Source organism: Mesoplodon bidens (assembly GCF_964165515.1).
Source record: "Mesoplodon bidens genome assembly, chromosome: 2".
Classification (NCBI taxonomy): domain Eukaryota; kingdom Metazoa; phylum Chordata; class Mammalia; order Artiodactyla; family Ziphiidae; genus Mesoplodon; species Mesoplodon bidens.
In genome coordinates, this window is record NC_138177.1 from 18806716 (window position 1) to 19080869 (window position 274154).

The 274154-nt window shown below is 40.3% G+C and overlaps 2 protein-coding genes across 7 annotated transcripts; both read left to right on the plus strand.

The window, feature by feature from the left end:
• Positions 1-76356: 76356 nt before the first annotated feature.
• Positions 76357-218720, plus strand: MARK1 (microtubule affinity regulating kinase 1). Of its 5 annotated transcripts, none has more exons than XM_081226157.1 (18): positions 76357-76493; positions 153003-153206; positions 154478-154531; positions 167841-167889; positions 168957-169022; positions 172892-172962; positions 177898-177954; positions 183112-183348; positions 183436-183555; positions 194799-194898; positions 195927-196039; positions 198621-198774; positions 199083-199276; positions 203338-203438; positions 204712-204876; positions 205862-206116; positions 212311-212355; positions 216173-218720. In XM_081226157.1, the coding sequence occupies exons 1-18, from the start codon at positions 76443-76445 to the stop codon at positions 216525-216527; spliced, it is 2391 nt and encodes a 796-aa protein (XP_081082283.1). In that variant the 5' UTR covers positions 76357-76442; the 3' UTR covers positions 216528-218720. The 5 variants fall into 5 exon arrangements, with proteins under 5 accessions (XP_081082283.1, XP_081082284.1, XP_081082285.1 ...); XM_081226158.1 differs by having other exon boundaries at positions 205865-206116; XM_081226161.1 differs by lacking the exon at positions 76357-76493 and adding an exon at positions 144191-144259.
• A 12116-nt stretch (positions 218721-230836) lies between these two features.
• Positions 230837-242284, plus strand: LOC308612043 (required for drug-induced death protein 1). 2 transcript variants are annotated; one of them, XM_081224253.1, is made up of 3 exons: positions 230837-231168; positions 231730-231761; positions 232040-232117. In XM_081224253.1, the coding sequence occupies exons 1-3, from the start codon at positions 230872-230874 to the stop codon at positions 232095-232097; spliced, it is 387 nt and encodes a 128-aa protein (XP_081080379.1). In that variant the 5' UTR covers positions 230837-230871; the 3' UTR covers positions 232098-232117. The 2 variants fall into 2 exon arrangements, with proteins under 2 accessions (XP_081080379.1, XP_081080378.1); XM_081224252.1 differs by lacking the exons at positions 231730-231761; positions 232040-232117 and adding an exon at positions 239775-242284.
• The last annotated feature ends 31870 nt before the right edge of the window (positions 242285-274154 follow it).

Genomic DNA, 274154 nt, shown 5'->3' on the forward strand with positions numbered 1-274154 from the left:
AATTTTGTGAACCCCAGTGATTTCATTTGCTCATAACAGGTTTTGAGGATAAAATGTGATATCGATATGAACCTAGTTTGGCCATTGTCACTTTTTATATGGCCTTTTTTTTTCTTTCTGCTGGTAATATATAAGCACAAAGAGCTTAACCTAAAAGATCTGAGAGGTCAACTGGTGTAGCTTCTTATGTAAAAGTAACATTAAAATCTAAACTGTGCAAGATGATAGTCTACATATTATAAAGCTTTCCAGAAATGGAAAATTCACAAACACTCTTGGTAGGATGTTCAAAGATTTAATTACTTGGATCCTGGAAAGGCTTTATAACATAGTTTGTGCTGCCTTTAGGTTCCATGGTATCTATCAAAACAACTAGCAATTAACTCGATGTAAGTAGACCTCTCCCTTTTCTGTTCACAGTGGTGTCTCTAGCTATCCTTTCTGAAGGGTCAGGGCAAGTCTGAGATGGTAGGCTGTGAATGGTTACTTCTTGCTGCCCTGTGGTCCGTAGTAGGGGTGTCACCCATGGAACAGTGACAGGAAATACAGTCCCTCCTGACTTTCCCTGAGGTAACCCTACACTGGACCTCAATAAAGTCATGAAACATTAAAAAAATTTTTTTTATTGAAGTACAGTCAATTTACAATGTTGTGTTAATTTCTGCTGTACAGCAAAGTGATTCAGTTATACATATATATATACATTCTTTTTATATTCTTTTTTATATTTTATAGTATTTATTTTTTCCATTATGGTTTATCACAGGATATGGAATATATTTCCCTGTGCCGTACAATAGGACCTTGCTGTTTATCCATTCTGTATATAATAGTTTGCATCTGCTAATCCCAACCTCCCACTCCATCCCTCCACCACCTCCCCACCCTTAGCAACCACAAGTCTGTCCTCTATGTCTATGAGTCTGTTTCTGTTTCATAGACAAGTTTATTTGTGTCATATTTTAGATTCCACATATAAGTGATATCATATGGTATGTGTCTTTCTCTTTCTGACTTATTTCACTTAGTATAATAATCTCTAGTTCTATCCATGTTGCTGTAAATGGCATTCTTTTTATCACTGAATAATATTCCATTTTATATATGTGTATATATATATTACCACATCTTCTTTATCCATTCATCTGTTGATGGACAATTAGGTTGTTTCCATGTCTTGGCTGTTGTGAATAGTGCTGCTATGAACATATGGGTGCATGTATCTTTCTGAATTATAGTTTTGTCTGGATATATGCCTTAGGAGTGGGATTGCTGGATCACATGGCAACTCTATTTTTAGGTTTTTGATGAACCTCCATACTGTTTTCCATAGTGGCTGCACCAACTTACATTCCCACCAACAGTGTAGGAGGGTTCCCTTTTCGTCATGAGATATGTTTAATGAAGGGCTTTAGTTGACGATTCTACAGTTCTGTAGAGTGGGGAAGAGAACTGTGGTATTGCGATTTATAATAAGAAATATATATGTGGTCTTCTTCCTCATTTCTGATACAGAGCTCCTAAAACACTGGGAATTTCCTAAGTGGTGAGAGCCATAAAGATGTCTTATGCCTTTTGTTATGTTAACGAGGTGAGTTTTGGACCGTACCTAAGGTTGGGGCCAGTTGCCAGGAAAATGAAGCATGTGATTAGAGAGTTGGAACTTTTAGTCCCAACCCCTGACCCTGGGGAGGAGAGAGAGACTGGAGGTTAAATCAATGTCAATAGCCAATGAGTTAATCAGTCATGCTCATATAATGAAGCCTCCATAAAAAAGCAAAAGGTTGGGATTTGGAGAGATTCTGTGTTGGTGAATACGTGGAGATTGATGGAGAGTGGTGAGCCTGGGGAGGGCATGGAAGCTCCATGCTCTTTTCCCATACCTTACCCTAGGCATCTCTTCCATAAGTAAAACGCTTCTTTGAGTTGAGCCACTCTAGCAAATTAATGGAACCCGAGGAGGAGGTTGTGGCAACCTCTATAGCCAGTCAGTCAGAAGTCCAGGTAACAACCTGGGCTTGCGAATAGCATCTGAAAATGTGGGACTGAACCCTTAACCTGTGGGATCTCACAGTGTTGGAATTGAGATGAATTGTAGGACACCCAGCTGGTATCCCATAGTTGTTTGGATATGTGGGTAATCCCCCAGTCCAACACACACACACACACACACACACACACACACACACACACACACACACACGTTGGAACCTTTAAGGATGAAAGAAGTACTGGCATTCTCCCCAGGTTATTTCCTTGGCCCCTCTGGATCACACAAAGGTCAAGGTCTCACTGCCTAGGCCTGCTGGGAGAGGCTTCCCTTGATGTTTCCCAGGCAACTTGAGGGTGCCTTGCAGACTTCTCTTGGTCCTAAACTCTCTACTCACCTCCCTCTTCTAAGAGTCTTTTCTTTTTCACTCCTTTCCACTTCTAGTGCCGTCACAATTCCCTCCCAGTGGAAATCATTAAGTTCCAAGCTCAGGTCTTGTCAATTCCACAGCCTTCATCACTGAATGTCAGTGATGAAGGGTCAGGGAACCACCCCTGTGTTTGCCTGTCCTTCAGGATCTAGTCCCATATATGGGGAGACAGAAGCTCTAGAGTTTCTTCTCCAGATGGTGGCTACGTGCCCTAAATGTATTGCGGATTGACTTCCCTCTTTTCAGTCTGCAAGAAAAATTGTTATTCTTCCCACTGACATAACTTGGACTCTCTTTCTTGTGAAATATTTTCATCAGCTTTATTATGCAGGGGGAGAATTGATGGCTCCTTCTCTGCCCTGAGTTAATTCACAACCCATCTTATATGAACTTGATACTGAAGAGCAGCATGTCTAATTACTTCTCCTTAAGGTCCTCAGAGGTGGTGGTGGTGGAGATGGTGGGCTGGAGGAATAATCTCAGTTGACACCATCATGGTCATCATCATGATGTATTGAGTATTGGCTATGTGTCAGATATAATAATAATAATAATAACAACAACAACTCTAATAGCTGACACTTTTGATTGCTTACTGTGTGCCAGATCATGACATAGAGGCTTTACCTGTATTGCATGTCATTATAACTTCATGATAACCCTATATTGTAAGTACTATTGTTACCTCCATTGCATAGAGCAGGACACTGATGAACTGGTATGAAGAAATTATGCCCATGGTCATAGCCAGGAAGAAGTAGACCTGTGTTCAAACCCATATCTGATGAACTCCAGTGACTTATCCATTATACTCACCATGGTTGGCATTTCCTAAGAATGGTTAATTGACTGATTTTCAAAAGAATATTTAGATCCTTATTTAAATCACAAGGTGTAATTATGTGCTGTTGTTCGGTTCTGAGCAATCACAGCTGTCTACAATAAAGAGAGTATGAGCATTCGCAGTTGAAATTTACCCTAACTGAAATGGTGTTTTTAAAAAGCCTCCCTTTCTGACTTGCTAAGTGAATTTAATGCTCCAAATGGGTGCCAAATTGGCAGCCCATGGGATAAATTCCACTCTTTATGCAAGAAATAGACACAGTAGCCATGTGCTTCAACCATAACCTTGAGGGACCTTCTCTGTAGGACATAAGGTTAATGCATGCACATCTTATTCCATCTTGGCCCCCATGAGCCCTACTGATGTGGGTGCTGGGCCAGTAGTTATAATTGTGCTAGAACCTTTAGAGCTATAATTCCCCAAACCTGCCTGTATATCAAAATCACCTAGGGACTTAAAAAATATACAGATTCCTGGGCAATCTCCAAACTTTCTGAATTAGAACATGGCCAGGAATCTGTATGCATTTTCTACATTCTGTTCCACGTTTGGGAACCATGGCACTGGGAGTTCTGTTCTCTGTGGACTACTGCCTGTTATTCCTGTAGAGTCAGCAACCATCTGCTTGCTTATTTACCCTCTACCTTCACGCACATACTATGAAGCAAGTGTCTTGCTAGTGTCAGAAAAACTGGAGAAAATGTCAGGCTTTGTCAACTGAAGTCAATATTTACTTGAGAAGCCTGTTGGCACATCTGTGTTACCAGCAAATGTCTTTCCAAACTGCTCAAAAAAACCTCAACCTTAATCAGCAAGCTATATTTAAACACAGCCTCATCTTCTAAGTTGCATTCGCATTTTTGTTAACATGTTTTCCTCATTACTTCTCTCAGTGTATTCCATTGTTTGATTATTTATTTCTCAAGAATTGTTTCCAGAGACTGAAAGGCAAACAAAATGAAGCATGGTTAGAAGTAGATTGAAAAAAAATCCCAGCCTCTTTGATAGAGACTAACATAATAAGCTTTTCGGCACTTGTTTGAAAGCAGTATTATTCCAGTACAGTAACTTTGTGGTGATTGCTATAGAATTGGCAATGTTGCAGATCTATGAAGATTATAGGCAAGAAGGAAGATGTAAAATAAGACAAATTCTTTTGCAAGTGTTGGGGGAGAAGGAAAGGGAGGATGGATAGAGAAGAATGTGCACACGATCCTGATTTTGGATGTTCTTAGTATTATCTGCCTCCTTTTTGCCTGATGTTTTTATTCATTATGTATAACCTATGTGTGGAAGAGTCCTCTAGTTATGTTAGGTAGGCTCTTGCACTAGCTAGAGTCAGAAATCTGGAAAAATACTCTCTACAGAATAATCACAAATAATCATTTCTCCATAATAAGGACTCTTTATTTATTTATTTATTTTTTGCGGTACGCGGGCCTCTCACTGTTGTGGCCTCTCCCATTGCGGAGCACAGACTCCGGATGCGCAGGCTCAGCGGCCATGGCTCACGGGCCCAGCCGCTCCACGGCATGTGGGATCTTCCCGGACCAGGGCACGAACCCGTGTCCCCTGCATTGGCAGGCGGACTCCCAACCACTGCGCCACCAGGGAAGCCCCATAATAAGGACTCTTAACAATGTTAGAGAAAGAGATTTAATAAATAGAAACTTGCATCTATAGGCCTGAGTTCTACAATATGCCTCTGTGCTTCACACTCTATCAGAGAAGTCTTACCCTGACATCACTGATAATTGGACTTTTCTTTTAAAGAAATGCAATTTTTTCCCATAAACAAATTTTATTCAGAACCTTTCTTAGCTTGGGCTGCTATAACAAAATACCATCAACAGTGTGGCTTAAACAACAAACATTTATTTCTCACAGTTCTAGAAACTGGGATTTCCAAGATTAAGATGCCAAGAGATTTGGTGTCTGGTGACAATCCAGTTGCTGGTTTGCAGAGGGCGGCCTTCTTGCTGTATCCTCACACGGCACAGAAAGATCATTTCTCTCATGTCTCCTCTGTAAGGGCATTAATCCCATTCAAGAGGACTCCACACTTATGGTCTGATTATCTCCCAAAGTTCCCATCTCCAAATACCATTACACTGGGTGTTAGATCTTCAACATATGGATTTGTTGGGGAAGTTGGGACACAAACATTTTGTCCATAGCGGAATCCCAATATATAGGACAGATAAAAAACTGTGCTTTTCAGATGGAAGTGGGGCAGGGGGAAGGCTCCTGCTATGCAGCTTCCTCTACCTTATGCACCTATTGGGAATTGGGGGTCCTCTAAACATCATGACTTGGAGTCAAAGAACGAGTGCTCGTGAGGGCTTTTCTCCACTGGGCCCACAGGGCTCTCCATTGACTGCTATAGGCCCTGCTCCCTCTCCTGCTGTTTTTTTCTGTTGTTGTTGTTTGTTTGTTTGTTTGCCTCTGATCAGTTCAGGACTATCTTCCATGCAGGGCCTTAATAAGATGTTCTGTTATGAGGATGTCTTCTGTTGTGGCCATAATCCATATGGGAGACTGTCATTTCTTCAGGTGTGGTTTGCCCTCCCATACCAGGCTGCTGTTTTCCTAGGATAACACTCCCTATTCTACCTCCTACCTCATTCATCCAAGGCTCTGACCACCCATGCTGAGTCCAGTTCTGATTATGCAGGGGAAGTATCTCCCTCCAAGGGGAATCTGTTTTTCTCTTTAGTGTACAATGTAACAGTCAAAGAATGGTTACAGACTTTGGGGGCTAAAGCTTATAACATTGGGGGGTGGGGTGGCTCCTTTTTAAGAAAGGGGCTTCCCTGGTGGCACAGTGGTTGAGAGTCCGCCTGCCGATGCGGGGGACATGGGTTTGTGCCCCGGTCCGGGAGAATCCCACATGCCGCGGAGTGGCTGGGCCCATGAGCCATGGCCGCTGAGCCTGCGCGTCCGGAGCCTGTGCTCCGCAACAGGAGAGGCCACAACAGTGAGAGGCCCGTGTACCGCAAAAAAAAAAAAAAAAAGTGATAGAAATGGACAAATACAAAATGCTAGGCTCTCTTCCAGAACCTTGGAAGCAGCCAATACAAATGAGGGGGTCCTGAAGCTCAAGTTTGAATAGCTTCAGAGTGAGCCCCTTTCCAAGAGTACTTTTTTTTTTAAAGAGTTTATTTATTTATTGCTGCACTGAGTCTTCATTGCTGCACAGGCTTTCTCTAGTTGCGGCGCATGGGCTTCTCATTGTGGTGGCTTCTGTTGTTGTGGAGCACAAGCTCTAGATGCACAGGCTTCAGTAGTTGTGGCACTAAGGCTTAGTTGCTCCACAGCATGTGGGATCTTCTCGGACCAGGGCTCGAACCCATGTCCCTTGCATTGGCAGGCGGATTCTTAACCACTGTGCTGTCAGGGAAGTCCTCCTAGAGTACTTTTATATCTCGTTCCAGAACCCACATGCCCCTCTTTTGACAGCTATTCCAGCCTTTGCCTCCTGGGGTCATGAATGAGAGAGAGTCATCTCATTCTCCAAGAGATAACTCCTCTTCCTAGAAGAGCTTATGAATACACCTCATCTGCAGAAAAAGAAAAAAAAAAAAGACTCAAAATGTGACAAAAGTTAAATAAATTTAAATCTAATTGAATCAATCCCATTGAAAACAAATTAAAAAGTATTGATGGGGAGGAAACCACAAATGGAAAGATTCTATCCGCCCGCTGAAAACAAAGGATTCTTGCTCTTCAAAGTTAAAGGGAAAGAGAAAAGCTTAGCTAAATCAAACCTATAAAGACCCAAGGCCCCCTTTAAACTCTGACCCCATTAACCAAAATCTATGGGATCCTTTCTAATGAATTACCACAGAAAGAGAGTGAGCACTTGTGTGGAGGTGGGTTATTTCCAGAATAACAATGGCAATCGATAGTCTTGTAGGGAAGAGTCACCTATAAGAGTCAGAGGTCTGGAAGGTCATCCGTTTAGGATGGGATGACTTTGTTACCCAGGAAGTTGAAGTTGTCACAGGGTTTTAATTGACCCTGGATAGAGAGAAGATTATCAATTTAAGTCAGATTTTCCATATATTAATGACTGTGCCTGGCAGATCCAGATCCAGACATATGTATCAATGTCTTTTTCACATGATACAATTTCTTTTATTTTTAATATTAATGCTAAATAAAAGGAAATGCTTTGAAGATGCATTGTAAATACTATTTTTAGTAAATAAACCAAGAATGTTTTTAAAAGGAAGAAAACAGTGTGAGGTTCAAAGTCTAAAATAAGATTTTGGGGGGAGGTTACAAAATAAAACAACAACTTCTCATCAAATGTTGGAGGACACCAAGAGGTATTAAGGATTGAAAATGAATAATTGCAATGAAAGAAGTCTGGGAAAAGATGTGTGTGTGTTGTGGAGGAAGGGAGAGAGGCTCATTTAGTGATCTGAAAAAGATAAGGAGCTCAATACAGGGGATGCTGACTTCCTGTCTTCTTTTCCATCTCTACTGCAAAGAATACAAGGGGAAATGAGTTTCAACTAGAGCTAGAAGAATTTATGTTAGACAAAGTATTTCCTGACAATTGATGGCATGTTAATGTGGGTTCATCGGTGGGGTCCTAGGTACCTGAGGTGTGGTCCTGAGTGGTTATAGGGGAAAGGTAGAGGAGTGAACCAAAGTGGACAGGTTGAAGGTGGTTATTGGGAGGGCCTGGTCCCTGGGAAGATTTTGGATGGGTCAATAGGAGACAGGTTCTCTTCCTGGCTTGAGTGGGGTCTTCCTGTTTCATTTATTTTGGGCATTCCAATATGGGGCAGTAATGAACAGTGATAGAGAATGGATCCCAGAGAGACAGACAACCAGGTTTGAACCAGCCTGTCGTTTACTGGCTATGTGATCTTGGGCAAGTATCAGGTTCCTCAGCTATAAAATAAGGTCAAGGATAGTAGCCACTTATTTGGATTATTATGAATTTAGATAATATACATAAAGCATTCAGCCTAGTGATTAGAACTTAGTAAGTACTCAACTCTTATTATTTTGGGGTGAACAAGATAGATTCCTCCATTTCACAGATAAGGTATGCAAAGACTGGCCAGTTATTAGTTATTAAATCACTTCTCTTTTCTCCCTGACTGTATATCCCAGGCACTCTTGCAGTCAGGTATAGCTAGGAGAATGTGGGCATAAGTGGGCATAAGTGATATAAACCACTGACCCATTAAAATCTCTGACCTAATCCTCCAACCTGTCTCTCATCCCTTATCTGCTGAGTGGATGCAAAGGATCCTGCAGAGAACATCAAGGCACCAAGGAAACGTTGGAACCACTAGATAAAAGGAGCGTGGGGCTTCCCTGGTGGCGCAATGGTTGGGAGTCCGCCTGCTGAGGCAGGGGACACGGGTTCGTGCCCCGGTTCTGGAGGATCCCACATGCTGCGGAGCGGCTAGGCCCGTGAGCCATGGCCGCTGAGCCTGCGCATCCAGAGTCTGTGCTCCACAGCAGGAGAGGCCACAACAGTGAGAGGCCCGCGTACCGCAAAAAAAAAAAAAAAAAAAAAAAAAAAGGAGCGTGGGCTCCTGAATGAGTCTGTGGAGCCGAGCTTACCCTGGTGACATAAACAAGAAATAAACATTTACTCTGGTTGTTTTGTTATATTAGACAGTATACATACTTATACTGGTGCCTTGAATTGGGAGTTCTGCCTGAACACAACCCCAAACTAGATGACATTGGCTTAGCAGTTGCCAAATAGGTAGCATGGAAGCTAACATCAAAGGGTGGAAAGGTAGTGACCATGTTACATGGTGATGAAATATTTGGTAAAACTGTTACCTCCTTTAATTTGGAAGGCAATTGACATGTGTACTTGAACTGTAGCTCCAGGAAAAATATCAGAGTGTTAGTGAAAGTGTGACTATAATTGGCTCTTTGACAAGGTATGACAAAACGAACAAACAAACAAACACATGAACAGTAACAACACAAAACAACATAGGAATCAAATCAGCTGGCCCATTTACAAGTTACACTGGAAGAAGATAGAACGAGTCCAGGAATTTGGGGCATCAGATTTGGGAAAACTAACTGCTTCTAGATCCCCAAAGTTAAGGTTCTTAAAAAGTTGTGAGTGACAAAGACCTAGTAACATTCCTCAACTGAACAAAGTGACTTAGGCTTTTGACCAAAATCAGGTTAGGTGTGAGTTCTCCCTTCATATTGTTTCAGATGACTTCAAGGTGGTCTCCATGAATGAGAGGGGCAGGGGAATAATGGAGGCAGAGAAGGAAAGAAATAAGTCGGGCTTAAGGATTATATCTAGGAAAGAACTTCGGGCATGGCTACTGGCACATGGAACTGACTGGTGGGAAGTATTTTCCAAGTTGTAAAACAGCCACTGGGCTTCCAAACGTGCTTCAGTAGGAAGTGGACTCCTGTAAAACCTCCAAGACATATACCCCAGTGCTCTCTTCAGACATGGACAGAGAGATTATCAACTAGGAAAAAAAACACTATAAAGGGCAGAGTCAGGGACCACAGAGAAGGAGGGACAAAGGAAATCTTCCCAGAGAGCAAAATTAGGGTCTAATGAAAATACATCTCCAACCTCACGGAAGGGAGCCCCTTACTGCCCGTCTAGCCATGGGCAAATTTTTGCTGAGTGTCTCCCTTCTGCTCCTTTGAAAATGGGATTTCCTACTGAGAATCCCCTTCCTTAACCCATCATTGTATACTGGGTGTGTACTGGGGAAAGGGAGTATAAGTTGTCTTTTTTCATCTAAAAAAGATGTCTAGATTAGAAGGAGCTGCATCTGGAACTGATGGAGAGGACCGTGCATCCCTTGCATATCCTAGACTTAAGCTGGGCGCAGAGACTGGAGGTGTTTTAGGATTTGGGTTGTCTCCTGTGGATTGCCTATGTGAAGGAATAAGTGTCAACAAATATTTGATGATCAGAATGGGGGTCTATGACAGAGACTGAATAATTGTTCATCCAATCACTCACTTTTCTCCTGGATGTACAATTACGTAATATTTCTATCCTCTTTTATGCTTTGGGGCAACCATGTCTTTGTGTTTTGTCCAGTAAATGCATATATGGATGTCCTCTATGCAGTTCCAGGCCTGGCCCTTAAAAGCCTTCTGCACAATCCTCCATATCCTCTCTTTTCTCTCATTTGTTAGCTTGGCTTAGAGGATCCATCAGGGAACTCTGAGGGGACAGCGGAGCCTGATGGAAGGAGTCTGGACCTGACTATGTGTGTGAGGTGGAACCCCCTTCCAACCTGCGCTGGATCATGACACGAATGAGAAATAAACCTATATTGTGTTAAGCCACTGAGATTCTCAGGGTCCTTTTTATAGCACCCTCACAGATGAAATTAGATATAGAGCAGTTAAAGAATCTGCCCAAGGTCATGCAGCTACCAAGGGGTCCAGCAGAAATACAATTGAAGAGAAAGCCCCAAACTTGGGTTTGTAGAAGAACATGATCAGAATCACTTGGGAACTTTCTCAAATTACAGATGCTTTATCTCTACTCTAAAATGCTGTTTCTGAAGTTTTCGGGCACAGGGGGAGTCGAGAAGCTTTGAGTCTATTTTTTAATAAACTCCCTGAGTAACGTTGCCTAACCAACCTTGAGAAGCACCAAATGCTAACAGTTATTCTAAAACATATAAGTTGAATTCCTGTGGAGAGATGTCAGCTGAGTAGGATGGCCATCTAATTTATTGTGCGATCTGAGACACTTCTGGAGTGAAAGGGGGAGCTAATAATTACAGTGGGAAACCAGGCATAAAACCTGATTTTTACAGGGAAATTGGCATATAGGAGCTTTTACATATGAAAGCAAAAGATGAGACAGCTGTGTTCTCTGCTAATAAAAATGCTATTTCCCATTAAGTGAATTTTTAATTTTTCTAGAGAGGGCTATCTGGGTAGGACAAAGGTGAACTTCAAACTTGGGGCAAAGCTGAATTCTGGAGGGAAGTCCTGAAGGGTAGCCCCAGATATTTAGAGGAAGAAAACTAAAGCGTCTTATGGAGTTGGAGAAATGAGACCACAGTATCCACGACTGCTCACACAGACCCAAGAACCACCAAAGGCTTAAAGAGTGAATACAAGCAGAACTATCAAGAACTATCGCGATTGAAACCTCTAGCTAAGAAACAGGCAAAATGCAGAGCCAGGATTCAGACTGGGGTGGGAAAGGAGCAATCTTGACTAATTTTCCAAGAAAGAATTTTGTGTTCTCCTTTTGAAGCCTCTAGTACCTGGTAGCACTTAAAATGCACAAAAGAGTGAAAAGGAAGTACCGGAGCTTGACTCACATTCACTCTTGGGACCAAAAATAATTTTGGTGCTCTTAAAAATTTGTCATCTTTCCCCTACTTACTACCTGAGCGATCTGGTAGTACCTTAATCTCTCTAAATCTCAGTTTTTCATCAGTCTAATGGGGAAAATTATACCTCTCTCTGCCTACTTTATAAAGGGTGATTGGGTGGATCAAACAACATAATATAGGGCTTCCCTGGTGGCACAGTGGTTGAGAGTCCGCCTGCCGATGCAGAGGATACGGGTTCGTGCCCCAGTCTGGGAAGATCCCACATGCCGCGGAGCAGCTGGGCCCGTGAACCATGGCCACTGAGCCTGCGCGTCTGGAGCCTGTGCTCCGCAATGGGAGAGGCCACAACAGTGAGAGGCCCGCGTACCGCAAAAAAAAAAAAAAAAAAAAAAGAAAAACAAACCATAATATATAAATAGTAGTGCTTCATAAACAGTAAAACTTACTGAAATTAAAGATAATATTAGCGTTAATAATGTTAACAAAAAAATATAAAGTACAGTATAAGTAATAACAAGTTTCCCAGGATATATGAACATTTTCTTTGTGAATTAAGTTGATCCTTAAATGAAAGAATTAAGTGAACTTTCTCCTTTATATATGTCAGGTGCATGTGTGTGTGTGTGTCTGTGTGTGTGTGAGTATCCCATATACCTCATATATCAGTATCTCCTGGGACTGCTTGGTAAAAAAGCAGATTCATCCTAGGTTTACTGAATTTCTGGTTGTAGGGCCCCAAGGTCTATGGTTTTAAAAAGCTTTCCAGATGATTTTTATGCACCATCTTTGAGATGAAATGTTTTAAACACTGGGACTCTAGGAATCAGCTTCACTGTGTTTGGAGGATAGTTGGATATCAAATATTATTGAAATTTGACCCAGGAGGAGGAATTAGTTAACCTATCAACCTCTCAATACCTCTCTGAAGCTGAAAGAGTTCTCCAATAGGAGAATTAGGTCATTGCTGTGTGTGGTAATCATGTGATTAAGTATCTTCTCTGAATTACCAGTTGTGGATCATGACACCTGACTGGTTGCACACAAAGAAAAAGGAGGGTAGGAATGTTTCTTGCCTTCGTTCTTCAAAGAGCAATCTGAAACTAACCAGTTGGACTTTTCCATCCATTTCTCCATGTCTCACTAGAGCTTATGGTGATATGAGTAAATTTCAGGTCCAGAAGATGATTGTTCCTTAAGCAATGTCTAATTAAAGGCAAGGAGAAGTATTAAAAATGTTTCCTACCTCTCTCTTTGTTGGATGTCAGGAAGCTTTCATTCATTTTGAATAAATATTTATTTCATTCATTCAACTAATATTTATTCTCAGTTGTTATGTGCTGTGGAGCCTACTAGTCAATGAGGAAAAATTAGTGAACAAGACAGACACAGCCCTTCAGGATAAGGCAGGTATGGATCCTACTTGTCAGGCTTGCTTTCTTATTCCAGCCTAATCTTGGATGTTCCTGTGATGGTTAATTTTATGTGTCAGTGTATCTGGGCCACGGGCTACTGAGATACTTGGTCAAACATTCTTTGGGGGACTTCCCTGGTGGCGCAGTGGTTAAGAATCTGCCGCCAGTGCAGGGGACACAGGTTCGAGCCCTGGTCCGGGAAGATCCCACATGCCATGGAGCAACTCAGCCCATGCGCCACAACTACTGAGCCTGCTCTCTAGAGCCTGCGAGCCACAACTACTGAAGCCCGTGTGCCTAGAGCCTGTGCTCCGCAACAAGAGAAGCCACCACGATGAGAAGCCTGCATACCACATGAGGAGTAACCCCTGCTTGCTGCAACTAGAGAAAGCCTGTGCAGGAATGAAGACCCAAGGCAGCCAAAAATAAATAAATAAATTTATGTATTAAAAAAACATTCTTTGGGGTGTTTCTGTGATGGTGTTTTGCATGACATTAACACTTAAATCAGATTGACCTCCATAATGTTGGTGGGACTCATCCAATCAGTTGAAGGCCTGAATAATACAAAGAAAAAAAAAAACCCTCCCACAAGCAAGAAATAATTCTGAAGACTGCCTTCAGACTTCATCTGCAATATCAGTTCTTCCAGGTTCAAAAGCAGACTAGCTTCAGACTCAAACTAGAACATTGCCTCTCATGGGTCTCCAACCTGCCAGCAAACACTGCAGGTTTTGCGCTTGCTAGCTTCCATAATCACATGAGCCAATTCCTTAAGATAAATAGATAGATAGATAGATAGATAGATAGATAAATAAATAACGTGTGGGGTTTTTTTTTTCCTGCAAACCCTGACTATTACAGTTTCCTAACCCAGTCACTGAATCCACTATGTATCCAGAGGTTTTCCTCTACATTCCCCATAGAAGTTACATGCTTAACTAGAAGGAGAGATGCCCCCCTCCCAAAAAAAAGTTTCCATTTTCCCTTGGGAACCCTTAATATGAGCACACAGAGAGCATCAAAGAGTTAAGCATAAGGAAGAAAGAGTGAGCTTGTTTCTGAAAGGTGAAGGGTGATAGCACCTTCCATCTAGGGTTGTTACAAGGATTCGTTGAGCATCTATGTAAAGCCCTTGGCACAGTGCTTACAGGGGCCAAACTACCTCTAATTGCTTGTAACGTTGCTCTTCTGTGTGAACAATAAAATAATGGAAAGTTTCTGAGAGGAGGTGGATCCCAGGTTTACCTTTGATGTTTGCTGTCTTTAAAGATCTGACATGTGGTTTGATTTCTGTCTTCAAACATTTAGAGTTAGGGGAAAGGAATTCCACGTAGAAAGTAGCAAGGGATGGATCTCTTTAGGCCTCTGGGAAGTGGGAGGATTTGGGTGGCAAGATTCGCTTGTGGTAGATATGAAATACAGATTTCTAAGCTGTGAGGTATTGTATAATTTATTGCTGATTTTAGCTCACAAAAATCATTGTCACTTCTTTTAACTCAAACTACTATTTGCCATAAGAGTTTGGCCTGTGGTTTTCAAACTTGAGTGTTTATCAGAATCACCTGGAAAGTGTGTTAAATAAAACACAGGCTGTTGGACTGTATTCCCAGAGCTTCTAACTCAGCAGTTCTGGGGAGGGACCAAAGCATTTGCATTTCTAACAAATTCTAACAAGGAGGTGCCTGATGCTGTTGGTCCAGGGCAATGATTAAAGAAACAACAGTCAAGTGGGAGAATTGCTGGAGAGGAAAAGAAATGGTTCATTAGCACGCTCACATCCTGCCTCCTCTGAATTCCTATGGCAATTATCATCTGCACAATACATCTGGTAATTAATCATGTCTTGCATTTTGACAACTCTTTTCTTTGCCTGAATGCTATTTACATATTTCTGTTGATTTTATGCTTAAGAACCAGGCAGGAAGAGAGGCCAGCCATAGAACAACCAGTGGGAGAAAGAGGAGGGAAGCAGGAAAAGGATAATTAAAGAGAGGATCTGCCTGTAGGAAAGTGGAGTTAGAGCTGGACTCAGGCTACATCTTAAGATGCAGGAGGGATAAAGCGAAGAGAACGAGAATTCACATGGCATCCAGATGGTACGGTGTGGGAAAGGCAGGCCTCAGAAAAGCTATAGGTTAGCCTCATAGATAAGTGACCCAGCTGCCAAGTAAGATAATGGGGAGAAGGGGTTCTTGGAGGATATGATTACCCTAAAAAAGGAACCCAAATATTATTGGGCATTTTCTTTTATCCTCTGCAGAAGTCAAGAAACTGTGGTATCAAGGAAGGTGCTGATATGCTGTTTGTTGAAGATGAAGAGGGTTATTTACTACTAAGGAGGCCAAGGTCACAGACCCAAGCAATTTTGGTGGGCAAGTTCCAGGAACAAGGCCAAATGCTTGGGAAAATAATCATTTTTAAAGACACCAAACCAAGAGGAGTGGAGCTAGATAGAGCCTGAACGGAAAGAAGAACCAGGTTGTGGGTTGGTTTGAAAGAAAAAGGATTGGGTTCTTGAGATTGGGTGGTCTGTGTTTTGTTTTGGATTGCTGTACCCCTCCCTTTTGTGGGCCATTTGCAAAGGGCAGCCTTTCTCAACTGCATCTGACAGATGAGTTCCTTTGGAGTGCTAAAGGGCTCAGGGAATTCTTGGGAAGCACCAGCAGTCAGAGATGTCCTAGATAATGGGGGCAAGGCCCTCAGAGGAGCCATCACATTTGGACCAGGACTTCTCTTTTACACCTGCAAAACCACATGAGGAGATTCTGGTGAAAAGCTATAGTTTCCTCCTCCACTCCTCTCCACCCACAATCCTACTTTCCAGAAGTAAGCTCTTTTAATTGTTTCTGTTTTTGGTTCTTTGGATACCTCCAAACATCTAAATAATGTGTTTATACTCCTTTTTCTTGATTTATCTACATATTACATCTGTTGACTCCTAAGTATGAAAGTTGAATATTTAAGTTGGTAACATTGGGACTTCCTGGTGGTCCAGTGGGTAAGACTCTGCACTCCCAATGCAGGCGGCCCAGGTTCAATCCCCGGTCAGGGAACTAGATCCTATATGCATGCTGCAACTAAGAGTCTGCATGCCACAACTAAGAAGTCCTCATGCTGTAACTAAGAAGTTGGCATGCCACAACTAAGAAGTCTGCATGCCGCAAATAAAAGATCCCGCATGCTGCAACTAAGACCTGGTGCAGCCATGATGTAAGTAAGTAAAAAACAAAACAAAACAAAACCCTTAATAACATTACTCTATTTTCTTCCCTTGCTTTCATACCAATGTTTGTTTGCTTTATTATTTTTAGTTCTTCTACTGCTTACCTTCAAACTTGATTCTTTAACATACTAAAATTTCTATTCCTTGTTATGTCCACTTTGCACAGGATTGCTGGATTTTCCAATTCATAACATGAAGATATTTTCTTCTCTATCTTTTCTGTTATTTTTTTCTCTCTCCCCATTTCATCCCACATTCTAGCCAAATCTTTCTACTTTTATACTGTGTCAAAATTGTTAACATTTACTTTCACTCTTGCAACAAGCACCAAATCTTCTCTGCTGAGTTGACTCTAAAAGTTAAAAATCGATACATTATTTTGATTGTTTTGCACTATGCTGAGGGCTAGCATTACATTCCTTTCTGGGAGTCCAGGAAAGATCCATGGACTAGTTAAAATAAAATGTTCTTAGCTTCATGGTTAAATGGTTATTCTTTTTTTACATTGCATCAGTTGCTTAAAATCTCCTAGATGGTTTTGTTTGCTTAATATTTGATCTATGTCTTAATTGGAGAGCTTTCTGTTTTTCCTGGAGTTCCTAATCTCCGTTCCTTTTTCTTGTAATTTATCATATCTTCAAGTTTTCCAGTCTTTAACTCATTTTATCTGCTCTGTAGTATCTGTTTCCAGACACCTACCTCCTCCTGGAGTTTTTTGTCTAATTTAGGCTGACTCTCAGCTGGCATCTCAGAAGTCTCCAATCTGCCTTCCTGAGTTGGATTCTCTGGAGTCCACATCATGTCTTTCTTTGTTTACTTCCTATTTGCTGTGACTATTGTCAAGTAATTTCCTACAAAAGGGTGAAGTTTTGTATCTTCAAAAATACTTTATTCTGCCCTCACACTTGCCTAATAATGTGACGTGTGTAGACTTTAGGTTAAAAAAAACTATTTTAAAGGCACATATTTGAACATCCAATGTTGCTGGAGAAATTTGATGGCTGATTAATTCTCATTCTTTTCTAGGTGACTTGTTTTATTTTCTCTGAAAGCTTTAATATCTCTCTTTCGTCTTTGCTGTCCTGAAATTTCATATCAATGGGTTGAGGTAGGAGTATTTTTATTGTTCCCATCAGCTGACCTGGTAGACAGTGGGCCTTTTCCCTCTAAAATCCTCCTCTAAAAAACCCTTCTTTCTTCTAAAACACTTTTCCCTCTAAAAAACCATTTTTCCTTTAACTTTAGAAAATTTAAATTTATTGCTTCTCTAAGGATTTCATTTTCTCTGTCCACTTTTTCCTAAGATTCATATTAGTCTGACATTGAATCAGATCTTGTAGACTGTCCTGCTATTTGTTCTGAGAGATTTTCTTGATCTTATTTGCAGTTCTTATATTGACAAAATTTTCATATTCTTTCCTTTTTCATATCATTTTACTATTTTATAGATTTTGTATAATATCTTTCCAAATCTTTCTGAATATATTATATAGATTGTTGCTGCTGTTGTTGTTGTTAGCACAGATAATTCATGGACAGGAAAGAATTATCTCCAGGGTCTGTTTTTATATGTGCTTATTTTGGCTCGCTGCATCCATGCTGCTTCTTCATAGTCCATAACCTGAGATAAAACTAAATAAAATCTCCATTGTTCCTTTCTATTTAAGAAAGAAAGGCCAGAGCCGATTAGTGGGTAGATGGTTTCTATGATATTGTGGGGATTCTGATTTGGACCTCTGGGTAGAGTGGAGGAGGGTGTAAATACTGGAAGGCTTTACTTTAGGATAAACAGGAAAAAATATAGCTTTTAAGCCATAGACCCCACAGCTGCCCCAAATGCCAATTCCCACTCCAGAACTTTCCTTTGTGGTGTGGTGTTTTGTCTAGTTATAAATATTGGCTGTCCATTTATTCCTCTGTATACAATTTTACTTCTCTCTCTCTGATTTTTACAGACAGGCTGGCCCTGTGTCCAGATGCTCCCCAGGGGTCTGTCTACCACCAAGATTGGCTCCCACCTCTCTGAAACCCTTACACATTATATTCTCAGTTCTGTTTTCCTCCTCCTTCACCTCTCTCATCTCTTTTCCATCTTCTAGAAACTAGTTGAATTTGTCATCTGTCCATCTTTTCACATCTTTCGTTTCCCTGTTGTGAGTTTATTCCTTTCTGTACTTCCAGGATTTTATTTCAGTGAGTTCTTAGGAAATAAATATGTGTGGCTAGTCTGCCATCATGAACTGGAAAGCAAAATGATGACATCAAAGATTTAGGTTCCTCTTAATAGAGGAATTGTGTTTCTTGGTGGACAGACTATCCTGAGGAATTCTTAGAGTTTTAATTAGCATTAATTTATCCAACAAACAATTACTGGGCATTTCCTACATGTTAGGCATGGTGGTAAGCATTGAGTTCACAACAGTGAATGAGATAGGTATGGTTCCTGCCACTGAGGAGATTATATTCTGATAAGGGAGACAGACACATTCACAACAATAACACAAGGTGTCAAGTGCTATGACAAAATAGATACAGGTGCTAGGAGAGCATTTTAAGAGGAAAATGACTTTAGTTTTGACAGGAGCCACAAGAGGTTTTCAGAGAGTTGTTACTTTCCATAGGGTCTGGCCTTCTAAGAATTGTATACCCTTTAGTCCATAGGCCCCTCCGAGGAAAAGTTAGCCTCTCACCTGCCCTGCTCTGCCTTCCCCCATGAGCTGCTCTCACCCTGGGGCATAGAATCATGACTGTGCCTGAGCCCTTTTTCATGCTCAGGGCCATAAAGCCTAGAAGCAAACAATTTCACTATTTGAATCAAAGTACCCAGTGAAAAGTCCAGTATGTGTTAAACATTTAAAATGAGAAACCTGAGTGCCCTGCCCACCCTTCCTTGACCCCCTTCCCCCTCCCAAAGGCTTTTGATCCTCTCACGTGGTTCTTCTGATATTTACTTCCATATTTCTAAGTAACGGACTTTTATCACTATTTCTTGATTGGTCAGTGTTAGACATTATACATTAACTTCCTTTTATGGCAGATGAGGAAACAGATCTATTGTCTGATTGCTTCAAACTTTCACCTTCCCCACTCATTATCCTCTGAAGGTTTTCTTCTTATCAAAAGCAATTATATTTGATAACCATTTCTTATCAAATCAATTATATTTATGTTATTACGACCATGTAAGATTTTACCAATAGTCAAATTGTGTACTATAATTATGTTTCTTTCCTTGCACAACCTTTTGGCTTCCTGATTTTAAATGTCTCTTCCTGTTCATTTCCTTAGTTTTCCAGGTATCTGGCCTGATTTTTCCACCTGGTTTTTTTAGAGGAAAGTATATGTTAGTGGTGAAGCAGACAGGTTCTGGAGTTAAATCTCTTAGATTGGTGGAGTTACTGTGAGAATTAGAGGAGATGATGTACCCAATTTGCTCAAAATGTCATGTTTTATTATTTCTTATTGGCCTATCAGTAATGCTTTACAAATTGTCAAACATATTAGATAACCTATAAATGACATTTTTCCTGGAGACCTCTGTCCTGGAGCTCTCTACTTACCTGCTCCAATCTACCTTATTTCCCAGTATTCTTCAGAGAATTTCCTTTGAAGTCATCTTTGACTTCCCTCCTTCCACTTTTATAGGTTGGAGTCTCATTCTATGGTTTCTAGTCTCTCTGTTCCTTAGAATACTCCCCTGTCTTTCTGGAGCACACTTTGCAGAAGGTTCACAAGACAGAATTCACGGGACATAAATTTTTTAACCTTTGTCTGACTAAAATATGTCTTTATTCTACACTCATTCTTGAATGATAGAATATCATCTTGACAGCCATTTGCTTTTAGACATTTGAAGATGTCTTTCAATTTTCTTTTTTTGTATTTTTTAGAATGTGGTAAGATATACAAAACATGAGAGTTTACCACTTTATTCTCTCCCTGTGACTTCATTAGGTTTCTTTTCTCTGTTATTTTTCACCTTTTTCTCTTTTCTGATTACTTTATGGGAGATTTCTTTGATTTATATCATATAACCCTCCTACTGCATTAAAAAAAATTAGGCTAACCTTTTATTTTTCAAAAAACTTTGATAGGACTCAGGTCAAGATGGCAAAGTAAGAAGACATGGAACTCACCTCCCCCCATGAACACGTCAGAAATACACCTACATGTGGAACAATTCTCACTGAAAACAAACTGGAGACTGGCAGAAAGACTCCTGTACAACCAAGGCTGTAAGAAAGATCCACTCGGAATCAAATAAGGCGGGAAGAGAAGTGATCAGTTTGGGACCTGTGTCCCTGGGAGGGGGATTATATAAGCAGAGATCCTCCACGGGGAGTGAGCTATTCAGCTACATACTAGGTGCACAAGTCCTGGGGTCCAACAGATGAGCCCCCTCGAGTGGTTGGAAGGCCAGTGGGACTAACATGAGGGCTAAGAATCCTGGACTCTGCTCATAAGAAGCACACAAATGCTTGCTCCTGAAGCAGCACAGAGAATGTGGCTTGAGAAAGCATGGGTGGCTGACTGGTTTCCTGAAGTGAAGGCTCCAGCCCTGCTTGCCTCATGTCACAGCTTCACACTGGAACAAGGGCTGCCACAAATGAAGAAAGAGCTTGGCCATGAGATGTTGAAGGGCCTCAAACCCAAAGCAGTGTCTGAGCATCGGCAGGTGGACTCTCAACCACTGCGCCACCAGGGAAGCCACATGTGAACAATTTTTAAGTGTACAGTTCAGTTGCACTGAGGAAATTCACATGGTTGTGCAAATATCATCACCATCCATCTCCAGAACTCTTTTCATCTTGCAAAACTGAAGCTCTGTGCCCATTAAACCATAACTTTCTATTCCTTTTACCCCAGCTCCTGGTAACCACTAATCTTCTTTCTGTCTCTCTGAATTTGACCACTCTAAGTACCTCAAATAAGTAGAATCATACAGTATTTGTCCTTTTGTGACTGGCTTATTTAACTGAGCATGATATCTTCAAGGTTCATGCATGCTGTCAGAATTTCCTTCTTTATTAAGACTTAATAGTATTCCACTACATATACATACCACATTTCTGTTTATCCATTCATCCATTGATGGACAGTTGGGTTGCTTTCATCTTTTGGTTGTTACGAACATAATTTTTATTTCTCTTATTTTGAGAGGATGTAAAACAGAGTTGGGAGAATTGTTGGGAGGAAAAGTGCAAAGTAAAGTAGTTTTGTTCTTCTTGAATATATATCATAAAAATTCAAGCAATTCTGAAAAATGTCACTCTAAATCTACCACTAAGAAAAAATAATTGGTAACATATTCATGATCTTCTTTCTAGTTATCTCAGTATATGTCCATGCCAAATATATTTTATATAAATGGATCATATCTTTAATATTGTTTAGTAGCCTGATTTCTTTCGGCTTTCTGATGTGAACCTTTTTCCATATTAATTAAATGTACTTTTATGCCATACTTTTCATGGCTGCACACTTTTATGGATGTACCATAATTTATTTATCTAATCTTCTATTGAGGAACCAATTCCCTTTAGGTTATTTCCTTTGTTTTTTAAATGTTATTTAACATAAAACAATATGGTGACAAATATTATTGTACATTTATTCTTGTGATCCTGTCTCATAAGGCCCTAAAATTGGATTTAAGTCAAAAGACTTAACCTGACATTTTATTTATTTATCAAGTACAATTTGTTTATGTGAAAACTTGGATGTCTTAGATCTCTTATTCTTATATATTTATCTGTGACAGAAAACACATACTTCACATCCTAAATGACAGAGTGAGAACCTTCTAGATCTTTTTTGGGGAACACTCTATGGGAAGGGGGGTAGAGACATAAGGTTATATCAAAATATTATATTGTATATGAATGCATGTTAATGCAATGCAGTAGAGAAAGTTGGATGTTACATCTTTGTGGGCTCAGAAAAGGAATGGGTATGTGGTCATTGTGAAGGGGAAATAACTATAAATTCAGTTATAATTTGTGTTAATCCAGAATGCTAATCAAACCCTAACTGGTATACAACAGATCAAATTATAGTGTCCAAAGGGCTTGATTGGTCAGTTTTGTTACTAAATGGGGCTCAGTGGTGGAATTAATAGGCAAATGATATCTTCAAAACCTTACAGGTGGTGGTCTTATATTTTCAAATGGTCTATTGGTCCATCTGCTAAAGGTATGGTGAGTAAGTATTTGTGGGAGGGGACAGGTAAGGTCTTCACAAGAATTCTGATCATCAGCTGAGCTAGCCAAATTTTGAGGCAAGCTCTTGACACCGATGGGATTCTGGAGGGTAGGTAGTGCTCTTTCATGGAACAACTTTTCAAGAAAACAAATGGAGGTGGATATTTGCATGCAGGAAGTGTTTTGGGGAATGATCTTGGGAACAACACCTGTAAGGATGTGAGGGAAGCAGGATTCATCAGAAGGAGAAATGAAGTTGTAATACCATTGTAATAAAGGTCTCATCCAATCTCACAGGGAGCTCTGCATCTTGAATGGCCATTCAAAGATGTCCCAAATGAGGCAATGGGCTAAGTCTTTTGCTCTCGCATTGATCAGCCCTTGGATATGGACAGCCCCGAAGAAGGGTTGTAATATTGGGCAAGGCAGTTCCTTTTGGTTGAGGGCAGTTCCTGAAGGGAGGGTGTGGATGGCATACCGTGGCATCTCCTATAGTCTGAGCAGAAGTTCAGCCATATGAACCAGGCAGATGATATCTTGGTGCACAGATACCCTTAGTTCATCCCAGTCACATCCAATACAGCCAGACTAATTTCACATTTTCCCTTTACGCCCTCACCTCACTTCTATTTCATCCCACCTCAACACACAAACACACACTGATGAAAATGAGACGCCAGTATTAGCCAGCATTGAGTCAGTAACTAGGTAGGGTTCGACATTGAGGATGAAGCTCTTTCCTGTTTATAGTTGAGCAGGAAAGACAAAACAGGCATGGACTCCAGAGAGCATATTATGAAAAAAATCACCTTTAAAAACCAGAGATTTAAAGATCTGATATGCAGAGGCCAGATAAATTATTTGTATATTTCTATTTTTAACAAGAAAGTCCAACTCTTAAGCAACCCCTTCGCTTATATAACTCGTCACTATGAATATGAGTCCAGCACCATTACAGAACATTCATTTATTCATTCTTTAAATATTTTAAAATTGATTATTATATGCCAGCACTGAGCTAGATTCCAGTTCATCAAAAATAAATAAAACACAGTTCCTGCTTTCAAGGGTTTCACAGCTAGTGGGGGAGAGAGATAAGACAGGACCATTGAATGAATGTTGGTTCCTAGGCACACTGGGAACATGGGGCACACCTTATTATGGAGTAGAGGCCATGAAAAAAAGCCTTTCCATTCTGCATTTCTGTCAACATTGCATTTAACAATAGTTGAAATGGGCCTTTTTCATGTTTGGAAGAGTGGCCTAGAATTTAAGCTTAAGATCTGGTTAAAGCTGTCTGGCTTTCATTTGAGCAGAAAAAAATTGCATTATGGTATAAAAGACAGTAATTATAGTCAGTGATTAAGCAATGCCCTTCTAAGATTATCCAAGAGTAACTGTAGTCAGTGATTAAGCAATACACTTCTAAGATTGTCCAAGAGTTGGGTTGGGTGCACTGTTAAAATATTTTGGAACTCTAAGAAATGCTGAAATAGAACATGTTTTTCCAAGTTTCTACCTTTGTCTTCACTTGTTCTCTGTTATGTACTTCTGCCCTAAGTTTTAGGAATGAAGCACTTTTTTATATAGCCAATTCCGTGGTTCTGGCTGAAAGATGTTTCCTGGCTCTCCAGCACTCTGATCTCAGAATTTGCGTTTGTTTGCATCTTATTTGGGAAGTATTTTATCAAGCTTTCCATAGCATGCATCACTTTCTATCATACTGTATAATTTATTTATTTATTTATTTATTTATTTTTGCGGTACGCGGGCCTCTCTGTTGTGGCCTCTCCCGTTGCTGAGCACAGGCTCCGGATGCGCAGGCTCAGTGGCCATGGCTCACGGGCCTAGCTGCTCCACGGCATGTGGGATCTTCCCAGACTGGGACACGAACCCGTGTCCCCTGCATCGGCAGGCGGACTCTCAACCACTGCACCACCAGGGAAGCCCTACTTATTTATTTTATTATTTACTGTCTGTCTAACCCTGCTAGAGGGTAAATACCGCAAGAGCAAGGATCTTTGTTTTGTTCATTGTAGCTCTACTACCTAGAATAGTACCTGGTTCACAGCATGTACTTCATAAATATTTATTGAATGAATGAAATAAAACATAAAGGGAAAAGGCTTTTCACAGATCACTGATGATTATGTGCTATGAACTGAAGGGTATAAATAACTCAATCATCTGCATCCCCTAAATAAACTAAAATATAACATTAAGATGTTCACTATTTGTATGTCCACAGAAGGGCCCATCTATAGCTTTTGAACTTCAAGGTTATCCTATATGGTATGTCTTATTATGTTTCTAATCCAGATTTCCCTGGTCAGGACCACTTCACCATCCATCACTTGGGCCCATTATGATATGGTTCACTTCACATGGATGTATTATAACTTCTTTGAGACTATCGGGCACATATATGGAAAAACAAATCAAATCAAGGTGGAGGCAGAGAGCAGCTTGTTACATCTGCACATGCAATACCACAGGAAAATACCAAACCTCTTCTAAAGAATACACAGTCAGTGAATGGAAATACTTCTGTTAATCCAGCTACAGTTTTTGCCACCCTACCTTAGAATTGGTTTAATTTATTCTGTCTGTAGTCAGAGTGCCAGTGGCAGGTTATTTTGCAAATACATCTCTGATAAGGACTACCTTGAAATTTTGACCTTTGAGATACAGTATTAATAGAATTTTCTTTTTCTTATACAATGTAGCTGAATGAAGAGTAGAATGGTTTCCCTCCCTGTAGTTCAAGCAATATATGGCCATTGTACAAAAGTAAGGCACATGTGCAGAAATACAACCCACTTATGAATGGAATAATATTTTTGTGGTTAGCAAATGAGACTGCCTCAATGCAGAGAATTTGCTTCAGAGCTGAAAGCTCTCAGATTGAGCCAATCAAAACACACAACATCATGTGCCAGTAATGAATGGAAAAGCCCTGAGAATAATTCTTTGAAGTTACAAATACAAGCAAAGAGTGAGTTTGATTACCGACATTAATGAATTTACCATCATAAAGGTGTGTTTTAATTTGATTTCAATGGCTTTCAAGCCTAGAGCCAAGCTATAAGCACTAAAAGGCTACTACTTCCCAGGATGCTGTCATCTGAAAAGACGGACTGTTAATCAAAAAAAGAGGGACAAAGAAAAAGAAGAAATTCTGAAAAAAAAAAAAGAGGGACAAGTTGGGGGTCAGAAAACTGAGAGCCCGGTACATTGGAAACAATTTTGAGAGTCCACATCTGATCAGTGGGATGTATAGGCATGAGAAAGTGGCAGTCAATGCCACAGTATGTGTTACATTACGTGAGGGTCAGCCAGTCCAGTGACCCCAATTCATGCTGGGCAGAGGCCCTGAGGGTAAGGCAGCAACTGTTGGAAAGTTGCATGGTAAAAGGATGACCTTGGGCTTACTAACACAGGGAAGTTGCTTCTTGAGCTTATGTTGCCTTTTGCTTATATGATTATTGCTCTCCAAGCCTGAAGACCTGCAGAAAAAGCAATTAAATGTGAGTGATGGAGATGTGAAGCACAGATTTTAGAACCAGAAGACACCTGTGACACCCTTAGAGATGACATTCAACCTCTTTCACAGTTAGAAGGAGGCAATCGAATGCACCTTTCACACAACACCAGACAGTTTCCCTTGCACCGTTGCCACCTCGTATTTCCACTTGTGAGATAATCCTCACCAACCGTTCTTCTCACCTTGTCATGGCCATTCTTCCGTCTCACCCCCATACCCATCCCAGCCCCACTTTAGGTGTCCCATGTTGTTTTGTTGCCCTATGAGAATAAGTTCTCTTGTTTTGAGCTCAGGACACTTAGGTCGACCCTCAGTCCTCTTGTTCCTGAGGACAGGAGTTTTCTAAGGCTGGTACCCGGTTCAAGCCTCAGAATTGATGCTCATTCATACAGATGACCCAGTAGGCCACCTACCAACGTGCTTGGTGGACCAGCAAAAATGAGACAAAATATTTTTTTAAAACTTGGATACTTCCTATATTTTACAGAGTTTATGCATTATTATTGCTTTTATTTGCAGTTACAAATGAGAACGGTACTGGAGCACATTATCATCTTTTTCAGTGTGTAAGACTTGAGAAATCTTTGTCTCACTCTGACCCTTGAAACTTAAGTTACTTTATTCTTTTCTCTGGATCCCATGCCCAGATTTTCCTTAAACTAGTCTCTTTCCTTGAGTAGAGGCAACTGACCCACCTTCTCTGGTGTTTTCCCAGATCCTGCTTTTCTTGAGTCACTCTATCTTTGCCTCATTTTTTAGTGTCAGCTCCACTGTCCTCTCTATAGAAGCTACAAACACACCTGTGGACAACACTTTGGGATGATTCTGTTGGTCCCATGTCCCATTTCCTTCTTGTGATAATCTACTACCTACCATCCACAAAAAAAAAATGCATAAACATTTATCTGTCTAGTTCTTTTCTACAGCTAAAATGGGATGGCTATACTACTATAATACTGCACTCCCATTCCAGTGTGTGAAGGGGTTTCCACCAAGCAATGCTCAGACAACAGCTGGTTGTCCTACAGTTCAACTCAATTCTGGAGATAGTGTCAGATCCCACAGTTGAAGGGTTCAGTCCTACAAGACTTCTCCCCAACCCCCAGTTCAGACGCTAGTCGTAAGTCCTGGGTATCACCTGTGTTCAGATCCATGGGCTATAGATCGGAGGTTCTATGACCCCCCCCTTGGGTTCCATTAATTTGCTACAGTGGCACAGAACTCAGAGAAACATTTTACTTACTGGATCACCAGTTTATTATAAAAGGATATAACTCAGGTACAGCTAGATGGAAGAGATGCATAGGGCAAGGCATGGGGAAATGATGTGGAGCTTCCATGCCCTTCCCTTTGCCACTGTCCCCAAATTTCCACATGTTCACTAACCCAGAAGCTCTCCAAAACCTGTCCTTTTGGGGTTTTATGGAACCTTCATTACATAGGCATGATAGATTAAGTCATTGGTAATTGGTGATTGATTTAACTTCCAGCCTCACCACCTCCCTGGAGGCTGGGGGGTGGGACTGAAGGTTCCAACCCTCTAATCATGTGGTTGGTTCTACTGGCAATCAGCTCCCATCCTTAGGTACAGTCCCAGAGTCACCTCATTAACATAATAAAATACATCTTTGCACTCCCATCACTTAGGATATTCCAAGGGTTTTAGGAGCTCTGTGCAGAAATTGGGGACAAAGACCAAAGATACATTTCTTATTATAAATCACAATATTACGACTACACGCACCTCTGAATAGATACCCCCTAACCTTTCCCTTGTCCTAACCCTGCTTCCTTCAGCTCCATCTAAGCAGTTAGAGCCTGAGGTGGGTGTGGGGTGGGGAATAACTGCTTGTTTGAGATTGCCTGAAGTCATCCACCCTTACTGACAGCAGCAGACCAATGCTGTCCTACAAGCTGGCATAGTGACCCAGAAAGTTTGAGAAAAATGCATATTTTTACCTGTACAGGGCGACGAGAAAGTGTCATCACACTTAAAACAGAATTAGAAGTAGGTCCGTACTCAACAAACACCTAGGGAATAAATTAATATGTGAATTTGCGTGTATATGTGTGTGAAAAAGAGACAGGTAGAAAGGATTTAAATATTTGTTTCTTACTGAATGATCTGTTCTGTACTACAAAGTATTTCACCAAAATGTGGAAGTGTCTCCTGACTGACTGCAAATGGGTCATAAGTAATTGTTCTTCATCACACCCGCCCTCCATATTTGCCCCCTATATACAAATAGGCAGGTCCAGACCACCTTTTTGAAAACAATATTTACTGCCTTTAAAAATGATACTACTAATATTTATATAATATTTAATAATTCTTATGGTAAGTGATTCAAATAATATAAAATACAAAAAATAAATGGATGGAAATGTGAATATCTTCATTCTTCCCAATTTGATTCATTTACCTAGAGGGGAACATGTCAACATTTTGGTGAACATCCTTCTGGTCTTTTAAAAAATGCATATATATATATATATATATATATATATATATATATATATATACATACATATATACATACACACACATACACACCCACACACATATTACACACTACAGAAACATAGTCTTGCTTGTTGTTTGTTTTACACACATGTGACCATAATATATAGACAGACCACTCTTCAACTTGCTTTTTCACCTAACAATAGGTCTTGTAGAGCTTTGTACTTCACTGCACGTAGTTCTCTCTACCTCCTTCTAATGACTGCTGGTATTTCATATTATGGATACAATATATATTGTATCACAACATCCCTAACCAACGGTGAACATCTTTGTGAATATATCTAAGTATATTTTTAGGATGGGGAAATTGCTGAATCAAAGGGTATATGCATTTTTAAAAATTGTTCTTTCAGATTCACTCCACCCTATATTTTATAGTTTATTATTATAAACTATAGTTTATAGTTTATTTATTATAAACTATAACTATTTTATAGTTTATTTTAATTGCTTATGCATCAGTTCCTGGTCAAACATTTGATACTTTCAATTATTTTACAATAATTTTTAATAATCTGATAGGCAAAAATTGACACAGTATTATTTTAATTTGTATGTTTCAGATGACAGCAAACATCAATATATTTTATTATTTATAATTTCTCTTCTGTAACTTTTAAAAATATCTTTTGCCTCCTTTTAAATAGACTATTTGGCATTTCCTTATTAATTTGTAGGATTCAATATACACTAGATATTAATTATTAGTCCTTTAAATGTATAGCAATGTTTTCTCCCTGTCATATAACAATTTTACATATGGTGTTTTTTGCTGTATTAAAATTTTTAATTGGACCAATCTACCACTGTTTTCCTTTGTGGCTTTTTTGGCCTTGTTTAGAAATTATTTCTTCATCCCAAAGTTGGAGAAATATCCTACAATGTTTTCTTCTGACATACATTTTAAGAATAACTTTAAATTCATCTGGAGTGCGTGGTGTTAGATGTGAAGACTTTTTTCAAATATATCAGTAGTTATTTTACCCAACATAATTTGACAAAATTTTCCCAGTGATTTAAATGTCACTTTTATTATAAACTAAGTTGTTATTTATACCTGGCTTTGTACTTGGGCACTGGTTAAGAATTCCATGTTCCAAGAAAATGTAGCACATAACATTCAACATTGAAAAGTTAATTCTGCCCCCACTAAAAAAAAACTTCCAAAGAACTTTTTTTTTTTCTTTGCGGTACACGGGCCTCTCACTGTTGTGGCCTCTCCCGTTGCGGAGCACAGGCTCCGGACACGCAGGCCCAGCGGCCATGGCTCACGGGCCCAGCCGCTGCGCAGCATGTGGGATCTTCCCGGACCGGGGCACGAACCCGTGTCCCCTGCATCAGCAGGCGGACTCTCAACCACTGCACCACCAGGGAAGCCCCCAAGGAACTTTTAAGAAACATGTGGAGATAGCACAGATACACAAAATTTAAAATGATAAAGGAGAAATAACCACATTAAAAGAACCATTAAAGATGACTGAGATATATGCAAATGAATTTGGAAACCTAGATAAAAATTAATAACTTTCTAGAAATTTTCCAAATTTACCATAAATGATTCCAGAAGAGTTAGAAAATCTAAACAATCTGATTTTTTGTAGAAGAAATGGAGAAAATTGTCAAAGAGCTACACCCTCACAAAACCAACAGGACCAGATAGTGTTACAGGTGAATTTTATAAAACCATTAAAGAGCAGATAATTCCAATGGCTTTTAACAGATCTATAGCCTTGGAAAAAAATGAAACCTCCACATTTTCTCTATGAAACAAGTATAACTAAAGATAAATCCCATCTATAAATTTCAATGCAGTAATCTTAAAAAAATGTTTGAGAATAGAATCTGGAAGAAGATTAAATTACTAATATCATAGCCAAGTAAAGTTTAGTTCAGGAAGGCAAGAATGGTTCAGGATTAGGAAACCTATTAATATAATTCATCAAATTAATAGTTGTTAGGAAGAGAACTTATTGATCCTCTCCATAGGTGCTAAAAAAAAGCCTCTGACAAATTCAACAACCATTCTTGATTAAAAAAAAAAAAAAGCTCACTAGGACAAGACAGATACTTCCTTAAAATAATTTAAAAAGATATCTCAGTCCAAAAGCTGAGATTATTTCCATTAAAATCAGAAACAAGACAAGGATGTCCATTATCATTATTATTATTTAATACTGTACATAGGTACTGGCCAATTCAATTAGAAAAAGGGGGGGAAATCAGAAGTATGAAATTGGAAAGGAAGAGGTATAATTATTACCATTTCCAGATTATATTTAGACCTAGGAGAATCAGATGAAAAACTATGGCAAACAATGAGAGAATTCAGTAAGCTGGCAGGGTACAAAATTAACATAATGACCAACAACTTTCAGATACACCAGCAAAACCCTCTAGAAGCTATCATGGAAGAAAAACCCTCCCAATATTATAATAACAAAAATAATTAGTAATGAACTTACCAAGAAACAGTAATATTTATGTGAAGGAAAGCTTAGAACACTTAACTGGAGTTCCAAAGGAAGAGAGAGAAGATGGGAGTAAAAAAAAAAAATAAATAAATAATAATAATAATAATTTGAAGAGACAATGGCTGAGAATTTTGCAAAACTGATGGAAGACGTTAATCCACAGATTTAAAAAGCCCTGCAAATCCAACGTAAGCTAAATGATTACATTTAAAATGTATGGTAAAATAACCAAAGTGAAATCTGAGTTTATTGGGGTTGGTGAGTCCTTATGTGATCTTGTGGCATTGGAAGAGGGGAAGCTGGCCTCTTTTGATTGTCTTTGTAACTCACCTTTCAGATTTCCCAAGTGAAGGGTTTCTGATCTGGTAAGGTCTATGAGTCTCTTTATACTAGTGTCTACTGAGCTGTGGCTGGCAAACTTCTGGTTTGCTCTCTTGGCTAGGTTAAGAACCAGTGGCTCTCAATCGCTGTCTCAGCCCACCTCAACTCTCACTGAGCCTGTACCTTCTGATTCTCTGTAACATCGCTCACTAAGTCTATCCTGTGGCTTCTTTGATAGGGTTACCATCCTCTTGCTACAAATATCCTTTGGGAATTCCTCTCTCAGTTCAGTTTTTTTTTAACCTAGTGGTTAAGGGTATAGACTTACAAAGTCTATGTAACTAGATTGTCTTTGTGTTCAAATCCTGGCCTCATTCCTTACAGCAGTGGGTCCTTGGGCAAGCTAATGAACCTCTCTGGACCTCAGCTTTCATAACTGAAAAGTGTGAACAGGGCTTATGTCATTAGGCTGTTGAACAGATGCAATAAGACCATTTCTGCAAAGTGCTTAGAATTGTTCCTGGCACGTAGTTAGTATCTGGTAAAGGTTAATTATTATTATTTTTTGAGGTTTGAGGAGGGCCAATAAATAACACCTCATTTCCCCACCTGAGTCCTGAACTAATTAAGATATATACAAGGAGTAAAATAGATGGAGATCAAAATATCATCTTTTTACTGATAATGTATTATTGTAGAGCATGCTTTCTATCTCTGAGCAAGTGACTTCCTAATACAGAATCCCAGTAGAGGAGCTTACCCAGTCACAGGTGACAATGAACTGGGACAGGCCTGTCCCTATAAAATTTATATAAACGGAAACAAACCAAAGCTTCTGTGACCAGAGGATCTCTTTTTTCTCTGATCTATTACAGCAATCATTGCCCACACAATTAATTTGGTAATTAATCCCATGCAGCTCAGTGTTACCATAGTAGAGGGGGTAAGATGCTGTCAGTGCTCCACTCATAGCCCATTAGCACACTTGGCCATTGCCAGGCATGCTCTTCACAGTGATGGCACACTGATATGCTTCCATTTCCAAAAGCCAACACCTGCTCTGTTGGAAGGCTGCTCCCAAGCAGCTATAATGTGCTTTGCCTGCCAGAAAGATAGCAGCAAAGGACTGGGAACTTATAAGTCCCCTCTTCCTATCACCTCCCAGCAAGGGTGCCCCATAATCTAAGACTGATGAGTGGGAGGTATAAACACCCCAGTTCCCCTGCCCCTGACCTGTACACTCTCTTCAAAGCTCCCTATAAGACTGAGCCAAAGTTACCCTCTATGGGACTTCCCTTCAGGTCCTACCCCCTCACTCCCCAAATCACTTTCACTTTCATACGTATCCTCATCTGCTAAGCCCAAACCAAGACAGATACGTATTCTATTATATGGTCTAGTGCCAGTTAGTAGTTTTTGCTTGTTTGTTTGTTTCCAATTGTTTCCTATGTTCAGTGGTTGCAGTAAAGTGTTCCATGGGGATATGAACAGAGCACCAACAGAGTGTAGTTTTACCATGTGTTTATACGTCCCATGGTATAGGTCTATGCACAATAGGAACTAGACTTTTTTACTGATTTCTCGGTTGATTCTTAAAAACTGGTTTCAGGTAGTCTTAGACTATATGAAAAAATAAGGTGTTTGGAAAATGTGCATATTTATCAAGCAAAGGATATTACTCACAGTTGTCAGAATTTTAACGTTATTTTCTGAATATAAAAATATGTTAGACATTTTGATAAGATCTCAGAGAAAATTTAGGTTGATATGAATATTGTATGAAATTATTATATGGATTGAATAACTCAGTGCATGCTCTTAGTGACATTTTACACTTGAAGTTGCTTTTAAGAAATTAACTAGTGAATAATTAAAATGTCAGAATGAATTCAAGGCCAATTAATTTAGTTACAGATAAAAGGTCCTAAGAAATCCATGACTATCAACAAGGGCAATTAATACACTTTTATTTGTATGCCAAAAAAAAAATATCAGTGTGGGTACCAAAATGTGCATTTTCTAGAATATAGTAATTTAGGCTTTCATGCCCAAACTGGAAATGTGATACTAACATAAATTAATCCAATAATGGAAGTACAGGAAAATTATGGCATAGTAATAATATCTGACATTTGTATATGCTTTATTGCTTTTCAAATAAATTTTACAGTTCTTTTATTGAGATTACTGGACTTAAAACCTGTTGATAACAGTTTATACAGACTATCACTTCCTTCACTTTGAATGGATTGATTTTTTAAAATTAATTAATTATTTTTTTAACGTCTTTATTGGAGTATAATTGCTTTACAATGGTGTGTTATGAATGGATTGATTTATGAATTTCAAACAACAAATTTGACATTTTTATACCACATTAACTGGTTATTTGGCCAAACCAACTGACTTGACCCGTTGTCCTGGTGACAAGCAGATACTTTTTTTTTTTTTTAGCATACTTTAAAATAATTTATTTAAAAGAATAAAAGTTTAAAAAGAGAAACATGTAGTTATGCTTCTTAAACTCAATGCCCAAAATAACAACTAATTGTATTTTTTTTTTTTTTTTTTTTTTGGCTGTATGCAGGCCTCTCACCGTTGTGGCCTCTCCCGTTGCGGAGCACAGGCTCCGGACGCGCAGGCTCAGAGGCCATGGCTCGTGGACCCAGCCGCTCTGTGGCATGTGGGATCTTCCCAGACCGGGGCATGAACCCGTGGCCTCTGCATCGCCAGGCGGACTCTCAACCACTGTGCCACCAGGGAAGCCCTGTATTTTTTTTTTAATTAATTTTTTTCGGTATCTTTTTTTTTAACATCTTTATTGGAGTATAATTGGTTTACAATGGTGTGTTCATTTCTGCTTTATAACAAAGTGAATCAGCTTGAGATCGTGCTGATCACTCTGCCTTACTTCAGCCATGCTCAGCCCCTGGGTCTTCAGAGTCAGGTTCAGAATATGTATCTATGCTGGTACATATCCCCAACTCTGCATTGTAGGAAGTACTTGGAGCAGGGGCAGACCTTGTATTAGGAGCTCTCCAACACCTGTGCATCTTGCATCTTCCTTTACTCCTACTCTTTGTGTCCTTTTGCTCCACGATCTTTTTTTTTTTTTCTTTTTTTCTTTTTTGCGGTACACGGGCCTCCCACAGCTGTGGCCTCTCTCGTTGCGGAGCACAGGCTCCAGACGCGCAGGCTCAGCGGCCATGGCTCACGGGCCCAGCCGCTCCGCGGCATGTGGGATCTTCCAGGACCAGGGCTTGAACCCGCGTCCCCTGCATCGGCAGGCGGACTCTCAACCACTATGCCACCAGGGAAGCCCCACGATCTGTTTTTATACTCCTGCTATCTTAGGTGGTTTTCCCAGCCCTAGTTCTGCCATTCTTCTCCCAGTTCCATTTACTACTGATAGCAATAAACTCCATTCATGTCTTATGATAGGATCATACCACTCAAGACAATATGCAGTTGCTTTTTAGGGTGAAAATTTTACTCCTGGAAAATATATTTGGCTGAAAAAAAAAGAAGCTTTTCCTACTAGTAGTATTAATAATAGTAGTAAACAGAGTAATTTTTATACCCAGGCTCTCATTATTAAAAAAAAAAAACTATAGTCAAATAGTATCATCAGGAACGTAATAAAATCTGTAGATGTCTGTTGATTAAATGGATCCAAAGCCCACAAGGAATATTTAAATTTCTTTAGACTTCAGGTATGTGGGTAAACATACAGCAAAAAAAAAAAAAAAGGAAAAAGAAAGAAATCTAGGAAGTTTTACACACATTTTAAAACTAGGTTTTCTCTTAGCAAATTAGAGATGCTAGCTGAGGATATTTTACAGACGATGCAGGCCCCCAAATATTTTGATTTGAAATATTCTGATGCATAAGAAAAGTATTTGTTTTGCTGAAATTAAGAGGTTCATTTTAAAATTTTTTAATTTACACAGTAGAAGATACATAACCTTTTATAGTCTATTCCATTCTACCCCTGGACATTTAGCCCACTTCAGCAGTCTTCCAATAAGATACTGAGTAGCAAAACCTCTTGGAGAGACTCCTTCATTGGTGGCCTGAGGAGGGAAAATTTGCTTTCCTTTCCCCCGTGGAGGCAGTGGGACAGCCACATGTACATATTTTATTTTAAGGCTACAAGAAAACATCTTGGTCAACTAACTGCCCATATGGATTTCTAGCTGGAAAAAGCAGCTCTTTCTCAGAGCCAAGTAAAGATTTTGTTCAACAGCTAAATGCCCAGGGTGAAGGTGCTCAAGAGATTTTTTTTCCCTCTTTGTGGCAGGGGAACATCAAGGTCAGTAACTGGAACCCGGACTATGACACGAAAGAAATAGATACTCCTTCAACAACAGCAATCAATTTCCTTCTTTATCCTGAAGAAACCCACCCTTTTGCCCAAGTACATGTAAGAAGCACAATTTGTAACTTTCCCCATTTGTAACAACTGTGAAGTCTCACTGGATTCATCTTTTGGTTTGTGTTCCATTTTGACAAGTCACTCAGAAGGCTGCCAGAGATAACCATCTCCCTTGAGGAATGAAATATTTTGTATCACTGCTTTCCTCCCAAATGGAAACTCTGGATCATTACCATCTGGTGTAATGTTCTTTCTTAACGCAAATTCTGACGTTTAGCTTAGCTGCACATATTAATAGAAAAGGATTTTTTACCAGTTTTTTTCATGTTGGTATTGAGTTCCTCTCATTAATATTTAGTTCTTTTGCTCCATTTGAAGCCTCATCACTTGTGGGTCTGCACCATGTTGGTCTCCAGCCACTCTTAGAGCAAGTCTAGACAGGGCAACCAAACTGGCCAAGGTAAATTCAATATTCAATCATTTAAGTGGATGACGGTGTGCTTGGCAGCCTGATGGACTGTGTGGTCGTTTGCTTCAGATTTTTTTGTTGAGACACCAAGAAACTTTGTGAGCCATGTCATGATCTTTCACACATGGCAGGAAGTTGTTTCAACCTGGCTTTAACCATCATTGAAGAAAAGAAATCTCAAATGCTGTTAAAGCAAATGGGCTGTTTCAGAATGTTAAACCATCTGTCTATGTAGACACACCATCCTAAATAATAATAACATCTTTTATGATGGAGTGTTGACTCAAGAGCCAGACATGAATCAACTCAATGCTTTTCATGTATTAACTCAGCCAACCCTGAAATGACCCTATAAAATAGGTACCATTGTTGGGCTTCCCTGGTGGCGCAGTGGTTGAGAGTCCGCCTGCTGATGCAGAGGACACGGGTTCATGCCCCGGTCTGGGAAGATCCCACATGCTGCGGAGCGGCTGGGCCCGTGAGCCATGGCCGCTGGGCCTGCGCGTCCGGAGCCTGTGCTCCACAGCGGGAGAGGCCACAACAGTGAGAGGCCCACACGCCGCAAAAAAAAAAAAAAAAAAAAAGTTACTGATAGCCCACTGCATCGATCTCAATAACTTCCATTGCAACTTTCCTTTGGAATTCCTCAGGCTGGGAAGCAGCAGTTTCAAAGTCTCCTTTCACAGAGAAAACTGAGCCTGACCTTTTGCTGACAGTGTGTTTGGTGGGTTAGGGTGGTGGCTGGGCGGCTGACTTCAAGTAAACATGTCCACCCCGTGGCCCGGCTTACATTGCCTTCCTGCTCCTTGCTATAGGGGATGATGGACACAGAGGAGGCTGGAGAGGGAGGATTTGCTCATATGCTTGCAAGATAGTCTTACAGGTTCCAGAGCAAAGCCTCATCCCCAGCCAAAGAGAAGCACCGATGTGCTGCATGTGAAACTCTTACCAGGATGGGGTAGCGCGGGGGAGAGGAATGCAGAGAGACAGAACAGGAAGCTTGGGAGTGACGTTTCCAAGGAAAGCTGGCTTTGGCCGTCACCAGCATCACCCTTGCACTGGTGGCACGACTGCAGAGAAAGAGCAAACTGAGGACTCTTGGCAGAACACTTTCCATGACTCAGTTTTTGCAAAATATGGCTCTAGATGCGAGGGTTTGGTGGGAAACTCTCTTAGCTAATCACTTCAATGCCATTAACGCTCCACTGCTATATTAACCGTACAGCCATGTGTTTAAGAGGCTCCTGTTTTTATTTGTGACACATCACAAGCAAGATGCTTTAAGAACATGTAGAATAGAAATGTTCCTGATTATGACCAGGACAATAAGGGTGACTTGATTCTTCCCTCCCGTCATTCCTCAGGTGGAATTGACCAAAGCTGGCACCTCAAGAACAGCACGGAGAGCTGGTGGAGGAAGTCAAGACCAGACAGAGCCAGAGAGGAGACAGGTCAGCGGCCAGGTGGAGATGGAGAGGCTGTGCAGAGGATCTAGAAAAGAGAAGGCAGACAAGTATGAGACGTGGACAGGTATTCATATCAGCAGAGGGCCAAGTCACAGGTGAGGTGAGGTAGCCAGAGCCCAGGCCATCAGTTTCTAGACTTATATTTCCTTCATCGTAGGACTCCGGCTGACAGCTGGGGGTCTGAGCAGCAGGGAGTGACAGAGACTAAAATGGTATCAGGACCCCAGTCAGCACAATGGCTTTGGACAGGGCTCAAAGCCCAGGGCCAGGTAGAGCTGGACTGGGGGCTCTTGGAGGCTGGGTCTGTGTTTCTTTTGTTTTTCATCTGCATCCAGTTGCCAAGGACAGTGCCTGATAGGAACACATACCTAATAAATACTTGCTGAGTGAACAAATGGAAGAAAACAAAGCAAAAGCCAAGCCAAGACATGCAGACAGCTAATGCTGGGCTGGGCAGGCAGGCCAGGATTAGGTAGGTATGCAGGTACTTAGGATAAACAATAGCCCATAGGTCTAAAGCAGCAGAACCAATTAAGTCCAAACCCCACTAGTGGGCAGGCTAAGGTTGCAAGGCTATATCCTGTCCATGATGTGACTGACTCAGGAACCACCAGGGGCAAGGCATTTGGTTAGAGGGCTGACAGAGGTTGACGTCTACAGGTGAACCTTGGAGATGATCTTCCTGAAGCAGGTTATATTCCCTTATATGACATCCTTTTGTGACTAAGGCTCCATCATTGAGGACACAGGCACTCAGATTACACACTTACAGCAGGACAGATTTAGACAATTGGAAGGCTGGTCGGGGTTTTAAAGGCTGTTTAATCCAACCTCCTTATTATACAGACAAGGAAATTGGGACTAAAACGAACCTAATGACTTGTTGAACAGAGTCCAAAGTATTTTCCCTTTTATTCTGTTTTTCATACTTAATACAGTTTGTGTTTTGTTCTGTGCCCCTAATAGATTGTAAGCTCCCCAAGGAAGCTATTCTTATAATATCACCATCTCAAGTACACATGGTGTGAAAAATTATGGACAATTAGTCTCAAATACAGCTGTGGACTGACAGAATGAGTGAGGAAATTGTTTTAAAAATACATTTTTTAAAAGGTAAGTGAGTTGTTTGAAATTCTGATTCTCTGCATAATGAAAAATCTACTAAGAGCTCAGTGTAGCTGCTTTTCCTCCCATACATGTGCAGTCTTCAGGATTCAGAAGGTAACACCACCTCTGCTCCAGGGTCTGGTAATAGAAACAGTGGAGATGGTCCTGGGGGTTTATTACCTCTCAAGACAGTAGATTAAACCCAGGCATAAAAGGCCTTTTTATCTGAATTTTCAGGAGCCATAAACCAGAAAAAGTCACAGTTATTTTTTTGTTGATGTAAAATTTTGTGATTTTAGTAATTCACCTTTGAAAATTACGTGTGCGTGCCCTCAATATTCTTTTTAGCCATACATTCATTATGCATAAATGAAAACTGATATCTTGTAAGACAACTTCATCCCTATCAAATTTTGTTATTTTATAACAAACTTATTTTATAAGTTAGCCTTTTATATTTCATTAATAGTACATTAAAATACATTAGGAATTATTAGGTCATTTGGAATCTAAAAAACAAAACAAACACCAAGCTCATAGATGCAGAGAATAGATTGGCGGTTGCCACAGGGGAGGGGGCTTGGGGGTGGGTGAGAAGGGCTCAAGGGGACAAAAGCTACAAACTTCCATTTATAAAATAAATAAGTCACAGGGATATAATGTACAACATGGTGATTACAGTTAATAAAACAGTATTACATTTGAAAGTTGCTAAGAGAATAAATAATAAAAGTCCTCATCACAAGAAAAAAAATTTGTGTAACTATTTATGGTGATGGATGGTAACTAGACTTATTGTGGTGACCATTTCACAATGTGTACAAATATCAAATCATTCTGTTGTACCCCAGAAACTAAAGCAATTTTATGTCAATTATATCTCAATTTAAAAGAAGGAGTCAATTCCAGTGTTTCTGGGCGGCAAAAACAAAAAACAAAAAAACCCTCAAATTCTTCTTTAAAATTGTTAGTTCTTTCAAAGAGGAACCTCCATATTTCGGAAAGAAAGTCTAGAACAGGGCTTCCCTGGTGGCGCAGTGGTTGAGAGGCCACCTGCCGATGCAGGGGACACTGGTTCGTGCCCCGGTCCGGGAAGATCCCACATGCCGCGCAGCAGCTGGGCCCGTGAGCCATGGCCGCTGAGCCTGCGCGTCCGGAGCCTGTGCTCCGCAACGGGAGGGGCCACAGCGGTGAGAGGCCCGCGTACCGCAAAAAAAAAAAAAAAAAAGAAATGTCTTCTGACATTGCCAAATATCCCCTGGAGGATAAACTTACCCTGACTTAAGAATCACTGGACCACGAAACAGCCCCAAATGGTATATCAGTAGGCACTAGGGTGCTTCGTGCACAAAGTTAGACCCTGTAGGAACTGAAAAGTGGGAAGACCATGATGACTAAGGAATCTGGAGAACTTCATATAAAGAGGCAGAACCAGCAGGACCTGGATTAAAACTAGAAGGGTATTAATGTCTTCACTCACCCATCTGTCCTCCATTTGTAGAGTGATTTGAATGTTAACTCTGATCAAAGGACAAGAATGACTCTAATTATGAAATTTTAGGCCTGCGTTAATACATGGCCAAGGTGTTAGAAGAACTGGAGAGACTTTCCTGGTGCTTCCCAAATCCAGGCACTCACCTAGAAGTCAAAATGTCCCTGAGGAATACTACTCAGCCATAAAAAGGAATGAAATACTTCCATTTGCAGCAACATGGATGGACCTAGAGACTATCATGTTAAGTGAAGTAAGTCAGACAAAGACAAATACCAGATGATATCACTTATATGTGGAATCTAAAATATGACACAAATGAACTTATCTACGAAACAGACTCACAGACATAGAGAACAGACTTGTGGTTGCCAAGTCGGAGGACAGGTGGATTGCGAGTTTGGGATTAGCAGATGCAAACTAGTATATACAGGATGGATAAACAACAAGGGCCTACTGTACAGCACAGGGGACTATATTCAGTATCCTGTGATAAACCATAATGGAAAAGAATATGAAAAAGAATGTATACATATGTATAAGTGAATCAATTTGCTGCACAGCAGAAATTAACACAAACTTGTAAATCGATACTTCAATAACATTTTAAAATAATGGCCCTGAGGAAGCAAACCCCAGTCAGAGAGGCTCTGGGGAGCTGGAGACAGCCCAGGCGAATTCCAGAAGTCAGGTCACTGAAGAGCTGCTTACTTCCCAGGATGGTCACAACCCTCCAGAGCCCTGTGACACTGAGCTAAAGAGAGCCCTGGCCCTCCTACGAGGCCTTTCTGCAGAAGCACTCAGAGTTCAGAAATAGTGTTGCTATTTGCTGTAAAACAACAAAAAAGAATTACGTGAAGGGTGTGGTGCCAGCAGGCCAAAGAGGCCTCTGCAAGGAGACATTTCTGAAGTCTGAAGGTGTGCGTGGGAGCGGCGTAAATGTCACTGTTCATTTTTACCTTCCCCGTGGATGAGTACTGAATCAGAGGACCGCGTTTCTGTAGTGTCAGGCAATATTCCTATTCAGGCCAGGGTGTCACCTGACAGGCACAAGGTGAGTAATGCCCTAGGGAGTGGCACACTGTACCCTCCGTCACGTCCCCACAGGGCCCAGTTTAAATTACACCGGGATCCAGTGTTTCACACTTGTCCTGGATAACATGTTCCTTCCAGCTACCTTTCCATTGTTCCACCTTCCTCTTAGTTTCAGAATTCAGGCGATTGTTTCGCATTATTAACTCATTGCCATGGTTTCCATTTGATGGGCGATGATGTCACAGCAGATGAGGAATAGAGCTCCCTTTCTCCTCCGATTACAGCCTGCTACAGTTCCCTTTTCACACTCCCTACAATACGGTTAATGCTCACAGCAATCAGTTCTCTTTTACATGGGTTCTGCCTTTCACGGGACGTGTGATTTCCAGCTGATCGCAGGGCAGGGGCTGAGTAGAAATGAAAGCTGGGACAGGCAGGATGATCAATGGTTGGCATCCAGGGGCAGGCTCCGTGTGTTATCACAGAGACAGCCTTGGGCACAGGCAGTAAAATGAACGGATGGAAGATTACAAATTCTACATCTTTTAAAACTTTTGTTATGACATCAATAGCAAACTTTTAAAATCAAGGTGAATAAAAAGACATAAAAACTATCTATCATGCCACCACATAGAGCTAATCATTGTCAGCATTGTCACTCTCATCCTAGACTTTATTCCATACGTGTGTGGAGCGGGGATGGGAGTCCCTGAATGGAGACTGGGGATGTGGATATCTCCTCACCTTAAACCTGATATACATGTGTGTGTTTTCTTGCCCATATGCACAGGGATCTTAACATTCTGGATGAAGGAAGAGGGAAGGGATTATACATGTCAGTTAGGGGCAAGAGAGGAGGTTCTCCTGGGTTCTAAAGAGTGGTTTTGAGCCACTGTGAATAAAGAGGGTTAGATGTAATCAGATCCTGAAGGAGCTAATTCTCAGGAGAGCCTGGGACTCAGAGCAAAAGCAGCCTTGCTCTGGTGGCCTAGCTGGCAAAGAAGGACATGGAATACAGCGGACATCCATTCTCCCTGAGTCTACCACAGACCACTGTGAAGCTGAGGCAGCTTGAGGTTCAGGCTTTCTGTGACACAGGAGGGAATTGCCTTTTGGACGTCTGCACTGGGATGCCTCACACGTCCCTCATGCTCGATAAGTCCCAAAGTGAACTCTTACCAAATCCATTCCTCTTGCTGTGTTCCCAATCTGTGACTGTCACCACCATCACCTACCAGTTGTATAGGTCACACCCCTGGGAGTCATCTTAGCCTTTTCCCTCACCCTCGCCCTCCACATCCCATCAACCACCAAGACCTACTGAATCGACACTCCAGTTGTCTCTTGAGTCCATCCCCACTGTCACTGTTCTGGTTTCAGATGACATCATCTGGTTACCTGTATGGTTCCATAGCTTCCTAGAAGGTATACAGGCTCTGGTCTCAACCCTGCCTCCTTCCTCCCCTGTGCTGTTGGAGTGAGCCTTCTAACGCAAAGATGGAGCCATGTCACTCTGCTGCCCAAATGATGTCAGTGGTACCTCATCCTCTATGTAGCCTGGCATCCAAGGGTCTTCATAGTCAGACCTTATTGTCAGCCTTATAATTGTGCCTCAACCCACCTCTGCCTCCTCCTCACCCGTCCGTCATGCTTTTTTAATGTCAAACCAGGCAAAGCTCCCCAAACATGTCATATTTTCTCTTTCTTTCCCTCCTTCTCTCTCATTTGCACTTTCCTCTGCTTATCTTCCTAAAAACTACTCTCTTTTCAATTTTCATTTCAAGGGTTTCTCACCTTTTAAATCATCTCTGGCTTCTCCAGGGAGATTTAAGTATCTCTTCTCCTGTGTTCTTATTGTAGCTTGTTCGTGAATTCATTTGAGTTCCTTCACATTCTACTGTTATGGAAGGTTAGCAAGCCCATAGCCCCACTAACTTGTAAGCCCCCTTGAGAAGAGGAACATAACTTTTGATCTTGAGGTCCTAGCATTTAGTAGCGTGATTAGCACCCATGAGGTTCTCAGTAAATATTCAAGATATAGATGAGTCAATGGATGGATAAACAAATGACAAATAAACCCCCAACCCTAAACCTAAACAAATAAAGCCAAACCTTTGCCCTGTCTTTAAACTGTCCTCTTGGTGTAGATATTGTACATCAGCATAAGGCAGATTCTGCCTGGACCTGTTATCACAACAGGAGGATAAGACATGGAAATTGGAGGCACAGGCTTTGGAGTGAGACCACCTTGAGTTCAAATATGGCTTCTCCCATTTATGAGCCATGTGGCGGTCAAGCTACATGAGCTTCTGTTTTCTACTAACTTAAGCACAGCATTATAATCTTACTCCTCTCCCATCCAACTGTACACTCCAACTCCTGATTCACGTGATGCTCCCAAAACTTGCCAGGCTTTCTCTCTCTTTCTATTAAATGGGGATATTATGCCATCCTTCATAGGGTTGTTGTGAGGATGAAATGATATATTTTATGTAGAGAATTTAGCATAATACCTAACAGATAGGAATTGTTCAATAAGTGACAGTTGTTATTTCTTTTATTTTTAGGTTTTATTTCCATACTGTGGCATCCAACCACTGGAATTATTGTTCTTAACCTTTTTAGTGGCAAAGACCCTCTTAAGACTCTTTGCACGTGGACACAAATTTTACGTATACTTTCAAGAGTGTCAAGAAACTCCCCAAACAGTTCCATGGGATCTACATTGAGACTCCTTGCACTAGAAGGTGGAAAAGTTAAAAAGATGTACCATTCTAACTGTATTTTGCTTTAAAAAATCTGAAATGTAGCTGTTTGGCAATGACTGGGTGAAAGACAGAGATACATCTGAATTTCTTAATACTCTGTCAAAATGTCATTGGACTAAGGTAATTATTTGAAGAAAAAGGTTGATAGTTTTTGAAAATTCAGCCCAGGGACTTCCAACTTTCTCGTGGACCCTATCTGCCCCTCAGGACACTGGCCAGTGGTTCTCCTAACAGTTTTCAAGATGGATAAATCAATGGGAATTCATTAGCCATAGAGTTACCTAAATTGGCACTGTCAAATAATGCAATATAGGAAAGTTTTAAAATTAATTAAAATTCAGAAATACTAGGCATTATTCTGGGTCTCCTCCTGTCAGCTGGAAATCTTACACTACCAGTGTCTGGAAATGACACAGACAACATGGCAATCAAAACTAATCAGTGCTTGTATTTCTAACAGAACTTATCAGGCACCAGTTTGTTTATGTCAACAGGGGAATACAGAGTTTTTCTTTTCAAATCAATTAATCTTTTACAGTAAATGAAATGTACTAGGAGCCCTCTTGATCTAAAGGACTATGATGATGAAATGTATAAAAAAGTTAAGAATCCTTCTCTTTGTCAGTAATTGCACAATAATTTGAATATGTTATATGTTTGTATTTTAGCATTTAGATATTTTAATAACAAAATACAGCTGTAGAACATTGAGGTAATCTGTAATGCACTTAATTTTTCTTTCTACTTTGGGAAAACACCACATTTGAACTGACCCTCATTTGGACTGGAATTAGTATTTTAGTGAAGTAGGAAATTGCTCCTCTGAGCTTGGTAGCTATGCCTGCCCACATACAGAATTTTCTAGGTAACCATCACAGCTTGAAAGAGAATGTCAGAGTTGGGACAAATGAACATCAGGTGCATGACCTGAAAGTAACAAAATAAAGGTTCAGCCCTCTGTTCATTGTTGGCCACTTTGGTGGAGACTGCTTATTCCTTCCCTTCTCTCTTTTTTTTTTTTGCGGTACGCGGGCCTCTCAGTGCTGTGGCCTTTCCCGTTGCAGAGCACAGGCTCTGGATGTGCAGGCTCAGCGGCCATGGCTCATGGGCCCAGCCACTGCGCAGCATGTGGGATCTTCCCGGACTGGGGCACGAACCCATGTCCCCTGCATTGGCAGGCGGACTCTCAACCACTGCGCTACCAGGGAAGCCCTCTTTCTGTTTCTTTAACAAGAGCTTCCTTCTCCAGTTTTGACAGGCGCATGGCTGACCAATGGAAAGCTACATCTCTCAGCCTCCTCGTAGCTATATATGACCAAGGACCCCAGTTCCCACCAATGAGATGTGAGTAGGAGTGATCTATGCAACCTCTCTGCTGCATCACATCCTTAAAATAAATTTGATTCAGTCCTTATCCCCTCTTTTTCATTCCCAGGAATTAGAATGAAGAAGTGTAACCCAGTTTTGACCGTTGGCCTATAACAGCATCCTGAAGGAGGGCTGAGCAACAGGATGAAAGGAACCTGGGTCCTTGGTCCCTGGAGAGGCACAGCCACCTCTCAACCTTGGACTGGTTGCTGACCTCTGGTCTTTTATGAGAGAGAAAGAGCTAAATTTCTATCCTTTAAGCCATTGTATATGAACCTCTTTGTTACACACAGCCTACCTTGTACCCTAATGAGCCACAGTCCCCATTATGATAATACATGGCATGCTAGGTAGCTGCTAAGCTGGTCCCCAATGATCCCTGCCTCCTGGTAGGCACATGTTTGTGCAAGTGCCCTTCGCTGAATGTGGGCTTGCCTAGTGGCTCTCTCCTAACCAACAGAATATGGCAAAGATGAAGGATGTCATTTCCATGATTAAGTTTCAAAAGATGGTAACTTCCCTAGCAGATTCTTTGCTGGTTATGATGATGCAAGCTGCCATGTTGAAGAGGCCCGTGTGGCATGGAACTGAAAGAACAGTCAGCAAGAAACTGAGACCCTCAGTCCAACAGCCCACAATGGCCTTGATTCTGCCAACAACACTGGGAGCTGGAAAACAGATCCTTAACAGCCTAAGACAACTAGCTCCCAGATGACACCTTGATTATATTCTGTGAAAGAATCTGCAGTATCGGAACTAGGTGAGCCATGCCCACAGGGACTCTGAGATAGTGTGTACAAAGTTTTGTGTCAATTTGTTATGCAGTAATAGGAAACTAATGCCACACAGACATAATTTTACTTCTGCACAATATGTCACAGATATCATGTGTTGACATCAGAATATTAACTTTAAAATACCAGAGAAGGGGCTTCCCTGGTGGTGCAGTGGTTGAGAGTCTGCCTGCGGATGCAGGGGACACAAGTTCGTGCCCCAGTCTGGGAAGATCTCACGTGCCGTGGAGCGGCTGGGCCCGTGAGCCATGGCCGCTGAGCCTGCACGTCCGGAGCCTGTGCTCCGCAACGGGAGAGGCCACAACAGTGAGAGGCCCGAGTACCGGAAAAAAACCAATAAAATAAAAAAATAAAAATTAAATAAATAAATAAATAAAATACCAGAGAAGGAGGTGAGCTAGACACTCACAGGGCATCAGCTTGGTGTGGTCACTGAGTTCTCAGGTGCAACCCTCTGTTTTGGACGTCCATAGACTTGCTTTATTAGTAAGTCCAGAGATGTTCAGGCTCAGGGCAGCTTAACTGGTTAAACAAACTCCCAAGAGAGTTCTATCCAAATCAGAATGCTAATCTGTTAATTTACCTTGGAGGAAGAAAACTGCCAAGTGGATCAGATCAATTGTATCATTATAAATTGGAGCTTTTCAAGGCTCAGTTTAATGCTTCCTTCTTTTCCCATTCTAGTCTCTCCCCAGAAAAACTGAAAACACACACACACATATACATATATACGCATAGCTAGCTAGCTAGATAGAATTAGATAGACAACCTCACACATTTCTACCTTTAGAGCAGACTTCTGATACCAATCATGATACCACTGATTAGGTTCCAGCTTGCTTTCACAGTCAGCCATGCCTTGATTAGATTTCTAGACCTGGTTAAACCAGCTTGGTCCTAGGGTACATCTGGAAGCCCAGATGAGCATGGATCTTCCTATCTGCGTCCCTTCCTCAGGGCTGAGTCTTGCTCAGGCAAAAGATGACTTTTCATTCACATTCCTTTGGCATCCAGGGCCAAAGCTACCAAACTATGGCCACTAATGCCATCCATCTGTGGCACCCCTGGTGCCTAGGCCTGCACTGGCTTTCTACTTGTTCCCACCTACTGCTCACAGACAGTGCCTCTTTTACCCATTGTAATAGGCACCTCTTTTTCTCCACCTCACATTCTCTCTGCCCACCTTTTACTCCAGCACAGCTGTGCCAATTGGCTTCAGGCAGGTGTAAACCTGTTTGCATATTGTCTCAGCTGCACTCAGTTATCTTTTGATTTCTACCTGGGGTTTCTCAGAGGCTTTAGTGTGTAGGACACCTGCGAAAAGCTGCTTGATTGGGGCTTCCCTGGTGGCGCAGTGGTTGAGAGTCCGCCTGCTGATGCAGAGGAGACGGGTTCGTGCCCCGGTCCGGGAAGATCCCACATGCCGTGGAGCAGCTGGGCCCGTGAGCCATGGCCGCTGAACCTGCGCGTCTGGAGCCTGTGCTCCGCAATGGGAGGGGCCACAACAGTGAGAGGCCTGCGTACCGCAAAAAAAAAAAAAAAAAAAAAAATCCCTGTTTGACACTCACACTAGTGCAGCCTCACCGATGGGAAATTTAAGCCCCACATGGTAACCCTTGACAAAGGGGAGAAGACACCAATGGATAAATACTGAGGTTCATTCTATATGGCTTCTCTGAAGCTCCTGAAGGTAGGATTGAGCCCCCTTCACCCACAGAGGTGCTCACTCAAAACAGTACCCTTGCGTTGGGTTCCTTCCTCTCTTTTTCACCCTCCTCATTCTTCCACTCCTGTTTCCTAGGCTTGCTTCCAAAATCAACTAACTACCTGCAAGCTCAACTCAGGCTCTGCTTTCTGGGAAAACCCTGCCTAAGATTGACCCCAAGGCTCATGCCATCTGGGCTCTTCCTCTCTGATGCCAGTCACTTACTGACTTCCCTGTCAGTGCTCCCATGACGTCTTTAGCCTCAGGCTCTTCCCCTCCACTGTCACCATTGCCGTTGTCCTTCACAACAAAGGGGACCCAACCACCGCCCAAGGGTTACATATGGCTTTGACCTTCTCTACTTAAATGGCCACCAGTCTACTTCAGCATCCCCACTAGAAACTGACATGATCCTTCACAGCTCCATTTCCCACCTTTATACAATACATACATATCCCCCTCTTTGTCCTGTTTCCTCACTTTAAACCCCATTCTCCAATCTTTAAACCTCATGAGGCTTCTGGTTCTTTGACTACTCTATCTTCATTCTCTTTGACTTTCATTCCTTCCCTATCCGTTCTAGACTTTATGCTTCGTTGCTTCAACTGCCCTCCAGGAGAGCCCTTTGCCTTTCTGCTCCAGTATATTTTGCCTGTTGCAACTTATTTTTTATTATCCAAATTATCCAATGATTCCATTCATAATCAAGCAGTTGAGCACTGCTGCATAAACTCACACCATCAAGCAGAATAGTGCCACTCTAGATATGGTCTCCAAACTCAGCTAGACATTCCTCACCCCCCCCAACCCTGTCTGATTATGTGTCCTGCTTCCATGCTATGCTGTGCATTTGACACATATACACATCATTCAACACATACCTATTATATGTTAAGTATTGCACGAAGTATTAGGGATGGAATTCTGAATGACAAATATGGTCCCACCCTTTGTGAAGCTTATATTGTACTCAAATCATTGTACTGTACTTGCTGACTCTCTCATTAGGCTGACCTCATCTTATTTATATTTTGGTTCCAAAGTGTATGGCATGTAGTAGGGGTTCTATATATTTTTGTTGTACAAATGAACAAATGGATGAAAAAGATACCTACTGCAGATAACTAAGCCTACCTACAATATCCAAATTTTCCTATTCAATATTCAAAGGGTCATCTGTTCTCAGTGTGAGATGCAAGTTCTCATGCAAGATGCATGAGAAGAAAACAAGTATCATTTGATTTGACTTCACTACCCCAAATGTTTATTGTCATTCTCCACTTAGAAACTAAGTGTTAAAAAATCTGTAGAGAAATTTAGGACAAATTCTGTCCAAGACAGTATATTTACCCTCATATATTCATGCGGGCATCCTGTTCATGTCCACTAAGTTTGTATCTTTTGGTCTCTGCCTCCCTGTCTTTCTTATTAGCTTCTCTTTGCCTGCTCTGGACATTAATTCCTGGGTTGGGGTGGGGAATGCTGGAGTATTTAGGAACCATCTAGGTTACCATCTAGCTGCCTGTTCATTGGGGGAGACCTCCCTGGCCAAATGGGCCAATAAGTGAGGGGGGAAGACATGGTAATGAGAAGGGGCTTGAGACAGAGAAGACTAGAGTGACCAAGAATAAGCTCCTTCAAAACTATGATTTGAAAAGATACATGCACCCCTGTGTTCACAGCAGCACTATTTCAATAGCTAAGACATGGAAGCAACCTACATGTCCATTGACAGATGAATGGATAAAGATGTCTCATATATATATAAAAAGATGTCATACACACACACACACACACACACACACACAATGGAATATTACTCAGCCATAAAAAAGGAATGAACTAATGCCATTTGCAACAACATGGTTGCAACCAGAGATGATAATACTAAGTGAGGTAAGTCAGAAAGAGAAAGACAAATACCATATGATATCACTTATGTGTGCAATCTAAAATATGACACAAATGAACTTATCTACGAAACGGAAACAGACTCACAGACATAGAGAACAGACTTATGGTTGCCAAGGGGGAGATGGGGGTGAGGAGGGATGAATTGGAAGTTTGGGATTAGCAGATGCAAACTATTATGTATAGAATGGATAAACAACAAGGTCCTACTATATAGCACAGGGAACTATATTCAACATCCTGTGATAAACCATAATGGAAAAGAATATAAAAAATATGTATATACATATATATATATAACTGGATCACTTTACTGTACCTCTGAAACTAATACAATGTTGTAAATCAACTAAATTTCAATAAAATAAATTTTTTTAAAACTTAAAAAGACAAAAGGAACAAGCTCCTTTCCTTTGAACTTCAGGCTCTTATGTCCAGAATGCTTTTATTTCAGAGTCTTTTTACCTAATTACTACATTGGTGTGGTAATTGAGCACATGGTCCCAGACATCCTGGGCGAATGGTAATAATCAGGCAATAGGGGAAAAGGGAGCAAGGGCAAAGAGAAGCAACTCCCTGATGTGAACCATTACCTCCTCAGTGAGCCTTGCCCAGCCGCTTACCATTTAACCCAGTGCCTCGGGTCTAGGTTATAATAATGCCTTTTACATCTTCCCTTATCACAGGCATCTATAGTAGTTTCTTTGTACATTTCCTAGATAGTGGGCACTCTGGAGAGAGATTTTCCTATGTAAACCAGGATATGGCTATTACTGGTTATTCAACCAATTCTGTATTTAATCATTTTCATCTCCAAAATGCATACTATTCAGATTAAGGAAAAGAATTTCAACCCCAATTTGTAATATACCAAAATTTTGCTATCATTTTGAAGGTTGGTCAAGACATTCTCAGAAAAAATTCTTAAAGTGAATTTAATTTCTTTTGTATCAAGAAAATACATGTATTTTGGGCTTCCATGGTGACGCAGTGGTTGAGAGTCAGCCTGCCGATGCAGGGGACACGGGTTCGTGCCCCAGTCCGGGAAGATCCCACATGCTGCGGAGCGGCTGGGCCCGTGAGCCATGGCCGCTGAGCCTGCGCGTCCGAAGCCTGTGCTCCGCAACGGGAGAGGCCACAACAGTGAGAGGTCCGCATACCACAAAAAAAAAAAAAAAGGAAAGAAAATACATGTATTTTGTTAAACTCTCCTTTTTTTTTTTTTTCTGACAGACAGGTGATTAAGGTGAGGAATGTAAAGTTAAACCATAGCTTGATTGCCTGACCCAGCTTTAGAGAACTGGTGTCAGATGTGAGGGGTGCCTTTAAGATGCATACCTCTGACTTCGAAACACTGCGTTCCTCCAGGGAGAAAGGGATGCAGTCAAAGTACAAGCATAGCTCACAGCTTAGGTTTCAGCTGAGCACAGGGAAAAGGAAGGAAATAGAATTCACTGCAGAGGGTTAGAAACCTGAGGATACAGGAGCCAAACAGGGAACTTTCATCTCCAGCCTCTTTTGGACTCTACCTATCCTGCCACATTCATAGCCCATGTCACAGCCACAATGAGGCCTTTCCTTGACACTCCTCAAGCTGCCCAAGCTTCCTCTACTTCCTCACCTCTGCACTCGCTGTTGCGTCCACTCAACAGACCTCCCCTCATCCTGTCCCACTCCTTTCCTATTTGTCGTGGATAAATGGCTAGGGGATTTTGACATACTGTCCCATTTCATGCTGTACTTTCCCTGCCACTCAGCACATTATATTCGAGTCGCTTGTTTAATTACTCATCTCTCTCACTAGACCACAGACTTCTCGAAGGCAGGGACCACATCCACCTTGGTTCCTATGGTAGCCCCAGCTCCATATTTGACTCATGGTCAGTGCACACTTAATGCTTGGTGAATGAATGAACTTTCAGCCTCTCCCTCTACAGGTGACTTATCCTTTTGAACACACAACCTTACCCAGGTTTTGCTCAGACTCACCTGTCTAACTTGGATTTCAGGATGCCACTTCCCACCGTACATCATACTGTAAAATTTCCGAAACCATTGAGACATCAAAACCTCTTTCAAATTAGAATGTATCAATAGGTCAAGAGATGTAATGGGGACTTGGTTTATATTCATATCATAAAAATGACTGTTAAAACAGTTGCTATTATAAATGATTAAAATTTGATCAGTGTTTATTTTTTTAACTTTATGTGGCAATGAAAAACATCCTACATGGACTTCTAAGGAGGGTTTTTTTTTTTTTTTTTTTTTTTTTGTGGTACGCGGGTCTCTCACTGTTGTGGCCTCTCCCGTTGTGGAGCACAGGCTCCGGACGCGCAGGCTCAGCGGCCATGGCTCACAGGCCCAGCCGCTCCACGACATGTGGGATCTTCCCGGACGGAGGCACGAACCCATGTCCCCTGCATCGGCAGGCAGACTCTCAACCACTGCACCACCAGGGAAGCCCTAAGGAGGGTATTTTGTTTGCCATGTAGGGTATAGTTAGGCAGGTCTGGAAGAGCTAAAGAACTAAAGGGGAATATCAGCTGGGGAAGGAGGAAAAAGCAGATGGAGAAACAGAGACGAGAAGACAGTCTTAGGGAAAGATGTGCCAGGGGACAACTTGTAATGAAGTTATCCGTGATGGGAAGGAAACATCTCCTTGGTCTCCACCACGAAATCTTCGGTAAAGTCTACCTTGCACAGTAATGCGCAGTTGAGTGGATTTTCAATCATGGAAATTGGGAGAAGAACTGTCCATAATGGCACAGGACAAACAAAGGATGCTGTGAAGATGGGCCATTTTCTGTGTGCCCACTGGAAGGCCACCGCAGCACAGTGTCACAGCTAAAAGGAACACACACCTGGCTTCAAAAGTCTTAAAGACTAATAATTATTACTATTGAAGGTTTTCTTGAGGGGATAGCAAAAGAGGGCATTATACTGCAGAGCACAGAGAAAAACTAGGAAGTTTTTGCTCATCCTTTTCGATACAAAAGCTACATTATTTACAGATGCTGCCTCCACTCTCTTCCCTGTCTTTAGAAAGTTCTGATGAGCTCTCTCTGTCTCTAAATTTCTGTGTCATACTTTTTTGGTGATCTTTCTCTATGAATTCATTGACCTCACAGTTTCTCCCACATTTTTATACCATCAGTACAACAAAGGTACAAGGAACTAAACATAAAACATAGAATACTCTTTAGAAGGTATGACAAGGGAGAGAATATTTAAGGTTTAAATATTTTTGTCACTTTCATAAAAGTGTCACAACAAAATTAGAAAAATGGAATACATTAAATGGAAACATAAAATATTATTTTACATGCCAATATAAAACGTGACATTAAAACTACAAACTTTTCCAATGAAAATAGTGTTTTTGTGTCTTTAATGTTTTTTTCATAGATCGCCTTAATTGTAAGAATGATATTGTTGAATCAAAATCCAACTATGAAGTGCAGCATTACACTGATATTTTCCTTTTATTGCAAAAATTCCATATTGTTCACATGTGTTACAGAGAAAGAAATTGAATGTTTTACAAAATCTTGGTATTCTTGACTTAGATTATTCCAGAATAATTCATTGTTTTACTTTAGACAGCTTGCTTCCAGGTATTTTTAGAAAGCAAAGGCATAACCTTCATTTTGATGTGTTCTAACTCTTGATTATTTGTGGCACAGTTTGAGAATCTCAAGACTCTGCTTTTTGTTTGAAAGCATCCTTCCATTCAGCATGGATCTGTGGAGAATGAGTTTGTATAATATAAATATTTAATATATAAGAAACATTAAATATTAATTAATGTTGAAAGTGTAAAACAAGATACATAACATATAACAGCATTGAATAAATTATATGGATCAACCTGAAGTCAGTGGGGTTTCAGCTTTGCATTAACGTAGAGGGTGAACAATTTACGTTCTTACAACAAGTATTAATAGTTCAAGGAAAGTCTTCTTGAGTATGGCAGATAATATGTGGGGTCATTATATAAAAGTATATTTTGCATTTCTCTTCCTAAGAACATCTAGATGAAAAACAACCATTAGCATTGGTTCAATTTACTTTGATTTCTAGAACATTAGTTAATGTCTTCAGACACAGTAATGTTTTGGGGAATTTAGTTTGGGGAATGCTTCCATGGCAGGTCAACTCTACGAGAGACCTCAAGGACCCCTGCTTCCTGGTATTCATACTCTTGTGTAATCCCCTCCCCTTGAGTGTGGGTGAGACTTGTGACTTACTTTTAACCAGCAGAGAACAGCAAAGGTGAAAGGATATTACTTCTGTGACTAGGTTACCTATAACAATGATTTCTGTCTTTCTGACAGAATCTCTCCCTTCCTGGCTTTAATGAAGAAAGCTGCCATACTAAAGAGACCCAAATAAGCAAGTTATGGGGAGAGTGGCCTTGGCCTTAGCTGACATGGAACTGAATCCTATCAACAACCCCATGATCTTGGAAGCAGATCTTTTCCCAGTAGAGCCTTCAAATAAGCCTCCGCTCTGGCAGGCATCTCAATCAATCTCAGAGTGAGAGATTCAGAAGCAGAGGACCCAGACAAGCCGTGCCTGAATTGACAGCCCATGAGAATTCAACCATGAGATAAAAGATGTGTGTTGTTTTAAGCCACTAAGCCACTAGGGTTGTGATTACTTGTTATACAGTAATATGTAACAAATACACTGCCCTGACCTGAGATCTAAGTTAGAATTTAAATATTAGGGCTGAGAATTTTTCACTTGTTATTAAGAATGGTTGTGAAGCCAGGGGCTTCCAAGGAAAATCTGAATTAACAGGGAAGATACTTTCCTTTTTGCTTTTTCTCTTTGAGCAAATGCTGATTTTTTTGGATGACATAAACTGGTAAATTATGGATATTAAATGATCCTGCTTTAAGTTGACCCTTTTAAGTGAATTAATAAAATACTAATCCTCAAAAATTGACCATAGGAGAATACTCAGCTCTTCTCTGGACTTTTAAAGGGGCTGGAATTTTTTTTTTTTGTACTTTCCCCAGCCCCTTTTCAGGCAGGTCCCATTCAAACAGCCTTGCTGCATTCTCCAATTTCTAATTAGGCAGCTTCAAGGCCAAACAAAGGCAACACCAACTAATATTTATCAAGAATATACAGGTGCCAGACACTGTATTATATGCCTTACCTTGTTTTATTCATTTAATATTCATAACCACACCCTGAGACAGATACCATAATCATCTCTATTCTACAGATACGAAGACTGGATATATGAAGTTAAGTAACTGCTAGTCCTCATTCCTGTCCTGGTTGGCTCTGTCCTGGGTCACTTCTTACTCGAGACTGAGGATGTCTTCCTGGGTGATAGATGATATCTAACTTGGGGTGGAAATCACAGTCCCCTAGATTTTCAAAGTACACTGAATCAGAAACCATGCAGTGAAAAAGGTATCGTGAAAAATCTCCCTAGTTTAATTGAATAATCATCCTTAGAGCTTGTTGTCCCATAGATGTGGGAAATAGACTAGGAGTTAGTAGTCTGAGGCTGTCTCCATGCCTGGCGACCATGACCATGTGGATTTCAACCAGACCATCAGCTGTAGTTCGTAGGAAGAAAAGTGAGGGTACCTCGCAGACTTCTCAAATAATGCTGCTGTATAGAAAGAGCCTGCTGATCTGTTGAGTGGTCACAGTTGTTTAAGCTACTTCCAACATAGACTAACTCCATCACGGGGAACTTCCACCCATTTGGGAGGAACAGTGCTTCTGGACAGGTGCACCCTGCTCCCTCCTTTCCCTTTACATTCAACACAGTGGGGAGATGGTAGAGGCACATCCCTGGGGATTGGAGGAGGGGGACATTCACGTTCTTTTCCTTCATCAACTCAGGCTCTGACACAGTCTAAATCCCACTCATTCATGCTGCCTTCAAGTAATGCTGGGCAAACTATTCATTTATCAGTGTTTCACTGTCATTCTTGGGAGCCCCTGTCTTGAAAGTAGAGTCAATATTAAGAAGTACGAGTCCACAATGTGTTCTGGACTCCTGTAAGTGTGTAGGGCTGGGGTGGAGGAAGGTTGAAAATATGAAAGGAAAAGCTACTGACAGCTTTTCTTGGTTTGACCCCTGGCTGGTCATCCCACCTTCCCTAACTGTACCAGAAGATTCAGAATTACTGACCAAAGTGGGAAGGCCGTCTTCATGAAAGCAAGGAGCAGAGTTTCTTTCAAAGCACGAGTACTCTTTGCATATAGTGTTCCTTTATCTCGCATGGCCTAACAGGAGCACACAGGACACATTTGCCCTACTGCTAATCCATTAAGGTAGAACATCACCTAGCATCATACTCCATATCCATCTAGGCTATCACCAAGGCAACTGATGTATTTACAGTTGTGTTCTTGTTTGGTTATACCTGCAATAGGTTCTCCACTTTGAACTCTTTGCAGGACTATCTATAGTGTCATGACATACTAGGCTTCTCCCTAAAGATGTTTTCCCCTGTTTTTCCTAAGAAGCATAAAAACTCTCTTAGTGAATACCAAGAATGTAAATTAGAAGTTTTTATTTTGAGAAAAAACTCTCTCTCTCTCTCTCTCCCTCTCTCTCTTTCTCGGTCAGTCTTGACTTGGAGTCTAGACATGAAGGAGAAAAGTGGGCTGCTTCTCCATCTAGTTTTTTCTCCCAAGCACCATCAACTGCATTAGAACACTTGGGTATGTACATAAAAACTCAGGTCATAATGATGACAAACATAAGTAATGTGTAAAGAGAAGTTGCTAACAGACCTACCAATGATAAAATGATATCCCGTATTTCTACAGCTCACTTCCTCAATACTCTAAGGTGTCAATAAATATTAGCAGATTTCCTCTACCTTCTAAGGGGATAAATAGCTAATTGGAAAAAACATTTGTGGTGGAGGCTAGATAAAGTCTCTGTCGAGTCACATAACTGCCTTTTAAGTGTGACATTTTGAACAACTTTCTCACGTTTATGATCTGGTTTCTAGTCCCCTTGATGGGAGAAGAGGAGATTGATGCCACAGGCTGGTGACACCATATCTGGGGGACACTTGGGGGTCCTTCGATGTCCTGAAAGTTAATCCTTCTCACAGTACTGCCTCTGTGATTGGCTAATATCTGCAATATAGAGCATTTTTATCTTGCTGCACTATGATGTCGAATGTGGTTGTAGAGGATCATAAAATTGGTTTAAATGCAATTATTTTAAGACTAGTTAATGGGCCTTTATTATTTAACAGTGCCTTTAAGGTCACTTGCAGCCAGAAAGGAGAAACTACCTTCTCTAGCCTCTCTACTCAGCTAAGAAACATATGTTCATTGCTGAAAATACCCGCTAATGACTTGGGCTTATTTATTAATTTAGGGGGTTTATTTTTGATAAAACAGGGGTGCTGTTACTTGGCTACCTTAATGGGTAGCAAAGAGCCTTTTAAAGAGAAATACTTCACTCTCATTACAGCACTGTTTCTGAAAAGCTATAAGCTGCTATTTAGAGGTGTTCCCAGACTTTCTCCCCACAAGAATTCATCTTTCAAGCCACCGTCCTCAAGGTTATTATCCCGCTTGGGCAGAGACTGCTATTATAGAAAGCCAGAGAGCTTTCTCCTATTCACTGGCGACCTCTAAGACGCCTTCACCAATTATCGTCTCGATTCCAGTCTGTCGAAAGCCACTGCCGGTAAAATCTATAACAGTTGTCTCAGCATCTTCTGCCTGTGATCCTTCATCCCAGGTTAGCAGCTGGCCCCGCCTTTGAATCGACAGCAGTCGGGCCCTCCCAGCTGTTAGGACGTCCCGAGCGTTAATAACATCAGCCTTCCAATGTCTACGCAGCTGAGCGCAGTACTGCGTTCTCCCGTGTGGGCTGGGCTAGGAGCAAGGTCCTGGCGCAGGAGAGAGAGAGGAAGGTGGCATCAAATGACATTTTAGATGTTTGGAACTGGAAGGGCTGCTGGAGTTTAGTTAGGCTATCTTCCTCATTAGTCTTTATCTTAACATGGGAACATAACACGGAAGTCTTCCTCCTGCCTGCAGCAGGGGAACAGGCAAACGTGGACCTCACCAAAAGCACAGGCCATTAGAACGAGGAGGAACCTCAAAGGATATTTACTCCCTCCACGCCCCACCCCCGGAAGTAACAGGGAGAGAAGTGATGCAAGATCTGTTTGTGCTGCACAGCGCTTAGCACCAGATATGGGACAGGGTTCTGACCTTTCACAGCTCCCAGCCTGGGAGAGGAAAACAGACCAGTCCATCAGTCCTTCTTCTGATCAGGGTAGTAAGTGTTACTACAGAAGCCTGCACTTTGCACGGAGAGCACAGAAGAGAGCATTTTAATGTGACTGTGTAGCCGGTCATCAGCTGCTTCTTGCAGGAAGTGAAGCTGGAGCTCATTTTGAAGGACATTAGAATCAGCTGGTGGGAAGAGAGCTGTCCGGGGGTAGGAAACCTGAGTTCTGCACCCAGCAATGTCCTTCCTATGACCTGTGACTGAAATCTCGTGATAGAAAATACAAGTGGCTAGAAAACCTTATGTAAGAGCACAGAGAAAAGCAAGGCCAGGTTCCTTTCCCTTTTTTTTTTTTGCGGTACGTGGGCCTCTCACCACTGTGAGCCTCTCCCGTTGCGGAGCACAGGCTCCGGACGCGCAGGCTCAGCGGCCATGGCTCACGGGCCCAGCCGCTCCGCGGCATGTGGGATCTTCCCGGATCGGGGCACGAACCCGTGTCCCCTGCCTCGGCAGGCGGACTCTCAACCACTGCGCCACCAGGGAAGCCCCAGGTTCCTTTCTTGAACCTTTCTGTCTTTGGACCTTTTAGGTAGGTGAGATGACTCAGAGTGCAAGCGTTCCTTATGGCACTTCTCAACAGCAGTGGGCCCTGGGAATCTGGTGACACTTTGTGTGTGTGTTTGAAGTGACAAGTGAGAACAATTGCTCTCTGAGGGCTTCCACCCAGAAAACCACAAGGGTTTGCAAACTGGGGATTTCTCTGATTGCACTGGGCTCTTGCATGGGCCATTGCTGTTCACACTTTGGACACATGTGAGCTTGCTTCAGCCAGTACCTCTCTACAGCAAAATCAGGGTCATTTTCTCAGACTTCTGGGCTCTGTCTTGTTATGGCTTATTTATTAGTTTATTATTCATATGCACTAAGTGTCTTTTTTGTGCCATGCACTAGGCTAGAAACTTCTATACAAAGATGACACAGTCACAACCCCTAAGACACATGCAGTTCAGAAGGAGAGACTAACAAGAAAATCCACGATTATAGGACAGTGTAATCAATCCTATGACAAAAGCATGCATCAAATGGACGTGGATGAGGGCCTGTTATAAACATATATGCACACACACAACACACACACAATGGAATATTACTCAGCTATAAAAAAGAATAAAATAATGCCATATGCAGCAACATGGATGGACCTAGAGATTATCATATTAAGTGAAGTAAGTCAGAGATAGACAAATATCATATGATATCACTTATATGTGGAATCTAAAAAAATGAAATAAATGAACTTATTTACAAAACTGAAAAAGACTCATAGACTTAGAAAACAAACTTATGGTTACGAAAGGGGATGCAGTGGGGGGGGGAGATAAATTAGAAGCTTGGGATTAACATATACACACTGCTATATATAAAATAGATAATCAACCAGATAATCAACAAGGACCTACTGTATAGCACAGGGAACTCTATGCAATATCTTGTAATAACCTATAATGGAAAAAAGAATTTGAAAAAGAATATATATACATTTATATGTATAACTGAATCACCTTGCTATACACCTAAAACTAGCACAACACTGTAAATTAACTATACTTCAGCTAAAAAAAATGATTTTTAAAAAAATGTAGACATCTAAATTGAGTTGCTAGGTCACACTGTTCCTGGCCAAAGGGGGCTAAAACATATATCCCAGAGTTTTGCATGTTGAGGGATTTGACATTGACAGTAATGTTTGATCTCTTATGACCACAGTGAATGACTTTGATATGGGTTTGAAGCTAAGGAAATTAGGAGGAGAGCAGAAGTGTAAGAGCAAGCTCAGCATGAAGAACACACAAGAGAGCTACAGGATGATACTTGGTTGGTCTGAGTGCAATGTTTTCTTTTGGGAGGATGGTTGGTATTCACAGGTTGTTTTTAGAGGCTGGAGCCTCTTTAGGGTGGAAAGGAGGATGCATCTGGAGTTCTGCAGAGATCAGTCACCATCCTTTTCCCAGGCCTCATCCTGGGCTGTAGAAAGCAGGGGTGATACAGAGGAAGCTGTGGTGAACTTAATCCTGTTGAAGAGGAAGGGAGCATCTTGCAAGGTCTGTCAGACAGAGATGATGAATAGTGATCAAGAAAAAAGGAAAGGGCTTCCCTGGTGGCGCAGAGGTTGAGAGTCCGCCTGCCGATGCAGGGGACACGGGTTCGTGCCCCGGTCTGGGAAGATCCCACATGCCGTGGAGCGGCTGGGCCCGTGAGCCATGGCCTCTGAGCCTGCGCGTCCGGAGCCTGTGCTCCACAACGGGAGAGGCCACAACAGTGAGAGGCAAGCGTACCGCAAAAAAAAAAAAAAGGAAAAGTAAGATAGAGAGAAGGGCATGACAAAACAGGAATGGGAAGATGAAGAAAGGGCATGAGGAAGAGAAGATGGGACAAGAGATGGGAGAGAAGAGGATGAGTGGCTTTTGTCTGCTGGCCTTTGTGGTTTCTGGGTAAATAGATTTAAAGGCTCAGGGCAGCAGAGGATTGACAGGTGTGTTTGCTAAATGATTCCCTAATGTTTCTTTATATTTGGAATATTTTACTTAATAAAAAGATAATTCTATAAAAATATTAGCACAAGAAAATAGTTCTGTGGGTGATTCAAATTCCTATATCTCTGCTAATAAAACTTAACAGAGGTCAACATTTTCCAATATTCACTTCAGTTCTTTTCTTTTTAAAGAAAGTATTCATTATACAGGGTGTCTTGACCTATCCTCTGAGCTCCGGGTTCACCTGAAAATTGGCTATCTCCAACTGGATGTCCCATAACACCTCCGACTTATTGTGTTAACAACCGAACTTGTTACCTTCCCTCTACAATCTGCTTCTCTTCCTGTATATTCCCTTTATTAAAGAATGAGGCAATCATCAATTCGAGTGGTCCCTAAGCTTACTTCATATGCTTTACCTGCCCCACCATTCACCTCATGGATGCACAGGCTGGTGTCTCCATGTTCCTCTTTGCCCTTGCAAGTGGGTCTTTGTAACAAATGATTTTGGTATCTAGCCTTTAGCATATAATGGGGTATCGCCGTAGGTATAAAAACTAGGCATGATTGCTCTCCAAAGCCTTGTTTGCCTCTAAACATATTTTGAAGTATATCCTACTCTTGTTTCAGTCAGCAGCTGCCTAGAGCAAGGATCTTGACTCTTTCTTGCTATATTTCAAGAAGATATATTTCTGGAGGAAAAGATAGGGATACAAACCTTGTCGGTCTCCGTTACCTTCAAGTCCAAAAAGAAGACTTAAATCCAGGATTCTGTCATTTATCAAGGAGAAATGATTTGAAGATTGAGAAGGGCCTCTACTCTGTTTGTTTCCTGTGTGTGTTGTGTGGGACATTATTTTCCACTTTATTGCGTATGATTTCCTTCACCTGGAATACTTTTCTTTCTTTAACTCTATTCTCCTGTATCAGATGTTATTTTATTTAGATGTCTTCCCTGACTTTCTGCCCCTGCCCTTGGCCCATGAGAGTTGGGAGTCATTCTGTTTGTTGTGCCTGTGGAGATTATTCCCCGCTTTTCCCATGAGAATCCCTACGATGCTGTACTGTGGTTGCCTGCTTCTTGAACTGTTTGCCTCCCTCAGTAAGAGGCAAAATCTGGGAGGGCAGGGTCATGCGTGTCTTGTTTGCCGTTCATTTCTCACGGCTAGCAGAAGCTCTTGCATTCAGCAGGCATTCAGTGGATATCTGTGGATTGAATTAAGTCTTTTCAACAACTCAGATTCCTTCCTTAGTTTTTCCTCCACTCATCTGCCTCTGCTGTGGTCCAGCCTCTCACCCTCTCACCTATAGATTATGGCAAATCTTCCATCCCCTCACCATCCCATAATTCTCATCCTTCCCGATCATCATATGCACAATGACAGATACTTACGCCCATATTCTTCTGATCACTTCCTTGAAAAGAGTGTGTTCTCTATTGCCTATTCGATTAAGTTCAAAGTCCTTTCATCATTCCAAGACTTCAATATTCCAGGCTGACATAATATGTACAAACTAGGGTACCTTCTGTTCCCAAATATAAACTCCTATCCCCAGACAGGCTGATTTTTTAATTCATCTTACAGACATGCTGAAATCAGGCTTACCTTGATTACTCTTTGTGGTTTCCCGCAACTGTCCCCTCTTGTCTCCTTTCTATCTTTCTAAACCCTTTTCATTCTTCAAAGCTCAAGCCCAGGCCCACCTTTATGCAACTGTCTTTCAGCCATTGGTGTACATATTAATCTTACAAATTTATAGCCAGTTATACAATATTAGTACCCTCTAATTTGTTTCTAATTTCATAGACAATTCTTTCAACTTGATTTTAAGATACTTGAAGTCAAGAATTACGCCTTGAAATAGTGTACTAGAACCAACCTAGCATGTGATTGATGGACATACTATTCTCCAGTCTGTTGACTGATTGATATACCAGAGAAGTAATCTCAGGTATTAAGACATCCAAAAAGTCACGCCAGAAAGACTTAAGGTACTTAAATTTAAGTACTTTCAAATTGTGTTACCTCGTTACCCAATGACATAAGTAGAAGTCCTACATACCTCAACTCCATCCCAGGCAAATATTTCTTGTTTTCTTTTTCTAGGTCGTTCAGCCCATTCTTTTTTTTTTTTTTTTGATTGAACTATAGTTAATTTATGACATTGTGCTAGTTTCAAGTGTACAGCAAAGTGATTCAGTTATACATATATATCTATCCTTTTTCAGATTCTTTTCCAGTATAGGTTATCACAAGATATTGAATATCGTTCCCCTGTGCTATACGGTAGGTCCTTATTGTTTATCTATTTTATGCATAGTAGTGTGTATATGTTAATCCCAGACTCCTAATTTATCCCCCCCCAGGCAAATATTTCTTAACATGAACAAAAGAGTTGCAAATTGTGACATTTGATATAAGTCTCACGTACTATGGAGCATTTAACACTGCAGTCACCAGGGAACTGGGGTTTTACCTGGCAACCCCGACAAGCGGCATGTGCGAGGAGGTGGAAATGCTCAAGTGGAGTTGGGGTTTACTGCAAGTGCCCTCCACCCTCTATCTCTAAGGAAATGGAAAATGGACTTATTTTATGCTGATGGGGCATTTGTAAAAAAATGAATCACAGTTCCTGCCCTCTGAGCACTTGAATTCAGTAGGGGCAGTATAGGCACGCACGCATAATTATAATACAAATGGTGTGTATTATGTGTGATGTGTATGTAGGGATAAGCTACAGAGCAATCCGAGGTCTTGGTATGGGATACTGAAACAAAATGGAAAGTCAGAAAGAGAAGCCATTCCGAGGAACAAAGATGCGAAATTTGGCTTTGAGCCCATTTGAAATTAAGACATTTAAGTAGAAATGTACTTAAATTTCCTTGGAGGTAGGTAGATCAGAAATGAGTGGCCTTGGTGGGAATGTCATTTGGGGAGTCGGGAGCATAGAGGTAATGACTGATGACTAATGTATTGATAGATAAGTCACCGTGAGGTTGTGAGTGAGTTTTCCTACATGTTACTTTTTCATCTCTAAACTCGTGTTAACCATACTTGATTTCCACTTCATGTGAAGTTCTGAGGATTATTCTTAGATCTTGAAAGTGCTTTACTTAACTTGTACTGACTGATCAAGGGAGTGGGCTTTCATCTTGCTGCTGAGAAGTTCCTGGGAAGATTTGATACAGGGGAGGGGGGAGGGGGTTGCTTTCCCCTCACACCCCCAGGTGCTGCAACAGAAAGGAGGTGGAGCCTTGTCTAACTGTGAGCCCCGCTGGAGGGCACTGATGGAGGCGGATGTGTAGGACAGGCCTGCAATGATCCAGCGGTTCTATATGCAGAATGGTTCTTCTTTCAAACAGAAGAACAAAGCATCCTAATTAAGGAAGCACCCTAAGTAAGGAAGTCCCAATCAACTCATATCAGCATTGTAATAGTTACCTTAAGCTCATAATCTACCTCCGTCAAAGTCACCTGAGGTGCTTGCCCACCGACAGATTTTTAATAAGAAGGTTCTGTGTGGAAAGGCCCTGGGAATACGCATTTTAATTCACTGCCCAGGTGATCCTCGTATACACTCAAGTCTGAGAACTAAATCTCTACATCAGTGGCTTTCAACCCTTTTTGGCCCCAGCGTGTAAGAAATAGATTTTACGAGACCCTGTACACGCACATGATAAAAGTGTCATGAAATAGTACAGACCTGGACTATGTGTGAGGCTGGTGATGATTACTATGGGTGATTATTTTATTCTATTCTAATTCATTTTTTTAATGCCCACAGTGATTCATGGTACAGATCACAGCTTGTAATTCGAAAAGTACAGTGCCTAGATGAAGTAGAAATAGTACATAAGGCTTGAGTCTAATACTGTAGAAAACCATTTAGGATTGTTTAAGTTACAGGTTTTAACTTTTTAAATGCAGCTCTTGAAAATCGGATTACCACGAAGACCCCATTTTACAGAAAAATTCACGTACGTACTTTCTCATATCTTTTCAGGGAGTTTTTGGATCTCCCTCTTTCTCAGACTCCAGATAAACAATCCTTAATTTAATTGCAGCTCTCTCAGAAGCAAGAGTAAAGAGCGGGCAAGCTCCCACCGTGATGTCATGGCAGGGAGGACTTGAAGGTCCAGGAATTTACTTCCTTTTTGTCTTACAGTCATAACGACTGATACCCATTGGCTCTTCTTCTTTCTTTTCTAGTTATCTGATATCACAGGAATGCAGTCATTAGAGAAAAATGTTGCCAAAGAATAAGGATGGCTGACTGGAAACACTTCTTTTTTTTTTTCTGAGGAGACAGGTTATTAACAAAGGTGGCAGAAGTCGCTAAAACAAAGGATGGGAAGGAGAAGGACTTCTATAGTGCCTGACTCACTTGGGCCCCACTGGCTCTGGGTTGGGAACTGGGATATGGAGGATGTAGTTCCGTCACAGCACGTCTCAGGAATCCCCGAGAGAGCTCAGGAGTGGTGTACAGCTTTGGAGTGGTTTGGGCAAGCTTGGACTACCTCGCTTTCTTTCCAAGAAGGTGATGCCTTTTCCCAGTGGTTAAGAAACGACTCAGATGCATCTCTGGACTTGAAATGGAGAAAAAAACTGAGAAGATGCTATACCTCCAGCACTAACTGCAAACTCCACCATGCATAGTCATGCTTCAGTGTTAAGAAGTTTCTAGGAGGGCGCAGGAAGGAATGAAGGAAAGAGACTTTGAGGAGTGTCATCTGAAAAAAATGAACAGCCTAAAAGTCGAGCGTTATGTTTCATTTGGTAGACTCTCTGAGGACGTCAAACCCAGGACACAGCATCTCAGATAACGCTGAGAAAACTGTTCTGAAGAGGCAAGGGGGGCGATGCCAGGATATACAGAAGTTTTGGCAGCAAAAGGCAGGTAGTTGGAGCATCAGAGGATTACTGTTAATAAAAGAAAATCAGATGTTTCAGATGAAGGAATTTAGTGCTTTTCTATGCATGGGAAGATGCAGGAGTCTGGACTGACTAAATTCATTCCTTTGATATGCACCTCAGCTATCTGGGGCCAGGATCCTGTGTTTTCTCATCCTGAGTTCCCTCAGGGCTCACTGTCTGGGCAGTTGTAATGTGATGGCTTGATGGCTGCAACATCCTTTGTTTACTGATATGGCAGGCAGTATTTTAGTTCTCAGATGGGTGCTTCAGAGCAATACTCCTCAAAGCGGGGCTGTTCCCCACACCAATGCCACACCCGGAATTGTTCATCCACTCTCAGCAACAAGTTAAGTACACGTTGAGTGTGTTTAGAGACATGTAGAATTTGACAGAGTAACTTTATGTCTGTGGAATCTAATAATAAATTTAAGCTTTTATTTTGTGTGTCTAATTTTAAAATTTTAGTATTTCTGCGAATGAAATGTTGTATTTTTACAAAAGTGTCAATTGGGGACAGATTTGAAATTGGGGATGGGGGGGACCTGGCCCTTCAGCGTAGTTAGTTTGATAAGCACTGTTCTAGAGCAATAGACACGTGCTCAGAAACCTAGGCAAGTGATGCAAAGACCAGAGCTGTGAACGTCTCCCTCAGAACTGGGCCACATCTACGTGAATATGATTTTCAGTGGCACTTTGGTTGCCATCTGAGAGGGCTGAAGTGGATAATCAGTGCTCTATTCTGGGAACATGACATCATGGAGATTTTGTATTTTTACCATAAATAGGAGGGAGTGAGTACTTTCAAGCCTATGTTTATATATATATATATGTAATTATTTATATTTGTACCTCACTAGGGCTTTGAACATATTTTATAAGCATGTAGTGTGAAGTGAAAATGGCTATCTTCATTTAATAGGTAGAGAAACTGAGGCCCAGAGAACAAACATAAGTGAGGCATGCTGAAATCAGGCATCGGACCTGAAGTCCCAATCGTTCCATCCATCTGGTACGACTTAACATCCAGACCCCATTTTCTCCCCAGAGGAGATTCTGGGGGGTCAGGATTGTGTTCATGTGTTGTTTATTGTTGAAAGCTCTTGCTATCGCAAAGAAATGGTCTATAAAAATAACAGGCAGCAGAGCAAAGCAAACATTTCTTCAGTAATGCATTAAAGCATCTTACCAAAATGAGTTTCCACATATCGAACTGCAAAATATTCTTTTAGTACAAATAGTTGTGGTCTTATTTGGGGAAAGAATGTCAGAAAACCCACAACAATACATTTCAACTTTAAATGGAAATTGTATTCCACACTCAGGGAAAGAAAGAGTTTTGTGATTTTTCTTTTTTTGGGTCTAATAGACCCAAGGGAGTGAGTGCCGTTAGAATTCAGAGCAGCCCAAAGACAAGGAGAATTGAATGGTCCCACGGGGAGAAAACTGTTAAGGAATTAAAAAGAGCCAGTGACGTTTCCCAGCATTATTTTAAAGCCATCTTGGTAGAAGCTCATGGTTCTATTCAGGGAAAGACTGACTTTCACATATAAGCACCCAGAGTAGAGTCCTGAAATGAATGATTTTTCTGGACTGCTGAAAAGTCTGTGACAGTCAAACAAATCTGTGTGTCATCTCCTGTCCACAGCATGCTCATTCTTGTCTCCATGCTTTTGCCCATTACTTTCTCTTCAGAGAACGCCTGATTCACTCCTCTTCACTTATATTGGATCTTTTTGTTCTTTGAACGCAGCTTAAGGTTCTGCTCCCCAGAAAGACTTTTCTAATTAACCCCATGTAACTCTGACCCACTTAGTTTTTCCCTCAGGGTCCTAATAGACGCCTTTTATACTGTCTTTCTAGGCAGTTATTTTCCTTTATGGATGCTTTTGATTTTGTGGGGTGTGTGTGTGTATGCGTGTGTGTGTGTGTGTTTTGTGTGTGTGTGTGTTTAGATCCTGGTGGCAGGTCAGGGTGAGTGGAGATGTGGTGAGTGGGGGCCCTGGTCTAACTGACTCGACTGTGAGTTCCTTGAGAGTAGGGACAATTCCCCCTGGTGGCATCAGGATACAGTGGATCTGACATATTCCATAACTGTGTGTGTGACTCTGGGCAAGTCCCATAGGGCTGCTGTGGAGATTAAACAAAATGATAAATGGGAACTGCAGGGTGCTCAGTAGGCTGTTAAATAATAGAAGCCATCTATTTTTTTTTGTGATTCTAGTACAATGCACACTATGGGAGCTCTCACTTCCCGGTGGCTGGTTATTTTTGCAGCTGTTGTAGTTGCTTAATAGAAGTGGCCCTCATTTACTCTCCTGAGCTAGACAGATGGTCATTAAGTCTGACACTGGCATTTGGGACACACCTAGTCTTTCACTAACTGCTTAGCCTCTTGGGCAGGTGGTTATAAGTTTAGTGAAGCTTGTTGGACTGAGATCATTGCCTCCTTTCCCAGTATTCCTGGACCATAGCTAATAATAGTAATAATAATAATAATAATATTAATAATAAGTAATGTATAATAATACTAATAATAGTAATGTAAAGCACTGTAAAATTTAAAGGATCTTTCATTCAATTAAAATAATAATAATAAGAAGAAACAGTAAATAACATTACTGAGAGGTAATTATGGTGTTTACAACTATTTTATGTACCTTATATACATTAATTCACTTAATCCTCAGAACAACTTTGCAAGAAGGACTGGCTGCATAAATTGTGGCCCCAGGGCAGGTCCCCTCATTTACAATTTATTCAGAATTTCAAGACAGTGGAAGCAAAACATTAAATCAAGCCCAGGTCCTTATGAGTAGGGTCCCGTGTGATCGCACGGGTTGTATGCCCACGAAGCCAGCCCTGCCTGTAGGAAGGCTACTGTCATTCCCATTTCTGGCAGTTTATTTCTTTTTGTCCGATTGACAGTTAGGACTGGACGGTTCTTAAATCTTCTGAGGGTTGGCTCATCCTGCCCATCCTATCCTCAGGGCACGAGCTTCAGGCATTTTCTCAAACATCCACCCCCTTTAACTGCTGAGTGCATCTCGGTGGGATTTCATATCCAATAAGTTTACCATGTGGGAGCCTGTCTATTCTTAAGTGTGCACCGACTGAATACACTTAGTCATTTCTAGTATGATAATGTTAATTGAGGAACTCCCATATTCTAGGCACTGTTCCAGGCACTGGAGATACAGTACTGGAAAGAACACTCACAGTGCCTCCCTACTTGTCATTATTGTAAGAGCTACATAGGAAAAGTGGAGTACACCATTAAAGTGAGTAATGGGGGTTTAATTTTTATAGGACTGACAGGAACTTTCCAAAACTGTTTCTTTACCTGAAAAAAAAGTACTGCTAAAATGGTTATAAATGCAGATTCCTACTTATTATACGATTCTCGCTGAACTATTAAAATATTGACAGTTTATCTGGGACTAATAGAAATAAGAAAAAAAACATCAGTGATTAAAGATAAAGCAGTTCATAATGCTGAAATGTGGTTTTAAGTATACTGGTGTCAAGGTAATAAAGCTTAGATAATATTACAAAATGTAGATCAAATACAAGCCACCTGGTCAGGAAGGCATCTTTATTATGATTTTAAAGTACCCAAGCTACTTGTGGAACCAGTTGAAGCCATTTATACAAAAGCTTACTGGAGAAAGGCCAAAATATCAAGAGAGAAAGCAATTACCTTTGGATTGAAGAAAAGATCTAACTACTGCAATTCATTACTTAAAAAAATAAATTAGACCTGGGTGCTTATGTTTGTTAAAAGAGCAAAATAACCAATGCATAGTTTTATAAAATGTTATTTGTTTTTTTTTTGCGGTACGCAGGCCTCCCACCGCTGTGGCTTCTCCCGTTGCGGAGCACAGGCTCCAGACGTGCAGGCTCAGCAGCCATGGCTCACGGGCCCAGCCGCTCCGCGGCATGTGGGATCTTCCCAGACTGGGACACGAACCCGTGTCCCCTGCATCGGCAGGCGGCCTCTCAACCACTGTGCCACCAGGGAAGCCCTGTTATTTGTTTTATGGGAGCCTCTGCTTTTGAACTGTCTAGACACTGAAAGTGCCTATCCGAATGTTAACTTCATGTGGGCGGGGATTTTTGTCTATTTTATCTACTGCTCTTTCTGAAGCACTTCATATAGTGCTTAGCACTATATATTAGCATTATATGAGCATTAGCAGGGCTCGATATTTTTAAATGAATGAATGAAAAGCAAAGTAGCAAATAGTGTCCATATTTATGTAGGAAGGAAAGAAAATCATCATAATGTAAGTAACGTAACATTTAACACAGCACAAACAATATGAACAGATTGAATAAATTAAGTTGAGCTTATGGAAAGAATCTGATATTTTTATACTAAGAAAATAAGCATAAGAATTTAAAGGAAGCATTCATCCAGTATATTGTCCATGAAGTCAGACAATCAAATTACAAGGTTGTTTAAATAGATGTTGAATTACAATATGTTCAATTTGTTATTGCAAATGCCAAGTGAAAGATGACCAAACTCTTACTTTTGAATGGCTACCATAAGACTTTCAAAGGATTGTTTTGCTTTCTATGTGACATTACAAACCTACAGTTTGAAAGGTACAGTAATGTGGGTGTATCCACACCTGTATGAGTCTATGCATAATCAATGTCCCTTTATTTGAAGATGATGCTAGTAATGCTGATTTTCATCTGTATTTTTCGATGTTGCTAAAGACCAGTGCGTCACTCACCTCAAATGGTCATTTTGCTGTGTCTGTTCCTTCATTTTGCTTCTCCATTTGCACTGCTAAGAGATGCTGTGATGCTCAGTCTGCTGGTTTTGCTTGGGAAGAGCAACCTGGGTGCTGATGACTCCTCCGTGGAGTTGATCTGCCCGCTTTATTGCTTTCAGCGCTCCGTCATCATGTTATTCCACTTTTAATTTTTTCAACCTACCTTTTAGTACTTCCTCCTAAGAACTTACTGTCAGTACACCTTGGTTTATGCAGATGCTTATTTAAAAGACGGTTTTATTGAAATATCAGTGATCAGCAACTCCTCTGCATGGATAAAAATGAATGATTAGGGGCTTCCTTGGTGGCGCGGTTGTTGAGAGTCCGCCTGCCGATGCAGGGGACACGGGTTTGTGCCCCGGTCCGGGAGGATCCCACATGCCGTGGAGCGGCTGGGCCCGTGAGCCATGGCTGCTGAGCCTGTGCGTCCGGAGCCTGTGCTCCGCAATGGGAGAGGCCGCAACAGTGAGAGGCCCGCGTACCGAAAAAAAAAAAAAAAAAAAAAAAAGAATGATTACAGTAAAATCACAAATTAGTAAAATTAGCAGCACTGTGTTAGGCTACTACTCTAGGAGACGGAACAGTCTCTGCTACACAGTCAACAACATTGATTTAGGAAGATATTTTGTAGACTGTGTGAACTCTTACCTACTCCTGTAGTCCCTGGTTGTAAACTTTAATGATTCTCCTATAACAGCTTTTCAATTCCCATGTAATGCTTCTTAGAAATTCAAAAGAATGTGGAAGTGCAGGAAAATTTACAATAGGGGACAAGTCAATGAAAGTCATTTAGGAAATTGAGTATCTACTAATTGCTAGGCACTGCTGCTAGGCCTTGGGCAAAAAGAGTTAAATAGGACATATTCCCTCCCTTGACCCAGCTCACAGCTGGGTGGAGCACCAGCCATGTACATGGTTCAAAGAGAGCAAGAGCCGAAGACTGGGCAAGGTAGAGATAGCGCAGGGGTGGGGGGTGGTGATTAATTAACTCTGTGGGTGTCGGAAGGGGTAGGGATGTCAGGGAAGCCTTCCAAGAGAAGGTTTTTTTTTTTTTTTAATGATACAAATGAACTTATTTTTTTTTATGTTGGGGGTAGGAGTTTATTAATTTATTTATTATTTATTTTTGCTGTGTTGGGTCTTCGTTTCTGTGCGAGGACTTTCTCTAGGTGTGGCAAGCGGGGGCCACTCTTCATTGCGGTGCGTGGGCCTTTCACTATCGTGGCCTCTCTTGTTGCGGAGCACAGGTTCCAGACGTGCAGGCTCAGTAGTTGTGGCTCACGGGCCCAGTTGCTCCGCGGCATGTGGGATCCTCCTCCCAGAACAGGGCTCGAACCTGTGTCCCCTGCATTAGCAGGCAGACTCTCAACCACTGCGCCACCAGGGAAGCCCCAGGAGAAGGTTTTTAAAGATCAACCTGGAGTCCATCAGGCAGAAAAGAGGGGAGGACATTCCAGAAAGAGAGAACAGATGACACAAAGGCTCAGAGGAGTAAAGCAATATGGTGCATGTGGGGAACTCCAAACAGTGAGATATTGCTGAGCTGAGAGTCTTTATGGGGAACCGAAGGAGATTAAATGGCACTTGGACATAGATTGTATTTGCCACATGCAGGGTGGCCTAACCTAAATAACGAGCCTTATACAGTTTTTAGGATCAAATACATCTTTTCTCTTTAGGTCCTTTTCCATTTTAGTGATTCACCATTTTAAGTGGTGATTGTTGACATGCAATAAAAATTTACCTTGTTAATGCTGGGAGAGCAATCAGGATCCAGTTTATTTTATGAAAAGAACTGATTGTTCCTTTCCTGATGGCCATTGACCATGTTTCTCTTTAGCTGGGACAACTCTTTGTTACCTTACAGAACTGCCCATCTTGTAGTTTCCTTGTGTGGGTTAAATGAGAGATTGGAGATAGCTTTGTACAGTACTGAAACAAAGTATGCCCTCAACAAACAGTTACTGACTGACTGGCCAAGTCTATCAGACATTGGATACATTTAAAGCACACGATAAGAAATGTACAGTTTTCTGAGTTTATTATGAATTCTGCTGAATCTGTCACATTTGATAAATTATTTGTTTATAAATGACTGCTATCTCTTAACATTTGTATGAATTCACCATGTTTTTCATTTAGCTCTGTAAAGAGAATATTATAATGCTAACTGCTGGTTAACTATTAGGTGAAGAATGTTTTCTTTGAGCAGAGTGAGCGGAGTGGTACTTAATAAATGTTTGTTGAGTCAAAGAGCAAATTATTAATAGCTTCTAATCAAGTCCTTTGATTCTTTAGCAATTAAATCTCTTTATTCTCAATTTTTACTTTATGGAGAGGTGCTGTCTAATATGATTTAAGTCACATATGTAATTTTATGTTTTTCAGTATTCACATTTGAAAAAATAAAAAGAAACAGTTGAAATTAATTTTAATAATATATTTTATGTAACTCATGTCAAAATATTAGCATTTCAAAATGTAATCAATATAAAATTTATTAAAGTGATACGTTACACCCTTTTTTTCTCTACTAAGTCTTTAAAAATCAGTGTGTATTTTATAGTTACAGCACATCTCAATTCAGATAAATTTTCTAAATTTATCCAAATCTGTATTTAGATTTCAGCATATTTACAGTTGAAAAGATAGATTCATGTGCCCAAGTTTTTCCCAACATAATTTAAAATTCTCCAATAACTGAATCAAATGTCAGTTTGAAAATTATTTAGAATGATATCAAATGAAAAATTCAGTTCCTCAGTCACACTGGACAGCTGTCCAGAGCTCAATAGCCACCTGTAGCTAATACCTACTATATATGACAGTGTAGTTCTAGAGAATTCTGCTCCATAGAGCTGTCTCATGCCATTTTAAGGGGAGGAGAGCTCACACAGGGGTATGCACTCAATAATTCCTTTTAAAGACACAACGACCCTTTTCTTACCCAAGCAAAGTGAAATTTATATACTAAGCCTAAAACTGTGGGTATGAATAGGATTGTTTGAATGCCATTGTTTGGACAGAGTTGTTTCTAGTCTATTTCGTTAACCAAAATTATGGATTTGAGTTACCCATCCAATAAAAACTCCCTTTGAATGAAGCTCCACTGTTATAAAACTATCTTTATGGGCTGATTTAAAAAATAAGTATCCCTCACTATTATTATGTAATATTCAATAAGTTTCAGTATGTGAGCACAGTGTAGCAAATATAGCTAAGGGATTTACCCAAGACTTTTAATGTATACTTCAAAATCTCGGAAGCCACTCTGCCAGAATCCTGGGCTCTCCTTTGAGCTCTGTCTCTAACTAGCCATCATATCTTTGAGGTTTAATGACCTTACACGGTGGAGCGGGGGAAGGGGGTGGGGGAACCTGTTGATCTTGCGACCACTGCAAGATTGAACAGTACCATATATTCCAGTTATCTTTTTTCTGTACACTATTAACCTGGTGCGTCTGTGATCTTGAATAAGTCAGTTGAGTGGAATTTTGTAAAATGGGAAGAAATATGCTTGTCTGGGTCACCACAAGGATAAAGACATAGGATAGTATGTGAGTGGGCATTGAAAAGCAACATCCAAGCGACCAGTTGAAGGAATGATTCATATTCCAGTGGGATGGAACACCCTTTCACCGATGCTTGCTTCCTCTCATGTTAAGAGGGGTACTTTTGAGTGGCTGCACTGTTGATTGGCAACAGTGGCTGTAGTTGATCAGAAAACTACAAGCTTCTACCCTGGCAACTTCAGTACAGCTTGGTGATTCAGGATCTCTGCAGAGGGACTACAAAAGCTTGGCATCCTGGGTTGCACACCACATTTTAGTGTTTAATTCAGGCGGTTCCAAAGCCTGAATTCTGTTTGAGGAATGGTGATGAACACCTAAGGGATCTTGTGATATTTTTACTTGCTTTGTGAAATTGGGAAGTGTCTACAAATAAAACGCTAAAGAAGTAAATACATGATGTTGTAGAAGTGAATATATATGCTGGGTGAGGATTTTTTCTGAGAATCTTTGTATCTGCTATTGTTAGGTCTTTTGGAACATGTTTTTTTTTTTTTTTTTTTTTTTTTTTTTTTTGCTGTACGTGGGCCTCTCACTGTTGTGGCCTCTCCCGTTGCGGAGCACAGGCTCCGGACGCGCAGGCTCAACGGCCATGGCTCACGGGCCCAACCGCTCCGCGGCATGTGGGATCTTCCCAGACCGGGGCACGAACCCGTGTCCCCTGCATCGGCAGGCGGACTCTCAACCACTGCGCCACCAGGGAAGCCCTGGAACATGTTTTAAGGGTCAAGTGTTAAGTTTTCAGAAACAACATTTATGAGTTAGGATAAAAAAACCCATCTGGTGCAGAGATTCCTCCTTCAAATGGATGAACTTCAGGAGAGAGGAGGAATTTCCTATCATCTTAAGATCCCCATTGGAGGCTTAAGGAAGTAGCTTAAAAGTTGAATTTATCCCCTTCTATCTATTGCTCCTTTTATCGTCCTGACCAGTCATGAAAGAAAGTGAAAAAGACATATTGGAAAGACGAGGAATAGGGAGATTGTAAGGTTTTTGTTCTGGAGGCTGAGTGTGCAAAATGTAAGCTCTCATATTAGATAGGAAGCAGCAGCACTGCTTTTTAGGGGGCCAATGGGCCCTGCGTAACGCATTACAGAGGGATGTCTGCATGATGTAAGAAGTGGCAGGTGGGTGGAAGGGTGAGGAAGCCACCTGGAGGAGGTAGGCCAGGGCCAAAATCAGAGACAGCTCCCCTCCCTCCCTAGACAAGCTCGCCTAAGTGACACTTCCTTGCGTCCCAGGAAGTGACGACCAGCCAGGGGAGACGTCGTGACTCCCGGGGCTCAGCCACTCTGGGGGTGCTGCGGCGGGCGCCTGGCGACCTCTTCCGCCGACCCGGTTCCCGAGGAGGCTGCCCGGTGCCGGGCACCTAGGCGAGCCGCCTGGCCGGAGCGCCTCGCACAGGGTTCTGGAGCAGAGCCTCCGAGGCTGCTGGCGCTTTTAGGGGCTTTTGTGCCCTCTGCCCAACTATCAGAGTGACCCTGAACCCAAAGGCTCCCAGGAGAGGGCTCAGGGGAGGACAGAAACTGAGAAAACTGAGAAACGGGGGAGGAGGGGATGAATTTAAGAATGGGAAAAGTCCTGAGCCAGGAGATAGGCGGTGTCGGATCCAGGGTAGGATCGTACCCATTCTTCCCGCATGAAACGGACAGAAAGAGGACCACTCAATTGCATCAGCGCCCTGTCACCTCCCCCCGGCAAAACCCAAACATGAATCAAACTAAAAACCACCAGAAGCTCTGAGACGACCGTACTCCGCGGGTGGGGCGAGAAACAAAAATAAACACGGGGACGGGCGGGCTAGGGAGCGCGGGAGGAGCCGGAGGCGGCCCCGCATCCCTAATGAGGGAATGAATGGAGAGGCCCCCTCGGCTGGCGCCCGCCCACCCGGCGGCGGCCGCCAAGTGCCTCTGGGCGCAGCGTGCCGCGCCCGCCGCTCTTCGCGCAGCCGGCTCGGGCCGCTCCTCCCGGCTCAGGCGCGGCGGCTGTGGCGGCGGCGGGGACCGCGCGGACCGAGCCGGGACGGGGGCGCCGGAGGCGCGGGGCGCCGGGAGCGGGGGCGCCGCGGCGCTGGGCCCCGGTCGCGTGGCTGCGACTCGGCCGGGCGGCGCCGCTCACCTGAGGCGGGGCGCTGGGCGCGGCGCGGGCGGCGCTGTCAGGGCCGCGGCTCCCGGCTCCCGGCCGCGCTCGGCGGGACGAGCCAAGCAGTGATTTGCGGCGCCGCTTCACCTTCGGCCATGGCCGGGAGAGCCTAGCGGGGCCCGGACGCCGCCCCCCCGGCTCCCGCCCCGCCTCCCAGCCTCGGCGCTGCATCCCGCCGGCCTCGCCGCCCGGCCCGCGCCGGGCAACCGCCCTCGCCCGCAGCCCTCCCTCGCCCCGGCTCGCGTCCCCCGGCGGCGGCGCCGCGGGAAGCGGCTCCCCCTCCCCTTCCTCCGCGTCCTCTCCCCCCGCTCCGCCGCCGGGGCCGCTTGTTGCACCGCCCGCGGCCTGTGGGAGCCGCTCGCCCCGGCCCGGCCCCGGTCTCGCGCCCGCGGCCGCAACCCCTGCCGCTCGCTCCCGGGGCCCGCAGCCCGGCCCGCGAGACCCCGGCCCGACCCCGCCGCCCGCACAAAATGTCGGCCCGGACGCCATTGCCGACGGTGAATGAGCGGGACACGGAGAACGTGAGTAGCCGGAGCCTCCCCGGGAGCGGTGGGGTTAGACGCTCCCCGGACCCCCTTCACCTTCCGCATGGGCCGCCCCGGGGCTCCAGAGAGGCCACCCGCCGCAGGGTGTCCACCTGGCGCCCGGTGTGACCCTCGCCCCCGGCTGAGCCCCCATTCTCCCTTCCAGCCGCATTTCACTGCTTTCCCATGAAGGGTGAGGGTGGGGGCACCGTAAGTGGCGCCCTCCCCGCGGAGGTGGTCCTCCGGGAGACGATGGGGTGATGGAGGGCGACAGGCACAAGGAGATGGCAGAGTGGGCATCCCGGACGGTTTTATTTCCACGCGGCATTCCGTATCCCCACCCGAATGTTTCCTTTATGATCACAGACAAGCCAGCCGACTGCCTCTTTTCCCTTGCTTTCCTGGCTCTTTCGGTCCTTTGCCCTCCCACCCGCCTGCATTGCCCCATGACTTTGCTTTTTGTAACACTGTGTCCACATTTGGGTCTTGGGCACCAAAGGGGGAAGGTCGGGAATGGAAGGGACGAGAATGGGAGTAGAGATGGATGTGTGTGTTGGTGTGTCCCGAGTTTCTACTGCTGTGTGATACTCTTCTATAGAGATGAGCAGAAGAATTTCACCATCAGCTTCTGTGGCCCCAGGGTTACAGCAAAATGTTTAAAAGCTGTATGAAGCCAACGGCTTTTGCTTCTTTCTCAAGTCGGTGGTAATAATTCAGGGCAGGTTTTACTTTAAATACCTCTCCTCCTCCTTGGAGTGTCACAAGGTGCATTTCTTTGAAGGAAGGATTTTCTGTGCCTTTGATCAAATTGCCCTCAGGAGTTTTTATCTAGATGCATATGTCCCTGGTGTTTAAACTCTTGAAAACCGAAAGAACCAGATCAGTTGTATTTCCACATTCTGAAAAGTGCAGTTGTGTGTGTGCGCGTGAGTTCCTTTGTGGGAAAGGGTTTAAAAATAATTTTTTTTAAAGCCTTCATGACCTGTAAAGAGGGCCTTTGCTGATTTTTCGGACTGGGTTTGCGTACGCCTTAGAGGGGTGCTAAGTTTTGGTCGGCTGTCCAATTTCTGATTGCCCAGTTAACTCCTTGACCCTCCAGCCCTTGGTGTATCACTGCCTTCATAGGGTTGGTAAAATAAAATAATGAAGGGTTTTGGCGTTCTTAAACAAAAGATATGAGACAGAAGACATACAAACTCACCCCTGAAGTGTTGGAGGGAGGTATAAACAGATTTTTTAATCTTGGAGAGTAGGGGCGCACAGAAACTTGATATATGAAGGGAGAAGAAATTTTGGTAAGAGACTATTGTAGAAGACCCAGGAAGAGATTTCAGAGTATGCTTTTGTCTTGTCTAGTGTCATGCATTTCAAATGGTAAAGATATAGTGTAAGGTTGCTGCTACCGTAACTTATAACTTAGTTTACATCGTAACTGTTTTTCAAAGCCTAATTGTTTATAAAAATATAATTGATACATAATTTTGATTGAGAGATTGAAGAAGGTGACAGAAAAAGGTGCAAAATTGGGTTAAAGTTGATTTTAAAGCCAAGGTAGTACAGAATTTTTCTAACAGAAAATCTTTAAAAAACCGTGTCATTCAGTATGAATGAAAAGTAAGACAGATGATGACCTTTGTTTTTATTAGCAAAACACTCTGTGTGTTTTTAACCTAGGAAAGGTGGAAAAATACATTGTTTTTATTTTCTTTTGGATTTTGAACAGTATAGCTCTTTCCACAGTTGTATGAATAAGGTGCTTTATACAGACATGAGATAGCATTATACAAATCTGAATCAGGGAATAGTACAAAATGCAGCATCACTTGTAAGACCAAAAAAAAAGGGGGGGAGGGGTTCAGTTAAGCAATAAAAGTGTGCTAAATTTTGCTATACCTTCTGAAAATGATTATGCTAAGTAAACTGATTTGCTCTGTTTCTGAGCATGTTATTTCAAAGTCACTTTTATCATCTTGTCCCTTGTTGTTGGTTGCATTGTGCATAACTATAGCTCCGTTTAGCTTCCTTTACCCACATCCTGATTTTCTCCTAATTGCCATGCGAAGTACCTATTATACTGTGGCTGTTAATTTATCAATACATATGCACTCAGTTTTGTTTCTTGCGCTGGATGGAATAGAGAAGCAGTATTTAAGACAAGGCCTCTCCCCTCAAAGAACTTAAGAAGAAAGGTAAATATAGTCCCAAAGAAATAGTGTACAGTAGAAAGCTGTGTGTAAATAGGGCTAAATTGGTCTATAGGTGCTATAAGTGTTTATCAAAGGGATCACCAGTGATGGCTATTAAATCACCATTCCTGTCTCTCTCTGTTCTCTGGTTGGTAGTAAATGTCATTACCCATTCTTGCTTACCTCTCATCAGTGAAATAAAGGAACATATCTGCTTGTTAGCTAATATATTAAGGCCAGTGTGGTAATCAAAATGAACATTTGTTTGAAGTTTTCAGTTAAATTGACACATTTTAAAAAATGGTTGTGAAAATCTACATTCGTGTGACTATTAAATGCTTGTAAGCCTTTTGGAATATTAAGGACATAACTAAAAACATTTTATTACTGCCCCAAATATTTTAATTTAAACAAATAAGGTAATTAAAGAATCTTTGAATTGTATTGTCATTTGCAGTTATTATAAGCATTTTAGTCATATGTGAATGGATTTGGTATCCTTGGGAATATGTGATATCTACCCTTCCCTCTGTCACTAATATATATTGAGGATATGTAAGTAAATGTTAATATTATATACATATTAAACAGTTCAGAAGAAGAATGTTGCAGCACTGTAACATTAGTAGTAAATATTCTCCTCTTTACTACTACTGTATCTAGTTGAGTGAGAAAGAATTGCTTTTCTCTGAGAACATTCTGTGTGTATTTTTTCAGGAGTATTTTCTTAGATGAAGGATTTGTGTGTGCATTATTAATAGGCCTCAAATGGCTAAATACAACAGAACAACCGATGATTAAAGGCAATGAATACTTCGCAGTCAAGTAGAAAACATATGTTGTAGATCATAGAATTAATTTATGCAAAATGTGTTTGATTTTAGGTTGTAAAGTGTAAGTCCAGAAAGAGAATGGGTATTTGAAATATTTCTTTTTTTTTTTTTTTGCTTCTGTTAGATTATACTTGGATAATTCCAGCGTGGATAGAGAGAATATATATTACCATTACTCTTATGTACTTTAAAATGGAGCAAGAATTGTTTTCATGTTTTAGAAAAACTCTAATTTTGTTAATTTTTATGGATCCAAAGTGTTCCTACTAGCTTTCTGTGGTGAAATTTTGATCAGTATGAAGGAAATTGATTTGATTCCTTCTCTGGATGTTTTAAAATTGACTTTGGTTAAATTTATTTTGAAACTTTTAATAACAAAACTCTTGATGATGATTCTTTTCATAGATCTGAACTTCACTGTGATGACTGGAACAACTACCAAGGTGGACATTAGTAGTTTGAAAAGGCAAGAGGGAAGCATGCTTTTGTCACTACTGCTGGGTTTTCTCAGTACCCTGTGCATACCTCTCATGTCACAGGACCTATCACATTGCCTTCTAATTGCTGATTTACTTTGTCTCCTTTGTTCTGTATCGCCAGTGCCAGTACAATGACTAGTAGTAATATGTAAGAGATCAGTCCTATAATATTCCCCTTTTGAATTTTTTCATTTGTCATCAAAATATATTAGTGACCCTGGGAACGGTAGATATTACATGATACAAAGCCTTCAGAGAGTGAAGTGACCTGTCCAAGGTCATAATGAATATCCGATGTCTTCCACTGTTGCTCTACTCACGTTATTGCTTCTTGAGGTTTTTGCTTTGTTTTGCTTTTGTCTTAGAGATTTCAAAAGAACATGTGCGATACTTTATTGGTTGAAGAACAGGGTATGCCATGCTCATCTCATTCCTGAACCTTTGCTATTTTCTCTGTCTGGAGTGCCCTATTCTTTTCCCCTTATCCCAAACCTACAAGTCCCTTATGGCATGGCTCATGTTTTTAAGAAGACCTCTGAAATGATTGCAGCCATCATTGCTGTCTGCTGTAGCTGAACATCTGTGATGTATAGTCCATACCACTGGTCTCCAAAGTGGGTATGCAGGATGGTCCATTGTGAGAAGAAAATGTCTTTGCCTTCTATTATTTTCCTTCTGAACTCAATGCTATTACTAATTCTCCTTCTTCTCCTTCTCCTTCTTATTCTTTTAAAGCTCAGGTTGTTTAGAATCAGCCACATATTTTAAATTATTATTTTTTTACCATTCCCTTTTCCATCTCAGACTTTCCTTTGGAGGTCATTTTCCCTTTTCCTGATAGCATCTTCAAAGTTCTTTTGGTAAAGGATTGTTAGTCATAAACTTTCTTTTTTAAATATGAAAATATTTTTTGTCCATTTTCTTGAAAGAGAGCCTTGCTCAGTCTCCAATTCTAAGTTGATATTCCATTGTCTACTTATTTCCATTGTTTCTGTTCAGAAGTCATCTGCCAGTAGGTATAGGTGTCTTTTCTGTCTGTCTCTTTTTAAGATTCTTTTTCTTAGGTGTTATACTTTCACTACAGTGTATTTAAGTATGGATTTCTTTTCTTCTTGTTTGCTTCTCATGTCTTTGAATTCATATTCTTTTTATTAGTTCTGGATACTTACCATATATTATCTTTTTGAACATTGCCTTGCTTCTGGTCGCTTTAGAATTTTATTTTGGTACTCTGATTAGATTATGTTGTACCTTAACTCTTCCATATGCCTTAACTTCTTTTCTTTTTTTTTTCTTTTAATTGAAGTATAGTTGATTTACAATGTTATGTTAGTTTCAGGTGTACACCAGAGTGATTGTTATACAGATTCTTTTTTTCATTCTTTTTTCAGATTCTTTTACATTATAGGTTATTACAAGATATTGAATATAGTTCCCTGTGCTGTACAGTAGGTGCTTGTTGTTTATCTATTTTATGTATAGTAGTGCGTATCTGTTAATCCCAAATTCCCAATTTATCCTCCCTCCCCCTGCCCTTTTTCCCCCTTGATAACCATAAGTTTGTTTTCTATTTCTGTGAATCTATTTCTGTTTTGTAACTAAGTTCACTTGTATCATTCTTTTAGATTCCACATGTAAGTGATATCATATGATATTTGTTTTTCTCTACTGACTTACTTTACTTGGTATGATAATCTCTGGGTCCATCCATGTTGCTGCAAATGGAATTATTTCATTCTTTTTTTAAGGCTGAGTAATATTCCATTGTGTATATATGCCACATCTTCTTTGTGTATTCATTTGTTGATGGACATTTAGGTTGCTTCCATGTCTTGGCTATTGTAAATAGTGCTGCTATGAACATTGGGGTGCATGTATCTTCTCTGGCTGTATGCCTAGGAGTAGGATTGCTGGATCATGGTAACTCTAGTTTTAGTTTTTTAAGGACCCTCCATACTGTTCTCCATAGCTATGCTTTAACTTCTTGATTCATTTTTTCTGTGAGTTATTGTGTCTTTGTACTACAAGCTGTATAATTTGTTTAGATCTAAACTCTGTGGATTATATCTTTCATAAATTTTGGAAATGGAGCAGCCATTATCTCTCTGAATATAGCCTTACTACTGTTCTCTCTAGTGTTTCTGGTCCTCTGATTAGATATGCTAAAATTCTCTTTCTATCCTACGTATGTCTTAGATGCTCATTCATTTTTTCCCCTATTTCATTCTTTCCCTTTACTGTAATCTATAGTACAATCTGCTGTACAGTTTCTGCAGGTAACATGTTTAGGTCTATCTTTCAGTTAACTAAAACTCTTTAGCTGTATTTAAATCACTGTTAAACTTTTTGTTGAATTTATTTTTTTATAGTGGGAAAAAACATATAACATGAGATCTGCCTTTTTAACAAATTTCTAAATGTACAATACAATATTGTTAACTGAGGCAGAACCTTTTCATCTTGCATGCCTGAAACTTTATATTCATTGAACAGCTTCCAGTTTTCTCTCTCTCTAGCCCCTGGCCACCACAATTCTACTTTCTGCTTCTGTAAGTTTGATTGCTTTAGATAACTCATTTAAGTGGACTCATACAGTTTTTTTTCTTTTTTGAAGTATAGTTGATGTACAATATCATGTAAGTTGCAGGTGTACAATATACTGATTCACAATTTTTAAAGGTTATACTCCATTTATAGTTATTATAAAATATTGGCTATATTCCTTGTGTTGTACAATATATCCTTGAAGCTTATTTTATATGTAATTGTTTGTATCTCTTAATCCCCTACTCTATATTGCTTCTCCCCTCTTCCCTTTCTCCACTTGTAACCCTAGTTTGTTCTCTGTATCTGTGAGTCTATTTCTTTTTTGCTGTATTCACCAGTTTGTTGTATATTTTAGATTCCATATATAAGTGATAGCATACAGTATTTGCCTTTGTCTGACTTATTTCACTTCACATAATACCATCCAAGTCCATCCATGCTGCTGCAAATGGCAACTTTTCATTCTTTTTTATGGCTAAGTAGTATTCCATTGCATACATACACACCACATTTTCTTTGTACATTTGTCTGTTGATGGACACTTAGATTGCTTCCGTATCTTGGCAGTTATAAATAATGGTGCTATGAACATTGGCATGCATATATCTTTTCCAATTAGTGTTTTTGGTTTTTTTTCGGGTATATACCCAGGAGTGGAATTGCTGGATCACATGGTAGTTGTGTTTTTAGTTTTTTAAGAAACTTCCATATTGTTTTCCACAGTGGCTGAAACACTCTACATTCCAACCAACAGTGTAGGGGGTTCCCTTTTATCCACATCCTCATCAGTATTTGTTATCTGTGTTCTTTCTGATGGTAGCCATCCCAAAAGGTGTGAGGTGATATCTCATTGTGGTTTTCATTTGCATTTCCCTGATGATTAGCAGTGTTTAGCATCTTTTCATGTGCCTCTTGGCTATCTGCATGTCCTCTTTGGAGAAATGTCTATTCACTTCTTCTGCTCATTTTTAAAGCGGATTATTATTATTTTTTTGATATTGAGGTTTATGAGCTGTTTATCTTTTAATTTAATTTTTTATTTTACATTGTGAGTATAGCTGGTTTACAATGTTGTGTTAGTTTCCAGTGTATAACTAAGTGATTTAGTTATACATATACATATATCCATTCTTTTTCAGATTCTTTTTCCATAGGTTATTATAGAATATTATAGAATTTTGAGTAGAGTTCCCTCTGGTATACAGTAGGTCCTTGTTGATTATCTATTTTATATATAGTAGTGTGTATACATTCATTCCAAACTCCTAATTTATCCCCCCCACCACCACATTTCCCCTTTGGTAACCATAAGTTCATTTTTGAAGTCTGTGAGTCTGTTTCTGTTTCTGAAGTAAGTTCACTTGTATCATTTTTTTTAGATTCCACATATAAGTGATATCACATATTTGTCTTTCCCTGTCTGACTTACTTCACTTAGTATGATAATCTCTAGGTCCATCCATGTTGCTGCAAATGGCATTATTTCATTCTTTTTTTTATTGCTGAGTAATAGTCCGTTGTATATATATGCCACATCTTCTTTATCTGTTCATCTGTTGATGGACATTTAGGTTACTTCCATGTCTTGGCTATTGTAAATAGTGCTGCAGTTAACATTGAGGTGCATGTATCTTTTCAAATTATGGTTTTCTCCAGATAATATGCCCAGGAGTGGGATTTCTGGCTCGTATGGTAGTTCTAGTTTTGCTTTTTTAAGGAACCACCATACTGTTCTCCACACTGGTTGTCCAATTTACATTCCCACCAACAGTGTAGGACGTTTCCCTTTTCTCCACCCCCTCTCCAGCATTTATTGTTTGTAGAATTTTTGATGAGGGCCATTCTGTCCAGTGTGAAGTGATACCTCATTGTAGTTTTGACCTGCATTTCTCTAATATTTAGCAATGTTCAGCATCTTTTAATGTGCGTTTTGGCCATCTGTATGTTTCCTTTGGAGAAATGTTTATTTAGATCTTCTGCACATTTTTTGATTGAGTTTGTTTTTTTTTGATATAGAGCTGCATGAGCTGTTTGTATATTTTGGAGATTCATCACTTGTTGGTCGCTTCGTTTGCAAATATTTTCTCCCATTCTGTGGGCTGTCTTTTCGTTTTGTTTATGGTTTCCTTGGCTGTGCAAAAGCTTTTCAGTTTAATTAGACCCTATTTATTTATTTTTGTTTTTATTTTCATTACTCTAGGAGGTGGATCCACAAAGATATTGCTGTGACTTATGTCAGAGCACCTAACAAAGACCTAGCCATACAGCATATCAACTTGGTATTCTTTGTGTTAAAAAGAGCAACACTAATTGTTTAAAACAAACCTAAGGAAGTTAAGCCATTCTTGGACTTCTTGAACATGACTATATCTACTTCCCAGCCTCACAGTTTGTGGGGCTATGTTTGCTTCTAAGCGTTTTATAGTATCCAGCATTACATTTAGGTCTTTAATCCATTTCGAGTTTATTTTTCTGTATGGTGTTAGAGAATGTTCTAATTTCATTCTTTTACATGTAGCTGTCAAGTTTTCCTGGCACCACTTATTAAAGAGACTATCTTTTCTCCATTGTGTATTCTTGCCTCCTTTGCTAGCACTTTGTTGAGGATTGTTGCATCTATGTTCATCAGTGATATTGGGCTATAACATTTTTTTGGGGGGTATCTTTGTCTGGTTTTGGTATCAGGGTGATGGTGGCCTCATAGAATGTGTTTGGGAGTGTTCCTTCTTCTGCAATTTTTGGAAAGAATTTCAAAAGGATAGGCATTAATTCTTCTCTAAATGTTTGATAAAATTCACCTGTGAAGCCTTCTGGTCCTAGACTTTTGTTTGTTGGAAAGTTTTCATCACAGTTTCAATGTCAGTACTTGTGATTGGTCTGTTCACATTTTCTGTTTTTTCCTGGCTCAGTCTTGTAAGGTTGTACCTTTCTAAGAATTTGTCCATTTCTTCCAGGTTGTCCATTTTGTTGGCATATATAGTTGCCTGTAGCAGTCTTTTATGATCCTTTGTATTTCTGTGGTGTCAGTTGTAACTTCTTCTTCCTCATTTCTAATTTTATTGATTTGTGCCCTCTCCCTTTTTTTCTTGATGAGTCTGGCTAGCGGTTTATCAATTTTATCTTTTCAGAAAAGCATCTTTTAGTTTCATTGATCTTTTCTATTGTTTCTTTGCCTCTATTTCATTTATTCTGCTCTGATGTTTATGATTTCTTTCTTCCTACTAGCTAACTTTGGACCTTGTTTGTTCTTTCTCTAGTTGCTTTGGGTGTAAGGTTAGGTTGCTTATTTGAGATTTTTATTGTTTCCCCAGATGCTTGGAACGTTATTAACTTTGCCCTTTGAACTGCTTTTGCTGCGTCTCATAGGAATTAGACCGTTGTGTTTTCATTTTGTTTTGTCTCTAGGTATTTTTTCATTTCCTCTTGATTTCTTCAGTGATCCATTGGTTGTTTAGTAGCATATTGTTTAGCCTCCACGTTTGTGTTTTTTGCAGTTTTTCTCTCATAGTTGATTTCTATTCTCATAGTATCGTGGTTGGAAAAGACGCTAGATAGGATTTCAGTTTTCTTAAATTTGCCAAGGCTTGTTTTGTAGCCTAGCATGTGATCTCTCCTGGAGAGTGTTCCATGTGCACTTGGAAAGAATGTGTAAAATCTACATATTATTTATTCTTAAAGTGTACTTTTGGTAAAAATAATCACAAATATTAAAAAAAGTTCTGCATTTCAGTTTTTGGGTAATGACGCAATTCTGTTCATCATGGTGCTAAATTCATTTTTGTTTTCGTTTTTTATTTATTTATTTATTTATTTATTTTTTGCGGTACGCGGGCCTCTCACTGTTGTGGCCTCTCCCGTTGCGGAGCTCCAGACGCACAGGCTCGGCGGCCATGGCTCACGGGCCCAGCCGCTCCGCGGCATGTGGGATCTTCCCGGACCGGGGCACGAACCCGTGTCCCCTGCATCGGCAGGCGGACTCTCAACCACTGCGCCACCAGGGAAGCCCTGTTTTCGTTTTTTAATTAAAATTTTTTATTGTAGTTGATTTAAAATGTTGTGTTAGTTTCTTCTGTACAGCAAAGTGAATCAGGTTTGTACATGCATATGTCCACTCTTTCTAGAACGTGTATTCTGATGCTTTTGGATGGAATGCTTTCTATATGTCAATTAAGTCCATCTGCTCTATTGTGTCATTTAAGGCCAGTGTTTCCTTATTGATTTTCTATCTGGGTGATCTGTCCATTGATATAAGTGGGGTTTTAAAGTCCCCTACTATTACTGTGTTACTGTCGATCCCTCCCATTATGTCTGTTAATATTTGCTTTATGTATTTAGGATTTCCTATGTTGGATGTATATATATTTACAATTATTTTGTCTTCGTGGACTGATCCCTTAATCATTATGTAGTGTCCTTCTTTTTCGTTTGTAACAGTCTTTGTTTTAAAGCCTATTTTGTCTGATATAAGCATTGCTACCCCGGCTTTCTTTAGATTTCTATTTTCATGGAATACCTTTTTCCATCCCCTCACTTTCAGTCTGTGTCTTTATATATGAGGTGAGTCTTTTGTAGACAGCATATATAAGGGTCTTTTTGTTTGTTTGTTTCCATTCAGCCGGGCTGTGTCTTTTTTTTTTTTTTTTTTTGCGTTACGCGGGCCTCTCACTGCTGTGGCCTCTCCCATTGCGGAGCACAGGCTCCGGATGCGCAGGCTCAGTGGTCATGGCCCACGGGCCCAGCCGCTCTGCGGCATGTGGGATCCTCCCGGACCAGGGCACGAACCCGCGTCCCCTGCATTGGCAGGCGGACTTTCAACCACTGCACCACCAGGGACGGGCTGTGTCTTTTGATTGGAACATTTAGTCCATTTAAATTTAAGGTAATTATTGCTGTGCATGTTCTTCTTGCCCTTTTGTTACTTGTTTTGAGTTGTTTTTATACGTCTTTTTTTTTCCTTCTTTTGTTTTCTTCTCTTGTGATTTGATGACTATCTTTAGTTATATGTTTGGTATCCTTTTTCTTTTTTTGTGTGTATATCTATTACAGATTTTTGGTTTATGGTTACCATGAGGTTTTTATCTAGCTACGTGTATATATGTGATTGTTTTAATTTGCTGGTCTCTTAATTTCAAATGGATTTTGAAAACCCTGCATTGGTACTCCTCCCCTCACAACTACTGTTTTTGATATCATATTTTACATCTAATTGTTATGTGTATCCCTTAACTGCTTATTGTGGACATAGATGATTTTACTACTTTTGTCTTTTTAACTTCCTATTAGCTTTGTGCCTGGATGATTTCCTACCTTTTTGTTATATTTGCCTCTACTGATGAGCTTTTTCATTTTGTAATTTTCATGTTTCTAGTTGTGGCCTTTTCTTTTTTCACTTAGAGGAGTTCCTTTAATATTTGTTTAAAAGTGGTTTGGTAGTGCTGAACTCTTTTAGGTTTTGCTTATCTGTAAAGCTTTTAATCTCTCCATCAAATCTGAACAAGAGTGTTGCTGGATAGAGTATTTTTGGTTGTAGGTCTTTCCCTTTCATTACTTTAAATATATCATGCCACTCCCTTCTGGCCTGCAGGGTTTCTGTTGTAAAGTCAGCTGATAGCCTTATGGGAGTTCCCTTGTATATTGTTTGTTGCTTTTCCCTTGTTGCTTTTAATGTTGTCTTAACTGTTTGCCATTTTAACTACAGTGTGTCTTTGTGTATTCCTCTTTAGGTTAATCCTGTATGGGACTCTCTGTGCCTACTGGACTTGGATATCTGTTTCTTTCCCAAGGTTAGAAAAGTTTTCAGCTATGATGTTTTCAGATATGTTCTCTTCCCCTTTCTCTCTTTCTTCTCCTTCTGGGATCCCTATAATGTGAATATTAGTGTGCTTGATGTTATAGAGGTCTCTTAAACTTTCCTCATTTTTTTTCATTCTTTTTTTCTGCTTTTCTCTTCGGCATCAGTGATTTCCCTTACTTTGTCTTACAGTTTGCTGATCTGTTCCTATTTATCATTTAGTTTACTGTTGATTCTTTCTAGTGTATTTTTCATTTCAGTTAGTGTAATCTTCATCTCCATTTGGTTGTTCTTTATATTTTCTAACTCTTTGTTAAAAACTTCTAAGTTGTCACTCTGTGCATTCATTCTTCTCCTGAATTCTTTGATCATCTTTATGATCACTACCCTGAACACCTTCTTGTGTAGATTGTTTCTCTTCAATTCACTTAGTTCTCCTTCTGGGATTTTATCTTGTTTCTTTGTTTGAGGTTTTATCTTATTTCTCTGTCACCACATTTTACTTAAGTTACTGTTTTTATTTTTTTGTGTGTCTGGTAGGTTGATTACGTTTCCCAAGAATGCAGTTCCTCTCATCACCCAAGTGATATGCTCTAGGAGTTCCCCCTATGAGGGCTGCATGGGTCCTTCTGTTGTTGTGGGCTCTGTGGGCAGTCTGATAGGCTTGATTGGCTCCCAGTCTGCTAGTTTGCCAGGCCCTGCTTTGTGCAGAGGCTGCTGGCCGCTGGTTAGTGGTGCTGGGTCACGAAGTGGCTGTTTACAGAACCCCTAGGCTCCCTGGGGCTTATGCTGGCTCACTGATGGGCAGAGTCAGGATCCAGAAAACTCTGGGGCTGTTGCCGACTCACTGGTGGTTGAAGCCAGGTCCTGGGGTTAGTGCTGGACTGCTCGCAGACAGCACCAGGTCCTGGAGTTTGGTTGCCTAGGGATCCCAGAGCTGGTGTCAGGTCATTGGTTGGGGGGGCTGGTTCCTGACAGAGTTGGCTATGGAGTGTGGGGTGTCCTGAAGCTTGTGTTGGCCCGACAGTGGGCAGGGTGGGGTCCAGCTGGTCTCAGGGCAGGGTCTGGCCTGCTGTGGGCAGGCTGGGCCTGCAGGCTGGGCCTGCAGGCTGTTGGATTGTCGTTTTCTTGCATCTAGCCTGTCCCCTGGTTGGTGAGGCTGCCAGAGGCTAGAGCTCCCTGGAAGGCAGCCGCGTGGGGCAGTAGATTCTGGAGCTAGTGCCTGTCTACTGGTGGGTGGATTTGAGTCCTAGGCCCTCTGGTGGTCAGGGCCATATCTTGAGCCGTGTCTAGAGGTGCTGTGGGCTCAGGAGGTCTTTAGGCAGTCTGTTTGCTGATGGGTGAGACTGTGTCCCCACCCAGTTGCTTGGCCAGAGGCGTCCCACCACTGGTCCTACAGGCTGTTTTGGGGGCCACAAGTCTCAGTGCTGATGAGCGTGGGGGGGATCCCACAATGGCACCCGCCAGCACAAGCATTCATGAGGTAGAAGGGGTCCATGGTGTAAGCTGCAGCTGACCCCCACCTCTCTGGGAGACTCTGCAAGATCAGCAGATAGGTTTGGTCCAGGCTTCTATCAAATTACTGCTTTTGCCCTGGGTCCTAGAACATGTGAGATTTTGTGTGCGCCCTTTAGTGGTGAAGTCTCTATTTCTCCCAGTCCTGTGGGGCTCCCGAAATTATGCCCTGCTGGCCTTCAAAGCCAAATCCTCTGGGGGCTTGTCTTCCTGGTATAAGACTCCGGGGCTGGGGAGCCTGACGTGGGCACAGAGCTCTAACTCCTATGGGAGAACCTCTGGAATGTAATTATTCTCCAGTTTGTGGGTTACCCATCTGGGAGTATGGGACTTGACTATATTGCAACTCTGCCCCTCCTACCTGTCTTGCTGTGTTTCCTTCTTTATGTCTTTAGTTATAGAAGATCTTTTCCGGTGGGTTCTGGTCCTTCTCATTGATGGTTGTTCTGCAGATCATTGTGATCTTGATGTGTTCTTAAGAGGAGGTGAGCTCAGGGTCTTTCTACTCTGCCATCTTGGCCCTACTAGACTCATGCAGTATTAATCATTCTATGACTGGCTAATTTAATTTAGAATAGTATTCTCAAGTTCCATCCATGTTGTAGCATATGACAGAATTTCCTTCCTTTTCTGGTGGAAAAATACTCTGTTGAATGTATATCACACGTTTTCTTTATCCATTTAGCTATTGATGGACATTTGGATTGCTTTCATATCTTGGCTATTGTGAATAATGGTGTAGTGACTGTGGGAGTGCAAATATCTCTTTGTTATTTTGATAGTTCTGATTCCAGTTCTTTGGAATAAATACCTAGAAGTGGGATTGCTGGGTCATAGGGTAGTTCTATTTTTAACTTTTTGAGGAACCTCTGTACTGTTTTCTATAGTGGCTGCACCATTTTACATTACCACTAACTGCACAAGGGTTCTGATCTCTCCATATCCTCGTCAACATTTGTTATTTCCTGGTTTTGTGTTTTGATAATATATTGTAACAGGTGTGAAGTGATCACTCATTGTGGTTTTGACTTGCATTTCCCTGATGATTAGTGATGGTGAGCATCTTTTCATATACCTGTTGGCCATTTATACATCTTTGGAGAAGTATCTATTCAAATCCTTTGCCCATTTAAAAAAGTCTGATTGCTTTTTTGCTGTTGAATTGTAGGAGCTCCTTACATATTTTGGATGTTAACCCCTTTTCAGATATACGGTTTGCAAATCTTTCCTTTCATTCCATAGGTTGCTTTTTCACTCTGTTGATAGTTTCCTTTGCTGTGCAGAAGCTTTTTAGTGTGATGTAACCCCACCTACTTATTTTTGCTTTGGTTGCCTGTGTTTTTGGTGTCATATCCATGAAATCATTGACAAGACCAACGTGGTGAACCTTTCCCTCTATGTTTTCTTTTAGGAGTTTTATAGTTTCAGGCCTTAAGTTTAAGTCTTTAATCCATTTTGAGTTGAATTTTGTATATTATACAAGAGAAAGTTCTATTTTCTTTCTTTTACATCTGGATATCCATTTTTCCCAGCACCATTTGTTGAAACAGACTGTGTTTTTTCTCCTTGTGTATTCTTGGCACTCTTGTCAAAGATCATTTGACCATATATAGATAGATTTATTTTTGGTCTCTAGATTTTGTTCCATTGGTTTATATGTCTGTCTATATGCCAGTACCATACTGTTTTATTACTTGTAGCTTTGTAATATGTTTTGAAGCCAGAAAGTGTGAGACCTTCAGCTTTGTTCTTTCTCAAGCTTGTTTTGGCTATTTAGGGTCCTTATGGTTCCCAGTGGATTTTAGGACTGTTTTTTCTGTTTCTGTAAAAAATGCCATTGGGGTTTTGATAGGAAGTGTATTGAATTTGTAGTTTCTTTGTGTAGTGTGGACATTTTATCGACATTAAATCTTACAGTCCATGACATAGGAGATCCTTCCATTTATTTGTGTCTTTAATTTCTTGTAGCAATGTTTTGTAGTTTTCAGTGTAAAAGTATTTTGCCTCCTTGGTTAAGTTTATTCCTGAGCATTTTATTGTTTTTGATGCTATTATAAATGGAATTGTTTTCTAAATTTTCTTTTTGCGTTGTTTGTTGGTACTGTATAGAAGCATATCTGATATTTGTTGATTTTGTACTGAAACTTTTATGAATTTGTTTATAGTTCAAACAGTTTGTGTGTGTGTGTGTAATTTGTAGGGTGTTCTACATATAAGATCGTTTCGTGCTCAAACAAAGATACTTTTACTTTTTCCTTTCCAATTGGATGCCCTTTATTTATTTTTCTTGCCTAATTACTTTGGCTAGGACTTCCAGTACAGTTGGCCCTATATATCTGCAGAGTCAGCATCTATGGGTCCAATCAATTGCGACAAAAAAAAATTCGAAAAGTAAAATTACAGAAAGTTCCATAAAGCAAAGTTTGAATTTGTTGTGGACTAAGAACTATTTACATAGCTTTTATTCATATTATATTATTATATTACTTAATAGTAATCTAGAGATGATTTAAGTATGTGGAAGGATGTGTGTAGATTATATACAAGTACTCTTTCATTTTATGTAAGGGACTTGAGCATCTGTAGATTTTGGTATCCATAGGGGGAGAGGGGCCTGGAACCTATCCCCTGAGGATACTGAGGGATGAGTGTACTGTGTTGAATATAAGAGGCAATAGTGAGTATACTTTCCTTATTCCTGATCTTAGAGGAAAGACTTTCAGTATGATGTTAGCTGTGGGCTTTTCATATGAAGCTTTTATTATGCTGAGGTAATTTTTCTATTCCTAGAGAGTTGAGAATTTTTACTATGAAAGGGCATTGAATTTTGTCAAATGCCTTTTATGTATCAATAGAGATGATCATATGATTTTTATCCTTTGTTCTATTAGTGTGGTGTGTTACATTGGTTATCATATGTTGACCATCTTTGTATCTTTGCAATAAAGTCAACTTGGTCATAGTGTATGATCCTTTAATATGTTTTAAATTTGGTTTGCTAATATGTTTAGGATTTTTGCCTTTATCTTCATCAGGGTTATTGGCCTTTAGTTTTCTTTTATTGTAGTGTCTTTTTCTGGCTTTGGTATTAGTGTAATGCTAGCCTTATATGATGAGTTAGGAAGTGTTCCCCTCTCTTCAATTTTTGGCAAAGTTTAAGAAGGACTGGTGTTAATTCTTCTTTAAATGTTTGATGGAATTCACCAGTAAAGCCGTCTGGTACTGGGTTTTTCTTTGTTGGAAGGTGTTCGATTACTAATTCTATCTCCTTACTAGTTATATATCTCCCTAGATTTTCTGTTTCTTTATGGTTCAGTCTCGGTAGGTTGTGTTTGTAGGGATTTCTCCATTTCCTCTAGGTTATTCTTTGCATGTAATTAATTGTTCATAGCAGTCCCTTAGGGTCCTGTGGCATCAGTTGAATGATCTCCTTTTCATTTATGATTTTATTTATCTGAGTCTTCTCTCTCTCTTTTTTAGTTAGCCTAGCTAAAAAAATGTCATTTGTTAATTTGCATAAAACCAACTCTTTGTTGACTTTTTCTATTGTTTTTCTATTCTCTATTTCATTTATTTCTGCTATACTTTTAATTGTAATATCTTTCCTTCTAGTTTTGGGCTTAGTTTTTTCTTCTTTATCTAGTTCCTTGAGGTGTAGAGTTAGGTTATTTGAGAGATATATATATATATATATATATATATATATATGTTTTTTTTTTTGGTGTAGACATTTATTGCTCTAAATGCCCCTCAGTACTGCTTTTGCTTCATCTCCATACATTTTTGTGTATTGTGTTTTCATTTGTCTCAAGATATGTTTCCAATTTCCTCTTTGATCCATTGGTTGTTCAAGAATGTGTTAATTTCCACATACATGTGAATTTTCCATTTTTTCTTCCTGTTACTGATTTCAAATTTTATACCAGTTTGGATAAGATATTTGGTATGATTTTAGTGTTCTTAAATTTGTTGAGACTTGTTTTGTCACCTGGAGACCGTTGCACATGCTTTCTGCTGCTGTTGAATGAAATGTTCATAATATTTCTATTAGGTTCATCTAGTCTGTAGTGTTATTCAAGTCCTCTGTTTTCTCTTTGATCTTCTTTTGGGGTTCTAGCCATTATTAACAGTGAGTGGTACAATCTAATGTTATTGTGTTGCATCTATTTCTCTCCTAATTTCAGTCAGTGTTTGCTTTGTGTATTTAAGTGCTTTGGTGTTGGGTCTAGAAATATTTATAATTGTTATATCTTCCTGGTGAATTGACTGTTTTATCATTATATAATGTCCTTCTTTGTCTCTTGTGACATTTTTTGACTTAAAGTCTAATTTGTCTGATATAAACATGGCCACACCTGCTCTCATTTGGTTACCATTTGCATGGATATCTTCTTCCATGCTTTCACTTTCAGCATATGTGTGTCCTTAAATCTAAAGCGAGTCTCTTTTAAATGGCATCTAGTTGGGATTTTCTTTTTAAATCCTTTCAGTCACTGTGTCTTTTGAGCATGGAGTTTAAATTATTTATATTTAAAGTAGCTATTGATAGGGAAGGATTTACTTTTGTTATTTTGTTAATTGTTTTCTGTCTTATAATTTTTTTTGTCTCAACATCTTTTGCTGTTTTTTATGTGTTTTGATTTTTGTTTTGTAGTAACATGCTTTATTTCTCCTGTGTGTGTGTGTGTGTGTGTGTGTGTATGTATGTATGTGTATGTGTTTTCTGCAGGTATTTTCATTGTGGTTACCATGGGGCTCATCTAAAATGTTTTATAGTTACAGCAATCTATTTTAAGCTGATAACATTTTAACTTCAATTTCATACAAAAATTTTGCACTTTTATTTTTCCCTCCTCAATACTTTATAGTATTGATTGCAAAAATTATATCTTTTTATATTGTGTTCTTTAACATACATTTATAGCTATAATTTAAAAAATAATTTTGTTTTTTAACTAATGTACCAGAATTAAAATAATTTGTGTACCATGATTACAGCATTATAGTATTTTGTATTTGTCTGTGTATTTGTTTTTATTAGCAGACTTTATACTTTCATATGCTTTCCTGTTGCTGTTTAGTGTCTTTTTGTTTCAATTTGAATGACTGCCTGTAGCATTTCTTGTAAGGCAGGTCTAGTGGTGATAAATTCCCTCAGCTTTTGTTTATCTTTGAAAATTTTTCTTTCCTTCATTTTGAAGGACAGTTTTCCTGGATACAGCATTCTTGGTTGGCAGAGTTTTTTTTTTTCTTTCACCAGTTTGAATGTATTAATTGCATTTTTTCCTGGTCTGCAAATTTTCTGCTGAGAAATCTGCTTCTAGGTTTGTGGGAGTTCCTTTGTATGTGACAAGTACTTTTTTTCTTGCTGCTTTCAAAATTCTCCATATTTGACTTTTGAGAATTTGATTATAATGTGTCTTGGTGTGGACATATTTGGGTTCATCCTGTTTGGGGTTCATCCTATTTAAATTCTCAGGGTTTCTTAAATCTGGATATCCATTTCCTTCTCCATATTTGGGAATTTTTCAGCCATCTTTTTCCTTAAATAAACTTTCTGTCCTTTCTCATCTTCTAAGACCCCAAAATGTGGGTATTAGTCCCTATAAATGCCATAGCTATTCCGTAAGCACTTTAGGCTTTCTTCACTCTTTTTTCATTATTTTTTCTTTTTGTTTTTCTGACTAGATAATTACAAACAACCTGTCTTCAAGTTTGTTGATTCTTTATTCTGCTTGGTCAAGAATTGGTTGAACCCCTTTAATGAATTTTTCAGTTTAGTTATTGCATTCTTCAGCTGCAAAATTTCTGTTTGGTTCTTTTCTTTATCTCTTTATTGATATTCTGATTTTGTTTATGCATCATTTTCATAAGCTCATTGAGCATCTTTATGTCAGTTATTTTGAACTCCTTGTCAGGTAATACGTATAACTCTGGTTTCTTTAGGCTTGATTTCTGGAGACTTATTTTCTTTCCTTGAGTGGATCATGGTCATGTGTTTTTTTTTTGTTTGTTTTTTGTTTTTATGTTCCTTGTAGCTTTGTGTTGGTAACCACACTTGTAAAAAAAAATGGCTACCTCTCCTAATCTTTCTGTACTGGCTTCATACATGGAAAGATTTTCACTATTCAGTTCAGCTGGGGATGCTCAGGAATCTCAAACCTTTTCTGTAGTTGCGTCTTTTTCACTTGTCTGGGTAGATTCCTGATTAGAGGAATTTTAGGTTTCTTTTTTTTTTTTAGGGGGGCAGCTTGTAATCTCTTGCTCCCTCTGGTGTCTGTCTGCTGTACTGTGGTTGCTCTGAAGCAGCAGCACACTAAACAGCTCTTTTAGTTCTCAGCAGCCACTAGGCATCTAGCATATGCCAGTTCCCATCAGCACCCTGAGTAGAGCTGGGCAGAAACCAATCCCTTGGGCAATTCCCTGAAAAGCCAGAGTGTGCGATGCATGCTCCATTCTTCTGTTTCCCCATCTGTTGAATTTTTAGTTTTGTTAATACTGTTTTTCATCTCCAAAAGTTCTAAGGTTTTATCTTAGACCAAACTGGCTTTTTTTATATTCTGTTGGTCTTTGTTTACTTTTGTGATTTAATCTTCATTTTTTAAAACATTTAATATATAGTTATTTACATTCTATACCTAGAAATTCCATTACCTGAAGTCCCTGGGGATTTAGCTCTCTTGTTTGTGTCTACTTGTTCACTGTGACTTGTTTTTTTCCCTTTATTTGCTGATCTTTGCTGATGAACTCATATTTGCCTGATTTTATCTGTGTGAAACTTGGAAGACCAAACTGAGGATGATTTCCTGTACAGAGGGTTTGTGATTGCCCCTAATGGGAACCCCTACTGACCTGGGACTCTTTTGTCTCCTCTGCGGATCCTGGCTCAATAAGGATGTTGTAGATTGAGCTCTCCCACCTTGTAGTGGGTCCAAGGCTTAGTATTTGATCCTAGGGCAATGCTGGCTTTTGTGGTAGCTTTCAGCTGGAGTTTGTCTTTTATATTTGTTTATTTGTTTTGTTTTTTCTTTGGATGTTTCTCTTATGCCTTTCAAGCTCAGCAGTGCATTAAAAAAAGTGTGTTTTATCTTGGAGGACTCTTTACAATATCTTGCCTGCTATACTACAGAAAGGCTGGAGTAAGCTTTTTGAAAATGGGTGTTCAGAAATTTTCATACTTACATAGTTTTATTACCCTAAACTGTGTCATTTCTGAAATTCTCATATCTGTATACTCTAAAATATGGACAGTTTTCAAACCTGTTTATAAATCTGGCAGATCAAAATCTTAGATTTTGGAAGCCATTTGTTACAATTATTAAAATAGTTACTTTCCAAGAACAGCTAATTGCCATCAGGAAGTTGTCTCCTAACATTACTTTTATAAAAATTTTTCTCATAATTGGTGGATCGATTGAAATATAGACATCATAAATAAATAAACGTAACCAGAGATGTACTGCTTTTATTTGTATGAGGTACTTTTTTTTATCCATGAGATCAAGTACTGACATCAATTTAACTTGTAACCAGTCCTTCAAATCTCTGTATTACCAATTGTTAACCCAAGATTAAAAAAATCAAGAAACATATTTATATTGCATAATATTAGTAATGTTTTATTAATTACTATAAAGTTTGCTCTACTATAGATTTATTATATGTCCAAGAACTTTTACCTTTTTTATGTCATTTTTTAATGTACATAATCTCTTTGTAAAGTAATACATATATAATATATAAATCAGTATTTCTAAAGTGGTCCATACTTAAAGGTTTTAAAGATTGGGCACTTGGTCTAACGTTTGAAGACCATTCTACATGATAGAGATTAACATTGTTCTAAAATTCCTCTGTGTGTAAATTTTATCTTCCTAACTCAGCTGGAAGTACTCTGAGGTCAGCGATTACTTCCAAATTACTTATGTATATCTTATGTTACCTAGCATAGTATTTGGCACATTTTTGGACACTCAGCATTTTAGTAAATCAAGGTTATTTTTTCTTAAATACAGTGAGTCTGCAGACCAGCTGGGGAGATCATTTCAAATTCCCATTCCCTAAGCCCTGCTCCCTCTCACTCCATGTACTCACTCAGTTTCTCTAGGGTAGGGCCCCGGGAGTTCTGATGCTGCTATCCATTGACTAGGCTGTGTAAAAACACTGCTATGGTGATGATGATGATTACATTGTAATAAGTCTCATCTTTTGATTAAAATGAAAAAAGAACTATGTTCGATGGTTATTAAAGAAAGCGGGATAGGAGAAGTGATGAATCAGTCCTTTCGGTAGGCGATGACAGCAGTAGGAAATAATGGAATCGTCTCTCTTGGAGATTATAAGGTACGTGTGTGGCATTTGTGTGAGATGGAAGAAGGGGATAATGAGGACTTTCGTGTTCCTTCCTCCCGCCTCCCAGCTTTATGTGGTGAACTCTATTTGAGGGGGAGGTGCCAACAAAATAAAGGGTGGTTTTGGTTGTAGGCTGAATCTCTCTTCTGAGAAAGTATTATTTAATATTTTTGTGACCACTGTATCAGTTTAGTTCAGGTTGTAAACAAGTCCGAAGCTGAGAAACAGCCCACAGAGTCTTAATGAACTACCTGTAAGGGATATAGTAACAGGTTTGCTTGGACTCTTTAAAGCATGACTACCTTTCCTTTGGGGATCCACAGTGCTGCTTTCACAATTTCAAAAGACGGTTTGCTTTTATTTCCTTTTCTATTTGTTTCATCTCAACTGGGGAGGATAGGGATACAAAGACCAATGAAACCCGTTCCCTGTTCTGGAAGGACTCAGAGCCTGCAGAGGGAGAGAGACATAGAGACAAACAAGTGCAGTAGAAAGTTACAGCTCCTTGTCACCTGAGTGATCAGAACACAGAATAAAGAAAGAAGGGGGAAGCAGGAGGGAGTGCCCAAGCAAAGTTTATAGCCTTTGAACTGAGGCTTGCAGGATAAGTAGTCCTTTGCCAAGCGGCTCTGTGAAAAATGGAGTTGGTGGGAGGAAGACGCTAGCATTCTGCAGAGGCCCTGTGTGTGAGGCGGCTCAGAGGCAGACGGCAGTCTGGAGGGGTTGCATGAGAGGGCCAGGCAGGAGAGGAGGCAGGGCCCTGCATGCGTGCCTCGGCAGGCAGTGGCCCTGGGGGCAGTGGTGGCCCTTGGGTGATTTAGGCAAAGGGTCAGCATGATTAGCTTGTGTTCTGGGTATGCTGGCATGTTTTAGAGACATTCCGGGTTTTAAATTCCATGGCCTGCTTTCTCATGGCCCATGAAAGAGCTTTCAATATGGTGCTTATAAAAACTTTATTTGGCATATTGGGAGAAGGGTTTGGTAAAGGGGAGATGCCAGCGCTGGTGACAGAGGCTCTCTCCTTGATCACACTTCACTCGGGCTACTCTGAGCCTCTTTTCAACTAGGCTTTGACCTCGGCCTTCCAGTCTGTCCTGTCCTTGCAGCCTGCACAGTCCCATCTCAGCAAAGAGTTCTGCTAGTCGGTTTAGTGAGAATCCCGCACCCTTGCTATCTGACCACCCTGCATATCTAATCAAGTTCCTCAGCCCCTACCTTTGATGTGTAAGCTCTTGACCTGCTTCCAGCAAGAATCCTGTTTGGCCAGTTTAGCGAGAATCCCCCTACCTTGATGTTTCCTCAGTAATTTTCCTTCCACTGACTCCCTCCCTGTGCTCCTTGGCTGTAAATCCCCAGATGTCTTTGCTGTATTCAGAGTTGATCTCTCTTCCGTATTGTAATGTCCCTGTGCAAGAATCTTGAATAAACTCTTTCTACTGTTTAAACCAGTATTAGAATAATTATTTCTTTGACACCAGTTAAGAAAAGATTCACATTTCATGATGAAATCCTGTACACATTTCACTATGGTAGTAAGTATTGAGAATAAGGTTAGAGAAGCCCATAGTAACCTTAAAGAAATTAGGAGGCCAGAAAGTCGAGCCTCTCCAGACTTAGGGCAGAAGAATAGGGTGATACATGGGGCTTAGGACAAGGATTTAGCAGATGCTGAGATTGGTAACTCATTATCCTTTCATTGCATCCTGTCTTTGTGAATTTTATCAGTGGTGAATACAGTTGACCTAAGGGGGAAGGTTATTTAGCTGCTAATGAGTCACTAGCTAGTTATCCTGGGCAAGTCATTTACCTTTTCTTCTGGCACTTATTGGTACACCTCATTTTGGTACTTTCTTTTTCACTATAGAAATTATTTGTTGACTGAATAGCGCTACTAAATTATGCCACTGGTCCTTCTGGCCACTCTAGATTCTTTCTGCTTACTGCTTAGATACTAAAAACTCGAGGGAAATAAATTCGGTATCAGTGGCCACTTGTTTAAACCTGGGGATTGATTTTCTAGTAAGTTCTTAACTACTAGTGGCCGAAAAGCATGCTAAGGAGGAAAGCCTTGAATAGAAAAGGTTGGTACCAGCTTGGTTGAATACTTCTATTCAACCTTTTTCTTCTACCTTCCCTTCCTCTCCAGGAGAGGGAAAAAGCAGGGGAGGGAAGGGTATGTCAAATAGGAGACTCTGCTCTCTGTTCGGCCAGAATTGGGTATTTATCACGCAGTTGATTCTACTCTGTGTGCTTTTTGTGACACTCCTTTCACACTGTACTGTCATTTTTTTTGTTTGTTTGTTTTGCGGTACGCGGGCCTCTCACTGTTGTGGCCTCTCCCGTTGCGGAGCACAGGCTCCAGACATGCAGGCTCAGCGGCCATGGCCCACGGATCCAGCCTCTCCGCAGCATATGGGATCTTCCCGGACTGGGGAACGAACCCGTGTCCCCTGCATCGGCAGGCGGACTCTCAACCACTGCGCCACCAGGGAAGCCCTGTACTGTCATTTTTTTAAGCCTGTCTTACATACAATGCTGCAAACTCCTTGAGACTGAGAACCCTGTTACTGATTCCCATATCAGTCAGGCAGTGGTGCTGGTATAGTTGGCTTTCAGAATTGCTTGCTGTGTCCTATTAAACAGCAAGAATATGTCAGCAAAATACATCCCTCTCCAAAAGTCCTTTGGTACAGTCCTGTACACACAGTAGCTACTTGATGGGTGCTCAGTAAATATATACAGTTGAGTCACTCATTCTCTGGAAAATGTTGAAGTACTTTAAGAATCTGAGGTGGTGCTATGTAGATATGGTATTTGCCTTTTAAATTCTGGTCATTTTTAAAATGAACTTCTGAGGTGTTTTGCAGAGAGGTTTCCCCCTACCCCTCATATTCATGTTCATGAGTTAAAGTCATCAGTTAAAATTTTACTGTACTTTAAAAAAATTATTCAGGAAGTGTATTGACATTTAAGTTGATACGACTATTAGCTTATATTCAGGAATAATTACTGGATTTTGTTAGATTTACTAAATATATCTAAACTGGATGTAGTCTTCAGTCAAAGACTAAAGCTTTGGGACTTCCCTGGTGGCGCAGTGGTTTAGAATCTGCCTGCCAATGCAGGGGACACGGGTTCAAGCCCTGGTCCGGGAAGATCCCACATGCCGCAGAGCAACTGAGCCCGTGCGCCACAACTACTGAGCCTGCGCTCTAGAGCCTGTGAGCCACAACTACTGAGCCCGCATGCCACAACTACTGAAACCTGCGCACCTAGAGCCCGGGCTCCGCAATAAGAGAAGCCACTGCAATGGGAAGCCTGCGCACCGCAACGAAGAGCAGCCCCCGCTCGCCTCAGCTAGAGAAAGCCTGCACACAGCAACAAGGACCCAACACAGCGCCCCCCCCAAAAACAAAGACTAAAGCTTTGACTACTAGAGTGTTAAGTTAAATCAAATTTAATGATTTAAAGAACAAACATCCATTGTAATTTCTGGCATGAGTTTGCTGTAAGGTTTTTGCACTTGTGGGAGTGAAAGAACTAGGAAGTTTCTAAAACAATATAATACCGTTATTTTTAGATATAATTTAGGCAGATGTTTTCTTGTATCCCCTGGGGACTCAGTTGTGTTAGCCTGTAATGTCTTATGACCAGCTGTAGTGAAAGACCTCCCAGAGGAATGTTTTGGGGTAGAGGGGAGTACCTTAGGGAGGAGTGCGTCTAGAAATAAAACACAGGTTCAGCCACTCCCTGTTCACCTCCTGAAGAGGGGTGGTCACCCTTTGTATACCCCAGTTCAGATATAGAAGCGACATCACTTCTTGGTTAGGGCACATGCTCTAAAGTCAGACTGTGTGAGTTCAAATCCAAGCTCTGCCATTTACTAGCTCTGTGACCTTGGGAAGCCACTTAATTTCTTTATGTTTCAGGTTCTTTATCTGTAAAATGGAATAACAATAGTGCCTATCATATAGGGTTGTTGTGAGGTTTAAATGACTGAACACATATAATGCCCTTAGAACAGTGCCTGGCACCTAGTAGAAGCTATGTAACTGTTAGCTTCCATTATTATTATTATTATTATTATTACACTTAGATAAAGGAAGTGAATATGCCAAAGTTTTAAGTGCTTACCTTAGGGCTACTGGATTACACATGATTTTAATTGTTAAGAATTTCTGTATTTTAAGTCATGGATTTATTCCTTTTTATACCCAAAAATAATTGTGTTAAATTTTAATACAAAAGTTGTATTAAATTTACAGTGTGAAGTATAACTTTCTGGCATACTGAAATGCTTCTTTTAAGTGTAAGAAAGCCAAGTGGGAATCCGAATTGTCCGCATGTGGCTAGGTAAACAAGGAATCAGAACAGGGCACAGAGGAGGATAGGTGTGTGGTGACATCAGTGTTCTCAATTGGCAGTGGACATACCTATGGTATGTGTAATGCTTAAGAGCATAAATTTTGTACACAAGACATCCCTGAGGTTGGTTTATTCCCAGTTTAGTCATTTATAAGGTGTATAATTCCTTATCTGTAAAATGAGTAAAATACATACCTGGTTGGGTGGATTGTCAGTTTTAAGTTATCAGATACACATTACATGCTTGGCGATAGTTAGTTGTTCAGTAATGGTACCAAAGAAACAAAACCAAGGTGAAAAGAAGATTCACAGTTGCTCATCAGGATATATTTTTTCTTCTACTCCACAGTGTTGAAGATACACAACTAAACTCATGTTCCTTTGGCTTCCTTTTTTCCTATGCTTACCATTTTCTTCCTGTCAATACATTTATTCTTCAGACTGAGTACAAATATACTTGCATTGATTACTGCTTTAAACATGCTAATGGAATCTCTCTCTTGAGACTGCATTGATTTTACTGAAACCAAATTTAAAGGCAGGTTTTAAGTCAGGCGTTTACAAGTTGAGGATAATTTTGATAGTGCCATCGTGTATGCTGGAATATAATGTTCTTCTCTTGACTTTTTTGAATCATAAGGCTTATATTTTTGCCCCTTAGAAATTATAGATAATGGTTTGATGAGCAAGATTTTGGTGGAGTTCTGAAAAGTTCTTCTAATTCTGTATTTGTCTTCCTTCTCTTTTAAGGAAATACATTTCTCTTCATCTTTCTAAAAATAATGCTTGATAGGTATTTTTCTCTTCGGAGGAATTAATTTCACCTTAGTGAAGTTTATGTAATAGTGACTTAAATTAGAAATACAGTTCCATGTTCAACTGCTTTTTAAAAGTAAGAACATTGCAATTTTACATATATTATTACATCTGAGTTCAGCCAGCGAAGCAGAATCCTATAAGCGATATAGATTAAGGCTTTTGCTATGGGATTAAAGTTACACAGTTGTGGGAACTGGTTAAGCATTCTCTATATGGTTGCTGCTCTGGAGTCTGGTATTAAGAGGCTGAAATCTGCAGGGCCATCCAGTTAGGAAGGAAAGATGAATGTGAAGTGGGAGAGAGCAAGACACATTGGAATCTCTGAGGACAAACAGGAACTCACGTCTGTCTCTCACTGCTTTCCAGCCTCTAAGGTGGGTGACGTGCAGGGTAAGCCGATGCCCTTCATCGTAGAGGTACGCAGTCACCTGGACCAGGATTCAGAGCAGCTGAAGTAGGTGATCCCGTGGGAGCTGGAGGGGCTGTGAAAGCCTGGCTGCTGCTCCGTGCCCACAAAACATGCCAACAGACCATCTGTGTCAGGCGTGAGCTGCAGCTGTGTCTGGCCCTGCCCTGCCCTTCAAAGCAAATAAATGTGCCAGTACTAACCCCAGACCATAGAGGGAAGGGAATTCTGGGAAATATAGTTCCAGCTTAGCTAAGTTAACATACCAGAAGCCGCCACAGCCTGTCCCTTGTCACCTTGGCCATCCCTTTTAAGTATGGGATGTGGCCACACTAATCTTAACCATACTTAACTTCCAATTAAAGATAACAGCAAATTATGTTTTTGCCTAATACGATGCACCTATCCTAGGTAGACCAAAAACATGCTAATCCTCTCCTTAAAAGAAGATAGATATATATAAAGTCCCTTTATCCCTCTTTGGGTGATGTTCACTTCTGAGTCACACTCTCCTTTCATACCCTGTAACTTCAGTGTTAACATAAAAAACTAGCTAATGTTAACACTTTAATATTGGGAGATAGGGAAATGGGGAAGGGGAATAAAAAGGAAGAAACAATTGGTGGATACATATGCAAATATATTTATAGCAGTATAAGGAAGAAATATAAGTATTACAGTCCTTGTTTCTGCAACTAGTCGTGTGGTGATAGACGGTATTTATAATTACCTTCTTCTGCTACTCATTCCATATTCCCTTTGCCCTCAGTAAACACTTTCGTTGATTATAATTCCTTGCACGGTGAGGTAACCTAGGCTTTCATTCCTGAAGAGTCTGGGCCATCAGAAGTCTTGACTGTATTGGGTTATTGTAATTTTCCATTGACTTATCTCAGGACATGGGAGTAATAAGAAGTGCCCCAGAGGATCTTCTGCATTTAGATATACTCCTCTTTAAGCCGTTATGTAATAGCAGCCCAGTTTCCCCTTGATAGTCAGGATCAGTCACCCTAGCTAGTATAATGACCCTCTTCTCCGCCTGTTGATTCCCTGCCATGAAGCAGTCTCAACTTGCAATTTAATGGATCATTGCTACGACATCTGGTGGAAGCATTCCTCCCTTAGGAGGACTTCCATAGTAGCAGAGCCCAAAGTTGCAGAGACTGGAAAGAAAAAAATTCACAGGTGGATCACTAAGGATAATAGTGAAAGGAGCTCCTCCCATTTCTATCTCTTGATTCCTGGACCTATGAATCCCTGCTGTGGAGGAAGTAACACCATATATTAATCACTGATTCAGAGTACATATTGCATCCTGGAAGATGCACTAGCTCTGCAAAGTGTTGTCACCCATCTGGCATCATAACAGAATCTTTAAAAAGGCCATTCCACTGGTTTATCAAGCCAGCTCCTTCAGGGTGTTGGGGAACGTAATAAGACCAGTGAATCTTTCAAGCATGAGCCCATTGCCATGCTTCATTTGCTATAAAATCAGTTCCTTGCTTGGAAGCAATGCTGTATGGAATACCATGATGGCGAAAAATATATTCTGTAAGCCTGCCCATGGAGGTTTTGGCAAAAGCATTATGGACAGGGAAGACAAATTCCTATCTACAGCAAATATTTATTCCAGTGAGAGCAAAGCACTGCCTCTTCTATGATGAAACTAGTCTCATATAATCAACCAGCTACCAGGCTAACCTCACCCCCTCCTGGGAATTGCAGTGTCACTTTGGGACCTCAGTATTATTCTGTTCAATAGGCAGATTAGCCTTGGTGAATGGTAGTCCCTGTTGCTAGGAAGATGGGTGACTAGAGAAAGAGGCTGACTGATATCTATCGCATGAGTCATCCTTGGTGAGCTTTCACGTGGGACAACTATCTCCACATGCTGTGCTCATTCAAGGAGATCTATTAGCATACTTCTTCCTTGTCATTAATTTTCAAATCATGTTCCTTCCAAGTCCTTGATCATTCAGCCAAGCCAGTAGCACAATTCTGTGAATCTCTGTTGATCCATAATTCACACTTTCTCTTTCTAGGCAAAATTAACAGCCAGGTGCACTGCTTAAAGTTCCACCCATGGGAACTTTTCTTTTTGCTATTCTTCCTTCAGTGCCACCGCAGAGTGGGGCTGTAGTGCTACAACTGTCCACTTATGGGTGGTACCAGCATATTGTGCAGAAACGAGTGTAAACTAGGTTTGAAGTTTTTTCTTCCTTTAAGTGCCCCATGAGGCCAAAGGTGTGGGTTTAGAATAAATATATAGAATAAGCAGTGTACCTGGAGTATGGGCCAGGGGCACCTCAGTCACTTGGATGTGCAACTTGTGCCTTCAAGACCTGCTCAAGCCTTTTCTAATATACACCACTTCCATCTGGTAGTGGAATGTTGCTGTGCATGCCCAAATTTTTGGCTTGATGAGTCAGACAACACCCAGGACGTAATGGGAAGCTCATGTTGAATGATCAACTAACTGTTCAGTCTCTCCTGGGGCCCAATGTCAAGCCAAAAGCTGTTTCCTTAAAAGAGAATAGTTATCTGCAGAGGGTGGCATAATTTTGCTTCAAAATCTTGAAAGTCTGCACTGCGATTCACATATAGGGGCCTGTCAAAAGCTCAGTACTTGATTTCTCTCTGCCACAGATGCTTCAAGCACCAGTGAGTCTTCTGAATTCCAGTAGCAGAGCAGCTTGATGACAGCCTTAGATCTCTTGCAGAGTCCTGTTTTTCTGGTCCCAATACAAAACTGGCAAGCTTTTGGATTACCTGTAATGAAAATGAAGTATATATGTTGCCTTCAAATTCCGTATCCATGGTGTCCCTTTCTTAAACGTTGGGGGGACCAGATGCAGCAATTTGTTCTTTACCCAGAAAGATATCTCAACACATCCAAGACCATTAAACTCTTAGAAGTTTCACTGAGGAGCCAGGCCCCTGGATTTTTGTGGGATTTATTTTCTCTGACACACATATACCTTATCAAAGTATCAGAGTAGTTAATTCCTGCTTACCAGATCCAGTCAGCGTAATATCATCGATATAACAGACTAGTGACATGTCCTGTGGAAAGAAAGATGATAAGGTCCCTGTGGGGTAGATCAGTGGTTCTCAATTGTGGGCAGTTGGCAGAGGACATCTGGCAATGTCTGGAGACATTTTTGATTATCACAAGTGTGTGTGTGTGTGTGTGGGGGGGTTGCTATTGTCATCTAGTGAGTAGAGGCCCAGGGATGCTTTTAGACAGTCCCCTACAACAAAGAATAATCTGCGCCCAAACGTCTGTAGTGCCCAGATTGAGTAACTGTGGACTAGATGATGAGATAAGGCTGGAGGTTTGAAATATCCCCAAAGTAGCATAGTGAATGGAGCAGCAAATTGCTTCAGATGTTCTTTCTAAGAAGTAGAGAAAAAAGCATTCACCAGCTGAGTAGCTGCACACCTGGTACCAGAGGGTAGGTTGATTTGATCCAGCATGGAAACCACATGTAGAATAGCATTTGTAATCGGAATTACCAACTGGTTAAGTTTTGATAACTTACTGTCATTTACCAAGATTTATCTATTTTTTGCACGGACCAAATAATTGAGTTGAAATGGAGATGGAGTGGGAATGGATGTATGGGGGGGAATTACCATCCCTGTATCTCTGTGCTGTCATTAATCTCTGCAGTCCCTCCAGGAGGCAGTATTGCTTTTGGTTTACTGTTTTGGTAAGACCACATAATTCTAATGGCTTCCTGCCCTTCCCCAGTCTAATGCCCTTATATTAATTCATAGGCCTGGGAGCCAACGTGTAGGTTCTGGTAGGTGCTGAGTTTGTATATTCCAAGTGTATATCCCAGAACTGGGGAGGTAACCACAGGACAGATTTGGGGACCCACTGGTTCTACTGTGAAATGAGCCCAGTTCTAAAGTTCATTGATCATCTGATTTCCTTAAGCTCCTGCTGCGACTGGTGGAACACAGTGGAGTTTTGGGTTTTGAGGAGTTATTGTTAGTTTGGAGACAGTTTGGATTTTTTTGCCCCACATCACCAGTGCATAGTCATCCTAGTAAATTAACACAGCTCCACTTGGGGGAAAGCTAGGAGGAAGATTTATAGTATACATTTTGGGGTAAGTAGTGTTGTTTTTCTTCTGGACGTATCCTTCCCTTCATTCAAGGGGCTCTGGGTCTTGAAAGTACTCAAGTCTGGGAATTGTTTGAAAGCTGTAACTATATTTTGATTCAAGTCAAAGTGTGAGCTGCAAAAGCACCTGACCTAGACCCAGAACATAACATTTCTGCCTTCCAAATCTTGCACATGTTCCTTATGGCCAATAGTAACTCAGAACTATAGAGTGAAGGGAATTTGGGGGAAACATGGCAGCTTAGTTAAATTGATGGTACAGTTGGTGGCACCATTATGTTGAGTACAGGGAAGCTGTTATTACTCGTATTGACCATGGGTAATTTAACTTTTCAGGCTGATCTGTGTTGCTTCTATATAGTCATATCAATTGCTGCCTCAGTTTAATTACCCATTTGGAATAGCTGAGATCAGGGCCAGTGTGTGTGGCTGTGTGTGAGTCCAGGGGTACCTTTGAAATGGACTAAAATGTGAAAGTTGTGCCCTGGAGTTGTGCAACACAGCAGCCTGGGTGCTGTGTGACTCTGTGTGTGACCAACATATAATAAGGATACTCCTGGCTTCTGATGGTTTGAGCTCTTTTTGATCAGAATGTTAGCTAGTGATGGCTTTTGATAGGTTGTGGCTTTTGATAACTACCTTTGCAAGGAAGTGAGAGTGTACAATTTGTTTAGCAGACACATAAGAGATGTTTTTCTCTATAAATTTTGGACAGTATTCAGAATGGTAGCTTTGGCAAATGAAATGCTTCTGAATAAGTTTCCCCCCTCCTAAAAAATGGCTGAAAATCTAGATATTTTAGTACATGTATACTTAGAACAATTGGGTATATATATTCCCAATATATATTCCAAAAGTACTGCACTTTGTGGTGTGTTTTAGCTCTCCTTAGTAAGTAAGCATATAATGATCATGTGAAAACCAAGCATTTAAGTTACAGTTAAGTAAAAGAATGATGGTTAGCTGTTTAAATTAAGGTAACATTTACATATAGAGAAATGCACAAATATTTTGGGTACAGTTTAGTGAGTTTTGATAAAAGTATATACCAACCCAATCAAGATAAAGAACATTTCCATTATCCCAGAAATTTCACTTCAGCCTTTTTCTAATGAGCACACTCCCCTCTTTATTTCTATTACTATAGATTAGGTTTGCCTGTTCCAGAACTTCATATAAGTGGATCAAGCCGTGCATTTTCCTTATTTCTTTTCACTTGTCTGTGAGGTTCATCCATGTTGTGTATATATCAACAAGTAATTCATTTTTATTGCAGAATAGTATTCTTGTGTATTAATATACCAAAATTTGTTCATCCATTCACCCGTTGATGAACATTTGGGTTGTTTCCAGGTTAGGGCTCTTAAGAACAAAGCTGTTACAATCATTCTTGTACACGTCTTTTTTTAACTTATATTTTTATTTCTTTTGGGGAGATACATAGGAGTGGAATTGCTGGGTTGTAGCAAAGGCATATTTTTAACTTTTTAAGAAACTGACAAGATATTTTCCAAAGTGGTTGTACCATTTTACACTCCTACCAGCAATGTGAGAGTTCTCACTGTTTTTCACCAACATTTGGTGTTGTCAGTCTTTTTTATTTTAGGCGTTCTGGTGGGTACTTAGAGGAATCTCCTTGTAATTTTCAATTTATATTTCATTACTGACTAATGATGATATGTGCTTTTTTAGTGTCCTTGTTGGCCATTTGTGTATATTCTTTTGTGATATGTATGTACAAGTCTTTTGCCTATTTTAAAAATCGGGTCAGTTGTCTTTTTGTTCTTGATTTGTAGGAGTTTTTAAAAATACATTTTCTGGATAGAAGTTCTTTGTTAGAAAATATATCTAAAATTCAAGGAAGGGTCACTGTTGGAGATAAAAGGCTTGGGAGTCATGTGGTATAGCTAATATTGAAAGTCACATGATAGTAAATTCACCTAGGGAAAATGTGTAGTTAGAAAAATAGAGGGGAGTACCAATATCATGGTGGAAGGAATTTAGATGGTTCCTTCTTGCTACAAAAACATAGATTGGCTTAACTATAATTTTTAAGGTATATTTGCTACACAACTGAGCTCTAAAGCAGGCAGGAATGAAGAGAAATCAAAGCCAGAAAGGTAGGCACAAGCTCACAGCATGACAGTGCTCAGGTCTTTTGGATACAGTGTAAGCATTGTGAAATGTGATTCCTGGGACTTCCCTGGTGATCCAGTGGTTAAGACTTCGCTTTCCAATGCAGGGGGTGCAGGTTCGATCCCTGGTCAGGGAGCTAAGATCCCACATGGCTCATGGCCAAAGAAACCAAAACAGAAAACAGAAGCAATATTGTAACACATTCAATAAAGCTGTTAAAAATGGTCCACATCAAAAAAATCTTAAAAAAAAAAAATGATTCCAGCACCCTCATATGGATAGGAGCAAGGAACAGAAGCATACTACTAAAGAAAATCATCAAACCACAAGGGAAGAAACAAAAATAATAAATGAATAGATAAAAGACTATAAAACAACTGGAAAACAAGTTAAAAAGTTGCAGTAAGCACATACTTATTATTAATTACTTTAAATGTCATTGGACTAAGTGCTACAAACAAAACACGTAGGGTGGCTGATTGGATGAAAAAACAGTAACCTTCAGTATGCTGCCTACAAGAGACCCACTTCAGGCCAAAGACACACACAGGCTGACAGTGAGGGGATGGAAAAAGTTACTTCATGCAAACAGAAATGACAAGAAAGCAATGCTCATAGCAAGGCTCATATCAGACAAAATAGACTTTAAAACAAAGGCTATAACAAAAGACAAAGAAGGACATTATACAATGATAAAGGAATCAATACAGGAAGAGGATATTACACCTACTAACGTATATGCATCCAGTACAGAAGCACCTAAATATATAAAGCAAATACTAACAGGCATAAAGGGAGAAACTGACAATAATACAATAATAGTGAGGGATTTTAACACTCCACTTACATCAAGGGACAGCTCATCCAGGCAGAAAATCAGTAAGGAAACAGTGATCTTAAATGACACAATGGGCCAGTTGGACTTAATAGATATCTACAGCATATAACATCCCCAAACAGCAGAATACGGATTCTTTTCAGGTGCACATGGATGTTCTCTGGCGTAGATCACATGCTAGGCCACAAAACAAATCTCAATAAATGTAAGAGGATAGATATTAGATCAGGCATTTTTTTCTGACTGCAATAGTATGAAAACAGAAATCAGTTACAGAAAGAAAAATGAGAAGAGCACAAACACGTGGAGACTGAACAACATGCTACTAAAAAAATCAGTTGGTCAGTGAAGAAATCAAGGAGGAAATCAGAAAATACCTTGAGACAAATGAAAATGGCAGCACAGTCCTCCAAAATCTATGGAATGCAGCAAAAGAAGTTCTAAGAGGGAAGTTTATAGTGATACAGGTCTTCCCCAAGAAACAAGAAAAAAACTCAAAGAACCTAACCTACTACCTAAAGGAATTAGAAAAAGAAGAATAAACAAAGCCCAAAATCAGCAGAAGAGAGGCAATAATAAAGATCAGAGAGGAAATAAATAAGGTGGAAATCAAAAAACAATAGGAAAGATCAATGAAACTAAGAGTTGGTTTTTTGAAAAGATAAACAAAATTGATAAACCTTTAGCTAGGCTTATCAAGCATAAAAGAGAGAGGACCCAAGTAAACATAATAAGAAATGAAGGAGGAGAAATAGCAACTGATATCACAGAGATACAAAAAGAAAATACTATGAGCAGTTATATGCCAACAAATTGGACAACCTAGAAGAAATGGACACATTTCTAGGAACATACAGCCTGCCAAGACTGAATCAAGAAGATACAGACAATTTGAAGAGACTGATCACTAGTAGTGAAATTGAATTTGTAATTTAAAAAATTCCCAGCACAGGGATTTCCCTGGTGGCACAGTGGTTAAGAATCCACCTGCCAATGCAGGGGACATGGGTTTGATCCTTGGTCTGGGAAGATCCCTCATGCCTCTGAGCAACAAGCCCCTGCCCCACAACTACTGAGCCTGCGCTCTAGAGCCCACGAGCCACTACTACTGAGCCTGTGTGCCACAGCTACTGAAGCCCGCACTCCTAGAGCCCGTGCTCCACATCAAGAGAAGCCACCACAATGAGAAGCCCATACACTGCAACGAAGAGTAGCCCCCACTCGCTGCAACTAGGGGTTGTAAGGATGTAAGGATGGTTCAGCATTTGCAAATCATCAGTGTGATACACCATTAACAAAAGGAAAGATAAAAACCATGTGATCCTCTCAGTAGATGCAGAAAAAGCATTTGACAAAATTTAACATCCGTTCATGATAAAAACTCTCATCAACGTGGGTCTAGAGGGGGACTTCCCTGGCAGTCCAGTGGTTAAGACTCCACCTTCCAATGCAGGGGGTGTGGGTTCAATCCCTGGTTAGGGAGCTAAGATATCCCACATGCCTCACGGCCAAAAAACCAAAACATAAAACAAGCAATATTGTAACAAATTCAATAAAGGCTTTAAAAATGGTCCACATCAAAAAAACTTAAATAAAAAATTTTAAAAAACCGAAGTGGGTCTAGAGGGAATATATCTCAACATAATAGAGGCCATTTAGGACAAACCCACACCCAACATCATACTGAACAGTGAAAAGCTGAAAGCCTTCCCTCTAAATTCGGGAACAAGACAAGGATGCTGACTCTTGCCATTCTATTTAAATAGTATTGGAAAGTCCTAGCTACAGCAGTCAGACAAGAAAAACAAATAAAAGCCATTCAAGTTGTAAGAGAAGAAGTAAAACTCAATATTTGCAGATGACATGATACTATAAATAGAAAACCTTAAAGTATCCACCCCAAAACTGTTAGAACTAATAAATGAATTCAGTAAGGTTGCAGGATACAATAGCTGCTTTTCTATAAACTAATAATGAACTATCAGAAAGAGAAAGTAAAAAACCTGTCTAAAATCACATCAAAAAGAATAAAATACCTAGGGATAAACTTAACAAAGGAGGTGAAAGACCTATACTCTGGAAAGTATAAAACATTAATGAAGGTAATTGAAGATACAAATAAATGGAAAGATATCCCATGCTTTTGGTTTAGAAGAATTAATATTGTTAAAATGGCCATACTGCCCAAAGCAGTCTACAGGTTTAATGCAGTCCCTGTCAAAATAACCATAATATTTTTCACAGAACTAGAACAGATAATCCTAAGTTTCATGTGGAACCACAAAAGACCTTGAATTGCTAAACCAATCTGGAGAAAAAAGAACAGTTGGAGATACCACCCTCCTAGATTTCAAACTATACTATAAAGCTACAGTAATCAAAACAGCATGGTACTTGCACAAAACTAGACACAGAGATCAATGGAACAAAATAAAGCCCCCAGAAATAAACCCACACATGTATGGGTTTATTAATTATGACAGTTAATCTGTGACAAAGGAGGCAAGAATATATAATGGAGAAAATGGAGTCTGTTCAATAAGTGGTGCTGGGAAAACCAGACAGCTACATGTGAAAGAATGAGATCAGAATGTTGCCTCCCACCCTGTATAAAAATAAACTCAAAATGGATTAAAGACCTAAGTGTAAGACCGGAAACCATTAAAACTCCTAGAAGAGAACATAGGCACAACACTCTTTGACATAAATTGTAGCATTTGTTTTGGATCTGTCTCCTAAGGCAAAAGAAGGAAACAAAAATAAATGGGGCCTAATTAAACTTAAAAGCTTTTGCACAGCAAAGGAAACCATAGACAAAAAGGACATCCTATTGAATGGGAGAAAATATTTGCACTTGATATGACTGACAGGGGCTTAATTTCCAAAATGTATAAACAGTTCATACAACTCAATATCAAAAAAACAAACAATGCAATTAAAAAATGGGCAGAAGACCTGAATAGACATTTTTCCAAAGAAGAATACAGATGGCTAACAGGCACATGAAAAGATCAACATTGCTAATTATTAGACAAACGCAAATAAAAACAATGATTTATCACCTCACCTCACACCTGTCAGAGTGGCTATCATCAAAAAGCCAACAAATAATAAATGTTGGAGAGGATGTGGAGGAAAGGGAACACTTGTACTCTGTTGGTGGGAATGTAAATTGGTGCAGCCATTATGGAGAACAGTATTTTAGTATGGAGAGCTACAATATGACCCAGTAATTCCACTCCTATGTATATATCTGGAAAAAATGAAAACACTAATTCAAAAAACATACATGCACCCCAGTGTTCATAGCAGCACTATTTACAATAGCCATGATATGGAAGTAACCTGAGTGTCCATCAAGAGATAAATGGATAAAGAAAATGTGGCATATATAATAATGGAATATTACTCAGTCTTAAAAAAGGAAATTCTGCTATTTGCAGCAACATGGATGGACTAGAGAATATTATGGTTCGTGAAGTAAGTCAGACAGAGAAAGACAAATACTGTGTGTTGTCACATATATGAAATCTAAAAAATGATACAAACACACGTATATAGGAAAACAGATAAACAGACTCACAGATAAAGAAAACAAACTAGTGGTTACTGGAGGAGAGAGGGAAGGAGGAAGGGGCCAATTAGGGGTATGGGATTATGAGACACAAGCTACCATGTATAAAATAGATAAGCAACAAGGATATATTGTATAGTGCAGGGATTTTATAGCTATTAGCTAGTAATAACTTTTAATAGAGTATAATCTGTAAAAATACTGAATCAGTGTGCTGTACACCTGAAACTATTAAAATATTGTTAATCAGCTGTACTTCAATTTAAAAAAGCAGCAGATTATACCAAGCTGAAGATAGACTTGATGGACTAGAATATAGATCTGAGGAAATGATTTAGAATGAATCATAAAGAAATAGACATTGAGAATATTAAAGAGTGATTAGGAAATATGGAGCATAGAATGAAAAAGTACACTGTACCTTTAGTAGACATTCCAGAAGGAGATAATAACAGAAATCTTTGAGAGGCTGTATTTGAAAAGATGATGGTTGAGAGTTATCCAGAATTGAGGAGATGCATGTCTTTAGATTGGTACACACTGAATACCTAGCAGAATAGAGAAATCCATACCTAGTGGAATTGCTGAATACCTAGCAGAATAGAGAAATCCATACCTAGTGGAATTGCTAAGTCAAAATAGAAAAAAAAAGTCTGAATAGCAGTCCAAGAGAAAACATTTCCCAGGTAACAATAATTGGATGAACAGTAAAGGTCTCAGTAGCGATAATTAATATATTAAAATTGGGATAATACTTTTATATAATGTGAGAGAGAATAACTGTAAACCTCAAATTCTCTTCTTAATTAAACAATCCTTTAAGAGCAAGGACAAAATAAAGGTATCTTCAGACAAAGACTGAGATTTTTCTACCTACATATTCTGACTTCTTGAACTACCAAAAAATGTTGTTGAGGAAGAAGAAAATAGAATCTAGAAAAAAGGAATTGGATGCAAGAAATTATAATAAAGCGTTTCAGGTTGATAAATTTAAACATGGATTGTAACACTAACAAAAAGAGTAATTGCTTATTTTTAGGATGTTGGGAAAAAATGAACAAAAATGCTAGATAAGAATAACATGAAGAATACAGGGGAAAAATTGCAGTGAAAACTTCTGAGGCCTTGGTTTACTGGGGAGAGGATGTAAAATGGATTATTTGAAAGTTTAAGGCATATTGTACATTTTAAATTTTAACTAAAAGAAATAGAATGTATACCGGCTTGTAGTGAGAAGGAAAATTAATCTAAATCCAGTAGAAGGAAGAAAAGGAAAAAAAAATTTTTGGTATAATAATCACAATAAATATAAAGGGATTAAACTCCCCAGTTTAAAGAAAGCGTTTCTTAGCTTGTATAAAAACCTAACTCCAACAATTTAAAAGTGACTAAAGCTTAATGTGAATGAAATGTTGAAAGAGCTAATTAAAAACTTGGCATATTAACATTAATATCAGACGAACAAGATAAAGGGCATTATTAGAGGTAAAGTAGATCTTTACCCTAAGTAATCAAAGGTGCTATTCACACGGATATATTACTACATTACTCTAATACACCTTAATGTTATATGTATTAATATTATATTAATAATTATATCCTATAATTTTACCATATTACTGAGTCTAAGTGTACACAACATAGACCCCAAATACATAAAACAAAAAATTTGTCATGTTAAAGAAATTGACGAATAGTTTTTGTTTTTAAATCTAAAGATGAAACAAACAGAAATAAAATTAGTAAGAATAAACAAAATTTGAAAAAGCAAAATGTTTTATTCAGTGGATGTGTGTAGAATGTATACTCAAAACAGAATATACTCTTTTTGAACATATATAGAATAGTTCAGCTAAAGTATAATTAAGATGAAAATTTGTTACTCTGAATACACATATTGGAAAACAAGGGACTAAGAATTAATTAGAAAAAAACGAAGTAAGTTCTGGTCAGTTCTGCAAGTTAAACTTAGCAGGTTGAACATAAGGAAAGTAGAAGGAAGGAAATAATGAAAATTAGAGCAGACAGTAAGGAAATAGAAAAACAAAAACGAGAGACATCAGTAACACCAAAAAATCTTTGAAAAGATGAATAAACTGTGTTTAGGATAGGGCTGTGGTACATGAGAAGAGGAGCAAAGGGCACTGGAGTAACTGTTAGTAGGTTAGGTGGAAAATCTGGAGAGTGTTGTGTTGCAGAAGCCAAGGGAGTAAAGAAAGAGTGGGCAGCCATGTCAAATGTAGTTGGGTTTTTCGACATAGAGGTGACTGGTGACCTTGAGAAGACTAGTCCCAGTGGAATGGTGGAGACAAATCTGGTTGGAGTGTGTTGAAGCCAAGATTGAGAAGTGACAACAGTAATTTACAACCACAAGAGTTTCTTTTGATACTTTTTAGGTGTAGGGGAGCAGAGTTGGAAGGAGAAACATGGTCACCGGACAATTTTCTCTTTTAAAATTAGATACAAGGGTATGCTTATATGGTATTGGATGAAGTCCATTTGAGAGGGAGTAATTGATGACTCAGGTGAGCAAGAGTAAGTACAGGAACAAAACCTTTGAAAAGGTGAGACTGAATGGGATCCACAGCATGGGAGGTGATTTGGGTTTTTGATAACATCAAGGACATTTCATAAAGGTTGTTGATAGGCTGTAGTTTTGATGTAGGTAAAACATGTGAGTGGCTCTCTAATTGTTTCCGTATTATTAATGAACTATAAAGCAAAACATCATTTGGTAAGTGGGGATATAAGAGGAGGGAGGAGAAAGCATGAAATGGAAGTTTTAAAGGAAAAGTGAGTGTTTGCAAAGTATAATATAAAGGATTGTCGGATGGTGTTGAGCCCTCATTTGGGATTTGAGGCCAAAAATGTAAGTGAATCAGGTAGCCCACTTGTAAATGTGTCTCTAACGATGTTGAGCTGATGCGGAGTTGAAGCATAATTGAGTTTCACAGTAATGGTAATGAGGGTTTGCCAAGCAAATGTGAAAGAGGAACTGGAAAACAGAGTAGTTAAGGAATTTTGTAAGGGAGCAGTTACAGTAAAGGGTCATGGCATATCGCCGGGATAAGGAGATAGATGAAGACCTGACAGGGATGAATGGTGTGAATGGGGAAGGGTCAGTGGATTAGAGGTTTTGAGGTTGAAGAAAGCTTTGAATATTCTAGTGCAAGATTATTTGAATATTCTGGGGACAAGAGCTAATTACATCAAATCAATGCTTCAAGTGCTCTCAACATCTCTATGACAAGACTTAGGATACATGAAAAGTAAAAAAGTTACAAAGTCAAGAGTATAGTTTGATTATAGTGTTTATATCAGTGCATGATAAGATACAAGCATTTTCTGGGAAAGTCCATACCATTCCATTCTCAAACACATACACAATGAGGAAAATTGTATAAATTTTGTCTGAGTTATAATTTAGATCTGCTCAAATAGTATAGACAACGGTTATAGACAGATGGTTAAAGAAAATTGGGCTTGGGTGAATGAAGAGACAGTGTGTTAATGAATAAAAGATCCAGTATTCTGCATTTGGAGTTTGGCCAGGCTGCAGTTGTGTTCTGTTTACTTCTAGATGTTCTAGATTTCAGAATTTCACTGATAAAATTTTTTTAAAACAAACAAACAAAAATAAGAACGTTTTTGTTTGTCAAGTAAGCGGGGGGAAAAACTCACCATGAGTTATCAACATAATTACTTTACAAAAAAGGATAGCTTAATATCAGATGAGTAGAAGGACATCGCCTCAAAATAAAGAATGGTCCTTTTAAGAGAGAGCATTTGGCAGTCTTATACTAACAATGTATATACATTAACATACACACACCAACATATTGTCCCTAGTGTGCTGAGGAACTGTGTAAACGTCCATCTACTGGGGGATATTTCAGAAACACCTACCTTGCTCATTTTGAGAACCTACCTAGGCAGTAACCTAGTTTGTCTCATTATTATTATCAAAAAAACAGTAGCTAAGGTAGAATTTTAGCCATAATGAGTTAAGGAATTTGAAGTTCCACATTGAACCTTGTGAGGATTTCCATGAAATGGTCAGGACCTTTACAAACTCCCACCTCCCCCAATCCAATTACATTCTGCGCAGATCCTTATTCCTGCTCATACTGCATTTAAGTAGGTAACTTGGCCAGAGCCAGGCACAAAACTAAGACACAAATGTCTTGTCTGACTGGGACTGTCTTTCATTGCTGTATCTACAGAATGTGGATCATAGTATGTTGCTCAATAAATGTCTGCAATGAACTTCAGTGAAGTAGTCTATCCCAATGGCAGCTCCTAATAGTGGAAGGAAAAAATCCTTTCAAGCCGTAAATTAATGAAATTCTTGATTTTGGTGAGTAGTAAATAAAACCTGTAAGGACAATGAGAAAAATTATTTAAAGATAAAACACAAAAGCCTGAATTATTTACCTGGATAATAATGGCTAACATTTATTGAATGCTTACGAAGTACCTCTCCCTGTATTGTGTGTTCTTCATCCATTTACTCAACAAATATTTATCAAGTTCCTACTTGTGCGTAATGAGCACTGCTTCTAGGCACCAGGGATATAGAAGTAAATAAGACAGACAAGATTTTAATCTTAAGAGAGAGGTCATATGAAAGCAAGTAACTTTTAAATTAACAGTTTTGTTAGTAGTAAGTGATATGAAGATAATAAAGAAGAGTTAAAGAATGGAGAGAAACTGGCAGGAGGCTCTTAGACAAGGTGGTTAGAGAAGGCCCGCGGTGTAGGTGGGAGACAGTTGAACATAGCTCTTTGAAGTAGGTCCTATTATCACCGTGTTTCCCACGTTAGGTAACTTGCCCAAGGTCACACAGCTGTTAAGTCTCAGTGCCAGGATTCAAGTCAGGCAGCCCGACTCCAGACCCATTTCTTTTAATCGCTGCGCTAGGATCTGTGGAAGTGAATAATCAAATCATGTTTTCAGTGGAAGTGTTTTTATTTGAACCCAGCCATTTTTTGCTTTAAAAACTGATAATCCTGTTTATCCAGACTGAATGCTCTCCTCCTCCATGTGCTGTTTTCCTTTTGGTCATTTCACTCGTAATCAGCACTTCTATTTGAGGGTAGCAGTAGAAAAGAGAAGGGTTGCCAAGTTAAAATGGATTACATGCTTATTCATTAAAAACATTAGTTTGTTGAGGGACAAAGTAGAAACTATTGCATTAAATGGCTTTTAAATAATCTGTGGATTTAATTTCTCTCTGTTCTCTGTGATTTTCATTTAATACAAACACTTCGGAGTTTTTTGTTTTTAGGACTTTTTGGTTTGTAATTTCTTTTTGTGGCTTAGAGTTGAAACTATATTTAACTGAAGGCTGTGTATAACCTAATGAGGACTAGAGACTGCATCGAGGAAGTCCATCATTGTATGGGTCTTATATTTTTGGATGTTTGCTCATTCATTTCACACGAGAGCCTGTTGTAGGCCAGGTATCTTGTACAAGGTGTTCTGCTCAGTGAGAGACAAATCAGCACCTTTTCTGCCCCGTGGAGATGTACAGTTATTTAATTAGAGTGACAATTGCTAGAAAGGTGAAAGACCAGATGTATAAACAAATTATTTCCTATATATATTATCCAAATAGGTTCCATGTGGTACAAGATGGGCAAAAGAAGATTTACTGAGTTACAACTCAGGTGGCTGGAAAATAACTGTTTAATCTTGGAAAACAGCTCTAGCAGACAGAAAAATAACATGCTGTGTATACCTATTAATAATTACCATATCCTATCAAAACTGTATTCGTTTTTCCCACTAACTTTTAATGTTTAGGGCCATTTCTTGTTATCATGTTTGTTCAGCAATTGTAGGTTCTCAATTAATGTTTGTTAAACTAAACAATGTGATGTTGAGGTGTACGGGTTTCATCTTATTCCTGAAGTAATTGAAGTAATACTATTTTTTCATATTTAAGACAGTTTATTCAGATACCAAAGGGGGAATCCTCCAAAATAATTTCCTCTTTATTCTCATTCTGTTTTTTACAAGATTACCTTTCCTCCTTTTTTCTTTCTTTTTTTTTTTTTTGAGGGAGAGACATTCTGCTTATAGTTTAGGCCAGTACAAAGCTACCCATTTTATGCAAAAGGATATAAAATTCCAAGTGTGGAACATTCTGCTTTTCTGTCTTGATAAGGCATTGTTTGCAACAGTTTTTGCATTAAGAATGGGATAGTAGATATGAAAAATGACTAGATTTTAAGGAGGAAATTAGATTACTATATTTTAATCACATTCATGAGATATTTTTCCATTCCTTTCTAACTGAGCATTTAAGCTGTAGAATAGATGATTGGTTTTCTAAGCAGTGACCATCACTGAGAGCCTGTGATTAGCTAACAGCCAGTTTCAGATGGTGCCACAGTAGTGAGGTTGTTCTGATGGCACCGTCGAGAGAGCACTGCTTTGACACTTGCTTTGGTAAACTGGTCCACACTCTCAGTTTGGTGACATTGTCCTCAGGGTTTTGGAGGTGTAGAAGGAAATGCTGAAAGATCAAAGTGTGCTTTTACTTGCATTGTTCTGTGAGGGTTGGCTACTTGGTGAGCCCTTGGTCTTGGGTCTACTGCAGAGTGGGGTATTTGGAGCAACAAAGTTTACTGGGAGTGGGTGGAGGCAAAGGCCTCCCCAGACCAAAAGCTCTCGCCGTGGACTCTGCTGGAGGAAACTGCCCAAGTCATGGTGGCCAATGAGCGATACAAATGGGATTTCTCCTTGTCCATGTCCTTAAGAACTCTCATCAGATCTTTGATCTCTTCCTCTCTCCATCTTGATTTTAGCTGTTGGCAAGTCTGGGCAACCATAGGCCTCTGCCAGCAGCTGAGCCTGCCCTGCAAATGAATGAGAGTTGATAAGGACGCATGTTCTCTGTAAGCGCTCACCTCGGAAAAGGGTTCCGGGAGGACTGCTTTTGCTATTTTCAGACGCTGTTAATTTGGGGAGGAGGAGGGTTTGGGGAGGTAAGTTAGCATTCTAGTGAGGAGCGTAGGCTTTAGAGTAAGCTAGACCTGGCCTCGACTCCTAGAATTGCCATTTACTAGGTATGTGGCCACTGGCAATTGGTTTTACTTGCCAAGTTTGTGGTTTCTCATCTATAAAATGGGTGATGTTTTCAGCTTCTCAAGTATACCCTGAGGATTAAATAAAATCATGTCTAAATAAAGCAGTCACCACAGAAGACATTGTCAGTACGTATTGAATAAATGATGGCTGCTGTTACTGTTAGTGGACTGGTAGTAACATTACTCCTGTTTTCAGGGATTACAAGTAGGTGCCAATGTATTCTGGTCATAGTAGAGTTAGGATAAAATGAGGGAGGAGGAGCAAGATGAGAGAACCACCATTTAAGAGGTAAATATAAGCTGTTTCTTCTTCTTCTTCTTTTTTTTTTTGCGGTATGCGGGCCTCTCACTGTTGTGGCCTCTCCCGTTGCGGACCACAGGCTCCGGACACGCAGGCTCAGCAGCCATAGCTCACGGGCCCAGCAGCTCCGCAGCATGTGGGATCTTCCCGGGTCGGGGCACGAACCCGCGTCCCCTGCATCAGCAGGTGGACTCTCAACCACTGCACCACCAGGGAAGCCCAAGCTGTTTATTCTTGATTGATCTGTTAATGGATCATACTGAGCACACCATTTCACCATAGCTCTAATTACTAGAATTTTCTAGTTTGGATCTCCGTCTGTAGACCAAACTAGTCGCACTTGAAACTATTATTGATCAGGCACATTGCTGAGAGCAAACCATTGCTAGGGATTTATTTTATTTGAAAAATAAGGTAATGTGAGTGGTGTAAATGCACTGTGCTTGCCATGCTCAGTAAATGTGGCTTTTAGTTTGATGTAGACCCACTTGTTTATTCTTGCCTTTGTTGCCTTTGCTTTTGATGTCAGATCATAAAATTGAAGATAAAAAAGTAAAAACATCAACATGTAGGAGGTATGCAGTTAACATCTGGTGAATAAATTCAGGCAGACTTTACCTTGCTTGTCACTGATAGAAACTAACTACTCAATAGTCTTTTTACTTTATTTAAATATTTTTGATGACAGGTGATATATTCAAATAGGTGAAAATTTTTAAAGTTTGAAAGAGTATACCTTTTCCTAATCTAGTCTCTAGTTATCATAAGTTTTTTCCAGAGATATTTTATGCATTTATAAGCAAATATAGATCTCCTCCCACCAAGGTTTACACAAGTGGCAGCCCTGTGATACTCACTCTTTCCCTTGATTTTTTTAAAGAGTATATCTTGGAGATTATTCCATATCACTACATAAAGACCTTTTTTAAAAAAATTGCTTAGTACTCTACTATATGGATATATTTAACCAAGCTTACCACTGATGGCTATTTAAGTTGTTTCTGACCTTTTGTTATTATAAATGTCATGTTGCAGCGAGTACATGTGTCTTATAAATGTCACTTCGCATTTCTCACGTATGGGAGTTTATTTGTAGGCTAAGTTCTTAGAGCAGAGTAGGGTTACTGGCTCAGAGAGTAAGTACCTAAGAAGCCTCTGGTAGGGCATAATAAATATTTGTGTTTTACCTGAGAGGGAAGAAAAGATAGTTAGGATAGGCTCTGGTTGTATGCTAGGCCTTTTAACATTAACGGCTTCTTTACGCCTCTTCAGAAAACTGAATAGATACCTGAAAGCTAGAATTGCTACCATGGTGTTTGCTCCTATTGTAAAACAACTCTTATAAGGACTGTATTTTTTTTTTCGCGGTACGCGGGCCTTTCACCACTGTGGCCTCTCCCATTGCGGATCACGCGCAGGCCCAGCAGCCATGGCCCACGGGCCCAGCTGCTCCGCGGCATGTGGGATCCTCCCGGACCGGGGCAGGAACCCGTGTCCCCTGCATCAGAAGGCGGACTCTCAACCACTGTGCCACCAGGGAAGCCCCAGGACTGTATTTTTGATATCAGAAATATTTAAAGATATTTGTTCCACTTTGGTATATGACAAGGACAGTGATTACAGTATGTTCCAGTATTGATTATATGCCAGATACTGTGTTAAATGCTTTGTTTCATGTAATTCTCATTAAAAACCCTTCAAGGTATAGGTAATATCGCCATTTTATAGATGAGTAAACTGAGGCTGAGGGAAGCTTCCTAAATAAAAGTCAGAGCGATAAAGTGGTGTAGACAGTTTGATCCTAGGTCTCTAGTTTCAAAGCTTATCTTCCTATATACCAATTGACCCCTGCTTTCTATCCATCCTGGTGTTTGGGTACATTCTGTTACTTTTAACTTTTTTTTACTCCATTTGTTTTATTCTTTGTTTTTATTTTTTTAACATCATTTTTGGAGTGTAATTGCTTTACGATGGTGTGTTAGTTTCTTCTTTATAACAAAGTGAATCAGCTGTACATACACATATATCCCCATATCTCCTCCCTCTTGCGTCTCCCTCCCACCCTCCCTATCCCACCCCTCTAGGTGGTGGTCACAAAGTACTGACCTGATGTCCCTGTGCTATATGCAGCTGCTTCCCACTAGCTATCTATTTTACACTTGGTAGTGTATATATGTCCATGCCACCCTCTCACTTCGTCCCAGCTTACCCTTCCCCCTCCCCGTGTCCTCAAGTCCATTCTCTACGTCTGCGTCTTTATTCCTGTCCTGCCCCTAGGTTCTTCAGAACCTCTTTTTTTTTTTTTTTTTTAGATTCAATGTATATGTGTTAGCATATGGTATTTGTTTTTCTCTTTCTGACTTACTTCAGTCTGTATGACAGACTCTAGGTCCATCCACCTCACTACAAATAACTCAGTCTCGTGTTTTCTGTGGCTGACTAATATTCCATTGTATATATGTGCCACATCTTCTTTATCTATTCAACTGTCATTGGACACGTAGGTTGCTTCCATGTCCTGGCTATTGTAAATAGGGCTGCAGTGAACATTGTGGTACATGACTCTTTTTGAATTATGTTTTTCTCAAGGTAGGTGCCCAGGAGTGGGATTGCTGGGTCGTCTGGTAGTTCTATTTTTAGTTTTTTAAGGAACCTCCATACTGTTCTCCACAATGACTGTATCAATTTACATTCCCACCAACTGTGCAAGAGGGTTCCGTTTTCTCCACACCCTCTCCAGCATTTATTGTTTGTAGATTTTTTGATGATGGCCATTCTGATTGGTGTGAGGTGATACCTCATTGTAGTTTTGATTTGCATTTCTCAAATGATTAATGATGTTGAGCATCCTTTCATGTGTTTGTTGGCAATCTGTATATCTTCTTTGGAGAAATGTCTATTTAGGTCTTCTGACCATTTTTGGAATGAGCTATTTGTTTTTTTGATATTGAGCTGCATGAGCTGCTTGTATATTTTGGAGAGTAATCCTTTTTCGGCTGCTTCATTTGCAAATATTTTCTCCCATTCTGAGAGTTGTCTTTTGGTCTTGTTTATGGTTTCCTTTGCTGTGCAAAAGCTTTTAAGTTTCATTAGGTCCCATTTATTTTTGTTTTTATTTCCATTTCTCTAGGAGGTGGGTCAAAAAGCATCTTGTTGTTATTTATGTCATAGGGTGTTCTGCCTATGTTTTCCTCTAAGAGGCCTTACATTTAGGTTTTTTTTTTTTTTTTTGCGGTACGTGGGCCTCTCACTGTTGTGGCCTCTCCCGTTGTGGAGCACAGGCTCCGGACGTGCAGGCTCAGCGGCCTTGGCTCACGGGCCCAGCCGCTCCGTGGCATGTGGGATCTTCCCCAACCGGGGCACGAACTCGTGTCTCCTCCATCGGCAGGCGGACTCTCAACCACTGCGTCACCAGGGAAGCCCACATTTAGGTTTTTAATCCATTTTGAGTTTATTTTTGTGTATGGTGTTAGGGAGTGTTCTAATTGCATTCTTTTACATGTAGCTGTCCAGTTTTCCCAGCACCACTTACTGAAGAGGTTGTCTTTTCTCCCCTGTATATTTTTGTCTCCTTTATCAAAAATAAGGGGACCATATGTGCGTGGGTTTATCTCTGAGCTTTCTATCCTGTTCCACTGATCTATATTTCTGTTTTTGTGCCAGTACCACACTGTCTTGATTACTGTTGCTTTGTAGTATAGTCTGAAGTGGGGGGCCTGATTCCTCCAGCTCCGTTTTTCTTTCTCAATATTGCTTTGGCTATTCGGGGTCTTTTGTGTTTCCATACAAATTGTGAAATTTTTTGTTCTATTTCTGTGAAAAATGCTGTTGGTAGTTTGATAGGGATTGCATTGAATCTGTAGATTGCTTTGGGTAGTATAGTCATTTTCACAATGTTGATTCTTCCAATCCAAGGGCATGCTATATCTCTTCATCTGTTTGTATCATCTTGAATTTCTTTCATGAGTGTCATAGCATACAGGTCTTTTGTCTCCTTAAGTAGGTTTAGTCCTAGGTTTTTTTTTTTTTTTTTTTTTTTTTTTGCGGTATGCAGGCCTCTCACTGTTGTGGCCTCTCCCATTGCGGAGCACAGGCTCCGGACGCGCAGGCTCAGCGGCCATGGCTTATGGCCCCAGCTGCTCCGCGACATGTGGGATCCTCCCGGATTGGGGCATGAACCCGTGTCCCCTGCATCGGCAGGCGGACTTTCAACCACTGCACCACCAGGGAAGCCCTATTCCTAGGTATTTTATTCTTTTTGTTGCAATGGTAAATGGGAGTGTTTCCTTAATTTTTCTTTCAGATTTTTCATCATTAGTGTATAGGAATGCAAGAGATTTCTGTGCATTAATTTTGTATCCTGCTACTTTACCAAATTCATTGATTAGCTCTAGTAGCTTTCTGGTAGCATCTTTAGGATTCTCTATGTATAATAACATGCCATCTGCAAACAGTGAAGGTTTTACTTCTTCTTTTCTGATTTGTATTCTTTTATTTCTCTTTCATCTCTGATTGCTGTGGCTAAAACTTCCAAAACTATGTTGCATAATAGTGGTGAGAATGGACAATGTTGTCTTGTTCCTGATCTTAGAGGAAATGATTTCAGTTTTTTACCATTGAGAACGATGTTGGCTGTGGGTTTGTCATATATGGCCTTTATTATGTTGAGGTAAGTTCCCTCTATGCCTACTTTCTGGAGGGTTTTTTTTCATAAATGGGTGTTACATTTTGTCAAAAGCTTTTTCTGCATCTGTTGAGATGATCATATGGTTTTCCTCATTCAATTTGTTAATATGGTTTATCACATGGATTGATTTGCATATATTGAAGAATACTTGCATTCCTGGGATAAACCCCACTTGATCATGGTGTGTGATCCTTTTAATGTGCTGTTGGATTCTGTTTGCTAGTATTTTGTTGAGGGTTTTTGCATCTATATTCATCAGTGATATTGGCCTGTAGTTTTCTTTCTTTGTGATATCTTTGTCTGGTTTAGGATCAGGGTGATCGTGGCCTCATAGCATGAATTTGGGAGTGTTCCTCCCTCTGCTGTATTTTGGAAGAGTTTGAGAAGGATAGGTGTTAGCTCTTCTCTAAATGTTTGATAGTATTCACCTGTGAAGTCATCTGGTCCTGGGCTTTTGTTTGTTGGAAGATTTTTAATCACAGTCTGAGTTTCAGTGCTTGTGATTGGTCTGTTTATATTTTCTATTTCTTCCTGGTTCAGTCTTGGAAGGTTGTACTTTTCTATGAATTTGTCCATTTCTTCCAGGTTGTCTGTTTTATTGGCATATAGTTGCTTGTAGTAATCTCTCATGATCCTTTGTATTTCTGCAGTGTCTTTTGTTACTTCTCCTTTTTCTTTTCTAATTCTGTTGATTTGAGTTTTCTGCCTTTTTTTTTCTGATGAGTCTGGCTAATGGTTTATCAATTTTGTTTATCTTCTCAAAGAACCAGCTTTTAATTTTTTTGATCTCTGCTATTGTTTTCTTCATATCTTTTCCATTTATTTCTGATCTGATCTTTATGATTTCTTTCCTTCTGCTAACTTTGGGGGGGTTTTTGTTCTTTTTTCTCTAATTGCTCTAGGTGTATGGTTAGGTTGTTTATTTGAGATGTTTCTTGTTTCTTTTTTTTATTATTATTATTTTGAAATTTATTTATTTTTTATTTTTGGCTGCACTGGGTTTCTGTTGCTGCACCCGGGCTTTTCTCTAGTTGAGGTGAGCGGGGGCTACTCTTTGCTGCAGTGCACTGGCTTCTGATTGCAGTGGATTCCCTTGTTGCGGAGAGCAGGCTCTAGAGCGCAGGCTCCGTAGTTGTGGCGCACGGACTTAATTGTTCCGTGGCATGTGCGATCTTCCCGGACCAGGGCTCGAACCCAAGTCCCCTGCATTGGCAGGTGGATTCTTAACCACTGCGCCATCAGGGAAGCCCTGTTTCTTGATTTTTGACGTATGACTGTATTGCTATAAACTTCCCTCTTAGAACTGCTTTTGCTGCATCCCATAGGTTTGGGTCATCGTGTTTTCATGGTCATTTGTTTCTAGGTATTTCTTGATTTCCTCTTTGATTTCTTCAGTGATCTCTTGGTTATTTAATAGTGTATTGTTTAACCTCCATGTGTTTGTGTTTTTTACAGATTTTTTCCTGTAATTGATATGTAGTCTCATAGCGTGGTCGGAAAAGATACTTGATACAATTTCAATATTCTTAAATTTACCAAGACTTGATTTGTGACCCAAGATATGGTCTATCCAGAAGAATGTTCCATGAGCACTTGAGAAGAAAGTGTATTCTGTTGTTTTTGGATGGAATGTCCTATAAATATCAATTAAGTCCATCTTGTTTAATGTATCATTTAAAGCTTGTGTTTCCTTATTTATTTTCATTTTGGATGATCTGTCCATTGGTGAAAGTGGGGTGTTAAAGTCCCCTACTATGAATGTGTTACTGTCGATTTCCCCTTTTATGGCTGTTAGTATTTGCCTTATCTATTGAGGTGCTCCTATGTTGCATGCATAAATATTTACAATTGTTATATCTTATTGGATTGATTCCTTGATCATTATGTAGTGTCCTTCTTTGTTTCTTATAATAGTTTTTATTTTAAAGTTTATTTTTTCTGATGTGAGAATTGCTACTCCAGCTTTCTTTTGATTTCCATTTGTGTGGAATATCTTTTTCCATTCCCTCACTTTCAGTCTGTATGTGTCCCTAGCTCTGAAGTGGGTGTCTTGTAGACAGCATATATACGGGTCTTATTTCTGTATCCATTCAGCTAGTCTGTGTCTTTTGGTTGGAGCACTTAATCCACTTACATTTAAGGTAGTTATCGATATGTATGTTCCTATTCCCATTGTCTTAACTGTTTTGGGTTTGTTATTGTAGGTCTTTTCCTTCTGTTGTGTTTCCTGCTTAGAGAAGTTCCTTTAGCATTTGTTGTAAAGCTGGTTTGGTGGTGCTGAATTCTCTTAGCTTTTGCTTGTCTGTAAAGGTTTTAATTTCTCTGTTGCATCTGAATGAGATCCTTGCTGGGTGGAGTAATGTTGGTTGTAGGTTTTTCCCTTTCATCACTTTAAATATGTCCTGCCACTTCTTTCTGGTTTGCATCGTTCTGCTGAAAGATCAGCTGTTATCCTTATGGGGATTCCCTTGTATATCATTTTTTGTTTTTCCCTTGCTGCTTTTAATATTTTTTCTTTGTATTTAATTTTTGATAGTTTGATATGTGTCATGGCGTGTTTCTCGTTGGATTTATCCTGTAAGTGACTCTCTGCACTTGCCGGACTTGATTGACTATTTCCTTTCCCATATTAGGGAAGTTTTCATCTATAATCTCTTCAAATATTTTCTCAGTCCATTTCTTTTTCTCTTCTTCTTCTGAGACCCCCTATAATTCAAATGTTGTTGCGTTTAATGTTGTCTGAGATGTCTCTGAGACTGTCCTGAATTCTTTTCATTCTTTTTTCTTTATTCTGCTTTGCGATAGTTATTTGCACAATTTATCTTCCTGGTCACTTATCCCTTCTTCTGCCTCAGTTATTCTGGTATTGATTCCTTCTAGAGAATTTTTAATTTCATTTATTGTGTTGTTCATCATTGTTTGTTTGCTCTTTAGCTCTTCTAGGTCCTTGTTAAACATTTCTTATATTTTCTCCATTCTAGTTCTGAGATTTTGGATCATGTTTACTACCATTACTCTGAATTCTTTTTCAGGTAGACTGCCCATTTCCTCTTCATTTGTTTAGTCTGGTGGGTTTTTACTTTGCTGCTCCATCTGCTGTGTTTGTCTGTTTTCTCATTTTGCTTAATTTACTGTGTTTGGGGTTTTCTTTTTGCAGTCTGCACGTTCGTAGTTCCTGTTGTTTTTGGTGTCTGCCCTCAGTGGCTAAGGTTGGTTCAGTGGGTTGTGTAGGTTTCCTGGTGGAGGGGACTGGTGCCTGTGTTCTGGTGGATGCGGCTGGGTCTTGTCTTTCTGGTGGGCAGGTCCACATCCGGTGGTGTGTTTTGGGGTGTCTCTGACCTTATTATGATTTTTAGGCAGCCTTTCTTCTATGGGTGGGGTTGTGTTCCTGTCTTGCTAGTTGTTTGGCATAGGGTGTCCAGCACTACAGGTTGCTGATCATTGAGTGGAGCTGGGTCTTAGCATTGAGATGGAGATCTCTGGGGGAGCTTTTGCCGTTTGATATTACGTGGAGCTGGGGGGTCTCTGCTGGACCAGTGTCCTTCACTCTGCTCTCCTGTCTCAGAGGCACAGGCTTGACACCGGGCCAGAGCACCAAGAGTCTGTTAGCCACACGGCTCAGAAGAAAAGGGAGAAAAAAAAAAGAAAGAAGAAAATAAAGTAAAATCAAGTTATTAAAATATGTTTAAAATATTTTTTAAAAATTAAAAAAGTTTAAAGTAATTAAGAAAAAGAAAATAAAGAAAGAAGGGAGCAACTAAACCAAAAAACAAATCCAGCGATGATAACAAGCGCTAAAAACTATACTAAAAAAAAAAAAAAAGAACGGACAGACAGGACCTTAAGATAAATGGAAAAGCAAAGCTGTACAGACAAAATCACACAAAGAAGCATACACATACACACTCACAAAAAAATAAAAGGAAAAAATTATGTATATATTTATATATTAAAATAAAAAGAGAACAACCAAATCAGTAAACAAATCTACCAGTGATAATAAATTCTAAATACTAAACTAAGATAAACATACAACCAGAAACAAATTAGATGCAGAAAGCAAACCCCAAGTCCATAGTTGCTCCCAAAGTCCACTGCCTCAATTTTGGGGTGATTCATTGTCTATTCAGGTATTCCAGAGATGCAGGGTGCATCAAGTTGATTGTGGAGATTTAACCTTTTGCTCCTGAGGCTGCATGGAGAAATTTCCTTTTCTCTTGTTTGTTCGCACAGCTCCTGGGTTTCAGCTTTTGATCTGACCCCACCTCTGCATGTAGGTCACCAACTGGCATCTGTTCTTCACCCAGACAGAAGGACTTTAAAGGAGCGGCTGATTAGGGGGCTCTGGCTCACTCAGGCTGGGGGGAAGGAGAGGTACGGAATGCTTGGTGAGCGTGCAGCGGCAGAGGCCAACATAACGTTGCAGCAGCCTGAGGCATGCCATGTGTTCTCCCGGGGAAGTTGTCCCTGGATCATGGGACCCTGGCAGTGGCGGGCTGCACAGCCTCCCAACAAGCGAGGTGTGGATAGTGACCTGTGCTCGCACACAGGCTTCTTGGTGGCTGCAGCAGCAGCCTCAGCATTTCATGCCCATCTCTGGTGTCCGTGCTGATAGCCGCGGCTTGCGCCCGTCTCTGTCTCTAGAGCTTGTTTAGACGGTACTCTGAATCCCCTCTCCTCGCTCACCGTGAAACAATGGTCTCTTGCCTCTTAGACAGGTCCACACTTTGTCCCAGAGTTCCTCCTGGTTAGCTGTGGTGCACTAGCCCCCTTCAGGCTGTGTTCATGCAACCAACCACAGTCCTCTCCCTGGGATCTGACCTCCAAAGCCAGAGCCTCAGCTCCCAGCCCCGACCCGCCCCGGCGGGTGAGCACACACGTGTCTCAGTCTGGTGAGTGCTGGCCGGCACTGAACTTCTGTGCGGGAATCTCTCCACTTTGCCCTCCACACCCCTGTCTGCGCTCTCCTCCGTGGCTCCGAAGCTTCCCCCCACCCCGCCACCCGCAGTCTCCGCCCGCGAAGGGGCTTCTAGTGTGTGGAAACCTTTCCTCCTTCACGGCTCCCTCCCACTGGTGCAGGTCCCATCCCTATTCTTTTGTCTCTGTTTTTTCTCCTGCCCTACCCAGGTACGTGGGGAGTTTCTTGCCTTTTGGGAAGTCTGAGGTCTTCTGCCAGCGTTCAGTAGGTTTCTGTAGGAGTTGTTCCACATGTAGATGAATTTTTGATGTGTTTGTGTGAAGGAAGGTGATCTCCATGTCTTACACCTCCGCCATCTTGAAGGTCTCTCCCACTCCATTTGTTTTAGAAGTGTGTCTTATAGGCAGCATATAGGTGAATTTAGGTGTACTTCTCCCCCAGTGTAAAAGTCTTTCTTTCAAATAGTTACTTTTAAATAGTGCACTTATGCTCCAATAATATGATACATTTATTTAGTTTTGTTAAATTATTTTATTTGAACCTTTTTAGTGCTTCTTGATGTTTGTACATTCTCGGGCATTTTAGGTACAACGGTAAACAAAATAGACAAGTACCTCTGTTCTTATTAGAGTGGGGGAGGGAAGAGAAAGCTAATATATTAATAAATAAGTAGAGCAAGGGGGTAATGTGGTATCAAATAGGTCCGAGTAAACCTCACTGAGAGGGTGAAATTTGGGGAAAGATTTGGCTTGCTGAGGGAGTTGGCCAAACAGGTATCTGAGAGAAGAATGTTCCAGGCAAAGGGAATAGCTAGACCAAAGGTCCTTTTGTACAAGTGTGCCAGCCATGCTTGAAGAACATCTATGAGCCCACATTGGCTGGAGCAAGGTGAGTGAAAAAGGGGAGTGATAGCAAATGAAGTCAGAGAGGTAATAGGGGGTCAGGATTTGTTGGGCCATTATAAGGACTTGGATTTTTACCCTGAGTAGAATGGGGAAGGTTAGAAACAGTGACATGTTAGGAGGCTCTTAGGAGGCTAATGCAATAATCCAGGTAGCTCAGACTTGAGTGGTAGCAATAGGGATGGTGAGAGTAGCTGGATTCTGGATATATTTTAAGGTAGAACCAGTAGGATTTCCTGACAGATTGAATTGAGGATGAGAGAAAGAGAGAGAGGGAGGGAGGGAGGGTTGGAAGGGTCCGAGTTAAGGATGACCCTAGAGTTTTGGGTCTGAGCACCTGGAAGGATGGATTTGTCTTCAGTGAGATGGAGGGGGCTGTGTTGGGGCAGGTTTTGTAGGAATTGGGGATGGAGACCAATTTGGGACAAGCTGAGGTTGGGATATCAACAGACATCTAAATGGTCATGTCAAGGTGGCAGTCTGGAGTTTGGGAGAGTTGAATGGAGACAGAAATTTTGGAGTTGTCTGCACATACATGTTACTTAAAGCTATGAGGCTGGGTGGAATCACTGAGGGAGTTAGTATAGTGTGGACAGAGAAGACAAAGAGTACCAAGGTCTGAATTCCTGGAGCCCTTCAATATTAGGAAGTTGGGGAGAAGGGAAGGAAACAACAAGGTCTGAAAAGGTGCCCTCAGGTAGGAGGAATATGTGAAAGCCCAGTAAAGACAGAATTTAAGGGAGGAAAGAAGAATCAACCTAAGAGATGCTTGTGAGTCAAGTGAGGTATTTTTCTTCTGTTCTGGTCTCTGGTTTTCATCTCTTTCCACCCCCTCCCCTCTTAATTTAATTTTTCTTGATTGAGAGGTGGTCTAGAATAGTGGTTAAGAACATGACTCTCGAAGCCACACTCCCTGGGTTTCAATCCCAGCTCTGCTATTTAGTAGACAGCTGAGCGACGCTGGCGGCCCTATCAGGCTGGCTTTTGACACAACTTCATTAATAATTGCCAGCTTTCTTGCTTCTGGCACAAGATGTGTCCCAGGTTTATCTTGTAAATCTCCTGCCCCCCAGACCTGGAATCAGCCATTTTTCTAATGAGGGTGCCATTGTAACTGGGTTGCCTGTGTCTCTAGGCCTTTTTTGTGGCCAGAATCAGGAAGTAGGCATTTTGTTAAAACAAAAAGAGCATGAGTTCATACTGATAGTAGTACTTCAAATTTAATACTACATGATTTTACTTTGATTTTATACTGAAGTTTTAAAATAACATGAATACATATTGTGATTATTTGCTTTATCATATTATATGTATATATAAATATATAAAATAGAGTCTCCAAATAATATCACTATTAATCAGACTACTGAATGATATTTAACAGTTCTTTGTCTAAAAGTGTTGTTCCTTGAAGGATATGCATTCAAAACACAGTTCTAGTCACTTAAAGGAATTTTTTTCTTTTTGGTTGTTTTACCAGTTTGACATATAGTTAAGTTCATTTGTTTCATTTTGTTTTAAATATTTCAAGATTACTTTTTACTTTTAGTTTTGATTTTGTTGGTTGAATATTTAAAACATTTACATGGTTTCTAAATCGAAGCTGTGTAACAAGGTATATTCAGTGAAGTCTTAGTCCCTCCCTGTCTCTCATTCTCGTTCCCTCCCTCCCCCATAGGTAACCATTTTCCTTAGTTTTCAGTTTATCCTCGTGTTCTTTTGCAAATACAAGCAACTGTGTGTATATGTTGTAGAGAAGGTTTAGCTAAAGTGTTGGGTTTTTTTTTCTTTCTTTCTTTCCCGTTTCCTGGAGTAATTCTTCCTGACTTCTTCATAGTCCCCCCGCCTCCCCCGCCATCCAGTGTCTAAGCATAGGTACAGTGTGGGAATCTTTTACTTATAGTTCATCCTTTGAATGGGGAATTTTATCTAGACTTGCTTTTTGCTCAAGAATAATGTGTGAGAATTCTCCTTCACTTGTTTCCCCATTTAGTGGAAATAGAACTTGAGCTGACAGCTGGGTTTAATTATATATGGGTTCATAGCCTCTTTTCAGTTCTTAGTAGCTTGAAGGAAGTGGTGAGTGGTAAAGGGATTGAGATTATGGTGGAGGTTGGCGCAGACGGGATCAGATAACCTCATGTAAGGTGTATTTTCTTAGAATAGTTTCACTGAATTTTAAGGGTTTCAGAGTCACATCTAGCCCATTGGGGAATACTCCTTTGATTTTGGTCTTTCTTTCCAGAATGAGAAGATTTACAATCCTTTTTACTAGTTAGGAAATTGAATTGGAGAAGTTAAGATGATCTCACCACATGGTTCTTTTCAGATATCAACTAGCCCATCTGCCATTTTTCCTGTGGTCTGCCTATACATCTGGTCATCAGCCCTCCTAGTTAGGGGTTATTAGTAAGGCACCTCTGAAACTGTTCAGTTAGCATTTTTTATTAATTTGAAGTTTGAGAAATGGGGTTGTGGCTACATTATTATTATTATTACTTATTTCTTTCATACTTCATTAGTTTTGGTTGGTTATAAAGAAGGAATTATACAAATGTGCTGTCACCTACCATTTGCCCCCAAAAGTTCTACTTCAATTTTTAATTTTTAAAAACATGTCTCCAACTATATTTATAGTTTATTACACCTGAGTTTGAATCCCAATAATGCAACTTATTGGATTGAATTTGAGTAAGTTATTCAACCAGTTAACATATGGTACAGAGTGAACATTCAGTAAGTGCTGGTTCCCTCTTCCCTTGCCCTTTCTCTTAGATAAACTTGAAAAAATCATTTGTTTCATTATATTGAAGAGTTAATGTACGTGCATGTGGAACAACATTACAAATATTTTAAAAGGTACATTAGAAATCCCTCTATTCCTGATTCCCAGTACCCTAATTCCTCTCCCAAATGAGAACTACTTAACACTTATGTCTCTTGTGTAATCTCCTGGAGATACTCTCTTCTTATCGAAGCATGGGGATGCTTGTACACGGGCACACACACACACATACAAAGAGCATACCTACCATACATATATGGTCAGTTCCCTATTGTTGAATATTGACACTTGTTTTATGTTTTGCTATTACAGAAAGTGCTGCAGTAGATTTCTTTGTATGAGTTCATTGTTTTGAATCAGTTGTGATTATATCTGTAGCATAAATTACGAGGAGTAATTCTAGTCTAATGATTGTAGGAATTTCTTTGATAGATATTGCCAAACTCCTTTATGTAGAATTTGTATTAGTTTTCACTCCATGCTATTTGAATGTGCATATTTCTACTATAGCTTTAGCAGCTAATGCTGTCAGACTCTGATCTTTGCTACTCTGAAAAATGAAAATAATATTTCATTGTAGCTTAACAAATTTGTATTTGACTTGTTATGATTGACTGTCATGAAAAATAACATTAGGAAGTGATGAATTTTCCTTTTCTGTGAACTGTTTATACCTATCCTTTGCTTATTCTCATTTTCTCTTTGAGTGGTTTTTTTTAATGATTTACCAAAGGTTTTAGTGTTTAAAAATGAACGATTTGCTGGCCACATGTTACAAATATTTTTTCTCGGTTTATTATTTCTCTTTTAGTTTGATTTCAGGAGAGGATTTTTAAAAAAAATATATAGATTAATTTTTTATTGAGGTTTTATTAATTTTTTATTGAAGTTAGTTTTGGTTTATAACATTATATAAGTTTCATGTGTACAGTGTTAAATTTCTACTTCTGTATACTGTACATGTGCTTACCACCAAAAACTTAGTTTCCGTCTGTCACTATACAGTTGATCCCCTTTACCCCTTTTTCCCCCCTCCTCCTCATGCTTCCCTTCTGGTAACTGCTACTCTGTTCTCTGTGTCTATGTGTTTGTTTTTGTTTGGTTCTGTTTGTTCATTTATTTTATTTTTTATATTTCACATATGAGTGAAGTCATACTGTATTTGTCTTTCTCTCCTATTTATTTCACTTAGCATGGTACTCTCAAGGTCCATCCATGTTGTCGCAAATGGCAAGATTTCATTCTTTTTTATCACTGAATACTATCCCAGGGTATATATGTATACCACAGTTGCTTTATCCATTCATCTACTGATGGATACTTAGGGTGTTTCCATGCCTTGGCTATTATAAATAATCCTGCTATAAACATGGGAGTGCAGATACCTTTTTGAGTTAATGTTTTTGTTTCCTTTGGATATATTCCCAGAAGTGGAATTGCTGGATCATATAGTAGTTCTGTTTTTAATTTTTTGAGGAACCTCCATATGTTTTTCATAGTGGCTGCACCAATTTACATTCCCACCAACAGTGCACCAGGGTTCCCTTTCCTACACATCTTCACCAACACTTGTTATTTCTTGCCTTTTTGATAATAGCCATTCTAACAGGCACGAGGTGATAGCCCATTGTGTTGAATTTGCATTTTCCTAATAATTAGTGATGTTGAACATCTTTGCAGGAGCTTGTTGGCAATCTGTGTGTCTTCATTGGAATATTGTTCAGCTCCTCTGCACATTTTATAATTGGGTTGTTTGTTTTTTGTTACTGTTGTTGAGTTATATGAGTTCTTTGTATATTTTGGATATTAACCCCTTATCAGATATACTGTTTGCAAATTTCTTCTCCTATTGAATAGGTTGTCTTTTTGTTTTGTTGGTAGTTTCCTCTGCTGTGCAGAAGGTTTTACTTTGATGTAGTTCTTATTTATTTTTGCTTCTGTTTTTCTTGCCTGAGGAGACATATCTAGAAAGATATTGCTAAGACCAGTGTCAAAGAACATACTGCCTATGTTTTCTTCTAAGAGTATTATGGCTTCAGGTCTTACATTCAAGTCTTTAATCCATTTTGAGTTGATTTTTGTGTATGGTGTACGATAGGGGCCTAGTTTTGGCGTTTGTTTGGTTTTGGTTTTTGGGATTTTTTTTTGCACGTGGCTGTCCAGTTTTCCCAGCACCATTTATTGAAGAGACTGTCCTTTACCTGTTACATGTCTTTGCTCCTTTGTCGTAAATTAATTATTCATATATGTGTGAGTTTATTTCTGGGCTTTCTTCTGTTACATTGATCTATGTATCTTTTTCAGCCAGTACCAAGCTGTTTTGATTACTATGGTTTTGTAATATAGTTTGAAATCAGAGAGTGTGATACCTCCAGCTTTGTTCTTTTTTCTTAGGTTTGCTTTGGCTACTTGGGGTCTTCTGTGGTTCCATAAACATTTTAGAATATTTTGTACTAGTTCTGTGAAAAATGTTCTTGAGATTTTGATAGGGATTGCATTGAATCTGTAGATTGCTTTAGGTAGTACAGGCATTTTAACAATGTTAATTTTCCCAATCCATGAGCAGAGAATACCTTTTAAGAAGACTTTTTTAAAACTTTCCTGTGTTTTTAAAAGTTTTATGATGTCAAATTTAACAAACTTTTAACGGCTTCTATTGTGTGTCATAGTTAGGAAGGCATTTGCCATGCTGGGACTATAAAAACAGTTGCTAGCTTGTCATTTATTTTTTCTAGTGCTCGCTTTTACAGCTTCTTTGTCTTTTTGTTTGTTTTTGTTTTGGGTTTTTATTTTCTTTCTTTTTTTACATTTATATCCTTAATACATTGGGAATTTATTTTGGTGTAAGAAGTAATGCATCACTCCTAGACTTCCAACTTATTTTTTTCCTAGTTGATACAGTACCATTTGTTGAATAGTCTATTATTTTCCCTCGGATATAAAATGCTAACATTGACATCTCACTAATTCTCCTTTGTATTTGAATCTATTCCTTAGACAAACTTTTGTCAAAATGTTTTCACTTTTATTTTGTCACTCATGGGTCACCATTTAATTGTAATGACTTTCTGGTTATCAGTAAGTCATGATTCTAAAAAATTCAACCTTCTGAACAAATACAGGAGTAAGTGGGAAAAAGTTTCTTTGTACCCTATTCTGTTTCCAATTGAATTATTGTTTATAGAAGTTAAAATAAAGAAAAATTAGCTGCAACGATTTAGAAAGTGTATCACCTACACACCTATCTGAAAAAAATTCACAAACTAGAAAAAGCGAACCTAAGGAAAAGAAATGGAGGGATGTAAGAAACTACCATGAATAATGTAATCAGTGAAAATTATAGATAATTAAAAATAATTTCTAATAATATGGCTATGAAATTTAATGCAGTTCTTTAAAACATTTAAAAATAGAATAGGCACATGGTAAAAAAAATCTGAAAAATATTCAGAATAAGTCTTGGTGATTTTAACAAAACATTCTATACTAGTAGCATCTGGTAATTGTCCTTCCAGTTATCACCAGTCTAATCACCTGGATTTCTGACTACAGGTACTTGGCCATCTGGTGGCTTTCTTAGCTAGTCTTGCTGTAATTATTCTCTGATCTCACTGAGCCCTCCAGTATATTGGCCTCTACTCCCCATCCATCAATTTTTTGTGTGTTCTTTTCCTTCATTATCTAGCTTAGATTTATGACCCGTCATCTCAGTAACTTGCCAATAACCTAACTTGTCTTGCCTTGCCGCTTTCTCTTTGGTGGTACTTATTTGACAAACTCCAGGCCAGGATGAACTCATTTATCTGCTTCCTTGGTAATCTGTGTGCATTTGAGTATTGCTGAAAAATAAAATGACACAACTGGACAGATTAGAGCCATAATAAATTCATGGTCACTGATCTCAACTAGGCTGTCAGTACTGCCCAGCAGCCCTACCCAACAGCAGGTTTCTTTGGTTAACTTGTTTTTTCTTTTCCTAAAGAGATTATTTCAGATCTTTTTTTTTAACTCTCTGCAAACTTCTGTGGCCTCTCTTCACTCTTAACAGGTGACCTTACCTTCAACCACCCAGAGAAAGTAAGAGCCATCAGATCGGAACTCCCTCAGCTTCCTACCATTAAATGTATGCACCTTTCTACATCTAGATCTAAATTCTCTTCCTTTCTACTTGTTACAGAAGAGATGTCTTTCTTCCTGCATAAGGACAATCTCTCCATCTGTGTGCTCTGAATCTTCTCACTGTCCACCTTCCCAGGAACTTTACTTATCTTTTCCCTCTCTTGTCTTGTCAGCAGCTCCCTCTCCACAGGATCCTTCCCTTGGGATTTAAACATGCTGAGGTCTCCTCCATCTTAAAACAACATGCAAATGAACAGTAACCTTCTTCAATTCCACACCCCTCTTTCTTCCCCAGCTGTCATACTCCTGCCTCTAATTCACAGTGAGACTTCTCAGGGTCATAATCTGCCCTAGCAGCCTCCATTTCCTCACTTTCCACTTTTAGGGTTAACTTTGCCTTCTTAGGTCATATACCTAAATGACCGTAATGATAATTCTTTAATGTTACTGAGAGATAGTGGTGAAGATTTTCTTTAGGCTTTTTGGATCTCTATATAGTAGAGGCAGACCTCAGAGATGTTCAGTTCCAGACCACTGCAGTAAAATGAGCATATGAAGATTTTGGTTTCCCACTATATATAAAGTTATGTTCACACTACACTGTAATCTATTAAGTGTGCAATGGCATTATGTCTTAAAAAAAAAAACCAACGAACATAACTTATTTATTTATTCATTTTGATTTTTACATCGTTGTTGGAGTATAATTGCTTTACAATGGGCTGTTAGTTTCTGCCGTATAACAAAGTGAATCAGCTACACGTATATATATATATCCCCATATCTCCTCACTCTTGCATCTCCCTCCCACCCTCCCTATCTCACCCCTCTAGATGAACACGAAGCACTGAGCTGATCTCCCTGTGCTATGCGGCTGCTTCTCACTAGCTATCTGTTTTACATTTGGTAGTGTATATATATCCATGCCACTCTCTCACTTCGTCCCAGCTTACCCTTCCCCATCCCCTTGTCCTCAAGTCCATTCTCTACGTGTGTGTCTTTATTCCTGTCCTGCCCCTAGGTTCTTCAGAACCTCTTTTTTTTTTTTAGATTCAATGTATATGTGTTAGCATATAGTATTTGTTTTTCTCTTTCTGACTTACTTCAGTCTGTATGACAGTCTCTAGGTCCATCCACCTCATTACAAATAATTCAGTCTCTTTTTTTTTTTTATGGCTGAGAAATATTCCATTGTATATATGTGTCACATCTTCTTTATCCATTCATCTGTCGATGGACACTTAGATTGCTTCCATGTCCTGGCTATTATAAATAGAGCTGCAGTGAACACTGTGGTACATGACTCTTTTTGAATTATGGTTTTCTCAGGGTATATGCCCAGTAGTGGGATTGCTGGGTCATATGGTAAGGAACCTCCATACTGTTCTCCATCGTGGCTGTATCAATTTACATTCTCACCAACAGTGCAAGAGGGTTCCCTTGTCTCTACACCCTCTCCAGCATTTATTGTTTGTAGACTTTCTGATGATGGCCATTCTGACTGGTGTGAGGTGTTACCTCATTGTAGTTTTGATTTGCATTTCTCTAATGATTAGGGATGTTGAGCATCCTTTCATGTGTTTGTTGGCAGTCTGTATATCTTCTTTGGAGAAATGTCTGTTTAGGTCTTCTGCTCATTTTTGGATTGGGTTTGTTTTTTTTTTTTGATATTGAGCGGCACGGGCTGCTTGTATATTTTGGAGATTAATCCTTTGCCAGTTGCTTTGTTTGCAAATATTTTCTCCCATTCTGAGGATTGTCTTTTCATCTTGTTTATGGTTTCCTTTGCTGTGCACAACGTTTTAAGTTTCATTAGGTCCCATTTGTTTATTTTTGTTTTTATTTCCATTTCTCTAGGAGGTGTGTCAAAAAGGATCTTGCTGTGATTTATGTCATAGAGTGTTCTGCCTATGTTTTCTTCTAAGAGTTTTATAGTGTCTGGCCTTACATTTAGGTCTTTAATCCATTTTGAGTTTATTTTTGTGTATGGTGTTGCGGAGTGTTCTAATTTCATTCTTTTACATGTAGCTGTCCAGTTTTCCCAGCACCACTTATTGAAGAGGCTGTCTTTTCTTCACTGTATACTCTTGTCTCCTTTATCAAAGATAAGGTGACCATATGTGCGTGGGTTTATTTCTGGGCTTTCTATCCTGTTCCATTGATCTGTATTTCTGTTTTTGTGCCAGTACCATACTGTCTTGATTACTGTAGCTTTGTAGTATAGTCTGAAATCCGTGAGCCTGATGACTCCAGCTCCGTTTTTCTTTCTCAAGATTGTTTTGGCTACTTGGGGTCTTTTGTATTTGCATACAAATTGTGCAAATTTTTGTTCTAGTTCTGTGAAAAATGCCATTGGTAGTTTGATAGGGATTGCATTGAATCTGTAGATTGCTTTGGGTAGTATAGTCATTTACACGACGTTGATTCTTCCAATCCAAGAACATAGTATATCTCTCCATCTGTATGTATCCTCTTTAATTTCTTTCATCAGTGTCTTACAGTTTTCTGCATACAGGTCTTTTGTTTTAATTTCATTTATTGTGCTGTTCATCATCGTTTGTTTGCTCTTTAGTTCTTCTAAGTCCTTGTTAAATGTTTCTTGTATTTTTTCCATTCTATTTCCAAGATTTTGGATCATCTTTACTATCATTACTCTGAATAGGTAGAGTGCCTATTTACTCTTCATTTGTTTGGTCTGGTCGGTTTATACCTTGCTGCTTCATCTGCTGTGTGTTTGTCTTTCTTCTCATTTTGCCTAACTTACTGTGTTTGGGGTTTTCTTTTCGCAGGGTGCAGTTTCGTAGTTCCCGTTGTTTTTGGTGTCTGCCCCAAGTGGCTGAGGTTAGTTCAGTGGGTTGTGTAGGCTTCCTGGTGGAGGGGACTGGTGTCTGTGTTCTCGTGGATGAGGGTGGATCTTGTTTTTCTTGTAGGCAGGACCGCGTCTGGTGGTGTGTTTTGTGTTGTCTGTGAACTTATTATGATTTTAGGCAGCGTCTCTGCTAATGAGTGGGGTTGTGTTCCTGTCTTGCTTGTTGTTTGGCATAGGGTGTCTGGCACTGTAGCTTGCTGGTCGTTGAGTATAGCTGGGTCTTAGCTTTGAGATGGAGGTCTCTGGGAGAGCTTTCACTGTTTGATATTACATGGGGCCGAGAGGTCTCCGGTGGACCAATGTCCTGAACTTGGGTCTCCCACCTCAGATGCTCAGGCCTGACACCTGGCTGGAGCACCAAGACTCTGTCAGCCACACGGTTGTGATACTTTCATGTTCTCAACAGTAAAGTTCAACCAGACTCAGAAACGTGGATTACAGGTATCTGGCCTAATGAATAAATCATACTCAAACTCAGAGACCTGGTCCACTTGTCCAGGGTTTCCCCAGCAATAAGTATCTCCAGAGATTGGTTCAAGATGGTGGAGTAGAAGGACATGCGCTCACTCCCTCTTGCGAGAGCACCGGAATCACAACTAACTGCTGAACAATCATTGACAGGAAGACACTGGAACTCACCAAAAAAGATACTCCACCTCCAAAGAAAGGAGAAGCTGCTAGTGTTGGAGGGCCTCCTGCTGAGGCGGAGGGGTGTCTTTGGCTCTCTGTGGGGACAAGGACACTGGCAGCAGAAGTTCTGGGAAGTACTCCTTGGTGTGAGCCCTCCCAGAGTCTGCTGTTAGCCCCACCAAAGGGCCTGTAGGCTCCAGTGCTGGGTCACCTCAGTCCAAACAACCCATAACTTATTTAAAAAAAAATACATTATTGCTAAAATATGCTAACCCTTATCCAAGCCTTTGGTGAGTCGTAATTTTTTTGTGGTACTAATATCAAAGATCACTGTCACAGATTACTATAAGCAATATAATAATAATGAAAAAGTTTGAAATATTGCTAGAATTACCAAAGTGTGACATAGAGACACGGTATGAGCAAATACTGTTCGAAAAAATGGTGCTAGTAGACTTGCTTAATGCAAGGTTGCCACAAACCTTCAATTTTTAAAAATCGCAGTATCTGCGAAGCACAATAAAGCAGAGCGCAATAAAACAAGGTGTGCCTATAAACTATATTGGCCACATTTCTTTATTAGTATCATACTTTTTAGGTATTAAAATCAAACCCATTTCTGGTTCCTAAAAACATCGGATCAAAGATCACTTATATTATGAAAGTTTGTAAAATTATGCAGTTACTTAATACGGACAGGCAGGATCACCACATGGCACAGCTTTGCCCCTTCGATTCATGCAGCGCATAGCTTGATAGCTGTCAGAAGGTTTTGGTAGTAATTTATTTTAAGAACTTTTTTGTCTTCTTTGTTGGACTTCAGTTTTTGTGGTTTATCTTTCTAGAAATTGATACATGACTGTTTTGCCAGATCTATTGGTATCTCATTGCAATAAGCTTTAATATATAAGATAATATTGATTTTTTAAATTTGTAATTTGGGTGGGATACTTATAATAAAAGATTACATATTTAGTGGGTATATCCATGCAACACCAACTATTTGAATGATAAAGAAATGTAAAAGATACAGTACTTGGTGACTTTGAAGCTCACAATTTAGTAGGAGATAGTTTCCAAAGAAAAGGCAATTGTATTTTAAAGTATTAATTGTTGTATAAAAGAATATACAGGCATATCTGTCTTATTGCACTTTGCTTTATTGTGCTTCACAGGTTAATGCGTTTTTTACAAATTGAAGGTTTGTGGCAACTCTGGCTCAAGCAAGGCTAATGGCGTCATTTTTCCAGCAGCATTTGCTCACGTCCTGTCTCTGTGTCACATTTTGATAATTCTTGAAATATTTCAAACCCTCCACCAGCAAAAAGATTATGAGTCGCTGAAGGCTCAGAGGACGCTGACTCACTTCATTGCAATATTTGCTTTATTGTACTTGGCTGGAACTGAACCCATTATATTTCTGAGGTATGCCCATCAAGTGCTGTAGGAACACAAGGGAAGAGAATCCACAGGCTTCTGTTTTCAGTAAGCTGTTTTCTGCTGTGTAAGTTTTTGACACTCATAAAACTATTTTCACTGAAGTCAACTCACCACTACACTATTTAAAAAGAAATTTCACCTTGAACACTGAAATTGGGGAATGAAGGAGGCATTATCATATGATAACGTAATAAAGGAAGCATACCATTTGAGAGAATTTTTCTGACAATTAAACTCATTTATTGCCGGGTTCCTTATGAAATAGGCATTAATCATTATTAATGATATTTTCTTTTCAGTCATGCGTTTGTACAACATGTAGATATTCTTTAAGTTGTTCTTTGACAAGCCGAAGTTGTCAATATCTGTGTGCAGTTTTCCAGTAAGGTAATTTGATATGTAGAGCTTTAAAGATCTGGAAAAGGGTTCTTGACATGGAGTCTATGAACTGTGTGCTTCAAGAACTCTGTAACCTACCTTAAATTAATAGTGTGTTCAGATCTTCCTTACCCTTACTGTGTTTTGAGTGAAATTCTTTAAACTATTGAGAGTGTTGTTAAAATCTCCAATCGTAGTTGTGGATTTGTGTATTTTTTCCCTTTTCTGTTTTTGTTTACTGAAACTCGGTTATTAGGCACATACATATTTAGGATTGTTATAGCTTCCTAATGAATTGACCCTTGTATTGTTATGAAATGTGTGTGTTTATTTTGTTAGTACTCCTTGTATTGAAGTTTATTTTGTCTGATATTATTATAGCTTCTCTAGCTCTCTTTTGCTTACTGTTTGCATTAGTATGTCTTTTTCCATAATTTTACTTTCAATCTATCTGTATATTCATACTTAAAGTATGTCTTTTAAAAATTCATTTAATCCTTTCTTTGAATTGAAATTTTTATTTACATTAAATATAATTTTTGATGTTTGATGTTTTTAATTTTGCTCTTTTGTTATTTTTGTTAAATCTGTTCTTGTTTTCGTTGGTGTTGTTCCTCTCTTTTTTTCTTTCTTGTCTACTTTTGAGTTAATCAGATATTTTCTAGTATTCTTTTTTAATTCCTCTGTTGATTTACCTATGCCTCTGTATCTTTTCCAGTGCATTTTCCCCCAGTGGTTGCTCTAGAGATTACAGAACGCACCCATGTATTTTTGCAGTCTACATACATAGGGTAGTATTGTACCAGTTCAGATAAAATGTTAGAATCTTATAAGAATCTTTTAATTCTCCTGACCTTTGTGCTTTTGTTTTCACATATATTACATCTGCCTATGTTATAAAATTCACAGTATGGTGTTATACTTTTTTGCTTTAAATAGTCATATGTCTTTTAAAGAAATTAAGAGATGAAAAACTACATGCTGTTTTATATTTACCCACATATTTATCATTTCCAGAGCTCTTTTTTCCTTTCTGTAGATTCAGCTTACCATCTATGGTCACTTCCCTTTGGCTGGAAAAATTATCCTTAGCATTTTGTATAGTGTATGTCTTCTGGCAGCAAATTCTTTCAGTTCTTGTTCATCTAAAAATGTCTTTATTTTGTCTTTATTTTATTACATTTTTTATTGAAGTATAATTGATTTACAATAGTTGCCTTCTTTTGTTTAAAGAATATTTTCACTGGGTAAAGGATATGGAGTTGCATTTGTTTTTTCTGCTGCACATCTAAAAACTTCCATTGTCACCTGAGCACCAGTTTTTCTAATAAGAAGTGAACTATCATTTGTATTGTCATTCCTTTGTATGTATTATGTTGTTTTTCCCTGACTCCTTTTAAGGATTTTTTCCCCTTCTATACATGGTTTTTAGCAGTTTGACTGTGATGTACCTACTTTTCGTTTTCTTTGAATTTATCTGGCTTGGAGTTCACAGTTTGGGTGAATTATATGACCATTATTACATCAAGTAAGTTTTTCTCCCTCATTTTCTTCATATTCTTTCTCTAGTACCCCATTTACAAATGTGTTAGTCTGTGTGATATTGACCCACAGATCATAGGGGCACTCGCTTCATTTTTGTTTAATCTTCTCAGTTCTTTAGATTGGCTAATTATTCTTCTCAGTTCTTCAGACTGGCTAATTTTTATTTATTTGCCTTCAAGTTCACTGACCCTTTCTCCTTTGCAGTCTACTGTAAGCCTTTCCAGTGAATTGTTCTTTTAGGTATTGTACTTTCAGTTCTCGAATTTCTATTTGCTTCTTTAGTATAGTTTCCATTTCTCTGCTGATATTTTCCATCTGTTTGATTTTTCCAATCATATTTTCCTTTACTTTTAGAAATGTATTTATCATAACTGCTTTAAAGTTCTTGCCTGTTGAGTCCAACTTCTAGAACATCTTGGTGTGTATTTCTTTTGACTGCTGTTTCTCTTGACAGTCTCATTCTTCTGTTCCATCACATATCTAGTAAGTTTTGGTTGTGCACTGGACATTGTTGATAATACTATACAGAGACTCTGATTTAGTTATCGTCCTCTAAAAAGTGTTGATTTGGCAGGAAGTTAATTTGGCTTGACTCAGACTTCAAATTTAGCCTTCCCTTCCCTACGGTGGGCAACAGCCAAATCTTTGTTATTTCCTTAACTTTCTAGCTGTCTCCTTCTGACATGTTCCTTGGAGTTTCTCTTGCTCACATTTGGTTTAGGGCTCAATAAAGAACCTGTAGTTTATATAAAGATTTCAGAGTTTTATTCTTTTTTTTTTTTTTAATATTTTATCGAGTTCTGATTGTGCTCCAGGCATTATCCTTGATCTTTTTTTTTTAATGGTAACATTTTTATTTATTTATTTATTTTTATATTTATTTTTGGCTGTGTTGGGTCTTCGTTTCTGTGCGAGGGCTCTCTCTAGTTGCGGCAAGTGGGGGCCACTCTTCATCGCGGTGCGTGGGCCTCTCACAATCACGGCCTCTTTTGTTGCAGAGCATGGGCTCCAGATGCGCAGGCTCAGTAGTTGTGGCTCACGGGCCTAGTTGCTCCGCGGCATGTGGGATCTTCCCAGACCAGGGCTCGAACCCGTGTCCCCTGCATTGGCAGGCAGATTCTTAACCACTGTGCCACCAGGGAAGCCCGAGTTTTATTCTTTGTGACTTTATTTTTGCCAGTTTCCTTTTTCACTGTCCAGTCAATTTTTTTTAGCCCCCAGCTCCATCCTCTGACTCCTTTAGCCAGTAAGACCGTTGCTTTGTGCTTAAATTTCAGTCACTAGGAATAGGTGGGCCAGAGTTTGCCCCCAGGTAGAAACTGTAAAACTAAAAATTTCACCCTATTTGGTTCCCTTTGTACAAAGATCAGTCTCCCTTCCGTTTTTGCCTGCTTTTTGTGGCTCTTCCAGGCCACGAAACAATTGTTTTTAATATTCTGTCTAGAGATTGTATTTTTATCTGCTGATAGGTTAGTCAGATACAAACTATTCATCCATTATTGGAAGCATAATTTCCCTACTTTTTAAAAAATGACTTTGAGAAATAGAAATTTGGTTATTGTTTCTAAATTGTCATGGCCTGTAATGGTGCTAATATCAGCTCACCAAAGAGTAGTTGTGGTGTGCAAAAGCAGCATGTTCTAGAGTCCTGGGAAGTGAGCTATGGCATCCCTAACTTCAGGTCTAATACATGATATGACTTCTCAGGAACATTTGAATATTCAGTCACCCAGTAGATTCAGTGGCTGTTATAAAAGATCATGATTTACTTTGATATTAGAGTAAGCTTTAATAAATTGATATGGTTTTATAAAAATAAAACCATGATGCTAACCATAGCTGAGAATAATGAACCATATTTATTCACTGTTCAATAATTTGGAGAGAGTTTGTTTTCTTTCTCTTTTTAGTATCCCCCTCAGTCAGTATCACCTTTTCAAGTGTGGCCAGAGGACATTCACAAAGGAGAAAATCTAAATCCATTTTGAAAATTAATAGGTTTTCTTATCCTCTGGTACATGTTTGCTCCTTCTTCATGGTTGGAAAATACCAATGTTCAAGGGATCAAGATCAGTAGATTTGCGGGGAGTGTGTTTGTGTGTACACATACACATGGGAAGAGACAACATATAAATGTAATTTTATTTTTCAACTTAGATTTTTCAAAGGGAAAGGTGAATGTGAAGTGCTTATTTTTGCAAGGAATTACTTGCAAATTAATATCTCCAGCCCAGACCTCTGTTGATTTCTAGACTCATTCATTTCATTCAGGCCTCTTCTTAAATGTCATCTCATCAGAGACCACCCATGACCACCCTTACTTTGCAGTTCCTTACCCTCACTGGTTTCTCTTTTTATACCATGAACCACTGGTTGGCATTTTATCTCTTTATTGGTTTGCATACGTATTACCCTTCTCTCTTCCTTTTACCTCTCCCTCTGCTAAAATGTAAACTTTATGAGGACCGGGACTTTTTATATTTAGATTTCTCTCAATTCTCTGGCACGTAGGATCGTGTCTTGCATATAGTAGGTCAAAGTAAATTTTTGTTGATTGAATGAGTGAGTAAACGAATCACTGAGTAGTGAGATGGGAGATACAGTTCAAAAAATAAGATAAAGCCAGAGGCTTTGGAGTTACTTTGATGACTTTCTGTTGACTCAGCATTCCCAAACTCCATTGTGAGTGCCGTGTGGGAGAGTGCTTCCTACTCACTTGTGACTAATTCTGTGTCTGGGGAGAGGTAGTACTTGTCCTTTTTAATATCTGATTTGACAATCATTGATGGATAGTGAAAATAATGAAAAGAAATAAACCTTATCCAAGATGGATAGTGAAAATAATGAAAAGAAATAAACCTTATCCAAGATGGATAGTGAAAATAATAAAAAGAAATAAACCTTATCCAAGCAGGTGAGGCAACATGTGGAAAAACATCTTCCTTGCCTAGGAAAATACCTAAGTGTAATACATCCTTGTGGGAGGATCTGAGTTTAGCAATTAAAATTAGGACCTAATTTCAAGGTATATTTACCTACGGCATGAATACAATGAGCAAAATTGTGGAAGTTTAGATGCTGATTGACTTCTAAGGTGCCTGTTTTGCTTTGATTTTGTAAACCACATTGTTTGCCCTGAACTTTGTAGTCTCCAGGCTACTTTCCGGTTTTAACAACAAAGTCAGAAAAGTTTAGTCAATTAAAAAGCTGCACCCCAAATAAAAAGTTTTCCTTTGGGCTTCCCTGGTGGCACAGTGGTTGAGAGTCCGCCTGCTGATGCAGGGGACACGGGTTCGTGCCCTGGTCCGGGAAGATCCCACATGCTGCAGAGCGGCTGGGCCCGTGAGCCATGGCCGCTGGGCCTGCGCGTCCAGAGACTGCTCCGCAACGGGAGAGGCCACAACAGTGAGACGCCCGCGTACCGCAAACAAAACAAAACAAAACAAAAGTTTTCCTTTTACTTGCACTTAGAGCATAAACCATCTCATTTTTAAAAAATAGGACAACCATCTCTATTTCCTCAGAATTCCAGCTGTTTGGCTAACTCTACTCACTATGTAGTTTAAATGAAATGAATGCCAGTTTTCTTTTTGATATGTTACCAGTGTGGTCAATATTATTCCTGGGAGTTGGTAACTTTCTAGATGACCATTACACTAGCAATGTTAGGAATAGCATAAAATACGTCCGCTAGTTTTTTGTTTGCTTTTGCTTTTGAAATTTTTTATCCAGAGAAAAGCACATGGAGCTAGAAGCTCCATAAGGATCACAACCCACCCCAAACATACACATATATGCACTTTAATTGATATTTATGTAGAACCTGGCATGAACACTAGAAGGGTCAGGGTCTAAAGGTACATAACCTCTCTGAGCCACTATTTTCCCTATCTCTAAAACAGGTCATCAGGGACTTCCCTGGTGGCACAGTGGTTAGGAATCCGCATGCCAATGCAGGGGACAAGGGTTCGATTCTGGGTCCAGGAAGATCCCACATGCCATGGAGCAGCTGAGCCCGCGTGCCACAACTACTGAAGCCCACGCGCCTAGGGCCTGTGCTCCGCAATGAGAAGCCACCACAATGAGAAGCCTGCGCACCACAACGAAGAGTAGCCCCCGCTCGCCACAACTAGAGAAAAGCCTGCATGCAGCAACGAAGACCCAACGCAGCCAAAAATAAATAAATAAATAAATAAATAAATAAATAAATAAAACAGGTCATCATGGTATGCTTCTTGACAGAGCCGTTGTGAAGATTAGAAGAGGTAATGCATGTAAAACATCTAATACAGCTTCTAGCACACAGTAACCCTTCAGTAATTGATAGGTGTTTTTTTTTTTTTTTTTTTTTGGCGGTACGTGGGCCTCTCACTGCTGTGGCCTCTCCCGTTGCGGAGCACAGGCTCCGGACGCGCAGGCTTAGCGGCCATGGCTCATGGGCCTAGCCGCCTCGCGGCATGTGGGATCTTCCTGGACCAGGGCACGAACCTGTGTCCCCTGCATCGGCAGGCGGACCCTCAACCACTGCGCCACCAGGGAAGCCCCACTCTGAACTCATTCTGTTGGCCAAAGTAAATCACATTAGTGGATGCCCAGAGAGTGAGAACTATATCCTATCCTCAGTGGGAGAACATTGGAAAGTTGCCTGGCAAAGGTTGCGAAAATTTGGAGCTAATAATTCAGTCTGTCATAGTTTGGTTTATTTGAGGATATACTCGGCAACCAGCATGGGGAGCTGGGTTACAACTCATATTTTAACTCATCCTGCTGTTATACGCATCAAAGATCTGGACAGGAAGGAATCATCATTCCTCAGAAGTCATTCTGAGTATAGGTGTCAGGAGCACAAGGACCCTAAACTTCTTCAGCTTAGCTAGTATGTATTTAGTGTCTTTTTTTGTGCCTAACACCATATTAACTTCTGGGGCTTAAGGAGCTTTAGATCTAACAGTGAAAACAGACCATGGACAGGACTTAAAAGGTGGTGTGATCGTTCAGTAACAGAAGTTTTTACTAGGTATAAAGATAGCAACAGGAGAGAGGGGTAATCAACTCTGCTTTATGAAAAGGCATAGAAAGCTTTGTTGAGAAGGAGATTAAATTTTGAGTGTTAGATCCACAGTCCTTACAGAACAAGTTCCGGTAGAGAAGTATTTTTTGTAGGAAATATTATAGCAATCTGTTAACTGTTAGAAATTGATTATAGTTAAAATCTCTTGTTTATGCTCGGATAACAGAAAAGTCTCTGAGAGCCAATGAATAACTTTGTATTTACCACCTTCTTGCATTATTTACTGCAGTAGTTTTCAAACTTTGGCCTGCATCAGAATCACCTGGAGGACTTGTTAAAACACTGATTGCTGGATTCCACGCCCAGAGTTTCTTATTCAGTAGGTCTGGAATAGGGTCAGAGAATTTGCATTTCTAACATGTTCCCAGATGATGCTGATGGTGCTGGTCCAGGGACAACACTTTGAGAACTATTGATTGATTGAATCTTTCCTATGTACCTGGCACTCTGCAATGTGGTGAGTATATAAAGTTAAAAAGAAAACATCCCTGCCCTTAGATTGCTCGTGGTAGGGTGGCTGGGACAAAGAAGTGAATGCGTAATGACAGTGCAGTGGAATGGATGCTGAGATCCATGGAAGTACAGTTGGCTGTGGAAATACACTAGAAGGACACTAACTCAGACTGAGGCTGCAGGCTGCAAGTGTGTGTAAAACACAAAAAATCCTTTAACCCTGAGCTGAGTTTTTTAAAAAATCAGAAAGTAATAACAAGTAGAGAAATGACTGTGAGTCATGCTTTGCGTGAGGTTCGTAAACGGAGTCGTCTTCGAAGCTGCCTTTAAGAAATTTCTGATCAAAATTTTTTAGACAAGCTTTTGGTGGTGTAAGTGGGACAATGTATGTCTGAATTAGTTACTTTGCAAATAAAAATTATCCCCTTCTTTTGCTAATTTGTTCTACTCATCTTCAGCTATTGTTAAGATGCCAGTTAGACAAAGATGTTACATTCTATGTTTTCACTAAAAGAGCGAGAAATTTTTTTTATGTCAGAATGCAGACAAAACTAGACAAGAGCAGGAACAATCAGAGCTGGGGAAACAGGGTTCCTTAGGCAGCTTTGCCTGGGACTTGAGGTGCTGAGCCTGCAGGGGAACAGAGTCAGCTGCTCAGTACGATTGTGGGCTAGCGTGAGACTAGGAGACAAAGTGACATCTCTGCCTTTAGAAGGGCACTGAAGAGGAATGCAGTGGATGTTAGGTCATGGATTCAGGCCGGGCTGTAGATAGCTCCTGCTTGGGCATGGTGAGGTGGTGAGGGAGGGGACTGGGCAGGAATTGATTAGAGGTGTACCTACAGTGGGAAGCTGCTAGGTCAGCTGGCCAAGTTATATGCCCAGCAAATGAAGGAGTGAACCTGACGAGTACTTGGGCTGGTTTAGAGAAACAGAGCCATACTCAGGAGGTTGTTTGCCTTGGCATTGAAGATGTCCTGCCATTTTAATGAAGCAATCTTGGATTGTGTTGTCCTCTCAACCCACAGGGGTAACAACACCCTTTCAGGAGTAATGGTCTTTGGGGCTCTTGGCTATCTAACTACTTGTATTTGTTTTAAATCAAAAACATATACCTAAAGCTATGCAGAACATTTCATTTTAAATGGTTATATTCCCACCGGCAAAGGCAGCTGAAGTCAAGTAGAAATTATGAACAGAATGCTCAAAATGTTTTAAAATCATGTAGTACAATCTATTTTCATTGGAGATGAATTACTGATGAAAATTGTTTGTAGTTTTTTAAACTATCCTTTTATAATGTAGTTTAATTAACTGTGAAACCTTGTAACCTTTTTCTCAGCATACATCTGTGGATGGATATACTGAACCCCATATCCAGCCGACCAAATCAAGTAGCAGACAGAACATCCCACGGTGTAGAAACTCCATTACGTCAGCAACAGACGAACAGCCTCACATTGGAAATTACCGTTTACAAAAAACAATAGGGAAGGGAAATTTTGCCAAAGTGAAATTGGCAAGACATGTTCTAACTAGTAGAGAGGTAAGTTTTCATGATTCCTTTTAATATTTACTTAGACCTCTCCAGAGTCTAGTTACAAAAGCTTTCCTACAGCTGATTCTGGGAATAAGTAACAGTTGCAATATGGTAAACACTGGGATGTGTGTGAATGGAATGTATGTAGATAGAGTTATCTATACATGGCACAGAAGAATTGTCCTTATGTATTAGCATCTCATAAATCAGATGTGCTGCAGATGAGGTTTTCTCAGACTTCTGTCTTTCATTATATGGCTTCTGTAAAAATTTCTGATTTTTACCCGACCCTATGAACAGGGCTAGGATAACTTCTTATTAATTACTGCTTAAGCTGCAGTGAATACAGGAGCAGAAAATGAGGTTGTACATGTGAAACTTATATAGTGTTATAAACCACTTTTACCTCAATAAAAATTTTTTTTAATTACTGCTTGAGGTAAATTAGGTATAAATGTGTAGAAAGTCACCCACTAATTTTTATCTATTTAGAAACCACATTGAGCAAGTGTTATACAGATGTTTTTCTCAGATAATAAGAGAATCGGGTTTCTAAAATCCAATGTGTTTCAAATCAGATGTATTTATATAGCAAAATTTGAAATAATAATTAATATATTTAATAATTTATATAATAAAGACTAAAAATAGTTAAACATCTAACATTTCTATATTATATAATGTTTACTGGATCCAGTTAGGACATTATGAAAAATCTGTCATAAAATGTTTTTGTTAAGTTTCCATTTTGTTCTATACATAATATTATTGTCACATACGGTTAAATTTAGTCCTCTCTGTCCATTTTGACCCCAGGAGCTGTTGGAACACAGGCTGTATTAGACAGAGACCTAGAGGACATTTAAATCTGTTTTGTTAGTTTGCTGTAAGGAAGTTAGGGTGTCCAATCTCTCTACCCACATAATACTTAACTTACTAAAAGTTTATAAGCCTCTCCCCTCTGATAAGTGTAACTTATCAAGATCATGAGTAAAAGATGAAGATACAGATGATTTTTACTTTGAAAGGGGAAACCTGGAATAACTTTAACAAAGGTATAATTTCATTGACTCAGAATCAAATAGGTTAAAGACTTGGGTCAATAGAATATATTCTAAGGCTGCCTAATTATCAAAACTTTACCATCCAATTATGTGAACACCAAACATAGCTAAATTATATCTAGTTAGGAATGAAACAAAAGATGTTTTCCTTATAAATTTTATTCATTAAGATATGTATTCTCAAATATATTTTAATGATTCTCTTTTTTGTAGGTTGCTGTGAAAATAATAGACAAAACTCAGCTAAATCCTACCAGTCTACAAAAGGTATTTAATTATTTTAATAGTAAGTAATTAGAATACGAGTTTATTAATTAATATATGATACTCTGTAAAGTCAGTTATTCTAAACTTCCTGTTACGTACAATACTACATTTCATTAATATATGAAGAAAAGATTTGATGTAAAACATAATATTTACATTTAATAATATTTAAAAAATGTTTATCAAGTGTTTGTTTGAAAAATATCTGCTACTCAAATGCATGTACCGTATCAGAGGAACTTATGTCTTTTAATTCAGTAGAATAAAAATTTTCATATCAAATATTTTGAAGTAGTAAGGATTCTGCTTCGTTAAAAATCAGCTCATGAGATACTGTTGTCCATAGGTGGGTTTCCTTTTATTGCTTCACTTGCTTTTCTTCCTTCTTCCACAAGAACAAGTCTTTCAACTAACTTACAATAAAAGATACGACCATTTCTTAAAAGGTGAAAATATAAAGCAGGAGAGGGACCAAAAAAAGCAGTTAGGATGGGAATTGACCTGGTAAAGCTGTTTCATGTTGCTTCATTAGTTATTTATGTGGGAAATTTTTCTCAGATACACATATTAGTACTTTAAAAACGAAGCAAATATTTTAACATTTATGTCATATATGTTTGTATATAGCTCACTATATAATATTTATGTATAATATATATATAAAGTACATTATGATTTTTATTAGAATATAATGGAATCGTGGTCACATATGTAAGTGTGATGTAAATAACTTTGGATTTCTAAAACAGAATTTTATAAGAAAATTTTAGTATAGTATGTTTAACTACACCTGCTCTGATTCTACCATTAAATTAAAAATTTGGCTCTGTGATATCAAGACTTTCCACTTGTCTCAGTGCCAGACAACTCAGTTTATTTTATATATTTCTACTTAGAGATCTGTCTTTGTACTTACTGAGATTCCTTTTAAATTTGACAACCAATATCATTTTTCATAGCATTAGTATTTCTCATCTGTGAGAACATGAAAGTTTGCTGGATTTTTTTTCTCTATGAGTATGAGATAATATACTTTATTGGATGTCTTTTGGGAGAAACTTCCAGCACCCATCTTTCAGCTAATCATGATTTAGTGGTATGCGTTATAAAAAGGCATCCTCCCTGGGCAGATGAGTTATCCAAAGATGCTGTGTTTTCCTGGACTAGAGCCACAGTGGACAAATTTTTGCCTGCCCTTCTCCTGGGAATCCTTTTACAATGCAGACTACATACCAGCCCAGTGGCCCAGTCCATGGCCCACCTAGCCTTGTCACTTTTCCTGGGTTAATCTGGTAAATTAAATGATTTTAAGTGACATTGAGAACTAGTCCAGGCCTGTTGTGCTCGTTGGAGGCACAGTAATGTGACCCCCGCTCTGTCTTTCCCAGGGGGGACCAGAGAAGGTTGTAGAACCAAAGTCACGCTTATTGAAACATGTGGACATGCAGACATGAAGGTGGACTGTTATTCAGATAAAAAATATACTTGTTGATGTAATTTCTATTATAAATTCTGCTAATCTTGCTGATAAATGGCTGCTTTTCCAAACAGGCGTATAAAAAATGATGGCAATTTTGTTTTCTTTAATCTGTAAAAATAAAAGCAAAGGAAAGATTGAAATTTGTTAATTTGCATATCTCACTTTGTAGCTGCGCAAAACCACTTAACGTGCTGAGTACTTCTTCCATACAGTTCTTTTTTATGTGTGTGGATCATTTGAAGGAAAAGTCTTGACCAATTCTTTTGTGGATCAGTGAAAACCTAAGTGAAAAGAGAAGGGTTAGCATTTAGTGAGCTGGGTTGTAGACTGCAGAAGTTGTCTTTGAATCATTACTGAATTTTTTAATATATATACTGCAAGGAATGATACTGCTATGTGAATAAATAAGATCATACCTAATGCCCAGTCACTCGTTGCTTCATTCTCCATGACATCTGTGGTCAGTAACATAACCTCTGATCTTGATTCGGTTTTAAAGGAATACTGAAAACAGGGACTATCATAAAATCTGGCTATTGAAAGCTGTTTCTTTAGCATACAGTGTGAAGAATTGGTGGGAAGTATATCTTTCACATTGAAATACAATGGATTTGAGGGAGAAGTTGTTCAAACAAGTTTCTTTTAAAAGGTGATATCAATAATGTTAATGTCTAGCTAAAATATCAACAGTTTAAATGTTGAAGATAACCAGATTTTCTGGAAAGACCAAACTGTATTTCAAGCAGTTCACTGACCAAAAATCTGACTTTCCTAAACCCTGTTTTAGCCCTCATTAGTTATTGGACAAAGGGTTCAATGACAAATTATTGGTCAAGGTTAACATACAAATGTTACATCCAAATATGAAGAATACCTTCCAACACAAGCATATCCAAAGAGTATATTAAGAACCCATTGCTATTAACTCTCAAATTGAAACTTCCAGTCTTCTAACCTTTTAGTGTGATTAGATCAGCAGCCTAGAATTTGTCTGAGAGCTGTGCATAGTCTTCTTGGAGAAATGCTTTTGTAAGGTTGGATCCAGTAATTAATCTGAACGTCCCTGACACATCACCCAATGCTTTGTTCCTTCCCCCAATCAATGATCGTGACTTAGGATTTTTTAAATTTAATAGAAATAAAAAGTAAAAAAAAAAAAAAAAGTAAAACTAGAAATGGAAACTGTCTTGTGGTTCAAGCTACACGTCATGGAGCCCAATACATGCGTTCATTAATTAATTCTTCATCTAACAAGTATTTATTGAAAGAAGATTATATTTCTCCTTATGTTTTCCTCTGCATTTTTGGCCCCTCCTTTTCTGTTTCCTTTAAGTGGACTCATTGCCCCTTTTTTTTTTTTTTTTTTTTTTGCGGTACGTGGGCCTCTCACTGTTGTGGCCTCTCCTGCTGCGGAGCACAGTCTCCGGAAGCGCAGGCTCAGCGGCCATGGCTCACGGGCCCAGCCGCTCCGCGGCATGGGGGATCTTCCCGGACCAGGGCACGAACCTGTGTCCCCTGCATCGGCAGGCAGACTCTCAACCACTGTGCCACCAGGGAAGCCCTCATTGTCCTTTTTGTGGGCCACTCAGTGTTGCAGTTTCACAAGACACGGGCCTAGGACTTCTCTTTCTGTATTCTCTTCCTAGGCTGTCTCAAAGGTAACTCTGGTTTAAATTACCACCGGTAGGCAAACTCACAAATTTATATCTTCAACTCAGACCTCCCCTACGTTTGCTTGTAATCCCTCAAAGATAACCCAGATTTATTATGTCCAAAACTAAACTCATGATCTCCACCCCACCTGTTTGGTACATTGCCCACCTAGTGCTCTTCCAGTGTCCTCTCTCAGTGAATGACACTGTCCCCAAGTTGAGCAAGTCAGAAACCTCAGAGTTATCCTTGACCCCTCCCTCTCCTTCCTTCTCACCATCTAATCTGACCTTGAGTTGTGCTGATTTTATTTCTTACATATCTTTTGAGAATGTTTGCTTTTGTCTTTTTCCATCATGATCCTCTAGAGAGCACTACTATTATCTCTCCCTTGGACTACCCCAGTAGCCTTCTAACCTGTCTTTCTGCAGTTTGCATCCCTACGCGCGCGCACACACACACATATACACACACACGGATGCACACACACAGTTTAAAAAGTCATCAAGGATGCAAAATATGTCTGATTATGTCATCCTTCTATTTAAGCTTTTAGTTGGCTTTCCCTTTTCTTTGTAGTCTAGAAATCAAATTCATTAACATGGTGTACAGGCCCTACTTTCTTCTTCCACCCCATGGTCCACCAACTCTCCCCAGCTTCTCCCTGCTCTCCTCACCCCCTCCTCCTCCAACTTCACTGACTTTCTTTCATCTGCTCCTATTCCTACTCTTTATTCTAGCTACCAGCTTTTCACCCCACCCTATGCATAATCCTTTATCACTCCCTCTTCACTTAATTCTTACTCATTTCTCACATTTCAGCCTTAGAGTCATTTCTTCAGGGAAAGCTTCCTGTCTCAACAACAGTGTTAAATCCCCCTGCCCTTCTTAAAATTAAGCACTCATAACCAAGAATTATTTATAAACAATCTTCATAAACAATCACTTTAGTTTTTATTTGTTTTGGTTTGAGTAGTACTGTTTGGATTTTGCTTTTTTTTTTTCACCGCATCACGTGGCATGCAGGATCTTAGTTCCCCTACCAAGGATTGAACCTGTGTCCCCTGAAGTGGAAGCACGGATTCTTAACCTCGGATTGCCAGGGAAGTCCCTGCGTTTTGCTTTCGATTCTTGTATTCTGGCTCTGACTCTGAAGACCTGTTTTAATTGCTTGGTCTTTTTTGGCTGTAAAGCATACATCTATTTCTGTATTCTCAAGAAAGTATATAATATTTTCTGAAATAGATATAGAAGAATTTTCTCTTGGAAATGGAGGAAGCTAGAAATCTTTAAATCACCTATGAATTTTAGACTAACTGTCTGGCTGGGTTCTTTTTGTTTTTTTGTTTTTGTTTTTGCAGTACGTGGGCCTCTCACTGTTGTGGCCTCTCCCGTTGCGGAGCACAGGCTCCAGACGCGCAGGCTCAGCAGCCATGGCTCACGGGCCTAGCCGCTCCGTGGCACATGGGGTCTTCCCGGACCGGGGCACGAACCCATGTCCTCTGCATCGTCAGGCAGACTCTCAACCACTGAGCCACCAGGGAAGCCCTGTCTGGCTGTTTTAAAAATCATATTTGCATTTAGTTACTTTGAGTCATACTCCTGTTTTTTCTAAGTTCAGTTTGTTTATACAGTACACTAGTCTATTTTTAATTTTTGGATGGAAACTTCAAAACATCTTTCCCATTGAAAAAAACTTGCTTTCTCATGATATTTATTTTTTGGACTAAATGGTTTCATTTCTAATCATTTTTTTTACAAGATAAAATTCTACAGATTCAGTTGAAGTCCTGTGTGCCATTTCTTGGTTCTATTCCTGTATTTTTCTACCTAGAAATAACTACTATTCTGAATTTGGTCTTATTCCCATTTATTTATTTTTTTTTAAATTTCACATGTGTATCTGTACATGAAATACTATGTATTATTTATTTTTAAACTTTCTATTCTTCTACAGCTTGCTTTTTTCATTTAGCATTGTCTTACAGTTTTAGTCATGTTAGTATATATAGTCTAGTTCATTTATTTTCACTATTATTATATGCCGTTGTACAAATAAGCCACAATTTACCCATTTTCTTATTAATAGACATCTACTACAGTTAATTCATTTCTGTTAGTTTATATTTAGATTGTTCCTGTTGTTTTAGTGTTTCTTTTTTTTTTTCTAGTTAGCTTTTTGTTTTTGCTGTTACAGACAATGCTGCAATGATTCTTATTATGTATATCTTTTTGTGAAGATGTGTAGAAGAGTATATCTCTCCAACTAGAATAAGGGTGAAGGGCATGCATATCCTCAACTGTATTAAGTAATGTCAAATTGCTCTTCAAAGTGGCTGTATCAATTTCTACTTCTGCTAACGTATGCAATTTACTTTTGCTTCACATTCTTGTCAGCACTTTATATTATCAGATTTCTTAATTTTTTAGAAGCAAAAAAGCAAAATGGTATCTTGTTTTAATTTCCATGATTTCTTTATAGTGAGATTGGACATCTTTTCAAATTTAATCTATTTTATGTTTAGTATCTTCTCTCTGAGACTATTTGATTTGGTATCTCAAACAATTTTATTTACTTAGCACCAACTGAGCCCAAAGTTGTACAAGACCTTGGGAAAGACTCTAGTATTATAAACTTGGTACCAGTTCATAAGAAATAAGAATCTTGTAATTCATATATGAAGACAAATTTTGGCAAAGTGGCACAGCCTATTATTTTGCAATGAATAACTGACTATAAGTTGTCAAGTTTGGAAGTAATACTAAACAATCATTTTATTTTTTTAGTTAGAAATCATCAATATATACTAATTTAATTATGTTCAGATTTCTTTTTCTGAACTACTGTTTCATGGGAAGAACTTAAGAAATTAGCCTAAGTTGTTATACTGGTACTAGCAATAACTTTATAAAATATTTTGGTGTCCCAATACGATGTCTCAAGTAAAAAAGGAGTGAAATGGTGATCCTAGAAATTAAAAAGCTGAGAGTTTAGGGCTTCCCTGGTGGTGCAGTGGTTGAGAGTCCTCCTGCCGATGCAGGGGACACGGGTTCGTGCCCCGGTCCGGGAGGATCCCGCATGCCGCGGAGCGGCTAGGCCCGTGAGCCATGGCCACTGAGCCTGCACATCCGGAGCCTGTGCTCCGCAATGGGAGAGGCCACAACAGTGAGAGGCCCGCATACCGCAAAAAAAAAAAACAAAAAACAAACACCTGAGAGTTAAACCTATAAGATTCTGTTAATATAGCTCCATGACTGGCGTCTCCAAGACAAAGTCTAGACAAGGTCCTAACTATCTCTTGGAGCCGAACGTCACCCGCAGGGTACAGCACAGCACCCACACTCCACATTAATAGGCCAATAAACTGCTGTCAGAGATATAGGTCGAATTTTTACAGTTTACGGTAAAGGTAAAGAAGGCCTTCTGCCCGTCCTCAAACCCAAATCAGAAAAAAGTACTTGAAAGGCCAAAAAGGTTGTGTTAAAAGGCACAAACAAACGTCACCCTCCTTTTATGAGCTCAGTCTACTATGACTTTGATGACAGCCTGGAAGAGCTCTCCTGGGGGGAACAAGCTTGACCACAGCCTTTGTCAAGCTCCCCGTGGCCACAGTGTTGTTCCCCATCTGCCTCAAGATCAAGGAAGTAGTGAAGAAGTCCTGTGACACTGATGAGTCCAAGGGCAGCATGGTGAGCAGGGCTGGTAGGGAGAGGATGATAGGTGTTCGGCCCCTGGCTGTGCTGCTTTGAGAGTAAATAGAATGGGGATTGTCTAAGCCATGTCCACTTGACTACTTCTAAATAGAACAGATTTTTCCACCATCAAAAAAAAGTAACAATAGGCAGAAGGAATGGAAGAGTTAAGAAGGAACAGAGTAGTTGAGAGAAGAAATAATTAAGGCAAATATGTATTGATTAACACTAATGGAGTTTGCCTAATCCCGACCCTAAGCTCTAACCAGGAAGGACTGAACTGGAAAGTAAATACCTGTCCACAGAATTGAGGATTGTTCACTAACTTCAGTTATCTAGAACCAAGCCAAGAACCAAGGAGGAAACAATAGAGGCCTCTGAACAACTAGAACAGCTGTCACAAAGTCCAAACAGTGAAGTCCCTGCCATTTAGTCATAGAAGACCCACCTCAAGCCTTCTCTCCGCACTTAACTTCTTTAATTCAACGCAGAATCTTAACAAACTCTGGCCTTAATTTTCAGCTGACAGCAAAATTGAAACAGTAGTTTGAAAGGCATTAGTGAATTCAGAGCCCTCCTACTAAATTTGGATATGCTAGGAACATCATGATGTCACAGTTTAAAAATGAGAACGGAAAAATAGGACTAAAAATTAGAATCAGGGACTCAGATAGTGGTGTGGGCCTATTTAATATGTTCACAAACTTCTGTTTTCCTTACTTGTGCCTGGACATACAATACATACAATAATTGACTTTTTTTTTTTTTTTTTTTTACAACAACTCTCCATCTCAGGGTAAACTTCTTATCTTGGTCTAAATGTTCAGCTCTCCTTTTCCCTTCACCTCTTTCCCCCTCTCCTAAGGAAGAGCAAGCACGGATAAGGTTGGCATCCTTGCTGGTAAAGGTCTCTTCTGGATGAAAAGACCAAATATGTATAAGGAACTCACTGTCTTCCCTCTTCTGCTCCCTTTGACTCAGTGGGCTAGTGCAGAAGACTTTGACATTAGTCCAGTCTCTTTCCTCTGTGCAACCAACTAGATATTAGAGTTTAGGAAGAGGTTATGGGGAGTCATGAAGAGGAAGAAACATCATAGCCCTTTACTGAATCCACGTGCTAGTACTATTCAATTGGCCCCGATTTTCTAGATTTAGAATGTTAATGACAAACCTGGCTGATAGTTCAAGTGTTTCCTTGGGAGTAAGAGTGATTGACGGGGCAGGATTCTGGCATTTCATTGTCCTGAGTCAATATACCACTTAAAACCCCCTTACCACTTCTTCCATTGGCAGCCACTCTTCCTCTTTCTACAACTGCTTGTCACTTTTAGCCAGCATACACTCAGCTTATACACACATTCATGCCGTTGCTTGTTTTTATAGTTTTTTTCTCACTCCTTGTCAAAATCTACTGAGGGATAAAATAACCAACCAGGACCTACTGTAGAGCACAGGGAACTACACTCAATATCTTGTAATAACCTATAATGGAAAAGAATCTAAAAAAGAATATGTGTATATATATATATGTATGTGTGTGTGTATAACTGAATCACTTTGCTGTACACCTGAAACTAATACAACATTGTAAGTCAACTATATCTCAATAAAAAAGATTTTTTTAAATCCTGAAGGAGAGGAAACTATGGATAGAACAATGTATTCAAGACATTGAGATGTAGGAACCCGATGATTGTATATTATTGTTTTAACTGGAATAAGAAATTCCTTTCTGATGAGAAAGGGGTGGTATTTCTCTGGCTTCATCTCCAGGTGGAAGTGGAGTGGCCTTCTGTTCAGGTACGGCTTTTGTTAAGTGCCCCACTTTTCACAGGACGATTTTAACACTGTTCCCCCACTCATCTCGATTCTCCGTAGAACAGAAGAGCTACGTTCTAGACTCCAGTCAAGGACTAAATTCACGAATTCAGCACCACTCAGTCAAGTAAACAAACAAAAGACAGTGTTTATAGGGGAATGCCTGAAGGATGTGTAGCTGTCCGTTCCTTTAGATTACTTATTCTCAAACATGGAGCTGCCAGTATGTTTTAATTAGTGATCAGATGTGTCTCAACCCGTTTGCTTCTAAGAATAAACTACTGAACTGGCCAATAACATCATAAAATTTAACAAGAGTAAATTCAAGATTACCCATGTGACAATTTTGTTCTCATTCTGTTGCAATTTGATGTTCTTTCTTGAGATGAAGAGAAAGAAGATAGAATGAAGGAGCCAGTGTGGCATACTCATGCTACAACTTAATGAGCCACACTTCCTGGAGGTACCTATGCCAGTTACAAAGTAAGGCAGAAGCCCTCTTCCATGGGGCAGTAAGGACTGGTAATCGAAAAAGTAGGTTAAAGTGAGGAATTATTAAAAGTTATATAGCATTTAACATTTAAATTGAGCACATAAATATACATTCATCAACCAGTCTCTTCATTTAGGTGCAAAGCTTTATTTATTTATTTTTCTCTTTTAAGTTTGGGTCTACTGATTGGCTTTGCTTATCTTGTACAAGTCATACTCGTAAACCCATGTTTGCTGCTATTTCTAATTGGTTTCTTATTTTAATTAATGGAGAATTTAAAGACTCCTGGGAAGTGATCTGAGAGCAGAATCCTAGATTTTCTTTTAATCTTTTACAGTCTCCTTGCCCACACCTAACAGGACAGCAATCTCTTTAACACCTCTTATCTAGTATTTAGAAAGCATTCAATTTGGTTTGTTTTGTTAAACAGCATACTTGTCCTTCATTGGTTTATGTAAATTTAATCTTGTTGGACAGACCTTAAGGCAACCCCAGTGATCCTTGCCTTCTGGTGTTCACACCTTTGTATAATCACTTCCCTTTGAGTGTGAGCAGGATCTGTGACTGGTTTCTAACCAATAGAATTAGGAAAAGGTGATGAGAGTTCACTCTCACGATCACATTATGTTATATAAGACTGTCCTGGTAGCCAATTTTCTCTAGAGATTATCCTTGCTGGCTCGATAAAGTAAACTGCTCTGTTGGAGAAGCTTACTTGGCAAGACCTATGAGCAGTCTCTAAGAGGTCAGGGCAGCCTCCAGGAGAGCCAGCAAGAAGCCAGGGTCCTCAGCCCTAGGGCTGTAAGGAAATGAATTCTGCCCACAGCCTGGGTTAGCCTGGAAGTAGATTCTTCCCTAGTCGGGCCTCTAGATGAGAGTGCAGCCTGGACAGCACCTTAATGGCAGCCTTGTGAGACCCCCAGCAGAGGACCCAGTTAAGCCGTGACCACAACGCACAGTGAATACTGACACACAGAAACAGTGAGATAATAAATGTGTGCTGTTAGAAGTTGCTGGGGTGTGGTAATTTGTTACTTAGCAATAGAAAACTAATACATTAGTTGAATGATCTGTTTGCAGTAACAACTGTAACTGACAGACATGTCTGAAATCTAAATAACCTTTGGTAAGCATGCTGCTCAACCGCGGAAATGTAGGAGCACAGGAAGCACCTCGAACAGTGAGCATGGAGGGTGCACAAGTGTGCTCAGCAGGTTTTGCAGAGGCAATGCCGAGTGACAGTTGGTTTCATGGAGGCCAGTTACAAAGGCTTCTGTACTGTAGTGCTTGTGAGTTGTGACTGTATAGTCACATCTTACAGCTTAACAGATAAATAAAATTTTAATAAGAAAGCAACACTCAATGAAGAAAACAGAGGTAGTTCATTTACATGTAAGTATAGGAGAACAAAATTGTTATTGGGGACTTTTCTATTAGAAATACATAATACTACTCCTCAGCCATAAAAAGGAATGAAATAACGCCATTTGTAGCAACGTGGATGGACCTAGAGATTATCACACTTAAGTGAAGTAAGTCAGAAAGAGAAAGACAAATGCCGTATGATATCACCTATACGTGGAATCTAAAAATATGGCACAAAGAAACTTATCTACGAAACAGAAACTGACTCACAGACATAGAGAACAGAATGTGGATGCCAAGGGGGATGGCCGGTGGGGGGAGGGATGGAGTGGGAGTTTGGGATCAGCAGATGCAAATTATTATTTATAGAACGGATAAACAACAAGGTCCTACTGTACAGCACAGGGAACTATATTCAACACCCTGTGATAAACCATAATGGAACAGAATATGAAAAATAATGTGTGTATATGTATAACTGAATCACTTTGCTGTACAGCAGAAGTTAACAGCATTGTAAATCAACTATACTGCAATAAATTTTTAAAGAAGAAATACATAATAGTGATAATACTAATGAATGCAAATGAAACTTACAATAATGCTACTCATATTAATAATAGGTCCAAAAACTTTAAAATCTATACAGGACAGCAAAACCAAAATAAGGACTATCTGTATTTATTTTTTATAATACATTCCTGGGGTGCAGGGTGGAGATTCGGGAAAAAATGTCAATATTTTTAAATAATAAAGTTTAACATTTAAAAAAATTACTTTAGTTACAAATAGTATATTTCTTACAAAATGATATTTTAAATGTTTAAATGGAATGTTTTATCACTCAGTGCTTATAAAATGGGTTTATGAAAGCCATGGAAAAATAAGAGGCAGACATAATATTTGTTTTTCTGGAGAAAAAAATTCTGCTTATAGTAGAACCTAGAATCATCAGATTTGTGAGTTATGATTTTATAGTTATATGTAAATTTTATGTGCTCATATTATATGTGAATTTTATCTGCTAATGTGCCATAATAAGAAAAAAAAGTTGAAACCAGAACTACAGATCCTCTGAAAATCTAAACCACAGAGTCTACCTCTACTGTCAGCCCAAGGAGTCCGTGGGCAGAGGTCACCTGATGAGGTGCCCCCTTACTTCCTCTTTGGTTTTCTCAGGGAAGTGAGGGCCTTGTTTTTAGGGGGCACATCAGGTAAGCAGAGTGAGGAGACCCAGGTGGTGTCAGAAACCAAGATAAAAACCCTGAGTGCATTCTGAGGGGACTACCCACCAGGCATACAGAAGACCCCACAGAGCTCTGCCCCTGCTGCCAATCGTGAGAAACGCCGGGTATGGGCGACATCCCCTCTGTCTTGGTATAGGAGGTCCCCTCAATCCTCCCTCTGAATATTCACAGGAGTGAGATTCCACACTCCCCTCTGCTGACCTGAGGCCACCCAGCTCACACCAAGGCCCTTACCCCTCTGAGACCCCTTAGGAGGAAGTGAGGGTATGTGACTTCCGGCTCCCTCTGCCCAGGGCCTCCAGGGCTGCTCATGGGAAGGACATATTCTCTGACGTCACTAACTAGAACCTACATGGCATTTGATGAGTATTCCATGCTTACTGCTGTCCACTGGCATCTGGTATTGTTGAGGATTGGAAAGAGTTTGGAAAACGAATAACTGATTTAGAAATGGTCAAATGATCTGAACAGAGAGGTCTCATCAGAGAAAGTATATAGACAGCAGATATGCATATAAAAAGATGATCAACACCATACATTATTAGGAGTTGCAAATTAAAACAACAGATAGGGGCTCCCCTGGTGGCGCAGTGGTTGAGAGTCTGCCTGCTAATGCAGGGGACACGGGTTCGAGCCCTGGTCTGGGAAGATCCCACATGCTGCAGAGCATCTAGGCCCATGAGCCACAACTACTGAGCCTGTGTGTCTGGAGCCTGTGCTCCGCAACAAGAGAGGCCGCGATAGTGAGAGGCCTGCGCACCGCGATGAAGAGTGGCCCCTGCTTGCCACAACTAGAGAAAGCCCTCGCACAGAAATGAAAACCCAACACAGCCAAAAATAAATAAATTAAAAAACAACAACAACAACAAAAAAAGAGATACCACTACACACCTGTTAGAATGGTGAAAATCCAAAACACTGACAACACCCAGTGCTGACAAGGATGTGGAACAACAGGAACTCTCATTGCTGGTGGGAATACAAAATGGTACAGCCACTTTGGAAGGTAGTTTGGTGGTTTCTTATAAAACTAAACATACTCTACTATACCATCCAGCAATCGTGCTCCTTGGTATTTACCCAAGTGAATTGAAAACTTATGTCCACACAGAAACTTACACATGGTTTATACAGCTTTATTAATAATTGCTTATAGTCTGATCAACCAGTAGAAGTGATTAAAGAGTCAGGCCCCCCAAACCCCAAGGAAGGTTTTTTTTGGATAAAAATCATGTGAATGATCATTTAGTTTCATTCCCACAGTGTTTTTCTTTTATTCCTAGTAATGAGTATTCAAATAAATGTTTGTTTTACTGTATGTGGTATATTCACATACACACACAAACACACACACACACAGAACCATTTGAGTTCATTAGTTAAAATTGTCCTGGGACCCAAGTCTCAGCAAAATTAGAGTTGGGACTCTGAAGTAAATCTCTTATTTGACCAGAATCCTGTAGTGTCTTATAAGCAGATAAATGTCTTCAGATAAATGTTTTGATTGGTTCTCTGCTTGAGTGTTCTTTTTTAACAAAATTGTTTGGTTGTTTTCTTTAACAGTTGTTTCGGGAAGTACGAATAATGAAGATATTGAATCACCCTAACATAGGTATGAAATTTATATATACAATTAACGATAAAGTATTTTCCTTAATTTGAGGCTATTTGAAAGGATACAATTTTAAGGATGTTTTATGTAAAATGAGGAAAAGTGATAACCTCAGATAGCCTTAACTGAAGGCTACAAATTGTAGTTTTCTACTACCTTACTGTCTTCTGCTTGTCACTAAAATAATATATATGACTTGGAGTTAAAGCTTATAAATGATTTTTGTATCTCCTTACTAAATCTCTCTAAATAGAGATTGCATGCCATTTAGGTATTTATAGAAAATAATTCCAGATATTTTGATAATAGGCACTTGGGCTTGATCATAGTTTATAAGCAAAATAACTAGTTTGAATTTTAAAGAAAGTAGAGTTGATTTCAGCTTTAGTGAATTTACTTTTGTAAGTTCTGTTTTTCCCCCATATTTACAAATAAGTTTATTGATTACATATATTATACAAAGTCATTGGATTGTAAGAGGTGAAAAGCAATTCTTCTTTTAATCTGTTTATTTTTGAATCATGTGTTTCTTGCACATTAAAAAATCTTACGTTTATTAGAGACACTCATGCAGTTACTTGTGGTGTATAATTTCAACTATTTGTCAATACATAAGTCTCATAATTTAGTATTTTTTTAACCAGAAACTTTTAAAATATCACATAATTATAAAATTTTTTGTTTCTGTACCAAAGATTATTTAACATTTTTTGATAGGCTCATTATAATAATAGTGTCTTTTTAAGCTTTAATTAAAATTTTATTATTTTGATTTTAAGATTTTCTTTTTTATTACCTTATTCTAATTAGAAAAGGAATGATTTTTTTAATCCCAGAAATTTAACTCTCTTTTGACCCAGCAATTGGTTCCAAATCACTTCATAGTAAATAGTTTTCTTCCATAGTCGTAATAACCCTTGAGAAAAATTTTAAACTTTAAATTGTAATTAATAATTTTTAGTAAATACTCAAATTTTCCTTTAGTTTAGTGTTACCTTAAAGTTTCTTAAAGCATATCCAATATGTGCTCACAACCACAGAGTTATATCTCTGATTTCTTTTTTCAGTAAAATTGTTTGAAGTTATTGAAACAGAGAAGACCCTCTATTTAGTCATGGAATACGCGAGTGGAGGTAAGGATGGAAGGGAATGAAAAGTTATCTTTGATGAGACATATAGAATTATTAATACAAATCATTAACATTCATGTCTTTTTTGATGTTAATGAATTTATAGTTTCATAAAATGCCTTTAAATGGTATCTTAAGGAAAATTCAGTGTTTAGTTTCAAGACCTATTGATCCTACATTTAAAAGTAGGATTTTGGCTTATTTAAAAATTACTTAGGCACATTTTTCAAAACTCTAGATTTGCATTGTTATCTATGAATGTTTCAATTCTTATCTAAATAATATAATATATAATAATATTAGTAGTAGTAGAAGCTCTTGGCTATTAACAGGAAATCTCAAATTCAGAATATATTTAATAACGTTTATAGTAAAAGCATGTTCTAGGTCAGATGTTTAGTTCACTGATTGTTCATATATGACAGATTCTCCATATACATACATTTTCAAGAAATCCATAAAATGTTTCAATTTAAATGAGTATTGATCTATATATTTTATAAGTTAGGAGACTGAGTTGACAGAGAAATAGTAAGATACATTTCTAGTAGAATATAATATTGGGCTGGCCAAAAAGTTCATTCAGGTTCTTCTGGAAGATGTTATAAAATCCCGAACGAACTTTCTGGCCAACCCAATATATATTCTGACTATATAGTGTTCAAAAATAGGAATGATTTTTAAACACTGATATATAATAGAAAATCATTTTCATATACTTTCCCTCAAATGAGAGATACATTGGCTCAGATTCACTGTTCTTTTAGGCATAAGACTTAACTTTCTCAGAAATAGGTTTAAAATTATGGAGTTAAATCATTTAATAAGTAAAATGAGGATACTTGAAGGTTTTAAGGGCTCAGAGAATTTAAGCAATTGAAGAAGAGAGAGGGCAGCAGAAATTACTTAAACCACTTTGGCTAATCACCTTTTTTCGCTAATCAATTGAAAAACTTAGTGTTGAATTTAGTTTTGAGTTCTTTTAGCTAATAAAGTGTATAGATTTTTGTGATGATTCAGATTTTCTGTAACTAGAATAAAGATGATTTATTTTAGTCTATAGCATCTAGGCTATGTATTTTTATACCCTCTCTTAGATTTCTAAAACATTTTACTACAAATACTAAACAGATTTTAATTGCTTTTTCAGTTTTTTATGTAGATTGAAAGTTTTAAAAGATTTAGTTTTTTGCATAGCTTTTTTTATCATGAAAGTATTTCATTGTAGGTTTTTTACTTAACCTGGAAACCTACATCATTAATGTTTTTTATTATTATAGGATTTTAAGAAATATTAATACAGCCATGCAAATTTGTATAAAATATTAATCTATAATAAAATTAATGAACCTACAAATACCACATAATGAAACTTTCTCTACTTTTCTATCCTGTAGTTAGATCTATGTATCAGTTCATCATTGTTGAAACCCTGAGTGTTTATCCAGTTAGACTTTTTTTTTTTTTAGCGATCTAAAGTCTAGAGAGTGGGGCTAAACATGTTTTGATATGAGAAATTATAGACAGCTAAACATCTGTGGGCATTCTGTTTTTACGAAGGTCTGCCACAAGGCTGTGTTAATGTGCGTACTGCTTTAACGATTAATGCTAAGTGCAGTCAACTCTTTATTGGTGCCGGTGAAGGGGAGCAATGGCTGGAGTAATAGACAGCACGTAGGGCCCTCACTGCTCTCCTTCAGTAGCATTGGGAGGGGCAGAAGCGTGTAGTGTAGTGTAGGGAGGTGTGTACTAGAGCTCAGCCAGTGGCCCCTTACTCAGTTCTGATTCCTAGGGATAGGTGTTCTTTGAGTCTTGTCAGTCAGTGATCCTGTAACAACTATCTTGGTTCTGTAGCAGTAAATCTAGAATCATCCTCTTGCCTTTTTAATCTATAAATGGCAAGGTGACTCTAGAGAATAAAACACTTAATATTTTTCCTCTAAAATTTCTAGATATTTTAGGATTGAATCTGACATGCACACGAGAATCCTAGCATGAACAAGGGTTGAGTCAGACAACTGCCTCTTTGCCAGAAGTACATCTATTGGTTCTGGTTCACTAATGGGGCAAAAGATCTTCAGTGACTAGAAGGGCAGGGAACTCCTTTATGATTTTGAACCATGTTTCGTTCAAAGGAGCCTATTAAAAGTAGGCGTCAGGACTACTTTGGAATAGTGTGTTTATACCTTCTTTTGCTCATGCAGACATTATTTATTAAATGTTTACTGTGTACTAAGTGATATTCTAAGTGCTAGGAACACATGGGTGAGCAAAGACAAGGTCCCTGCCCTCAAAAAGATTACGTTCTACTTGGGGAAGCAAATCATAAATAAATAATATATAATCAGTAAAGGACTGAATCACGTAAACATCCGGGGGGTGTGAGCGTTTCAGGCAGAACTTAAGAGTAGTCCGAATTTTTGAACTCCTGCCGTATATCTTTTCCAGCCTAAACTCACATATCTAGAATTAACTACTATGATGGGTCAACTAGAGCATCTGTTCATTTCTCTGTTTTCGTCATCCCATTTAATCATTTAAGTATGCTTGATATAATGTGCTAACATTGTAGATTTATTAGTTTCATCTGACATACATCATTACATATTTGATTTTTAACATTTTACTTATGTCCTAGGATTGATATTGCATATATGTATATGTAATATATCTGTATACCTAAATACAAATATATAATTTATTGAGTGCTTACTATATGCCAGTCTCACTGTGCTAAGCACGTGTATTATTTCATTTAATCCTCACAACACCCATGTGAAATAGGTAATAGGGAGAAACAGGGTCTAAACAAAGTTAATAAATCTTCCTAATGTCTCCCAATAGCTACTTAGGGCTAAATAAGGATTAATACCAAAATTGGTCTGATTCTAAAACCTGAGTTTTTAAGCACTTTGCTGTACTTTACAAGAACTCTTTAAGCCACTTAATGGGTTTTTAATATACATGTATATATCTATGTGGTACAAATTATAAGGATATAAAAATTTTATCCCTTACACTGAGATATTTTATTTTTGGTAATGTAACTAAACATTAATTGGTTTTTTATTATTATTGATTAGAGAAAATGAAAAAAAAAGTACAGACATGTAAAGTAAAAGATCTATTAGAACATTTTTATGGTTTCTAGTATCTTTAAATTATTTCAACAAATATGTATTGTCTATCCACTTCGTGTTCTGTCATGCGGATGGGGATACAGGTAAAGTATGGGTATGATGACAGCATTCAAGGAGTTTGCAGCTCATCTGGGGTAATAGGAGATGCACACAAGGATGATTTCATTCTGTATACTAAGTAGTTAAATACCAACGCAGATGAAATGAGTACTGTGAGAATGAGCATAATCAGTGTAGGAAGGAAAAGAAAGAAATCAGTGTGGATGGAGGTAGAGAGATGGAATTTGACCAAGACTCTATGACTAGTAGACTTTAAGAGAGTGAGCCAACATAATATGACTTGTGTTATTTTATTTGAAATGTAGACCCCAAATACAAACCCAAATGTGATTTTTGATTGCCCATGTTGTGCCTTCCCTTTATTAGAATGGATAATAAAGAGTTGACTGTATTTTTACATAATACTTGAAAGCAGAAAGTAAGTTTTCTTATGTTTTTTATGACTTTTTATTAAAAGAATTTTGTTGAATCATAAGCCGCTACCCATATTCAATTTTACATGTATTTTTTTCCTTTTTTTCTATTCATGTAATAGTTGTGATTTATATAGAACTATCAGAAAAGTGTGGGCCAAAAGCTTCTTTAAAAACAAGGCAAAAACTTGACATTGCATATATTGTTAACTGAAAAATCTATGTATATTTTACTGCCTGCTTTACCTTTCTGATTCAGGTGAAGTATTTGATTACTTAGTTGCCCATGGAAGAATGAAAGAAAAAGAGGCCCGTGCAAAATTTAGGCAGGTATGGAAAGTAGTTTTCAACTTTGTTTTGCTGATATTTTTAGTGATGTACAATGGACAGTATCACAAACCGGAATTCAGAGTACATGGTACTTTAAAAAGAAAAATTCCTGCTTTCTTATACTTTTTAAGAATGGAAAACTGAAAAAGAAATTTGTTCTTCCTGAATTTAAATTTAAAATAGTTGCCATTGGTTATTTCTAGTTCATCATAAATAGTAAAATGTTTATAGGTGAGATTCTTATTAATAACTCTTTGAGAGTCTTGGAAATACAGACTAGAGTGAGATAGAAAGTAAATACTTAAACCTTTATCCAGTAATTATTATCAAATATTATTAGCTTTATGTGTACAGTATAAATGTGTACTGTTTAAAGAGGTTTTTGTATTTTTTAAATAATTAAAGATGTCTTAGTTTTGGAACTCATATTTTTGTAGACTTAAAGACTATGATCAATTTTATTTAGTCAAGTAGGGAAGGAACCTTGCCAGTGTGAAGAATATGGTAAGATATTGATATTTCCAGGTCAACTTGAATATGATTTGTTACAGAAATGATAAAATAAGAAAAAGCAATTTAAGTTTATCTAAGATTTTATTTTTAATGTTTAGGAATGAAGTATTTAAAATTATCATACTTTATAAATTACTGTAGAAATGACAATTAATCAATTGTAAATTGTCTACAAAATTTACTGAAGTAAAGTTTCAACAGACAACTTACTATATCCCAAACTTTACCTAAGTGAATTTAAAATATTCATTTAAAAATAGTTAGTATCTCTTCTGTAAACATTATTCTACAGTTAAAGGGTTCCTGTAATCAATAAGATTGGGAAATACTGACTACTGATGTGAAACCTTCCTCTGTGAGATTTGACATATATGTTAACATATAAACAATTGGAGAAGTCCTGAAGAAGATGGGAGGAAAAAAACCTGTTCAACTTTTTTTTTTTTTTTTGACATAGCATTCTCCATATCAATCGTGGAGTGAGTTTATTTTGTGAAACCTCTATTATTAATATTTCACAGAATCATTACTTTTTGGAACAATATCCATGAAATACTTTAGACCAAAGATAAACATAGCCCTTATATTTAGGATAGATTCCTAGGAGCATTTGACTTAAAATAGCTGAATCTAAAGACAACTGGTAATGAGGAAGCAACATTGAGAAATTGAATGGTATTCAGCTACATATTGTTAAATTCTTTTCTACTGTGGAATGGAAGTCCAGGCTTACTTAAGTAAAGAGCTACAATCATCACTTTAAATGTCATCTTTCTTTCCATCTCAGTCACACTCGTTTTAGTAGCCTATTAGGAAGAAAATTCCAATTGACATTAAATATTTCCATTGGGGTTTTAATATATATTTTAAGGACTGTCACTACTCACTCTTGTTCTTTTTAGTCAGTTGGTTTTATTTATTTATTAAAAACATACTGTGGTCAGAAATTGTACTGGGTACTATATGGAATTAGAGAAGGTGCTGTTTTAAAGAGCTTACTCATCTCTACTGATGGGTGAGAGCAGGATAGCAGGCTGGGACACAGATATTTTCATAAAGATTCAAATAATTACTGATTGGCTCTTTTTTAAAATAAAGTCTGGATTACTTTGAAATCAAATCAGAGGTTGAGTGTTAAATGAATGCTATTTAAAATGTAAAACAATGGCAATTTAAAAAAGAATTATCTATTTATTATAAATATTAAACGTATTTACTATCTGTATGTGTTCCCCCCAAATTAAATAGGTAACCAACTCACATTTTTAAAAACCAGGGACACACACACAACTTTATAGTTATTTGGCAAAAAGTTATATTTGTTTTTCAATTTATTTTTGCTAAGTTTATTTTGCTTTATAGGTGTAATTAAAACTCTAATAAATGTGTATTTACTTTTATTTTTATTTGCTCTGTATTTCATAAAATTACTTTAAAAACTTTAACAGTGAAAGGGAGTGTACTGTGTTAGTAAGGATATGTCCTTGACCCTACCATTAAATATAGCAGAGACACTAGGACAGTTCAAGACCAATTTAGCAGTCATTGCCCGTACAATGCCTCTGCCTTCCTTAAGATTTGAGGGCCTGCAAGAAAAATCATAATATTGATTCAACCCTTCCAGTATCAAGGCTACTACTTAAAGCTTGGGAATTCCTGACCCACGTATAAATAATTGCAAAGCATCCTCCCCCCCACCCAGTTCCACCTCATGGCAAAACATTGACATGTCTGGTCTTAGGGTCAGTGCAGGACTGATGGTCAATCATGTTTTCAAGATCCATAACAAAAGGGTTGTAGGGACGTTTCTGCATCCTATTTGTGGAGGTACAGAATGTTTTGAGATGGGAGGGTCTGGCCATAGAATACTGCAGTAAAACTTGGGCTAGTGCATGGGGGTTCTTGCAGCAAGCGAGTCAGAAGCCAGAGCTTCTTTTATGGCAGAAATTGTACGCTACTAGATAAGTGTGATGATATTACAGATTATCTTTCCCTTCTTAAGTCTTTAAGACTCAGGAGATTTTTATTCCAGAAGTGCCTATAGAACTGCTTTCATAGAAACTATCTTGTCTAATGTGAAATGCATGTTTGGTAACCAAGTCATTATCTGTAGCATGCCTTCTTCACTGTATCAAGAGAAGGGGACTTGAAAAAGATAATATCATTATCAGCAAAGTTCTGTCATCTATGATACAAAAATAGCCTTATAGTATGAACATCCTATAGCCTATATAGTATGTTCAATAAGATGTATTAATATTTACATACAAATGTATGTCTCTCTTAATTACATGGTGAAAATTGGATATTAGAATCTTGAAGCATATTGCTTAAGAAAACTAATACTACATGTATTCATTGTAGGATTCTGCTGTATTTGGAGGACTCACACCTCAAATTGATTATAATCATTCACAATTGTTTTGCTCAAACACAGTTCATGGTTCTGTAGTACCTGCTTAGTTTGGAATTCAGAGACTTTTACCAACTTGTCTATCAGGGTCTAACTCCCAGTATTACCATTTTCCCACCTACTTTTCAAATACATTGTGTTGCCTCAACATCAGTGCAGGGCTTCCCTGGTGGCGCAGTGGTTGAGAATCCGCCTGCCAATGCAGGGGACACAGGTTCGAGCCCTGGTCCGGGAAGATCCCACATGCCGTGGAGCAATTAAGCCTGTGCGCCACAACTACTGAGCCCATGTGCCACAACTACTGAAGCCTGCACGCCTAGAGCCCGTGCTTCATAACAAGAGAAGCCACCGCAATGAGAAGCCTGCGCACCGCAACGAAGAGTAGCCCCCCTGCTCGCCACAACCAGAGAGAGCCCCCATGCAGCAATGAAGACCCAATGCAGCCAAAATTTTTTTTTTAATCAGTGCATTTTACCACCTTACCCCCTACGTCCCCATCCCCAAACATCCACATTTTAAAATTTTACTATCCTTCATGGAGGGCTTAGATCAAATATCACCTAGTAACTGAGAATATTCTTTATCTTTTATGATTCCCTCACTTCTTTGTACCTCTGCTTCTATGATTCTACTTTGTAGTATGTATAGTTACTCATAAACATATTTTTTTCCTCCTAATCAGACTGTAAGCTCCTGAAAGGCAGCGTGCATGTAGGGTGCATGAACACATTTTTGTATTCCCCTAGCAACCAGCACATTTTCTTGCACATAGCAGGCACTCAGTAAACTGACTGTTGAATCAAAATGAATTTAATTGAATTACATCTTACTCACTGTGTGTTGATTTTGTTTTGAATTCATGTCTTCTCTGTCTTTGAACCATTTTAATATACATTAAAATAATCTTATAATACTGAAATATCAGTTTCACTTGTACTACTTTGAAGTTTTTTTTTCCTAACCAGTATCCTATTAGCATGGTCATACTTCACATCACCTTTACACTTTCAAAAATTTCATTTCTGTCCCCATTTGTAAATGCCTAACCAGTATTCAACATTCAAACTGTGTTTACTTACGTTTAACTGAATCCACAGAATTGAATGTTCTGCTGTGCATTAAAATGGCCCTCCTATACATCAGATATACTTATATGTACAAAGTAACTCTTAGTTGATTGCTATCAGATTGTTTCCTTTTCTGTATTTTATGTAATAAAGCATATAACTATCATAGAATTGCTTATAACCTATTTCTCATTGGTATCTTTGGCCCTTAAATCATTGGGTTATTTCCTGTTTAGCACTTATCCCCAAAGAGCCCTTATGTAATGGTTAAAAATTAAGATGGTGTACAAAATCTAGTTACAAGGGTAGAATGCTTTGCCCAGCTGAATTAGTGGCAAGTTTAAGATTAAATTTCATTTTTACCTCTTTTCTTTTGATAATTAGATTTCCTTTAAAGGCTCAAAAATTTTTGCTTTATACTATATGAAGAGACAAAAATAAGGTATTGCTAAATACCCTGTTGATAAATTCTTAGTCAGTTGACCTCCCTGAAGAAACATGCCTTGAACACATTTAATATAATTCCTAAAATAGAGTTTTGCATTTTGAACTTGAGCCAGCTATCTTGGAATGCTGATTCATGTGTGCCAGAATTCTTATTTCAACAGTGGGATAAACCATTTGACCAAAACTACAAAGTGTATACATTGTATCATGTAAACAGAAATATAACAACCCATAAAGAAATCTTCATGGACTCTGACAAATATTTTAGTGTATTTTAGCAAGAGAATACTACTTTTCCACATTGTCCACATTTAAAAGTGAAAATTTCATAACTTTAATACATATGGTTTTCTGAAATAAAGGAACAGTGAAATTGCTAAATGTAACTTTAAAATCCAAGTTAGTAATTTCTCTAAATTGGAATGATAATTGGGGAAAAATTGAGATGTTTTTACCATAATAATTTTGAATCTTTTATCCAAATATTTATTTCAGATTGTATCTGCTGTGCAGTATTGTCATCAAAAGTGCATTGTTCACCGTGATCTTAAGGTAAGTGATTGGTTTTATAACAAAAATTTCTTAATTATTAACAGATATGTGGTACTTTTAGAGCTGTCTTTTTGATTGCCTAATTGTGCCAGGCACTGTACAAGGAAATTAGTTTTTATTTAATTGTCACAGCAACTTTTTATAAAAGGTAGTATTTTCTTTCTTTTTTTTTTAATTGAAGTATAGTTGGTTTACAGTATTATGTTAGTTTCAGGTATACAGTGAAGTGATTCAATTATATATATATTTTTCAGATTATTTTCCATTATAGGTTATTACAAGGTATTGAATGTAGTTCCCTGTGCCATACAGTAAATCCTTATTGCTTATCTATTTTATGTAAAGTAGTATGTATCTATTAATCCCATACTCCTAATTTATTCCTCCCCTGCTTCCTTTCCCCTTTGGTAACCATAAGTTTGTTTTCTATGTCCGTGAGTCTGTTTCTGTTTTGTATATAGATTCATTTGTATTATTTTTTAGATTCCACGTATAAATGATATATAATATTTGTCTTTTTCTTTCTGACTTCACTTAGTATGATATTCTCTAGTCCATCCATGTTGCTGTAAATGGCATTATTTCATTCTTTTTTTATGGCTGAGTAATATTCCATTGTGTGTACACACACACACACACACACACCCCACAACTTCTTAAGCCAGTCATCTGTTGATAGGCACATGGTTTGTTTCCATGTCTTGGCTATTGTAAATAGTGCTGTTATGAACATTGGGGTGCATGTATCTTTTTGAATTGAGTTTTTGTCTTTTCCAGATATATGCCCAGGAGTGGGATTGTTGGATCATATAGTAGCTCTATTTTTAGTTTTTTAAGGAATCTCCATGTTCTTCTCCATAGTGGCTGCACCAACTTACATTCCCACCAAGAGTGCACAAGGGTTCCCTTTTCTCCACACCCTTTCCAGCATTTAATATTTGTATACTTTTTGATGATAGCCATTCTGACCCATGTGAGGTGATACCTCATTGTGGTTTTGACTTGCATTTCTCTAATAATTAGTGATGTTGAGCATCTTTTCATGTGCCTGTTGGCCATCTGTATGTCTTCTTTGGAGAGATGACTATTTAGGTCTTCTGCCCATTTTTTTGTTTGTTTGTTTTTTTGATATTGAGTCGTATGAGCTGTTTGTGTATTTTGAATATTAACCTCTTGTTGGTCACATCATTTGCAAGTATTTTCTCCTATTCCTTTGGTTGTCTTTTCATTTTGTTGATGGTTTCCTTTGCTTCGCAAAAACTTTATAAAGTTTGATTAGGTGCCATTTGTTTATTTTTGCTTTTATTTCTTTTGCCTTGAGGAATGAACTTAACCAGGAGGTGAAAGACCTATACGCTGAAAACTATAAAACATTGATAAAGGAAATTGAAGGTGATTCAGAGAAATGGAAAGATATCCCATGCTCTTGGATTGGAAGAATTAATATTGTTAAAATGGCCACACTACCCAAAGCAATCTACAAATTTCATGTAATCCCTATCGAAATACCCATGACATTTTTCACAGAACTAGAACAAATAATCCTAAAATTTATATGGAACCACAAAAGTCCTAGAATTGCCAAAGCAATCCTGAGGATAAAGAACAAAGCTGGAGGCATAACCCTCCCAGACTTCAGACAGTACTACAAAGCTACAGTAATCAAAACAGTATTGGTGTAAAAACAGACAGATCAGTGGAACAGAATAGAGAGCCCAGGGAATTCCCTGGTGGTCCAGTGGTTAGGACTCGGCGCCTTCACTGCCAAGGGCCCAGATTCAATCCCTGGCTGGGAAACTAAGATCCCACAAGCTGCGTGCGTGGCCAAAAAAAAAGAATAATTGAGAGCCCAGAAATAAGCCCATATGTCTTCAATCAGTTAATCTATGACAAAGACAAAGGAGGCAAGAATATACAGTGGAGAAAAGACAGTCTCTTTAGCAAGTGGTGTTCGGAAAGCTTGACAGCTGCATGTAAATCAATGAAATTAAACCACACCCTCACAAAAATAAACTCAAAATGGTTTAAAGACCTAAATATAAGGCATAAAACTCCTAGAAGAGAACATAGGCAAAACATGCTCTGACATAAATCATAGGAATGTCTTTTTTTTTTTAATTAATTAATTAATTTATTTATTTTAGGCTACATTGGGTCTTCCTTGCTGCACGCAGGCTTTCTTTAGTTGCGTCGAGCAGGACTACTCTTCGTTGTGGTGCGTGGGCTTCTCATTGTGGTGGCTTCTCTTGTTGTGGAGCACAGGCTCTAGGCGTGTGGCCTTCAGTAATTGTGGCATGCAGGCTCAGTAGTTGTGGCACGCAGGCTCTAGAGCACAGGCTCAGTAGTTGTGGCACACAGGCTTAGTTGCTCTGCGGCATGTGAGATCATCCCAAACCAGGGCTCAAACCCATGTCTCGTGCATTGGCAAGTGGATTCTTAACCACTGCGCACCAGGGAAGCCCAGGAATGTTTTCTTAAAAGGCAGTATTTTCACTAAGGAAATGAAGAAAATGTGGATGAGAAGTTATCTAGCATTAAAGACTAGACGATTTGATTCCATTAATTAGCTTCTTTTAATAACATAAATGAGGAACTTTGTTCCTAATTAAAAATGCCTGAGGCCCCATTCCATCAGAAGCAGGGTCAGGGCACAAATCCAGATTTGTCTGATGTAAGAGCCAGTGTTCATCCTCACATTAAAGTTCAAAGAAATAAGGAAAGTTTTAAATGTTTTTATGAATATTGAATGCATATGATTAGTATAAACTAGCATACTTTGGAATAAGAAATGTGTGATAGTCAGGAAATGTTTGTGGCAGTGAACATGGGAGCCATGATTCATTTCATGGGGAAATGAAATCAGATGTCTGTTTAGGTGTTTTGCCTATTTTTTAATCTCGTTGTTTGTTTTTTTGTTATTGAGTTACATGAGTTCCTTACATATTTTGAATATTAACCCCTTATCAGATATGTGGTTTGCAAGTATTTTCTCCCACTCTATAGGTTGTCTTTTCATTTTGTTGATGGTTTCCTTTGCTGTACAGAAGCTTTTTAGTTTGATGTAGTCTTATTTGTTTAATTTTGCTTTGGTTGCCTGAGATTTTGATGTCTAATCCAAGAAGTTAATAATACTGTATTGAATACTGGAAGTTTGCTAAGAGGGATTTCAGGTGTTCCCATCACACTTATCAAAAAAAAGGTAACTGAGAGGAAGTATGTAGCTTGACTTAAGTAATCATTTCACTGTTTGTATATATATCAAATTATCATGTGTTATAACTTAAATATACATAATTTTTATTTAAAAAATAAAATAATTTAGAGAAAGAAAGAATGGTTGGGGCCAGATGGATTGGTTTTTTTTTTTTTTGAATGAAGGTAGAAAATTCCTTGTCTAAGAAAGTTGTTTTTTTTTTTCCTTTTTCTCTATTTTTCCAAAGTTAACTTGCATATTCCATACCTAGGAGTTTTTTTGGTTTTTTTTTCCAACTTCTTTTCCCATTGCCTCTGTCAATTACTAACACTAGTTTGTGTTATATTTGAATACATTGTCCTAAACAATTGTTGAAAGTCTCATCCTGTATTTTGGCTCCATTGTTCTGAGCTTACAGATTTTCTCCTGCTCCAAATATTTCTATTTCTGTTTCCTCCCTCAGCTATTTTAAGGGAAATCACTGCTTCAAAGAAAGAGAAAGAAGAGGGCTATTTATTTCCCTGCCTGTGTGTTTGACTCCTAGTTTGTCATCAAATTTCTTATATGGAAAATATCTGCAAAAAATCATGTTCATTACCTAGGAGTTTCCTGTATGCTCTTGGGAGGAAACCTCAAAACGCTCTCCAGCTCTCCTCTTCTGAGGCAGCCTTGGGCACTTTGCTATCCATCCAGACATCTTTAGAGAGACCGGGAAAAGTCTAGCTTGCTCCAGGACAGCCTCAGAAATTTACAGTGACCAGGCCCTTACATCAGAACATCAAAGTAACCTGGTTTTGTCACACAGTCCATAATGTTAAGATCTAATATAAATCTCCCAAATCTGTGTGCTGTTATAATATTTATGTAATAAGTGATATCACATTTTTTGCATATTTTTGGGTGTTAGATGTGTATTTTCTGAAACAAGATGAAAACAAATATCCCAAGGTAGTATTCCTTTAAAAAGGAAAAGAAGGAAGTAGGCGAGGGAAGAGCTATATGATGGGCAAAGTGCTTGGGTCTGCTGACTGTTGGACCCTCCAGTGGTATAAACTATAGAGAACTCTGATTTTCATTTTAGTCAAATTTTACTCCTTTTTGTAACCTGATAAAACACATCTACCAACTAAGCTATAATTTCATTAGTCTATCAGTTGTAACAGAGTTTGAAACAAAACATGTGCAAAAGCAAATCCTTTATTGAATTGCTTGCATTTATAAAAGGTACATTTAAATGTTTTCACTGAATGATTCTGATTTAGGAAGATTTTAGAAAACCGGCATTTTAGAACATGGGAGAAGTCACTTCTTTCTACCATAATAAACCCCTAGAAGAGAATCTAGTTTTAGAAAAGCAAAAAGAGGCTTAAAACAGATAAGATCTAATGGAGGCTATGTTGTGTTGTTTTCTTTTACTGAGAAAAGAACTTTGTTGAGGATGCATTTTGCAAGAAAGGACAAGGAATCAATTCAGTAGTCATAGAACCCCTGACTGGTAGTTAGTTTAAATATATGCTTGAGGCTTGCATTAACCAGTGATGCACTATTAAAACAGAATATTTGGGTAAATTTTTTGGTTTAAGCCCAAGATGGGTTAGTGTTATGTTGACTTACATTCTTTAGAATAGGTCATATTAAGGTGCAATTCCAGGATGTTTCTTACCATGAGGAAAAAAATTAGGTTTAAAATGACCTATGGAAGAAAATGGTTTTTAAGTAACCTTTCTTAAACAGTTACATATATGCATATAAATGGAGCCTTCCTATATAGTGTTAAAATTCAGTTTTATATAAATGTAATCCTGAGAAGTTACACATTGAAGTACTCTACTGGGCTTCTCAATTTGATGTTACACTTAAAAATGAGAGACAAGAAATAGATGCTTGAGATCTGAAACAATTATAATGAACGTTTTATTTTATGTAGGCTCTTTACATTGTCCTTTTTATTATTTTCCTCTTAGGCTGAAAACCTTCTCCTTGATGCTGATATGAATATTAAAATTGCTGACTTTGGTTTTAGTAATGAATTTACAGTCGGGAGCAAGTTGGACACATTTTGTGGAAGCCCGCCTTACGCTGCTCCTGAGCTTTTCCAAGGGAAGAAGTACGACGGGCCTGAAGTGGACGTGTGGAGTCTCGGCGTCATTCTCTACACGTTAGTCAGTGGCTCCTTGCCTTTTGACGGCCAGAATTTAAAGGTATCAGCTAAATTTGATATTAGTGTTCTATCCCCAAGCACAGTGATTTCATAAGCCAGTGATACGTGCTTTCTTTTGCCTTGTAAGGAACTGCGGGAGCGAGTCTTACGAGGGAAGTACCGTATTCCCTTCTATATGTCCACCGACTGTGAAAACCTCCTGAAGAAATTATTAGTGCTGAATCCAATCAAGAGAGGCAGCTTAGAAGTAAGTAATTTTTTCCACTCTATATTTAAAGTCTAACAATTAAAATATTCAAGGAACTACAGAGCATTATTTCAATAATTTTTCCCCATGTTTTTAAAGGAAAATTGCCAAATCATCTCATTTGCCTTTTATTTAGATCTAGAGAAAGTCACATGATGCTTTCACTACTCAAAGGTTGTGCAGTAGGTTTGGCTAAAGACTCTTATGTCTTCTTTGTCCTGCAGTGAAGTCTTAAATTAAAACAACATCAAAATAGGGATAAAATTGACTTAGTTGAAGAAGAAGGAAAACCTAGTCTCTGTCACAAATTGCTTGGTCCAATATAGAAACCTTGTATTTAGTAAGTACAGATATTTCAAGGATAAAAGAAGATAGTGAAATTTGAATCCAGTGAATACTTCATGGCTGTATCTGATAGTAAAAAATTTAATAGGACCCTCTCAGCATCAGTACAGAAAATTTGCAAATATTTAAGTAGAACATATTGGAAATAGGTATTTCATTTCTTACCACACTGTTGTGTTGCCTACATACATTCTGCATACGTGAGGTTATTTATAATAACAGACACTATTAAAAAAGTACTAAGTATGTTACAGCCAGTAACATCAGAGGCTCATATAACCAAAATGTCTAATCTTTTTTCCTTGTGACACTGCAGTCAGAACAACTTATTAAGCATTTTGCCCATCTGTTTTTAAGACTATTTTAGCCTGTACTAAGATAAGTTCAGAGATTCAGCATGTATTATTCACTAGTATTTTTTGTCTTCATTTATTTGCCTTAATACATAGGGTAGAAAATTCAGAGAATTAACCTCATTTAAACTGTACTTTTTTAGTGTAGCAATGGGGGCCTTCTGGCACGGACTCCATGCAGGTTAGGAGGCAGCCTTATAGCGAGCCATCCCTGTGTACAGAGCTCTCAGGTTAGTTTGGGCTTTGTAATTGTACTACCACAGTACTTTTCACTAAAAGATACAATATGATGTTTCGATGGAAGTTGAGGGATGGTGACTTCCATTGGGAAATTATTTTAAATGTTTTCTATCAGTAAATCAATTCTCAGATATTTTTTACTGAATTGTTTGTTTAAATGTGATTAGTTACTTCCCATGGTTTTTGTGGTTTTTTTCCTTTGGGGGTCAAAGGATATGTTGTAATGTTTTAAAAGAGAAATCTGTGCAGTAAAAAAGCCCACTTTCATATTACTGCTCTTCTAAACTTACTTTCAACCATTATAATGGAAAATTGTGTGAAATAGTTAAAATTGTTGACACTCATACAAGTTCTAAAATTTTATAGGAGCATAAGCCTCCCTTGATCCTGCTCTATGACCCATTTTTATCATTGGAGCCAAGTTTACTTGAATGTCACTTAACAAAATGTCCAGAGTTGAGGCATCAGCTCAGCTAATGAGAGGAACAAAAAGACCATAAAGAACAAAAATTATCTGGGGGGAGTAGATTTTACAAATCTCTATGGACGATTGATAAGATATGCTTCATGTCTTAACTGTGATTCATTTACAGTGGCCAAATATTTAAGTCTTTCATCCTTAGCATTAAAATATGAAGGACTAAAGTATTATATTTCTCTGACTTGAATGTAAAATCAAGTTATTATTATGAAAACATTTGCTCATCAGAAACTCATTTGAATATAGTCTGGAACTTCCTGTTCCACCTTGTCAAAATTAAGTTTTCCAGCCATGGAACCATGAGTCTACATTGGAAATATTATCATAATATTGCAGATATCACCATATAAAGGCTGGTCTGCTTCACAATTCCCAGAAATGATTTTCCAGAGAAACCTGACACCATTGGAAAAAAAAAAAAAAAGATTTCTTTATACCAAATCTTAGCAAACTCCCCTTGAAATACCAATGATGTCGAAAATTATATTAGTCTTCACTTTTATTTTCATACCTACTTTATTATCAACTTTACAACCAAAAAATCCATAAAGTATAAAAAGCAGGTGTTTTCAAAACACCAGTCTTCAGTGTGTAAACATAAATTTTTATTCAGTAATAATGTTTTCATGTCATGTTGCATTCTTTTTTTTTAACTTCAACGTTCTTAGTATGTCCTCTTTGCTTTATCATGAGAGTGACCACCTTCCCTGTCAATAGCTATGTCGTTCTCCTTGGATTATGTATCAAAGTTTATTTAACTATTCTCTGTTTGTTCCAAATGTGAGTTCTCATTGTTTTTGCTAAAAATAATGTGATGTACTTTTTCCCTCTGGGACATATGCTTAGATAAATTCTCCAGACAGTAATTACTCGGTCAAAGGGTATAAACAGTCTGCTAGGTCCTGCGTATCATTGCCAAAAGATTGTGTGTGACCTAAGGCATTTGAAGGTACATATTCTGCACAGCTTGTTTCAGTATTGGATAAAAATAATTTCTAGTATTTGATGCCTTTATGGTAGTAATACAGTGTGTCATAATTGCTTTAATTTGTATTTCTTTCATTAGAGATAATGCTCAATATTTTTAATGAATAGGTTAAGCGTCCTTCTTCATATGTAAGCTCTCTGTGTCTCTAAACTGCTTGTCTAAAGGAGTCTGGTTACTCAGCTTTATAGACTTGTATCAGCTTTGCACATTTTGACATGAAATATTTCCCTGTTAATACTCATATTTTAAGAAATGGAACTTGATGTATTTTTTCGGTGTTAGTTGAGTATCATGAGTTACTGACGAAACTCTAGTCTTCACTGTGTAATTTGCTAATATTGAAGTTTGATTTAAAGAATCTTTATTTTAAGTAATTTCACATTCTACTTGACCCATAGTTGCTTCTAGATCTAAACAGTTAATATAAGTTTTTCAGGTTGTATATGCGAGTGTTGTCACCTCTTCCTAATTGTACTCATAATGGGGGGGGGGACAGTATCACACATGATTTTCAAAGGATTTGTGTTTTATGTTGTATGCTGGGTTTTTTCCTATTTATTTGAATATTGGTGTGTCTGGGTTTTTTTTTAGAAAGATACTGATATTTTTTCCTCCTACCCCCTCTTTGTATATTCTTTCATTTTTCCAGTCCTTAAGTAAGATGGACTGTGTTACCTTTCAAAAGAATAACAAAATTTGAGCCTAAAGCAAAGTTGCTCATTATTGTCCTTTCTCCCTCATCTTTGGTCCTCCTCACAAAGTATTTATTTTTACCTTTAACACCTTTTCCAGCTGCTGCTAAGAGAATCTTTAAAATCTTGCTTGTGTCTGCCCAGTTCAAATGACAGTAAAGCAAAAAACAATTAATAATAATAATAACCATTTTTCTAATGAAAAGTTCTAAGTACAAATTCAGAAGCATATGGTATACTTTACAAAGGTTGAAACCATTTAAAAAAATTATTTTCATCTGGCCAGCCTAAAGTCCATAATTTTTTAGTGTGGACCTATGTATAGGGTCTATATTTCCATTGGTAATTTGTTTAACTCTTTATAATTCATCTGAATCAATTATTTTGTTAGAACTTCTCAGCAAGTAGTCATTTCTGTTCAGTGACAGTGATGGCTAGTGTAAACTTTCTTCAAGTTGGGAATCTTGTTGGACCTCTTGTTTCTCATGTTGAGATACCTCAAATGAAATCTGAAATGGACTAGTTTGTTCAACTGGTCTAGTGCAGTGTGTCGGCCAGTGGTTTACACTGTGCCTGAAACCACCGGGAATAGGGTTGCATGAACTCTGCGGTCACCAGCACCACCATTTCCTGGGGACACTTACTTCTCCCTTGGCTTTGGATGTTAACCCTGCGATTCCCATGGAGGAATTTTGTGTGGGCGTGAGGTTCACACACTGAAGACAGGTACTTCCACATGCTCTTCTCTTTCCTCTATCCCTGTTTTGTTGCTCTCTGTGCCTTACTCCTCTAAAGGACCTTCAGATTTAGAACTAGTGGAGTTAATTCTGCTACTTGTTCCCTTAAGCAGATCTTTCTTCCTACCGTTACCTCCCATTCCTTTTACTGAAGGACATTTTTCCTCAGATTATTTTTATTTTGCTTTGAAACACAACTGTTTTTAAGGAGACAAACTTTGCTAAGTGGACTCGGGGACCCCCAGAGATCAGAACAGTTAAGACAGGAAAGCGAAACTGTGTTTTCTCTCATCGCTGCCCAGCGGCCTTTTCCTTTCACTGTGATTTTCCACCTTCCCTGGATCAGCCCGGCCTCAAATCTGATTTTGTGTGAAGACTAGCAGAGTCAGTGCTTCTTCTGTGTCCCTCAGATTGTTCCTTTCCCAGTGCTGTTTCTAAAATGTTGCTTATCTTCCTCATTAATAAAATGTGGCATTTCTCCATTGCCTATCAGATCAAGTTTAAGTTCATCATCTGAGGATACTCACTTCATCTCCTATTCTTTCATTGCATGTTACCTCTGTTCCAAGTCAAAAGGAGAGGATGCCTCACTGTTCCCCCCTCACATCTGCCTTCACTTGTTCACCAGTCCAGATATTACCTATATTTGGAGAGTGAGTTCACTTCCTAACTTCTTGGGATTCCTTCCCTGAAAACTCCAGCCCACACTGCAAGTTACTCTTTTTCGTCTTTATTAATACTCACTGCTAATAGCACAATCCTGAACAGTTAATTCTATTGTGTATTCAAATATTTTCAGGTTTTATGAGTAAATCTTATTTCCCCATATAAAAGACAAATTACCTCAGGGTTTAGTGCACATATATATTTTTCCTTGATGTGGGCAGGTAATAATGGTTGTGAAATGAGCACCAAATACACACCATTTCATTGAGAAACATCAGAAATTTTGGATTATCTTAATTTCGCTTTTAATATTTTGTCTTCCACTCAGATCTGTTGTTGCTCTTGTATTTTTTACTTAGGGATACTCTGTTCCTCCCGGCACCTGGGTTAAAATCCTCAGACCCCTCTTGGATTTCATCCTTTCCCTCATTCTCAAAACGAATTTTGTCATCAGGTGCTATAGATTGTGCCTCTACAGGTTTTCTCTCTTCTGTTGCATCCTGTCCAGTTCAGTTCTCTGTTCTCTATCTCCTGGGCATTTTAGTGACTTCCTAAGCTGTCTTCTTGTTGTTAATCTCTTCTCTACATTTAATTTTACTCAAGGCTTCTGTCCAGGCTTATGTTAAAACACTGCCCTGTTCAAAAGCAGCAAACAAGCATTTGTGCTGAGAAAGATAGTACAAGGCACAGTCTTTATCCTCAAGGACTTTAAATATAGTGAAGGAGCTGTGATAAAAGGTAGAATGTGATAACAGTCACAATAGGAAATATACAGAGTTCCATGGGAACACAGAGGAAGGACAGATGAGTAACAGACAAGAGGTTTTATTCCTTCAGTCTACAAATATGCGTTGAGCATTTAAGTGCTGGGTATGTTTAGGTGCTTGATATGCAAGACTGAGCACATCAGATGCAGGTCATTCTTTGTTTGGGTTTATGGTCTAATAGCAGAGGTAATTAACAGGTAAACACAAAATATTTACATAATGACAGGTTGCATAATTGTACACAAAGATCAGAGTACCATGAAAGACAGTGATAGAAGGAGCCCAGATTTTGTGTGGACATTGTAAGACCGATAAAAAGGAACTTAGGTGGAAAAAATAGGGGGAAACATTCCAGGCAAAGATCCTTATCTTCTACTCAGAAAACAGAAACCAGTAGTCATGAACTCTTCATTTCCTGCCACCATACTCTTAATGGTACTGTCTGAACTCCACCCACCTCCTTAGTTCCCTGTTGCAGTGGAGAGGTGTCTTCTCCCGTCCAAGACTTACCCATTCATTCCGGTGCTGGATTTAGCACGTGTGATGTGCCTTCTCAGTACCTTACTCCTTCAGTAAAGCTTTCTCTTCTGTACCATCCTAACCTCCTGTGCCAACTCCTTTCCCTCAGCCTTTATCCATACCTAAGGAGCTTCTAGTTTTCTTAAAAAGGCATCCTTCAACCTCACAGTCCCCATCCAGTATTCTTTCTTGCTCCCCCCTTTCTGGCCAGACTTTTTAAAAAGTATCTCCACCGGCAGTCACCAATTTCTTATCTGTCCATTTGCCTCTGTGCGTTGCCTTCTGATTCCCATCTCCACCACTCGGTGAAGCCACCCTCAGTAAACTCAACTGTCTTTGTTGTAAACACAACAGGTTACGTTTTCAGTTATCACCTTATTTGACAGGACACAACTGCCTCCTCTTTGAAAAACTCTCGCCTTGCCTTGCATGTCACTCTGTGCAGATTTTTCCTCCCCCCATTTACTTTTTGGATTACTTTTCTTTCCAGCCCTTACATGCTGGTAATGCTGGCATTCTTTAAGGCTCTAGTATTCATTCTCACTCGATTCGCCCTTCTGGAGGATCCCAGCACTCTGTCATCATCTGTTGGCTGCTTTCTAAATCTCCATCCCTAGCCCAGATTTCTCCTGAGCTTCAGAATAAAGTAAGTGTTGACAGGACATGTCTGTTTGGATATGCCGAAGCACCTCACACTCAGTTTGTCTAAACCTGAGCTCCATCTTTCCCAGTCCATTCGACCTCTCTTCCCGAGTTTGGTGTCTCAGTACATGGTTTCAGCCTCTACTCAGTTGTCTAAACCAGAAGCCTCATCATCGCCTTCATTTTCCCTGAGCTCTTTCATCTCTCCCCTCACTTCCAATCACAGAGTTTTGTTGATTTTTACCAGCCAAATACTGAAAATGTCTTTTTTTCCCATTGCCACTGCCTGCCCTTAGAGCGGGCTGGTCTCTTCTCCCTCCTAGATTCCAGCTACAGCCTCTTAGTGGATTTCTGAGTCTCCAGTGTCGAATGACTCCCACACACTGGCCGGAGAGACTTTGCAAAATCACACTCTTCCAAGATATCCTTTATCCAATTGAAAGGAAGCGTCATGATTTGGTCCCTATTAATTTTCCACCCTGGTCTTGCTCCAGCACCCGCCTCATGTAGTCATACTGACCTGCCGTCCCCCACATGCCCTGCTCTTGTTCGCCTGGGTCGCTCGCAGGCTTTTGCCTCTCTTCCAGTTCCTCCTTGCAGGATAACCTCTTACTTACTCTTCCAGCATCTAACCTCCACTTACTTGGGATTCTACTATTTATACATCTCATTCCATTGGTTATTATTTTCAAACTCAATATGGTGCTCTTACAGGGAGATCAGTTGAGTGCTTTGTGACCACCTAGAGGGGTGGGATAGGGAGGGTGAGATGGAGATGCACGAGGGAGGGGATATGGGGATATTTGTGTACTATGTATAGCTGATTCACTGTGTTATACAGCAGAAACTAACAACATTGTAAAGCAATTATACTCCAATAAAGATGTTAAAAAAATAAATTGTGCTCTTAAATTTGAGAACATCACTGAGGACTTAACTTCAGCTCATTTGAAAAACCAAAAGTATTTATGTCTAGCTTATGTTTGTTAGTTTTCTTGTTTGCCCATTCTCATTCATCGTAATAATAACAAACATTCAGAGAGCTGCCACGAAAATGTAATGTGTTGATAAAAGGACAGTTAGGTCCCTTTGTTTGTACTGCTGTGTTTGTGTGGAGAGGTGGGGTTTGTTATGGATTTGTTTTTTTGTTTTTTTTAATTTATTTTATTGAAGTATAGTTAATTTATCATGTCGTGTTGTTATAGATTTGTTTTAAACATTTTTCAAGACTTCCATTTTTAAGCACTATCTGAGCTGCCACCTCCATATATTTGTGCAGTCTAGCTGCAGAAGTGAGTAAAGTTGTCGAGGACTAGATGGGCTGGATTACAGGGACTGGTTCCAGGAACCTCCGTGGATGTTCAAGTCCCGTATATAAAATGGTGTGTAGTATTTGCATATAACCTGTGCACATTCTCCCATATACTTTAAATCATCTCTAGATTATTATAACACCTAATACAGTGTAAGTGCTATGTAAATTGTTGCTGGTATGTCACAAATTCAAGTTTTGCTTTTTGGGACTTTCTGGAATTTTTTTTTTTTCTGAATAGTTTCTGTCTATCGTTGGTTGAATCTGAGGACACTAAACCCACAGATACTGAGGGCTGACTGTACTGTGTAGCTGTCCTAAGTGGTTCATCATATTCTTTGAGGATTTTTATGTATTCACCATGCAACCTAGGAAATTCTGCCAACAACAAAATTTTCCTTCTGCAGATGCTGCTGCCTGATTACTGTCTAGGCTTCTGCCAGACATACTGTTTGGGAGGAGGCAGATGAGGAACAGGAAGGACTTTGATATTTTGGAAAATCATGTGGCAGGAATTTACAGCTCTGCTTTGTAAACCTTTTTTTTTTCTCCTGATGTGCACCCTCCCTGACACTTTTACTTTATTGATAAATGATCACTAAAGACTTGGTGATAGCATTGTTATTTTTTAAATTTGTAGTGAGTCTACTTTTATTTAAATTAGTTGGATAATGTACCTAAATTACCATTGCTCAAAGTGGTTATAAGAAGTAAGTATGTCTTGCATCGTATTCCGTTGTGTATGTGTGTGTGTGTGTACCACATTTTCTTTATCCATTCATCTGCCAATGGACACTTAGCTTGCTTCCATGTTTTGGCTATTGTAAATAATGCTGCAGTGAGCATGGAGGTACAGGTTATCTCTTCAAGATAATGATTTCATTTCCTTCGGCTAAATACCCAGAAGTGGAAACAAGAAGGAAATACTGCCATTTGCTACAACATGGATGGACCTTGAGGGCATTATGCTAAGTGAAATAAGTCATACAAAGACAAATACTATATGATCTCACTTATATGTGAAATCTAAAAAAAAAAAAAAAAAAAACGAACTTACAGGAACAGAACAGATTGGTGATTGCCAGAGGCAGGGGATGGAAGAAATGAAGGAAGATGGCCAAAAAGTACAAACTTCCAGTTATAAGATAAATAAGTTCTGGGGATGTAATGTACAGCATGATGACTAGTTAGCAATACTGTATCTTATATATTTGAAAATTGTTAAGAGAGTAGATTTTAAGTTCTAATCACTAGAAAAAACATTATAACTGTGTGAGGTGATGGATGTTAACTTATTGTGGTAGTCATTTTGTAATATATACACATATCAAATCATGTTGTACACCTTAAACTAATACAAGTTATATGTCAGTTATATCTCAATATAATTAACGTGTCAAGTATATCTCAGTATAACAACTACGAAAAAAGAAAGTGGTAATCTTTTAAGTGTTATATGTCTACATATCATACTTAAGCATATATGAACTATCTACAAAGTTTAATGAAAATATATCAGTATCATGTGACCAGGACCCTTAGGAAAATCTTCCCATCTCGCACAACAGTATTCTTATAGACCCCAGTTATCAGAGATCTGGTCTGGAGCACCTATCTTTTGCTTAGTGACTTTGGGTAAATATTATTAGTTGAAGGGAAGGTACCTGAGGAGTCAAGGTTAGCCTGAAAAACTGTGTATGGAACATTATTTTTCTAATTAGTTGAATATTGGCAAATAAAGTTTAGAGATAGAGAATATACTTTGCAGGATCTAGAAAAAGAATATTAATGTATCAGCACCTAGAATGTTCTTGAATGAAAACCTAGAACCCTATAGTAATAAAAAGTTGAAAAATTTTCTAAATTAATACAGAATTAATCCCCATTAGCTTGCCTTTGTTTGTGGGTGATAAAAAACACGCGTAAATGTATCCTCCTTCAAGTTTGAAGTGTACATTACACACAGTCGTGTTTACTATGTGCACAGCATCACACAGCACGTCTCTGGAACTTTCTCATCCCACAGGACTGGAACTCTGTACCATCGAACAACAGCTCCCCCTTGCCCCCTCCTCCTAGCCCCTGGCAAATACCATTCTACCTCCTGTTGCTATGAGTTTGATTGTTTTAGATACTTTATATAAGTAGAGTCATGCAGTATTTGTCTTTTTGTGATTGGCTTATTTCCCTTAACAGTGTCCTCTAGGTTCATCTATGTTATAGCATATGACAGAACTCCCTTCTTTTCTAAGGCTGAGTAATGTTCTATTGTATGTTTATACCACATTTTCTTTATCCATCCATTCATCCATCAGACATTTAGATTGTTTCTGCATCTTGGCTATTTTGGCTAACACTGCAGTGAACATGGGTATGAAATATCTCCTCAGGATCCTGTTTCCCATTCTTTTGGATAGGTACCCAGAAGTGGGGTTGCTGAATCATATAATAGTTCCATTTGTAGCTTATTGAGGAACCTCCATACTGTTTACCACAGCAGCAACGCCATTTTACAGTCACATCAACAGTGCACAAGGGTTCCAGTTTCTTTGCATTCTCACCAACACGTGTTATTTTCATTTTTTTCAACACTGGCCATCCTGACAGATATGAAGTGATATCTCATTGTGGTTTTGATTTTCCTGATGATTAATGATGTTGAGCATCTTATATGCTTGTTGGCTATTTGTATATATTCTTTGGAGAAATATCTATTCAAGTTCTTTGCCCATTTTTTTAATTGGGCAGTTTTTTGTTGTTACTGAGTTGTAGGAGTTCTTTATATATTCTGCATAGTAACCCCTTATCTGATATATGGTTTGCCAGTAGTTTCCTCATTCCATAGGCTGCCCCTTCTGGGTTGCCTTTTAACAGCCTGGGATTGACTGTTGTTTCACAGTCTCAGCTTAAATTGGACTCTGGTAATGCACACCAGCGTCTGTTTTTACCCTGATTCTTACTAATTCCTAATTCCAGGCTTAAATCTTGATTGTTCTCTCTTCCCGTATTCTCTGAGCTATATTGTCATTACTAACTCTGATTTCCATTTCCCATGATCTCTTCTTTCCTAATGTTTTAGTAAGTGATGATTTTAAAATTACAAGTATATATTTGGTAGGAGACCAGGAAAAAAAAATCTCTTCATTAATCTTAAATGTAAAAATGAAGCAGAGGTTAAAATCAGTAGGTTTTTATGTTAAATTTTTCAAATGTGAAAATATTTCTTTTAGAGGAGCATAGACAGCAGGCAGTATATTTTGAATCAGTTCATTTGGTGAGTGTGTGGGATGATGGTTAGAGTTGTCATAAGATATATAAGTATGTCCCAAAATCTTACACCTCCTGTTGACCTGCTAATCAAGCTAGAAACAGTAACTTTAGTTTGGAAACATCACGATTCTTGTTGACTGAACCAATAAGTTTCACATTTACTAAAAAAGAGCTAATATAAGTGGTTGAATGTTCTGACTGGCCAAACATAATGTAGAGTTTATTTCCTAGCAAATAATGAGAGATCGATGGATGAATGTTGGTCATGAAGAAGAAGAACTAAAGCCATATGCTGAGCCTGAACCAGATTTCAATGACGCAAAAAGAATAGGTAAGTATTTAAGTGTTGTGAGAGGGGTGGTCCCTAGGCTAAAAGTGAGAGTCCTTTAGTCTACCAAAATCGTGTTTAAAATGTAAATGGGAAGCAATTTTTATTTGAAAAATACTTGCTTTATCATCTTTTCTTTCTCCAGATATACACTAAACATTGCAAAATTCAAGTTCCTTATTCTGTTCTCATATATTATAATCTAAACCAGTTGTTGGCAACAGTGATATAAAAATTAAGATAATGTAGATAAACCTCATTCTTTTCTTTCAGCAATTCCTAACAGGAGGAATGACTGATTTAAGAATCAGCACTGATCAGACTGATAAATATCAGCAAAACATAGCATGTATTTTAACCAAAAACGTAGAGGCCCTTAGTTAGAGGGAGGAACACTTTGGCTCCCCCTTTGTTTCCCACTATCTCAGCAGGGTCCATTCTCCCACATCCAGTCAGTGTGCTACTCCCAACCGGTTCCCTCTCTTCATTCCCAGAGCCATCAGCAACTCACAGTTGAGTCATCTCCTGTCTGGCTTGAAGGCAGAATAGCTGAGGAAGAGCATTGTAGGGTGTTAGGAATCTGATCAGAAGAACTGTGGGATTCAAGCCTTCCAAAGAGTGAAGCAGAAATTGTTAAGAGATGAGAGAAACCACTCCGTGAGTGGCTGAGGGTGTGTTGAGAGAGAGAGAAGGTGTTCTGTGTGTGTCACAGAGAGACAGATACTACGTCGAGCTGGATAAAGGAACTCAGCTCAAGGATGTGCTGGGCAGTGAGAAATGGAGTAGCCTGTGAATATATTAACCCACAATGTAGATAATTTCTGCATGAAAAATTGGGGATGTCCAGTATCTGTAACTACATAGTGTCTGTATATTAGTAATCCAGAAGCTTTATAATTAAAGTTACGCTTTAAATTTTCAGAATTTAGTTTTCATATCTAATGTGGGCAAACTTGCCCATTTTTGTTGGTTTCTTTACTAAAATAAACCCATTTTCAGAAAATTTGACTTTTGTTGTTTTTTATTTCTAGACATCATGGTCACCATGGGTTTTGCACGAGATGAGATAAATGATGCCTTAATAAATCAGAAATATGATGAAGTCATGGCTACTTATATTCTTCTAGGTAGAAAACCACCTGAAGTAAGTTTTTCACCTTTTCAGATTAATGTGAATTATTTCTTGAGCTAAGTCACAGCTAAGTATAGATATAATGTTAGCAAATATATTTTAGATTGTATCAAAAATAATACAAAGACCCTAACGTTCTTATTTATCAGAATTCAAAATTCAAGTTGCTGAGTTGTGAACTAACCTTATTTCCGAATACTGAGAGATTCTATTTTGGAAGAGCAGGCATAGTGCCTTGCTTAGCTCTGAGAGGCCCTGTTCACAGTCACGTCTTCGAGAATGGCTCTGGCAGCCCAAATGCAACAGCCCTGCCAGAGGTAACACAGTTATTTTGGGAGGGCAGAAAAGACAGCAACTGAAGCAAAAGGGGGTCACAGCACTGAAAACAAAATGTGTAGGTGGGAACCCAGGAAAAGGTTGTTTGGTGATATGTTTTGCCTTGTAGAGTGTCAAGTGTTTTGATACATTCAATGGGAAATTCTCAAGGCCAGTCGAGGTCTATAATAGGGAGAGAGAGTAAGGAAGTCACTCTCTGCCAATTGTGATAGGACCTTTGATGATCCTTTGGGACAGCAAATATAAAGGTATAAATCGAGAGCCAAGAACAGCCCAGAGCTTTGACAGTTGGGTGAAAATTAGACATCTGTGGGAGGCATTTTGTAGAATAGGATGAAATTATTTATAATTAGATAGTAACTATTAGTGAATCAGTACATTTCAGCTGACATTTATTGAACCTATTCTGTACCAGAAACTATGCTAAGTACTGGAATAGAAAGATTAGAAGGTCGCTGCACTCAAGGAGCCGTCAGTCTAGAGGGGAGAGAATCGGTCCACAGTGTGGTACAGTGTGGAACGTGCTCTGATTAGGGGAATGTACAGGATACTCAAGGACATGAGGGGACAGGCACTCACAACAGGCCAAGACATGTAAGAGGTTGAATTAACAGTATTTGATAACCTGTTGGAAATGAAGGATAAGAGACTCTCAGATTTCTAGCATAGGTGACTGGTTTTGTAAGATGTATTTGCCAAGATAGGAAAAGAGTGAACCTTAGTGGGAAGATGGGAGGTTTGTTCAGTTCCGGGTGGTTGAATTTGAGATTCCTGTTGGTTGGAGCTGTTCAGTAGACATTTGGATATAAAGATCTGGATCTGAAGGGAATGAGTTGAATAGCATGAATAGATTTGGGATTCATCATCAGAGGGCCACACAGTAATGTGCCAGGAACTGTTGTAAGGACTTTACATGTATTAATTCATCTAATCCTCTCAGTGACCCTACCAGGTAGGTACTACTATAGCGGAGGAGAGGGATCTTCAGTAGAGATGCTAATAGCTAGGGAAGTGGCGTCAAAGAAGCCAAGCCAAGAGAATTTTAAGAAGTGGGAAATACTACAAATGGTTATCTCTAAAGTCTTTGAACTGTCTCTACCTAGATTTTAGATTTCACTCCTGAGATCTTTAATTTTCCTATTAATTTAAGTATAAAGGAAACACTAATTTTATAAGCATACAACCCAGCCCGTGCATGAATTAAAATGAAGTTTGAATTGCATTGAATATAAATGAATGAAGCCACTATAAGTAGTAAGAGCCTGAACTTTGGAACCAGGGTCACTGGGTTTGAATTCCCACCCCTCCCCCACCCCAGCACAGCCACTAACTAGCTGTGTGACTTAGGCAATTTACTTAATTTCTCTGTGCCTCAATTACCTGATCTATAAAATGAGGTTGACAATAGTACCTATCTCTTAGGGTCACTGAGAGGGTTTAAAGGAATTAATACTTCTCAAGTCCTCAGAACAGCTCCTGGCACACTACTATGTGCTCTGTGTTAGCTGTTATCTATTAAAATTTTCATCATCAGTATTTCTCTGCTCTTTATCATTAGCAACTTTACATATGAATTTAGATTTCCCATTAGAATGCCAGTGATTCAGTCAAAAGTTTGCTGGCAACAAAATACTTCTTTGTTACAGAGAGAGGGAAAGTGTATCAATCCCCAGTATACCATGCTTAGCTCTAAGTAGATGCAATTTCTTGATCAGAGCCAATAAACCAAATTTTGTTCTGTAAATTTGGTGGAGAAAACAAAACAAAACAAAAAATGTGTGTGTGTATGAAGTTAAAATTTTAGATTTCATCCTAAGTTTGAATCTCAACTATACCTGAATTCAAATCCCAAAGATGTCTCTTGAATCTCGTAACCTCAGTTTTTCCATCTAAAAAGTGCAGGTTAATAGATCATAGGTTTGTTGTAATGATTAAACAAAGTAACATATATAAAAAGTTCAGCATGGCGGCTAGTATATAATAACCATTCAATAATTGGTAGCTATTATTTGGACCCAGAAGGACCCAAAGGCATTTGTACAAGATAACAGAAGATGACATGTACTTGTGGAACGATGCTGTATCCAGTTCTCTCCCTTCCTGTTTGCCAACTTGCAGTTCCGTATCCAAACTTTTTAATTTTCTTAGTTCTGATTACTCCATGTACGACTTGGGATAAATTAGAAAAATCAAGCGTGCATATTGTTTCTATTAACTTTTTTTAATTTTAAAATGCTGGTGGCCTTTCTTCTTATAGTTTGAAGGTGGTGAATCATTATCCAGTGGAAACTTGTGTCAGAGGTCACGGCCCAACAGTGACTTAAACAACAGCACTCTGCAGTCCCCTGCTCACCTGAAGGTCCAGCGGAGCATCTCAGCAAATCAGAAGCAACGACGCTTTAGTGATCATGGTGGGGGAAAGTCAAATATGTGGAAAGACAGACTGAGTCTGCCCAAACTTGCATTTTTTGTTAAGCATTATACAGTTCACATGTTTATGTTCTTGTATCATTCCCAGTTATCACAGGTTTATATTACGGAATGATAAATATAATCCTGTTTTCAGGGGCTGACCTAATTTTTCTAATCAAACAGTTTAATCTTCATTGAGAGTGTAAAGTATATGCAAATAAAGATATTTTTAATACAGAGTTTTTGTTCGTTAGAAGAAAATATGTCAGTTGCTTTTCAGCTAATTATGCTTTTTAAAAAATTACAGCTGGTCCATCCATTCCCCCTGCCGTATCATATACCAAAAGGCCTCAGGCTAACAGCGTGGAAAGTGAACAGAAAGAGGAGTGGGACAAAGATGTGGCTCGTAAACTTGGCAGCACAACAGTTGGTTCAAAAAGTGAGATGACTACAAGTCCTCTTGTAGGGCCAGAAAGGAAAAAGTCTTCAACCATTCCAAGTGTGAGTAAATATTCTGGCAAACTGCAGTATGCTGTAGTTATTTGTTGTCAGAATTTTTTTGTTTAAAGATTTTTTTAAATTTTATCTTTTCTTTTCAAGATTAAAAATATTAAAGTGAATCATACATTTAAAGAACGTGCAGGGCTTCCCTGGTGGCGCAGTGGTTGAGAGTCCGCCTGCCGATGCAGGGGACTTGGGTTCGTGTCCTGGTCTGGGAAGATCCCACATGCCGCGAAGTGGCTGGGCCCGTGAGCCATGGCCGCTGAGCCTGCGCGTCCGGAGCCTGTGCTCCGCAACGGGAGAGGCCACAACAGTGAGAGGCCTGCATACCACAAAAAAAAAAAAAAAAAAAAAGAACATGCAAAGGGGGCCGAGCTTCTAATAAATGCAATTTAAGAACGAAAACTGTGAATTCTTAAAATAACATTTAACCTTACCACAAAACAGTACATTAAACTTTCCTGCCTCAGTTTTCATGTTTGTAATATTTACTTGATAGTATATTATATTGGTGCATTTAATTTTATGTTTACAAATAAACTGTTCAATGAAGGCAGACTACAACAATAATTACTTTATAGAGTTAGCTCCCATTATCCACTTAAAACAGCAAACTATAGAAATTATATAATGGGAGCTGGAAGATAGATTGAGACGTCCCCCTATAAGACAGCAGCAAAGAATAAAGAGAAAATATAAACGAAAACTAAGATATACAAAGGATAGAAGTAGAATTAGTGACATTTAGGAAATAGGAGTATAGAAAGGAAAAGGGGCAAAATGAAAGGGAGGAAATATTTGAAGAAGAAATAATAATTTAAAAAGATGGAAAACTTCATATTAAAAGGTCTCAAAAGGGCAACGAGAAGCAAGAAGGAAAACCTACTCCTGGGCTCATTAAAGTGTGATATATGGATACCAAAAGCAAAGAGGAAAAACTTTAAAGGTCCCAGAATGAGGCAGCAGGTGACCTTAAAATGAGCAAGATGCAGACTGACATCTGATTTCTCAACAGTAAGATGGATGCAAGAAGATAAATGGATACAAAATATATACTTTTTTAAAGTATCAAAAGAAAAGCACATTGAACACAGAATTTTATACCCAACCAAACTGTCATTTAAACATAAAGGTACAATAAGCATATTCTTATGAATAAAGTACCTCAACTCTTGTGATACAGTGACCCATTTGAAAACACTGTACTGTTTGAGGAAGTACTCTTATAGTAAGTGAAAGGTATGTAGAGTTTTGCTGTAAAATATATGGGAATTGAAAGCAATCAACTAACTTATTAAAGTATGTATGTGGTAACATATACAAAAAAGAAAAAAAATGAAAATTCAGAACCAAAATTCTGGATAATATCCAGGAAGTGAGGATAGGGATAGAAATTAAAGGAAAAAGCATATGCCTTGGAAGGGAAGATAGGGGTAAGTGTAAGAAATCAGTACAGTTGGCCCTCACTGTCCATCCATGTTTGGTTGAACCTGAAGACACGGGACCTGTGGATACGGAGGGCCAACTATACTCAGCCACTTTATATAAGGGACTTGAGCCTCCATAGATCTTGGAATCCGCATGGGGTCCTGGAGCCAATCCCCAGCGGATACTGAGGGACGACTGTAGTGATAAGCAAAAATAAATTCAGGAACTTAAGGGCAAGAAATATAAGGACAAAAATAAAATGTATAACTTTTAAACCAACAGAAGAAAAGAAATTGATTTAGCTTACGGAAAGTAGGAAAGGAGAGAGAAAACGTAAAGACACTTTAAATAGAAACATGAAATAAGGTACCAGAAAGCCCAGCATAACCTTAATTGTAAATGGGTTAAACTCCCCAATACCCATTGTCTTACACAGTTAATGGAAACCATATTTTTTAAAAAATATGTGATTTGATCATCACCTTCTGGTCTATGAAACAGATGTATATAACCACTTTAAGGATGAATGGATATAGCCACTTACATTCCAGCTGGTCTGTTTGGAAATGATTTAACTATATAATAGATTTAATACATTTTTTATAAGTAGTTTTTTAGACAAGTCATCATTTCCTCTTATCTAAACATCAACTAGAGGACAGTTTCCAGAGTGTTATCACCCCATATAACAGAAAGAAAGAATTCCATCCCCTATTTCCTGCTACTCTGCTAGATTACCTGTCGTTCAACTCAACTTGGTCATATTTTCCCATGAATATTCTCAGCTGTTTCCACCCCTGTCTTTATGCAGTGCTCTTGCTTAAAGTTCCCCCTGCACATTATGAAAATCCCATTTCTATAGATCATTTCGAGTCCTGCCTCCTGGATGGAGCCTCCTAGGACTGAACACTCCAAAGTGATCTTGTTGGCCTTTCTGATTGCTGGACCACGTTATTTAGCTCGTAGCTATATGCTGCCTTGCATTGTTCACTGTTGTTTCCCCATATTTATGTTCTCCTGTTACACACTGACACGGTAGCTTCCTCAGAATCATTAGTGATCATGCGCATAGTGGGTATTCAAAGCATATTTATTAATTTTAAAAAGGCATAAAAACGAAGGCATTGGTTTAAAGTTAAACTAACTATGCCACACTTACTTATCTTTTTTTTTTAAACATAACCAAAAGATTCTGGTAGAGAAATTCTATCAGAATTTCTCTTAGCCACTTAGTATTAGCATCACTGCCATCAAAGGGACAAGGCCAGGGAGGCAGCTTGTGAGGATCAGAAACATGGAAGGCACAGTTTTGAAGGAGAAACTGTTCACCCATCACACTTTGAGAAGGAAAGTAGTGTTACTGAAGACAGCCAGAAACGTTTTAGAGGTCTCTGAAGGATGTATGGTAGCATGATCTGACAAGGAATTTGTTCAAAATTAGGTTACTCGTGACAGTTCAGCCAAAACAGTGAAATTATCAAAAGCCAATATTCTTATATTGCTACATTTGGTGCTTATGGGATAATTTTACAGACTTCTAGTAATATCTTAGTGGTTTTATACTTTTCCAGGATTTTTCCCTATTTTCTGTTATTTATTTCCAGGATTTTTCCTCTAAATTTTTTTTTAAATAAATTCACTCATTCATTCATCATTTTTGGCTGCACTGGGTCTTTGTTGCTGCGCGCGGGCTTTCTCTAGTTGCAGCGAGCTGGGGCTACTCTTCGTTGTGGTGTGCGGGCTCCTCATTGCGGTGGCTTCTCTAGTTGCGGAGCACAGGCTCTAGGCGCGTGGGCTTCAGTAGTTGTGGCTCGCGGGCTCTAGAGCGCAGGCTCAGTAGTTGTGGCACACGGGCTTAGTTCCGTGGCATGTGGGATCTTCCCGGACCAGGGCTCGCACCCGTGTCCCCTGCATTGGCAGGTGGATTCTTAACCACTGCACCACCAGGGAAGTCCTCTCCTCTAAATTTTAAATCTCCAGTTAAACCTCCTCAGTAGTCTATAGGAGCAAAGTAGGAAATAATTAAATGTTCAAAAATTAGGGATTTATTAGTTAAAAAAAAAAACACTGTATTTCTGTGTAGCTGAAAAGAGGAAGTATTCCCAGGGTGGCACTGCACACAGTGTTGGTGTCCTCAGCTGGGCTTGCCTGTGACCCTGGAGCTTTGGTCTCTTAACATCACCAGTGGCTGTGGGGTTTTCCCAAGCAGGTGCAGAAGGTTCACCCACGGGCTTCCAGGGGGCCTTCCATCGTCAGGGCCCCAGGTTTCCTGTTTGTGATGATAGTGTGGGGTGTCTCTCGTGCATAGTCCCCTCAAGCTGCCCGTGCTACTCTCCTGGCCTTCTCCCTATCACCAGCTTACAAAGGCATGAATAAAACCCAGCTTTTTCCAAACAACTGTTCACCACTGCTGTAGGACAGTAAGCTAAGAAAACTGTGCAATGCTTGCTATGCTTTGCCTTTTATTCCTACAAGGGAGAAGGGTGGGAGATAGAATTTGTTAATATAAGATTCTGATAAATTAAAATTCTACCACAGATTTTTTTCAGTTATTTGCAGCTTAAATTCACTTCTCTGATTTTCCACAAATACAGTTAGAATATTTTAATGTGTTTTTTTTTTCCTTCTTAAAGAACAATGTGTATCCTGGAGGTAGCATGGCAAGAAGGAATACATACGTCTGTGAAAGAACCACGGATCGATACACAACATTGCAGAATGGAAAAGACAGCAGGTAACTGTCACAGTGACAGGCAGGGCTACCTTCGTCATTGCTTTGCATTAGTGCTCTGGGTAAAACTCCTGTAGCTGAGTGGGTCAAGAGGAAAGGAAACACAAAACACCTAGTTAGATTGCAACCAACCATTCTTACTAAGGCACCTCCTCATCTGTACCAGAATGGAGCAATGGAAAAATATTTAGGCAAAAAAGGAGATAAATGTCTTAACCTGTGATGTTTCTGAATAAAATATGATAGTAAATAATTCCCTCTGGCAAAACAGCATCCTAATCTGACCTTCATTATTTGAATCTTACTCTTTTATACCCTTGCTGCTTCCTTCTTACTTTCTTCCTTCCCACCCACCCCCTATCAAGTCATCATTATATCCAAATACTGAAGGCTTTGTTTGCCTTCCTCTAAAGAAATGTGGCCATCTCAACTGATCATTGAGAAGCATACAGTTCTCAAAGTGTTTTGTTTTAAATAATGATACATCATATTTTATTATTTAAAAAATCTAAGTTCTTTTCATCGTGAGTTAAGGGCTGCTCATCAGTGTATTACAAAAGGACAGGGGGAGTCTTTTCTAATAAAATTCCATGTAGTTCCATCCCTCGTCATTTCAGCAGACTTGACAGACCATTCTTACACTTGTTTCCTCTCAGTTAATAGGCATTTAAAGTAAATGTTATTATAAGGCATAGAAAGGTACATGAATCTTCCCTGGACCTAAGATCCTTTAGGCTAGAAAGGTTGTTGGGAATTGATTTCTAACTTACTCTTTTTCCTGTACTAAATCCTAATCTGCAGCTCCTTTAGTCTATAACAGTTTAACCTATTGATTAAAGATATGAACTAAAAGTGTTTTCATGATGTTTCCAGAGATAGGATTTTCGCTACAATTATGAATTCTTATTGAATAGCGGACAGTGAACCACAGCAACACGTCACACCCAACTGTGATTGCTGGAAAGTGAAAACTGTCTCTAATCATCATCATTTTATCCATAAAAATAATGTCATACTTTTCAGATTCACATATATAGAACAAGAGTGCGTGAGATCTTTTCCATGGAAGGTGGTGGTAAATTCACCCTGTGCACTTTTGACAAGAATGTTGTTGTTAGTCAGTAATAATACCACTAATGTTGACTTCTAAGTGTTTCAGTCATGAAAGCTATTAGTCAATTTAGACTTTAAAAAATCTAGTTCTTAAATTTTAGTAAACTGCAGTTTTTCTTCTTTTTTACATTCCTCGGTCTTCTCAACTGTCTTATGTTGAAAGCCTCACGGAGATGTCCGCGAGCAGCATATCTTCTGCAGGCTCTGCCGTGGCTTCCGCTCTCCCCTCAGCACGACCCCGCCACCAGAAGTCCATGTCCGCTTCTGGTCATCCTATTAAAGTTACACTGCCGACCATTAAAGACACCTCTGAAGCTTACAGACCCGGGTAACGTGCTGGTTGCATCTCATTTTGTTTGTCGTTAAAAAGAGTTTTAAAAAATGTCGCACCGTACAAAAATACAAGATAGCCATCACATTACGAGCTTTTTGAAGATTCAGTGTTTGCGGCAGAGGTAAAGTTGTATTGTAACATAAAGTTACTACATCCCCTAGCAGTTATCAGAAATGTTGCTTACAGTTTAAATCATTTTCTGGAGGAATTTTCTTCAAGGATTTTGTTTTAAATCCCTCCATAAAGTAAAGGGTTGTTGCCAAATTTATCATTCAGTTAAATTGAGTTTTTATGGTCTAAAAACAAACAAACAAAAACCCACGAGACTAGGGGTTGAGACCTGGTTAATCTTCTCCGCTCTGGCCAGTCACTTGTTCTTAAGAAGAACTTTTAGTTTTCCTGTCAGTGATGAAACAGATGATCATGAAGAGCCCTTTCAGTTATAAAGTTAAACAACTCTTTTTCTGGTATTTCTGTTTGTTGAGATTTCTCGAATTCAGGAAAACGTTTGATAGTTAGATTTGTTAATCACGTTGGTGGTGTCCTGTAGCATTTGCTATCACTGAGGCTGAAATTATAAATAGGAAATGAGCCTTCAATTCAAAGGCTTTTTGATAAACAGTAAAATCTGTGTTCTACATTGCTGAATGGTTTAAGAGAATAGTTAAAAAAAAAAAAAATTGCATGCCCCTTGTCTGGCATTCCTGCTACTGAAGAGTGTTTATCTTTGTATCCCCGTTTCAGTAATTTCTTAATCATTAGTAACTAAATTTTTATAAAAGGCATTTAGTTTGAATCTGAAATGTCATCCGTCTCCAACGATAACAGTAATTACAGTCAACCCATGCATCACATCTGTAATGAGAAAGAATAGAATAGGGCCGAATAAAAGTAGCCATGGCAGTTTTCTTCTGGTTTTTAGCATGAGTGAAACCTTTCTCTGCCAGTATTCTGAGAGATACGTCTCAATGTGTCCCAGCAGTACAGCCCAGCGCGCGCCCGCTGCTTCCCCGTCTGCTCACAGTATCAGCACCACCACCCCTGACCGAACCCGCTTCCCCCGGGGCAGCTCCAGCCGCAGCACCTTCCATGGGGAGCAGCTCCGTGAGCGCCGCGGTGCTGCCTACAACGGGCCGCCCGCTTCCCCCTCGCATGAAACGGGGGCATTTGCACACGCCAGGAGGGGTACGTCAACTGGTATAATAAGCAAAATAACGTCCAAATTCGTCCGCAGGTCAGTACCAACATATTGTGGTGTTTTCTGTCCTCTAGGAATTAACAAAGAAGCTTCGTTGTTTCCTTTAGTCTCTACAGTGATTTTCCAAAATGGTTTTATGACATTTCATGAGACGTGCTCTTTTACAGAAGTTGGAAGAAAAAGATCAAGGAAGACATAAAGTCTATTCCCTTAACGGAAAGAGAGAAAAAGAAAAGAACAAAACGAGAATTTAAGAATACTGTAGAATAGAGCGGAAGGAGCAGAACTTGACATCGAAACTGTGTGTTCGAACAAAGAATATCCCCTACTTAAAAACCTTGATGTAGAAAAAGGAATTAAATACGACTTTACCTTTATCCTTCAAATAGTATTTCTTAAGAATACTCTTCAATTGCTCACTAATAATATATATACATAATATATATATATATCTATATATATATTTGTATCATTTACCTTTTATTCCTCCTTATAAAAAGCCTCCGTATTGGAATCACGGAGATCCCTTATGTAATTTAACATCACAAAATCCTAACATCAGAACATGGTAAACACAAACTGAATGCAAGTGTAGTAACCTAATCCAGCAGAGTAATGAAACTGTGCCCTTTTCTACACAGTAAGCCTAAGTGGGTAATACACGTTGAATTATACCAGTTGCTGAACACAGTGCAGGTTGATGTAGGTTTGGTGTGCTGCCAGGTCCTACTAAAAGCCCATGAAAGTCCCGTGTGAACCAAGCCCTGTGCCAGGTGCTCAGCAGGATTCAAAGATAAAGAGACAACGTCTGTGCCCTCAAGATTCGGACAGCCCCAGAAGGATCAGACTGGACACCACCAGCCATGATATACAATGAACGTGAACGGAAAGGAAAGTGCAGGCGAGGCGCTGTGGGGTTCCTGACTCGGGAGGGAAGCGCAGGCTCCATAGCAGGCAGTCGTTTGAGGGAATGAGAAGTTATGGGTAAGAAAGTTCTGTGCTTGCGGCAAAAATAGTACTTCAGTACTTAATTTTCAGTGTTTTGAGCGTTCCTAGGATTTCAGATGGCGCGTGTGGAAAAGAGAAGCAGTGTCCTTAGCCTCGCATCTTTTCTTGGAGCTGTTTATAGACTCTGTTCATGGATCAGTTTGCCCAAGATCACGCAGCTGAATTTATTACTTTAAATATACCCCCTCGCAACGTCTGTTTCTAACCGTTACCCGTCTGAGATTTTGTACCGCTTGGGCAGTTACCATGACACATGGACAGAGAAAGACCTGAAAGCTCCCCTGCAGAGTCAGCGTGACAGTGGGACAGGAGTGCTGGCTGGCCGTCAGCAGGGTAGTAGTTAGGTTATCAGTAGTTGGAATTTAGCTGACAATTTAAATCCATTTTTAAAACCCGGTACTTTCTCCTGGTAAATCCACGATTAATTTTAAGGTGAAGAAAAACAGGTTTTGAGTTTAATGCTTGATTACTAACTGTCCATTAAGCATTGTGCAAAATATTGCCCTTTACTTTGCAATAAAAATTTAGATTCTAGAGGGAATGTAGTAAGGAACACCAGACAAGAGGATTGCCATGTAGGTATTCAACAAATGTGAAGACCTACTACGTGCCGGGCCCTCTACCCAGCAGCCCCATCATTCCTGTGAGTCGCTGATGGTTTCACGACACTCCACAAAGCTGAAACCTTTTCCTTACTTGGCTTCCGCCCTCTCGGGCTCCCTATCCCTTCTCAGGCTCCTTTGCTGGTTCTTTCAGGTCTCTTTGCCCTTCCCCCTGACCTCTAAATGCCAGCCTACCCCAGGGCATGGTCTTTGGACACATTCTCTTCTCTGGTTATCCTCACTCTCTTGGCGATCTCATTCAGGCCCATGACATGAAGCTCCATCACGTGTTAACAATGCCACCTTAGATTTTTAGTCCAGGCCGCTCCTCGGAAGGGCACACTCCTGTATCCAGTAGTCTGCGCTGCCTCTCCACCTGGTTGTGTGATAGACTCTCAAACAGAACCTGTCCAGAATTCAGCTCCCGCTTCTCTTCCTCAAACTGTCCCCTCCCTCCTCCTCCTTCATTTTAGGTAACGGCGACACCATCCTATGGTTGCGCAGACCCTGAGCCTGGATTATCCTTCACCCCTCCTTTCTTCCTACCACGTGTCAGTTCCACGAGCGGTTGTGTTGGCTGTGCCTTCACAACAGTTGCAGGATTTAGCTGCTTCCAGCACTCCTACCACTGCCGTCACGGTCTAAACCACTGTTGATCTTCCACGTCCTCACAGGTCCCCTAGCTTCTGCTCTTGTCCTCCTGTCCTGTTCACAATAATGTAAGTCCTCGATTTAAAAATCCTCAGCTTGCTTATTATTATTAATTTTTTTTGCGGTACGCGGGCCTCTCCCAGTTGTGGCCTCTCCGGTGGCGGAGCACAGGCTCCGGGCGCACAGGCTCAGCGGCCATGGCTCACGGGCCCAGCTGCTCCGCGGCCTGTGGGATCTTCCCGGACCGGGGCACGAACCTGCGTCCCCTGCATCGGCAGGCGGACTGTCAACCACTGCGCCACCAGGGAAGCCCCTCAGCTTGCTTTTTATCTCACTCAGAATGCAGTTCAGAGCCTGCCACTGGTCTCCATAGTCTGGCCACCTGTTCCTGCTCTGGCCTCATCTTCTCCCACTCTTTCCCCAGCCCCAGAGGGCACCTGACTGTCCTCGGGCACACCAGGCACGCTTGTTCAGGATTTCATACTCCGCTGATACCTGCGTGGCTGGCTTCTACACCTCCTTCAGGTCTTTGCGGGACTCTCACTTCCTCAGCGAGGCCTTCCTCAACCCCATGTTGAAAATCATCCCCTCCTCCTCCCAACACTCCCTTTTCCAGCTTTATTTTTCTCTATAGCGCTTATTACGACCTGAGATAGTATGTTGGCTTTACGTAGTTGTTCATCGTCCATCTCTGCCGAGGAGACACGCTTCGTGAGAACAGGGCTTTGCCGTTGGCTTGTTGGCTTGCTTTGTTTTGTTCTGAATCTCCTGCTGAGCGGTGGGTGCTTCCTCTGACACAGACTCTGGCACTCAGTAAACATTCATCTAATGAGTGGACAAATAGTGTGGAAGACAGTTTAAAAAGTAAACAAATAAGCTTGTAATACATTCTGATAAGTGCTCTGAAGGGGGCAGGTCCTGAAAGAGAGAACAAGGTTGAGGGCATAGGAGTGTTCAGACCCAGCGTGTGAGGGGAGCTAGCGTGGAAGTTTCTAAGGTTCCACCATGGCCTTATTACACTTTGAACAGTGTCATCTAGTAGAGGGTTTTGGCAGGGGGCGGGGGGGGGGGCGTGGTAGGGAAAGAAGGGAGAGCGGAGGTTGTTTGCTGTCCTTTGTCGGAAATTAGATAGGGTTTTTTAATGTCTTGATTTTTAACATATTTTAATTAATTCTGGATTTGGTGAGAGAAGAGAAAAAATGCTCAATTCTTCTCCGAGGCCACTTGTCACCCTGTGAACAGCTTTGGCTTTACAAGTATGTTTGCATCCGCAGCAGTGCACAAGGGTAGCATTTTGTGGCTCAAGATGACGCCATCTACTACCCCCCTGACGACTTAATGCAGGAAGACAAGCAAGCATGGGTCTCCGCCCCAGGGATGAACCTGCTGAGCTCTTTAGCAGCTGGCAGACGGGACGGGCAGCTGAGCTTTCGGGGGTTGGAGACTTGGAGATAAGCTAGAGAACCTCTCAGTGCCTTATTATTTAACATTCTCAACTCAGCTGTCAGGTTATCGTCCTTCCCACTGGTCTCGTCTTGTTAATTCCATCCTGGGTTCAAGCCCGGCCTTCCTCTCTGTTCCCTTTGCCTTCCTCACTTCACTCTGCCTAAAGCCTGAAGAAATGAGGCCGCACGCTGGCGCCCCCGTGGGACCCGCACCGGCACCCGGGGTGCTGGGGGGCAAGGCTGGCTCTGAGCACAGTGCGGGGGCCAAGACCGCCTCCAGACTCGGGGACCAGCTAAGTCCCCAACGTGCCACTGAAGGCTTTAAAAGATGAAGAAAATAGGGTTTTATAGGGGAAAAAAGTAAAGGAATTTGGGTTATTAAGCTTTAAGAAAAGAAGGATAAAGAATAGTTCAGAGTTAATCGTTCATGTATTTGAAAACCATTATCACAGAGAAGAAACCAGCTAGTAGTTCTCCTTGGCCAGTAAGAAGCTGGACACCAGAATGGCCATATGAGAGAGTTGTTTTCTGGTTTTAAGAAAGAACTTCCTAATTAGGAAAGTGATTTACACTAGACTAATCTGTCAAGGGGGGGGGATGTAGACGTACTATTTCCAAAGCCTTTTAAATAGCATTTAATTGCTTTGGATCAGTGCTGTATACCTACTGTACAAACAGGAGGTTGGATCAAACCTTATGATTTTTTTAAATCATAGGGAGTAACCTGATTCGTTCAACTGATTATATATAAGATATTTGGCTTTCCTTTAAGTTTTAAATATTGGAGAACCATGCTTCACTGCATATGCTGTTACAGCCAGTGGCACGTTCTGTATCCCTGGATGCCTCCCACCATGGCTGCTTGGAGCTGACTTAACTGGACTATTTGAAACCACTGCCAAATAGCAGAAATTCTTCCATTCAGTGTTCCTAGTGGCATCCAGGAAGGCAGGAACAGGGTATGGGAAACGATGTGACGAGTCAGTTGCTATTTCCACAATTACAGCAAGGGAAGTAGGGTCTAAGGGGTGTTTCATTCCTAATGCTTACACTTGGGCAGCAGTCTGCTAGCCGTGATTCATAAGGCAAAGTATAAATAGGACAGAAAAGTCCAGTGAGATGTATGTCCCTTCCTGCTAAAGGAATTTTATCTTAGCATCAGGAATCAACAGCATTATTATCTTTCTTGCCCAGCTGGTGGACTGCCGTTCAGTATATATATCAGTACATCCACATGTAACTCAAAATATATATTTCACTTTGAGCCTGCTCAAAAAATGTTTCGTTTATTTCAGTGTGCTATAATAAAAATAGGTTTGTGTAGATGGCTTTGAACTTTTATTATACTTCCCAATGAAAATGCTAGTTATTAAAAATAGAAATTTAAGAAACCCCATTTGAATGTGAGACTACATCTTATTATCCTTTTTAATTCAGATAGGAAAATGGCTTTTACATAATATTTTTGTCAAGAAAGCCCTATAGTTAAAGACCCTGAGAAGCATATAAGGCATTCATATTTTTAACCATGAGTTGAAGTTTTAGAGCTTATTGTACTGCTGGATTTTCTTAATTTGGGGAATGGGGAAGGTGGCACTGATTTTATTCCTGTTGCATTTATTTTACATAAATAATATAAATGTTTCTGGAATGGTTAAAACATTAAGAAAATGTGGACGTAAGAGTTTAAGTTGGTTACTTTTCCAGCTATTTAATAGTATTTTGCTATCACCAGCCTTCTCTTAATCTATTTAAACTGGTTTATAACTTGATACTCCTGTTAGATACTTGATTACCTTTGAAAATGACAAATAGTTAAAGTTTTGGCAAACTTCAAAAATACTAATTACATTCAACAAAAGAACAATTAGTGGAGTTTTCCTGGTTTTACTTCACAGGTGGATGTCCAGGTAAGATCAATGTTTCTGTTTAAGTTTGAATTCATGTCTTTAGACTCACCTGCTTGGATAGGCTGTTTGGTTTGCTATAATATTTTATCATGTGCATGAATCATTAGCATAACCTCTGAAATAAGTTACTTGCATATTTGAAAACTAGTATTTATTTTTAGAAATATTTATGTGTTGAGCTTCATTTCTAACTACAAGATTAATTTATATTTTTGTAAATTGAGCGACTACTCAAATTATGTTTAATAACCATTATGAAGTTAAATCTTGCTGTCGATAATTATTAAATAGTTTTGACTTTAGATTGAACTAAGCTAAACCAAAAGGTAAATTATGACTTTAAAATCGTGGCTGGGAATTGGAAGATCACGCAAAAATCCTAGACCATCCCCTAGCATCTCCTCTATGACAATACCCAGTAGACGCTCAATAAATCGTAGTCAAGTGTGGTTGTGATGAAAAACATAAGAAATGGTATTAGACTGACTAGTCGTAGAAATCTGTCATGCTAGAAGTTTGCTCAACAGGTTTATTTTAAGATCATTTTAGATGTAGGTTTTCTTGGTATTTTTTTCACTTTTATCATTAAATCTCAACCTTCACTTTGTTTTGAGGGATCCAAGTGAAGGCGAAGCCAGTGGCAGAGCCGACACTTCAAGGTGAGGAGCCACTATTAATACTTCGCTGCTAGGTCCCTGTGTGTGACGACGTACTTTTGAAATACTTACAGCACTTAATAAACATGGATAGAACTAATAACTAGATAGTATGTGTATTTAAAATTTTATATTGGTATGGGTTTTCCTAATGTTGCCTAGCATTTATTAAGTTTATTAACTTTAAGTTTGTGTTTTCTAAACATTATTTTGAATTGTATGCTTGCCTTTCTGTCCTTTAAAAAAACATGTCTTAGCAGAAGAATTCATAGATTAAAATGTACTGATCCTTTTCTCACTAAAATGATGTAAATAAAATCAATCTTGGGACTTCCCTGGCAGTCCAGTGGTTAAGACTCTGCACTTCCACTGTAGGGGACACGGGTTCGATCCCTGGTCAGGGAGCTAAGACCCCGCATGCCTTGCAGCGCAGCAAAAAAAAAATTAGTCTCAGTCAAATAATGCAGAACATGGAGGTTACCAAATACATAGGAAGATGTGATATTAGTAATATATTTTAGGGGACTCTTCATTGGTGGACCACATTTCAAAGCTCTCACCCTGTCATACTTTGTGGGTTACTTGACATTTAATATTGGTTGTGTATTCGTTCTGGCAGTGGGTCTCACACTTGAGCACATTCAGCATCAGGCGGAGGGCTTGAGGAAGCAGGTGGCGGAGCCCCACCCACAGGGTTTATGATTGTCAGGGAGGGGCACTGATGCCGCTGGTCTGGGGCCCACATTAGTGACATGTTAGTACTTGTGTTCATATTTATAAATGGGAAATTTAAGAAACGAAGGCATTCAATTATTTCGAGTGGACACCAGCATTAAGGGGTCCAGTATAAATCTCAGAACCTTAACAAGCAGTTGCTCAGTAAGACAGAGGCCCAGCTTCATTCAGGAATTATATTTGACCAGCTAAACACAAGCCTCAGTTTAATTTCTCTTTTTTAAAATTATTTGAAACATAAAACACAATGAGCTATGGAAAGACTTTAACCAGCATTCCTATGTAGTCTTTTTATTTTACAAACTGTGCTGTATATATGTTTAGTCATAGTAGTTGAAATATTTCTTTTTTGAGTTAGGTACCTGAATCCCCATAGTACGGAGCCAAAGAGAGGCAGGACAGATATGTCTAATTTCCTTCTGCCTATTGAGTAAACATGCAGGACTCTTGTTTTCAACTCCTCCCTCACTCAGTCACTGAGTCTTGAGCCCCGTTCTTGCATCTCATCCTGTCTTTCTACTCGATTTCCCTCTGAGACATTTAATCGCGTGTAGGGTCACAAGTCGCTGCTGATGTTGCAGTTAATCTTCATGCATTTCTCTTTTTAATGTGACTGCGTGTCTCTTTTGTTTGATCATTGTTGAATTTTGCTTTTTGGTTTTTTGTCTGTTTGTCTGTTTTGCTTTTGAGCAAACTTATTTGATACCTACTATCTATAAGGTACTGGCTGGTCATTTAATCCTCATAACAACCAAGTGAAAAGTATCCATTTTACAGATGAAGAAGCAGTAAGGAGCATCGGGGGGACCAAACCAGTTACAGTGAGGTTCTGTCCTTTCAGAGGGATGGTCGGGCACGATGGTGAATAGCAGACCGCGTGGGCGTTGGCTGTGTTGTACCACTTACCTTAAGAAAGTTACTTTAACTCTTTGTGCCCATGCGTCCTCATTCTGACTGCCTCCTAGGGTTGTTGTGAGGGGTAAATGAGTAAATAATACATGTTAGGCACTTAGAACAGTTCCTGGTACCTAGTAAGTACTCAGTAAATGTTAGTTGTTACTGTTGGTGTCAGTATTTCCAGGCACTTTCTACAGTTAACGTTACCTGTGCTGATGCCTTTGAGATACAGGTAGAAAAATATCTTGTATGTGCCTGTTGTCTTAAGGTCACCAGGTTTCCTTGATGGAATGGAAGGAAAACTATCCTTGGAATAAAACATCTGATTTCTAGTCTTTGCTTTCCAATTCATTAGCTCTATGACCTCAGGAAAGTAATTTACATTTCCTAGCCAACAGTTCTAAATGAGTGTTCAGTCAAGTGATGTCGGGGGTGCGTCCCCACCCTAGCAGGCTGATTCCATGGCCCGCATTGTACATGTGGTCCCAGTAAATGATACTGGTCGGACCTGCACACCCAGAGGCCTGTGATGCCATGGCTTAGATTCAGTGAGCAAAAAAGAGAATAATAGAGAAGCCACTGAGATAAATACTCTCCATACTTTGGAAATATATTTTCTGTACTTACTCCTTTCCTGCTTTTCTCAAGCTTGCATAGTTGGCAGAGCTTTGTCAGCCCAGATATCTAGGAATGAGGAGGAAAGCATATGTAAATGTGTACATAAAAATTGATACATATAAATATATACGTGAATATACTTTATATGGTAGTGATATAAAATCTATAAACAGATACAAAATATTTATATAGTAGAATATAAACTTTCAAAGTACATCGTATTTTTCTTTAAATCACATGTAAGTGAGATAGATTAACAAGTTAAAATTGTAACATCTGTGGATAATTGCTCAACACATTTAATTACGGCATCTTCTGAATCATAAGTAATCTATGAATTTTACCTTTCTTTGATTATTTGAAGTAGGTTTTCTGATACTATATTATTTATGGGAGACCTACAATAAGGAGAATCCAATAAGGTTCATTCATTTAACAAATATGCGTTAATCATCTACTGTTTGCCTAGCACGGTTCTATATGTCTGAGATGTATCAGTGAACAAAACAGACAAAACTCCTTACCCTCCTGGCCTTTGCAATCTAGCCATGGAGACAATAAATAATAAACATAATAAATAAATGAATTAAATACTATGTAAGAATGTGATAAGTACTATAGAGGAAAAAATAGCAGGGTGAGGAGGTTGGCCATGCCAGTGTAGGAGCTGGGGGTGCAGTAGGGTAGTTAGGGTAGACCACATGGAGAAAGTGAGCAGAAACTTGAAAGAAGTAAGGGAGTTAGTCATTCATCTATGTGAGGGAAAAGCATTCGTGGCAGAGGGAACAGCCTGTGTTAGAGCCATAAGGCAAGAGCATACCCCGTATGTTCGGAGAATAGTATGGAGGCCAGTGGGTCTTGATGGGCATGAGCAAGGAGGAAAATAATAGATGAAGGGTTGGGGTTGGGAGTTGGAGTGTAGGTCATGTGGAGCCTTGTAGACTATTTTAAGGATATCTTTAGCAAAACGTTGAAATCATTAGAACTGATGTCTACACCCCTGCGTGTGGTATGGCCTGACGTCTTCACCCCATTGCAGTACCACGTTCTTTCTCAACATCATCAGGTACAAGTAATCCCTCTGTAGCCATTACTGCTCTCCTTGTCCCCAGTCCTTCTCCTACCCAAAAAAGGTAAAAAAGAAAGGAAATTTTTCATTGTATTTCAAAAATGTGTATTTATAAGCAGCATGCTAGTGGTATCCATTTTGTATAAATGTACAGAAAATGGAGGATCTGCATTTTCCAACTTAAACAGAGAAATATGGAGGAAAAGTACCAAATTTTTTACTTCTGGATGCAAACTTACTTCCCACAAACAAATATATTTAAGAAAATGTGCTATTTTAAATGGAAGCTATTAATAAAATCAAAACAGATGGTGTCCTGGAGTCTGGTTTTTGTAACAGCAAGATGATACAAATCTTTGTATCTGCTTGAAGGTAGTCTGCAAACTGGGTAGTTTTATTAAGCACTGGATTATGACCACTTAGATTTTATGTGTGTTTTGATTTCTTTGCTGAATGGAATTTCTGTTTTCATTTTTTTCCCCCTCTGTCCTCTTATTCCAGAAGTACAACAGGGGAACCAAAAGAAAGAGACAAGGAGGAGGGTAAAGATTCCAAGCCACGTTCTTTGCGGTTCACGTGGAGTATGAAGACCACTAGTTCAATGGACCCCAGTGACATGATGAGAGAAATCCGGAAAGTGTTAGATGCAAATAACTGTGATTATGAACAAAAAGAGAGGTTTTTGCTTTTCTGTGTCCATGGAGATGCCAGGCAGGATAGCCTTGTGCAGTGGGAGATGGAGGTCTGCAAGTTGCCACGGCTGTCCCTCAATGGGGTCCGCTTCAAGCGAATATCCGGGACTTCTATTGCCTTTAAGAACATTGCATCTAAAATAGCAAATGAGCTTAAGCTGTAAAGAAACTCAAATTTACAGGATCAGGGAAGATACATCCATATATGAGGTACAGCTTTTGAATGTACTGGCAATGCTTAATGTGATTGGCCTGTGAATCTCCCCATGTAGATTTTGCCCTTACTGCAATAAGGTTATACATAGTTATGAACTGTAAAATTAAAGTCAGTATGAACTATAATAAATATCTGTAGCTAAAAAAGTAGGTTCACATGTACAGGTAAGTATATTGTGTATTTCTGTTCATTTTCTGTTTATAGAGTTGTATAATAAAACAGATGATTGCTTAAAAACCTGTATAGTTGTCTAGATTTCTGCACGTAAATGTACGTTTGATGCTTTGAGTTGAAAATGTTCTTTCTGTTATTTACATTCTGGTGGGTTTTTAAAATTCTTACCTCCGTCATGCAATTTTGAAAATTTGAGAATTGTGTCCAGAATTAAAAGTGCACAGAAATAGTCTTTACAATTATAGCATGGACTTTAAAAAATTATTTTTAAATCATATTTAAATTTAAACCAGAAGCTGATAAATAGATCAGCTTTATTATACACAGAACTACTCCTGCTTATCTTTGCTCTTATCCTTGTTATCAGACAAGGTTTAGTTGAGAAGATACAAAATGTTTACAGTGTTGGCACTTAGCGTTTTTTAAAATAAAGTACGTGAAAATAATAATAGCATTGTCTTTAGCTAACTAAGAAGTACTGGGGAAGAAGTTAAACCTATATCAAATTTCTTTTGAACTTTAAAGTATTTTCTGGCCCACTGCTAATTGTAGCAGCAAAATTTAAAAGAATCAATACTTCATCTGGCTATTATAATGTAAAATGTCACTTAGGTTTGCTGCCTTCCAAATCCCACAACATTAATTGCGGAAGTACAATAATATTGGGACTGTTTCATAGCACAAACTCATCTTTACAGTGTTGATCAATGCATCAGTTAAGAAATAACGCCACCTCAGGAATTAACTGGCATTGGGAGCATCTTCCTCATGCGCCTCCCAGCCTCTTCACCCACCCCCGGAACAGTAGTATCTGTCATTACTTAAGAGACTTCGAGCAAAACATGCTATTTATAGCAGTATATTATTGATTTACGCTTATGTGGTTGTTCAGTTGGTTCCCATGTGACCCGTTTGTTTTTAATATTTTGCCAGATTTCTTGTATTTATTCCACATCATTGTGCCTATAATGTGCAGCTTTGTAATTGGCATTTGCCTACTTTTCTTTCATAATTAGTGATTTATGCGATGTAAAACCACTAGTAAAGGTACATTTTAATACTTGTTATTTTCTACTGAATTAGCCTTGGAGGTTGACTGTGCAATGTTATTTAATGTTGTAATTACTGTAATATCAGCATATGGGCCCCATCTGCACACTCCTGAGAAATAGAAAGTGTATTCCAATTTTATCAATTTAAAGGAAAATAAAGCTGTGATTAAATACTGTAATTCTAGCCTACATTAGAAAGCTCTAAGCGTAGGTGATGTGCCATTCCATGATGGCTTCCAGACTAGGGTGATCTGTACTGTACTGTGATGTAGCTTTCTTCTGTAAAGTTCTGTTCTAAAATGAAGTGTATTTTTGCCTTAGCAAAGGATGGTGTTTGGAAAAAAAAAAAAAAAAAAACCAACAACAACTGTGTAGCCCCTTTTTAACCTAGTGTTCATTCAAAACAATTGACTCAAATCTTTATTCACCTTCACTGGTGCACGCTGAAATTTTACTTGAACAGTTCTCATAATAAAGCACTTGTCTTTTGCTCTTTATCAGAATGTGAATTACCTGTTTTCTAGGGCAAAAGTATTCTGTATGGGGAGTTTATTTTGTGTGTGCTAAATTTAGTTGATGGGGGGAAAGCTGTGTAGGTTTCCAAGATGTCATTATGACAAGAAAAGTTTAATCTTTTTTATTGGAGTTCCTATCAATTAAAACACTTTTTAAAAAATAGACATGCCTTTTCCAAGGCAAAAAACTGATGTTCTTTCGCATTTTCTCACTCTGGTTAACTCTTCTGTGTTTGTGGGCAAGGAATTTTACTTCAATATTTTTTATGAACTAAAAATGAAATCTTAATATTCACTTTAGATTTTCCCATTTTATATGGCGACATAACTTTTTTTTGAAGATTTAGAGGAATTTTATAGTATGTTTGCATAAATAAATACCAGTTTATGTTCACTGGCTATGTGATATCAGGATTTCCTTCATTTCTGTTTAAGTATGATTTGCTATAACATCCCTAATATTAAATTATTTTGTAGAGACTTGGGCACAGTATTTAATTTGATAAATAATAAGCTGAAATACACTCTAGAATCTTGACCCAATAAGATAGGCCTTGATTTAAAACCCAAAAGATCTTATTGTGAGGTGATTTTCACCAATGGTACCATTTCACAATGTGGACAACAAAACGGCATGTGATGAGTGAGACATCAATTTACTATAAATAAGTGATTTACAGCATGTGTCAGTTAATCAAGATCTCTGCCTTCATTTTTAAAATACCTATTGAGGTACCTACTGTGCCTTAAGGTATATAGAGGAATTGTAAAAGAGGGTTCCTACTTCTCCAAAATTTTGGTCCATTTGGGAAGACAAAATATAAACGCGCACAAGGCAAAAAAACACGCACTCAAATAGGAGACAGTGAAAGTGCTCAATCACAAAGAATAGATGCTATAAGAATTCAGAGAGGGGCAAGTGCTGTATGAACATGAGAAAGGAAGGGATTTGAGGATGGATAAAATTCAAGGGGCGGAATGGAAGGAACATGTGAGAAAAGGCTTGAAGTTAATAATGGCTGTAAGACACATGTGAGAAATGAATCACTTGTTCTAGGGAGTTGACAGGGTTCACCTAAGTTGATGGATAGACGATTATGTAAAGCATTGATTGGCAGCCTCAGCTTGGACTTGACTTGTGGTTAGAGGGGAGTAGTTAGGGCTTTTGAAGCCCAGGAAATACCTAATAAATTGGTTGTAAAAGAAGAGCAATTCAGTAATTCAGCAAATTTGTCAAGTACCAATATACATCAGATTCTAGGTTCTGGGAAAACAGCAGTAAAAAAAAAAAATCTCTAATAGAAATTTGTGGGATGATTGAAGTCTAGATAGAGCCAGGAAGATCTTTTCAGAGACTATTAGCAATAAAGCATGTATGAAATAGTCTAGATAGAGGTGGTTAACACAGGATCAAAAGGAGGGTATATTTGAGAGACCTTTCAAAAGATGTATCAACAAGATAGCATGAGTAGGATATGGACTATAAAAGGGAGGAGTGGGTGGCACAAAGAGCTTCCTGGCATATGATTCAGGTTTGCAGCTTGCATATGAAGACTTCCACTTTCATCTAACATAGATAACAAGTACTAGAGTTATCCTTCCACCTAAAACAAGAAGAAAGAAAAAGACAAAAATATATGAAACAATAGATTCATACAATGTTTTCATTTTGATGAAATGTTTTCAGGACATTGTGTATCAGTCAATGGGGGACAGTGATCCCTAAGAGGAAACACATGAACCCGGGGATTGACCCAGCTCTCTGCCTCAGGAGAATTTCCGGGCAGTGACACATGGAGGGGAAATGCAGTGGAAGCTCCTCATTAAGGAGTCAGAGCTGAGAGACCAGGGAGACCAAGACAGCTAAAGTCTGGAGGGGAGAGAGCTGTACCCAAACCCCAGAGATAGGCAGAGATTGGTGCATGCATGTGAAGAGACTACATGAAGCCAATGAGAGAACTACCTGAAAAATTGGAACAATCATCAAACCTCATACAGAAGTAGTGCCTGCTCCAATCAGCCACAGTGAAAAACCTCATAATTCATGGGTCAGTGGGTACTCAGTTTTGCCTCAGTAGTTGGAACCAGTTAACCCTGGATTAAATACTGCATTGGTCCTGCTTAACCAAGTTTAACAAGCAATATCCAGGAGAACTATTTCTAGGTAACTTATGTTCCAGACCAGTCCTCAAGAATATTAATAGGAATACAAAGTGTGCATCACCTGGCATGGTAATAATATTCACAATATATAGCCTCCATTCAAAAGCTTTCCAGCATGCAAATATTAATATTCTAACTGAATTATTATAAAAAATTAGATCATATATTTATATAGAAACTGGTCTACATAGCATTTTTAATACAATTTTTTTTGAAGCCAGCATGGTTAAAAATTAAATATTTTTTTCATTCATCTCATTGGTCTGTAACATCATTGCATTTTCTCTGTATGTAACAGAACACTACATTTTCATGAGTATAAAGCAAGGGTGTGGAAAGGAGAAGGGCATATGATAAGGAGGAATTATCTGAAAAGAAAATTGGTAATATTACAGCCAGTACATATTTCAACTTTTTCAACATGCTTAGCAACATACTGTATGTTATGGAAATAAGTCCCAAAAAACTGTTTGTTGATATGGAATATCATATGTAAAAGACATCATCTTTAAAAAAAAACAAAAAACTTTTACCTAGATAACTAATGCTCAACTGTATTATTATTGCAAACAGACATGTTCTGTAAAATTTCCTAAAAGCTGCTCACTCAGCTTACACTCAGTGGTTTGAATGGTATATTTGATTAGACACTCACTAAAATTTCTTTCTGTTAAAAGAAATTTTAGTGATATTCACTTTGAATTGAAATATGAAGTTGAAAAAAGCTGAGGAAGACTAGTCTCAGATCACCTCTAGGTAAGTCATATTTTAACTTAGATGGTGTCATGGATATAATAAAGCAAGTAAAACAATAGAAAACCCCACCTGTTTATTGTGAGAAATCAAAAATTTTTTAAACATATGTCCAAGTCATGTCTATTTTATATAAACAAAGCCAACTAAAGTTTACTATAGATTCTCAAAATGCTCATTTTATTAAGGTGGAACCTGAGTTATATTGGGTTGATTATTTTTCTTTATGCCATCAGTAGTTAATTTATTCTACATGAGGCATTCTGAAGTTTGATATCACCATAAACACTTTGGACAAATTTTTCAACCCTTAGAGAAATTTGTATAGATTATTGTTATCCATGTCTAGATTAATTGATAATAAACTTAGTCCAAGAATTAAAATATCATGATTGAAAAGCTCTTTTAATGCCGAATCTAAGCCATCCCCCAAAACTGGTCATGCTGATGCTGCTTCAGCAGAGACAAGGCTAGGCTGCCCTAAATATTTGCAGGTCCAGACACAAAGTAGAAGCCCACATCCCAAAGCACACCCCTCTTCATCCCCTCCCTCATCCCTCCCAGCTTCAGCCTGCACTGGGAAGGGCTTGAAGCACAAGCATATGGAGAAATGAATCTGCATGTATTTCGTGTAACCAATTATGAGTAATAAATCTATTAGTCTGCCCACTCTTCCATGTTTTGATTTTGCAAAATGTTCCGCTTAAATCTAGATACACTTCCCATGGTACACATTAATAATGATAGCAATAACAACAACAAAACAACAAAAGGAAGAAGGGAAAGTTTATCTGATACAATGTTTCATTAGTGAACTGATGCTAATTGTTAATAATTATCTTTCATTTTCCTTCCCAAGTAGTTACTTCCTAAGTCGCTGAAAGATTTTTCCTGAGATCAATGTTTACCTGTTAGAGTAGTGTCTTAGTGCCTCCGTTTTTTCTTGGCTCAGTTTTGCAACGGACATTTATAGCAATTCAGAAATTTCATCTGTTGAGATGTCCCTTGAATGTTACCTGTCTATCGAAGAGTCATAAAATAATTTATAATAGCAATAAAAATCTTACACTCTATCCTGTTTAAAGAAATAATAAAGCCTTTTATTCCTTTTCATAAAAGTGACGTATGTTCAAAATTTTTAGAAAATATTGATAAGCTGGTTCTTGTTCAAGATGGTGATGTGGGAGGATCCTGAACTCACCCATTTCCATGGGTACACTGAATCTACAACTAAATATGGAACGATATCCTTTGAAAGAAATCTGAAAACTAGCAACTTGTATACATTGGGCAAATGAGACTGAAGACAACACGAACAAATGGAAAACTGTACCATGCTTATGGATAGGAAGAATTAATGTTGCTAACCTGATCATACTCTCCAAGGCAATCTACAGATTCAGTGCAATCCTTATCAAAATACCAATGGCATCTTTCACAGAACTAGAGCAAATAATTCCAAAATTTGCGTGGGAACACAAAAGACCCCAAATAGCCAAAACGATCTTGAGAAACAACAAAACTGGCTGTGTCAAACTATACACCCTGTTTAGTTTACATCCTCCCTGATTTCAAACTACAGTAATCAAATTACAAATCTACAGTAATCAAAACAGTAAGGTATTGGGCACAAAAACAAACACATAGATCAATGGAACAGAATAAAAAGCCCAGAAATAAACCTACATGTATATGGTGAATCTATGACTAAGGAGGCATAAAATGGGGAAAAGATAGCCTCTTCCATAAATGGTGTTGAGAGAACTGTACAGCTACATGCAAAATAATCAAACTGGACTACTTTTCTTACACCATATACAAAAATAAACTCAAAATTGATTAAAGACTTAAATGTAAGACCTGAAACCATAAAACTTCCAGAAGAAAACATAAGCAGTATGCTCTAAAGTGAAATAAGCCAGTCACAAAAAGACAAATATTGTATGATTCCACTTATGTACCTCATAGTTAATTTCATAGGGACAGAAAGTAAAATTGTTATTTTCAGGGGCTGGGGGAAGAGGAAATGGAGAGTTGTTGTTTAATGGGTTTAGAGTTTCAGTTTTGTAAGATGGAAATAATTCTGGAGAATGATTGCACAACAATGTGAATGTACTCAACAACACTGAACTCTACACTTATAAATGATTAAGATGGTCAATCGTATATGCATATCTTACCACAATTTTAAAAAAAAGAACAGCAACAACAACAAAGGGCAGAAATAACCCTAGCTCATAAGAGTCATGCCCTCACTGTAGGTATACACATATTCTTAATTATTATTGTTTTCTAAAATCAGCTTGGCTTCATTTAGCAGGCCTCTTTCAATGTTTTCCTTTCAAGATAGGTGATTCCAAATTTGTATAGTTTCAGGTAACTTTGTGTCTTAAAATTGCCTTTTGTCCTCCCTATAGAGTGAACAGATTTTGGGGAAAGAATACCTGGCAAGTACTAGAAAACATGATGCTGGAAATTCTTCCCCAGTGACATTTCAATTTCACTAGCATCAAAATGATCTCTGTTCTCTCTCTAAAAAGACAGTCCCCCTTTTCACTTTTCCTACAGCTTTTTTTCAGCTGTTCTCTCCAGCAAATGAAAAATGGATTCTTACTATTATTATTATTTGAAAACTAAATGACCTCCAAATAGATATGCAACAGACATATTTTTTTTCTTAGCTACTTGTGAAGGGGCTGGACAGGGTGAAATAATCCAAGCACTTTTGCTTCAGATGTCAAGTACAAAATGGGATCTAAAACTTGAGCAGTAAATCAATGCTTTCTTTAACCTGCTGCTTTTAAAAAGTATGATCCTGTTTGTTAAAGGGATTTTATTAACTATGGAAAGAAATGAACCCATGAAATGAAACCATGTAGAGCTCTTAGAATATGCCTGGCTCTTTGTAAGACCCTAATAAATGTTAGACACAATAGGAGTTTGCTGTTATTATTTTTCTTATTTGTTGCCAGTATTTCTCAGCTTGTTGTTTGTCTTTTATTTCTCTTAATGCTGTCTTCTGAATTACTGGTCTTTCCTTTATAATTTCTTTCATCACTCTTAACCATAAAAAGCCTTCTCCAATCCAGACGTTTAACAAATGTTTATTTTCTTACAGTTATAAAAAAAGAAATGAATCCAGACTGAGAAACTGGTTCAGATTTTTAAACTCTTGTGCATGTTGTATTCCCAGAATATCATGGACAGATGTGACCTGAGAAATCATTTCATTTGCACCCTCATTTCTCTGATGAGGAAACAGAATTCAAAGATGTCATAATGATTTGGTCCAAAGTCTGGTCCAGGAAGGTTTTACACTCTGGTCTCTGTGCTGCCAGTGCTTTCCAGCATCCTCACCAACATCCCCTTTTATATTTCTCTTGGTGGAACCATCTTCAGAAAAGTTTGGTCTTTTGAGCTGCATTCGAGTAATAATGCATTTGTCAGTCAAAGATTTGGGTCAGGGTGAGATAACCCCTGCCACCATATTGAATGGATATAATCCCAGCCCAAAGCACAGAAATGCCATACCATTTCTTTTAAAATTTTTGACACGTTGAGATTGTTGTTAGTTCCAGTTATTACCAGAGGGAACCGCTAGAGGTCACAGAAAACCCCTGTCCGGGATGCAGTGCTTGTGTCCTACTACCCACAGTGGTTGGAACACTACAGCCTTGTCTATACAACAGACACCCCGTTGCCCCTGAAAAGTGCTTGGTCTTGTGGCCCACATTCTCTAGATTTAACTAAGAGGACGTTTATTTCTTCTGCCTACTCATGGATTTGAGGCTAACATTCTTTGCTGCTTCAGTTGAATTTTTCATGTTTTTGATTCACTCAGGTTATTTAAAATGTCCTTCCATCTGGCTACAAAGGCACTCTCAACTTCATTCCATTGGATCCCTCATTTCAAAATGTAATGGTTTTATAAATTTTCTGGAACTTGATGGAATTCTGCATTCTTTTCATATTGTGTGAGTCTAATAGAGTCAAAAACCTAGAGATATTAAAATAACATTAAAAAAACCATAGTCTTTTATAACCACATTCTTTTCATACTGTACACATTTTTTCTCTTAGAATACTGTGATGAGCTAATGGCTTTTCATTGACTCAATTTGTTTCAATTATTTGTGGTCATTAGTTGTGTGTGTGTGTGTGTGTGTTTGACCAAAATGTTATGTTAGCTAAAGCAGTCCTTTAACTGGCCCAGGTAGCCTAAAATGCACAATATTTACTTGTCTTTGCTTTCTAGTAACAAGATATCCCAAGCCCATCTTACACCTTCTGTATCCCAGACATACATTCGGCCAATTTTTCCTAAGCCGCATTTCCGTTCCATGGAAATTGATATTAGAAACCAAACTATGAGCACTAGAGGTGCTTATCTGACTTTGTGCTATTAGGATGATGTGAGCTGTAGGCCACTTCAGTAGACAGAGATGGAAAAAAATACCTCCCTATCTATCTATCCATCTATCTATATGTACACACTCATATGTAATAAGTTCATAGCCATTTTCAGTTTAGTCCTAACATTACTTCACAACTGTAATATGTAAATTCTTAATTTTATATCCAAACTATAATTATGCCTTCTTTTATCATAAATGACACATATAATTGTCACTCTGAAACTCTTGATTTATAACAAAGCAAACAGAATTACTGATTTATTTTACTTGCCAATAAAAGAAAAATGTTCCAAAAGAGTGATACCAGTATTAACAGTAACTATTAAACTGCTACATGAAATTCAAATTTGTCTTTGTACTTACTTTCGTCCTTAGAGTGCACCAAAGGATATAGAATAAAATTACTTTGGTCTAGAGAACTCTGAAATAATCCCTCATTCTATGGGTTAGCAAAGTTCTGTTCAAATGGTTCCATTCATTTTCAGTCGAAGGGGTCAACATTTGAAAGTTCTGAGTTCCTAATATTTTAGTTTCTGCTTTTTACTTTGGGCTATATTCAGCCACTGGCAAAAGGGTAAGTCAGTTTTATCACTTTGTATCATGAAAATAAATAGAAATACCTCAACAGTTCAATCTTCTGAGTACTGAACAGGAATTTCATTTAGTCGCTGTTTGCCTCACTTACAATGACTCTGTGCAGAGCTATATGTGTGAGATTTATATATGTGCATTCTGGACAAACCCAGACAAACCCATTCTGACAAACCCATCCTATTCAATTTGTCTTAATACATTTGGAATCTACAGTTTCATGTCTCCAGTTAAATTTTCCATTGTACTAAATTCTATCCTAAAATCAGAACTTTTAAATGACCTTCTTCCCCCACCTCACCCTCTGCCAGCTTCAAGTTTTTCTTTTCTCTTCCATATATGAGAGCATTCCCTTCTAATCAGTACATTATTTGTGCTAAGTATTGTTGTATCAAACTAAATATTTACTTGGTTTTACTATATATAAGCCAAGATAGTTTTCCATGTTGCTGTTTTCTAAATACAGAACCAGTTATTAAAATATCTTAACCCACCTCCAGGAAATACATGATATTTTTATTATTTATTATATTCAAATATATATATATATATATATATATATATATAATTGAGTGATGCACTGTTGGCAAAGGAGAATACATATCAAAGCAGGTTTTTCAGGTTTTGTCAGAAATGTTTGTTTTCTTTTAACTCGTAAGGTCATAATTCTGACCTTTTTTCTCTACACATACATTTTTCTGTTATCAATATTCAGCGCAAATAGCTCAGTGGTTTTCCAAATCTTCAGTGGCTTTTGAATAAATCCAACCAAATAAGATACAATTCCATTATAGTGTTGAAGGATGATTTTGAATGTTATACATTACACTTTAAAGCTTCATCCACAGAAGACTTCTGATTCTGCTTCTGATGGAGAATGATGCACCAGTGGGGGATGCCGGGATGCCTTGGTGAATGGAATTCCAGAGAGGGACAAGCCTCTCACGGATGGGCAGCGGGCGTGCAGCCTTCACTCCCGGGCAAGTTGCTGAGCTGGGTGCGGGGACCTGAGGAAGGGGGCTTGCCTGGTACTGAGAGGTGACGCCTACAGGTGAGGGGGAAAGAGCCAAGCTTTTAGTTACATGTGGGCTGGCAAGCTAGACTGGAATCTGGACGAGCCCCAGATAAAAAGTAAACAAATCACTTGGCCACGCGATGGCCCTCTCATCCCTGGAATTGTGGTGAGAAAGCCGCAGAGGGGCAGCTCTGGGAAGCACGTGGGCTTTCTCGAACTTTCCCACCGTGGTTGATGCCAGGGCCCTGCTGGAGTTGAAGCCAAGGTGAACAAATGCTGACACTATGCTCCAATCCCCTTCCAACCCCAGTGCTGATAAGATCAACTGCTTTGGCCTCTTGACGGTGGTCACCCAGAAGTTGAGGCTTGGGTTTATCAGAGGTGAGCTGGGTCTAATTTGAGCTGTGGCCCAGCCCAGCCTGGGCTCAGATGACTCTGGATGAGCTCCACATGGTCAGCCCCTCACAGTAATCACAAGACAGGAAAAAGCTTGCTCTCTCTGGGAAAGAGAAAACAAAATTTTTAAAAAATTCTTCAGATTTCAAAGAGAAGCAATTTATGGAAGACCCTAGTTTTTACAATTGTAGTAAATTTTAGTTGTAACATCCTTTAACTGCAGTCCCAGGCTTCCATTGTATTTACCTCAAATCTCTGATCTTTATCTTTGGTGCAGAAATCCAACCCCTTAAGTGAGATAAAAATGTACTGTGCCTGACATTCCCAACTTTGCATTCACTGGGATCTGCATGAATGGGATTACCACAGATCAACTACAGAGATATTTTTTAAGAAAATACTGGACTTCCCTGGTGGCTCAGTGGTTAAGAATCCACCTGCCAATGCAGGGGACATGGGTCTGATCCCTGCTCCAGGAATATCCCACGTGCCATGGAGCAAGTAAGCCCGTGCACCACTACCACTGAGCCCACGCGCCACAACTACTGAAGCCCGTGCGTCTAGAGCCCGTGTTCCACAAGAGAAGCCACCACAATGAGAAGCTTGTGCAGCGCAACGAAGAGTAGCCCCTGCTCGCCGCGACTAGAGAAAGCTCGCGTGCAGCAACGAAGACTCAACGCAGCCACAAAAAGAAAGAAAGAAAATACTTAAAAACTTAAATGCAAATGTTAAATTTCCTCTTCCTATTATGCCATCTGTTTTTACCACCTTTTGAACTAAATGATAGTTAATGTAGACGGCTCCAAACTTAAAATAATCTTTAAAAGAAAATGTTTTAACATGAGAAAAGGCAGGGGTAGACCATCCTCCCTTTTGGGGGGCTGCCCCAAGACTGAGACTTAGCTAGGATTCAAAACTGCTCCCCCTGTCACTTTACGTTGCAGTCTTTGGAAAATTAAACCTGTTATATCTGTTCCATTGTTTATAACCAGCTCTTTTCAGCTCCAGAGATATGTTTCTTCTGGAGTCTAAGCCTACACAAATAAACTAATAGCTTTAAACAATTTTAATGCATAAAACTTCAGGTCCATAAAAATCCCTCCCTTTCCTTTTTTTGCTTTCTTTCCAAATTCACACATTTATTACGAAACAAAAGATGAAAGCATAAAACCTTTATATGTCTACAGATGGAAACTTTGTTTTCAATATCTGTAACTGTCTTATGCAAGTTATTCCGAATAAGCAATTATTTTTAAGACTCTGAGGTGTCTAAGTTTTTTTTTTTTTTTACTCACTAACTGATGATATATTTTCATGAATCTTAGCCCTCCAATGTTTTTGCTCCTTTGAAGGTCAGGTTCCTAATTCTTACCAGGAAGGAAAGATTCCTATGGATTGGCACTCAGCCCTTTCCATTCTCTTTCCTGTGAGCAGAGGCTAGGAGATGAGCATGCTGCAGAGTCCTTTGGGTCCTGGAAGGAATGTAGCAAGCCTGCTTATAATCAGGTGCGCTTCCCTGCTTTGAAAAACAGACCAGGGTGAAAGCCACGCTTCTGCTGTTTTCCCTCCTTCTGCGAATAATCACAGCCCTGCACGTGCTTAAGTTTTCTGAGGGAGGAGAGAGGCTTAACTTAAAATCAAGTTCAAGTCTCTGAGCATTACATGGAATTGGACATCAACTTATTTTTGTATTCCTTTCAAGTTAAACTTATAAGTCTAAATAAACTACTTGATTTTACATTTTACGTTGAAATCACCAGTAATTTTTGATATTCTAATATGTTAAATTATGACTATTTTATGTACTTAGAGCAGTATAACCAAATCATTCTTAAACATATCGCACATTTTAATAGTATTAAAATATTAATGAAATACTAACACATTATTTTATACTTATTTTATACTTAGTTTTCAAGAATTAAAAGACACTTACCCACATAAGAAAGTAAGGCATCCCAAACAGACTGAGATTCACAGTGACCTGAGAATGCATACCTACCAGAGTGATATTCTCTTTTTTTCCCCCAGAGTGATATTCTTGAAAATCGTGATTTTAATGATTACTTCATATGATATCATATGCTTGAACCAGAATTTCACCTGCCCATCCCCGTTGGTTTCCTTCACCTTTTCGCTGAAGTCGGACTGTGATTAACACCGTGGACACGCTGCTCTGTGTTTCTGAATGTTTCCTTAACATAGGCACCTAGAAAGGTATGGCCGTTTTTCAGTACTCTTGATAAATATTTGCTGATTGCCTTTCCAAAAGCCTGTCTCCAGTTTGCGACCCATGAATATTGTATTATAACTATCCTCTCACCATACCCTCACCAGCATTGAGTATAATCTTTTTTTTTTTAATTAGTTTATTTATTTATTTATTTATGGCTGCGTTGGGTCTTTGTTGCTGGGCGAGGGCTTTCTTTAGTTGCGAGGAGTCGGGGCTGCTCTTTCCTGCGGTGCGCTGGCTTCTCATTGCAGTGGCTTCGCTTGTTGTGGAGCACGGGTTCTAGGCACACGGGCTTTGTAGTTGTGGCTCCCGGGCTCAGTAGTTGTGGCTCGCGGGCTCTAGAGCGCAGGCTCAGAAGCTGTGGCCCAGGGACTTAGTTGCTCCATGGCATGTGGGATCCTCCTGGACCAAGGCTCAAACCCGTGTCCCCTGCACCGGCAGGCGGATTCTTAAACACTGCGCCACCAGGGAAGTCTGAGTATAATCTTTATTACTGTCATCTTTTTTTTTTTTACTGTCATCTTTTTCATCACCACCATCATCACCATCTCTCATCACCTCTGCCAGCTTGCACGTGTGCAAAGGAAGTCTCACTATTTGGGGTTCACTTATTTCGTTGCAAGTGTGGTTGAACGTGCTTTGCGTGTTCATTGTGCATTGAGCTTTGGAGCATCCCTCACCCCTTTGGCTGGAGGATGGGATGCTGGCGGCTGGGCCCGCCCCCCAGAAAGCCAGGCCTGGGTGGAGCCGCCGCCATCCCGGGCCCTAGAGCCAGGGGGCGCTGCGATCCCAAGTTTCCCATCCACCTACCCCCACCCCGCCCCCGCCCCCCCAACAACCGCCCCCCCGCCCCGTCCGGGCTGGGGCGGGCTGGGGCAGGCTGGGCCGGGCTGGGCAAGGGCGGGCGGCGGGGGCGGAGGCGCAGGCTGGGCGCAAAGGTTGGTGTCTTCGTGCACAGACCTCAGCCGGAGGGCCCGCGGCACCATGACGGTGGGAGCCAGGCTCCGAAGCAAGGCGGCGAGCAGTCTCCCGCGCTGCAGGCCCCTCGCCCGGGGGCGAGGGCGGACGGAGGGGGACGAGGAGGCGGCTGCTATCCTGGAACACTTGGAGAGCGGGGCCGAGGCGGCGGAGAGCGGGGCGAGCGCGCAGCGCCCGGGGACCCGGAGCGCGCGGAGGGTGCACCTCGCGGTCCTCCCCGAGCGCTACGAGCCGCTGGAGGAGCCGGCGCCGGGCGAGAAGCCCAAGAAGAGGTACCGGCAGAAGCTGAAGAAGTACGGCAAGGTAGGCATCCCACCGCCCCCACTGTCCCTTGGAGGTCGGGGAGCGCGGGGCGCCCGCCCTAGAGCTGGAGTCGGCTCCCCCCCGTCTGACGGTCTCAGCCTCTCTGCGCTGCCCTGCACCCCCTCGGCCTCCCACGCGCACCCCCTTCCCGGCATTCACTCCTGGAGCCCCGAGACTGCTCACTCTGTGAACTGGGCAGTAAGGGGAAAGTGAGCTGCGGAGAGTGATAGAGATTAAATCAGAGGTTTCCCTGCGCACCGCTCCACGGCTGTCCCGTTGTTGCTGGCGGGTGGGTAACCTTCCCAAGGGGTCGCTTACCCAGGTGGTTCTTGTCCTAGGTGTGTCTTCCCACTCCCCTGTGTAGTTGGTAGGACGGGAATCAGTGTCCCTATTTTAAAAGTGGGGATACTGAGGGCTTAGCGTGGTTAGGTGACTTGTAGAAGGTGACCCAGTTGGAAAGTAGGGAGGTACCGCCCAGTTTGTCTGTTTTCCCGCAATGTCTTCTTGAGGATATCCTACTAGCTGAGAATTGTTTGGGTTATTTCTCCCAGTATTCTCAAGGTGATTTCCAGGGCCTGGGAGCTCAGCAATCCGTAAGTATTCACTTGTTGAATCTACTTTTCTCCCAGACAGCTATCTGTGTACTCTGCAAACCTACTGTCATTTGCATGGGGGTGGGTGGGAGAGAGAGAGAGAGAGAGAATATGAATATGGGACAAAACGGCAGTTTCCTCCTCAGAGACCAAAGCCCCAGAGCAGTTCCCAGGTGCTGTGGCCTGGAAACGCTTGAAGCTACTGCTGCCTCTGGTCCCTGGGACTGGACAAGGCCACCCAGAAGATAATCACAAAACTCATTCTATCCTGCCCAAAGGGCAGGGGCCCCATCTGATATATCATCCAGTCCTCCAGCGACCTCTTATCATACCTGAAACCGAAGTCGCCACACCTAGAAACTTAGCTTTATCATCTTCTTTAAAGGTATGTCAGCAGCTTTGGGAACAGTAAACAAGCAGGCAGTGGTACAGTATATTAATAAAAGCTATAAAGTTGGGACTTTCAGGCTTAGAGTCATGCTAGCACGAATTATCCTTCTTCCTGGTCCCAGCTGATCACACACACAAAAAAGCCATCAGGCTTCCCTGGTGGCGCAGTGGTTGAGAGTCCGCCTGCTGATGCAGGGGACACGGGTTCGTGCCCCGGTCCGGAAAGATCCCACATGCTGCGGAGCAGCTGGGCCCGTGAGCCATGGCCACTGAGCCTGCGCGTCCGGAGCCTGTGCTCCGCAACGGGAGAGGCCACAACAGTGAGAGGCCCGCGTACCGCAAAAAAAAAAAAAAAAGCTATCATTTGCCTCTCAGTTGGTGAACTGATAATGTGGGAATCTCAGCCCAGAGCCTGGCTGAGCTGAAGATGCTTTGAAGGTTCTCACTATGTGCCAGGCATTGCGCTGAGCACTAGAGATACAAAAATGGATAAGATGCAGTCCTGCCCTAGAGGAGGCCACAGCCTCCCAGGGAGACGCTGCCATAGGGGCACCACCATGGAGCTGCATGGGAAGAGCCTGGGCGGTTAGTCTTCAGGGATGAGGCTGTAAAGTCAGGGAAGTTTTCAAATCAGTGGTGACATGGAAACTGGGCACAGGAGGATGAGTCAAGGTTTCACAGGTTAATGATGAGGTACTAGTTCACACCCCCTAGCATAGCTATTATTAGGGATAAAGAAAACAGAAAATAGCAAGTGTGGGTGAGGATGTGGAAAATCGGAACTCTTGTGCATTGCTGGTGGAAGTGTAAAATGGGGTAGCTGCTGTGGAAAACGATTTGGCAGTTCCTCAAAAAATTAAACACAGAACTACCATATCATCCAGCAATTCCACTCCTAGGTACATACCCAAAAGAATTGAAAACAGATACTCAAACAAATATACATGTACATGTTCACAACAGCCTTATTCACAATAGCCAAAGAGTGGCAACCACCCAAATGTCCATCAGTTGATAAATGGATAAACAACATGTGGTTCATACACACAATGGAATACTATTCAGCCGTAAAAAGGGAGGAGGTACACGGCGGACACACAAGGTCATGTATCGTATGTATGATTCCATTTATATAAAATATCCAGAATAGGTAAATCCAGAGAGACAGAAGGCAGATGGGTGGTTGCCAGGGTCTGAAGGGAAGGAGAAATGCAGAGTGACTGCTTAATGTGTGGGGGTTTGCCTTTGGGGATGATGAAAATAGTTTGGAAGTAGATAGAAGTGGTGCTTGCATAACATTGTGAAGGTGCTCAATACCACTGAGTTATTCACTTGGCAATGGTTCATTTTTACATTATGTGAATTTCACCTCACCTAAAAAAAAAAAAGAATTTCCCCAGGTAAAGAAGGGGTGGCCTCCAAGGCGGAGGGCAGAGTGCTAGCAGAGATGAGGCAGGTGAGAGCTCTGGAGTGAGTGTTCCATGCTAGTTCAATAGACCCGGAGGCCAGGCGGGGACGCTGTCATGTTGGAGTTGGATGTGCCCTTTCTGCCCTACAACTTCCATTTTCTTTTTTTTTTTTTTTTTTGCGGTACGCGGGCCTCTCACTGTTGTGGCCTCTCCCGTTGCGGAGCACAGGCTCCAGACGCGCAGGCTCAGCGGCCATGGCTCACGGGCCCAGCCGCTCCGCGGCATGTGGGATCTTCCCGGACCGGGGCACGAACCCGTGTCCCCTGCATCGGCAGGCGGACTCCCAACCACTGCGCCACCAGGGAAGCCCCGAACTTCCATTTTCTTGATGGCAACCAAGAAGGTCGACATCTAAGCCCCAACATGGAGGAAGCAGATGGTCCACCCTTCTTTGTTGAAAATCCATGAGAATAGCCACGTCTCCGCTAGAAATATGGGGAGGTGACTTTCCCTGCTTTGGTCACCAGGTGAAATTTGATTGCACGTGGGCCATTGGAATAAGGAATGACCAGCAAATAGCTCAACCCTTCAAGGAAGGGTGAATAACGTTCCTTTTTATCTGTTAACCGCTCAAATCCTCCACCCAAGTCCCTTCCTGCTTCTATTTAAAGAAAGGTGTTCGGCTTTTGTGAACTGTCCTGGGATAGGTTCCCCTTCCCCTGCTGCCCCTTGGCCCCAAACAGGGTCGACCCAATGCTGTGCTGGGTCCAGTCTCTGGCAGGAACCTCTGGGCTCGAAAGGCTGGGTGCCTGGGACTCTTGGCCGTCAGTGGCCCCAGTTGATTTTTAAGTAATGATGTGAGCGTTCAGATGGGCAGGAGTTGCTGGGAGAGTGCTGTTTTCTGGGTGCAGGGAAGGGGAAAGGGTGTGGGTTTGCTGTGCTCTCACAGGCTGCCGGGGGCTCTGTTGCACGTACGATGCACAATAACCCTGAATCTTCTCAACGACCTTAGAAAGCCATGGACTCCCATTATGCAGTGAAGGAAACTGGAGTTTCAGGAAGTTAAGCTCTTTGTTGAAGGCCACACAGCTGGAGAGCAGCAGAGCTGGGAGTCAGGAGTCTCCCCTGGCCCCTGCCTGTTCAAAAGCAGTTAGGGTGGAGGGAGAAGGGGGGGTGAGGGAACCAAACCCCAAACTTGGCTTCCAATAGGAGGTCGCCTTTCCCAGGCACCTCTGAGAGCCACAAGGAGAAGCGCAGATAAGGAAAGTTATTAAATTTTGTTAATCGGGCAGCTAGGAGGGGGTTGGAGAGGGGAAACACAGGGTGTGGAATAACCTTGAGCTCAAGAGGAAGAAAAATGTCCCACGTCTAAGTAGGGGGTTAGGACAGGGGCCCTGGAGCCAGACTGCCAGGCGCCAGCTGTGCTCAGCCTCCTACTGTTTGTGTGACCTTGAGCTCTGCTCTCCTCCCTGCCTCAGTTTCCTCATCTGTCACATGGGCTAATACTAGGGCTGTGGTAAGGAGTAAGTGAGTTCAGTCCATGTACAGGTCTTGGAACGCACCTGGCATATGGCGAGGGTCCTGTAATTGTTGTTGGCTGTTATCTAAGGGGATGGAGGAGAGGTCCCATCTGACTGTTTCTTCTCTGATCCGTTTTTAATGAGCTCTAACTCAGAAAAAAATCAGCGTCTGTAGCTGACAGCCCACCTCAGCTTTGTGCCTGGGTCCTGACCAAATTTCACAAGGGAAGACTTGATTTTTATACTTGGGGGAAAGGGATCTTTGTTGAGAGCTGGTTCCCTTTTAGAAACTGGGGGTGGGGACAGGGAATCCCCAACATCTTTGGGGTTACCCGGGAACCCCCAGAAAAGCCTGACTCCCTGTATTAGTTTGCCTATAACAGATTACCACAAATACAGTGATTTAAGGCAACACAAATTTATTCTCCTACAGTTCTGGAGGCTAGAAGTCATCTTCCCTGAGCTACAGTCAACAGGCTGGTTCCCTCTGGAGGCTCTAGAGGAAAACCCTTTCTTTGCTCTTTTCAGCTTCCAGAGGTCCCCTCCTCCATCTTAGGAGCCAGTGGCACAGCATCTGCAAATCTCTTTCTCTCTGTCCCTCTGCTTCTGGCACTGCATTGCCTTCTCTCTGACTTTTCCTGCTTCCCTTTTGTAAGGGTGGTTGTCTTTATTTGGATCTTTATAAAGATATAAGAATCCTTATAATGATTGGGGCCCCCTGGATAATCCATGGTAGTCTCCCCAATTCAAGATCCTTCATTAAATCACATCCACAAAATCCCTTTTGCCATATGAGGTAACATACTCACAGATTCTGGGGATTAGGACATGGGCATCTTGAGGGGAGGGCATTATTCAGCCTACCACACTGTCCCATGATCCCCCAGGCCCCTCCGCCCCTCTGAGAGATTACATGGGTTGAAACTCTATTCGGATCAAAAGATTTCAAAATCTGCTCCCTTCAATGACACCGAAATGGTGGATGCTATTTCACATTTCTTTGCATCACATTTCTCAAATCTGTGTTTTGACTGTGTTCTAGCTAATGAGCTATTTTAGTAACGTTTTTTTCTCATTTGCAAAGATGAAGTGACAAGCAGTTTTTTAAAATAGCAGGCTGAGGGAAATGGATGTACAAATACCCAAAATGTCAAGTTTAATGCAGGCCATCCATGATTCTAGGGGCTTGGCTTATAAAGGATGCTCTGGACTGTTAATACTTACTCCAGGAGGACAGTTTTTGTCGTTGTTGTTATTTCTAACAGGTACGTAAAATTCTCCCACGGAATCTTATTACACATTTATAGAGATGTTTCTCTTAGCAGCATCACTGCCTCCCTGCCCCCAACACACACCCTAATGTCTCATTGGGAAGTTGACAAGGCAGTGTCCTGGGAATCAGTGTCTAAAGAGGCCATCAGAGTTACCTTCCTCTCCCAGAACTCCTCCTTTGGCCTGAGAACAACCAAAGGAAACACCCAGGCCCTTTCTGGATGCTGGGCATACAGTACTGAGCATGACCTCCTTCTCTCCTGTTATCCTGAGGTCTCTGAAAGCTGACATAAGCCAGATATCATAGGAAAGTACAGTCTTAAGAAACTTTCCTGAACAGATAACAAAATACCTTAGATTCCAAAATTACCACCACAAATGTAAATTACTGTAGAATAAAAAGAGGCAAAGGTTATTTTCCAATAAAGATAGCTGACCTTTGGGGGCAGTCCTACTGCCTGCATTTGGTGCCAGGCACTGTCCTAAGGGCTTTCCTTGCGTAAACCTTTTCAAGCCTCTTCACCCAATGAGGTGGTTACTAAATGTGCCCATTTTATAGGTGAGGAAACTGAGGCCAAAGAAAATTAAATAAGCGACTGGGCTGGAATTTAAGCCCAGGCTGCAAGCAATCAATTGCAAGGTTATGTACTGACTTCCTTAAAGAAGGGAAGTGTATGTGGGGAGTAAGAACACAGGCCCTAAGGTGACATTTCTTTGGGATTGAACTTCAGCCCTGCCTCTTACCAGCTGTATAATCATGGATAAATTTAACTCCTTGGTGCATCCTTCTTGTTGAAGCCCGATAGCCAAAGGCCTCTAGGAATGCACTAGTAGCCAGTCCAAGTTAGATCTGTCTGTTTATAGCAGCAAGGAAGAGTGTATGCCAGAGGGATCATGAGGCCTCAAAAAGTAGAGCCCTCAAGTAGAGAACTGAATATTTGAGTCTGAGCCAAAGACATAAATATGGGATTTATCAGCATACAGGAAATACTTAAAGTCATTGGAAATGGATGAGACCACCTGTGGAGAGATTATAGCCCAAAATATTTTTTTAAATAAAAAATAAAGAACAGTACTGAACAACTCCAACATTTTAAAGTTTGGTAGAAGGGAAAGAAAGCTGAGGAGGGCCATAAAAAAGAATGAAATAATGCCATTTGCAGCAACATGAATGGACCTAGAGATTATCATACTAAGTGAAGTAAGTCAGACAAAGACAAATATTACATAATGCCACTTAAATATGGAATCTAAAAAAAGATACAAATGAACTTACTTACAAAACAGAAATAAACTCACAGGCATAGAAAACAAACTTACCAAAGGGGGAAGGGGGGTGGGGGGAGGGATAAATTAGGAATTTGGGATTAACAGATATACACCACTGTTTATAAAATAAACAACAAGGACCTACTGTATAGCACAGGGAACTATATTCAATATCTTGTAATAACCTATAATGGAAAAGAATCTGAAAAAGAATATCTACATGTATGTATATATATATGTATATGATGAATAACTGAATCGTTTTGCTGTACACCTGAACCATTGTAAGTCAACTATATTTCAATTAAAAATTATTTAAAAAAAAGAAAGCTGAGGAGGGGCTTCATGTGAGGTAAGGAAAAACCAAGAGAATATGGAGTCAAAGAGGCCAAATGAGTGTTTCATGAAGTTTGTCCAAAGCTGTTGAGAGTCAGGAGGAAGACAGAAAAATGCTCATTGGCTCAGGCAGCATGGCGGTGGCAGATGGCCATGACCAAGCAGTCCTGGATGGGTCAGGGTAGAGGAAGAGGGAATAAGAAGGGAGGAAGTGGAAGCTGTACGTGCAGATGGTGCTTTCCACTGGTTTGCTGTGAAGGAGAGCAGAGACCCAGGCAGGACCTAGAGAAGGGTATGGAGTCAAGGGGACAGCTGAGCATATCTGTAAGCTGATAGGAATGATCCAATGGGGAGGAAGAGGATGGTGATATTGGAGAAGGGAAAGCTGAGGGCAAGGTGAGAGAGGGTACCAACAGCAAGTGTCAAGGGAATGGCCTTGGGGGAAGAGGGCCATTTTCTCTACTGGGACACCGGCAAGGTGGGAGGAGAAGCTGGGGCAGGTGTAGACAGTGGTAGAGGATGCATGGGTTCCCTAATGACTTCTGAGTCAGGGAGAGATGAAGTGGGATCCTCTAATGAGGGTATGGACACTGTGTGTTTCTCTCTGTGCATTGGGGGCAGAGAGGCTTTTGGAGAAAGGAAAAGGTAAGAAATAATATCTGGGAGAGAGGGACAGTCAGCCTACTGGACTGACAGACTAGGCTGGCCAGGCAGTGTTGGAAGTCAAAGGCAGGTTTGTGATTGTGATCAGGGATTTTAAGGGGTTATTGGGGTTGGAAAAATCAAGGGTGTAGAGACAAGATGTGTGATGATGTCCAGGTCACCTACATGGATGTTGTCGTCACGGAGAAGGATGACAGAAGTTGGGGGTGGAGAGAGAAAGGGGGAGGGGCAACAGCACAATCAGTGTTAGTCGGTGGTGGTGGTCTTCACTTTTCTGTTGCGATTCCACTTGAATCCCTTGGATGCCCTCAGTCTAGCACCAGGCCTTGAAGAGAAGGAGGAGGGAGAGTGGATACTCACCTCAGTATCAAGAAAGAAAGGCCCAGTCGTTACCCTCAAGGAGTGTAGAATTATAACGGGAACCCAAGACTTCCGTGGATGCAGCAATGACAGAGCAGTAGGAGATTTTTTTTTTTTTTTTTTTGCGGTACGCGGGCCTCTCACTGTTGTGGCCTCTCCCGTTGCGGAGCACAGGCTCCGGACGCGCAGGCTCAGCGGCCATGGCTCACGGGCCCAGCCGCTCCGCGGCATGTGGGATCTTCCCAGACCGGGGCATGAACCCGTGTCCCCTGCATCGGCAGGCGGACTCCCAACCACTGCGCCACCAGGGAAGCCCAGGGAAGCACTCTTCACACAAATGTGGGTCGGAAAGGGGTGTGCCCTGGAGGCAGAGGGGGGACTGGGCGGGCTTTCAGATCAGGTGAATGATGGAAAACTCTCGACCCAGCCTTCAGCAGAGCCAGTAACTTAGCTGGAACAGAAGAGAATGGGCTTTGGTTTAAAAAATACAACAAAACTGGTTTGGTTTTAAAAGTAGCAGCTTCACTGCTGTTTCCAAGAAGATCTCTGAATGTTCTGGAAACATGCGGGGCTGGAAAGCCCTTTTCAAGGTGCTGATGTCTGTGCTGAGCCCCCGAGTGTTCGTATGATGGGGTTGGGTGTGGGACCCCAGAGAGCTGAGAAGATGCTAGCTGGCTCATTTGCCCTGGGAAAATGAGGTGAAACGATTCTTTATGTATGGCACCACGGTGCATGGAAAATTACAAAGGTGCCTCGCCTAACCCTTTGCTTTTTTCTTCTGTTCCTAAAAATAGAACGTTGGGAAGGTTATCACCAAAGGATGCCGCTACATCGTGGTCGGCCTGCAGGGATTCGCTGCTGCCTACTCCGCCCCGTTCGGAGTGGCCACCAGTGTGGTGTCGTTTGTCCGCTAGTGGGAGCTGCCTGGGCAGATGCCACGGGAGTGACTGGAAGCCTCTGTTCCGGGAAGAGTGCGAATCCAGGAGCATCTCAGCCTTGAACTCACAAAATACTCTGAAGAAAGAAAATGTCTTGGTTGAATTGGATGAGTGTTTCGCACTAGTCATCCCCGTCCAGCTGCTGAGCTTTCCACATGTCTGGGACACAGGTGGCCCTGGTGGACAATCCCGCAGAGCATTAGGCTGAGGTCAGGCTTGGGATTAGGATTAGTTCGCTAAAACCGGAGCTGCCCGTGAAGGGGGCAGGGGCTGGTGTGGAGACAAACACTTGACGGAAGTCCGCGCTCTGGGTGGGTAGCAGAGTGGTGATCAGGGACACGGATGGGGGATTTGGATCTGGAGTGAGCTGATTTGCTCAATTCTGGAAAGCTCACAGGCTGACAGGACTCCCAGCCCTTAGCTGCTTCGGTTCTGAGGACACCCAAGGAACTGTTTGTTCCTGAAGTCATCCCCCCATCTCCTTCCTGTACCCCTTTGCCACTAGGAGTTTTAATTACAGGCTTGAGAAGAAGGAAGGAAGAAAAACCTCTTTGAAGGCTACGATGCTTTGAAAACTGTGTTGACGATGTGTCATGACTGTTTCAAGTAGATGAAGACTTGTCACGTTCACCTTCTCTGACATGAATGTGGAGGTGGTGATGAGGGTGGGAGGATCTGCAACTTCAGGTGCAGGTTGTTTGAGGGAGAGAGCGCTCCTGAGGGGCTGCAGTCGGGCCCAGTCCAGCCCAGTCCAGCCCAGTCCAGCCCAGTCCAGCCCAGCCACATGGAGCTGGCCAGACTCTCCTGCAGGCAGACGGCTGGCTGAGGTCGTGGGTCTCCTGACTCAGCTGCCTGGGGTACCGTCAGCCGCCTCTTCCTCAACATCAAGCCGACGAAGGGTGCTCTCTCTGGGGAGCGAGGGAGGTGCTATACCTGGAAATGAAAGTGTATGATTTAGAGAAGGACCCAGAAAGTAGGAGACAGGTACGAAGGAAGCAGAAGAAGGATGCTGGACGAGAGAAGCGGAAGCGCAGGTGCCAGGTCTGCGTTATCAGCGCCGGAAAATCTTAGGCTCTGGGCGTGGTCCAGGGGAAGCTGGGTGACCAGAGACGCCGTGCTTCCAGACCCTCTGAGGCCTGTGAGCTCACACTGGCTGCCTTTGGAGCAGCCTTTCCTCTTCTGTGCTGCCCAGTTTGACGTCATCTCAGCTGGATTCAAAGTTAGGGCGGGCGAGGGTCCTGGGCCTGGAGGGTGACCCATGGACTGCCACTGGACCATCGGACAGGGGGGTGCCCGCTGCCAGCCTTCACGATAGGCCCCTGTTCTGACCTGGTTTCCAGAAGGTCCTGAAGTCCAGAATAGTTATTACGGACCAGTCTGCAGGATTGGTGGCAACAGCCGCTTGTTGCCCTGTGAAGTTCCCCGGGGCAGGGAAATGGCTCAGTGCTCATGCTTCACCCGTCAGACCCAACCAGGTGGCACCGGGAAGTGGAGAAGGTTGGAAGACAGACAGATGGACAGGAAGAGGAACGAGTGGAGGAGAGCATTGTAGCCATGAAGCTAGATTGTGCTTCACGTTCTGGAGGCTCACGCTGAAGATGAACTTGGACCCAATTCCTGCATCATTAATATCAGTGAGGAAAAGAGAAAACAAATGGTCTTGTTTTAGCTCAAATGATGAGAGTTGATGATGGCACATTTTCACACATGTACGATAATTATAGCGTCTATATAATTATAGAGGCGACATCCATGGAAGAAAAAGCAAAGCATCGTCAGGTGGGAAAGAGTCAGGCCTGTGAGACCTGCTGGTCACAGGAAAGGCAGACAGGAAGAAGGAGCCTGTGTGGGTTTGAGGACACCTGCCCGGTGGCCCAGTGCTGCTGGCCTGACCCCAGAGAAGCCCGTTGAGTCTCCCAGGGGACATAGAAGTGTGACCTGGCAGGGACGAGAGCAGCTGAAGCCTGTCCAAGGGAGAATCACCCCCCCTCACCCCCAAATTAGAGACATTATAAGGCCAAGCACATTTGGCCCTCACATTTTAGAATTCTGGTTAAGAATTAAGCCAGAGATTTCAAAAGCCAAAACATCGCAGGGATGGTCCTGGGAGCCAGATTCGTGTGCACAGAAGATGAACTGCTCTAAACTGTCACTCAGCTGAGTTGTCATTTCCCCCGAGACAAGGCACCCATGCTGCAGATTACCTTTTTGCCTTTTCTTTCTCTTTAGTTTTTAAAAAAATATATCAGCATTCACACCCTACTAAAAATTGAGTTTTGGAACCTTCCCTTTACACGATTGACCAAGAGCCGCCTTTTGTATGCTTTTCTTCCATATCCTGTAAATAAAAGCCCCAATTTGTCTAATGTTTCTGTGCGTGAAGAGTTTTTCACCCCTTCATGCAGTGGGGGGCACCTCCCTGGGGCCTGCAGCAGGAGCCCAGTGCTGCCCCAAGACCAAGGGGAGTGACAGGGGCCCTGACTCACTGGGGACTCTGGGTGTTAAAGGGGGACTGTTCTCCAGAGAACAGGTGTCAGTGTGCAGGAGCCTCAGCTCATGCATTTGTTAATAACGAAGATTTCCAGAACCTCTGATTTGGATCTAGAGAGTCTAGTGTGTGGCCAGGAAGCTGCATTTTCCACAAGCAGCCTAGAAGACTGAAGCAGCTGTTGCTCTGCCTGAGCTGGGAAATGCTGGACCCAGGGGCTGCTGCAGGTTACACTGGCCAGTGGGCTCCAAGGTGGGACCTCAGGTGCCAGCCCCAGCCGGGCACACATAGGATGCCCACTCACTGAGCCTTACAGAAGCTTCTGGAATTGCTGTCAGATTATCCGCCCAGGCAGGGTTGGGGCCACGCGTGTCAACCAACCTTTAGGCTTAGGACAAAGCAGAAGCTATGTCCCTGATGTCTTCAGCTGCCCTGGAATCACCCTTACTGTCCCCCTGCTCAGCACCTGTGCTTTGTCAGAGAAGCTCCAACTGCTGTCTGTCACCGAGAAGTACCCCGAAGCAGGACTTGAACTCAGACCTCCCCCTCACATCCAACAATAGTCCTCCTGGGCATGGCAGTGCCCTCAGCAGAAAGTGCCTGTGGGGCTGAGAAGCCATCAATGCAATTTTAGATTCAGACGGCTGCTGTGACAGGTTTTGCACCTGTGATGTCCCCCTTTCCCTCTGCGGGAGCAGAGACGAACTGAATTTAACTTTGTGATGCCATCACCCCCAAAATGTTGTGAAAACTTTATAGATTTTCATGTAAACTTATTTTATAATACAAACTATACCCAAAGTTAAAGAAAAACAAAAAATAAAAACAAAAAAAAGAATGCTCTCAGCATCCTTGTACAGGCTGCATTTGAGAAGTTCCATGATTTTGCCAAATGCCCAGATGGTTCCTGAGTTAAAAAAATCTCAAATTCCCTTGACCTTTCATGGAGAAATGGGGAAAAATTAATAATACATGGAATCGTGTTTTTTTTTTAGAGGCAAAGTTGTTTTTGAGCCAAACCACTCTATCGTAGCCAAAGGGAAAGCTCTCTTCAGATTTTTTAGAAGTCTCACTGCTAGATCCCGGTGGGGGTACACAAACCACACAGGAGCGGAGGCAGAGAAAGGAGAGGAACGGAGGAGAAAAACAGAGGCTTGCCTGATGCCCCAGGGGTGCCTGGTGCCTTGCACCCTGCAGCTCCGTCTAGAGACAGAAATTAGGATCAGAACTCAGCACATTCAAGCACTGGCTTTGCTTTTTTTAAAGGTGTTTCTCAGGTGATTCCTCTTGCACAATCTGTTGACAAGGCTCTAAACCAACGTATCTGGTTCAAAGCAGACAAAAGAATCAGAGCAAAAGTAATGACAGACCCAGAGCTGAGAGGTCACACTTCCCCTTGCTTGCCCTGTAATTCCAGAGTAAACCCCTTCCACACAGACTAGCTTTCTTCATTGAAAATGAAGGGAGATCACTTGTTTTTGTTTTGCTTCCTATGGAAGATGTTTATAATTGCCGCAGAAGTAGAAAGTGGTGATATAACCTTTCTTTTCCTTTTTTTTTTTTTTGAGGGGGGGGACTTACCCATTGGAAAAACCCTTGTTTATCTTCTTTAATCATTGAAAGAATCCTGAGTTAGGTATTATAATGCCTGCAGGCACAGAGCTAGGAAGCAGAGACACTTTATGTTGTAGACGATGATTTGTGTCTTTGGAGATCCTCGGAGTGTTGCGGAGAAAATGGCATCTACGTGATTTATGCACTTTTCTTCATCACCTCATGTTTCCGTATTTGTCTTTCGGTGTTTTCAATAAATCAGTGAGCCACTCCTGTGATCGGGCCCCATTCCACCTGCTCCCCCCACCCCCGGTCATGGCTCCGCTGCACGTAGGATCGGAGGGAAGCCAAGATGCAGCAGACATCTACTAGATTCAAGGCTGTCAAGAAAAAAAATGTTGCCTGTTGTTCCAGTTCTACAAGGGTCAAGCCATCAGCCCCTGCAGTCAGCCAACCACAGTGCCCCTGAGGGGAAGTCAGGATGCAGAGAGACAAGAAGCGTTCTGAGCTTTGGATATACTGGCTAGTTCAGATGCATACCTAAGGTAAAATGTCAGTGACCCAAGATCCTTGCATCTTCTCAGAGACAGGAAAACAGTAAAATCATTAACTTGAGATGCCTGTTCTTTGTGATCAGCAGTCCTCCTTTTATGCTTGACTACATGTTTTCCCCAGCCAAAAAAAAAAAGTGCACATATTTTTTGTCTGTTCTTTAACTTTGAATTTTAATTATGTACAGAAATAGCAACATGAGAATGAGGCCTTCTAAGGCTTATTTGTTATCTCTAGATGAAAGAATTTCAGATGAGTGCACTTGGAGTAGTGATACGTGTAGCGTCACTCACGATAACGGAAGCCTAGCATAGTTTTTTCTGGCTCCTATGTTACCTCTTGTTCAGCTGCAGGCCGACAAGCTTTGTACTTGCCCAGCCTTGAGACCGAAGACAGAGCCTGAAGTCAGTGACAGAGACCTCAGTGGTTTCGTGGCTGGGGGGAATGTCTGGAGCAAGGTCCTGGGGTGACACCCCACTGTGTGCAGCAGAGAGTGGGCAGGACAAGGTGGCAGCCTTCACTCCCAGGGGCAGGGGGAGTTTACCAGTTACAGGGGGAATTATTCCATGGGGAATTGGCCCCATGGTTACCAGGGAAACCAGCAGAGCAGCATGCCCTTTACTTCCCCTTTGATAAGCTGTTTGGGGCAAGTATGTAGGAAGGTCAGTCCTGTGAGTAGGTTGTAGGGGAAGCAGGCACTGGTCCAGCGGGAGTTTGGGGGAATGTACAGAGAGCAAGAGAACAGCCATCTTGAGTGGTCTGACCATACACCTCTTCAGAGCAGCTCCTCAGAGCTAGCTGAGAGGCTGTTTCCCAGGCTATAGTCCTCAGTAAGATCCCCGAATAAATCATACCTCACAACTTTTGCTTTTTGTAGGCATTGTGCTGGGTGGCTTGAGGACATCAATTTAATTCTCAATTTCATCTACTTCTCATTAACAAAGTCAACAAGATAGATATTATTATCTGGGTTTTATAGATGAGGAAACGGAAGCTGAGGGAAGGTAGGGAATTCCGCTCCAGTGCGATGACCAGGAGGCCTGAAACCAGGGCCCACGGCTTCACTTTTTCTGCCCGTTTCAGCTCTCATTCCCTTTCCTCTCAGGCTCCTGTTACCACCAGCAACCATGAGAAAGAGCAATGCTTTAAACAGAATTACATCCAGTGAGCCTTCCTGGTTCCAATATTATCATCCAAGTAGTTAGAAACCCTCCAAAAAAAGACTCGAGGTGCTTACCTGCCCATCATACGCTGGAATTTTGAGATGCTGAGGTTGCTTAGCTGCTGCTTTGCCATGGTCAAGGCGCAGAGCAAGGGGACGTGGGGCTGGGCTGGGGAAGGGGTCTGTGTCCCCATGTCAGTTTGGTTGAATTTACTTTATTTTGCCAAACTTGCTTAGCGTGATTTGTGCAGCCTCACCTACTATTCCCACTGACTGGTAACTGTGCTTCCATGCAGCCGGCACTCTCTTGTTCATCCCAGGGTCCCGGGCCCACGTGCCAAAGCCCCAAGGCTAGCGGGAAGCCCCCCTGCAGGATAGGAACAGCACTGGCATCCACAACCTGGCTTCAAATCCTCCAGCCCTGTGACCCCGGGCAAGGTCCCCAACTCCTTTGAATTTCAGGATTTGGTTTAGTTTCCTTTGAAAAGTAGAGGAAGTAGTATCTACTTCAGCAGTTTCTTTGGAAGATGACATATGGGGTGTATTCAGAACCGAGCGTGCACGATATTAAAGGTTCGCCTTCTGCAGTGGCCCCAGCTCAGCTCTGCATGTGCCCTGACCTGTGGGAGGGAAGGAAAAGAAGGCCTGAGAGATGGGGGTAGAGTGCGAGGGAGGGAACCCAGCAGAACTGAGGTTGGGGGCAGGGAGACAGCCTGCTTCCCCATCCACTCTTAGTGTTTTTCTCTCTTGCCCCTAAACATATCCTTCATCTGCTGTGAGTGGCTTCCAGGGTCCTCCTGATCATCTAAGAACCCCACCTTTCCCTTTGCTGGAAAACAAACCCAGTTGGCGCTGCAGGGGAGCTGGGCTGGAGTTGGGTGGTGTGCCAGAACAGCAGGAGGGACAGGATAGAGGGCTGCAGAGGACAGACAAGAGCAGGAAAGGGTTTATTTATAGCTTCTAGTCTCTTCCAGCCCCTGGAAGGACTCTGAACTTTCACCCTGAACTTGGTCTGCTTTGCCAGTGGCCTTGTTTCCAGAGACCCAGACTGGCCTCATCTGTAACATGGAGGTGCAGAAGTCCTTTCAGTCGCCGGGGCACAGAGTGTTCAGAGGACAAACAGGCAGTCTGAGCGTCAGTGGGAAAGCACGCGAATGCTCAGGAGGGGTGGCGGGCAGGGGTCTCCGCCCCCCTCATCGTAAACATGCAGGGGACCTGCTGGCGAGGTGTTATAAACAGTGAAGACCGGGAAGGCAAATACGCACTTTTGTTAAATCATCCAAGGAGTCTCTTCATTTATGTTCATTTATTTATTCAAAAAATATTTTTAATTGAAATATATTTGCTATATAACACTGTGTAAATTTATGGTGTACATGTTGATGTGTTACATTTATATATTGGAATATGATCGCCATTGTAGCCATGGCTAGCATCTCTATCATGTCACGTAATTGTGTGTGTGTGTGTGTGTGCACACGCATGTGGTGGGAGTACTTAAGGTCTAGTCTTTTAGCAAGTTTGATGACTACAGTACAATATTGTTGTCTATACTCACTAGACTGTGTGTTAGATCTCCAGGACTTATTTATCTACTAGTTGCAAGTCTGTGCCCTTAAACATCTCTCCCATTCTCTTGCCCACCAGGCCCTGGAAACCACCATTTTGCTCTCTGTTTTTACAAGGTTGGCTTTCTTCAGATTCCACATATAAGTGAGAACATACAGTATCTGTCTTTCTCTTTCTGACTTATTTCACTCAGCATAATGTCCTCCAGGTCCATCTATGTTGTCACAAATGGCAGGATTTCCTCCTTTCTCAGGCCTGAATAATATTCCATTGTATGCGTATACCACATCCTCTTCTTCTTTTTTTTCTTTTTTTGTGGTACGCGGGCCTCTCACTGTTGTGGCCTCTCCCATTGCGGAGCACAGGCTCCGGACGTGCAGGCTCAGCGGCCATGGCTCACGGGCCCAGCTGCTCCGCAGCATGTGGGATCTTTCCGGACCGGGGCACGAACCCATGTCCCCTGCATCGGCAGGCGGACTCCCAACCACTGCGCCACCAGGGAAGCCCACCACGTCTTCTTTATTACAAATACATTTCGAGCACTTTTGCTGTGTTCCGTGTCAACTGAAAAAAAATGCACAACATGAGAGTTGTGAGTTAAGCTTTATTGGGGGCAAAATGAGAAATATAGCCTGGGAGGCAGCCTCTTAGATAGTTCTGAGGAACTACTCTGAAGAGGTGTGTGTGGGGGGTGTCAGCATATATGTGATCTGGGGGAAGGAAGATACATGAAGTCAAGCACACATTTTGGCAGAGGCTGGCTGCTAGTCTCCTGAAGTTTACTGCTAGTCACAAGGAACAGGTGTCTCCTAAAGCACTAATGGTTTTAGTGCTTTTCTAGATTTGAGAAGATGCAAGAATTTGGGCTCATAAAATCTTCTCCTGAAAATATCTAACTGTCTGAAGACTTATTCTGCCAGTGTTTCCCAGAGCACAGGGAAAAACTCATTCCTGATCTCCACCCTGAGCTCCTTTCAGGGGGTGCTGAAGGTCAGTGACTGCGGTGGCTAGTGACTTCATCCTGGTAGAGGTAGATGGCAAGTGCCAGTTTCTAGTTGGCAGCCGGCACCACGCTGGGTGGTGGAGCTGCTTCCCTGGAGGGCAACTGGATGGATGGTTACTGCTCTGTATCCTGGTGTCAAACAGACCATTGCAGGTTGGAGATTCATGTGCAGGGTGATTATAGGGTTGCCTTGGGATCAACCCCCAAGGAGAAGGGAGCAGTACTCAGCAGAGGGAGAAGCTGAGTTGCAGTGCAGGCCCACTAAAGCCCTCTCCCACTCACAGGAGCTCTGATGCTAGAACGGCCCTTCAGGGTTGACCTGGCTTGTCCGGGAAAGGCCAGGCCTAATACCCCACATTGATCAGTCCATGGACATGGGCTGCCTTGGGAAGGCGCGTGACTTTAGTTGAGGCTGCTCTCAGGGACTGAGGCAGTCTTGAAAGGACTCTTCAAGAGCCTGGAAAGCTCTCTGCACACAACGATCCCAGCAGACAAATGTGGGTGGCACATTGCTGTGTCCACCACGCTGGCTCTGAAATCTGACTCCACGACTCTACTCACTGCCTCTGTGACCTTGGGCAAGAGACTCAGCCTCTGAATCACAGTTTGCCCACCTGACAAATGAGGGCAATAACCCTACCCATTTTGTAGAGTTATCAGGAGAGAGTGAGTTAATTCTCACCACAGTGAAACCCATAGAAAGAGTTCAAAATGTGTCATTGTGGTGTTGTTATTTCTAGAATAAACAAAGTAGGGTTTGCCCCTGAGGGAACTTGTAGTTGATCGTATGGCTTCAGACAACCCCGTGTGATGAGTGTGTGTGTGGGGGGACCCAGGGGCCCATAGGAGGGGCCCCTCACCCCGTCTTGGGAAGGCTTCCCAAAAGCAGGGGTGGCTGGAGTGGGACGGGGGGAGGGTGGGTAAAGTGCAGCGGCCTCCGCCTGAGTCGCCGCCTGAGTCACCGACCTTGACCTTGGCAAACAAAGGCCCCCGCTGAAGACATCCTTCTGCTGTGAGCACGACCCGTCCTGCTTTGCTCTCCTGATTGGTGGGGCTGGAGCCAGAGCTGGCAGACCTCCCGGGCCTCAGAGCCAAGGAGGCTGGTGGGCAGGGAGGGGGTGGGCCACGCGGGACCCGTGTGAGGCTCTCCCTGTGACACGAGGTCTTCATGGGCGCTTGGGCAGGCGTTGGCCTGCGTGGCTGGGAATTGGGGACCATCCTCTCCTAACACAGGAGGGAGGGAGACGGGACCTCTGTCTTTCCCTCCACCTGCTCTCGGCCCCAGGAAGTAATCTGAGTGCTGTACAGAGTCAGGAAAGCGATCGGCTGTGTGGCCTTGTACCAGTCACTTCACCTCCTTGGACCTGGGCATCCTCTTCTGTAAAATAATGAGGCTGGAGTGGATGGCGCCCGAGTGCCTCTTTGCTCCAGCATCCTGAATCTGAGTAATTTTCTCGAAGCCTGCTTCTTACAAGATCACGGGTGCTGTCGTTTGATCCTAGCTTAGCTTTTATTTCTTCAAGGGGCCTCTTCCTATTCTGCCTTCCTCTTGAGAAGCTCTCAAGGCCACTGACAATCAGAGACCTGCTGCGTCCTCTCAAGCAGCCCCCCACGGAGGAAACAGAAACAGTAGGAATCACTTCCCCAGCAGCCTTAGTCCCCTGCCAACGAGAGGTATCCAAGTTGTTTTTCTGGCACCACTGCTGTTTTCCCCAGCTCCACCACACCCTCTGCCCGGCTCTCCTTCCAGACCAAGATTCCCTGTGTTGGGAGAACTGCCAGGATTGGCCAGGAGAGGCCCCCCACCCCTGGTCTTTGCCCCCTTCCATAAGCCACCTCCCAGCCCTGCACTGGGAGTTCTGCTTCTCTCTCAAGGCTCAGCTCAAGGGCTTCTCCTCCATGCAGCCTTCCCTGAGCTCTGCGGCTGGAAAGAATCGGTTCTTCTGTTCACAACAGTGAGCCTTAGCCCCGTTGTATTCTGCTCTCTGTTAGAATGAGTTGTTAACACATGTGATCCCCCCGCTACCGCCTCCAGCCATAGTAGGTGCTGGATAAGTGGTTGTGGTGGGGAAAGCAAGGGACAGAAACAAAACAAACCTCTATCGGAAGCTTGGTGGTGTATCTGGGGCAAAAATTGGTCCCTGTTTATCGTTTTATGGCCAACGTAAAACACAAAACAAAAATCCGTGGAGAATGCATGGGTTCCATGGGCACCTCCGTTGGATGACCTGGCTCGGGAACAAGGAAGTAGGCTATCATGAAGCTCTCCCTGTGTAGTTGCTGACAGCGCTAGAAAAGTTACTCAGCACGAACCTGCTGCTGCCCTTGGGTGCCCCTCACCCTGAGCGTATGGAGTGTGAATGGCGGGGAGGGTGAGACCCTGAGCTTCGGTTCAGGGGTCTGGTCTTGGGGCTGCCCTATGTATGGTCTGGAAGGGAGTGGAGTTTGTTCCATGTGCTGCCTGGTCTGACTGAGGAGCAGCGGGGTGCCCGAGGGAGTTGGGGGTGCAGTAGGAGGGGATGAGCTCAGGGAGGTGAAGGCTGGGGGGCGTGGAGCTGGCGGTGGGGACATCCTGCAGGGCTTTTAGTGTCAGGAGGCACTACTGCTGGCTTTGAACAGGCGAGGTGGGGACTTGATTTACGGGCTAACGGTGCCCTCTGAGGAGGGACTGTCATGAGCCCATTTCACGGATGAAGAGACTGAAGCAGAGAAGGTCAGGAACCTGCCTGACCTTCCCCCTCCCCAGCCGCCATCCACGCGTGTCACTCTCCATCCCGGTGCCCTGCTCCCTACTGGCCCACTCTGCATTTGCTTCTCTCTCAGTTGCTCGCTCTTTGGGGGTCTCCCTCCCCACTCTTGAATGCAAGCGCCATGACAGCAGGGGCTGTCTGCTTCCCTGCTGCATCTTCACTGCCTTGAACGATGCCTGGCACATAATAGGAGTTCAACGAGGCTTTGCTGATGAGGGGACCAGGACAGAGGACACGCCGACAGCCGGAGCTGGGGTGCTGGCGCACCGGATGTTGAGTTCTCTCCAAGGCTCAGCGCTCAAAGCTCCCATGGGAAGTCCTGGGGCTCCAAGCCAGCCTGAGGTCAGATGTGTGGGTGTCTGCCTGGGACCTCTCCCCACCCCGCCATGGCACTGCATCTTGGAGGGTCAGACAAGGGTGCTTGGCTGTCCGCTGTCATTCATTTATCAGTTTCTTCCTTCTTCCACACATTCCGTCCCTCAGCTGTCCAACAAGCGTTACCTGAACACCTCCTCTGTGCCCAGCACTGGGCTGGGATGGCACACAAGTAACCAAGGTTGCGTGCCTGCCCCTTGCATCCCTGGGGGGACAGACCAAAGGGAAAGAAAGACAAGGGAGTAAACAGCTGCTCTGGAGGAAGTAAGGGACCTTGAGCCTCCAGGGGGTGAGCGGGGAGGGCTGATGGAGGAGAGGACGGCCATGGGGCGGGGGTTCCTGGCAAGGAGAAAGCTTCACCAGGCTGTCAGAAACAGGGCCGCCTGCAGGAGGGAAGGGGCTCAGCGGGCGTCTGAGAAGGAAGAACCAGTGTGATGGGAGCACCCAGCAGGGGACAGGGCGAGAGGGAGGTTCTGGGGAGGGGGAGAGGCAGGCAGCCAAAGAGCGCGTGGGCCTCAGCGATGAAGGGAAGGGAAGGGGGTGGTCCTCAGCAGGGCTGGGGAGAAGGCAGCGGGGTCCACTCCACGGTGTGTAAAGACCCCCCAGAGCAGCAGTGGGGACAGGTTGGCCCCGGGGAGCTCTGAGGGGGCTGCTGGGTTTCTCCCCAGAGAGAGCCTGGGGTCAGGGCTGCAGGAAGGAGGGTGCTCACCAGAGCCTGGTTTAGAAAACGGACGTGGCAGGACTTGCTGGGGTGGGTGCCGGGCTGAGGGAGAGAGAGGGGAATCAAAGAATTCTCTTGGCTTCTTGCCCCAGCCACCGGGGAGGCGCCGGCTAGGAGGAGAAACAGAAGAATGCCAAAAGGCTTTTGAGCTTAAGGCCAAAACTGCTGTTTATGTGTTGAATTTGTACAATGCCTCTTTGCTGGGCCGGACATACAATATACAAAAGGAAGCCCTAGGGTTTTCTGCTGCAGCCACAGCATATCTCCTGCGCTGGTTTTTACCTTGGAGCCTGGACAGTCACATGACTGGCCCAGTCCCTGACCTTGGCCTCCGCAGGAGAGGCAGGGACTTACTGAACAGGCTCTGCCTGCTGGTCTGCTGGTGTCTGCTGGCACGGGGTCTGCCTAAAGGCACATTCCAGGCCCTGGGTGGGGGGCAGGGAGGGATGCCTTGTGCACACGTGGAGGAAAGGGACACTCAGTAGAGTCCAGGCCCTGCTGGGCGCTTAATATCACATGTCACTTAATGACATAGATATCATTATCCCCAATATTTAATTAAGGAAACTGACAGAAAGGCCTCACGGGTGCGCAAAGCCCTGCAGGAGGCGGCTCATTTCCCATAAATCCAAACACTACCTTCTTGGTCACGCGTTCCTTCCAGGTGGAGACTGAACCACTCTTTCTGCCCTGGTCCCCATCGTTCCCCACCCTCCCACATACCTTATGCTGGGCATCCAAGTGGTCTTTACCGTAAACCGCTCTCTCACCCCCAGCACCTGTCTTCCCATTGGAGGGTATGTGGGTCGCCATGTTGGTTTTCCCCAAGCTCGGGGCAGAAGCTCCTTTGTGTGGCTTCCAAAACAATTGGCTCTCACTGATAGGAGGCTCTGTGGACTCCCTGCTCCCTGGGGAAAAGATCTCCCTGGGGGAGCCCGCCGTGTGGACTTTGCTAGGACCAACTCCAGCAGCTGCTGAACCTGGTATAACTCTGTGTGCAGGACCCAGACATGCCTGTGTTTGAGTTCTTTTAAACCTTCAAGAATTTAAATTCTTGAAAGCGTTTTTGTTTTATTAACATTTATTGTTTGTCTTCTGAATATTTTAGTGGCAGAAGATTTGAATGGAAGAAAAGAGGAAAGTGAAAAACACTGGTAATTCCCCCAGCCGAAGATACTATGGAGGGCATTTGCCAGATCATTCTAGGTCTTCCACAGCATCATCTGAAGTGATTGTGTGGCATGCACCATGATCTTCTATTATCTTTCATTTAGGAGATTTCCAGCTTTCTCTTTGAGAGAAAGCTTTGCAAGGTGCTTTCCAAATTGCATGACACTGTGGTGTGCCAGGGAGCATGAGAAACCAGAGGGAAAATGGGACCCATGTACCTGGATCTACTGCTTATGTAATGAAAGAGGCATTTTCAATCCATGTAGAAAGGATGGATTGCTTGATAAATGATTCTGGGACAATTTGCTATTTATATATATATTTAAAAAATCCCTATACTATGCCATAGGCTCATCCAAAATTTAGATAGAATTGTGACTTAAATATTTTTAAAAGCCCTATATGTATGTATTATAAATTATAATATATACTAATTAATTTATAAAGAACTCTACAAAATTAATAAGAAAAAAGGAAAACATTTCAATGGAGAGAAACCTCACAAATATACAAACTTCTCTCAAATAAAATGACTAATAAACATATGGATCACCCTCACTATAATAGAAGAAATGCAAATTAGCACAAAAATATACCACTTTAACCTCTCAAATGGACTTTAAAAATTTCCATTGCTTCCTTATAGAAACCCTGAGCTGGGACCAAACTTTCTGAGACGTCCTTCATATTTGCATCCTTTTTGCCTGGTCCATGACATGATGCACCTGCAAGGCCACACACCTGGCTTCTCCCTACTTTCCTAGGAATGAATCTTCACCTTTCCAGGCTCAGCTGAGGTTCTAGCTTTTTCTAAAACAGTCCCTCTACCTGGGGGAACTCTCCTACCTGAAAATCCCATATCTCTGAGAGTGTCACTCATTTTATATCAGCGTATTGAACTGCAGTTTTATTTATTTTTGTATGAAAGGAGTCTGCATTCCCAACTAGAACATGAGCCCTGTTCCTAAGCTATTGCTGTATATAAAGTCAGTGTTTTTTCAAATCAGATTGATTGTCATTCACATACCATACAGTTTATCCATTCAAAGTGCATAATTCAATCACTTTACTATGTTCCTAGGGTTGTGCAAAATCTCCAGAATCAAAGTTAAAACCTTTTTATCACCCTCAAAAGGAATCATGTGCCCATTAGTGATCACTCCCCATTTCCTTCCAGCTCTAGACAAACACTAATCAACTTTATCTTTCTATGGATTTTTTTATTCTGGATGTTCTATATACATGAAACCATAGAAGATGTGACCTTTTGTGACAGACTTCGTCCCCTTAACAATATGTTTTCAAGGTTCATCCACATTCCCACATGTGTCAGTACCCCATTCCTTTAAGTGGCTGAATAATAGTCCATTGTATCAATACACCACATTTTGTTCAGCCACTCACCTGCTGATGGGCATTTGGGTTCTTTCATTGTCACGACTTTAGCTAAGCTACTCCATGGGATTGCTGCCTTGGCATCCATTTTGTTTGGCCAAGTGGCCTCCAGGGACCTTAAACTGACACCCGCACCTCTCATATGCAAGCACATGCCCTGGATAGCAGCCCATTTCTGATGTGACTACCCAACAGCCTTTGTGACCAAAAGCCTCCACTGTCTCCCAGAGCCTGTATGCCTTATGTGCTCCTTAGAAAAGACCACTGTGGGATTTAACAAAACCCTGCTTTTTAAATTTGAATTAACCAATCTAACCTTAGCCTGGGAACCCCAAAGCACTCTACCCTCAGACCCTAAGAGAGGCATGTGCCCTTGGTCTTGTCTCTCTCTCTCTCTGTCTGTACCCTGACTTCACCTCCCCACGTGGAACCTTGTGCCATGGCATGTACTTCCTCTAGGACTGGTGAGTGATAATCTTCTCTATTTCCCTTTCTTTTGTGGTCTATTGTTGAACTGCAGCTCACCATCTAGCACTCTGTGCTCCACTTAACACATGCTAATTTAACAAAGTCATAACATCTGTGCTTTGGTTACAAATGATGCTGCTATGAATGTTCGTGTACGTGTTCTGTGTGGATATATGTTTTCAATTTTCTTGGGTTATATACCTGTGGGTGGAATTGCTGGGTCACACGGCAACTCCATGTATAACATTTTGAGGAGTCGCCAACTGTTTTCCATAGTGACTGTACCATTTTACATTCCCACCAAAAATGTATGAGTGTTTCAATTTCTCCACATTTTCAACAACACTTGTTATTATCTTTTTGGTTATAGCCACCTTGGTGGGTGTGACGTGATATCTCACTGTGGTTCTGATTTGCACTTCTGTAGTGACTAATGACATCTTCTCTTGTGCTTACTGGACATTTGTATATTTTCTTTGGTGTAATATCTATTCAAATCCTTTGCCTATTTTTAATTAAAATTTTGGTTTCATTGTTTTTCTTTATTTTTCCTATCCTCTATTTTATTTATTTCTGCTATAATAGTTATTATTCCCTTCTTTTTGCTAACTTTAGGTTTACTTTTTCTTCTTTTTCAGAAGTCTTAAGGTAGGGGTTTAGATTATTAATTTGAGATCTTTCTTTTTTAAAAATATCGGCATTTACATGTATAAATTCCCTCTAAATACTACTATAGTTTTATCCCATAAGTTTTGGTATGTTGTGATTTCATTTTCACTTATCTCAAAGTGTTTTCTAATTTCCCTTGTCATTTTTCCTTTGAACTGTTTGTTATTTAGGAGTATTTTGTTTAGTTTACACATATTCATGAATTTTCCAAATTTCTTTCTGGTGTTGACTTTCCAATTTCACTGCACTGTGGTTGGAGAACATATTTTCTATTATTTCAATACTCACATTTTTTCAGACTTGATTCTTTTATCATAAAATACCCCTCTTTATCACTAGTAACATATTTTTAAGTCTATATTGCCTGATTACTAATAGAGCTACACAAACTATACTAATACTGATTCTGGTTCTCTTCCTTTGTTCTTTAGGAGTACAGTAACCATCAGCATTGTTCCCTTATTCCAATACACTTTTGTTCCCAACAAACTCCTTTGTGCTGCTATTGTGCTTTCATGGGTTGTTATTTGAAAGATGTATTTTTCAGGTTTATTTAAAAATATCTTTTGGATAAAGATGTGGTGTACCTATATATATACACACACACAAGAGAATATTACGCATCCATAAAAAGGAATGAAATCTTGCCATTTGTGAAACATGGATGGACCTAGAGAGTATTATGCTAAGTGAGATAAGTCAGACAGAGAATGACAAATACTGTATGATTTCACTTATATGTGGTATCTAACAAAACAAAATGAATAAACAAATAAAACAGAAAAAGAATTAAAGGTACAGAGAACAAACAGATGGCTACCAGAGAAGAAGGGGAGAGGGAGGAGGAAAGAAATCGGTGAGGGAGATTAAGAGGTGTAAACTTCCAGTTATAAAATAAATGAGTTATGGGCATGACATGCACAGTGTGGGGAATATGGTCAATAACTATGTGATATCTATGTATGGTGACATATTGTAACTAGACTTATTGAAATATCAAATCACTATGTTGTGTGACAGGAATTAACATAGTGCTGTAGGTCAGTTATACTTAAAGAAAACAAAAAAATCTGTCTCATTATTGATACTTTATATTTAATGAGACAATGTCATCATATCTTCCTTTATTTTTTTAAGCATCTTTTCTTTTAGTTCTTTGAACACATTTGTAATATCTGCTATGAAGTATTTGTCTGGTAAGTCTGACATCAGAAGGTAATCAAAGGTAATTTCTGTTGCTCACTATTTTTCTTGTGTATAGGTCACACCTTCCCAGTTTTTGGCAAGTCTCATAATTTCTGTGTTGAAAACTAGACATTTAAACATAATGTATTGGGGACTTCCCTGGTGGTGCAGTGGTTGAGAATCTGCCTGCCAATGCAGGGGACATGGGTTTGATCCCTGGTCTGGAAAGATCTCACATGCCGCGGAGCAACTAAGCCTGTGCATCACAACTACTGAGCCTGCGCTCTAGAGCCCATGAGCCACAACTGAGCCTTCATGCCACAACTACTGAGGCCTGTGTGCCTAGAGCTCGTGCTCCGCAACAAGAGAAGCCATAGCAGTGAGAAGCCCTAGCACCGCAACAAAGAGTAGCCCCTGATCGTCGCTACTGGAGAAAGGCCACACGCAGCAACGAAGACCCAACACAGCCAAAATAAATAAATAAATTTAAATAAATAAATAAATAAATAAAAATAATGTGTTGTAGCAACTCTGGATATTGATCTACACTCACACAATTTATTTATCCATTCCACTGCTGATGGACATTTGGGTTGTTTTTGGCTACCACCAATAATGTTGCCCAAAATTTCTTGTATGTGTCTGAGTTTTCTAGTCTATTATTACTATAAACCAAACCTCTGTTTTTATAATGACTGTTGTTATGACTGCCAGAGACTCTGAGTCATTGCTTTCTCAGATCTTCAAGATATTGCAAAAAAGGAAGCGATCTGCTTGGTCTAAATGAACTTGGGAAACATTATGGATCTCATCATGGCCACCTTGAAGGCAGGATTGTTTCTACCTGTTTATCATTAGATCCTTAGCACCTACCAGATATAACTGGTTCCATGAATATATTACGGAAGTGGGTTCCGTACCATGTCAAGCCAAGATAAAGTAGTGAAACTTTCCTGAAGTTTTTTAAGATGAGGCCTATGTTTCTTTATTGTAGTATCTTCTCCTAAGTAACCCACTCTGTCACCGTTAACCCCACATACCACCCAACCAGGCTATGATAAAGAGAGCCAGCGTGGGAAGATTCTGATGCTTCTCTTCTGAATCCTTGTGAGTTTTTGGAATTTTTTTCCCATTAATATCCTAATAATTGGCTAGAAAAGTTCTAGGCTCTAGACTTGTGGGCTTCCTCTATGACCCTTGAAATCTATAAGGACTTCCCCAAAGAATATAAAAATCCTAAGGCACATACACTCTTATATATATGATTGGGGAAAGCTGGTCCTTTCCTCATTGTTCTTAAGTGTTAAAACAAGTTGTAAAAACTTTGAACTGGAAGGAAATATCTAGAAGCAGTGTAATTAGATTAGGAAAAATGCAGGATATGAGAGCAAGCATTTGTCATCATGATGCTTTTAATTAGGGGAACTAATTGGACAAAAGACAGGCTTTTAGGCCTTAAAAAAAGAACTACTCAATTTGCAAAGGGAAGGAAGTAAGCCCTAGATGTGACACATATAAAAATTCCCTCTTCCTCTAACTGGGTATCTAGCAGCAGTCACACCAAATCTGATTAATCTGATTGTGCATTTCCTTTTAAACTTCTCTTAATAGCTGTCCTGGTACTATGGTGAGCTCCCCATTCAAAATGGTACCTTTGTGGGGAATTCCCTGGTGGTCCAGTGGTTAGGACTCCGTACTTTCACTGCTGAGGGCCTGGGTTCAGTCTCTGGTCGGGGAACTAAGATCCCGCAAGTCACATGCTGCGGCCAAAAAACCCCAAAACAAACAAAACACAAAAGGGTGATTTTTTTTTGGCTTTTTTCAACAACAAGGAAGGACTCTCTCTCTCTTGATTCCAGCCAGAAGTTATTTCTCCTTCCTTTGAATCACATGATTCCAAACTCCCACATGACGCTTACGGTTTTCACCTTGTATTATATTTATTTATTTATTTATACATTTATTTTACACAATTGATTGTAAGTTTCTAGGGAGAAGAATGCCTCCAAATTTGTTTTGTAACCCTATAGGATCTTGCATATAATAAATGCTCAGTCATAATTCATGTGTATCAATATAACAGTTTATGGTGAGCAGATAAAAGAGTAAAAGTGATTTGTGCAGGGAAGACAGAGATGGGGTAGGGTGCATGGGATGTTACTAAATCTACTGATCCCTGTTTTCATTACTGAAAGAGAGAGAGCAGCGGGGGTGGTGAGGGGCTATGCATTTTCAAGCTGTCAGAGGCTCTTGTCCAAAGCGGGAGAGTTTATCTGACTTCCTATTTATCATGAAAGACTCTTACAGTGGTAGCGATTGTGGAGTTAGTTATAAAGCAGCATTCTCCGCCCAAAAACATTCACTCTCCAAAGCTTCTTTGTTAGAAGTTTTCATCTAAAATCAGCCAGGATTCCTTCTGTTAGTGTCAACGAGTGTTTTAGCACATCATTCAGGCAAATTTATTTCCTGTTGTGCTTTACACATTTAGGATGGTGTCAGATTGACACCCCACCCGCAGTGTTCCTGCTCAGGCCTTATACAGATTTCAGTTCTGTATTTCCATTCCACATCCATGAAAACATACAACTCTGGCTACTGCTCAATGGTTGAGCCATGCTATATATGAGTTGTCTATTAAGTTGATGGAATTTCTATAGCAGGATGCATTGAGTCCATTTTAAAATGAATTAGTTGATGATATCAGTGTTAAGTTTCATTGTATACTTTGAGGAGAACATGAAAAGAGGACAGCTCTAGAGAAAGATTCCCCTCTCATTTCTTCATTCTCTCTTTGACTAAACTCTAACCAGGCTCCTCTGACTTGGCTAGACCTCAACCTTGGCCTGTATAGACTGAAGCAAACACTAAAACATAGTTTCTAACAGCTCAGGGCTGAATACCTAGAATGATCCTGGCTCCCCATTCACGTGTCTGCCTGAGAAACTCAAGGCTGCAGGAAGAAAGAATTTACTGTTTGTTCCAGCCAACATCTAAAGATAGGGCCCCTGTCTCTCATCCTCTGGGGGAAGATAAGCCCCAGTTAGCAACCCAGATGATTTTCACAAGACTAAGCCCCCTTCTCACTTTTTGTAGTTTTTCAATTCTATGACTCTTCTGAGCCCCTGCTCACTTGCTTGCCTACGCTTTCATTCTCTTCTTAAATTGCCCAGTCTCCTCTGTACAGATCGAAGCTGGATTCAGTTCATGTTGGACTCTTTTCCTTGTTGCAACAGCTATTACTGATTAAAATCTGTCCTTACGATTTTAACTAGCGTTCGACTCTGTTTAACCTCTTTGACAACGTAAGTTCACCTAAGACCACCTAGACAATCCCTTAATTGCTTGGCTTAAGAATGAAAGGGATATCGGATGATAAGAGGTAAGAATAAAAGGTGGTTAAAAAGTACAGACTTCCAGGGACTTCCCTGGAAGAGAATTTGACTATAGCTAACAGTACTGTATTGTATTTTGAAAGCTGCTAAGAGAGTAGATCTTAAAAGTTGTCATCACAAGAAAGAAAAAAATAAATTGTAACTATGCGAGGTGATGGATTTTGACTAAATGTTTTGTAGGAATCGTTTAACAATATACACAAATATCAAATCATTATGTTGTACACCTTAAACTAATAAAATGTTATAGTCAATTATATCTCAAGAAAACTGGGAAAAAGTGGAAGGGAAATTCATATATTGTTGGTGGGAAATGTGAAGTGGTACAACCACTGTAGAAAACGGTTTAGTAGTCCCTCAAAAAGTCAAACACAGGGCTTCCCTGGTGGTGCAGTGGTTGAGAGTCTGCCTGCCGATGCAGGGGACACGGGTTCGTGCCCCGGTCCGGGAAGATCCCACATGCCGCAGGGCGGCTGGGCCCGTGAGCCATGGCCGCTGGGCCTGTGCGTCCGGAGCCCGTGCTCTGCAACGGGAGAGACCACAACAGTGAGAGGCCCACGTACTGGGAAAAAAAAAAAAAAAAAATGTCAAACACAGAGTTACCATCTGACCTGCCTAATTCCGTCCTAGCATATCCTCAAGTGAACTGAAATCAAACAGTCTCACAAAACTTGTACAGGAATATTCACAGCAGCATTACGAATAATAGCTCAAAGTGGAAACTGATGCATGGATAAACAAAATGTGGTACATACATTTATACAAGAAGGAATGAGGTGCTGACACAGGCTGTAACGTGGATGAACCCTGAGAACATTACACTAAGTGAAAGACACCAAACACAAAAAGCCACATGCTGTATGATGTCTATTACATGAAGTGTGCAGAATGGGCAAATCCATGAAGACAGGAAGCAGATGAGTGGTTCTCAGGGGAGGCGAGGGCGGGGGAGGAGTTGGAGCTGACTCCTGACAGGTATGGAGTTTCTGCGGTGATGGAAATGTTCCGGAATGAGATAGAGGTGATGATTGCACAATACAGTGAAATCTCTAAAGCCGACTGAACTGTACACTTTAAAACAGTGAACTTCATGGTATGTGAATTGCATCTCAATTTCAAAAAAGAACAGGACAATGCTTGCTACTCAAGTGTTGTACCATAAATCATACCTAAGCCGTTATTTTCCGGTCATGCTAATGATGTTCAAGACTTTGGCAGGTTAAATAAATAAATACATAAATACATAAGTACATACATACATACATACATACATAAAATGAAAGGGGGCCTGGGAAATAGAGATTATTTTGTGACTAATTGTGGGTGAGGAGGCACCTTGCTTATTTTCTTCTTGGGGGACTAAGGGACATTGGAGAGACATGGCAACAGGTATTTACAGTAGAGGGGCTGTGTTTTGGAAAGGACAGCCCCAATCAAGGAGATTCTCTTCCCTTCCCAGACGATGGTATCCTGCTACAGCCTCATCCTTCACCCCAAGAAGAGCACGTGTTGCTCAGATGAAAAGCAAATCTCCCCACAGCAGCCAAAGAAAACAAACACAGGGGGAAAGCGACCGAAAACTGGGCGAGGAAGCAGGATTCTGCATCCTGGCTGATAACATCCTCACAATCAAAGGTGCAAAGACGCGCAGCCACGGCCATTGGAAGAGGTTGGCCAGAGGAGAGAAGGTCCTGTCCCTCAGGATCACTGGCCCAAGCCCCTCCAGTTTTGCCTTTGACATCAATGGAATATTAGTGCCCTTCCCGTATAGGAAGAGGCCCAGTGAATTCCTTGGATCATCTATTTATTCACCAAATATAAACTGAGATTCTACCGTGCCCAAGGTTCACAGGTAGGCACACAATCCTAGCGCCGACGGAAGGCCACCTCACAATGAGGAAGTCGGCTGTGACGGACACATCTCAGATTTCTCTGGTCTGTCCATTCCTTGCTCCGTATCTCCAGCCACATATTCTTGCTACCCTGGCTTTGTCCAGGGCCTTTGTCTCTCCACCAAAGGGAAAGTGTGAGGAGGCAACCGCGGTGAGGCACCTGCTGGCTGGGTGCTCTTAGGCGAGACAAGGGATTCTCTGTCTCACTGGTACAGAGATAGGCGCCGTATCCTATTTCTGACACGGGATTGCTGTGAGGACCAAATAACATTCTGTCTCTGACAGAACTGTATTGACTGCAAAGTATTATTCAAGGGTCAAGGGTAACATAAAGTGTGCTTTGTTTCTCCACCTTCTATTTCAAAATACTTGGCTTGCAAGTAACTCTGATCCTGACTTTTCACTGAGTTGCCTCAAGGGAAGTTGTGCATTAAGACTTACTCTCCAGGAAGGAAAGGAGGGAGGGCTTCCTTTCGCTGCCGGATAGAATCAGCTCCCAGCACTTCCTCCCTGGCCTTCACTCCTAAACGTTGATCACAGCGCTCTCTGGTGGAAATCAGGAGCAATTGCTCCATAGACCCAGGGCAAACCCAAAGGCTCAGTGGAGTGCGTGGGGTTGAACGCAGGAAGGGCTGGAACTGGGGCCCTACACAGGGGGGTGATGCCTGCAGGGAACAGGCTCCAGTCACGTCCAGCTGACTATTGTCATGCAGAATATAGACCATGCATTACCAGCTATTTTGATTTTTCAAGACAAGCTAGAAACTTCCTTCTTGAAAAAAACCAAAACCAAAACCAATTGTATAAGCCAAAGAAAACAAGCCGTGGGTGAGAGTTTGGGCCTGCAAACCATCAGGAAGCCTTGATTTCCGTGGAAAAGATGAAAAGTATTTATATTAGTTAATCCCAACATATAAACAAAGAACGGTCTTGGTAATAGAAACATTTTATATAAAATATAAAAATGGCCACTATGAACATATTTGACAAGGAGAAAAAAAAAGAACAAGCTAACTCACTTGCTTCTCACGTTTCCCATTTATATTTGCTTGTCATATGGATTTTTTTTTAAACTTCTTATAGTAACCCCCTGAAACTAGGAGATTTCAGTCAAAATTTTGGGAGGAAAAACGCAAAATAGAAAGTTTTCTTTTCATTGTTATTTTTTTTTTGGCTATTTGGGAAAAAAATAAATTATCATAAAGGTACGTATTCACCACCTTCCAGAATATCAATGTCCATGAGGGTGTATTTGAACATTTTGGGAAAGAAATCCATACTCCCCAGTGCAACATGCAAAGCCTGCACAATCTGGCCTCATCCTCCCTGATGGCCTCACCTCCTACTATTTCCCATGCTGCCCTGATCATCATACCAAACTATTTTCCTCCAAGAATATTTCACGCCTTTTCCGAAAATTCTATTTCTCTTTGAGGTGCTCTTCCTCTCTTTTCTATTTTTTAAAGCTCCTAAGCATTCTTCAAAACCCAGTTTACATGTTACTTCCCACCAAAACCCCATTTACAGGATACCTCCCCGAGCCTTCAGGTATAGTATGTTGCCTACCCCCAACCTGTGCTTTCAAAGTTCTAAGCCCATATCTCTAGGATAACAATCACTTCGCTTATGATATAATTATCTGTTTATACATCTTGGACATTGGGAATCTACCCATGGGCTGTGTCTCTGAGGGGATATAAAGTGTTGAAAACACCTCATAGGTTAGAAACTGATAGGATAGGTTTTGCTCACCCAGGGCCTAATATACAGCTAGATTCATTGTAAGTAAGATAGTTTAAAAATATATTTTAAAATGTTTTTATTTTTGAATAGTTCGAATAAGTAATAATTTTCACTGTTCAAAATGCAAAAGGTATAAATTGTGTACAAGTGAAAAGTTTCCATCCCTCCAGGTTTCCAGCCACCAGTTTCTCTTTTATCAGTAAATGATGTTATTCATCGTATATATATCTGGATAAAGTCCACATTCCTTCATACACAGTGTAATTCTTTCTACTACCTGGGCTGGTTTATCTTCCCAAACTTTGCCCCCTATTTTCCAGCCTATGCTGAATTTAACTCCTCAGAATGCCCTGCTCTCTGTCACCCTCTTCCCTCACCCTCTCTTCATCTAGCAAAATGTTTCTGATCAGTCGGACCTCAGCGTCTCTGTTAGCAGTGGGTGCCAGTCTCCAGTGGGCTCCACGAACCCCCTCCCCTCCCCTCCTCTAATTCTTCTCCCCTTGTAACCTAACTGCCTATTTACTTATGTGTATCCTCAGTAGGCTCCTGACCCCTTGAGATCTGAGACTAGTCATTATTAAAGACTAAGGACCAACGTCTAGCTCACAGCAGGGCTGGAGTGAAAGTCGCTCTCTCCCCCACTGGACTTCTGAGCCCTCAGCCTCTGGATGTTCTGGGATTCACGTTTGGCAGCTGAGGCATTACTTCCCAGGGTGTCCCGACCACAAACCCCCCTAAGGCTAATGTAATCTGGATGGGTCTCCTCCTTGTAGCCTGAAGGGGAGGTGCCCAGCTAACACACAAGTAACCCTATGAGCTGGCTGTTCTCCCTGTTCAGTCCCCACTGGGAGGAAGAGGAGGTATTCGTCACACTGATGCACGAGCTTGTGGGCCTGCAGAGCTATTCCTCATTGCCAATGGATAAAAGAGCAGGATGCTTTCATCATCAGTCTCTTCCCTGAGTCCAATCAACTCTTGGACACAGAAAAGTTAGACGTTCTGCTTTAAAAGGCTAAAAGGAAGATTTTGAGCCGCGGTGAGTTTGCCTTGATCCCTCTACTCAGTGGGGACTTTATAGACGGACACACAGCTGTGTCGAGGTCATCCACCCACTCCTCCTGCCATCACGGTGCAACTTACAGCTTTCCCTCAAACTTCAACCCTTATCTCAAGGAATGTCAAATTACTCCATAAATTGTAAAGTCCTGTAAAATGCAAGGTGTTATGATCATTACCATTATTACTATTTTAACTAGCATTTTATTTACTTAATTTTCAAATTCAGAAGTCTCCTTAATTTTTATGCTCACTTTACGTAGCTGCTTCTTCTTTTATTTTACTTTTTTCTTTTCACGATCACTTTTTTTTAAGGGGACCTTTGATTAAAGTTTGGCCTTACAGACTTTTGAATTGCATTCTTCAATGTATTGTTTTTCTTTTTAAGTACTTCAGCTGTTTGACTTACAAACAGACCTTCCCAAGTATTTCAATAGCTCTTGTAATCTAATAAATTAAACTTATAAACATGGAAGTGCTTAGGTTCCTTTAAACTTCCCAATACTGTTTAGAGTCCTAGGATATTTTTAAAGTTATGACATTTAGTCATTAAAAAAATCTAAATTAAGTAAGCAATTACATAATTTAAGTTGGAATCTCTAGTATTCCCAACTATTCTGTAATACATTAAGCTCTCTTAAATTCTACAAATACTTACAATACCTAATATGCAAGGATCATTCCTATATTTAACATTAATACAGTAACTTTTACTTCTATATTATCTCTGTAGTTACTTCTAAATCTTACCGTTATTTCATTGAGTAATTTTGGATTATGGAGTTATTATCAAAGGTGGATGAGATTTTAAGTTGAATAAAGACTTTGGTGGGGGACTTCCCTGGCGGTCCAGTGGTTAAGGCTCTGTGCTCCCAATTCAGGGGCCCTGGGTTCAATCCCTGGCTGGAGAACTAGATCCTGCATGTATGCTGCACTAAGAGTTCGCATGCCGCAACTAAAGATCCCGTGTGCCGCAACTAAGACCCAGTGCAGCCAAAAATAAATAAATATTGTAAAAAAAAAGACTCTGGTGGGATGGGGGTTCTGAAGCTACAGATACCCCCAAATATTTTTCTTATCCCTGGATAATACTCTTTAATCAGCTATTATGCCAAGCAGGAACTTCAAGTTGATGTCCTATTAATGGGGTGGCCCTACCCCTATTCCACAATGTTCTACTGATGAATATGCAATCACAGCCAGGTTGATACAGCACTTCCTGAGTTCAAACAATCAAGGTACTGCTTGATTCCATTTTGCATTCTTTTCAAATTCTTCCTCATTAGCTGGGCCACACATCTTGCGGATGTTTAAATGCACCCCTCTTTATTTAATTTATGTATGTGGCTCACTCTGCGGTCACAGTTTTAACGTCATTCCAAGATCAGCAAGATCCAAGCTCAGCACCAACACCTTGTTGCAAACTTAAAGAGAAGATGAAACTGGTCTCTGGGAGAGCGTGTTACCCAAAGTCTGGAAACTCACTTGAGATAAATGTTAAAACAGAGCCATTGGTGAGGGGGCAAACATACACTTCTCTTCCCGCAATCAGATGTCTAGAAAGAAACCATTATGAGCATCAGATAAATGAAATGTTATCAGAATTAGATGACATAAATTCTATTAATATATTAATATATCTATGTTTGGATATACATTAAAAGAAGTTGCAATTCTCTTCTGCAACCGTGATAATAATGCTTTCTTATCCATTAAGATTGGAACCAACTATGACCCCATACATTGTATCCCTGGTTTAATTTTTCATCAGATTTTGGGTCTGAGGAGTAGTCGGTGCTCAGGTTATTGTTCCAGATGCTGGACTGGCTAGAATGGTGGTTAGTAATGCAGTACAGCACACGCTTCTCTAAAGAACTTCTAGGCTCAGCCTGGAAGGATTTATTCTATAGTCTCAGCTGAGGAAGGGTAAGTCTGAAACAGAAAAATGGGAAAGGTCTCAACACTCAAAAAATAAGCAAACAAAAGATTTGGACGTTGGGGATTGAAGCCTGACTGTATTACGATGGTGCGGTGTGATGGTGGCAGTGTGCAACAAGAAGTTAAGTTGTAACAATGTCAACATCATATTATCATGCAATGATGCCTAGAAGCTGGGTGGGGAGGAGCCTCCTAATATTCCATCTCCTAAGGCAACAGTGTGGGAGAGGGGAGAGGTCAAAGTGCATGTGGAACAGGACATCTGTTCTGCAGTGTAGGCCAAATATCCCTGTAGCCTCTAATCCACCATTCATTTCTCAGTAGTAGTTAAGACTTGGAAAACAAGGGTTATATTTCTGCTATTATTGGATACAATAAATAGAAATTAAACAATGACACTCAGAGAATGTTCAGCTTCTTACTCCCCAGCATTAAATTCTAAGAGTGAGGGTTAATACCGGTTGGGTGCTCTGAGGACACAGGAAGTGGTCATCACTAGGTACCCAGCTCCAGCACTTGCTGGGGCCATTAATGGTCTTCTCAGGATCCCAGCACTGTCCCACCTGTGGGAACAGGGGAGCCAGAATATACCTCTACTAAGTATTTAGTGTTCTTGATCCTGAATGTCTGTGATTTAAGTCAGATAACTGGAACAAACTGTGACTGTTTTCCTGAAGGGGAAAATCAGATTCATTCATTTCTGACCTCCAAAGTTTACTAGCTAACATATCTGGACCATTTGTTTAAAAGTTTTCAGATAAGCAAGGGGAAGAGTCTAGAAGGATCTATAGGTAGTGGATTAGAGTTGGAGACATCAGTATGAACTCATGTTCAGCTTAATAAAGATACAGGTAGCTATCTATAGAAATATTTATAGAAATGTGCATACATGGGTTTAGTACACACACATGTACTTCCTTGTTCTGTCAGCTGGAAATCTTAAAATTCACTTAGTAGATTCGTTGCTGGCAGAGGTATTGTATAACTTAAATCTATTTTGTGTGCCTTGTAGAATATAATGATGTTGTTGGGGACCAGGTTCTCATTGTGGAAGAAATGGGACAGGATATGGAGTGGAGAAAGATAAGAAATTATCCTGTGGTATAAAGTTTATAATTCCTATTTCTGCCCACTGAATGGACCTAGAAGCAACCCAATAGCAGTGAGGACACCTGTAGTCCAGATCTTGGTTTCTAAGTACCATTCTCTCTAAAAGGAACCAGATCTCCTTAAAGAAAAGGTTAATTCAAGGTTTGGGGCAAGGAATGTTAAAAGTGAGCCTACAGTATCTTATACTAGAAAACAGAAAATGCTCAAAGATTAATGAGGTCAAGGATCCATATTGAAAGGTCTTTCATAGGTCAAACTTGGTCAAGTTGAGCATCAAAAATATTAATGGAGCTTCAAAAATAATCCATGAATCCATAATGCTACCAGAAATAAACATGGGAGAGGAGAGCTCTTATTTACAGAAAGATAAAAAAGCCAAGTAATAAGTGTAGAAGTGCTAGTATTTTTAAAACCACCATTTTATAACTATAAACACAATAATTGTTACAGGCAAGGATCATCAGTGGAGGCTGAAACACTTGAGTGAAGTTTTGTTGGAAAACAAAAAATTCAGATAATCTCAAAATGTCAAGGCACAGATTACTTCTTAATTACAATGGACATCACCTTAATAATGTGACCAAACTTAGCATCATCATAATTGGATTAACTGACATTAGATGTCTCCTCATATGATGCAGGGGAAAGTGCAAAATGTCACCTGTACATTATTCTTACTAAATGTTTTACCTGAATCTAATCATGAAGGAACAATCACACCAATGTAGATTATGGACCTTTTTACAAGAGAATGATTTGGACTCTTCAAAAACATCAATGTCATAATAGACTTCCACCTGCTCCCCCCACCAAAAAAAATGGACAGAGGGAGAGGGAGAGAGACACACACATGCAGAGAGACAGAGCGAGAGAGAGAGAGAGAGAGAGAGAGAGAGAGAGGAGAAGGTGGTGACTATTCTAGATTAAAGGAGACTAAAGACACATGACAACCAAAAGCAGTGTATAATCCATCATTGATCCTGAATTTTAAAAAAAGCTATAAAAGAGTCCAGTAATAATTGGAGAAAGTTGAATATGGGCTGCATATAAGATAATATTATATTAATGTCAAATTTCTTGGGTGTGATGATGGTTTTGTGTTTATGTAGCAGCATGTTCTTATTCTTAGGAGATACTTAGTTAGATACTTCAAAGTGAGTGTCTTGATGCCTGCAACCTACTTTCAACCGTTTCAGGAAATATACGTACATAGATGGAGGGGGAGAGAAATAAAGAGAAACAAATGTGGCAAAAGTTAACCATTTATAAATTTAGATGAAGGAGGTATAGATGTTTGTTGCATTATACTTCTAACTTTTCTGTAGGTTTGAAATATTTATGCATTATAAATTGGAATAAAAAAGACAGAGTAGATCATCAGAGATAGTGCAACTAAGGGAAGAGAGAGAAGTGTTCTCAGGGTGCAAGGTGCCTTGGTAAGAAACAGTCTGGGGCATGAGGATGGAAACCAGGTTGTGAGGGGTCATAAGTGAGGGTTGAGAAAGTGTTTATAGACGGTGTCTATAGACAACCCATTTAAGAGTGTGATTGTAAAGAGGAGGAGACGGGGTAGGTCAGGGAGAGTTTTTAAAAGATGAAAATTACTTTAGTGTGTTTAAATGCTGGAAGGAACTAAGTCAGTGAGAGGAGGTTGAAGCCTCCAGAGGGAAAGGTGATCTTGTGCTGGTTGGTGAGTCAGTAGATCCCAGGTCAGGAGCAGGATCCCACGCACCAAAGGCTGAATGAGCCTCGGGCAGCAGGGGAGATGTGTGACCCAATGAACAGGAGGAGAGGAAGAAGGGTGCGCAAATGGGGGTGCGTGAGAGTGTGTACATTTAGGGGCTGGGGATTGAGGGAGTCATGTCTGATGCCTTCTATTGCTCTGTGAATTTGGAGGCCAGGTCATCTACTCAGAGTGAGTCGGGGAGGCAGAGGGAGGAGGATCTGAGCGGAGTGGATAGTGATGAGCCTGAGAAATCACCAAGGAGAAAACATGGTGTCCCTAGGAACCGTTCAGTGAGCCTCCTTTCCTGTGCGCATCTCCCATTTCTAATTTCTCAGGAGATCTAATTTGTTGTTATCCAATATGGATTTTTCTTATTCAATAAGGTTTTGAGACAAGTCACTTCACAGATGGTTGGTTCCCTTATTGTTACTTCTGGTTTCATAGCCAGGGTAGGAAAGGTGATTCCTTCATCCCAGAAGGCAAGGGTAATAGCACATTTGTGCAGAAATAACCCCAAGGGGACCTTTTCTCAGAAAGGGGCTCTGAGTGTGGCACCAGCAGTGGTAGAGATCGCTAGCATCATCATTTTCAAATTCCCTCTTCTTGCTGGGAACAGATAGACTCTACTTCCTCCTGTCCTGAACAGCCTGCACACTCTCAATTCTCTATACCTCTCTACACACGTGGCTGTGGGATTGGCTTTTGGCTCATGGATGTGAGTAGAAGAATGTGCACCACTTCCGGGATCAGCCCAATATGAAGCCTCCCATGAAAGAGCCTTGCTCACTTTCTCCTCTCACTGACTGAATGGAAGGTAGGTAGAGCAAAAACCCTGAAGGAGCCTGGGTCCTTGAATGACTGGCTCCATTGTTGGTCTGCACTGAACTGGGATTAAGTGAGAAATAAACTTTTACTTTGTTAGGCTGTTGAGATTTTGAGATGGTTACAACAGTTTAGATTTTACACTCATCAGATTTCTTATGTGAATTGAAGGTTGATTATCATCACATTCTGATAATCTTATTTGTACATCTCCCCAGGAGAGGTATACTGCTGAGTGGCCCGACGAATTCTGTTGGTTGCTGGGGATCCACACTCCTGATAAAGGCCTGGCTATGCAAGAGCAATATTTACCTTTTAAACGCTTTTTTTCCCCCCTCTGCTTCCTGTGTTGGTACTCTAATCAACTGAGTTATTTAGATATATCAGTGCCTCTAGGCAGACAGTGATGTCGTATGAAGCAGAAGTTGTCCCCAAACTGATGAATTAGGGGGGAAGAGTCAAAACTCTGAGTCACATATGCTAAAAGTGTATTTTTATAAATTTACAAAAGTCTCTTATCAATCAACAAGAAAAAATACAGACAAAACAATCAATCTCTGAACTCAACAGAGAAAAGAAAAGCAAATAGCCAATAAGATTGATAGATCCTCCCCCTCCCATCACCTCTCACAAATTCTAGAAATGAAGATGCTAGGGCTGCTATTGTACACATTACTGCTAAAGAATTTCCCTGCTCCCCTGAAATCATCCCCACCCTGAGCTGTGGTGAAATGGCGATCAGGGCAGGCTAGGTGCTAGGTAATGGTGGGTGAGGGTAGCAGAGACCTGGCACTCACCATGGCAAGGTTCCTCACTTGTTTGTCTGTTAGAACAAATGCCAGCTAGCATGGATTTAGGAAATACAGAATTTTGAGCTGATATCTTAGAGGTCTATAGCCATTATTTTACAGTTGAGGACATGGAGGCCCAGAGGGTTCAAGTTACCTGTCCTGGTAACTATTTCTTCTTCCATGTCCCACATATAAGTCACACTCACTGTTCACAACAGAGCTCGTCATCTATCTCCCCCGTTAACTTCTTCTCCTGAATTCTTTATCTCAGAGAATGACACCTCCCACAGGTACCCAGACAGCTACGTCAGAGAGCTGGGAGTCACCGTGGACTCCTTCTCTCTCTCAATCACAGTGTTCATCTGTCACCAACTCTTGCTATTGTCTCCTATCTCTCCTATCCACAGCCCTGACTCCATCTTTTTTTTTTTTGGCTGTGCCACAAGGCTTCTGGGATCTTAGTTTCCTAATCAGGGATGGAATCCCGGACCCCAGCAGTGGAAGCGCAGAGTCCTAACCGCTGGACTGCCAGGGAAGTCCCCCCATCTCCATCTCCATTATTGTTTTTCCCTGTTTCTGGATTACTTCAGCCTGATCTAGGGCATTAGCCTCTCATTTAACCACCTTTGGCATTATTCCTTCCCAGAGCAGCCAAAGTGACCTTCTAACACCCAAGTCTGATCACACCTCACTGCTGTTCTGAATCCCGAGGTGTCTCCACATTAAGATGAGACAGGTGCGGGGCTTCCCTGGTGGCGCAGTGGTTGGGAGTCCGCCTGCCGATGCAGGGGACACGGGTTCATGCCCCGGTCCGGGAAGATCCCACATGCCGCGGAGCAGCTAGGCCCGTGAGCCGTGGCTGCTGAGCCTGCGCGTCCGGAGCCTGTGCTCCGCAATGGGAGAGGCCACAACAGTGAGAGGCCCGCGTACCGCAAAAAAAAAAAAAAAAAAAAGATGAGACAGGTGCATCTGTGGTCTGGCCCCGCCCACCTGTCTTGTCTCAACTCCCCCTACCGCTTGCATACACAGGTACGTTCTAATTAAGCTGGATTGCTAGTGGCTGTCCAAACACGTCACATCCTCTTGTTCCTTCAGTCCACGTTGAACGTGCACCTTTGGCCCAGGATCCTCTCCTCGGGCCCCTTCTCAAAGCCCTTTTGTTCAAGTCTCAGCTCAAAATCCCCTTCCTCTGAAGACACCACTGTCCTGAGATTTCCCTGCTTTTTCATCTCAGTTGCACGGCACCTTGACCGTGCCTGCCCTCCAGCAATGTCCTCCCAGTCCGTCTTCCAGGGGCTCTGTAAGCTCCTGAACAATAGGGAAGCTCCTTCTAAACATTAAATCCCCAGGGTCAATCTAGGGGGAATGATCAATAAATGTGTGTGGAAAGGAACAGATACTTAATCAACGAGATGTTTCTCCTGTCTGCTCCTCCTCACTGCCCGTGAGGAGGATGGGCTTATAAGGACCTCGTGCTGATGGTAAACTCATGGCGTCTAGTGTCTGGAGAGGCGAAGGGGTCCAGGTGCAAGTTTAAATACACACGTCATTCACCACGCTACACTTGAAAAAGAAGTCCACGTCTTGGCCGCCGAGTGTGACGAGAATGTGTGCTCATTGAAGAGACGCAGCCCACTGGCCTGGGATTTCAAACAGGGCCCGTTTGCAGGGAGATTTTGCCTTTCACTTTGCACGAGGAGCTGCGGAAGGGAGCTTGGCTCCGGCTTCCTGCCCTCCTCCGCTCTCCTCCCAGCCTGGAGGGCGGCCCTCTTCTCCAGAGGATGACCAATCAGGACTGTGGGAGGTTCCCGCTGGTTGCCTCCATAAACTCTAGAACCGTGCCGCAGGTTAAGGGACAATCTTTGAAAAATAAATAAAATAAACAAATGACCTCAAAGCTTAACTTCTCTAAGAAAATCCACCGTTTACCAAAGAGCTTGTGTGAATGGAGCTGGTAAGGAGAAACAAAGCTGAACTTTAGTAAAAAACAGATTTTATGCAGTAACTACTGATGAGCAGGGGAAAGAACTGAGCTCCCGCCCCGTGAATGCAGAGGTGACTGGGTTGTAAAGGGTGAATGAGGCCAGGGGGGGCTCAGGTGAAAACTGACAAGGGTGGGGCAGTGGACCCGAGGTGGGGCCAGCGGTACTGATTACAGTTCAAAGGCATGGCTCTCAGGTCCTTGAGAAAAACACTTCTGAGTTGTAGGAGGTTCATACACTCCGGAAGGGACAAAGGGAGGGCTCACAATGGTAAACCCTTTTGAGTAAGTGCTCTAAGTGAGACAGGCTGGGACCTGGGACCCTTTGCTGCAGTGCTTTTGCACCTGGACAAACATCTCCTCCAGCGACAAAATACGAAGAAATTATAAGAGACTAAAAATAACTGCGTGCCTGCGCAATTGGGGCAAATTATGAACAAGGTACAAAACGACCAAAAACCCAGCCAAAGCAGGGGACCGCACGTGCCCCCGGCACACAGCACCACCAAGGGGGTGGGCCGATGGCCTAAGCCACGCCTCCAGCCCTACCCCCGGACCCGCCCCTACACTCACCCCACTCAGGGAGTAAGCAAGGGAACCTGTTACTTGTTTTCGCTCTCTGGGGCTAAAGCTCAAGTCTCAAGAGAGCCTTGCCCGAATTTCTTGCCTGGCCTCTTATCAATTTCTATCGATTAAGGAGGCCAAGAACAAAGGTCCCTAACGG

Excerpts from the sequence above, each read along its gene's own strand:
- MARK1 (XM_081226157.1), top strand. The coding sequence starts at position 76,443 with ATGTCGGCCCGGACGCCATTGCCGACGGTGAATGAGCGGGACACGGAG. Across the intron at positions 169,023-172,891 it reads CATGGAATACGCGAGTGGAG|GTGAAGTATTTGATTACTTA; the intron begins GTAAGGATGGAA and ends TTTCTGATTCAG. Across the intron at positions 204,877-205,861 it reads TCTGAAGCTTACAGACCCGG|CAGTACAGCCCAGCGCGCGC; the intron begins GTAACGTGCTGG and ends AATGTGTCCCAG.
- LOC308612043 (XM_081224252.1), top strand. The coding sequence starts at position 230,872 with ATGACGGTGGGAGCCAGGCTCCGAAGCAAGGCGGCGAGCAGTCTCCCG. Across the intron at positions 231,169-239,774 it reads AGCTGAAGAAGTACGGCAAG|AACGTTGGGAAGGTTATCAC; the intron begins GTAGGCATCCCA and ends TCCTAAAAATAG.